The sequence below is a fragment of the Juglans regia genome, chromosome 14 (assembly GCF_001411555.2).
Source record: "Juglans regia cultivar Chandler chromosome 14, Walnut 2.0, whole genome shotgun sequence".
Taxonomy (NCBI): domain Eukaryota; kingdom Viridiplantae; phylum Streptophyta; class Magnoliopsida; order Fagales; family Juglandaceae; genus Juglans; species Juglans regia.
In genome coordinates this window covers 1270469-1555017 of record NC_049914.1, presented here as the reverse complement: position 1 = coordinate 1555017, position 284549 = coordinate 1270469, and the positions used below count along the sequence as shown (strand labels likewise).

Genomic DNA, 284549 nt, shown 5'->3' with positions numbered 1-284549 from the left:
ATAGGACTAGAATACTTGGAAACATACCGCCTGAGATGAAACAGGCTGTGATTTGAAGTTTGGACAGGCGGCCACAGCAGTGAATGAGCACATGACAATGGTACCTTCACCACAACCAGTTGCAGCAGCAGTTGAAATGGTATGTTCGTCACTAATGACTACCACAGTGTCTATCAGCTGCTGGTTTATTTTCCTAATTTCTTCCAACAGAGCATGCTTGACCTGCAAAGGGGTACAGATAAGTTCTTACATCATAATACAAGAGGCACTCTGATTCAACGTTCAAACTGTTCAAAGATGAAAGTTAATTTTCACATTCATAAACAAGCAAAAACTAGAGGAACAATTCCCTATAAATGAGCGCCCATAAAAAACTGCATTCATGAAATCATGCTACTGAAGGATGATGATGCACGTCAATTCAATTGTATTGAGAATTGATGTTTTATGTTGCTGAAAACTGCATGCAAGAAGTCATGCTACTGAAAGAAACTTGATAGTAGCTTCTAGTTCTGGTTGAAAACCCCACCACAACAGCTACCTACCTCAATCCTAGGCCGTTTAATACAAGACATCGCAGATGACTCCAACTCGGGTTTCTCCAAGTCAATCCACTGTCTGAATCCATCATTCATTGGAGAAGGATTTGACGCAATCCAATCTGTGCAGCGATTCCTTTTCCTTGTTCCAGATGTATCATTCCACCCTTTTAAATATCTTGCTTGCAAACTAGACTTCGTCATGGCAACCAAATCCTCACCTATTGCTGCTCTAGACCCATTAGCTGGCAGCGAACTTGATATCCAATCAGTAATACCAATCACTGATCCAATGTCACCAATAGCAGCACTGAGTTTTTTAGATGAGATCGAGTTCACCTGAAATTTTGCATGATCAACTTCTTCATATGTAATCAAATATCGTACGTCCCACAGAAAATCTAGAACCAAAACCTTTGAATTGAAGTTAACAATTGAAGTTCAAACTAACCACATTAATTAAGCGCTTAATAGGCTGTTCAGCAACACTTGACTGATCATAATTGAAGGTTGGCATATTACAATTCGTGCCATCCAGAGTATCAAGTTCCTCAAGATATGGCGAGACTGACATCCCAGGAGTGCAGATGGCAAGTGATTGGCCAGGTCCTAGAGAACCAGGTACATGGGGATGTCTAATGTTTCCAGTATCCAAGCCTGATGGAGCATCAAAAGTAGGTTTCTCACAATTCCCTAACATGGATGGTTGAGCCAAGGAAGAAGGTAGGGCAGAGCAAGACTTTGCAGAATGAAAACAGGTTCCTGCCTCTGTAAGAGGTGTTGGCAGATTTTGCACATCAATACGAGGACAATGGTGAGCTAGTGGATGACAGGAGACTTCGGATGACGAAATAGGAACTGAAGCCCCAGGCTTTGAGTGCTGAGAACTATACACTGAGCACGTGGCACCAGATTGATTTTGCAAAATACGTCCTGATTTGACACCCATCCCTCCTTTAACTCTCGAGTCATTTACTGCATTTTCCTGATGCTGTGACTTATTAACACTCGTCCCTAGTCTCACTTTTACTTCATTTACCTCATTCAACTGAATCTGTCGTTTTGCATGAGCATGCGGCTTTGCAGCCTGCTGGGGCAATATTTGGTGATTCTCTCGTACCAGTTGTTGCTGCATGTTGGGCTTTTGAAATCCTAGCTCAGGCTTTTGAGCCAATACATCCAGTTGTTCTTTTGTTTGTCTCATATGCAAATTTTGAAGTGTATTAGAGCTCATCTCAAGAGGAACCACATTTGACTGCTGCCCATTCTTATGGCTTATTGGCAATAATGTGTTAAGATTTTCTTGGGAAATGCTCTTAGGACTTCCTAAAGATTCCTTGGCAACCTGCTGCAATATATTCACTGAATTTCCTTTTTCTGAAGCTGGTAAATGGTCTCCTAAATGCATCGTATTTTGGTGCAAAGTAGCAGGCTCAGGTGAAGAAGACTTGGAAACGTGTTGCAAAAACATTAAATTGTTCCGCTGCATTGCTGCTAGAGTACTCTGTGACTTAGTAAATTGCAGTGGCGGTATCTTATGATTTTCAAGTTGTTGCGCTTCAGATGTCTGAGTTTGTGGCTGCGGCAACTGCTGAACAGAGTAAATATCTGGGAAAAGTTTTCCTTCCCGTGGTGAAGAATCAGACTTTTTTCCAGTCAGCTGAAGAATCCAAAGTATCTTCTTTTGAAGTGTATCCAACTTCTCCGCATAAGAAGGCGTGATCTTGCTTTTGGGCACATTTAGGTAAGCTATAGTTAGATTCAACGCAAGATTAATTTTCTCTAATTGGCCTGTGTTGGTTGGACAAGGAGCAGAATCCTGCTGGAAAAAAGGAATACGGGCAAATATAACACAAAACAAGAAATCGTTAGTGTAAAAAAAAAAAAAAAAAAGATTTGTGATGTAAAGTGGCGAATCTATTCTTGTCTATGGCAGCAACTTCACAAACATGAGTTTATGTTATAGCACACCTGCTGGAGCCTATTAGTCAATGTATGCCGCAACCCGTTAAGTTGTTTCAAATACCTGCTTTTTAAACTTTCAACCTGCAAAGCAAAATAATGAGAAAAGTAATGATCTGCAAGAATACTTAACATATATCCATCGGCAGATAAAGATTGTATAAACAGAATACGAAACGTACTTATACCGCCCCTTTACTGTTGAGTTCTGACATACAATAGAAAATATTTCAATATGAGCAATTTCAAAACACAGAGAGAGATACAGAGGAACAAGCAATATGGATAAAATGCTCAAGACTTGTGGATTACAAATGAGAAAGTAACAGGCATGCTGTGACAATGAAGGTTTGTGCGTAGAAAGAAGCTGAAAATTCACAGTTCTATTGTGTCTTCCAAACCAGAATGCCTCCTATTTTGTAGGTACACTGCAACCTCACAGACATGCCCATTTCAAAAAAAAGATTTTTCTGGTAAGTAATGATATTGGAATTTTAATTAATTTCCAGTAACTAAAACTATGTAATGTCAAAAATATAAAATTAAGTACTCAACTATGACCTGTCCAACCCCACCCCAGGTGCTAAAGGGGAATAAATCTTTTGCGATGGAACATATATCCATTTCTTTCTTTCAGTATTTTGGATCCATTGAGAGTCACTTGGAAAAACAAATTCCAGGATAAATAGAAAGAAGCAATTCCTAATGTTTTATCAACATTTGAAGTACACTCACCTCTTGCTATGAGTGCAACTAAAATTCCAAAGGTTCTTCCCTACCTTCTATCACACTGTATCACATGTTTTGTTAAGACCAATATTATTCAACAGCGTTTACTAGTACAGCATTTAATATAAAATCACATATTTGCAGTCAGTCAATCCATCTCTATACAGAGGTATGACGATACATGATCATCATAGCTTATGTAATATGATTGGTAGTATAATTTTTATTTTTTGTCCTAGGTGATAGTGATACCATAGCTTATAAATAAAACACAACTGCAGCGGCAGCATACTATGTCATTATTCTGCATAGAGTAGAAGTCTATAGGAGCCGAGCAGAGTGCACCAGAGAGCCCCTGAGTTTTTAAATATGCAAACCTCTTTTCTAGATAATCTGCATAGAGTCAATCTATATATTACACAGTTTTGCTTATAATGTTTTGTTTCTCCAATTAAACACTAGTCTTCTAAAGTAGTTGGTAATTTATGCTAAGAACAAAATGGATTTTCTTTTCTCTATATTTATGCAATCTTTTTGTATGGCATTCTGGGATTCAAATAGGTTTCATTTCATGTTTCAAAACAATTTGAAAATCTTGCGATGCTTTCGCTGCATTGAAAAATGTCTTAAACACTGAAAGAACAGTTAACACATCGAATCCAACTCGTTGTGTCTGAAATTTTTCGATCAGGTATATCTAAAGCTGACTTATTAAGGTTTATATAAGCTTATTCGAGCATTCTAGCATGATGAGAAGAGGTGAATTTAATCATTTAATACATATTTGACAGTCCAAATGATGAAGTACTAACTTATGACTCCTATGGTGTGTGAATCTATCAAAAATAAACTTACCAATGTTTTGGCAAAAATTTGTGAGACAATAGGAATTAACTGGCTGACTATTACAGTTTTTTTTTTTTTTTTAATTCGGTTGTCTCTGGAAAAACATAAAAAATGCAGCTTAACTGGGAATTTACTCAAGAAACAGTAAAATATATTTGTTATATTCACATGATAAAAGAAATCCACACAGTCAAACAAAGCACTTATAAGACATTACCCTCTGATAAACCTCCTCTTGCCAATCACCGATATTTGCAAACGATTTCTCAGATGTGAGATTTAGTGGTCCTACCAAAGAAGCACAGAGAAAATGTTATGCGTCTGTATGGCAAAAGTAAATTTAGAAAAGAAAGTTAAAAAAAAATTATTATATGCACATAAATTGCAAGTAGAATGAGATAAAAGATTCAAAAGAGAGCAACTTCTTGTGGGACAAACTTCCATACTCAAATCCACCTTCTGCAATGTTCCAGCAATTTTCACATCAATAAAAGCGACTTTTTTATGGTTCTCGTTGAGCACATGTAAAACTGTATGGTAAAAATTAAAATTTGTTGATATGCCCACAATTCCTAGAAGCTGGCAAGCACAATCATGAAGATTCAGTAGTTTATAAGACAAGCAGCCAAATGTTTTACATGAGAGTAAAGATCTGTAAGTCAACACGAATTGAATAAAGAGTGAAACCTCTTTTGAGTTGTCTAAAATTAACAAAACTTCACGCAATGCTGCACTGGAAGTAGATCAACCTGACTGAACCAATGAAGTTAAACAAGGGAAGTACTTATGCTTTGATGTAATGACCAGGGTCATTATTTCGGGGAAGACAAACATTTGAAGCATGGCATTCTCCTTTTTTCCTTTCAATTAGGATGTACAGGATACTTCAATTAAAAAATCACATCTCTGACACTTAGAAAATGACTGCATTAGGCACTTTTAGAAGAATTCACCCTCAACTAAGAAAAAGAGTAGTGCATTATCATGCATCTCGTCGCACAACTTGTGCTTAGTTAAGATTTTTTTTATGATTCTTTTGCTCTCATATTCTTTGAACCCAAACACACTCAAACACAGAAAAGTATTGATGTTTAAATCATCCCTTTCACTAAGACACGCCTACATTAATTTCTTTCCCATGTCCAACTTCCTTTTATTTTTTTTGATAAGGTAAATTTTATTCAAAGCGCATACGTGTAAAAAAAAACTTAAATACCAATTAAAAAAATTCTAGCATCATCCTCTTGCAATCTCCAAAAGACAAGCACTGCATTCATGCCAAAGACACCATATCAGACACAAGGTATCCATCTTCAACACCTCGAAATTTCTATGAGTACTAATAGGATTAGGACTACAACAACAAACCATCAAATCTTCCATCTGCCAAGGCATGAAACATTCAAACCCAAATGTGTGAAAAATTGATGCCTATAGATCTCAAACCGCTCACAGTGAAGTAAAAGATGATTGATGTTTGCTCCATATTGCTTACACATACAACACCACTCCATTAATAGGGCATTCCTCTTCCTCAAGTTATCCATCATTAAGAACTTCCCTTACACAGGCAACCAAACAAAGAATGCTACCCTTGATGGTGCCTTATTTCTCCAAATCTTTTTCCAGGGAAATGGGAGGTTATCTTGAGGGAAGATTGGGTATTAGAAAGACTTGACATCAAAGGTCCATAGTTTGGAAGGAATCCAACGGATGTTATAAAAAAAATCTCCTCTGCCTAAAAAAGTACAAACGATTAAAGAAAAGAAGGATCATTCTTACAAAGTAACATTCCATTATTCTCAGTGGGGGAGGCAAATACAAGCTCACTTCTCATATCTCACCTATTATTTGCTGATGATACCCTAATCTTTTATGGCACTAGTCATGATCAAATCCGAGCTTTGAGGAGAGTGGGCACTCCTTTTATGCTTTGAAGCTGTTTCAGAGTTGAAGGTGACTTAGGATAAATCAAAAGTAGTCCCAATGGGGAATGTTCCGAATGTCGAGAGCATGGCTAACAATTTGGAATGCAAGATATCCCAGCTGCCTGAAATATTTGGGTCTTCCTTTGGGTGCCCCATTAAAATCAAAATTTATTTGGGATGAAGTACTAGAAAAAATGGAGCGGAAACTGGCTAATTGGAAGAGGACGTATCAATCCAAAGGTGGTAGGGTCACCTTAACCAAAAGTACCCTATCCAAGGTGCGCTCCCCTATCCCAAAAGGAGGATTGGGAATCCGACACTTGCTATCTTTAAGCCTTGCTTGGCAAATGGCTATGGAGATACCACAATGAACAAGGGGCATTATGGAGAGCTGTCATAGAATCGAAGTATGGTGAACCATAGGGAGGATGGTGTTCAAATGGGGTAAATGGGACATATGGGGTTGGTTTATGGAAACACATAAGAAGAGGTTGGGACACATTCAAGAAATATCCGTTTTGAGGTGGGTGATGGGTCCAAAATCAAATTTTGGCATGATGTATAGTGTAACGATACAACACTCAAGGAAGCTTACTCAGAATTCTATGGCTTAGCAAGAATGAAAGAAGCGTCAATTGCAGACTTCTTAACTATTTCTAATGGTACTCCCCAATGGAACGTTAATTCTTTAGAGATGCACAAGCTTGGAAAGTTGTTGCTTTCTCGGAGTTCTATGATCTACTGTACTATACCCATATAATGAAGGGAGTTGAAGACAAGATCTTTTGGTGCCCTTCTAAGAAAGGGAAGTGCACAGTTCGCTCCTACTATCATGCAGCCATGCCATGATCATGCATAATACAACGTCATTCCCATGTAAGAGTATTTGGAAGACAAAAGCACCCATGAAGGGTAATTTCTTTGTGTGGACAGCCTCATTAGGAAAGATCCTCACAATAGAAAATCTACAAAAACGCCACATCATAGTTATGAATTGGTGTTGTATGTGCAAAAAGAGTAGAGAATCTATAGATCATCTATTAATTCATTGTGAGATTGCTACGACCCTATGGAATGATTTCTTTGCTCGGGTGGTATTAGATTGGGTCATGCCAAAAAGGGTAATCGACCTCCTAACTTCTTGGCAAGGCATTCAGGGTAACCCTCAGATCGCAAAAGTGTGGAAGATGGTCCCAATTTGTCTATGGTGGTGTATTTGGAGGGAGAGGAATGCAACAAGTTTTGAAGATCGAGAGCGGTCAATGGAAGTGCTTAGAAGTTTATTTTTCAATACCTTATTCCATTGGTCGATTGTAATTGATTTTAATGGAATGTCTTTTCATGACTTCCTTGTATCGCTAAACTCACATATATAGGCAACGCTCTTGTATATGTCCCTTATGCTTGGGCCTTTGTCTACTTTATCTCAATAAAATTTTGTTTATCGATAAAAGAAAAAATTCCATTGGGGTCTATTCTCGAAGATCCATAAAAGCTCTGCTATCAATGCCTCTTTACAATGGGAGATTCTATCATCAAGGGCTGAAAGAGTAAAAATAATCAAAGAAAAAAAGTCCTGCTATCTTCAAGGGATGGTCCCACATCATATATTGCGCAAGAATCTGATCTTAGACTCATTCCCACCTCAAAGACAACGAGAAATCCCCCCACCCTGCCCTGATGTTTTTCCACACCCCTACCCCAAACAGCCTGCTAACCTTGTTTGAACATGAACACCAACCTCACTCACAGGCTGCTGTATTTGACTTCTGCCACCAATCTCCACAATGTTTTTTTTGTTTTTTTGTTTTTTTTTGTTGCGTGGCAAAATGTCATAACCACTTATCCAAGATAGCTTTGATAAACAACGCCTTTGTCTGCCTATTAGGAATTCAAGACTATGTTGAAACACGACACCCATCCTTTGCCTAACTTGAACAATTCTGAGAATGGCTTGCCAGTGTGCTCTCCTTCTGACAATAAGGATTCCAATTCTCATCCAGCATCAAGCAAGTTTAAACCTCATAACTGGATTTGATTTGTTAAAGAATAGTGAATACAAAATGAATCATCTTTCCCATTAAATAGATAACTAGGGGTCCATATGTTAGTTTATGTAAGTTCTTATATAATGCTGGCAAGGACACATTAACAGTACTCAGAAAAAGGTCATATTAACAGTATATTTTCTAAATGGCATTCCTGCTTTCTAGAACAAGCATGCAATTCTTCCTATATCTATATTTAATTCTACTATCATTTCTATGTAAGTAGAGCAAAAAGTTAGACAATTCAGTGCTACCGTAATTTGGAACTGCAAACTGTTGAGACAAGAGAACCAAAAAATATATACATAGATATATAAGAATATTGCATAGTTGGATAACTTGATTAAATGTTGAGAAGCATGTTTTCTTTTTATTTTTTTTGGTTGTTTGTTGGATTCGAAAAAAATAAACGTTGTTCCTTCTAAATTGCATGATTTGGCATACCTGATGCTTCAGAAATTTCCATTGTATCTGGCTGTGATGGAGTTGGTGGTGGTTGCACTTTTTCGAGCTGTGATTGAGATATCAGTTCCCTCACTGGAAGCTGTGGTTGTGATTGTTGCCCTTGAGGTGGCAACAAAGCTGAAGCTGTCTTCTGGGTATGCCCCTCTGCCGCAACCTGAGTTTGGTGCATGGTATAATTACCACATTGTTTCCCATGCAGCTTCAGTTGCGGCTTTAGTACAGAAAAATCTTTTTGTTGGGCCAACTGCTGATGATGACGACTTGACTGATTGTTTTGCTGGCCTTGCAAAGGTTCCTGCTGCATGTTTTGAGCCTTGTTCTGCAGGAATGGTAACCTTTGCTGTTGCTGCAGTGAGTCAGGGACAAGATGTTGTTGCCCAATTAGCTGATTCTGTGTTACATAAGTATCAGCCATATTTTGATTTATTGATTGCGGTTGCTGATGTGATATCGATGGTATCTGATCTCGCATTGGTGATTTGTGTTTATGGGTAACAGGAGCCTGATGTGTTTTTTGCAGTTGCCTTTGCGGATGTCTCATAAGCAGAGGTTGTAATGATTGTTGACAGGAAGGCTGCCGATACTGCAGATGGTCAGAAACTACACATGATTGTGTCTCAGAAGGCCGTGTAAAGGGAGTTTGCGTGACAGATAGCTGACAAGACTGCATTTGATTAGGTCGCGAGAGTTTCTGATCATTTTGCTGCCCTGATTGTCCTTCCTGGCCATGAACTTGCAAGTGTGAGGGTGAAACAAATTCATTTTTTAAAGGCTTTAAAAGCCGGGGTTGTAATGGCAGTTGACAAGAATCTAGCTGTAACTTCTGAGGTTGCTGGTGGTTCTGTTGGACAACCACCTGCGGTGGATGTTTCCTTCCTTGAACCTGAATTGGATTATTGAGAGAAACATCAGAATATATTCCATGTCCCACTGACCATTCAGCTGCCATTTGCGAAATTCTAGAGGTACGCTGCAAGTTGGAATCTTCAGTGGCAGCATTGGGCATAGGAGTCTCAATTAAATCACTGAGAGGATGCCCTGAAGATGGTAAGCTGGAAGAAGTTCCGCAAGGTGCAATGTTGTTCTGAGTGCTACGTGATAATTGATGTTGGGACTGATAAGAATGAAGAGAAAGCGATTGCCGATGCTTATCCACTTGGGACTGAATACTGCGGGGTGCTGTTCAAAACAAACATACGAACACACAAAAACAAAAGAGTTAATGAAATGAAATTTCAAAAGAAAATAAGTAGTCAAGCTGTCTATATATCCCAAAAATGTTTAAACCACTGACAAACTAGGATTTTAAATTCATTTAAGTTTGGACAAATCCCAAATTAGAGTTAGTTGGAATAATTACCAATACGACAAGAAACACATTTCGGTAATGAAGGTGAAAGAAAAAACCAGATACTAAGATCTGAAGTATGTGTAGCCAGCTTCAAATATTTGGAACAAGAGACATTACAAGGCCAATAGACAACATCCCAGATAAAAGCCTCAATACAATACAGGAAAACAAAGTACAAATTAATGCATGTAAACAGAAAATAAGGAAGAATTCGTATTGTATGTTTGTGAAGTTCAAAAAGTAACACAATGTAGACAAATCAAAGTCATGTTTACCTGTAGTTTCACCAGAATAAGACTTTGATAATAAAGAATTAGACTGAGACAATTTCTCAATTTTCTCTTCAACAGTCAGCAACTTCACTGATATCTTCTTCAAATAATCATTCTGAAAGCAGATATTATGCAATAATTATATTTACGAAAAAAGGAATGCCTTATGCTGAAGTTGGAAAAAAATTTATGTTACCTTATTTTGTATAAATACAACATAAATCCTCGCAAAAATAAAAATTCACAAACTACAGGGATAAGTTTGAAAGAAATATCATGAGATGCAGTTGATCGAGATTCCATACTAGAAATGGATGAAAGGCAATCAAGATGCATTTTTCTCCCATCATTCCAATAGGGCTGCAGGAGAACCTAAAAGGCTTGACTAAGCCGGCATTGTCAAGTTCGGTTGAACAGATAAATGGCAATGCAAAGGCTGCAAATGTCAGTCAGGAAATAATATACCAGTGTGATTAAGATACCTCATCTGTGGCAGACTCATAAATCTTCTTCTCAAAATTCTCAGAAAGTGTCTTAATTTGAGATAATCCGTCTCTCCCAGAAGATCGAATCTGCTTCTTTAATATATCCATGCTGAAAGTGTAAATATTCAAATACAAGTAAATCATTTGCCATGCTAGCAAGAATAGAGAACTAATCAAAAAGAAAGAAACCTTACAATTATAAACAATATAGAATTCCTTGAACGCAATATCGAGCCACATCATCGTAAGACATATCAACTTAAGCAATCTTTATTCAATTTCTAATATTTAAAATCCATGAGCCAATTTAGCTTGCCTAAGACTCATCTTTCCCTAAAGGTAAGTTACATACTAATCTTACAGGCCAGTCAGTTGGCCTAAGAGGAGCTGGAGTAAAACTTTCCTAAGCTCAGACCATATTCAATTTCTCTTGATCATGCCAGGTCCATTTGCATGGTAATTATATGTTGCTCACATCATTCATTTTTCTGCAACTGTTTCAGTAGACTTATCAAACCAAGTTTTTTAACCAAGAAGTAGCATTCTGCAATTAGTGCATTTATCTCATCCCCTTTAAGCACCATATCGAAGGCCATGAGACTACTCCATGCACCTCTCTGCCAGCAGGTATTATATGCATAAGACATTTGTTGAGCGGAAGCAAAGTATAGCATAATTAAACAGACAAGAGAATTAGTATTCAATCCTTTGCACCAGAAAATTATTAAATCTCTCAATCATCTAACTAACCAAGACATAGTGTCATAGATCCAACGATAGCCAACAAGCTGAAGGTAGGGTTAACATAAAAGTATAAGGAAAAGCTTTCCAGATCCATAAATTCCATTCAAAAGAGGACAAAGTTGAAGATCAGTTCGATGAGTAGAGATAATAGACAGAGAACAAGCAAAGATGATAGGATGGAGGCAATCTGAAAGAAACAAACTCGAAGAATAGTGCAAGTACAACACTAACTTCATTTACATAACACAATGAGAAATCTCTCAAGTTGATGACACAAATAACCATATTGCTGAGGAACTATTTGCAGCAATATATGATTCTAAAAGTTTCCAATTCTTCATTGATTCCTTATAAGAGGCTTGGTTTTATTTTACCTAATTCTCCCTTAAAGCATACAAAAAAAAAAGCACTAGTAGATTGTTGGCTGAATCCAGTGAATCAAAATATATAAGAACCAGGAAATATGGAGGAAAAGCCATAGAATGCTCTCTCATCTTCTCCATTCAGTCAGCATAATTAAATATCTTTAAAAAGTCTTTCAGGACCAATATTATGTATCATTAAAGCTACTTCTATCATGCCAACCTTTTGTAACCTGCAACTTGATTTTATCAACTAAATGCATGTAAGACTACTGATAAGCATATCATTAGAATCGCAATAAGTCAAACAGGAACCCTTAGTACATTATAAGGCATATCAAATCTAAAAAAGGCCTGATGTAATAAGGAAGGTAAAAAATGCAAATGATAATAATAAATTACTCAACCCCCCTCCCCCAGCCCCCAAGATCAATAATACTTGCCTGTAAATGCCCCAGTTTTTCTAAAGAATATCTGCAAAATATCTTTTGCACTGGTAACTTAAAAAACAACCTAAGCAATTAAAAAATGATATATCTTACTTACATCCTACGCACGATCCTTTCTCGAGACTCTGGTGATAGTCGATCTCTCCAATCCTTCACTTCCATGTTGGTTGTAGTCGGAGCAAGCCTCTAATTAATTGTTGATATCCACCAAATTCTGACAAGAAAGCAATCAAAGTTTTCCAAAAAGCTCCTAGCGCCATAAAATCGGACATCATGCAGGTCAAACTACAGTATAATTATTGCGCAACTATTAACTATCATAAAACGGTAGTACATTACACTATCCTAATTATGTCCCACTAAAGAAAATTACCTCAACTAATACCACGCTTAGCAAAGGCAACAACCATGTTGACCTCCCCATAATAGATAAAAAGAATCAAACAAATTACACAAAGATTCCAACCCACAATAAGACAAAATATAGTGCAGCTTTTTTCATTTATCTTAGTCGATATACGTGAACAATTGCATGAAATGGCCATTAACCAATTATCAGTTAAGGTAAATTCCTGACACAAGCCGAGGACAAAGCATCATCAGTCCTAGATTGCATTTACAAACACTATCGGTTCTGATTCGTGAATATCGCACCACAAGTTCCTATTTTATGTTTATTTGCCTGAGTTCCATTAAATAGCAGTTTGAACAACCCTCAAGCAGACAAGCACCAATATTTATCATGTCTGGGTTTCGACCCCATAACAATAAGGATTCCGTGGATGCAACAAGTACAATTGGCAAGTGGCAACTAACCCATTGATTAAATATATGTTGGTTGTTTTTCCAAATTTCTCCACAAATTTTCATTCGGAACATTGTTAAGGGCGGGGGGCGGGGGGGACCAATTATCTGCTAGATTTTCTTTTTCCTGTATATGCATATACCTCATAAGCCCAAAATTCCTAAGAACCAAACAGAAAATCATGTATTCATAAGCATGATCTACCATCGAAACCATAATATAACTCTCAGCCCCTAAACCCTAAGTTCTAGTGAATTATCAGTTTCAAAGTCTCTAACAGGGAAAAAGAAAAAAAAAAAAAAAAGAGAGAGAGAGAGAGAACGAAAAAGATCAACCGGCTGGTAAAAACGAAAGAAAGAATAAGAACAACACAGAGAGAGATCGATGTAGATACCTGTCGGGATGATTGTGAGTTCGAGTGTATCTCTAAGCAGAGATTAGAAATCGAGTAGATAAAAATCAAAAAATGGAGCGCTGCAAGGTTTTTGGGAGGTTTCGGAGGATGCTTACGAGCGAAGGAGTCCTACGTCTAGTCTGCTTGGGAAAACTTCAAATATTCTATGCATGCTGGTTAGTGGTCCGTACGGTTCATATATTTATTTACAGGGGACTGAATCGGGACATATTATTTTCCTCGCATTGCCCACTAAGTTTTCTTTTTTTCTTTTTTCTCCCTTATTTATCTCTCAGCAGCGTCTCTAGCAAAAATACAATATAAATTACAAAAATCAAATTTATTCATAAAATTATGTTAAAATTTCTAGTTAGAACTTGTAATTTACAAATGATAATCTGTCGATTAAATGAATTATTCGAATTATTTTAAAAGGGTGATGCTACAGCTCCGTTGGTGACTCTCGCTGGGTTGAAGTATTATTTTATATTTATTTTGTTTAAATAATTTTTTATATAAATTTTTTAATATTTTAAAAAAATAAAATAAATTTAAAATATTATTAAAAAATAGTTTCTTAATTAGAAAGTAAAAAAATATATATTAAAAAATATTTTCTTAATCATGAAGTAAAATAAAAATTATAAAAAATATTATGATTTTTTTAATAATATTATGATTTTTTTTAAATATTTAAAGTGGTCAAGGGAACTCTCGTTGGACTTAACATGTACTTTTCTATATGTATTTTTTTAATTTATTTTTTATATAGATTTTTTTTACACTTTCAAATATTTTTAAAAAATAAAATAAATTTAAAATATTATTACAAAACACTTCTTTAATCAAAAAGTAAAAAAAAAATTATTAAATATTATTTTTTATTCTACTTCATAATTAAAAAAATATTTTTTAATAATATTATATATTTTTTTAAATATTTAAAATTATTAAAAATATTTATATAAAACAAATACATAAAAAAATGCTACAGCCTAGTGGGAGCCCCCAAGGCATGTAGCATTTTCCATTTTGAAACTTCGCAATTAATAATTGAGTCGGGCTATTCTCCCGCTTAAAGTAATCCATTCAAATTGACTGTATGTTATTTTTTAATATATTTAAATATTTTAAAAAATAAAAAAAAATATTTTAATATATTTAAAATTAATTTCTTATTTATTAAATAAATAAAAATATTATCAAGCGATCAATTTCTACAATAAATTTGGAAGGCAAAGTAATTTTTTCTTTAATAATTATCACTTTCCCAATGAAGTCATGTACGTACGTCATGCATGAGATCAGCTGGATCTTGTCCATTACTCGGTGGTCTTTGTTTATAACTCTGAAAAATGATAAACATATAATATTTTATATAATACTTTATACAGTAATATTTTTAAAAAATAGATATTTTATAGAGGTATTTTTATAAAATATCTTATAAAACTAACATTATTTTATAAAAATACCATTATTTTATAACATATGTTATGAAAAATATTGTACAAAGTATTATATGTTTATCACTATTCGCTCCATATTTATTGCCTACTCACTAAGAATCGGTTTGGAAGAGAGATTTTTACTATTATTTATTATTATTTATAAATTTTATTATTAATTATAAATCATTTCAATTCATCTCATTTTTCGATTCAAACAAGACTCAAATTAATTACTATATTTTCTAACAAAAGAAAAAAAAATAGAGTTATATATGTGGCACATGCAAGAGTGTAATGCATTTACCTATCCACTTTTTTATTAACAAGAAATAATGATAATTCTATATTCTTCAGATTTTCTTTCTACCCAATACCCACTTTGAATTTCTCTCTCTCTCTCTCTCTCTCTCTCTCTCTCTCTCTCTCTCTCTCTCTCCCTCTCTGCAATCTACATTTTTGTCGCCATCACCTCAGTCGTCTCTATTGCTATCGCCGTCACCATAACCTTCCGTGACTCCGTCTTTATCTCCATTGCCGAAGATAAGAAACCCTAAATTAAGGTTTTATTTCTTGTGATTTATATTTTATGAAATGGAGATTGAATGAATGATGGGGTTTAATTGGAGATGGAGGATGAGATTTTATGAATTGTGTGTTGTGGAGACTTGATTGTGCATGTGGTTTGAATCGTTGATGATTGATGAACGATGTGTGACTGTGTAAATCTGTCCATGTGTTTTTTATTTTTTAGAGTTTGTATTATGTAATGTGTGTGAATTTTGATCATTGATGAGTTGATTTGTGGCTAATTAATTCGAATTGGAATCTTAAATTAATTTAGGGGTTTCAATCTCTACATTAGTTTAAGGTTTCGAAGTATTTCAAAATACCCCAAATTTAATTTGAATTAAGTTTGAAAACTTTGCTTAAAAAGAAAAAAAAGTGAAATCATACAAGCTAGCTATTGTGTTTGATGTTTTTAATTTGAGTATTTCATTTTTTTTTGTGGTTGATGTTTGATGTTTGAACTGTTTTTTTTTTATCACAAAGCTGATTAATTTAAGGTATTTCGAAGTACCCTAAATTTAATTTTGATTAAGTTTGAAAACTTTGCTATAAAGAGAAAAAAAGTAAAACCATACAAGCTGGCTCTTATGTTTGATGTTTTTAATTTTGGTGTTTCATTTTTTTATGTTTGATGTTTGATGTTTGAACTTTTTTTTTTATCACAAAGCTGATTAATTTAGGGTATTTCGAAATACAATAAATTTAATTTGGATTAAGTTTGAAACATTTGCTTAAAAAAAAAAAAGTGAAACCATACAAGCTAGCTCTTATGTTTGATGTTTTTAATTTGGGCATTTCATGCTTTTATGTTTGATGTTTGAACTTTTTTTTTCTATTTTTTTTTTATCATAAAGCTGATTAATTTAGGGTATTTTGAAATACCCTAAATTTAATTTGGATTAAATTTGAAACATTTGCTTAAAAGAAAAAAAAAAAAGTGAAACAATACAAGCTGGCTCTTATGTTTGATGTTTGATCTTCCAACTTTCAATATATATGGTAATGCTTGGATGTTAATTTTCATAATTAATGTTTGGATGCTAATGCTTGGATATTAATTGTTTGGCATTTTGCTATGTTTGTTATAATTTCATATTTCTTATTTGCTTGAATTCATGGATATGTCAACATATTCTAGTGTGAGCTATCCCTTCCAAGCCCAGGATACCCCTACCCTTACAGCTACCCCTACTCCTACTCCTACTCCTACTCCTACCTCTGGCCCAACACCTATCCCTACGACACTGATACTTGGACATCAGTCTAAAATTTTAATTATATGTATTTGATTGTCATTTTGTTGATTGTCATTGGATATTGTATAAAAAAATTATAAAATTTTGTTAAATTACTGATCACAAGGGTGAGATAATTGGAAAGACCTTAAAAGTAGCAATAAAAGAGTGGAGGTTGACCTGAGTTGTTACAGTCACAGTTGATAATGTCTCATCTAACGATGTCGCACTGGGACATCTGAAAACCTATCTTAGAGAGGCAAATAAGACAATCATGGGTGATGAGTGTCTGCATGTGAGATGTGCGGCACATATTTTGAATTTTATTATCACTGATGGTTTGAGGGATCTTCATGACGCGATTGCTTGGACAAGACTGCTATGAGATGAGTGAGATATTTTCTTTCGAGGTTGAATAAATTCAAAATTGTTGCGAGGTCTGTGGCCTAGCATCCAATAATGGCCTTTGTACTGATATGCCTATACGATAGAACTCAACATTTTTTATGCTGGAAGCGGTCCAAGAATATAAGCTGGCATTTGCATTATTGAGTGACGAAGACATCCAATATGTTAAATATTTTTATGATTACGGGGAATTGGGAAAACTCGTAGATGATGATTGGGAAATTGTATATATTGTTGTAGAGTTTTTTAAGTTTTTTTACGAGTTAACCATGAGGCTATCTGAAACTTTGTACCCTACATCCCATCAATTCTGTCAGCAAATATGTAGAGTAAAGAAGAATTAGATGACATGATCGATGGTGGTTACATTAGGCTATGGGAGATGACATTGGTTATGAGGACAAAGTACGACAAGTATTTAGGAGATTTTACTAGGGTTAATATTTTGTTATATGTAGCTGTCGTATTTGACCTTCGGCTTAAGGTGGATGACGTGATATTTGGATTGGGCCTTGCGTACGGGCAAGCATGGGCAAAGCTTATTACAGCAAGGGTTCAAGAAACTTTTAGTAGATTATTTGATGTATTTACCGTCATACGGAATGGTAATATTGCGGCATCTACACTTACCCCCACAAGTTCTAGAAGTTGAGGCTGAGAAAAGACGTAGATTGGACTAGGGTGAGAGGTTGGAGCAAACCCCCTTCATCCGGAGTTTTTTAAAGGCTCAGTCAAATATAGATAAATACTTAGGAGTGAAGCTTCTACCATTTTCACGAGATTTCGATATATTAAGTTGGTGGAAGGTGAATGTTGTGAAGTATCTCGTCCTTGGAGAGATAACTCGCAGTCTTTTGGCCATCCCTATTAGCACCGTAGCCTCAGAGTCGGCTTTTATATTCTCAATATACATATGTCGAATCCTAATGACCAATCTATGCTCATCCTCATCCTCGTCTTCATTCCAAATTTCAATAGCCCAGTCTCAATCTCATATTGGTTAGTACTTTTAATATTTTGTATTTATACTAATAAATTTTTGTTTCATCTTTATAACTTTATAATTATAATTTGTTTTATTTTTAACTTATTAATATTTCAGGTTTTATAACTTATTAACTTTGATGATCTTGATTTTCAGTCTCACAGCAGTCGACACAACTCACCACTCAGTAAACTTACCGCCACGACGCCACCCCAAATTGATTAAATTGAAATGTTATGATTTTGTTAATTTACAATTAATTGTAATGTTGTTACAATAGTTAATAGTACAATTTGTAATATTTAATATTTTTATAGGAGTTTATAATATTGTAATAGTTTATTAGTTCTCTTAATTTGTATAATTGTAAATTGTAATAATTTAGTACTTTAGTGATGATTGTTACTTAATTAATTAATAGTTGAAACTTAGTATATATTTAATAGTTCTATCTATCTATATATATATTTTTGTTTTCAATTTTTAAATATATTTATTTTTTTAGTTAAATTACAGGTCCAAAATGACCAAAAAACAAATTCTTAACCCACAGTAGCCCAAAAACATAGAGTAATTCTACTCTCAAGCCCTTTATTTTTCCAACACCACACACCTGGCTGAGGTGGACTTTTTTTTTTTTTTTTTTTTCAAGACTTGCGTTTTACTTGTTGAAATTTCTCCCATACTTTACTCGGGCCCCAACTCCCAAATTCCAAATCATCCTAGGTGAAGAATTGCATTAAAAAATGTGAAGACGTGCGTTTTACCCATTTAAAATTGTAAAAGTTCATCGCCAAAGCAAGGGCAAGATTCGCATCAAAAGAAAGAATCACATCTTAACATTATACTTGGAGATTTTTTTTTAATGGAAAATGAACTCTTTTTTTTCTGAGAAGAACCCATTGGTGGCCATTTATCTCCATTTTTCTTGTTTTGAAGGGAGCAAAACTAATTGTAAATTTTTTTTTATATCATTGAGAATCTGTAGACGAAAGAACGAGAGAGAGAGAAAGCTAGAGAGAGAGAGCTGGTGTGTTTGTAAAACTGGGGAGGAAACATGAGAAAAGGGAACTCAAAAGGAGAAGGGTAAAAGAGGGAAGTGGGTTGGACAAGACTAGATTGTTTTCATTTAAATCCGGTTTGCTACGTCAGCTGGTGTGTGGAGTAGGAGAAGAAATCGGCTTTGGAGTAGACTTTTTCAAAAACATATTCTAGGCCATTTAGGGCCTAGATAATTGAACTGGGTCGAAAGCATAATAAAGGGCGGGGGGCGAACGGATGGAGGTCCATCCCGACACCCTAGCAAGCAGACGAGGTATCTCGCTCCCTCATGGACGGGGGCGGGGTATGGAAAAAAATTCCCCACCCTTATCCATGCAGGGGCGGGGAGCGAGAAATGGGTGACCCCGCCCCCTAGGGGGCGGGGTAGCACCTCTAATAAAATTTAAAATTCTAACTATAAATTATTAACTATTACCATAAATTCGTAAATGATTTCGTACCCGGACACGATGATCTGTCCCATTTATAATTTAAGATCTTCGAATATCGAGTCATGCCCCAATACTCTCAACTCTTAATTATTACCAAAAAAAAAAAACACATAATTATAAATTTGCTCTGTCATAAAAAATTTATAAGTTGCATATAATATTTAGAAAATCAATAGCGAAAAGGCTGATATTTTGTGAAATCTTTTTACAGTTATAACATGACTTATCTTGATTACGAATAGATAATGAAGTTGACTGATTGCTCTTTATTCAAATTAACTAGACGTACTATATATATCATGTTAAATGTATTTTAAAAAAAATTTATAGAATATTTATTTCTTTACATATCAATTATTAATATATTAAAAATCATAAAATTGAAAGAAAACTAATAAAATGAATTTTATAAATAAAAATAGAAATAAAATTGTAAATACATATAACACTACTATATATATATATATATATAATATATCGATCGATCTAAAAAACATCAAGGCCGGTAAGCATGACAAACGACATTTAAATTAAATGAATATTGGAAATTAAACTCAGCTAGGCCATGAAGTGTGCATCAATGACTTTTAATTTTTATTCATTTACATTTTGAAGTTTTAAATTCTGAAGAATCAATCTCATGATAAATGTTCAAAGAAAAGATCATTATACACCTAATTATTAAACGTTAAGAATCATACATTCATTAATAATACTAATATATATAAACTGTGACTAGAACCATGACACACGCATACATGAATGATCATCTGCATGTACATATACTTAATAATATTAAAGCTTTAGTGACAAATCAAGTCCCTGAGAGTCACGATGATCGGTTTTCTCGTCTCGCCGGAGGCAGTCACGGCCATTACTAGTACTTGGCCTGATCTCATTGACATTGTTTGAAGTGGCAATGATATTAATATTGGTTGATCTAGTACTAGACGACCCACCATTAAGATTGCCAAGTGCACCACTTTCCTCAAATCTTGAAGAAGTTCCTGCAGCAGCAGGAAGTGCAAATGCACCATTATGTGCCTGAAAACCTTCCAGCTTTAGCCTATCAAGAGAATATGGCTGTGAGTTCATTATTGCCTGCGGCCTTGTCGTCCAGCCACCATGGTGATCAAAAGATCGATGCCCAGATGATGATGATGAGGAGGAGGAGGAGGAGGACCATGGGAAGCTTGAAGGTTTGTGAATCATGGACTCCATTCGAACACCAATACTAGTAGATGATGATAATCTGTTCAAAGATCCATAGAGAGAGTGTGCAGAAATAGTACTGCTTGAATAGGGATAGTAGTAAGGAAAGTATTGTTGGTGTCCCAGAATATGGCCCACATCCATCCCTTGACGTCGTTTAGCCAATGCACGCTCTTGTTTATGCGCATTTTGATGCCCGCCCAAGGCTTGGGACGTGGAGAACTCCCTCTTGCAGAAGTTGCATGAAAAAACCCTAGCCGCCTCTGATCGCTTTCCATCAGACGTGGGCTCGTTGGCTGCGACCTGAGAAGAAGAAGTTCCAGCGTTCACGGAGCCGAAAAGATTGAGTTCCTTCTTCGGAGTAGTGTCAGTATGGACGTCATTGGAATCATCGGTAGTACTGGAATGCTTCAAATCGAGCAAGATCACGTGACGAGAAGTAGAACTCGATCCCACATGATGATCATGTACTTCATGTGCCGGCGCCTGATCATCATGAAGTAGTACTTCATGAAAACGGCCTCTGGTAATTTTTTCTTTCATTTTCAATATCGAACGCTTGATCTCCTCGCTACCTTCTTTGTATGGTACTGCTCCTTCAGAAGCGGCTGAGATGCTAGAGGCATCGGAAGGGCATAGTGCAGAACCGCGTGATGATTCCATGGCAAGCAAGAAACCTAGAAAAAGACAAAAAAAAAAAAAAAAAAGCGGGTGTCTCGTGGGGTATGAGAAGATTTGGGAGATGGCATGTTGCTTTTTATTTAGCGTTGATAAGTTAATGCAATATCCTTAGCGAATGGAAAGAAATCCCGGTGTGCAATTATTATATGCATCATATTAGCAATTAAAGATTGAACTGAATGAATAAGCTGGATGCATGAGATATGGCCCCAACCGAAGGCTTGCCACTAAGATTATTCCAAAAATATATTGTGATGAACAAGCTGTTCCTCACTTGGTCAAACTTTCCATATGTATCATGTATATATATATATATATATATATAAAGAGTTACTGTGATATTGTTTTTTTATAAAAATAAATTTATAAATTAACATTTCATATCACATGTTAGATCTAATTTATAATAAAAATAATTTTATAATCTAACATATTATATATATATATATCAAATTACGTTAATTTATAATATATAATATCATTTTGCGGCTAAAACGTTTCTCATATTATGGTGAGTCAATGGACTTATTATGTTGTTAACCTAAGTTGGAAATTAACTAGCTAGTAGTCTACTAATTAAGAAAACACAGAAGTACGGTACCGGTACATATATACAAGCTGTGCATGCACGTTGAAATTATATATATGTATATATAGTATATGGAAATTACATATTATATATACACAGAAGCATTCCCATATATATCCGATTATTTTCCTCCAAAGAAATTAAGAAATTACTTCTAAAATTATTATGGCGTTCGCTAGCTTTGGATAAACTTTTATAGTTGCTCATGTAATATTCGGCTGGCAAGTGGTCCATTTAAACTTGTTCTAAAATAGTTCACATGACAGCTTAAACATCGCTTATATAACTGTTATATATATATATGTTAAAGATTTTCCCCCTTAATTCTTTCGATGCATGATTTAAAATAAATTTTGACAAGTTCAAAGCTATTTAATGAATTTGGAATTAAAATGAGGAGTAAATTAATTAAATGCAATGCCAACGCATATAATGAAGATACAATTTATGAGTGTTCATAGCCAATTTAATACTTATCAACTCTGTCGATGAATTTATTTTTTCCTTTTTCTTTTTTTAAACGAGCAATTGATTCGATAACAACTCATGATCCACAATTTATCACAACTACGTAATGAAAAATATGATTTTTTAAAATTTAGATACATAAAATCAGGGTAAAATTTTCAAAGAATATTATTTTATTCACTAGTACTAGTCTAAGAGCCTATTTGGATTCGAAGGTATTTCATTTCATCTCATCTCATCATTATAATTTTTTCAAATTTTTACATAAAATATAATAAACAAATCAACTTTTCAAATCTCAATTTAACTTTTTCAAATCTCAAAACAATAACAATATTAAAAAATAATATTTTAAAAATATTTTTTTTTAACTTTTATTTTTCATCTAAAATTACATTATCTCATCTCTGAATCTTATTCCCTTTGAAAAAAGAGAATTTGCAATTAAAAATAATAATATTTGTAATTTTAGGGTGTGTAAACCTCGCACACTCTTTTTGAAAAAAAATTGAATAAATCTAAAATCCACAAGAAAAATCATTTTCAAAATAATAGTTGCAGATTTGTTGAAAAATTATTTATTTTATACATAAAAAATAATGTTGTAAACTAACTAGTTTAATATTAAAGTAATAAAATATTAAAATCTGAGACAAATATAACTTTTTAAAAATTACATTACAAATATAATTTTAAAATTTGATACACCTATAACTGATTTATAATTATTTTACAATTCATATTACAATCAATCAATACAATCGTGCATCTTCACTAAAAATGAATTCAATTTTAGAAAACTATCATCCATTTGGTATAGAGTTGTAAGATAGTTACAAAAGAGTTGTAAGTTAACAATTTTCCATATATTAAATGCAAGATAACCATATACATATAACTTAAAATCCAAACAATAATTTTTTCTTAAGAAAAGATTTGAAGAAGTAACACTCTAAATATATTTGGTTCGACACGATATATATATATATATTTTTTTTTTTGATAAAAAAAATGAATCTTATAATTATGATAAATATTTTAGTCATAATGAGATTATATAAAAGTAATCTTATAAATTAATGTGGTTTAATGTAGTTCATCAGATTATAAAATTATTTTTATTATAAAATATATCTAACAGATCAGATCACATGAAACTATATTAACTTGTAAAATTATTTTTTATAATTTATTTATAAATATAGCCCCAATCTATAATTTAAGCTATCAGCTTGTATATTTATTTTTATAAAGAAGTTTTTTATACTTATAAGAAAAAAAAATAGTTGTGTCTTTTATAAACGGGTTCTCTTCTGATTAGCCTGTCTTCAACCTACGGTGACAGCGTTGTTACTCATCTGTCTTTTAGCCTTTACTTTTTTATTTTTAATTTTCTTCGTCAAACTCGTACGGATGGATATGCCGTTGGAACAAAAACTCTATTTTTGGGGTAAAATCTGAAAACTTTCGGATCTGAGACGCGTTTTCGTGGATTTTATCTGTCACGATGATGATCTTGATGATAGTAGCAACGATTTTGTGTTAAAAATCTCGATTTTCGTTTGAAAGTTTTTGTGTTATGCCTCAGATCTGACAACATGAGGAAGAAACTCGATACTCGATTTCCTGCCGTAAGTTTTCTCGTTCTCTTTCTCTATCTGCTTCTTTTATTTTTGGATGTGGCAAAAAAGAACGAAAAGAAAATAAAAGCCGAAATCACGGTTTTTTCATCTATGGATTGATGTTGATCAGTTCAATTTCTTTGGTTGGTGGTGCTAAGTTTCTTGACTTTCTTTAGATGTTTGAATTGTTGGTTTTAGCTTAAGATTTAAATCAGTTGGGGGTGTTACATCTTTTACTGTTCGATCCAGGTCTTGTTCTGTTGTAAATTTGTTATTTTTGTAATTCCCACGGTTATGATTTGTTCTAAGAACTAAGAACTCATCGATGAATATTTTGTTTTGGGTGATGGGTTGTGTTTTTCCTTAGTGTCATTTAGTGTGTAGTGAGCTTATGGCCCTATGGGTGCATCATATTTGGCTCTTATGGCAATATGCGATCTGGTTCTATTTGCTTTCCCTTATATTTTTATATTAATTTTTTTTTTTTTTGGGGGATGTGTGGGGGGGGTGTGGGGTGGTTCATTTTTCTTGGCTATTATTTGTTATGTGTTTTGTTTAAAAAAAAAAAATTATGGGTTTGGGGGGTGTTGCTAATCTGGATTGTGTTTAATGTGTTTAGGTATCTTGTTTGTGTACGCATGTTTGAACATCATGTGTTAAAAATGGTGGTATCTACTGTTTGGTCACTTAAAGTGGTTCGAAATCAAGGAAAAGCAAGCATTTGCGTCGGAATTTTTGGCTAAACTCAGTATATAGCCCTATTGCCTTTGTTTTGAGTGGTAATAAGATGATCTGAGGAATTAGCCAGGAGCAAGCAATGGGCTTTATTATTATTATTATTATTATTATTTTTATCTAGAATACCTTCTCTTCATTAGTAATGTGCTTCAGAAGTTCGAATAAAAAGCCTATAAAAACGTGAAGGGTTTTAACTGCTACAGCTGCATAAACAGTGTTCTGTGGTAAATTGTGTTGATGCTATATAGTGTCCTGGCAACTAAGTTTCCTGGGCCTTAGGAAAGAGGAAAAAGAAAAGCCCTTCGTTACCTAGCTTTCTATGGAAAGAGAAGTGACAAAATATGATTCTACTTGGTGTTTCACATTTTCATGCATCTGTATGTATTGTAGTCATGGGGTTTTATCATCTAGCCTCATTATCTATAGAGTTCATTAATGTACAGGCTCGGATTAAAAAGATAATGCAAGCTGATGAGGATGTTGGGAAGATAGCGTTGGCGGTGCCTGTTTTAGTTTGTGAGTGGCCATGTCTTTCTAGGTTAAATATTCTTCTTCCCATGGAGTCCTCTGATCTTTAACTCCCTTTCTTATCATATTCTTGATAATGCAGCTAAAGCACTGGAATTATTTTTGCAAGACCTTTGTGACCACACATATGAGATAACCCTTCAGAGGGGGGCAAAGACTATGAGTGCATTGCATTTGTAAGTGAAAATTACATTCATTTGTACCTATCCAAAAAAGGAATTACCTGCATTTTATGTTCTCTTTTATTTGTCTGTGCTTAATAGTTGCTGCAAGCACGGTGGCCAATTTTTGTAACCTTGTAATAGTGGTACCTAGTTTCTTGACCATTACATGAAAGGAGTAAAAAATTCTATTTTGATCTTATAAAAAAAGTAAATACGATTTCCATGTCAAATGTGAAACTGATATGATAGATTCAGTCCGGAGTCGCTTAATGTAAGTTTCTGAAGAAATTTCATCAGCCCTTGCCCCCCTCAAAAACCCAGAAATTGGCGCTAAGGGCTTGTTTGGATAGAGAAACCATCTCATCTCATTTCATCATTACAACTTTTTCAAATTCACACACAAAATATAATAAACAATTCAACTTTTTCAAATTCCAAAACAATAATAATATTAAAAAATAATATTCTAATAATATTTTATTCAATTCAACTCATCTCATCTCACTATCCAAACGAGCCCTAAAGGAAAAAAATGACTCCCATTAGGATATCTTTTGCCATCCGCTCACAACTGCTTCCCCCAATCCAAGAAATTAAAAAAGTCTCTGGACATGTCATACTTCCTGATTCTTCTGTAGGTTACTGTTAATAATGGAAATATGTTGGCTTTTGTTTCCTTCATTTTAAGTATTATGTCTTTGCATATCAAAAAATTGATATATAACTAAATTCTGTACTGAAATTGCTTGCAGAAAACATTGTGTGCAGAGCTATAATGTGTTTGATTTTCTGAGGGAGGTAGTCAGCCGAGTTCCAGACTATGGTCATGGCCATTCTGATGCTGCTGGTGATGATCGTATTATTCCAAAGAGAAGGTTAGAACTTTGATTCCCATTGTTCTCTCTTTCATATTAACTTGATATATTGAGTAATTAGATAACTGGTTGACTTTTTATTCTACCAGAAAAGCTGCAGCTGATGAAAGCAATGAAAGTGATGAGGAATCGAAGAAGAGCAGGATGGTAATAACTCTTCTCTTCTTTTCTTCCAGACCATGTGATAATGAAGTGATTTGTTTTCCTTTTTCGCATCAGAGCATTTGTATTTTGCATGTTTTTCCTTTTCTAGACTTATTTGAAGTTTTTCAATATTTGATAATTGAGTTGGTTCTCTTATCCTTGAATTATTTCTTTTTAACGTCCAAAACGATCTTGTTTGTTCAAATCGAGAAAAATGAAACATTTTCATTTGCCGATCTTGCAGGCTGAGGCTGAAATCCATCTTCCTTGACCTTCTCTCACCTTGTAACTTATATTTGCTTTGTTTTTTAATTTTTTTCCGGGTGGTGGGGGTGAGATAGTTTGAAGTTTTTACTTACCAAAGTTAGCACACGAAAGCACCTTTAAAATGTCAGGGAGGAGGATTGGATTTATCTATTTACTTTTTTGTGCATAGAAGGCAAGGATATGCACTAAAAGAGATTATCATTTAAACTTGCTTCCTGCAGCAGGAGATGAGTCATGCCGGCAGCAGTGGCAGAGGAAGAGGTCGGGGTCGAGGAAGAGGCCGTGGACGAGGTCGAACAGCAGAAAGAGAAACTTCCCATCTTGATACAGGACCCGATCCCTCCACATCAATTCAGCATAGCCACAGACAGAATCAGAACCCTGATACATTGATGGAAAATGGTTCTGAGGCAAAGGAATTTTCAAAAGAGAATATTGCTGTTGCAGATGGTGCCAACCCAGCAGCTCGAAATTTTGATCTGAACGCCCATGTTGATGAGAATGAGGGCACAAAGACCACAGCTACAGCAGCAGCAGCCGCCCCTGCATCCATAGCCGGTCCTTCCACTGAGACTAGGCATGAAGAATTACCAGGCTGGTCTCTTTCTGATGTGGACAAGATGGCCATTGACCCTCTTCATCTGGCACACCTCAGCACAAGGTTAGATGAGGAGGAGGAGGAAGATTATGATGAAGAGGACTAACTATGCATGAAGCATCGTAGTGGTTAGTTATTGGAAACAGGTAGATGCTAAGCTCATGGTGGCAAGAGATGAGTACGAAGGTGTCCCCTTTGTTGTAGATGAAAGCATACCCCCATGCAGTTTCCGCTAGAAGATCTGGAAGGTTTTTAATTCTCTTTATTAGTTTTTCTCTACATTATGACAGGTTTCTGTAATACCAGTTGCTAATTACAATTTCCAAAGGTAGCTTCCTGATAATTCAAGAAATATTAGACTGAGTACTTCAGTCTATAATCAATGTATGGCAGCCTTGGTAGAGGTAGATTACCCTTTGAAAAACTCCTCCTTATAGTACCTTTTTCTTATTCTCTCTGTCTCTATCTTTGTTTCAATTATGGCCAAGTCATTTTTCTCAAATGTTATTTATTTATTTATTTTTCCAGCAGATCATTTTATGTATGTTCTATCACCAGACTGTTTCCCCGCAATACGTTTTCATGAACCTTCCTATATAGTTTTACACGTTGAAAGAGGGGTCTGAATTATAAAAAAGTTTTAAGAAATCTCAATCACGGCACCACCGTACTCCATTGGGAAGTTGAAAAATAGCCATTTTGGTTCATCTGGCTTGGCCCTTGCCGGTGGGAGAAGAAATCTTTGAGGATTTCCGAGTCTTCAACATTAGGAAAAACTCGAATAGAATACCGGTCACAATGCAAATCACCACTAAAACAGATCTTAATGACACCATTGCGGTAGTCCGACAGATAGTCAAATGACAAAATTCATATAAATGAAAACATACGAGATTATAAAAAACCATAACATCGCCATACATAAAGTCATATAGATATTCTAGAGTTCATACACGCTTTTTCCCTCTGATTTTGTGGGCTGGAAAGCCAATACACTTCAAAATAACACAGGCAGAAATTCACGTGGCCAAAGAACCTATAAACACCCAGACATAATTTTGTACGAGGTTACAGATGGTAAATGAGGTCAGCTCTCGTGTGGCTCCATCTGATTCAAATGGAAGCCACCTTCATTGTTCTTATGTACCTCCACTTTAAACTTCTCTTCTTTGTTTCCCCTCTTGAGGTTTAGAAGCAGGTCAAATTTTGCAAAATCTTCTATCACCTGTTTTTAGACATTCCATGAATAAATGTCAAGCTGGGGGCATGTTCAACCACTATATCATGAAATGCAATAATATAATTTTCTTCAAACAGCATGAAATGAGTATTTTGTAGCACATCTAGTATCGTTTTCTACTTCTTTTCCTCTTTCTCGTTCCTTTATTCCCATATCATATCATAGCAACTCAAAATGATGTTATGTTTAATTCCAAGCAATTCAAAATGATGTTATGTTTAATTCCAAGCAATTGTAAGCAGTTGTAAGTACATCTACATGAGCCCTTCAATTACACTTCAGGAACAAAACGTTACAACTATCATGGGAACAAGCCCTGTATGGGAGCTACTAAGAGATGAGGAAAAATTATATTTCCGTTTCATTCACTATGTACTGAAAACACGATAATGAATAGGTAATATGGATTTGGCTTTAGATGTAGATACTCCACTTCGCCAGCGTCCTTTACTAAATGAAATTCTCAGTTTAGTAATATAAACAATCACTCACTAAAATGGTAAATCTCTTGAAATTATAGGTAGCTCCTGGACATAACGCAACATAATGCATTTGAAACAATAAAACAACGAGGTTTGGATAGTAAGTTGAGATGAAAGTTGAAAATTGAAAATTGAATAAAATATTGTTAGAATATTATTTTTTATTATTATTATTATTTTAGGATTTGAAAAAATTGAATTGTTTATTGTATTTTGTGTGAAAATTTGTGAAAGTTGTAATGATAAGATAAGATGGGTTGAGATTAACTCTCAATCCAAACCTTCGCTGAAAAGGACTGACCTCTGCCTTTGCATGAATGACCTCTTGAAGTTCATAAGGAAGCAATGAGTTAGACCTCTGCTGGATGGTCTTGACAGCATGGTTTGCTGCGTCCTGAACTTGGGGATCAAGTGGTGGCACGGCTTGCCATCCTGGCCCATGCCCACCTGATAAAAAACACAGCAATCCAAGAATCACTAATAATGCTTTATTGGTTTTTCACCAACTGCTACAAGGGAAGTATACTGTGTCTCATTGACTCACACTGAAGCAGTTCAGGTCAAAAGAACACTTAACCTCAAAAAGTTACTGGGTAGTTAAGTGCCCAGATTCCATCATCTCACCCTAACTAAGTTAGGCTCAAGAGACTGAATGGATAAGTTTTGAACCATATTGTTGAAAATAATGCTTAGTATAGCATTCTGATAAATACAAAATAGGGCATTAACATTGCAAATGAAAATATAGGAAGTTAAAGCCACCTTTTTTACCACCAAGATCTGAAGTGGTGAATGGCGAAGATGAGTCGCCAGCATCGGCATGCTTGAACTCCTGCAATTCCTTGAAGTTCATCCACGGCTTCACCCAAACCTTGGCTACATATATCTTCTTCTTACCCGCATCGATAGCCTCCAGAGTGAGATGATGCAATGTACCAGCCACCACCTGTTCTTGGGCCTTCACAACCCTCGCAAACTCCAGCACCGCATTCTTCAAAACATAGAGACAGACACAGAGAAATGATATGCAAGCAAAATTACGATAATTTACGTATTTTCTGGTGGTAGGTAAAATCCTTACCATTACTTTTAGTTAATCGTTGACATCATACGAATTTTAGCAATTTATAAATTCATTTGATCTTTGACTTAAGAGCATAGCTGCATCATTTTTTTTTTTCACAAAAGGATTAGAAATTTTAAATAAAGCAAACAACAAAGTTTTCAAATCCCGAATACTTGGGTTTGAAAACTCAACTCCTAAAACAGGAAAAAAATCAAAATCTTAGTATAAAAAAAAAAGGAAGATAAAAACCTCTTTCTTGTTGTGTTCATCGACGGCGAAACGAGCGAGGCCATCGACCTCGGCGCTGTTTAGAGCAGATGCTTCTTCTTGGGATTCGTGAACGCCTCCTAGTGTAGCCATTTTCACAGAGTCCGTAGGCTCCCGGTATCGAAGAGCAAGTACGATAGAAAGCACTAGTACTAATACAACGACAACTGCAGAGACTGGCGGAACTCCGAGCAATCTCATTTCTTCATGTTCATGTCGGTTTAGGCTCTTTTTTTCTCAATTATTTGTTGATTTTCAAGGCTTTTTCGTTTTGCTTTTTGTAACGCAAAAGCAAGGAACGGGAGGGACTCTCTCCTGGCGCCTCGTGTGCTCGCCTTTGACACGTGTCGCTTACGTGTCCATCTATGCGATCGTGCTTTATTCTTCATGTTCATCTTTTTGCTGCTTCGCTTAACTTGTAAGCCGACGGAGAGAGGCAGAGGAACTGGATTCTTTATTTTTATATAAAAATTTTATGTGCGATTATTTTTGTATATTTTTTTGTACACTTTAATAATATAAAATAATTATTTTAATCAATCGTATTTTAATAATACGTAAAAAAAAATGCAAAATACTGTACCAGAACTCATTTTTATATATTATTAATTTTAAAGCTATAGATACTTCGACAGCAATATTAAAAACATTTTTTGGGTGCATTTTGCATGACATTTTAGCTATTTATATGATGATATGAATAACACATGAGTTCTGTATATTGATTAATTAATAGGAGTGGGCACCGTGACCCACTCGACTCAGTTGCCTGCTATGGATGTCGGACATGATACCCGAACCAAACTGGTAGGTACATGACTGCAAGGAATGCCATGCTACAATTACAACCAGTATTATACAAATATATATATATATTATACATCCCAATACATGTTTAATCAGTATTACAAATACAACATTAACTCCCTTCTGGAGAGAAAAAAATATAAATAAAGTATTTGTTACGACAGAAAAAAGAGACGAGGTCTCTAAATCCAAAGGTGAGAGGGGTAAGAAAAGTTTAAGCATGCCTCTCGAGAGGCTCTGCTGCAACAATAGGCCCAGGGTGCTTCAAAAAAAAAACCTCTCTTGTCATGGCACTGAGACAGCAGCACTTGACCTATTTTTAAAAACTGAGGAGAAAAAAACACGAGTTGCTATAACCAACTCATGTAGCATCCTCCACTTTGCAGCTAATAAGCCAAAATAAAATTGTAGTTGAAGAAAAACACTTCCCCCCATAACCTTTGGAAAACAAAAAAAGAACACATGAAAAGAACAATGAACCATCTGCCTTCCATCCATGACTTGTAATTAAAAGAAACAAGTGATGATGCAGAAACACACTCTAATCCATCCACATGTCAAGCTTTTGGTGCCTTTTCTTTCAGCTGTTCCTTCTTATGAAGACTATCTCCCGACTAGGAAGATGCTGAAAAACACTGTTATTCATCATTTGTTTTGAGTCACTCTGAGATTCTGACTCCAGGAGTCTTATCTGTAATTTCAATCCAGATAAAGAACAATGAGACTTCATATAGAACTGTATCACAGAATGTACATTCGTTTGTTTTTTTTTTTTTTTTTTTAATTACACACGCACACTCCCAAGTTGGAACAGCTAGCCTATTAAACATAGTAGACCTTGATGCCTGAATTTACTCATCATTCTCTGATAGATTGGCAAGATCAATATATCAGTAGCAAAGGAAATAATGTAAGAAACTGAAATTTTCAACTGAAGCTACAAATCCAATATCAAAGGTTTAGAAAACTAACATTGGGTTTCCTATTTAAGAAGTTTAGAAATTGATTCAGTATTCCAAAGACTTTCGTGGAAGCAAACATGCAGAAATCATAACTAAAAGTATGTATTAATTTCAAGGAAGTTCTGGCCGAGTCTTCATAAGTTCTTTCTTTGGTTGGATGAGTCTCAAATAATAAAGAAACTTCACATTTTTGCCATAAGGGTGTTTTAATAATTTCTTGCTCTTGGGTGGGATTCTGAAGAACCAGAGGAGGGAGGCATACTCTCGGCCTTAAACTAGATGTCATTCTATAGAAAATGTAGCCAGCACAAAACTGCGTAGCATTCAAGCAATGACGTACAATTTTTTTTTTTTTAAAATGTTTGCTACAGGGAATATATATTATTTTTAATAAGTCTTGCTACAGGAAATTGAGACAAAAAAGTAACAAATTATAGCACAAACCTCATAATGTTCAAGCAATGATGCAAACAATGTTGCAACTCCTTGAATTACAAATTTCTGACCCACACAGGCACGTGCACCGGAACCAAAGGGAAGAAATGCTGCATTGTCGTTTGGATCATTTAAGATGAAGAAGCTCTCTCCGAGATGTTCATGCTTTTCAGCATTCCCTGGCAACAATTATTACCATATATTCATTATAGTTAAATTATTTTAACTTTGATGATGTGATTATGCAAAATTCAGGTCACAATTGTCAATTATTCCCCAACTCACTGTCATGTAGATTAGAGGGTGATCAAATGCAAGCTAGATTTGGATGCACATAATACTGAAAATACAACCATAAAATTTAATAGAGCAAACCATATTCATTCGTGAGATATGGCTAAATCATCTATTTTGTGTGAACAAGAAGATATTATACAAAATTGAACAAGGAGAAAGATTACAGTAAGCATGTCACAAATTAAACTATTAACTGCCAGAAGACATGGAACATTAATACTGTACAATCGACAAATGACTGTACAATGTTATGTGATAATAAATGACTGTACAATCGACAAATAAAATATGGTGTAACTATGGAAACATTAACATTGGATTTACGCAGGAGTGAAACCTGTACTAGATGTATTAAGCGCCAAATCAGATCCATTTCCAGCGTTTGACAGAAAACGATATGGATTGAATTCACTGGCATCTTGCCCCCAACTAGAATCATCCATCTGTAACAACTGCACAGGTACAACCAGCACTGCTCTCGCTGGTATGGTTACACCAGTTTCAAGTCTGAAGTCTGAAGAAGTACGAGGAAAAAAGGAAAAAAATAGAGATTACAAAAGAGGTGTAATAAAATATAAAATAAATAATAAAAAAGAAGTAAAAACAGCAAGCAACAATCATGATCAGTTACAGTGGAAAAGTATAATAAAAGCAACATACATCAATGTAAACGTGCTACAGATGGATAGGGAATATTATACAGCATGAAAATGAAGTGTCCATAAGAATTTTGTATCCAAGAGCTCCACAGCTTAGGAAGAAATCTAATGACCACCACAACCATGGTCTCAACCTAAGGATAGACAAGCCAAGATAAATTGTTGACCAAAAAGTTTGTAAGAGCCCAACAAAACCAAAAATGCCATACTAACTAATATCCTCTTATATTGCATTCTTGAGTATGGCCATAGTTAACTATAAAAATATAAATACACAGTAGGAAGAAAAACTCATCTCATTGATAGAAAATTGTTACTTGCTTGACTATTTGCATTGGTGCAAGTGACGCCACTATCTCTAGAAACTACAAATAAAAGTAATGCACATGATAACATGAAGAAAGAACACTTTAGTTTTGAAGATGAATCCCAAGAACCACAAAAAGTATTTCAGGAATGATTGAAGGTATTATAATGATTGGGTTTCAAAATAAACAGCTGACAGCATTTCCATTCCTTTGCTAGATATAAAAATTAATTTGTATGTATACAATAACTCTATGTTTCATGTTTCATCTGGTATAAAGAAAATAAAAATATGGCAGTTGGATGTCTAAGATAAACCCGGCCCATCCCAGTACGGATAGTGTGCATATGAGAGAGAGAGAGAGTAACCCACTACGCAATGTTTTTTTTTTTATCAGTAAAAGTAATTTTCATTAATATGAATGAAGATAGGCATAGCCTATGTACACAGGGACTACACAATGTTAAGCAATGCCTTACCATGTTTCAAAGAACATCTCTGAAGCAAAGGCCCTGCTGGTAGAAGACGAGCAGATTCATAAACAGTTGCTAATAATAAACGCATCTTATCAACACATTGTTGGTCTTGTTTCATTGACCCATTCCTTGCCATAATGATCTCCGAGAAAATCTACAGAATACACATAGATTACAATGTTGGATACCCATTCCTTAACAAAAATTATTGGCAACTGATTTTGTCTTTTAAAAAGCAAGTTACAGCAGAATTAGAATCTAAATAAAACAAATTAGATCAATGCAAAGTTTAATTCAAACCCTGATCAAACCATATATATATATAAACTAAGAAATGGTTAAACTTCCAAACACCGAAGAGGAAATTTATGTTCTAATCGAGGTCAGCAGAGTGAGTGTGCAAAGAATGCAGCAACCAGAAAAGAAGCTCCACTTAGAAGTTATAGGCACACTTCCTTCCTAGCTTTACTAGTGCTCGAAATGCTTCATGTGTTTTTCATAGACAATATCAGTCAACAACCAATATAACAAAGATTGCAGAAATTATGCAGCAAATACACATTGGACACAGAAAGCGGGTCAATGATAAAATAAAGTTCTGTATGCAAGCAAGAACACACCACACGCCACTAATATTCCAGAATGAGCAAGATTATAAATCCACAAAATTTTAGCAAAACATTAAAGAAAGAATTAAAGATCTCACATGACTCATAACTTTACCAGTCAAAAGTGGAGGGGGAGGGGGAGGAGCTTAAAAGTTCTCGGAGTTGCATCCAATTGAACACTTCTAAAAGTTTTTTTAACTACATCTGACATCAGTTCTGGCAAAATGAACTTGGAGCAGAATGACCTTCAAATAAAAAGGATGAGAGGAAAGAAAAGACAGCTACCTTCTCCTGGATTTGTGGATGTGTCGCAAGCCTTGCCAATAAATTGCCAATCAACCCCGAGGTAGTTAGGCAACCATGGAACATCACCCCCATGATATTTCCACATAGTTCCTCTGTTGCATTAAGATGACCATTAAGTTCACCAAAACAAGATAGTGAGCCAGATGCAGACTCCATTCCCATCTTTGTAATCCCATTATAATGGTTTCCATCCTTCTGATGAAAAAGCTTGTTGTTCTTTTGGCACTGTTGAACAATATCTTGAGTTAAGAGTCTTAATTTTGTGCATAAATGCTGGTAACTCCAAAATCCCCGTTTCCAGTAGGGTGTAATGCTATATGAGGCCCAAAAGCAAGCATCTTTAGCAATCATCGTGAGAAGCTCCTCATAAACAGTTGCCTTGGACCACGTTAAGAATGCATCTCCAAAGAGTGTGGATCCCAATAAGGTAAAAGCCATATGCTGAGAAACCATGTTACAATCCAGGCTGCCTTCAGCCATGAACTTGTTCAGTCTCTCCATGATACAGTCCACAACCTTTGTAGGAATTGCAGGAGGTTTCTCAATCAATCTCCCACTCAATTCTGTTGCCAATGATTCCCTTCTCCTTTGCACCTGCATGTGATGTACAAAACATTAATACACATGTACATAAATATATGCATACACACGTGAGTTATTTTGTTCAGCAAGAAGTATGTTGATTCAAACCTGACAGCAAAATAATTAAATATAAAAATGTGCAATTTCTTCATGTCATCTTTGAGAAGCCATCATGATGTAGTAATAAAGAAATGTAAGCTCAGTGATTTTAATGGAAGGAAAGGCTCATAAGACCAAATGCGAATCTATTAAAATAGATCATTATGAAAGAAAGATGAAAGATGCAGTACAAAACCATACCTCCGAATAAAGAAGCAGTGGAATGATTGTATAAAGTAAAAATGCATGGTCATACGACAAAAGAAAGCGATATGGTAGAAACAGAATAAGAAATTCTAGTATCAGCTGAAGATTAAAAAAACAAATCAACATTTATCCAAACACAACTTTTGTAAACCAGCACTGACCGGAGAAAGTTTTGGAATAATCAATGTGTTTAGAATGAGAAACCAAAGTTCACATGCAGGAAAATAAATAATACCCATGCCACCAACTCAAGATGATGGGGCGAGGCACTGACACACGAGTCCAAATTCATTGCTGAACTCCCGAATCTCATCCAGCTTTTTTTGTCAAGCAGCATAATATGCAATAATGCCAGGGCATAAAATAAGAAATCAAAACGAAATCAAAACAATAAAAAATTAATGTCCTTCTACTTTACTAATGCATCAAAAGTTCATGAATATTCTACCAAGTCTCAAGTGGTATAAAGAGGTCAAAAGTGATATTAAGTGCTCTAACATGCATGGTCTTTCCCGGGTTTAAATCAACAGTAATACTAATGCAGCTTCTCAAATAGGACTAGAACATACAAATGGGAGGGAAAAAGGGAAAAAGATGGAGGTGGAATTGAAGCCCAAGTTCATACCTCGTCAAAGGATGAAACAAAGAGGCTCGTAGGCCCAAAGGCCAATCGGAATGCCCTCCCAGTCAAAGGCAATTTATCCTCAGCCTTTAAAAGCATCTCTTTGATAAGTCCTGGATCCTTCATTGATACCAAAAGCTGAGTAGGACCCAGCCACAACTTGACAATTGGTCCATACTTCTTGTGTAAAACAGATAAAACTTCTGAAAGCCAAAAGGACAGTTAAGTTATACCCTTTACAAAGGAACACACATCCCAAAGATCAAATAGAAGCTAATTCTAAATCATCCAAGACCAGAAACAGGCTATCATGACAAACTAAATTAAATGCTAGAATCCGAGTAACAAATGAATTCGAATTTAATTTGAATCATCTATATTTAGTTATATCAACTGAAAAAGATTATAGCTTCAATCAAATGAAGAAAAAAATTAATTACAAAAAATTCAAATAAAGAAAACAATCTAGAGTTCATCAAAGGGCAAATGTTCATTTCGATATTCTATGCAGCAAAACAGGGGGTTTAACATTAAGTCATTGTGTCGTAAGAGACGAAGATGATGATACTGGGCATGTTATGGGAAATAGCAACTTGTCAGGCTGGCTACTCTGGTGAGATCAACTTTCTGAAAATATATACATTTCCAATGAGGAGAAGATTGTATAAACAGGAAATTCTTAAGCGTAGATTCTTCTTGATCATTACGGAGTTAAAAACTTAACAGACTAATCAATGAATAATAAACTCCATTGCTTAGTTAAACTCCATTGAAAAACTCAATTTTTTCAGCCTACTATACTCCATGGGGACTCCTATGGCACAGTGTGATAGATTGAAGTGGAGGTCTAATAATCACAATAAATGTACAGTTAAGGCGTACTATAAAATTTTATCAACACAAGATCATACTCCGTTCCCTTGGAAGAATATTTGGATGTTTCGTGTGCCTTCTAAAATATCATTTTTTGTATGGAATGCTGCTATTGGGAAGATCTTGACTACGGACAATCTGAGTAAGAGGGAATGTGTAGTGATGGATTGATGTTATATGTGTAAAAAGAATAGAGAATCTGTGGATCACCTCTTACTGCATTGTGAGGTAACAAGGGTGTTGTGGGATAAGATCTTTCAAAGGGTTGATGTTGCTTGGGTTATGCCTTTGAGGGTGGTGGATTTGTTGGGTTGTTGGAGGAAGATGCAAGGCTGTCATCAAGTGGCAGCAGTGTGGAAAATGATCTCATTGTGTATCATGTGGTGTATTTACTCGGAAATGAATGCACGTTGCTTTGAAGATAAAGAACGCACAATGGTGGAGCTGAATAATTTTTTTCTCTACACTTTACTGCTTTGGTTTTCCGCTATTGTACTAAATGGAGAAAATGTTCATGATTTCTTGCCTTTAATTTATTGCTCTTAAAATGTATTTAAGTGTTCTTCTGTATACTATCTGTGTACACAGGCTATACCTATATTATTCATATCAATGATATTTATCTCTTACTTATCAAAAAAAAAAAAAGTTAACCTTCAGAACAAGGATAATTCTGAAAGGACCAAGCAATCCAACCATCAATAACATCGATCGATTCAATAAGTGGGTTATATTAACACAAAAGCACATCGACGACAAATAAACCAATTCTGAATCCAAATTCTTGCATAAGTAATGATATTGAATACTCGAAAGATTGAACAGGTGAATTGTAAAAAGCTTCTAAATGCACAAAAAAATGAAATTCAGCGTGTACAAGACTGATAGATCAGCTAAAAGAATTACTCAAAAAGAGAGAAAAAAAAACTATAATCGGATTAATTTCGGAGAAATACATGAATACAAGTGGACTAAAATACTGACTTCTAATCTATTAATCATCTAAACCCCCATCAAAGTTCCAAAACTACCCCCAACTAAAACAAATTCAACCACCTGACTAACTGTGTTGCAGAAACAGCAAAATAGAGACTAAAAATCCTTCTTCGCTTTTCCTTTTCTCCATTTTCACCACGAAAATCTCTAGCGAGTAAATATTTTAATAGAAACAAGATAGTTACAATACTCGAAATTCTCAAATTCCTATACAATTTCAACTCAACCAAACGGTAACTGAAATTCCCAAGAGAATCGAACTGACCGGTGAGATTTTCCCGGGAAATGAGCTTGGAGTGGCCGTAGAAAGAGGTACACGGAGGCCCGGGGATATTCCGGGCCTGAGCCCAAAGCCGTAAGAGATTGAAGACTTTTCGGAGCAGAAGAGCGGTGACGGCGATGAGAGAAAACCAGAGGAATGCATTGAATTCCCTGGTGGCGAAGTCCCTGAGTAATCGAGAGGTTTCCAGGGAATCGCGAGTCCTGGATTTAGTTTTAGAATATTGAAGTAGAGAGCTGAGGAAGGTGGTGGCGGGGGTGGTGGTGGTGGGAACTGCTCCACATGATTTCATTTTCTCGCCAGACAAATGAGAGAGGGTGTCTGCTCCGTGGCTTTGTAACGTAGGCGGCTCTGACTTTTTGGTTCCTGTGATAAGGATCTCCCCTTTGTTTTCTTTTATTTTATTTCTCACGGATCGGGATCAGCGTCCTCTTGGAGACAGGTGCATATAATACGTGGATTTTCAGTATTAAATCTCATTATTGATCGTACGGATTCTAATATTACATATTTTTATATTTTATATTTTCTCTCTGTCTATCTCTTTGAAGTTTGAACCATAAAAGATATTCTTTTGGTAAAAAAAATAAATAAGACTTTAATGCTTATAAATTATAAATAATGCTTATAAATTATAAATAAGTAAGTTACTTCAAACATTCAATATGGTTATAAATAAATTAATAATTATATGTACAGGAAATGTCCTTCGCACCAACTTATAACTAATATTTCTCTAAATAAATTATCACATGAATATAATTTTAAAAAAATCTATTCATAAATCTCATACATTATACATCATTTTTTTTATAACTTTTTTAATTTTTTTCTCTTACTAAATATGTGATATATGAATAATAAGTAAAATAATTTAATTATTTTAAAAAAATTAAAATTAAAAAATAAAAATTTATAATTTATAATGTGTGAGACTTATAAATAGCAATGCTCATATATTTTTATTCTCTACTCAGCACTAATCATATAAGAAATTTTATAAGATTAAGGCTATATATAAATTTAGGCCGTCCAAGTTTTTAAAAAAAATGTTGAACATTTCATAAAAATAAGTTTTTAAATGGGTTTTAATTTTTTTAAAAAGAGTTTGCATTAAACATGCACGCATTATTTTCATTTTCATAAATTTTTTAACTACAGATAGATTTCACGTAAATAAATTTATAAACTGACTTAACTTAATGTGATACGTTAGATTATAAAACTGTTTTTATTATAAAGTAAATTTAATATATTATATGAAAATATGTTAATTTATAAATTTATTTTTATAATATATATTTTATGACAGTATCACTTCTCTTCCCTTTTATTAATAAACTATGCGTTAAAATTATACCTTTGTTAATATAACCACCTTTCCTTTAGAAATACAGTAAACAAATCTTAAACAGTTTTCAAAATTTAAAGAAAACAAACTTGATATAATTTGCCATCAATTTTATAACACGACAATGATACCCTTAATTTACTTATGGACAACCACTATAATGTTTGTGGAATCGTGTCACATGTTAAAGAACATGATAATAACATTTACGTCATACCGATATTCCTAGTAAGGTCTTTGATTTTAATGTTACGACAATGTCAACAATTAATGGTGTAATAGTGTCCACTGTCCCACGAACGATGGTGATAATAGAATTTTAAAGTTGATATTTGAATATTTTAATTTTAAAATATCTATAAATATTAAAGTACTCATCTTATCATCAAAACAATAAAATCTCGAAGGTTTAACTGAAACGAGTTTATCGTCATTGAATAATACAGATGATATCTATAAAAAATATTAAATTATGGATATAACTGCAATAAGAGTAATTATTTGGACTTGGAATGAAAGAAATATCAATACATAAAGTAGATTTAATAACACTTATTATTGTCATTGAAAATTTTGTTGAGTAGCATGAAATGCTCAATAAATATTACGAAAGATTTTAAAATGTTTAAATGATATAATTTAATTTAAAATTTTAATTTTATAAATTAAATCTCACCATTTAACTGACATGAATGATGTATTTTACATACAAACTTAATAATAGAATAATTCAAATATTATATAACTATTTGCATTTCGATATCTCTTTTACTATATAATTGCGAAAAATAATTATAATAGATATTGTATTAAACTGATAAATGTTTGCCATTGTCAAATGTTGCTTAATCCAATAAAAAAATTACAAAATGTCAAAACTGTAAATCTAGTCTATCATGACTAAAAAAAAAAACTAGTTATCCAAACATAACTGTATTGATATATGCAATACCATTTTTTAACGTAGTAATGTTATATATCATATTTATATTTTATTTCTAAACTATTATGTAAGATGTAATATATTTATTATAATCGAATAATAAAGAATTATTTAATAAATGATTAATTAATTATGATAAATATGTTATATCTTACATAATATGATGAAAATGATATAGTAGTGTGGTGTATAAATTTTTTTTTTTACTCTGTACAAAATGAAAATGAAAGATGATTATGTGAAGTTTAAAATTTAAACCAGAACAAAAAATCAAATTAAAAGAATAATATTTTTTTTTATTGGAATAACACTATACCGTTAGACGGTTGCAATACGTTATAAAATAGTTACATTTACATTTGTTTCGTAATTATTTGAAAACTTTTATTTTTAAATGGTCTTATCAAAATGGAAAGTTTGTAGTTTGAACGTATGCTTTTTTGGGGGCATTTGATTAGTTAAATCTAGTGTAATTAAATCAGCAATCTGGACTGTGCATTAAGGACGTTTGGGTGGATGGAAGATGGGATGAGGGACAACTCATGGAGCTGGTTGGCGAAGATAAAATGAGGCAGATTATGCAGCATATACCAGTTGGGAAGGAGGGGCGGGATACCATCATCCCGCAACCTGCTATTGATGGTCGTTTTTTCTCGGCAACTACTGGGACATTATTCAGGTAAGAGGGGTTGAACAATCAGGGATGGAGTGGATTTGGCACACCGCTTTGCCTAAAAAAATTGCAACCTATATGTGAAAAGCTAGGTAAATGGTTTGGCTACAGATGATAGAATTCAAATCCTAAGCATCCCATTTCTCGCTGCGATTATTGTTCGTTGGGCAGTTGTGAGTAGGCCTGCAACCCGGCCTGATATTAACGGGTTTAGGCCCGACCCGACCCGACCCGAATACTACTGTTTATGGCGTCAAACCGACCCGAACAAAATAAGATCGGGTCGAACCGTACTACCCGAAAAAAGACCCATCTTCATTTTCACAAGCGTGCCATCCTCGTTCAAGCTTATGTATCATTTGCCTAAACCATAACCTACCGTCTGCCCAAAAAGACACAAAGCTTCAATGCCCTTTCTAGTTTGATCATAGCATCGTCAACTCTACCGCTACCACAATACCCATAAAGTATTGAATTCCACGCTGCCACGTCCCTCCTCGGCATCTCCCAAAAAAAGCACTCAGCCATCTCAACTCTCCCGAACTGACAGAACCCATTCACCATCGTGGTCCAAGAAAAGAAATTCCTTTCAGGCATTTCACCAACAAGCTTCACGGCCATTCTCAAATCCCAACAATCCAAACGCCCTTTGACTATCGAATTCCAACAAACATTGTCTTTATCCGGGATTTCGTAAAACAACTTCAAGGCATCGCGGAGTCTATCATTTCTGGCATAAGCGTTGATCATCCTGGTGCATAGAGTCGCATCAAGAACGGGGATTTTATCGAGGAGCGCCAGAGCTGCGTCTAATATGTGGTTCTTTAGGTGAGCAGACAACAATAATTTGTGAGAGGGAGTGCTTGAGTTGGTGTAATTGACCATGCCCAGGAAGCATCTGGAAAAATTAGAGCGTGAAACAAAGGACGAAAAGAAAGCGAGGGGAAATACAAAATTACGAAAAGTAGGGCGAAACATTAGCATCGTATTCGCTTGTGTAAAGCTCGCTTATGAATTGATCGACAAGTTGGAGATGGGAGGCAGTCTTCTCATCCGGATTTGGGAGGCTAGGGTTTGAGAACTGACGATAAGTATGCTTTTATAGTCGGACGGGTAGACACCCAAAACATAGACCCGCTACTTAGTCGGGTTGAGGTCCGAAAAGATGGAACCCGATAAAAGTCGGGTTGGGTCGAGTTATTTTGATCGGGCTCAACGGGTTATCGGATTATATGCACAGCCCTAGTTGTGAGTCGCTTAATCATGTGTAGGCTACAGGGATATCGTAATAAAAGTATGGGATTTTGCAAAAACTGCTTTGGGTTTGCCCCGCCTGGTGACTCATTCGTGGTGGGCGAGGGCGTTGCATTGGTTTTCTTTCGCCAAACAATCTTCTTAGTGTGGTGTACTTATTGGTATCCTTCCTTGCCTTATCACGTGGCGGCTTTGGCTGAGATGTTGTAAGGCATGGAGGGAGTTGTCAAACCAGCAGAGAGTGTATGGCTGGTTGTCAAAGTGTTGCTACGGAAGCTGTTCAGCCTTCTCGTGAATAGTAGGTCTCTTCCATCTGTTGATATACCCATCCTTCAGTCACTTAATATCCCTTTATGCCGTACTAGGAGTTGAAGATAGCAACTCATTTACTAGTTCAAACTAGTTGAGGGGTGGATCAAACTCAATGTGGATGATAGCTGTAGAGGGAATCCTGAGAACTGTAGTGGTGGGGGTGTGATTCGGGACCACTTTGGCAATTTTCTTAGTGCTTTCTCATCGCATTTTGGCCATGGTTCTAATAATATGGCAAAGTTGAGAGCCCTGCTACTCGGTGTGCGCATGTGCAAGGAAATGAGGTTCACGCAGTTGGAGCTGGAGTGTGATTCAATGTTGATTGTCAACTGACTGTTGGTCAAGAAGTGTTTGAATTGGTATTTATTAGACTATTGGGATGAACTCCTCTTTGTTAAATGGCCTTCGTTTCACCATTGCTCATCAATATAGAGAATGCAACAATTCGGCTGATTTTCTAGCGAGACAAGGGGAGGAGGGTATTGTTAGAAGATACACGGATTGGGGCTCATTACCAAGGCCTTTGAGGGGTATGCTTAGATTGGATAAATTGGATTTGCCACGTATTAGAGTTTGAGGTTTTGTTTGCCAGTTTTTGGTTTTGGTTTTATTTTGATGGTTTGTTGTTTTGTTTGTTATCTTTTGTTCTACGGTATTCATCTGTCATAAGTGAGACTTTTCAATAAAGTATGGAGATTATGCCCTCCTTTAAAAAAAAAAAAAATCTTGTGTAGTTAAAAGGAAAAAAAAGAGAGATTCGGTTGGCTATTTGGTTGATGAAGGAAATTATGTTAATTAGTGTAATGGGGTAAATATTAAAATAATATATATACTTTGCTCAATGGATACATTCGAGTTCCCTTGAAATATTATAAACGATCAAATGAATTGAGTTTTAATCAATGAATTATTAAAAACTTACTAAGCTATTGAAAAATTAAAAGTAGTGCAACAATTATAAAATATTTTATAAAAATATATTCACACATGTCTTTATGCGATATGTTAAGATATATTTTACAAAAAAATAATATTATAATATAATATAACATATCAAACCACGTAATTTATGTTTTTAATTTGATGTCATAAATAAAATACTATTATACTTTATTTTTCTTTACAAGAAAGGGCGAAAAGAAAGGAAAAAAAGAGAGAGAAAATTAACAAGCAGCATTGGCGCCAAAAGAACAACCCATGCGCATTTCAAAAGGGATTCTCTCCCAATCATGAAGCGAAGTCTGCCTGGGGCTGGGGATCTTCCAAAATAGGAATGGAATAAATCACAGCAAAATAAGCCAATTAAAAGACAAGGGAAGAAGATAGCGCAGAGAAACGCCTCGTAACGCTCACTCCTCGGGCCTCGGGGGCTTCGCAGTCGGTTCTTCTTACTCTGATCTCTTGCTTCTTTTTTCGCCTTCAAGTTCTTATGTAATGGCGAATATGCCGTCCACTCCCTCTCCGTCTCGCACCACTTGCGGTTCTCTACTCCGGGAATTGCAGGTTCTCTCTCTCTCTCTCTCTCTCTCTCCTATGCTCGCTTTCTGTTTCATTACCACGATCCATGATACTTCTGCGGATGATTCAAACGTGCGTGCGTTTGTCTATGTTTTTGTTTTGAATTTTACTGTAAGTTTTTTTTGTCCTCACTAAACTATTTTCCGTAATTTTGGGTTTGGTGCTGAATGCGAATATGCATCCATTTACAGTTTTAGGCCCCAATTTAATGCCGGGCAGTTTGAAGCTCTCAATGGTGTTGTATTAGTTCAGTTCCCATTGCGTGCGAGTCATAGTTTATTTCTTTTGGGAACTTTGATTCTCTCACAATGCTCTAAATTAAACCCAGAAATTTTGCTTGGTGTGTAATCTTTTATGCATTTGGTTCTTCGGTCATCTAGATAATATGGGACGAAATTGGGGAGAGTGACAGCGACAGGGACAAGATGCTTCTACAACTCGAGCAAGAGTGCCTCGACATTTATCGGAAGAAGGTTGAAAAAACAAGAAAGTACAAGGCTGATTTGCACCAGTCATTAGCCGAGGCTGAAGCTGAAATCACCAATATCGTCTCTGCCCTTGGGGAACATGCCTCCTTTTCACGGGTTTGCTACTTTTTACATTATTAACGTTCTTGTTGCATTTATTTCATTGCAGAAAATGCAATTCTCTATCGATTTTTTTTATACGATAATTGAGGACCTTAGCACCTGCCGTGTGCTTTCTGTAGAATAGTTACATATCATCCTTCCATGACTATATCATCTTCCATATTATTCGTCGAGTTGATTTCCTTTCTGTACTGTTTGGAAAGGGAAGGGGCACTCTCAAGGAGCAAATATCTGCCATAAAACCTATTCTGGAGGAGCTGAGGTCAAAGAAGCAAGAAAGAATTAAGGAATTTTCAGAAATCCAGTCACAGGTTGTTCAGATCTGTGCAGAAATAGCAGGCAATGGTCAATCTAGCCTTTCTTCTGATCCACAAGTTTCTGAAAGTGATCTGACAACGAAGAAGTTGGGAGAGCTTAAGTCACACCTCCTGGAACTTCAGAATGAAAAGGTTGCTTCAACAATAGTGATTTTAGAGTTTTAAGTTGTAGAATACGAGTAATGGACATCCCATTTCACTTATGTTTGCTCCATTGTTTGTTTAACTTGCAGATTTTCAGATTACAAAAGGTCAACAGCCATATTAAAGCTGTCCATGAGCTGTCAGCTGTAATGTCAATTGATTTTTCTAAGACGCTAAATGAAGTTCACTCAAGCTTGACTGATCCCTCAGGTAGCCAATCAAAGAGCATCAGCAATGACACACTTGCTAGATTAGCGGGTGTGATCCACACACTAAAGCAGGAGAAACAACAAAGGCTACACAAGGTGATTTAGCACTGAATCTCTCTCTCTCTCTCTCTCTCTCTGTCCGTGTATCTATCTATACGTGGGTGTAGTTTATACAAGTATACACTTGGCCGCTTCCATGCATGCATGCATATGCTTGTCTATGTTTTTAAAGCAAGTGGCCATATATGAATTCTATATACTCATGCCATTTTTATCTATATTTCCACCAAGGAAGATTTAGTCAGGGTTATTCTGTTTGTTTATATCTTCAACCTTGATCTGGCCATCAGGATCTTTGCTTATGTAATTTAACAGGCTATAGTCGCTCATTGAGCTTAGAGGACCAATAGCCTTGGGCTTACTGGTGAACCTAGGGTCTTGATATTCATCATGGTAGCCAAGCAGCTTATGCTTGAAAGTTTACTTATGAAAATAAAAATGTCCGAGTTGCAATTCATAGCTTATCCGTTTAATAGATTCATTATATTTTATTTTGCGTGGCTTCATATTTTACAGAAGAAAGTATTAACACTTGATATTGGGAGGCGAAGAATACCATAGAACGGTAGAACCTGATGGTGGATCTCTTTTATTTGTTTCTCCTATAACTTTTAGCCATGTGCATCCTTACCTTAAATCAGCTATCATTTGGAGTTTTGGTTTGAACTATCCTTTTGCTTGAGGATTTGAGTTCTATTATGAACTAAGTGGCAATTACTAAGGTGGTGACATCAAATCTCAAACCAAGAAGGATGGTTTGGATGATACATGCTTTGAGGCAGAATCCCCATGTGAGAAGAGTAAATGCATCATGATTTATGCACTATGGACTAAAAGTATCCAAGATAAACCATAGTGCGTTACCAAAATCTGTGATTCCCATAGTAATACAGCAAGAACCTCTTTTTGTAAATCTTTCTTTATTTGCTTTCTAATTGATTGAGCAGGCTGGTCACTCCCCCTCCCCCCCGTTATTTATACTTGGGCTGGTATCCTATGCCTTCAAGCTTTATGTTTAAGGCTGAACTTGGAAATTTTCATTTGGTGGTGTATTATATTCATAAAGTTTCCAAAATAATTCTTTCTCAAGCATGTGCTTTTGCTGTAGCTTCAAGATCTTGGGAGGACACTGGTAGAGCTTTGGAATCTCATGGAGACATCACTAGATGAGCAAAAAAGATTTGAACATGTAACTAGCTTAATTTCTTCCTCGGTTGATGAGGTATTAAGACAAGGGTGCCTTGCTCTAGATGTCATTGAAAAGGTGATGCTTAGTGTCTTTATTTTTTTTAGTCGCTTATATTCAGGGGATGGTATGTTGTAGTGTTAATGCTGTTGCACATATTGTTTCAGACTGCACTTGAAGTTGAGCAATTGAATGTGCTGAAAGCCTCAAAGATGAAGGAGTTGGTGTTCAAGAGGCAGATTGAACTGGAAGAAATCTACAATGGGGTTCATATGGATGTAGATAGTCATGCAGCACGACAGATTCTCATCAGCCTCGTAGATTCTGGTCCACCGGACTCATCTCGTTCTATGTTTTCTAGACTTGCTTGAAACTATTACGATTACTCTGAGTTGCATGTTAGACAATTATTATATAGCTTGTCTGTTTGGTCTTCTTGATGCGCTTTCTGAGCTTGTATATTGTATTCCATCTTTTTAGAATTATTATCCTCTTTTTTGTCGAGATTTCCTCTTAAAATTTTCATATTTTTATGTATTTATAGCTCTAATACAGCTCATATTAATGTTTGGAACTATATCTCTTTCCTCAAGAATTTGGATGGGGGAAATTTTTTTTATTGTCTCTATCTTTTTTTTTTTCTTTCTTAGAATTGATTCCCTAGTAGCTTTTTATTCATGCGTGTGTAGATTTTTATGAAACTCTTTATTGATTGCATTCTGTTGTTTCAAGTATCTGATTCTGTGAGGCTGAAATGGTTTAGATTCATATCAGCTTTCCTACTCTTAGACTATGATATGGTTTCCTTTTCAAGGTCTTATATCATCATACTATTACTGTGCTTGATGTCGAATACATGTTTCTTTGAGGTAGAAACTGTTTTAAAATGGCTATGTGGTTGTTGTGCTCAAATGTCTTGATGTCTTCACAGGTAATGTGGATCTCTCCGATCTTCTTTCAAGGATGGATGATCAAATTGCAAAAGCAAAAGAGCAAGCACTAAGCAGGAAGGATATCTTGGACAAGGTAGAGAAGTGGAGATATGCAACTGAGGAGGAGAAATGGCTTGAAGAATACGAAAGGGTAAAATGCGGAAATTCAATTATTCTATTAAATGCCAATCCATTTTCTCAGGAGTAATCCTGACATCTTGCTATGGCTGCCACTGTTCTTTGATAATTTAACTGTTTTTACCAGTAAAAGATGCTATGAAACACCTTTCCTTGGCATGGGAAGCTGCTCGACTGATGCATAAATTACTGCAAGCATTCAAATTTGTTTTCCTTTTATCTGCTTTTTGCTCTTTTATACAATGTTCAAGTTAATGTTAATGGTTTAAAATATTTGGGAGTGTACAAAATCGAAAGAATTTACTAATTAACTTTCTTGTTGTCCGTCATTTGAATTCATGTTTTTTCAAAGTTAATCCCACCTTTCTTGACATATCTAAGGACACATTAGGAAGATGGTTACATCTATTTTGTTTCAATAAAATGTGTACTGGTTTTAACCTCTTGTTTATTTTGAGATAGACGGATTAGTTTTTACTTAAGGTGGCAAATGCTGGATAAATTTCAGCTCATTAATTAAATTAATGGTCATTGAGATTGATTTTAAAGAGAACAGCCATGAGAAGCATGGGTGATATAATCAAGTTCCTGTACAGACCTGTTCAAATTAGATCTAATTAGGAGTTTGTACATTTTTAAAGTCCTTGTAATGAATATCTAATGAGAAGGATTTCTATTCTCTGAAGTTCTTTCTTGTGACTACCAATTTATTTGGTGTTCAAGTTTATGGTTGACCCAAGTCCGGCTGCTTGCCACCCCAGGATGGAATTAGAGCCCTAGGTTGGAAAAATTGTAGATAAAGGTTGTGTTGAGCAGTTAACATTTCTTATTGGTTAAATTTGGAGCTCGCTCCCCCGCTACCTCTCTTACGCTCTCTTTTTCTAATGGTAATTGGTCCATACGTCTCGCTAGAACCTATAAGCAGCAGATTAAATTCAAGAACCACCTCACTCTTTCACAAGTTCATTCTGTTTTGTAATGTTACATAACTAACATTGATGGAGCAATTGAGCTGTATGTTATGCTTCTATAGGGTATGGTAACTATTTCATTTGATACTAGATTAATATGATTAGCTATGATTTAGATCAAAGCATTTTGAAGCTCTTTACAGTGGAGACATACATCGATCCCCCCATTCCTCTCTCCTGCTACTTTATTATTGTATCAACTTATTGTCCAGGATGAGAATCGATACACTGCTGGAAGAGGAGCACACAAAAATCTGAAACGTGCTGAGAAAGCACGGAATCTGGTCAGCAAAATACCAGGTGAGCTTGTAATCATCATTCATTGGTATAATTTGCATATATATTGCTTATCATGATTTAGAGAATCACATATTCAGCAGTCAATTTAGTTATTCGCTTCAGTATGCCATAGATGAAGGGAATGCCAACTCGGTTATTGAATTTCAGCCACACTCTACTCATACTGAGAAATTAATTTTTGTTTATTGGCCAAGAATTGCTAGCAAAGGCATGCTGACCCATATGGGACATGAATAAATTTAAAAAAAATTGTGTTCTCCCTTTTTGTCGTCTTTGATACAGCTGTTTGGTACTCGTGACCATATTCCTGTTACATTGATCATTGTGTGAGGTTTTACATATCTGTAGTTCACTTAACAATCCTATCAGATTGTAGTCATAAAACTTATTAATGAATGTAATGTGGTTCACTCGTATTCCATTGAAAAGAAGTCAAAAACAGAAAAAAAGAACTTTTTGTGTACGCTTATTTGCATAGAAAACAAAAGCAAATTTTTGGGCTCAAATTTGCTTTTATGCTGATCCTCTCTTTTTAAGAAATATGGAAGTTGAAGTTGATGTTGACTCTATTATAGACGTGTTGATGAAATTGTGAATGTTTTGCTTGGTTTCCACATGTTACAGCCTTAGAGGATAATTATATGCTTTGAAGAATTTTATAACAGTGAAATGGTATTATGGGTAAATGTGACTTAAATGATGAATGCTCATCTTATCAACTTTCTTGGACATTTTGTGATATCCCATATGATAAGGATAATGGTAGGTAGTATATGAGATCCCACATTATTTGGAAAGGAGAAATTATTGTTCTTTATAAGGTTCCAATGGGACACCAATTGTATCATTAACTAGTCTTTTTGGAGTATAGGCCATGTGGTTTGGGTCTTCTATTAAGGCATTACAAATGGTATCAGAGCCTATTCCAACCAGAAATGTGGGACTTGAGCCGTGCTACCTACGATGGATTGGCCCGACGAGGACGTCGAGAATTTAAGGGGGGTAGATTGTGATACCCCATATGATAAGGATAAGGGTAGGCGGTATATGAGATCTCACGTTTCTTGGGAAAGACAAATTTTTGCTCTTTATAAGGTTTCAATGTGGCTCCAATTGTATCATTGACTAGTCATTTTAGAATATAGGCCATATGGTTTGGACCTTCCATTAGGGTGTTACACATTTCCGAGAAAACTCTTCAATTATATTAGTTTCGATAGTAATCTTTGCCAGTTCAAACAAACTATTTTCCCTTGTTCTTTACATTTTTACTGACTTGAAAGTTGGTCACACTAGATTTAACTCGCAAAACTGTTTTAGTTAAAACTCAATGAGACCTGAATTAATAGAAGGAAAAATGCTTATAGAGCGTTACGGTCCTCATTTGATTATCATCCACCTATCGTTCTTAACAGTCCTTGTATTGTTAGTAATAGCTTCTAAATTTACACTTGAATAGTTGTTTCTCTGTGACCTCATATGCCATAACCACCTCTGCAATAGTAGCGTATGCTTATTCCTGATTTTAGAAGCTTCACAGAACGAATGATTCTCGTGTATGCTCCTAGTGGTGTTCTCATTGACGGCACTGAAAGGGAATTAATGTTTGGGGGTTAACCCTATCAACAAACACAATGACAAAGGGGTTCTCTCCTCGGGGTAGACTTTGAACTCAGTTTATCAGCAATTAGGCATTCCTGAATAACCTAAACTAAAACAAGGTATCCATGGGATCCTTCTGACCATGAATGCGATCCGATAGTGGGATAAAACTGTACTTTGTGAATGCTGACATCGAAGCTCACTAGTGACGATATTATATTGCAGCATTGATATCATATTTTTCATACTGAATATTAGAAAATGAAATGTATATATCAAGATGGGATAAGTTTGTATACGAACATGCGATGTATGATATATGTAGCAGTTATAATACGCTCTTTTTGTAACAAGTTCTACAAAATTGTATCCTTCAGTGCTTTTGTTGCCGGGTTAAAAAAAATCAATGAGAACATCTTGGATTCTTGGGAACCGAAATGTCATTTGAACACGTGCTTCTTCTGTTTAGTTTCTTTATTAAGTTTATTTAGTCTTCTTTTTGTATATCACCTCTAAGACTTGAAGTGTCATTAAGTAAAATTTGACTCCTTGTTTCTACAGCTATTTGCGAAAATTTGACTACAAAAGTAAAAGCCTGGGAGATGGAGAAAGGAATCCCTTTCTTATATGACAAGGTAGTAAACCAGCTTGTAATTGTTTAAATTTCAGCCGAGTTTATGGGTGTTATAATTTTTTTTATATAAGTAAACGATTGTATTAAATAGGTGTTAAGATAAAAATACTGATTTCAAGTTCAGGTTTCCATCTTGCATAGCTTGGAAGACTACATTGTACTACGCCAGGAAAAAGAAGAGGAAAAGCGTAAATTACGGGTATGCTGATAATTACTGCTTTACGTTGTCTATAGTACATGATAGCATATATATACTGTCTTATAATCAGTCTGGGTTGCTGATATTTTCATTTGCCTACCGTGGAATTTTTTTCCCCCATCAACTGCAATGAACCATTTGCTATCTGGAAAATGTGAACATGACCTAAAACTTTCTGAATAATGTGGAAAAATCAGACGCTGAATAATTCATACGTACTCATTCGGCATCACGAAATTCTTCATCCCAAAAAGGTATCAGTCACGTCTTGAAATCTTCACATTCTTAGTGGAATCAGCACATAGCTTAGGTCTACTGGCCTGCATTTGTGAAACGTTAGAAATTCTGCCAAATTGTTGTTGTCACAGGGTTCCCAATGTGTTTGATCCAGACGGTGAATGATATATAGGAAGGAAAACATGCTGACTTTGTTAGATGGATTTATATATGGATGTTTGGTGTGGTTACATTCAAGTTAGATGTGTTTTTTAAAGGAATTTCCACCATTTCAGAGTGTTTGATAGCCATACCTTTATTTATTTTGTCGTGTCATAAGGTGTGTTGAACAAGGTTGAGATGAAGGGTCTTGAAATTACAGCTTATTAAGGATGCCAATCCTTGATATCACCTATATTCCACACTAACATTAATTTGATTGTGAAAATATATGTAATTGCCTTTTTATATGGTTTGTCTTGCAGGAGCAGAAACGGCTGCAAGACCAACTTGCAGCAGAACAAGAGGCCCGATTTGGTTCTAGGCCTACACCAAAGAAGCCGCTGGGACAAAGCACCAGTGCTAACACCGTGGTTGGAACACCCACTGGTCGTCGTGTGGCAACTCCTTCAGGCCGCCATGGAATATCATCGGCTGGGAAGGAACATAGAGATGGCAGGATCAATAACATAATTCCTGTAAACTATGTCGCACTTCCAAAGGATGATTCAGTCTCAAGGGGAACATAGGCTGTTTTTCAATGTTTTGACCTCATTGTAAATGAGTGCATTTTTAGACTTCCACCCTCCCTCTCTGTATCTTACAGTAGAAGAACTCTTTCTTTCCATATAATAAGAAATTACAACACTAGATATAATCATAATATATAATGTTAATGCCTTCTGTTTCAGGATTGAATAATTCAGCATTGCATGGAAAAAGTATATGCAAATTTCATGCTTTGGAGGTTCGATAGAGACCGTGTATATGCATATAAGATCCAGTAGCAGAGAAGATAATATTATTTCTAGGAATCAGATCGAGCATGTCAAGAATTTTTGAGGAGGAAATTCATTATCTTTAGAAAATTATCCCTTGATCTCTTTCAGACAAAACTCAAAATCCAGGCCATCTTCAGAGAACCTAGCTACCCATTGTGCGGGTACGTGCTGTCTCATGAGATGAAACTTTGTGCAACTAGGAACCAAGTAGACATGGGGCCAGCAACCAGCTTATCAATTTTTAGGACCGGACCCCTTCTGTGCATGCGTTCTCATGTGGAGCATGAAAGTGAATTCCACTTCCATCCCAAGGACCATATATCATATATGGTGCTTGCGCCTTGCATGCTTTACCACTACTGCATGCCTAGCTATATAATTATGGCTGCAGCCTGCATAATCTTAAGACCATGATTCAGTAAATTAGTTCTTCTGAGTTTTTTTTTCCTAATTTTTAATAGCATAAACTATAATGAGTGGGAATGATAAATTGGAAAATCTTGTGGAAAGGACCTTATAATAATTATGGGCGTTGTATCAGAAATGTATTAATTTATGGCAAAGGGCTGTTATTCTATGGAGGCTTTGAGTTTTGGACGCATGCAATCTATATACATATCTGTTCCATTGCCTTCTGCCAGCTCAAAAAAGGAGTGTACGTAACTAATTTCTTGAACGTCATCATACTTGCTACCTCCACTACTACTACTACTTGTAATTCCCAGCTAGTTCTTGACAATTTGTGTTACATATCCGACAAATCTGAAAAACTGTGCTTTCCGACAACGTCGATGTCGGCCCCAAAAGTCAAAACATCGTTAGCAAACTTTCGCTCCTGCATTCCTCACCACGTCTTTACAGAAAAAGAAAACACATATATATAAGTTTATTGCATTTGTGCCAATAAGATATCATTTGCGTGTAAGTTTGAACATATATACATGCCATTTTCATAAAATTAAGAATGTTGTTATTATCCAAAAACTTAGAAAATAAAACTGCCACCAAATAAATTGTGAATTGGTGGATTTGAAGTTACATCAGTACACGTAGCTTTCGAACACGTTACGCCACAAATTAAACTGCCACCAATATTGAGCTAGTGTCGGTACATCTCATTGTTCTATATATATATGGATCATGTACATGGTAAAATGAGTGGTAAGGAGAGAGTCAGAGCTTCAAGAGGATTGGAGCTGCAAATCATTAATAATTAATTAGAATATTAAGCTAGCTAGCTAGCTGCATGTATTTCATGCAATATTATGGTTTTGGCACAATATATATATATATATATATATATCTAGCTACATGATGAAGTCTGCATTATCAACAGTACCTTATTATTTATCATTATCTCATGTACATGATCATCATGTAGTGCCTATGATGTCAAAGCAGACAAAAACAAAGAAAAATAAAAAGTAACGTACGTACATACACACATGCACACATATATAATATATAGTGCATGTATAGAGAATTATTAATATTAAAGCCAGTGTGCTTGGTCATGTTCATGATCCCAATGCACTATTGGCTGCCGATCTCTCCTTCCAGCTTCCAAATAATTATTAAGACGTGGAATAACTTAAATTGGAGATCCGACATGAAAATCATTAATATTATATCACCAACCCAAAAACGAATCAATCCTAATTATTATTGTCTCCGTGCGCGAAAGCTATATACAGAACCAGCTCGATCCCTCAAGCTAGCTCCTTTATACTTATTCTGATTTTTAGGTAATAAAGGAAAACCCAAAACAATTTAATAATTAGCTTCTCTTATATATATATATATATTATATATATATATAGGTGACATCACGCTATATGGAGATCAAGATCATCGGTCGGTAGGCCGCTAGTTATAAGAAGCTTATCATATAGCTAGCTAGGAAACTAAATATTCTTCTGTTTCCATGTTTTCTTCCAATAATAATAACAATTAATTTAAGGCAAATTATCCATGATATATCGGGGTGCGTCTGAGAGAGAGATATGCCTCGATCTCCCGCCCTCAATATTTTATTCTAATTATTACAAGAAGTCCGATTAATCCTCAGATATATATAGATATTATAATACTATATATATATATATATAGTGGGAGATGGTAGGAAGAACACAAACAAAGTTCAGGTACAAATAAATTAGTCGCACCGCGAATAGACAACATGCAGCAGCTTAAACCATGCGGCATGCATGATGTACGTACGCGCGCTTCATTGGTTTGTGAGCATGAAATATATATTAAGCATTAATTCATCTTTGATCATGATCTAGCTATACATTAATGTTATCTACGAATTGTGATCGTTCCGTCTACAAATAGAATTAATGGGACCTTCTGGGAATAATGCATGACATCAGCTCAAATACTATAAATAATAATAATAATTATAATATTACAGCTGGCAAGAGCAGCGCAGTACTGAGTGCATGCACACAGTAGTAAAAAATGATGAAATAATATATATTTAATGGCATTAATGCTCCTCCAAACATATATATATATAATATATAACTACAAAAAAACTGTTTATTTGTGACCTATTATTTTTTGTAAAAATGATTATTTTTTATTAAAAATAATTTATTTTCATCGCAAATAATCCATCATAAATATTTATATATTTTTATCTATTAGAACTTGCATTATTATAATTGGGTACCTACTACGTACTGTCTCCATGTTGTTCAACATATAGTAAGTGCATCATCTATATATATATATATATATATATAGTCCAATATTATTCGATGGAGGCGTGATCATCAAAGTGGAAAATATAAATTATGCGGGGAGTCGACAAACAATTATCAGTAATATTAACTCCACGTACGATTAAGCACAATAGAGACCTATATATATATGCCAGTGCTTTCCATACAGATTAGCATTGTTTTTGCATCGGATTATATGCTTTTTTTTCTCTACTTTTCTTTAATTTCCCTGGCGATCGAGAATTAAGTACTAGTTTATCATGTGTGCGCTTTTGATCTTATAGGCTTAATTATCAACGGAGGGTAGGGGAAAAAACATACAATTATATGCGGAGGATCGACAATCGCTGTCTCAAAATCGAAGCACAGTACTTCGAGGGCAGGCGGCGGCCTAGTGCTTTCCATTAATTAATGTCCTCAATTTAGTATTTCATATTGATGAATATGATCACCCCCACTATCATCGTCATATATATATATGTATATATATCTGGTGATTCCAAACATGGCTAGCTAGCTCTCTTGAAAGAAATTAATATATATATATATATAGAGAGAGAGAGAGAGAGAGAGAGAGAGAGAGAGAAGGAGAAGAAACAAATTAAGGGATTTATTTACTTCAGATATGGTTTAGATAATGCGTTTTCTTTATTTATTTTTTTCTGTTTATATAAGAAAAGTGAGATGCGATAATATTGCATGGCTTGCTAGCTTGTCAAGTAAACTTTGGGTCCAATATTATAACTGAACAAGCAAGATCATGATCAAGACAATGCGATTTTGTAGAAAACCAGTCGATCGAGATCATGATCATTAATGATATAACTAATTCATGATGAAGAACAATTAATAATATAGATCGTAATTATATATAATATCCATTTGAATGCATATTATATACAATTAATTAAGAGCAGAAAAATTGATCCCTTAACCGCGTACTACGTATAACGTGTCTATCTAGCTAATTTATCATGTATGAAAATATCATATTGATGCATGCATATATGTACGTTCTTTTATATATGAGAAAAACATTTAATTTCGAATTATATATAATTAATAGCTGACATCACATAATTAGAGACCCCTTTGACGTGCGTACGTACGGCTTTCGGCCACCACCAACAAATCCCAGATTCTCCTTTTGTTATTATGAGGTCATTTTTTTTAAGTACTATATATATTTATTTAGCTGATCAGACAATATGATACATGACACATACATATAGAGCGATGTCATTAATATATAAATCTGATGATGATGATCATGTCGTTCTAGATTAATATATATGTGTGCTTAATTACGACTATATATTAATTTCTTAATCGTACTTTATTTATTTATTTATAATCAAGTATATTTATTTATCGCTATATATACATAATATTATAAGTGGACTTCTAGCTAGATATAGCATCAAAAGAGAGATCATCGAAATTAAGTAATGTGGGGGCGGGCGGCTTCGACGTTAAAACTACATGAGTACTACCAGATTCCAAAGAATGCATGGTTGATATGAATTGAATCACGTTCGATCTGATCATCTCTAAAGTATATATGAAACCAAAACTGATGATCAGTTTTGTGTAAAAATTTAATAATAATAAGGAACTTATAACTAATGCAAATAATTAATTGGCCACCGAAAAAAAATATTCCATATGGCCGAACAGTGGGGTACGTACTTTGTTTAATTTGAGAGAGAGATCGAAGTTCATACTCATGTGTGTAATAATTAGGGTTTGTAAACTTGTATATGATCACACTCATGTGTATATATATGTACGTGTGTGTGTGTTAAATTCTATATCAGGTACGTACGTACGTATTAGATCATGGATTGTGAAGATCATAATCAGTTGTATTGGGTATAATTAAATCAAGTACTCGTGATCGATATTTAAAGATCAAGTTGGTAATGAGAAATTTCCATATATAATATTAATTATTATGAGTACTTAATTAATAGAGGTTTGGGTTCTAATATCTAGATATACATGAATATAGCAGCTTCTATCTATCTCATCATGTATTGCTGATCTTACTTTCCCTGGCCAATAACAAATCTCCAGACCCTCATCATGTACATGATATTTAAAATTAAGTGACCTAGCTAGCTAGCTATAGCTAGTGTTACTGGCCATTAATATTACAGAAATATTTTGAGACTCGAATTTGTGTTTTGAATGAAATTTTTTATTTTTTTTACCAAGTGAATCATAAGAAAATGTTTTTGATTAATGTTGAGAATTTTTTTATTTTTTTTTAAAATGTTTATAATGATTAAAAAAATACATAAAAATAAATAAATAACTTTTACCTTTTCGGTGGGTTCGGTTATGTAATCTCTCGGAAGATGTAACATGAGTACTCTTAATATTATCACAGCTTCTTGATGATGAAGATCAAAGTTATATAATTGCCTTTGTACCCTAACGTACAGATCGATAAAGCTTTCACATATATATATATATATATATATATATATATATATAAAGGGATGTTTGTCATGATTGAGATGCATGTGGAACTAAGGATCTAACTAGCTAGGGAATCACCGGCGTGCAGGTATCAGATGCAAAAATATATAAATGGTGCACTCGATCGATCTCTTATAATTAGATTCATCGATGATCTGGCGCATTATATATAAATATAAATATGTCAACCACAGCACCATTAATATATATCATCAGTGGAATCTGAATCAGATGTCAGCAGGCAGTAAAAATAGCAATATTCCAAAAGTTATTCAGTGGAAACACATGCACCCAGGCAGGCAGGCAGGCAGGCAGTACCGATCGAAATCCATGAGATTATAAATTGCATGCATGGTATATATAAAACTCTGATCTTTATAATTAGGATCGATTCTCATGATATTTAATTCCATTTCCTTGAAGTCTTTGTTTATTCATGTCATAATATAATATCTTACATAAAACACCCCAAACTCCGATTATATTAATTATAACTTTAGAAAAATAAAAACAAAGAAGGATGAGGAGGAGGATAACAAAATGGGGGATGAAAAGACAAAAAAGCCCATCCCCATCCATCCGACGTTCCTATGGTTTTGCTTTGGTCTCTTGAGTAGTACTGGCGCCTTTGATCATTCATGGGATCATGTTCAAATGGGCCGGCATGCAGCTAATGCATGCAACAGAAGAGAGGTTTGTTGTTGGTTTCTTGATCTCCTTTTCCCATTTGAATTTCATTAGCTGCTTCAACATCTTCGATTGCTGAAACTGATCCATTGCCATTAACTTGACCAACCTTTATAGCATCCGGTATCTCCTCAGCTTTATTCTCTGCGCTTTCTTTGTGCTTTCCCCAGAGGACTGAGTAAAGGCCTATAACGATCAAGACAGAACCAAGCACACTGCACCACGTAGTACGTTTGAATTATTAAGTTAATTTATGAACTACTAATTAATTATATGATTAATATTATAAACTTAATTATACACTGATCACATGATATATGACTTGAGAGAAATATTCTATAATGCATGCGTAAATCATATATACATACAAGAAGTTAAGGGAAATTAAATTACCCTCCAAGGAAAATCTTCTCTGCCAGAATGAAGGAGCCCAGAACGGCTACAATAATCATCATCAATGGGCTAAAAGCAGTTGCAAATACAGGTCCTTTCTTCTTTATCACTAACCCTTGGACATAGTATGAAATGCTTGATCCCACGATTCCCTGTATAGAAATTAACCAAAGATATGATCAACGAATGCTTCACAGAAAGACAAACTCGTACAGACAAAAAGATATAGCAGATGATCAGAAAATTCTTACAGCATAGGCGGCAGCAAGGAGGTTCATGTCAAAGCCAATTTTCCAAACCGAGGGTTTGTGTTCCAAAACAAAGGTGACAGCAATGGCCTGAAGAGTGCCCACAAAGCACACCAATGATGTAAGAGACAGCTGATGATTCTTGTATGTCTTCAACGCTTGTGTCTGACCATGAAAAAGTCACATAAAACATTTGTTACATATTATTTCCGGCCTCTAAAAGAAACAGATTCTATTTCGCTTAACTTTTTGCCTCACTTACTTGCAAAACAAAAAGACCAGACCAGGCAAGGGTAGCTATGATGAGAAAGATGGTGCCCTTGAGAAAGTCCTTGTCACTGTTTTCGGAAACAGTCCCATAAGATTTGCGAGGATGTATGTGCTTCGACCACAGCAACTGCACTATGGGACCCTTGTACAAAGTCATTAACATAGCACCAGCCACTGTCACTACAGTTCCCACCATCTTTGCTTGGCACCGTAGTTTCTTCGGGCTCAGCTTCTCCATCCTTAATTTTCAATAATATTGCACCATATAAACAGCGAGCACTTTAGCCAAACTAATTATAAGGAACAAAGAATTTAATTAAAATTATGATGATTTTGGTTGCTTTTGATGAATACCGGAATATGACAGCCATGACAAAAGTCATGGCAGGGAGCATGTTGCTAATTGCACATGAGAAAGTTGGCGACGTAAATTTCAGCCCCGCATAATAGAAGTTCTGATCAATCACCGGACTAAAAAAAAATAAAAAATAAATCCAACTTTAGAGTCTATAGATAAATCCAAAAAATCATGGATTAATAAAATCACTATAACTTACGCATATATGCCTAGAAAATCCAAAGAGACCGAAATTAAGAACCTCTCTCAAAAAGGGAAAAAAAAAAAAAAACAAAAGAGTAGAACAGAGAGTGAGATGATCATGACATGATGTTCACGAGAAGGTTAATTAGCAACTAACCCAAGAAGAGCCAGGACAAATATCTGCATGAAAATCGTAAATGTTATCCTTGGCTTCTTTTTCCTGAAAGGATACAAATTATATTCCTTTAATATCAGAATTTTTTATGCATATATATTTCATACAGAGTGGTGAAAAAAAAAAAAAAGAACTAAAAGCTTTTGTGCAGGGTAAGACTCAAACCTCTCAAAAATGAAAGCAAAGGGGGCAATGGCAGCGGTTGCGAAGGCATGGCGATAAACCACTAGCACATAGTGGCTCATCCCTCTGCTGAGAGAAACTTTACTAATGATATTCATTCCGGCATAGCCGAATTGTAATGATATCATAGCAAAGTAGGGTTTTGATGCTTCGAGGAAGTTGCTGCAGCCTCTGAGCTTCTCCATTTTGTTTGTGAACGAAATGGGAACTTCGGCAAGGAATGAAAATTAAGAAGTTACTGATCAGAAAGAGAAGAGAGGAAGAACACCTAATTAAAGAGGACAAGTGTGTTTCTCCCTAGAGAAATGTATAGGGTGGCTTACATATTTATATCAGTCTTGAGGTGCTACTGTTCATATCTAATGTATATGCATCGACCTCATGATCACTAAGCCAATACTTTCGAGGAAATTATATTCTCTGAGAAAAATTGATCACTAGGTGCGCAATTGTAATTGGGAGTCGTATCAGCAAACATTACGTACGCCCATATTAACATGTTTAAAAGGAAAAATATTGGTGAGCCTGCAGCCATATATAATTCATGTATTTTAAGTTGCATAATTGAATATTCGAGAAAATAAAAGTTTGTTTTTTCAATATTCTTGGGGCCGATCATGGGTATAGATCAGGTGCCACCTACTTATTAACTTTTTCCTTGATAAAAGATAATAAATGGGCATACTTATTTATTTTATGGATGGTCGTGAAAGTCTTATATATATGATTTTTTTTTTTTTTTACAAGCGAGTTTGCGTACTAAACCGTGCATCGATACTGACATATAAGATATCCATTTAATAAAACGGTGTGAATTAAAGATAAAAATAATTTTCATGAGATAAGAGATATTTTCTTCTCTCAAAATTTTTATTTTATTTTTATTTTAAATAAAAAAATAATATCAATATCGATACACGATTTGGTACATCAAAACGCTTACACTTAACTAGGCTTAATGCAATAGGGACGATGACAAGAATATTATTAGTGATATATATATATATATATATTTTTTTTTAAGAAAGAGGACGGGACCCCAATTTTACTGATAGCCCTCACTTGTGGCGGAGGAAAACCGTGGTTACAAACAAATACCTGGAGGATACAAATTATCATTTCAAGACCCAAGTATCAAAAGACACAAACAGACCAACCAAACCAAAATACACAGTAGTGCAAATTACAATAACACAAAACATAAACAAACCTAGAAACAACCAAACCTGCAAGAAAGAGCACACAAACAAATATATATTATTAGTGATATATACATGTATATATCACTAATAATATTCTTCTCATGCTTGCACGATTGGTACGGTGGGCTCCTTTATCAGGGTATACTTTTATCCACTACTTATTTTGAGAAAAGAAAACGTCGATCTCTAGCTAGGTACGTAACTCCTACATAATTATTATAAGAAAAGTCCTCCGATTCTTTATCTACGTATATATTACAATTAAAGCACAAATCCTTTGGGTATCGCATTGATCATCAAAACCTCGCAATAGATCAGACTAGATGCATGTCATCATGTCATACCAATATTATAATTTAAAATTAATGTTGTAGACTAGTTCAATTTAATTCAGAGCGTGTATATATGTGGTATGTATATATATATTTATGTATGTATAGCTTTTGCTATTTACGTACTTTTTATATAAGCTAGACGTCGGACAAAAGAGCTATTAACTCAACAAACGTAAAATATTATATTAATCTAGCTAGCTAGACCATATAATTATATATTATTATGCTTATAATATTTCATCATGCATCTGTTTCCTCATTTCTCTCATCTTGGTCTAATTGTCTGATTAATTAGTGTTTTTAAGAGTTATAAGTAGCAGCATTGTATTAACACGTACAAGGAAGTTATCAGTATCTTTTTGAACATCCAATCTTTGTAACGTTGTACGTACTACATAACTCAAGCATCATAAATAAATAAAAAAATGTAACCATGATGCAACCCAAGCCAAATTAAAGAGCTTTTACAATGTTGCACGTGCTAGCTAGCTTCTTAATTAATTTCCACATCATGTCCATTACGTACGTACGTACCGTGAACCTTGATGTTTCTCCACATGAACAATACATGACTAGATCAAGCAAAGTTCAGAATTTCGGCCAGCCACAACATGATGACAGCTCATCACAACCAACTAATATTTAATTAAGAGCAATTACACGCATGGTGGCTGGCGGCCACCTCCATTTGTGCTTAGTTAAGTGCATGCTTAATTTAAAGGTTATGATCAGAATAATCTTTTTATAATTTATGAGTAGCTAGGTAGTAATTAAAAGTTGTTCTTCTAATCTTTTGAGTTTAATTAATTACTAGCCATTACTTTTTAAAAGTCTAGTTAATGACAAAATTCATAATTTTGTGGTGCAGATATATAATTAATTAATGGCAGAAGGAACTATTTTGGCCTAACACTTCATGTGGGATCTGATTAAGGATAAATTAGATGGGAAAGTTATAATTATCCACTTTAATTAATATTTTTGTTGATATGTTAATTTATATATATATATATATATATGATGCTTTTAAATATTGCTTTAAAGGTTTTGGGTTCTCTGATGAGAGAGAGAGAGAGAGAGAGAGAGGTGGGCTACGCGTGGCAGCATGATGGTTGGGGGATCCGAGTCACCATGGTGCATGGTGAGGGCCATCATGAGGTAAGAACCTAATGACAAAGAGCCCATTTCCGATGAAAGTATTGGAGCCCGCCATGACGAGGGTTTTTTTTTTTTTGGGTGGATAATTCCAATTTTTAAGCGCAAAATTAAACTATGATCAGAGGGTTTTCCCAGCCCATTTTCCATTGTGCAGGGTGTGTAATACCTAGCTATTTTCTTTATCTTATTTTGGGTGCGTATACGTAATTAGTAAAATTAATTAGGAAATATATAAATAATCGCCATATGATATATATTAATCTATATATCTTCTTCTTCTTTTTAAAATATAAATATTGAAACCATCTAATTTATTCTTAATTAATTTATCCTTAATAATATTAATGCATCACGCCCATTAAATTATTATGGCACTATTGCATTCGCATGATAGATCGCATGCATGGACACTCACAGTAGTTGTACGTACTTGATTAACCTTTGTCTTATTAAAACAAAACATGAGGAGATCATCCGGGTACGTACCACTTTGACTGCACCGGCTGCGGCATGGTCGTAATTGATTAATATCTAATATCGGAGTTTGGAGATTAATATTGTATACCGCGTACATATATATATATATATATATATATATATATATATATATATATAACTGCGTATCAACTTAATTAGCTAGCTAGCTAGGGCAGATCGATCACCATGCAATCTGATGATCTTTATCTGCTGTCCGGCCACGAACTTCTAACTCTTGTACGCGGTACTGTCGCTCGAATATCAGATGATGGCCGGTGGTTGCATGGTTTGTCGATCGAAAACTTACTATTGAACCACATCGATCCATCGTCGATCAGAATATAGATTATAATATATATATATATATATATAATATACATATATTCTAAACCCAGCTAGCTAGTACATGATCAGTACATGAACTGCCGTTGAAAGCTGCTGCATGGTCGGCTACGTTTGGATATTGAGATGAGACGTTGAGTTTATGAGTTGTGAATAATAATATTTTGTGAGTTGTATTGAGACGAGTTTAACTTTTTTAAATTGAGATGTGTTTAACTTTTTAGATTAAAATGTATAAAATAGGTCGAGATAAATTTAATTTTTTTATAAGAAGTTGAAAAAGTAATATGTCTCGTCAATAATTAATTTAAGAAGAGTTGAGGTTAATTGAGTTTGATTCAATAACTAATCAAACACAACCTCTTGCATGGCTCGGCCGTTTGGCCGTCTCATGCATCGATACTATGATCACCTGCTAGCACATGATTTGGACATGATATATGATCTAGGCATTCATGAAATAAATTGCCTTATCCACCAACAATATTTAACAACATATAAAGTTTTCTCTTCTTGTGGAGATCCAGAAAAATAAAGGAAGACAATATTGAATTTGAGTACTGCATCATGTACAACACACATTCTCGGGAATATTGATGGGTGGCGCTGTACGTACGTACGTACGTACGTAAGATGGTAAATATATATAATTCTTGGGTACATATGAGGCAGGTTAGGAAAGTACTGCTCATCAGACCAAGGGGCCGGGGTAAGTTGCCTTGATAAAGATCAGACAGAGTACTGCATACTACCAAGAGTACGTACTATATATATACCCATGTGTTTGAATCTCTAACGAGAGATCAGGATCGAAAAGGTTTGAGAAACCATAGGATCGATCAGCAAAAGTGAAGAGAGGAGAGAGTCCAGAGGTTTGAAAGTCTTCTAGAAAGGTTACGGGACGATGGACAAAAAACATGAATGATCAGTTAATGTCTCCTACATGGATAGTACTATCCATTTCAAGTGAAATGAAGATCATCAGGATCTTATTTTGTGGAGGACAATCTTCACACGGCCAGTGACATGCATGGAGACTAGGATCTAATTAAATATGTTGTTGGGCGAATGATCATATATATCACGACTTGGTAATTTTTAACTTTGAAAATTAACTCAAGGACTAATATTAGAAATTAAGAATCCATAAATCAAAGCGAGTGAAAATCAAAAGAGTGATTTTGCATTATGGGGTGCATGGTATCATGTGGATCAATCAATCCAACAAACTAGGAGAAAACTATAGCACAATAATTTGCACCATACAGGCCTGTAAAGCTATCACATGAAATTGGTCTAAAAGATCTGTTTCAAAGTGGAGCACCAAATTCAATGGGCGTCTAATCACCCCCAAATCATGATCTCACAAGATTCGTCATCCACGGCAGAAGTACTTCTAAAATGCCTACACAGAGCATATGGTGAGGTGCGTGGATAATACGTCCGAATCACATTGTTAATTAAATATTAATCCTCGCTGTGATTGGCTAATGCATCCCACATATGCTCAAATTGTGCGTGACTCAGCATATTTCCAACAGACATGTATAATGGAGAAAGCACATGTGAGTGGTCTGCTCATTTTTCCTGTAATTCCTCATGTATATGTGAAAGGAATTGAATGAAATATGAGTATAGGACTTTGTCTCAGCTGGCAATTGTGGGATACTATATGGATAGCTTTTAAGCCCATTGCCAAAGGCCAAAGGACTTGTCACTGTTTGCAATCATGAAATATGTGTGATAGGACTCGGTGCGTGATGATATATATAACTGCAGGTGCGAAGAGGAGTAGTGGAGGAATTGATCATATATATATATATATTCATGTCCCACTCGGTGCGGATGTGTTGGAACTTCTGAGGCAGTCATATTTGAAAGGCTGAAAACAAAGCAGCTATTTTTCCTTTCTTGTCTATTCTTTAATTGCTCGATCTTCTCATTCTTTTTCTTTCTTTCCAATTTTTTTTGCTTCTTTCTATTTTGGTTTTTCGTGCATGTTTGATCGTTTTTTCTTCTACTTTCCCATCTTTGCATTTGGTTTAATCTTTTTAATCTTTTTTACTTTGGGTTGTCCCTTCTTTCTGGGAAGCAAATATAAAAGAGATTTAGTCCCGTTTAGATTGAGAAGTGATCTCAAATCTCATATCATTTTATTATTATAATTTTTTTAAATCTTAAAATAATAATAATATTAAAAAAAATATTATAACAATAATTTATTTTACTTATTTAAAACCAACTCATTTCTTCTCTTAATCTAAAGAACCTCAAAAGTGATTACCTCAGCTGGCAGCTTAGTCCAACCAGCTGATTGGAATCTTCAATTATAATTAATGGGTCTTGAAAAAGCTAGACAGTACTACTGCTCAAGTTGCAGATAAAACAGAGAATGAATCAAATCGTGAGAATGGACATGTAACCAAAAACCATTTGCAGATATAGTGCCTAAAGAGATCGAGCACCTATGCCTGATTCTCCAAATATTTCATCAGCAAGTAGCAATAACGCAAGCTAATTAACCTCTTTGTCATATGGTTTGCAATTAATTCTTACCTCCTTATTTTGTTGGTAAAATAGCTTAGAAATCTGAGGGATCGATGCTTTTCATGCCATTTTAAAAATTTGAAGGTCGTGCATTAATTCAGTCCTCGCCTGCAGATCAGCAAAATGAACATAATATATATATATATATATATATATGTACGTGTTTATATTATATTGTCGTCATAAAGTTTCATAAAGTTTGATACGAGGAACATGAATTATGCGCGTGCCCGAGAGAGAGGGAGAGAGAGAGAGAGAGAGGGTCTGGCCGGTCGATCTTGAGTGAATGGCCAACCAGGATGCAGACAGTGCTGGAAAGCAACTTCATATTTGAAATATTAAGTGGAAATTGAAAGGCATTGATCGATCAATCATCACCAACAAACGTCCCTTCAGGCACCATGTAATGCTACTGTGATCTGGTCCATAATTCCATTTCCTAATTCCGGCATCCTTTAGCATTTCATGTACTCGATGATCTCATACATATAAAGAACTTCATTCTTCTTAATTAGAGATCTGCTACTCGTAATACTTCCAGTATATATAACATCCGACCGAGTAACGCACGTCATTCATGCATGATATATATTGTGTGTCACAACAAATATTATAAAAATATCATTGACCAGTATTAGACGATCGAGATCAGTAGTACTACTTAAAGAAGAAAACATTAACTTTAAGGATGTCTTAATATTAGTACTACTACAATTTTACAATTCTTTTTATAAAGGCTGCCCAAACATGTTCTTCAACGGGTCCTTCTGTCGTATTAATGTGCAAGTACAACTCTGCCTACTAAAAGGAAGAAAACATTATTGGAGTTTACTCTTTCTGGACTTCTAACTGTATAATGTTGTCATGTGAAGACCTAAGATATGCATGCAGCCAGATCTCCAAAGTTTTTGTTGTGAACCTGCATGTACGTACGTAGTACGTACTTTAGCCAACGCATGCAGTCAGAATTTATTTGGTAATGTACATGTATATATTCCACTACCCCTTCATGATCTGAAGATCATGATCAGAGTTTAAGTACATGTGATCTAAGACCAGCTTTTTAATTGCGTACTCCATTTATGGTCTTTCCTCAGGTCCTTGGCCGGCCTACGACTGCATGCAAGAACAAGATTCGCTGATAATTAAAATTTGTCTTGATGATCTGTAAAATATCATGTTTCTCCTGATATTGCTTGTTTTTTTTTCTAAGTTTTTTTTTTTTTTTTTTTTTCCAAACCCTTCTCTAAGTAGAGTGAATATAAAAGATTATATAGATATATGATTGATAGAATCATGATCATGAGTACCACTAGGCATCCATGACATCACAGCTAGCTCAGGATCAAGTTACAACCTAGCGAGGTCGATCTATGGCCATATTACACACACACACACACACACACACACACACACACATATATATATATCGTCATGATCAACTACTTATTCGATCCCATATAATATATATATATATATATCCTGAATGGAGTACTCGTGCGTAAGATCATGGATCCCCTTTATTGTTTTACATGCAATTGCACCAACAAGAAGATCAAGTAGTACTAGGACAACATATCTACGTGAATAACAGTATCAAAGCTAGCTGCCTAGCTAGCCAGCTCAATCAAGGACAATATTCCATTAGAAAATTTTGTTTCATACTTTCCGCAATAATAGGGAGGACGATGATTATTTCATTGGAGGGAAAGTTTTGATTTCAATCATGAGTACTGTTCAAGTGTAGCCTGTTCATCATTTGTTCAACAAATCCTAATTACCACTTTCTAGTTTCTATATATAGTAACTTATCCATGCAAAACTTTGTTACCTTTCATAACTCCAAATTACCAAATTAGTTTTTTTTTTTTTTATCCCAAACGTCATTTCTCTCTACAAATTTATATCGTTTCCTTCTTAATGAATATCCGATCACAAATAAACGTTTTTCTTAAAGTTGTTATATTATTCTATCTATTATGGATATATAGGATTACATATAAGTTTACTAATTTATTATATATATATCTCATGAGCATGAATCGATGGTCTTAATTAATGGGAGCAGATGTATAAAGGGATAAATAAATGTACATTAATTGGACACCGGCCCTTGTATGAAGAGATCATAAAAAGGTCGATAAGTACTTCACGATCTGCTTAAAAAAAAAAAAAAAAAACACTATACTCGATATATAATTGCATGGACACCCTTGTATGATCAAGAGATAAAAAGGTCGATAAAAAATTCTTAGAAAACTCGGATTCATTTAACATAAACCACTTTATTTTGAAGAAATTAGGAATTAATTAAAGAACTTTGTTCATAAAAAAACTTTATAATAAAAGAAGAAATTAACAATTTTTATCAGTGAATGATATATATAGATCATGCATCGGCCTCCTAATTAATCCACTACTACTTACTAATTTATTATATTTTTGTTTGAAATTATCTTTATAATATAATGCTAGTTATAAATTAATCCATTCATATTAAATTGGATTAAAAATTAATGATTTTTATGGCCAAAACTTCATATCCCAATTCCGTTCATTTCACTTGACCAGTACTTTCGGTTTAAAATACCCTTAATGTGAACACCACGAGAAATCTATATAAGGTCCAGTCCAATTAACTTGTGGACCGGAAGAATAAGGTCAGTAGTGCATGTGACCGATGGGAACACAAGTAACTTTGGGTATTTATGAATGAATATAGTTTTGGGCCAATAAATGGTACACAAAGTCCAAAAGTACGGTCCATGTCTTGATCTTTTTCGTATTTTGCTTGATTTTGCAAGTACCCAATGATAAAAGGCCCATTAATTCGTATTTGCCCCTTTTCCCCCCCTTCAAAATAGGCGATATTTAGAGGGAAAATTGGTTGCAAGGAAAAAAAAAAAAAATCAAATAGTTTCTAATTTATTTTCCTTCCGATTTCTCCTCCTAAGTCCTAACCAAACAAGAGAAAATAACAAGTCTTTCCATTCTCGATGATCAACTTCTTTCTTTTTAATTTTCTCTCATTAATGAAATCGAGACAATCTGAACTTTTGATTTTTCTTGAGCAAACGTCACGTTATTCTTGTTAATCCTTCATATATATATATATATAATTTCCTAAGCTTCAATTCCAACATCAACTCTCCTCTTATTTTACTTGATATATAGTTGTTGTCAACAAACTTTTCACCATAAAAAAAATGCAAGGAGTCTTTGCCCATCTTTTAAATTTCATTTCTTTAATTAATGTTGAGATGCGGGGGGGGGTTTTTTAAAAAAATGATTCTCTCCATGACCAAGCACACACATGAAAATTAGTTAAAAACAGACCCAAAAAAAAAAAGAAAAAAAAGGCATTTCCATGGAAACTTCCATACCCCAATTATTTGTTTAAATTTCTCACATGCTTAGGGAAGAACATTGCCCGCCCATCGCCACCTACCATGCTATGGATCGATGGATAAGTATCAAACCCTCTTTTTTCTCTAATTTTTGTGGTCAATTCTTGACTTGAAGAGAGACTAGATGATACTATCCATCGAGCCTGACTGATCTCGTGATATGTGGGTGAAGTAGGTAGCTAGGAAATTAACCCATGTATATTCCTTATTCAGTATTTACTTTGGTGTTGAATTGACTTGAGATTGGACTCTTTCAACAGAAATTCGGGTTAGCTTCCACATAATTTCATGGAATATGGACGACGCTTTCCACGTTCAATCAGTCAAGAAAAATACTATCTATATTTATAATTTTATTAATAAAATTACAAGTATTGATGTGTCAGCTATTAAAAAATAATAAAGATTTTATACAATTCAATTAAGGTTGCCTTCCAAATGTGCCCTCAAAAGTGTCCTTATTGCATTTTATTTATTTATTTATTTTAAATATTTAAAAGAATACCACTAATGAATTGTGTATATATTTAAAATGCAAAAAAATTTTCTCATTAATTACTATTCACCATCTCACACCGCACATACCACACCTTATGAAAAACACTCTCATTTCCTATAAAAAAAAAATATCTTCACATTTTATGAAAAAATTATAAATGTAGAGTATAGAAATGAATAGTGACTGATGTATAATAAATCTCTTAAGCACTAGAGGGCACGTATGACCCTTTAGAAGCACATTTAGAGAGTAACCTAACATTACCCGTCAGTCAGTTAAAGATGAAACCCTCATTTGCAAACAATATATACATATTCCGGAGCAAGTGTACACAATTGGTTGCAATTCATAAACAATTGGAACTAAAAGTGTAATAATAGGAAAATCTTATACACCATATTACCATTTCACTTTCATCACACTAACTTTGATGTGATACATTTATCACCATTAAATGATCATTTATTACATATTTTTTTTATCATAAAATAGTATGAATATACCTCATACCACTTAGTATGATTAAAATAAGATTAGAATATAGTATATAGCATTACTCGTAATAATATGTTACAATGACAACATATCGTCGCAATGGAAAAAAGAAGCGACGCAATAGGACACGTATACGAACGCACTCATCATATCAGATTGTCGTCCTTTTTTAGCGACGAAACTGTGCGGGCATTTAATTTTAATGGGAAAAGATTGCTATTTATGATGATTTATTTTCCGAGCTTTATTTATTTATTTATTTATTTTTGACTCAATATAGTATACAGTATACACATATTAAAGACATTCAATATTATTAGAAAATGTTGAACATTCGTAATATCATTTCTATAATTGTAGAAATTATATTATATTATATGGACATATTTTAAAAATATCTTCTTTCTAATTATATTGTTATTAAATTATTATATGGACATATTTATTATTTATGCGTGTACATAAATTTTACGTTTTATTAAGATTGTATAGTTCTTTTTACAACCATAATTTATAAATTAATTTTAAAAGCCAACTTCTGCAACAATTATACCTAGCTAATCGTGGGACTTTCCTCTCTTTTCCCTGTTATCTTTAGGATAAGGTAATCGTCGGGCGTTTCATATATTGCCAATCATTCATCGAGATTACCAAACTTTTTTTATCTTTAGAATACGATGGAACATCAATTTTATTGATTGTCTTCGTTTATAGTGGAAGAATATCGTGATAACAAGTAGGACACTTGGATTTACAAGTATTCAATAAAACCATCTCAAGCATCGAATCTATTAAAAAATAAAAAAAAACTATACAGTAAACTAATCAAATGAACCAATAACCAATCTAAACATGTCTATTTTAAAGCAAAATCTACAACAATAAAATACCAACAAAACAAACAAAAGATCAAAGAAAATTAAATTCTAAGACTAGAGAGACCAATCTTGTCCGAGCAATACTACACAACTTCCCCAACTTCCACACACCACATTTTTTAAATTTTTAAATTTTTTAATATTTTTTTAACTTGTTTTTTTTGAGTTTATTCCTTTTAAACTAATTTAATTCTTCTATTCATTATTCATATATTAAATATTTTATAAAATAAAAAAATAATAAAAATTAAAAAAAAGTGTGGTGTGTGGAGGTTGTGTGAATAGTAAGAGGTTGTGTAGATTTTTTCATCTTGTCCAGCCGAACAATACCTCGCAACTGTCACGGTAGAAGTCTTCCTTCCGCATATCTGCATGACAAGCCAACTTTTCCTTGTTGAGCCAAAAAATCCGCAACTTGGTTTGCTTCCTTATAAATGTGTCTGATAGAGAAATAGACCCCTTGGAACTCCTTAACTACCTCTTCTCAAAACTCTCAAATATATCAAACCATATACTTATTAGAAATGATCCAATCAACTATTATTTTTGAATCACATTCAATTTTCAAGTTAAAGAAACTCAACCCTTTACATAAAACCACTCCCTCAAGGAGGACCAGAAGTTCAGCCTCATTATTTATACCCCATTCAAAGCAAGCAGAGAAAGTACCTATATTATCATAAACATCTCGAATTGCACCTCCTCCACCAACCCAGATTACCAAACCTTATCCTTGTCTACATGATGGTATGCAAGCAAAAAGTGCTTCTTAACTCTCTCTCTCCCCCACACATATGGTCCCTCAATGTTATTGCTAGAATATTTTAATTTTTTTTGTTTAATAATTAAGAAAATGACTATTAATAAAATTATAATTTGTTTTAATAATTAAATTAGATGTTAAAAAAAATTAAAAAAAAATCAAATAAACTAGACGCACGTCCAGCGGTACATGATGTTGGGCGGCCCCTTAGTATTATCCTATAGAAAATGATACTTGACCCCATAAATTTGTCCTTTCAAAATTACCGCTCAATAATATATATATATATATTTATATATATATATATATATATATATTAAGGAGTTTGCCCTCCCAGCTCACATATATGGGGAATAATTCATTTTTTTTAAATGGCTGACGTGGCAAGGCCATGTGAGAGAGCACATTTGATGGACTAACTTATAAGCACCACCCATATTTTTATCATGTACTGTTTGCTAGATAGGCGGGCTGTGAGAAAAAACAAAAGCCAAATTATTGCAAAATCTGCAGTACTCGTGTTTCATGATCATTATCGCCACCGGCCGGTTGTTAACCACAAAATGCATGGGCATGCAGCAGGCGGCCAGGCATGAATAGCTCGACTTAGATATTTTCTATAACTTTGAAATAAGAGAACACCGTACCACTTGACTTTAGTGCAATAAGAATATGCACACTGTTTAATTAATTAATATGAAGTGGTTGGAACAATGCAATGATCGATGTTAAATCAGCCTGATATATATATATATATATATGTATCGCTATCTTCCAAATGCAATTAGTTGATGCAACTACGTACGTACGTACTCTTTGTCGCCATATATATGGGCAATGTATACATGTCAACATACATACATACATCGCTGTTTATTTTTCCGGCCGCCTCCTATTTCCCGCGGGCCTTGTAGTCTTCAGCTAGCTTACGTACTCTCTCTAGCTCTTCTATTGAGCACGTTTTTCGTTTTTTCTACCTTGGCCTTAAAAGAACGTATGTCGACCATGCTATCCTCCAAATCTAGTAGAATTGCCCGGCCACACACTACATGATGACTTTCCACATGTATTAGCTAGCTAGGCTATTTAATTCACCCTCAACCACCTCTACTTCTTCCTGATCTTTTCCCTTCTAATTAATTTATTTCCTTTTGCATATGACTTTTTTACTTAATTGGTTTTTCACGAATTTAGAGTCCAAACCAAAGCTGCAACCACTAGTCACATCATTCACGGCTACGCACCCAGTTGGAAGCATCCTAGCTAGCTAGTGTCAAGGTTGTCACAAACCTCCTTTAATTAGCTGAATAAACCTTCTTCAAGTGTTTGTTGCTGATCCCTCACCCCTTAAACTCTATAAAAAACTTGAATCCTCTAGAACTTTTAGTCAAACTCTTGGATTTAATTAAATGAGAAAGATATACATGTGAAGTGAGCCATACATTATGTATATACTTTTCTTTCATTCTATATGTTTTTTTTTTTTGGGAGCTTCCAAAAAAGGACAAAACCCAAAAAGAAATTTTCGGGGGGCTACAGAGTCGACAACTAACAAAATAAAGAAATTTTAAGATCTTTAAGACTCGGACATAGTCATGAAAAGAAATATTATCCAACTCCACTAATATACAGAACCGCCAATAATATTATTGCAGCAGCTGGCACGCACTGACGCACGTAACATTATCTAATGAATTAATTCGAAATATATAGACGAGGCTCGATACTCTTATTAGGAAAATGCTGCTATGTCGTCAATTTTATCTCTTATTTTGACTGTTATTTTTTATTTAATGGTTAAAAAAATAATTTTTAATATATTAATGTATTTTTTTTAAATATTTAATATGTGTGAAAATAAAAAGAACATAAAAATAATATAGAGAATTTTTACTAAAGGACACACCTAGCGATCAAAACTAAGCTGCACACTAGCACCACTCTTCTTATTATATTTATTGATCCCAACTCAATAATTATTCTTATAGATGATATTGAGGCTTCGTTTGGATGCATAATTAAGTTTAGTTCACTTTATTTTTAGATTGGGTTCAACATCTAAACTCAAATTTTATCTCCTCTCAATGTAGTTTAAACATGAAATTAGTAGTTGGGCCCACAGCTTTTTAAATTTCTATCATTGACTGGACCCCACCTGACATATATGTTTCCTCCATCTGAAATTTTTATCCTTTTCCGTTTCCCAACAGAAAATCCTCTCATTTTCCATTGACATTTTTATTTTTGTGGGGTTAAGAAAAATTCAGTCATCAGCAAGTACAATCCTTTTTTTCCTTTCATTTCTTTAATTTTGCTTGCAGGTTTGGCGCCAATAAGTGGAGACAAAGCTGTTATATCAACAATAATAATTAATTGTGGGACCCAATAATTTTACAATTTCTTATAAATATATTTAAATTTATCTTAACATCCAAACACACTTAAACTCATCTTAAGTGGGTTCCACAAAACTCACACAACTTATTACTATTCATAAAAACCTCAAATCAATTCAATTCAGTTCAACATCCAAACGCAACCTGACACCGGGCCATCTGTATGGAAGTTTGAGAAATTAGTTATAATTGTTAAGATATAAATTAAATAACAAAATCTACATTCTTCTATCAGTTCAAACGTTTAGAATAAATGGTAGTTTTACATAATATCAGACTTATGATCACTATACACTTTACCTCATTCAATTAAATATTCCAAGTGTTTGGTCCACTTATTTAGGAGAGTTTAGCTCACACATAAGGGAGAGTGTTAATATATAAATTAAATACTAAAATCTACCTCCTCTCATATCTTAAGTTTTTAGGACAATTGGTAATTAATTTCACAATAATGACTATATAATATAATATATACATATATATTTATACCGCGACCTACAAAATTAAAAGAATTACATGTACATACTTGATTATCATCAAGTCAAGTCTTACGTACATACTATGATTAATTATAATCCAATTAATATTGTTTAAGGTCTGTAGTCATGGCTTAATTTCCGTAGAAAGAAAACGATTTTTTTTATTTATTTCGATGTGTAATGACCCTGAAACTTCCTCTTTCTCACATAAGCACACGCCTTTAACTTCTTTATATAAAGAGAGCAATGTCGTTCATTCTTTTGCTGTATCGAACCATAAGCAAAGAGAGTCCTACCTAGTACCACCGTTTTATTCAAGTAGAACCATGGTCCGTGAGAAGAAGCTCGTCGATGACGTATCTGGATGGCTGAGAATTTATGATGATGGATCGGTCGACCGAACATGGACTGGACCCCCAGAGGTAAAGTTCATGGCCGAGCCAGTCCCATCCCATGATGAATTCGTCGACGGAGTATCCACACGCGACATCTTCATGTGTGAAAAGTCTAATCTCAAGGCTCGGGTTTATCTCCCAGAGAAAAAGCCCGGGGAAACCGAAAAGTTTCCCATCGTAGTCCACTTCCATGGAGGCGGTTTTTGCATTAGCCAGGCTGACTGGTACATCTACTATCATATATACACACACCTTGCACGTTCATCTCGAGTGATTTGTGTCTCGGCCTTCTTACGCCGTGCTCCTGAGCACCGTCTCCCAGCAGCCATTGATGATGGCTACTCCACGCTCCTCTGGCTGAGCTCCTTGGCTCGAGGTGAGTCGTACGGGCCCAGCTGGCTCAAGGAGAGCGCAGACTTCAACCGTGTTTTCCTCGTTGGAGATAGCTCGGGAGGGAACCTTGTCCATGAAGTGGCTGCAAGAGCTGGGAAGGCGGATTTGAGTCCGTTAAGACTAGCCGGAGCGGTTCCAATCCACCCGGGATATGTCCGCTCTGAGAGGAGCAGGTCTGAGTTAGAGCAACCTCAGACACCTTTCCTAACTCTAGACATGGTGGACAAATTCCTGAGCTTGGCATTACCTGTTGGGTGCAACAAAGACCACCCAATAACATGTCCGATGGGGCCAGCAGCGCCGCCATTAGAGGGGCTTAAGCTGCCACCTTACCTGCTTTGCATAGCAGATCAGGACTTGTTGATAGACACAGAGATGGAGTTCTACGAGGCCATGAAGAAGGCTAACAAGGACGTGGAGCTGTTTATTAGCACTGGAGTGGGTCACAGTTTCTATCTCAACAAAATTGCTGTGGATATGGACCCTAACACGACAAAGCAAACCTCTAATCTCATTGCTGGGATCAAAGAATTCATCAAAAAGCACTGAAATCGATCTGAATCGCTAGCATTTTAATTCGCATCATCTAGATATCTGCATGCAATTAATGTTATATTTACAACGATATGCTGGAGACTGGAGTAATATATATAGTATATATATAATAATGTTATGTTCGTGTATTCTATTTGGCTTTTGCTTTTATTTTCTTTGATCTAATTTATATGATCTTTGCTACTGTGCATGCATCATGTTTTTTTGCATTTTAATTTGGAGATTTTATGATAGTGAAAAGTGGTGTTAATTGTTGCGTATACGTACGTACTGCAAACAATATATCGGTGGTTCAAAATTCTTGGCCTTGTATATATATCCATCTTCAAACGCAATTGGCACTACAAGAAAAATATATATTTACAACGAGAATGATTATTTGTGATGAAAATAGACTTATTTTATTAAGAAATAATCATTTTTACAGAAAATAACTAATAAAAAATAAATAATTTTCTTATAGCGTGAAAATTATATTCCTCAATCTTTCTTATAATAATGGTAGACAAAGCGACGCCCACTTTATATACATATATATATTTAAAATAAACATAAAAAAAAAATATATATATATATATATATAGTATGTAATATATTATTTTGGTATGATATTTGGGAATGTTGAATAACAAAATTGGTATCTACGTCATATCGATCTACTTCTAAATGGAAAATGGAAAAAGCTGCTAGGCAAATGGAAATCGTACTATTTACTATATATATTTAATGAGTGGAAACAAACGAAAATGCGCCTTTAGCTCCTTCAGTCAGTCCAAAACACACATGGTCTACAATTCCTGTTTTTCTTTTTCCAAGACTTTTCGAAAAGCCTGATCATATTCAAGTGCGTCTTGACTCTGAAATATAATATTTGTATTAAATATTATTAATTTTTGAATATTATTATTATTTTAAAATTTTAAAAAAATAAATTATTTATTATATTTTATATAAAAATTTATAAAAAATTATAATGATGATACGATATAGATTGAGATATTTTTATTATCCAAACCTAATAGAATAAACAAATCAGTTCCCATTGAATAAACAAATACCAAAGATATATATAGTCTTAATTTTAATTTTCTCAATAAACGTGACATCATAGTGTCACGTTAAGAAAATGAGTAGTTAAACGGTAAATTTTAGATGGCTCAATAATATTATTCTTAATTAAATCTCTCGAGACTAGATCAGAGTTCAGACCGATACATAACCGTATAAATTCAATCCAATTCTAATGAGAAAAAGAAAATTAGTTCTAAAAAAAATAGAAAAAACTTATTTCATCATGAATACATAATAAATCCAAATTTAACTAGAAAACAAAATCTACCTAATTTAAAGTTCTTATTTTGTTAGAGATGTTGAAAAGTCGTACTGCTGCATCATATTCAACTAATTAAAGAAGCTTGAAGCTAGTTAATGGACCCACATCACGTCGCTTTTCTCTTCAACAGTAGTACTACATTATTAATTATTTTGCTGCTCATGTCACTAAAGTAACATCCATCGTCCCGTCTCCATAAACCTTCTCTATCATCACTGCTACGGAGATTGACCTCTTTTGTTTTGATAGAAGAAGTTAGATGAAATAAATTAAATTAAAATTAAAATTAAAAAATAAAATATTATTAAAATATATTTTTTTATATTAATTTTATTTTAAAATTGAAAAAAATTAAATTTTTTATTTTATTTTATATTAAAAGTTAAGAAAATTATAATAATTAGATTAAATAAGATGAAATATTTTTTAAAAATAAATGAAGATTCCGTTTAGATACATAAAATTATCTTATTTTATTTTATTATTATAATTTTTTTAATATTAAATTAAAAATTATATTATAATAATATTTTATTTAATATTTAATAAAATATTTCATTCTATCTCATCTAACCAAACGAACCTTAAAACTTAAAACCTGTAATATTTCATTCAATTGCACCACTATTACGGGGTAATATTTAGTACCGTCCTTAATTAATTCAGCTTTTACCGCAAATTAATCTGAAATTACTGACGTTCTTGGCTTGTATTAATTCAATACCCATTCTAAGGGAAAGTTCAATATTGCAGCAGAACTTAACTCTTGTGTTGTTTTGAAGTGTTTTTCAAAACACGTTCGAAATAGAAGAAGGAAAATAAAAAAGCCATCCTATCATGATCTTTCTTTTCCTGCTTTGACTAGCGTACCATATTGGCCAGAACATGGACAATTTCGTGCCAATTTCACTCCAAGTTTCCATACAATTTAATAAAAAGGTTAATATGAAAACTTGGTTAAATTGGCACGAAATTGTCCATGTTCTGGCCAATATGGTACGCTAGTCAAAGCAAGTCCAAAGCAGGAAAATACATCGCATTTCCGCAACTGCATTCACTTTTTTTAACATCTCACTATCTAAACTCCATCTTAGAATCTTATTTTAGTTTGAAAAGTGTTATCATCACAAAAAATATTTCATAAAAAAAAATTTATAAATTTATAAATTGATAAGATTTATATTATATTTAGATTTAGATTTATAAAATTTAAACTTATAATTTAACATATAAAAAATATATCTATAATCGTGAATTATGTAACCATTGCGTAATCACTTTGAAAAAAATAAATAAAACATGAGATCCACATAAAAAAAAATTAATTTTTTAATAATAGATCTCACTATTTTTTAAAATATTTATGTTATATTTACGCATTTCATAATTATATATAGAATTACTCTTTAACATATAATGTCAAACTATCTTAATTTATAAATTTACTTTTACAAAACTCACATCCCTCTCGTTTTAATATTTCAATTGTACTCAGAAGCATAAAAGGATGTACAAATTATTGAAAACAAAAAGACAGATCAATCAACTGGCGATGAACGCGAGTAATTAATTATTGTTTAATGTGTTTCTATATATGTAGATGCTTATAGATGAGGTGGAAGTTTTTGTTTGGTAGCTTGTTTGAATTATTCGAACTAATTATTATAGTAATTAAGAAGTACTGAAGTGTGACAGGTGTCTGCTTGAAAAGTAGAAGTTGACCAATGTCAATTTCTTAATTGCTCGGAAGCTATGGCGAATTTGGGGTGAAAGCTGTGACTGATTAAACACGATATTTGTTAAGAAATCATGACTTATTAGTTAAAAAAAAAAATTAAAACGCTAATACTTGTTAGTGTGTCGATAAACCGACATGCAAATATCTTCTATTTTTTATATTTATTTATTTTCCTATAAGTATGAAGATAGCTAGTCACGATGATGGGATTGCAAAAATATTTTTGTTAGATGAAGTTTCCTTGCATTTTCATTCAATTCAGCCTTGAAGACATTTTTCATGTGGTTGAACTTTGAAGAGCAAGCACGTGAAAGTTGACTAGCAAGTTGCGTGAGTCAAGTTGCGTGTGTCCGTCTTAGGTTCCGGTTCAATCATCTATACCTATCTGTTCTATAAAAAAAACATCATTCATGTGTGAATCCAAATGAATGTAGCATTAGTTTTAACTGTTCCATTATTAAAGTTGAAAAAAAAAAAAGAACATAACATGAGTCCATGACCAAAAAATAAAAGGCCCTTTTGTTCAACCTTCCCAGTAATTGTATCCAGACAGTCAGTCCAGCCCAAAAATGTTGGGCTTTACAAGTTTGAACAAAAGGCCCATTATTTGTTGGTCCAATAGTAATTTAGGTGGACCTCAGCTCCAGAAGTCTATTGCGATCCTCTTCTTATGTAGCTAAGTTTGTTCTATGGTTTTTTCAAAGGAATTTCGTAAAGTTTTCGCACTTTAAATATGTATAAATCATTTTTTTCATTAACTTATAATACTAAAATCATTACCCGAGCTCGCTCTTGATTAAATATCTTCTTTTTTTTTCCAATGGCATTGTCAATTATACTCCTTATAAATAGTGTATTTTTTGAAAATTTTATAAGAGTTAGTTATTTTATTCATACAGCAATCATACATCACACACCTATTAATAAAAAAAATTAGCCTAATCAAGTGTGTTGTATATGACAACTAAATAGAATTTTTTATTTTATAATTACAATTTTGAACAAATAAATCATTCAAATGCATGCTACACAATAACAACTCATTGTTAATTACTCTTTATTCAACATACTTTCATTGTTTTGTCCAAATAGATATTTTACTCTCTAGAATCCCAACGACACCGTCTTAATTAACATTAAGAATTTAATAAATATTATTGACTTAAATATTTATTTTATGAGTAATATTATACATCATATTTTTATCTTATTTCGATCATTATAAGTAGTATGTGACACATTCATCACTATTAAATGATAAAGAATCATGCAATAAATGATTATTTAATAGTGATGAATGTGCCACATCATACTTAATGGTATGGGTGCTACTCGCCCCCTACGCGCCCCCTACGGGACGGTGGCACCCCTTTCCTACACCTTGCGCTGCATGGGGCGGGGGGTAGGGTTTTCACCCTCGATACTCTTATTGGGAATCCGTACCGTCTCTTTTCACTTAAAAAAAATACTACATTTATTTGATTTAAAAATTATTTATAAGTGTAAAAGTAATTAAAAATACATTTTTAGATCCAAATTATAAATTTAAATTTTGTAAATATGACTATAATTTAAAACTACGTAATTTTTAAATTTGCTAGTGCATATTTTGTGTAAATCGTAATGTATTAATTTTTAAACTATGTATATATAATGTTGTTTTAAGAGTTAAAACTTTGATAATAATTCATCGTAATTAAGAAAATCGTGTCTAAAGTCAATGTCTCATCTGAATTTCGGATTGAGAAATTATATTTGGGATTGTATCTACATATTCTTTATTAAATGAGAAAAAATATTATTTTAGAAGGGATAGTTTTATAATTTTAAAAAAATTTAAAGGTAAAATTATTTAAACTTATATTACAATTTCTAAATAAAGACTGTATCTAACATTTATCAAAATTATATATAAAATTCTATTGATTTAAAAAGATAATAAGATTATCGGTTCCAGAAGCAGAAAATCCGTGGCCCAATTAATCCGAACGCAATCTACGGAAATCGCCCCGACCCCCCTTTCCCACCCCCCCTCCCGCCCCGGGAATTTTCCTTTTCATTAATCTCACTTTGAATGTGAACTTATATGCATTTATGGTCCCAAAAAATACAACTCAACAATAAAAAAATTAAAAAAAGAAAAGAAAAGAAGTTTTCCCCTTGGATGGTGCCGACTACCAAGGTGTCTATCTACTTTTCTCTTTTACTTTTGAGAGAGAATAAATACACATTAATTAATAACAAATATTTAAATAAAGATTTTAATGGGCCCCATAGGAAAAGGAAAATTATACTTACTTGGCAATCTCAAGGTATTGGGATATGAACACACCTTGTGCTATTTTTTATTTTCGAGAAAATGTACAAATTCATAGTAAATATATAAATAAGAGTTTAACGCACCCAATTTACTCAACTACTTGAAAAGAGAGGATGGAGGAAGAAATTAATTAATTAAAACTTTCCTAAAAAAAAAAAGAGAGAGAAAATCTCTATGCTTTTTATATATATTAGTTTAAAAATTAATAAAATAAAAAATGATACAGAATCACCTGGTGTGGAAGGCCAGTGGGGCCAACTCGGACAAAGGAGTAGCAAGAGGAGGACTAGGAGTTGCCGATGGAGCAGGAGAGGTCCGACAAAGAGGACACGTGGCACTCATTCGAAGCCATTCATCAATGCAATTGGCATGGAAGCAGTGATGGCAATCGGGTATGCACCTTATGGTATCCTTGGGCAGGTAGTCGGACAAGCAAATGGAGCACGGGCCGTGATTGGGCTTGGGTAGTCTCCGGCTTTCTCCGAGCACCGTCTTCGGGTACGACTCTATGATGGATCCATCTAGGCCCATCACAACTATCACAGGCTCCATTGAGGTTCTCGGCCTCGCTGTGGATTGGCGATCTGACCTATGGACATTCGTGTCGTCGTTATCACCACCATTATTACTATTAGTATCACTACGACCATTGGCTTTAACTCTAACACATGCATAAGAGGCAAACATGATCGTGGAGATGAGGACGAGAATGCTTACGGCAATGGCAATGCCGTACCCGAGACCGACACCGGTAGCCGACAATGGTGGTTCGGCTGTAGACATAGCCGGAGAGAGAGTTATAGTTGGAAGAAGTGAGTGAAGAATAGTGTGATCAGAACAGAAGTGGGAGTAGTTAAGAAGTAGAGGGTTTATAAGGACAGGTGGGGGCAAAAGCCCGCCGGGGTACGCGGCAAAAAATAAATAGCTTTGGACCTTGGAATTAATGTTCAACGGCTCGTGAAATGGCAACAATGGCCTTCCAAATGGTATCCGAGAAAGGGCAGAAAGCGGAAAACACTGCATGCATGATAAATGTACTCACTACTCCATCCCTGGTCGTTGGAATATTATTTATTAAGTACTCATGAGACCAATTTGAGTAGATATTATCCCGATCCGACATTTGTGGAGTAGAGTCTCATAGCAGCTGCCAGCGCATGCGTCTTATTGTAATGAAAATATTCATTGCGGATGATTTTATTGGATTAATAGCATCGATCCTACGTTCCAGAACCGATGATATGAGATACGTGGCGCAATCAAGTTAAAACCATATCTAACTCTTTAAGAAACATAATTAAGGATCTCGAGTCCTCAACCTATCCAATAATGACATTAATAATGATCAGTTGATGCAGACGAAAGAAAAAGAAGCCCATGATCGATGCAGTTGTTGGTGATCAAATAATGACGACATATTAATTCGATGGAAATTCGTATGCATTTTAGATACAAATTAACTTTAGAAACCCATGCATTATTAATCTAAGCTCAATATCGTTATTATTATATATGGTGGTGGTTGTTGTTACAAACACGAATTAGGGATCCTTTCATTAGCATGAGTTATCTTCGTCAGGAGCTAATTCAAATTAGTCAATTTTGACCAATCAGTTTAAACTGCCGCGTGTTGGAGTGAGAAACAGAATTTTTTTTCCTAACAAAAAAAAAAAAGTAGCACTTTTTACGATGAAAAATACTGATTTTTCCAGAGTAAGCTTAGATGCCACCAATGTGTCTGGGTTTTCCTGATCAAGAAACAAACAAACAACCCAGATTTTCAGTACCTGCAGAACAACAGCAGCATATATATCATGTAATTAAGCTCGGCCCGAAGACTTTGCATGTAAAGATCGATTGAGTCCACACGTAGACACTCCACTCAAACACCACCACAGAATTAGACACATTCAACTGAGATGAGATGAGATGAAATTAAAGTTAAAAAGTTAAATAAAATATTATTAAAATATATTTTTTAATATTATTTTTATTTTAAGATTTGAAAAAGTTAAATTATTTATTTTATTTTATATTAAAAATTAAAAAAATTATAATAATTAAATGAGATGGAATTTTTCTCAAAACAAACGGCCATAATCTCTCTCTCCAAACTTCAGTACCCCTCTCTCTCTCTCTCTCCTGCAAGATGTGAACTTCTCCCTCAAACTCGTCTAATCGGCCCAGAATAAACCACGTACAAGGAAAATCAAAAATTTTCCAAGAAATATAAACCGCCAGAAAACAGGTTTGACTGTCCAGTTTTTCCGAATTCTGAGCTCTCGTATTTATATATCTGGTCTGGTCTGAGTCAGTTAAAGTTAAAATATTATATTTTAATATTATTATTATTTTAAAATTTAAAAAATGTATATTAAAATTTAAAAAAATTTAAATTATTTATTATATTTTATATAAAAATTTTAAAAAAATATAATTATGAGATGTTTTGATTATCAAACTTGACCGTAGTCTCCAAGTCCAGGAATGCATGTGCGTCACAGGCAGCTACTGCAGCAGCCAACACCTGCACGTTCCCGACGCAAAGGTTGTTCAACAATAAGTACCATAGCTGGAGAAAAGTACGGAGCTGCAGCCTATTTACTCTGATCAAGGCTTCCTCTGAAGATTCTGACTGCAATGTTGAAGTATGTGCTCCTGATAAGGAGGTGACCCGTTCACTTTGTTCGTGTCCTTTTTTTTTTCTCTAGTTATTTGTGCACTGCTTTGCCTGGTGTCTTGGTAGATAAATAAGAAAATAAAAAAGGTAAACATTACTTTATCCTATCGTTTCAATTGATCGATTGGTAAATTTTGTATTTGTTTAATAATTAAAAAAATAATTTTAAATATATTGATATATTTTTTTTTATTTTTAAAAAATATTTAAATGTATTAAAAAAATGTAAAAAAAAAAGAAAAAAGAAAATAAAATGTATCGCCCAGCGGTAAAAAATGATAAAACACCAAATTAATTACACTTTATAAGCGTGCCGGCCGGCTTTTTAACGAATAAACCAAGAAGAATTGGAGGATGTCAAGGGAACAGTGCCTCTGCAAATAATCTGATGGGTAAATGGTAGATAGATCTAATCATTTATTAATATTTCAACATGGTTTAAATTGTTGTTTTCACTTTTCAAGGCTATTGTTTCCAACTGTTAAGTGTACTGGTTGGTTCCTTTGGGGCAGGGAGGTGGGAAAGATCATGTGCATAATGGTACATTTGTGAGTGATGAGTCGCACTCGGAAACTAAGCGTTGATACACGTGATTCGAAAACATGCATATCAAGACCTCACAGTGAAGACTCTCAAAATGTCTACTCTCTTTTGCAATTGTTCCTGTCTAATCATTCCCAAATGCCATCGGCATAAATTATAAAGGCCGTATATATGATTGCCAGGCTCAAAATTCAACATATGGCTTTCAATATAAAAGAAGATCTTGGTTTCTCACAAAAAATCACTTTACAAATCGTGCAATTTTCCTGCAAAAATTAGGTTGGGAAGGTCAGCATGAAGTGGTTATTGACTGTGATTATTGTGGACGATGTAATTTCTTGTTTGTTTGTGTCACCATAATTGACTTTTACTAATTCATAGGGATACTTTAAGGGCAGTTTGGATTTAGAGATGAGATGGTTTTAAATAAAATATGAAAATTAAAAAAAATATTATTAGAATATTATTTTTTAATATTATTATTATTTTAAATTTTGAAAAAATTGAATTGAGATTTGAAAATTTTGAATTGTTTATTATATTTTATGTGGAAATTTAAAAAAATTATAATAATGAGATGGGATTAAATACTTTCCCAATCCAAACGGGACGTGACTGCACATTCTCATTCTTTTTGTTTGTTTGATCGTACGTCTGCATCCCTATGAATTAGTTGGTGGACATTAAGATGAAGCTGAGATTGGAATTAGGCCGATAGAATGCATTACTCCTCCAAGTTGGTAAAAACCCACCTCAAGTGCAGACACTATAATACTACGGGCCATCTCTAAGTCACTATATCAACAAGTTTAAACCACAAGAAATTATCCAAGCCTCAGCACCAAGCCAAACTGAATCACCCCCGTATGTTCAAGCAGATGAGGTCAAATCCCATATTCAGCCCATTTCATGAGAAGTGTCTTTAGGTAATTAAAGTTGATATGATTTCTTGTATTGTGAAATCTTATCAGAAGTTTTTCCTCATATTACAAATGCATCTAATTGTATGGTTAAGATGTATGCTCTGTCACCTTATCCCGTGGATGCTTTAAGGTTCTGAAGCAGCAGAAGCTTTGTAAGGTGTTGAATATATTACTGTATGATTCTATCGTGGGAACTGTTTCTCAGGTAGAGTTATTATAACACAGTTTTGAATGAGAGAAAAATGTGAGAAATCCTCTTTTCAACTCTGACTTTCCCACTCCAGTTGTTGCTTTTCTTTCTTAAAATTCGAAAGCAGCTGCTTTAGCTTCAGCCACTCGAATTTTCCATATTATTTCTTTGGAGGGTTTGAGGCCATGACAAGAGTCTGTCTTTGCGAAAATGATCTCCTTTATTTTATTTATGAGATAAAAATAAAGTGTTAAAGTTCAACATTCATGATAAACAGAGGATAAAGCAGAGAGTGACACTGTAAACAAGGGGAAATACATAGAGGAGATCCGATTAGACTTCATTCTAGAGCACCATCTTAAAGTAAATCTCTTAAATTGGATAAACAACCTAAACCTCATCCCTCCCCAATAAGGCAAGAAGAAAGGCCTTGTAGTCTCCTGACGTGTGCCTAACTAGGGCATCATCCAAAGTAACATTGTTCCTCTTAAAGTAGAGTTCCTTGATATCTTTCAAATCCTTTTCTGCACGAGTGATGATCACACGACTGAGAGTATCTTCATCGGTTCCCATAGTATTGATGGCATTGCGCAAAACCTAAGTAGCATGAAACAATTGAATGAGGTGCTCACTATAAACATTCTGAAGAAAACACAAACTGCAATGCAAGCTTAGATGAGTTGCATAACTCTATGAGTATGTTTACCTTTGCATAGTACTTTCGAGGGTCTCTAATGCATCGGATAGTTGTACGCAGTGCAGCTAGATAGGCATCAGCTGGGTCACCCGACAAACCCTAAGGAAAAACTTCAAATATCAATGCAAATCATATATAATAAAAAGAAACAGTCTCATATATCTTCTAATTATCATTTCCAGCACCCTCAAAAACTTCATTGCTTTACCTTGGTAATGGATGTGCCATGATTATCCCTGTAGCGGTTGAAAGTTGCCTTGAGCTGTGCCTTACTCCTTGTACTAAGAATTCTAAGCAATTCTTCATGGTCAAAAGCCATTTCTTGGGCTTTCTCATGAAGAATATCCGCTTCCAAATGCGCCACTTGCGTATCAAACTCATCTCTGTCATACCTGTACGCGCTTACCACTGCAACAAGAAGCTGCATCAAAGTTCACAAACCATAAGCTCCTCATAGACATTGCATCTATGTTCTTGAAAATATAGATTCTTCTTTTTATCTTTTTTCCTCTTTAATCGAAGTTTTCATGAAGAGTGAAAATCCAACCAACTTCACAGCACTAGAGGATCTTGATTAGGTTTCATTGTCATAATATGAGAGAATGTACAGTACTAACTTACACATACGAAGTGTACTATAGAGTATAAAACCAATATATATAGTGGCAAAATGACAGCCGACTACTCGTGAATGCTATTGGAATCTGGAGACATACTTTCCTGATGTGGCCCATCGTGTGAGAGGCGACATCTTCTTCAAGAGAGCGCTTGTAACGACACCGATAAGCACGCCTTACTGCCAAGAGTTCTTCTGGGGACCTTATGCATGCAATTTCAATGATTGCCCGGTAATCAGGTACTGCCTTCTGCAGTGCCGCATTAGTCAAGACAGCATCTCGATCAGCAGGGTCCAGAGTCCAGTTGCATATAGCTCTCTATTTCCATATCACTTTGTTTGTCAATAAATTTCATCATGAACAAAAGCAGACTCAAATGATAATTATAAGTTCTAAAGGATGTGAAATGAACAGAAATTAATCAATGTTAGTTGTAAAAGTACAGATTAATTAACCTCGAAGTCCCCGGAAAGTTCAGATTGAAGCTGTTTGATGAGATCCTCTTGGTAAATCTCTTCATAAGCTAGCCTTATGAGCTTCCTCTGAGTTGCATTTCTGTGTCCTAGTATGGCAATTAGAGCCCCCTCATCTGTTCCCCATCCTGAACATTGTCCAAATTACAATGAAAATTATTATTGAGTCAAAGAGAGTGAGAATCCATAAAATAAGAATTGATCAATCAAAACCTTGACAAGCCCTCTTGATGTTCTCAGCATCTTCAACCGGAGAAAATTGCTTTGGAGCGGTTATGGTGGCCATTGTTAATCAGCTTCTCTCTATCTCTCTCTCTCGACAAGTTTTTTCTTCACTTATAAAGGCCAGAGATTTCAATGCAGCCAGCCGTTTCAGGTAAAAGCAACGTCAGTTCTGAATGCCTTTTCAGTTCACATATAATTCATTATCTTTGAACATATTCAATACTGTATGAACAGTAGTTTCTTCTCTCTTTTTCTTCCATTAATGAATCAAACATGATAACCTCCAATATTTTCTTTCCCCTTTCCGTTACACATCATGTTCAAGCCAAACAGCTCTCATACTATACAAAATAACAGCTATTTTAAGAGGAAGTTTTGTTGATTTGTTTATGATTCAGGACATGAGTAAGCGAGTCACAATTTCAACAAAAAAAATACATCATTCGGCTCGTCCTATCTCTTCCAGCAGGCAGCAGTTTACTTTTTTCAGCTCTCAGCTGCCTGGCATGGTCGGCATGCACAGTCTCATAGGGAACTCGCATTAAAATCAAATTTGCGACTGCCCGCGCACTCTTCTTTAAAATAGTAATTATATGTTGGATTTACATTAAAAAAATAATTTTTAAATAATAAATTTCTATTTTTTTTAAAAAAAAAATAAATAATACTTACACTATAACCGCTCTTAAAATAATTAACTAACCATAATGAGGCGGAATGAATTGAATTGGGTTGGGATTCTTGTTTGGACCAATTTCATTTGGGCCAACTATTAATGTTGTCTATCAGAATGGCCCACTTTTGGTGGCACCGATTTGGGCTGCTACGAGGTGGCTGGGCTGAGGAAGGAAGACTCTCTCCACTCCCCATTTCTTGTCTAGTAGTGATGGCATCATCATGAACCATATTATTTTTTCCTTTTTCTTTTTCTTTTAAATTATAATCTTTAATTTGTGGTTTTTGTCAAGAGTTATTCAGTTTTTTTTTAATATTTTTGGACTTCATAATATGTTAAATATGTTTACCTTTATATACACTTAACGTGTCAAGGGACACTGTGACATGATGAGTCGTTAATGGGTTAATTATAGACATAAATTTGACAGAATTCAATAATTTATATTTTGTTTTAGATCATTCTTTGTAATCATTAGATAACATAGGATATCCAATATGATTATTCATACTTTTGAAATATTTAATAATAAAAATTATATATGTAATCATTTTTACATATTTTTTATACATTTTATTAATGTGATTGACTGCATTATTTTTTTTAATATAAAATAGCTGTTTAGGTTGGAGTGCATAAAATATATGTAAAAATGATTGTATGTAGTAGAATACATTTAATAATTATTATTTTCATCACCCTTTTGATCATTTATTTTTTAAAAATAAAAGTTGATAGATAATTATCTCATTGATATAGAAGTGAAATGATTATATAATATATATAATTTTTTTTTAAAGATTTTCTTTCCAAAAAAAAGAAAAAAAAAACAATTTTTGGCGCCAAAATCCCCACTCAATATAAATAAGGCCCGGTTTGGTGCTCTCACATTCACGGAAGCAAGCTCGCCTCTTTCCCATCCATTCAATTGGGTGCAGTCTGGGGTTTCGTCGTCCTCAGTTCCCCGAGGTAATCCGATTCTTCTCCTTTTCTTCTTTTGTAATGATGCTAATAATAACATCACCGTTACCATTCGTCTGGTCGCTGAGAAAGAAGATGAACAATTAAGTAAAGCCCTACGAAATAGGCGCAAGTCATCGATTAAAATCCGACAGAGGCTATTTCTATTTCCACGAGACTCCTGTTTAGTCTTCATGTTCATCTGGTATTTTTCTTTTTCTCCCAATTTGAGAGTCTAAGCTCTTGTTTGGAAAACGAGAGAGATGAGCGTTAGGGAAAGTTAAATAAAATATTGTTAAAATATTATTTATTATTATTATTAAATTTTAAAAAAATTTAATTATTTATTAATAGAAATTTAAAAATAATGATGAAATGAGATAAGATGACTTATCGTATCCTGGCCTAAGTTCTTTTTCGGAGTCGAGCACATTTCGAATGCCTACTGCCGCTCTCACCGTTGCGAACGTTGCAGCTACTCAATGCACTACCCTGACTTTTTTTGTTTTTTTTTTTAAGCAATGCACTACCCTGACTTGGCATCTGACTTATGCATACCCCTCAATTATACCAAGCACTCAAAAGAGTTGGGCTTTATATACAAAATAAAATTATCGAAAGAGTTATATTTCTGTATTTTTTTCTTTAATCTTTATTTGGTCTGATTGATTGGGTTTGCATCCGGGTGAGTCAGTTTATGGTGCCAATTTTGGCAAAAAAGAAGGCTTTTCAGAAGTTGGGTGGTTTGGCTTCTGAATGTTGAAAAAACTAGGTCTTCCATTGCCACATCCTTTGTAAATCTTGCTTCACTACTTCCATGCTTCCAAAACTTATGCACGGCCTTTTTGAGATGTATAATGAAATTTTGCTTCCGTAAGAGGGAAATTGATTGTTATGGTTAATAAAATGTTCCAAACGAACTAAACCTGCTATATCTGTAACTTTAGGCTAATAATTCTTCGATAAGGAAGTGAAATCTTGGCATTTTTTGTGATACTTATCATTCCCTGTGTACTTTGACATTGTTATATGACCTGGGGTTTATAACCTCCGCCAAACTTAGTTTCATTTAACTTTTGGCTTTCATAGCTGCATTTTCCGTAGTCTACAAATCCTAACACACGGAATGGTTTTTTTTATCGACAATTGGAGCACATAAGTCATGGGTGAACATTGATCCGATGCTTCGTTTTTTATGAAAAACAAATAAAATTTCGATCAATTTCCGTCGGTTGTCATTTGGATTTTTTTTTTTTTTTTAATTTATTAAGTAATATAGGTGAACAACTATTCATTGTTTTGTGGTGGAATTTGAGAGGAAAGGACCAGACCTCTAACAGAATCACTTAGTTTGTCATTCTATTTTCTAAGTATTTGCTTATTAAAGTGTCTCTGGCAAGCTATAATTGTTACGGAATTTGGCTTTGCTTCCTTGTTGGCTTCAGCAACATCAAGCAGAACCATTCAATGAGCATATAAGGAACCTCAAACTGCTTCTTAGCTAGAACTTAAGGTTTGGAAGGTTTCTTTTTTTATTCATTAATATGTTTTGCCTCTATTCTGTGCAGAAAGTAGAAGCTTTTCCCAGCTAATTGTACAAACAAAAAAGAAAAGGACCCTTTTAACCTTTAATCTTCCTTTCTCTTCAGATACATTTATATGCCAAAAGTAGTTCATAACCAAAACTCTGTCATCCTAATGAAACGTTGCAACTACTTTACCACCATAGGAAAATATAACAAATGGTAAGAGTTGCAGTGCTGTTGACAAGGGATGTTTTGTAATGCAATTCTTTAGGAGTAGCTCTAATATACTCCTTGTACCCATGAGCTTATTTCTTTGTGTAAAATTTAGAACTTCTTAGCAGGTCACAATGAACTTTTATTGAATTGTGTTACTGTGTATTTTGATATGGCAGTCCCTTCATTGAATTGTTTCACAGAAGATTCTATAGTTGATCATTTCTGCTAAATATGCTTGAAGAGTTGAATTCGTCAAGTATTTTCTGATGTAGTTTGTATGTTGAAATGGCTAGGAGCCTAAGATTTGGCATCTTTTCAAGTTACCATCCATGGTTGAAGATGGAAATCCGTTTATCAAGGGAAGGAGATAGATATAACAACTGTCATTTGTTCTTATCTGGGGAAGACAATCCTGGAAATGTGAGTCCTTGAACATACTGGTTAATTACTCCTCAATGAATTTGTGAGATTGGTCTCCCACTAACTTTGACCTGCAAGAGGAAGTGTTTCTTTATGTATAGTATATATGTGTGTGCGTGCTGCATTTACATTTGTAATCAGTAAAAATCTCATATGAAAAGTTACCTTTTTTGGGTTATGTAGTTAGAATTTGGTTTAATCTATATTTTCCACCAAGCAGGTGTTTCATTTCCGTCTGTCTTTTCTCAGATGGCATCTAACAGTATAGCCCAAGTCAAAGTCAGAAACTGCTTCCAATGCAACTAGTTGAAATATTCTGTTGGTTCTGGAGAGGAGACTCATTAAAAAATGCACTTTAGTGCCGGTGGGCCCAATTTGTTGCCTCTAAGTTGCGTTCATGAAACTGTGGAGAGTGTTTATCCGCCATCTCCCTCCAATAACAAAGATTCTGAAAGACAATATGAAGAGAAATTCAATTTTGGCTTTCTCAACTGTGCTGATGTCAATGAAGCAGTTGAACTATCTATTGCAGCATCTGAAGCACTGGTTATACATGAATTAGTGAAGCGTGAGTTAGCTTCAATGGCATTGCCAACAGAATCAGTACTTGAAGTTGCCCTACAGGTGAGACAAGCAAGGTTGGAGATTTTGGAAGAGGCCTTCAGTTTCCAAACTGAGGAGAGTGACATATGCTATTCTCTGTCTGACTTGGATGATGTTGCTATGACAGATGCATTTGAAGATGTTGGGTTATCTTACAATAACCCTGATAATCAGTGTGCTTGTGGTTCAGCTCAATCTCATGTCAAGGAAACTCCACTATTTGAAAATCATAGCATATTTCACAATGGATTAAATCACATAGACGTCAGATCTCAACAAGTAGATTCTAATCATATTTCTACACACAGACATTTAGAAGACAATATGGGCATGGGCGTGCAGTTAACAAAAGACTTATGTCCAGGATCTCTTGATTGTGAAAGAAAGAGGAAACGTTCTAATGGTCCTGTTCAGGTTTCAAGTACCTCAAAATTGGCCGCATATGTTGATTCCATCTTGCACCAGTCTATCCAGGAAAATTCAGGCGGTTTATTTATGAAACAGGTGAAGAATTTTCACCTTCTATGCAAACAACAAAGGGACATATGCAAACAAATCATTTTCCTTCCACATGGTTCGGGGTTTTGAGCTATCTTTCCTCTTATCAGATAAATGTAGAAAATATGGAGCTCAAGTCATATTGTGTCTAGGATCTCCTTTTTTTTTTTTTTTTGAAATAGATAACTCTATTAATGTTTTCAGGCAGTTGACATTGCTATGGCAAATATAACTCTATTGTGGTTTAATCCTTTTTTCCTGATGCACCACATGGGTCATAATGATCAGCATTCAAAGTGCAGATATCACTAATTTTTCCGCAAGCTTGTTTAAATTAGTATTTATCTACTGTAAACACGAGTATATGATCTTTGATTCATCTATGATAGTTTTGTTCTCATGTCCTTGGTGTTTTTTCCTCTTTCCATCTCCCTCCTGGTAGGAAGAAGATGCTCATGCACTGTCGAAGCAGAAAAATGCTAGAAGTGTTCCTGCATTTTTTCTTGGTGAGACAAGCTTTCTATCGGAATCAGCAGATATTGCCCTGGATGAAAACTCTTTTGTGCATGAACACGAGTGCATGTCCAAATTTGGTTCGCAGTCAAGCATACATGTTGAAGGTTCACTTCAAAAGGCTCATGAAGGGATATTGCTTTCTCAAGATGTGGTTAGATCTTCGAGTCTATCTTTTGTCGATCCTCTCTGTTCTGTTGTTCCTTGTAGTATTCCTCCGGAAAATGTCAGTTCGACACAAGGCCACAATCTGAATGATGGAGAAAATACTAGAAAAAAATGCTCTAGACCCTTGAGCACACATGAGATGGAGAATTTGCAAAGGACACTAAACCAAAATCTGGGACCTGATCATGGGGATGGCCATGCTGCATACACAGTTAATATAGAAGCTTCTGGTGTATCAACTAGAAGGCAGATGACCTCACTTAAGACTTATAGCATGCTTATGCCTAACCCAGTATGCTTTTTGGAAGGGGGATGCCTTTACTATAACCAGTCCTTTCAATTAGAATATGATCGAGGGAAGCTTTCTTCAGATCAAAATACGTGCTGCTCCATGTCTTCCGATAGAAGGGGTTCTACCGAGTTCCTACATTCAAGGCCTGTTTGGAATTATGCTGATGGTAAAAATAATGAGGACACTCAGGAAACTACTATAAACAATAATTCAGTTGCAGAAATGACAAATCTGAAGAGAAATTTCGAGAAAACTACCACAGAAGAGGACGAGTCTCTGATCCAGCCATTGGAGAGGAGAATTTCACCTTGTGTTATGAATCAAAGGGCATCCTGGCATCTGCTGTCTTCTAAGCATTCTGTAAAGAGTTTCACTGGACATCCTAGACATGCTTTGGTACCAGGATGCATTATTAAGCATCACCAAAGCAAAATTGTTCAAAATATACAATCTAAAGCCTATAATTTCCATGACAACCATGTAAGAAAACGTGTTCATTTCTCTGAAGCAGAGGATCTACTCCAGCAAACCAAGAACCCCCCAAAGCTACAATTTTCACACCAGAACTGTAAGACTTAAATTGCCGTGTTATTTTAACCTTCCTTCATTCTTTTCTTGTTGATGCTGACATTGACTATGTAATGCATATTTGAAGCTTAAACTTTATGTCCCCCACCCTAATGTTTTTTTGTTCAAATCTGTGTAGGCCCAACTCTTAGAGCTCGTAAAGGACCAAATTTGTCCAAAAAATGGTCTAGAGCTTATGGCATGAAAAGTTGTCTCACAAAATCGTCTCACAAGGTTAAGAAGAGATTGAATTTTCAAGGTAAAGAATTCCTTGTTACTGGGTTTTCTAGTGAGAAGACAAAGGAAATTGAAGGACTAATATGGAAATATGGTGGCATTGTTCTCTTGGATATTCCTTCTCCAAATTCAAGGGGAAAGGGAAGTGCAAGAGTTATTTGTCAGCACTCTCCTGTTATTCTTTGTTTAAAAAAGGTTGGTTGTTGATGATTAAGGTTTTTTTCTTTTTCCATCAATTTTGTATCCCCCTCCCCCTCAAGTTTCATGATATCTTTGAAATGATGCATTTAAAACTGGTCCTTTTTTAATTAGATTTACTTGGGGTGAACTCTCCTTTTTTTATTTATTTATTTTTTTTATTCATAGGAATAATAATTTATTTTCATCCTGTTTCTTAGATTAATTTTGTTTGTTTTGGGTGGAGGTGCACAACCCATAATAACACCTTTTTATCTAAGTCCATAATAACACCTCTTTCAAAGATGTAAATATTAAAAACTTTGATGCCATCTGGCTATCACCTATTCATTTCGACCTGAGAACTATCTAAAAATTAAACTTAAATTCTTGCAATTACAAGATTAGATGGGTTTCTAAAATGTGGAGTGCTACCCTTTTTGCCATGCAACTTAAACATGAAGTCAATACATTAACATGGCTATGAGGTATTCAACATAGTTACCTCCATTGAGCTGACATGTGATGGTCTTAGTTGCTACAATTAACTAAAATAATATGACTACCCATTGCAAATACTTGGGACATATTTGGAGTCGAGATCTCTCTGTACTTTAATATTCCTCATGATTGCTACTATGAATTTTGTCTGTCTGCCACTTGGGTCTGGCATCTCATTCTATTTCTACCTTTCTGAACTTAAGAAACTTGAGAATTAGCATGAGTTAAGAGTTATGGTTATATGAGTTCTTCAAAAATGCTTTAAGTTGAAAGTACTCTTTTTAATCTGAAAGAAGATAAATGGTTAGAAGTTTATGAATTTTCTAATTTGTGAAACCTGTATTACGTATTACTTTTATTTTATTATATTCCACTGCATGGTTTCATAACTGTTGGAATGCGATGTTGCAATTTCTCATAGTTTTTTTTTTCTCTTTCTTTCTCAGTTAAAAACTACCAAGTTCTTGTATGGGTGTGCAGTGAATGCTTTAATACTGAAAGTTGATTGGCTTACGGATTCAATTGTAGCAGGTTCTATTTTACTGCCTGAGAAGTAAGTTGTGTCCCATGTCTGACTTGCATTTGCATTTTTGTTCTGGGAGTTACCTGGTCCTGTACTTTTTTGTGATACCAACAATGCTTGACGGCTAATGACTATCAGCATAATCAAAGCTTGAAGTTGACTAGGTTTTATTGATCTATGACAATTTAGATTTATTTTACAAGGCTCTGGTAGATTGAGGGTTGGGTAATTTTGCTTCATGTGAAGACAAGAATTCTTCATTTAATGGAGAAAATCTGGTAAATATTATCTATTTCAGTGGCAACCAGAAGGATTGCTCGACTTTGCTGCTCTGTTTGTTGGTCCAAACATAATAAAAGTATTAGTGACTCCATGTAGAGTTTTTTGGGAGGAGGGAAAGGTAAAATACCAAATATATGCCTCAAGGTGTGTGGTACTCATGAAATAAAGTGCCTCGAAAAGTTGCTGTGTTTTTTGGATGGCTTCATTTGGGAAGATCCTAGCAGGAAGTTCTCTTAAAGAGAAATGAGATAGCTGTACATTGGCCTTGCTTGGAATGAGCATAATTGAAAATTAAGTTTCTTACTTTTTCTTTTCACAACATAGCCCATCTTTTCCAGTGCAAAGTCATTTTGATTTTATTGCCTTCATCATCAGGTTGATGGAGAGGACTTCTTAATCTCGCAGAATGCATGTCTCACAACCTTCTTGTAGATTTAAAAATGATCAATATGCTATTTTTTCCTTTTTTGGACAGATTAGTGTTGCTGCCACCCCTTCAAATGTTCAACATTTTTTTCTCTATGGTTTAATAATTTTAGACTTATATTTCTGCTAGATACATGATTCTATCAAACCGAGTTGATGCAATATGTACCAGAAGTGGAAAGCTAGTTCATCTCAATAACAATATGTATATATTTGAAAGAGTAGGGATTATGCTTCACGGGAAGCATAGTTTCTGCACCAAATTTGCAAAAATATTCAGGGTAAGGATCATTTCACTTTAATTGACATCACAAACTTGAATATTTCATTTCATATCTCCATGGCTATTGTATTCTAATTGGCCTCTCTATGACATTATTTTCTTGGTATTGTAGCTCTGGCATGATTACAAAACCATCATGTTAATTTTCTTACTAAGAGCTGGGAAATGAGTGGAATTGCTTTAGCTAACCTGATAACCTCTGCGAATGTCCTTGTATAAATTATGAAAGAGAAATACTTTAACTACAAAGTGATTATACAAAAATAAATCCACAAACTGGCGTGGCTTGATGCGGTATGTCAAATTGTAAAGTTACTTTCATTGTAAAGTTGATCTAACGGATCATATAAAGCCACATCAGTTTGTGGGTTTACTATTGTGTAATCATTTTGTGTCTGTAGCACTTTTCATTTTGAAATATGAGTTTGTACTCTAAAATCTGATTAGTTCTAATATCTAGTGTATTTTGAGTCCTAGACCTAAAGAGTATGAGAAATGTGTTGATTACTGGAGTTGGCAGTGTCCAACATGTGTGACACAAACTGTCAAACACAGCTCCTCTAAGACTGCCATATAGCATATGGAATTGAAACTGGTGTGATGTCTGATATTTACTTTCAAGATAGTGAATTGAAGTTTATTAAATTGCTTTGATCGAGATCATTAGTTTCTGCAGGACTATTTTCCTTTCTATTGAAAGATGACCATTTACGCAGCCCACTTGCATATGATAAAGATATCTACAACTGTTTTGAGAAAACTATAGTCAATATCAGGCCCTTAATACCAGTGATGACTACCTTCTTTCTGGCAGTCCATCTTTTATCCTCAGTTACTATAAAGCTATAGACTACTGGATGCTAAGCTGCACCTTAATCACTGAAATGTTTGTTTTGCTAAGAAGCCACTTCCACGTAACGTCCAATAAAAAAGATTAAAAGACTGAGCAATGACACCTATGCAGCCATTACAGTCTCTAACTTGTTGCGTATGTCTTGACTTCATTAGCATTGTTTTGTCCTAAACTTTATTTCTGGTTGATTTCACATTCTTCTTTGATGTAGTTTTCTGGTTTCTTACTTTCAAGAAGTTGGTTCGTTGTTTAATTCAGTCTTTTCTTCTGTTTCTCATTGCCCAGCATGGAGGTGGCCAGGTGTTTAAAACCCTTCAGTGGTTAATTAAGGATCTTGACGATAAAAAGATTTTTATCGGTGCCATCATTGCTGAGGATGAGAGTACAGTATCACGTCAGTTGAAACATTGTGCGGCAGAGCGAGAAATACTAATGATGGTGAGTACTTGTTCTACTCTCTGGAATTGAATCTATTAATGAGTGATTATGTCATCGCCCTAAAGTTTGCAACTCGGAATGGTTAAGATATAGAGCAGCGAGGGTGTAGCACGAGACAGGTCCGTTAAGGGCAATTTTTTTTTTTCATTCATTTTTTTTATACTCTTAAACATTTAAAAAAAAAAAATCATGACATCATTAAAAAAACATTTTCTTAATCATTAAGTAAAAAAAAAAAAAAACTAGCATGTGAAGATAGTCAATTATTCTGCTTTTTCCCTACGTTTTCAACTTTCAATCCTTCTTTTGATCGTATGTTGCAGCCAGCCAGCTGGATCATTAATAGCTTACATTCAGGAAAGCTCCTTCCTATTGCAGAGAAAAACTTCTACTTGCCTTTGCCAACAAATGATATTCCAGAGGCTCCTATTTCCATGGGGTGGAGTGAAGAAATATGAACTTCGTTTCTACCACAGGTGCTTAGGAGATAAATGCACAAGTATTTAACGAATGTGTATAGTTTAATGTCTATACATATGCTAGATATGAACCGTATGCTTATATATTTGTGGCAGGTATTGGATACGATTGGAACAAATAAAGATTAACTCAATGCTTCTCTAGCTAGGCTATGCCAGTTTGAAGAAAAAAGTCGATGCAGCACGTAGGTTTAGGTAGGTATTTAAATTAACGATTGTGGGCCTAAAAACAGGGATTGAAAACATTTTCAAAAGGGAAATATTATGTGGAATAAGAGAAAAATTATTTAAATGATAAAAGCTTCTAGGATAAAAAAAGTAGATTTATGAACTTCAGATTATGTGCCTTTTGGTAGTTTTAATGATGTTGCTGCTTCTCCGATCTAACATCCTTTATTCTGATAAATTGATAATGGGATGGGGGGTTAGCTCATACTTACCATTTCATGCCAGTCGCCTTACCTAACCTTAATTTCCTCCTTTCAGTTCAAGTTAGGATGATTTTTTTTTTTTTTTTTTTTAAGTTTCCTGATTACCATATATTTTTATTTTGTTCTCTATTTTTGTATCATTGAAGTATTTTACGACAGGTTTGCAACAGTCTTAGGGAACTTTTCATCTTTCTCTCTGCAGGATGCTTAAAATAAAATCTTAAGCTGACATTACCGTTCAAAAATTTCAACTTCAGGCATGACATAATTTTATGGGTTGGGGACAGGCTTGCTCCAACTTCTCTGATGGCCTTGTTGCTCTTTTGTTTAGATTACCAGTGTAGCAGGTTGAACTAAAAAAGTTTAGAGGTAGCTTTAATAGTTACTGATTCTAAATTTTTTATTGAGTCAGCTTCAAGTGCTAGTAAGAACTTATCCATAGATGTTTATGCCTGTGTTTGATCTACTTTTCTCACTCGAAGAAACAGCTTAAAAGAGTTAACAAGGTGCTGATCTCCTGTGAAACATCCACTACAGGTGAAGAGGAAACAGTGGGAGACAACCATCCATAGGGCATTGTTTATTTTTCTGTCAATTTTCACGGGAACGGTGGCAGAGTAGACAAGGTGCTGCACAAGAGAAACAAGCTTCAGACTGGAAATTGGAAAATTTTATCATATCTATCTTGTGCTTGTTTATTGCCAAGGAAAAATCTATTCATCATCTTAACTTCCATCATCCTCTCATCATCCCATGATGTGGCATTAAATGATAGGTTTATAAGTGAAATATAATAAATAATCTCTGATCATCTAATGACACATCATAGGATGATGAGAGGATGATGGAAGTTGGGATGATGAGTAGCATTGCTCTATTGCCAATAGTATGCAAAGCTGCCTTCCAATAAATTAAATGGGCATTGTTTCGTTTTAAGCAGTTACTTATTGTATTGTATATGTTGATTAAGGGCAGGTTTGGAGGTGGGATGAGACATAAAATTCTCATTTCTTTTTATCATTATACCTTTTTTAAATTTCCATATAAAATATAATAAATAATTTAACTTTTTCAAATTTCAATTTAACTTTTTCAAATCTTAAAATAAGAATAATAATAAAATAAAATATTTTAAACACTAAAATAAAACATAAAATTTTCATCTTATTTCCAAAACCTGCCCTAATGTTGTTTGAAATTTGTGTTTATGTTTTATGTCGGCAACCATGACAATTTCAGTGTGTCCCTTAACATTAATAATGGATTCAACAAAGTTAAAATTTAGTCAAAGTTTAACTAAATTACATAAAAAGAAACTGTAGTGGACTCAATAAAATTACAGTATTTTTAGATTTCATCAATATCACTTGCTAAATTTATTGAGTCTCAACTATTAGCCAAAATATTATTTTGACATAAAAAAATTTATCTTCCATGTGCTTTCGTTTCGCATGTTTCATTACACGATTTCATTTTGCATTTCACTCAGTTGTCTTTGAAATGGTTATATTTAATGCAAATAAATCACTTTTCCTAATATCAATATTTTAAGGAGAGATTATCTATCTTTTATGTAACTTTCAAATTCTTGAAATTCTTAGAATATTTGCATGTTCTTAGTTTCGTTTTCTTCCCAATTTGAAAAAATGATTGTCGTAAAAAAAAAAATCATCAAAATTTTATCCAATAAAATAATATGAATGTTAGAAAAATGATGTGTAATTTTTTAATAACAAATAAATATTTAAATTATAATTAAGAGTAATGTTAAATACAAGTCTCAAATAGACAAATTTTATACAAATTTTTTATAAAAAAATGAATCTTACTAATAAAAAATAATTTTTTTATATTTTTTTAAGATGAGATTTATTTTTTTATAAAAATTTATATAAAATTTATCTATTTAAAATTAATTTGTACAAATTATTTCTTTTATTAAAAAGTGAAACTCCCGCTACTAGGACACTTATGATCAGGCCTCAGGCACTCACCTGCCCGTTGCCTGTAAATGACAAGACACAATTACATACCCAAAAAACACTCCACGTATTGAATGTATCTTTGTTTGTTCACGTGTTTTGTTCTTGAGCGGTGCTACGCTGCCGCTGAGTAGTACCGCTCAGTGTTATCTAGTTACAGAATGGTCAAATGGAACGATAATTTCGGAGTGGCAGTAATTTTTTTCTTTTTTTCTTGGCCAACTTGAAACACGTGTTGTCATTTAACACTTTTTTTTTTAATTTTTTTTAAGTGAAAAATATTCGGAAATTTGTAGTGAAAGAATTGAAAAATATATATTAAAGCAAAATATCGAAGCCTGTAGAATTAAATTCTTCACCAGCTTTGGATGATCGTTTTTGTTTATAAGCTCTTTCACTGCACTCATCTGCGTCCTCTCTGGAATATTATTCTCTGCAGCCTGCAGGAGCAGTACTATTATTTTTAAAATAAAACTTCTCTGAAATTTTTCATGCTGTGATTTTGTACTAGCTTCAGAATCTTGGACCACCATAAACGCGCGTAGCCTTCATTCGAAAGGCATTTTCCTCGTGGAAACTATCGTTTTATTATTATTAAATTCATCTTAATTTATTTCAATTTATTATTATAATTTTTTTAAATTTTAATATAAAATATAATAAATAATTCAAATTTTTAAAATTTTAAAACAATAATAATAAAAATAAATAATATTTTATCATTTCAATTCAATTTAATCCAACATCTATCTAAACGTAATACTGTGGGGGCGAAGGATTTGGTCAAATAGATGCCCGCGAAGGTACTTCTTGTGGATTCCCACTTCTTAATTCTGCGATTATAATCATAAAAGATTATCATAAAAAAATATTATATTGTAATATTTTTTATGATTACATATTATTCACACCTGTGTTGGACAGAATAGGGTGATATTATCGTTCCAATAAATATTTCATGATATGCTGATATTCAAACAATGTAGTGATCTTCATGCATAAAAGATTATCATCGATCAATTTCAGTTTTTGACAGCATATTAAATTTAAAGATTTCAGGAGGTTCTGTTTCCCTAGCTAGTTACTTCAATATTCCTGTGGCCATACTCAAATTTAAGAGTAATTTTCACGGTAATTGACATGACCAGCTTTAATATTTCCCAATCAGAACAACATAATATATATACGTATCAGAAAGCTAGCTAGCTTCATGTGTTATAATAAAGGTTCAAATTTATCTACACAAAATTTAAATAGATTTGATTTTAATTATTATATGGTAGATGATCGTGATGGCATGGTTCTCCCACAGGTGCTTACAAGATCATATATAATTCACAAGTTCTCAATGGATTGATCATGATCATGCATGGTATATACAAGCTGTGTTTTTCGACAGCTAGCCCGTTTGATCAGATTTTATACTGTTTACGTACTCTTCATGCACTGGTTATCCTGTTCATTCACTGTTTTGAAGATAAAATATAATGTTTAGATAGGTAAAATTTTAGACCATACAACCCAAATAAGATACAGATAAAATGTTTTGATCCTCCAAACGGGCTATTTGCTCCGGATGTATTGTAATAGAACTCTGTATTTACTCTAGAGCCAGCTGTAGCCTGTGACAGTCAGAAGACTCAGAACTTGAAAGTTGAAGACAGGCAAAATGTAAAAGCAAGAGGCCAGATTCCCAAACTGCAGGATCCAGCTCTAGTTTTCAGAGAAAGAAAAATGCTAGTCTTCTCGCCACTGGGTTCCCGCTGACATTTTTTTTTTTTACTTCATGATTAAAGAAACTTTTTATAATGATATTATAAAAAATTTAAAAAAATATTAAAAAACATTAAAAAAATACATATAAAAAAAGAAATAAAATATACTAAGAAACCCCAGCTATAGATGAAGAGCCACCCTAGAAAAGAATTAAGCTAGCCACGTGCGCATTCAATGCAATAACTTGCCACGTGCGCATTCCATGCAATAACTTGCTAGCTAGCTAGTAAGAAAAATGATTTATATATAATATTTTTTATAATATATTTCTTAATATTGTGTTAAATAAAGAATAATTTTACAAATTTTTTATAAAAATAATATTATTTTATAATATTATTATAAAATATATTATAAAAATATATTGTGTATGTCAATACTCAGCTAGTAAATGCAATGGCATGGGTCCTTTTGTTATTATAATTTCATGATAGAGACACCTCTGTCAAGTGGATTGGTTCTTCCCATGACAGTTAGAGCCAGGATTGAGTTTGGAATAATATAAAGAAAATGATTTATACATTATATTTTTTGATAATATTTTATATAATTATATTTTAGATAAATGATATTTTTATAAGATATTTTATAAAAATAATATTATTTTATAAAAATATTCTCATTTTTTAATATTATTATATAATATATTATGCAATCTAATGATATTACTCATAATATAATATACACGTGGTGGGACTTTTTGCAATGTCACGTCAATCAATAATTTTCAACTAGATTTCAATTGTTATGGATTTTTCTACTTGGATAAAAAAAGGAAAAAGCTATTGTAACGTAGAGTTGGTTCCCGATAAATTTTTTATTTTTTATGATGTTGTAATTTTTTTTAAAATATTTAAATATATAAAAAGAATGAATAAAAAAAAAGGACAAAAACCCATTTCGGGCTACACCCTCGGTGGTGTAGATAAAAATCCAGTACTATAATTTAGTACTATTCACTCTAAAATTAGTTAATTTATTTGGTATATTTTAAATATATTTAAAAAACTAGTTTTGAACCTGGTTCTTTGATTTTTTTAATTTATTTGAAGATTATATATATATATATATATAGACAAGCATGAAGCATGTGAAGTTCAAATGATAAAACGAACAGAAATGCTAAATTCACCAAACTTGGATCTCGAAAGTGTATCACAAAATAATTTTTTTTTATTTAATAATTAAGAAAATATTTTTAAATGATGTTGTGAAATTTTTATTTTTTTTAAATATTTATGATAATTAAAGAAATACATGAAAAATAAAAATAAAATAAAATATACTATTTCGAAATAATTCTTCGAGGCAATTCTTCTATAGCTGTAGTGCCACTCTAAAACGAATGGTGTACGTACGTGCTCCTCACATGAATGAGAGTCCTGAAGAGGTACGCACGAGATCACATTAATCTTGAAGCTAGCGTACATGATCGTACGTGCATGGGATAATCATGTTGATGTGAAGATCAGCAAGATTTATTATTGAAAGTGATATTGTAACTGCAAATCAAAGTTGCATCCACATGACCAGATGATCTGCTTGCTAGTTAGCTAGTCAGGGCTATAGGAGTGACAGTAAGTGATACGACTCGCTAACTCAATACAAATATGATACAAAATTAACGAATTCGAGTTTGATGTTAACGAATTTGAATAAAAATGAATTGATCCGTTAAGACACGATTCATTAACAGGTTAAGACATTTAATCCGTTAGTGACCCGTTTAGACTTGATAAGTTTTTTCTCAAAATTACAATTATATTCTTTTTAACCTAAAAACAAAAATACCCTAACCTTATTTTGTATTTCCTAACTTTCTCTCTCAGTTCTCAATTGAGTTAGTTTTCATGAGTCACGACTGCCTCCCACACATCATTTGGATTGTAATTTTAGTATTTTTATTATTTGGGTTGTAATTTTAGATTTATGTAGTTAGTTTTATATTTTTGGAAGATATTATGATTTTAAATTTTATGTGAATTATATTAATCTGGTCAAATGAATTATTTGGGTCAATTCAACCCTTTTATATAAACAGGTCAAATGGGTGGTGTTGTGTCAACCCGTTATTTTAATGGGATATGTTAGGATTTAAAAATTTGACCCGTTAAACTTAACAGATCATGTTTGGGTTGACTCATATCTTATAATATACATGACTTGACACGATATGAACATGATCCGTTAACACGATTTGTCACCCCTTTAAGCTAGAGTTAATTAAAAAAAATCGCAAACATAGAAGCTAGTGAGGCAAAAATTCTACAGCTAGTTAATTGGTGTCTTGGTCACTTGAGAAGTTCGCTGAGAGAGCATATATATATATATATATGTTATTATTCATCATGTATATGTACACACTTACTATTTTAGTTGAGAGAGCATGCATGAATATACTGATCATGAATATGTGTACACACTTACTTACCAGTGATATTGTTTGTTAGCATCAAATAATTAATAGATCTGCAGCTAGGCATATGGCTGGAACTTTTATATTTCTTAATTTTCTAGTTTAATTATCTAAATATTGGAATATCGATGCTTTACAACTTGATCATGACTATTTCAAAGTTGAAATTAATGAATATATATATATATATATTATAGATTCAGTTCGTTTAAATAGTTAAAGTATTTTATCTCATATATTATTATAATTTTTTTAAATTTTTATATAGAATATACTAAATAATTTAATTTTTTAAATCTTAAAATATTAATAATATTAAAAATATTTTATTTTAATAATATATTATTTAACTTTTAATTTCTTTTAAAAAAATCTTTATCTCAATTCGTTATCTAAACCGAACCTCAATGTCAATCAAGTATACGATGATGCGAAAGAAAAAAAAGTACATGATGATGCGACCGAAAAAAATGCTAATAGCTAGCTAGCTTAAGAGCATTAGTTATGGCCTCAACAAACTTTAGTCAAAATTTGACTAAGAAATTTATTTTTACAAATTTAGCTAGTCACTTTTCATCATCATCAAATAACAGGCTCAACAAACCTTTCACTATTCTAATAAAATATTGATTTTGAACTTTTTATTTATTTTAGTTATAATTATAATTTAAATATTTATTCATTATTAAAAAACTACCTATTAATTTTCTCGGTTATATTATTCCACTATAAAACATAACATTTCCTCAATAATTTTATTCACTTCAACTCAAGTGAATATTTTAGTCTAAAAGAATTATTTGGTTAGTTCCTTTGACTCAACAAATTTGACTAGTGATTTAACTTGAAGTTAAAATCACTGTTGATTTGTTGAGCTAATTGTAGCACATTATCTTACACTTTAGCTATTCTTTGGCTATAATTTAACTTTGTTGAGCCCATAACCGGTACTCTAAGGATAGCGCCCGCATATTAATATATTAGAATATTAATTAAAGCACGAGGAAAACCTGAACGTAGATGATCCCCAGGACTATATACTATATATAACTTTTTATAAAATATATTTCATTCATTAATAAAGAATATTATAATAATCTTAACTTAAAATATACACAATAAATCAACTACAACATTAATAACTTTCAAGTATGCAGCTATGTTTAACATAGTCTAGTCCATACTGCAAATCTCTACAAACTACCATCTAAGAGACAACATAACTCTATCTAAGTATGTGGTTTCAAAACTCTATCTAAGTCTAAGACAGAATGGATGACACACTCTATAGACAAATGTCTAAGAGACTATATGTTTCTTGATTTTATTTTTCTAAAATAAAAGACATAATAGAAATTAAAGGTGCATAGAAAAAAATGAATTACATATTGGAAAGACAGAACTGCATTTTCAACATTGGAGGACAAAAAAAAAAAAAAACAAAGTGATTGTGATGGCACGTGACCTGAGAGTATGGCGGTCAGTCAGGTCTAAAGTAATCAGTGGTCCTGAATCTAGAAAAGCCGCACGTGGTGGCAGAAAAGCACCCTTAGCAGTGGCTCGTGGATTTCGTGCACCCACTTTGGATCCCGCGTGTAGCTCATGAGCAGCGCCGTTCGAAGAAATTTTTCGCCCGTCTGAATGATCGACACCTTGAAAAATCTGCAGTAGGGTGCGTGGTGGTCGCCAAATATCGAAGAGTAGTAGATCGGCATTCTGTCATACTTAATCCTGAAAAATAATCAAAAAAAAAAATAAGTTAGAGATGAAATGGAGGAGGGATGAAGGAGGGAGAGAGAGGATGCAGATTTTGGCCTCGTTTGTTTTCAGAAAACATTTCATTTCATTTCATCTCATCTCATCTCATCTAATCATTATAACTTTTCCAACTTTCAATACAAAATAAAATAAACAATTCAATTTTTTCAAATTTTAAAATAAAAATAATATTAAAAAATATATTTTAACAATAATTTATTTAATTTTTTAACTTTAATCTCATCTCATTTTATTTTATTTCTAAAAACAAACGAGTCCATTTAATTTAGTAATAATTTATAGAGAGAAAGAAGCGTCTCTCTAAAACTAGGACCGGCTCCCAGGACTGTATATTTAGATAAATATTATCGTCGGCAATAAATTAATTAATGTAAATATATACTCTATATCGAACTGTATATATGAACGTCGGTATCGGCCCCTCAGTAGTGGTAACATTACTTTTGACGGCCTGTCGGCCGCAAAATTTGATCCACATGATATATTAACGCTAGATCGACATCGTGTCTTCTTCTTCTTCTTATTTTTTTTCCCGTTTCGCAATAAAATAAAATAAAAGGTTGTAAGTCCACTAGCTGCATGGAGGCAAAAACACAAAAGAAATGTTAATTGTATTTTTCTTTTTTTAAAAAAGAACAATACTAGCAGTACTAGTACTACTGGATAGTGAACCTAGCTAATTATTAACAGTACTTTTATTCATATATATATATATATATATATATATATTTCTGATCCGCAATCGAAGAAGATGATCGAGATCAACTTGAAAGTGGTATCATTTACTAATTATATTTGTTATTCGTTATCTTCATATACTACATATTATATTTACTTTTAAAAAAAAAATTGGTTGTATTTTTTATAAATAAATAAATTAATTTCATGATCTATATATCACATATTTAATAAGAGAAAAAATAAAAAAATTTATATATAATGTATACGTAGTATAGAAATAATGAACAAAATTTTTCTTTACTAAAAGATGAGGACCCGACAGCACTACTGGTACTATATGGGGAAAAAAATCACTTGGGTGATTTATGTCTTAATTTGTTTGTACGCAAGTAGTTTTATCTGGAAAGGAAAAGAAGTCATGAATATGATTAATTTGCATGCAATAATTATTTCCTTTATGATTCTCGAGTTTTGGTAATTGGTTGTAATTTTGACACAGGAGGATCCAGTCTTAGATTCTCATGTTGAGCTGTCAGATTTGGAATTGGTAGTAATTAATTAAAGAAAAGATTAATGGGCGGGATATCCTAAGTAATTCTAACCTTCCTACAGAACACTGATGAAGAACATGATTAAATCCATCGAGATTAAGAAAATGGCGTCAACTATTAATAGAATAACCCCACCACCATTCATTCTTCAAAAAGCATGACTCAGCTATATATATATATATATATATATTAACTGTTTAAACAGTATATATATTTTGGTACGTAAGAACAGTAAAACCCAATTGCCTAATACACACAAGTGATCAATTCATGATGTCCACCACTCCTACCCCAAAATAATTCCAGGAAAAATAAAACAACCCAAAACTCGTCCGGTCTTTCTTCACGGTGAAAACATTTTGGACGCCAATTTATAACTTCGAAGTTAAAGGACCAACGAGTAGTAGTACTGATCATCTACATAATGATGTTTCGGATCGATCGACTAATATTATATATTTAACTGTTGTAATTTATTTGATGAATGGCCCCATCGATATTTTCATGCATGCAGTGATATATTTTAGATGTTAAAAATCATGTTAGATGAACGTAGCCTTCATGCAAATTGAAGGCCTTTCATCGTGGGAAAATATATAGTACTAGCTGTTATCAGAAAAGAAACCCGGCCCCCCGTCCTATCTATAATTATATTATGCAAACGTACGTAAAGAACTAACTAGCTAGAAACGTAACATCGTGAAAGAAAGGGCACTAGGAATATGTATGGACAACATTAATAACGAAGTGCCACTGCCGCCCACGATAGTTCTTGTGGCTTGCCACTTCTGATTTCTTTGGCATGCATGTTTTTCATGCGCACAAACTGCCAAAGTTCTGTCAAACCGAATAAATGAGTGAAGTACTACTCATGAAGCTATAAAGAAGTAGTGTATGTGAGCTAAATTCCATACCAATTTCCATTCCACGACTTCTTCAAATGGTTATCACCCATTCCGTAAAAAACCAATCGAGGGATGGATATCAAGAAGCCGGAGAAGAAGGAAAGCTAAGCCAAGAATGCAAGGAACTTCTTCTTTCTCTTCCCAAAGAGAAAGGGTGGCGAACCTCTCATCTCTACAAATACCAAGGCTTTTGGTGCCAGTCAAGGGAGATCGAATCCACAATCTCTTTCCAAAGGCACTTCCAAGCAAGAGACACTGATGTAGTATTAGCCACCGTACCAAAATCAGGCACCACATGGTTGAAAGCCTTGGCTTTTGCCATCGCGAGTCGCGAGCGTTTTCCAATCTTCTCAAACAACCATCCTTTGCTTAAATTCAACCCCCACGATCTTGTACCTTTCTTTGAATACAAGATCTATGCAAATGACCAGCTTCCTGACCTCTCCAACCTTCCACAGCCTAGACTTTTTGGCACTCATATTCCTTTTGCTTCCTTACCTAGCTCCATCAAGAAATCTAGCTGTCGGCTGGTTTATATCTGCAGGAACCCATTTGACACTTTCATCTCCTCGTGGCATTTCATTAATAAAATCAAGCCACCATCTCAAGCCCCAATGCCACTAGAAGAAGCCTTTGAAATGTACTGCAAGGGGGTTATTGGGTTTGGTCCCTTTTGGGAACACATGTTGGGTTACTGGAAAGAGAGCAGAGACAGGCCCCAAAAGGTATTGTTCTTGAAGTACGAGGACATGAAAAAAGACATCACTTTCCAGTTGAAAAAATTAGCAGAGTTCTTGGGGTTCCCGTTTTCTGTGGAGGAGGAGAGAGGTGGGGTTATTGAAAAGATTGCAAAGCTGTGTAGTTTTGAGAATATGAAGGATTTGGAGGTAAACAAATCTGGGACGTCGATAAAGAACTTCGAAAACAAGAACTTGTTCAGGAAGGGAGAGGTCGGAGATTGGATAAACTACCTGTCGCCTAGGCAGGTGGAGCAACTGACCAAAGTCATGGAAGAGAAGTTAGGTGCCTCTGGTTTGTCGTTTGAAGTGTTCTCTAATTAATTACTACTACTACTACAAGCATTAATATTACAATATGCATCATCATGTGGTCTCAGCTAGCTCGAACAATATTTAATATTGTAATTTGTATCCCTAGCTAATGCAATAAATATATATATATATATATATATGTTGTTAGGAAATCGTCTTTGTACGGCTTAATAACATATGCATGCGATCGATCATGATTACCATGCCATGTATGTTGTTCGAATATATATAGAAGTATTAATTGACGTTTGTTTCCCTGAATCTAGCATGTTCGAATCCAGCCAATTATGATCGGGCCGGTCTGTTTCCCTAGGTTTTGCTTCTTGGATTTAAAAAAATTACTACCATTAATTAATTAATTTGTGTATTTATTTTTTAAATTTTTTATAAAAATAAAAAATAAAGATGAATGAGAAGTAGCGACCACACACAGCCCAGCAGCCGTATTCTTAATCCAGATTGATTAATGCGTATAACGGCCGGCACAAAATTAATTATCAAAAGTAGTTATAATTGTGTTACGTTCTGAATGGGATAACGGCGGACATACATTTATGGAAATTTCAATTTCAAGAGATGTTGCTTTTAATGGTTCGTTGTACTTTAAAATTGTTTGGGTATGGTTGTATCAAGCACTAGCAGCTACTTTTAATGTCGGTCAATTGCACCTTCTTTAATTGCCCTGTCCCCATCATCCTCTCTGGGTAGTACTACCTCTCATGATCTCTCCGGCGGCCTACCTCGGCCTCTCTCTTTTGTCGATATTTTTGGTGTTTTTCTCCTGATCAAGGTTGGTGGAGAAAAAATAAAAAGTATATTTTTATACATTGGATCATGGTGATCATGGAGATATTAGAGCATATACAAAGTATATTTTTTCAAATATAATCAAATATGTGGGAAAGTAATTCTACGTGCAGTCGACATAAGTGTCGCGTAATTATTTTAAAAAAAAGTGTAGTTCATTATTAAAAAAATTAAATTTTTTTTATTTGAATTTCATATTTACTCATTTTTAAGATAATGCACGACTGTAAATATTTTTTTTTAAAGATAATACAATAATTATATATATTTAATTTTGTTTTTAAAATAATATATATGTGCGTACATGCATGTGTGTGATCATGGAGTACGACTAATGTGAGTGGTGCGCCATGTGATCAAAGCACCATCCCATGTGCGTGACATTGTCACTATGTAAATTGATTAATAACGTGTGAATTTTCTTAAATTTAAAGTGGAAATTAAAAAGAAATTCTGCATTGTAATATTATTTTCTCAAAGTTGAGCGAACTTATTAGTTATACATATAAGACGTAAATAATAAATGTTTTCAATTGATCAAAATGCATGCTGATCTTCTTTCTTTGGTATTAATTCATGGGTTTTTCTTTCAAGGATTTATGGAAGTGGTTGGTTGGAGTTCTATGGTCCATATATTTCACATTTTGCTCTCATAATGTTGATTTGAATTTATGGGAGTGGTTGGACTTTCACATGACCCCATGTACGTGCAATAATCAGGTGCTTGAAACGTCGATTTCATTTTACTTTTGCAGTCACTCAAAGCAAAGCAAAGCAATGCAACCAAAATTAGGTGTAAAAAAAAAAAAGCTATGTCCCTCGTACGTACATATATCCTTAAAGAAACCCAGCTTTGCTCAGTAAAGAGCTTGATCTCATGGCTGATACAGTTGCTTTTGTACTTGTCACTTGTGTTTCATTGAATTAAGTAGCAAGAAAAATATATTCGTGGAATTTAAAAAATAAATAAATAAAGTACAAGAAAAAGACATGTGCCTAACCTTTTATCGATTGGTACATTCATGGCTGTTTCATAATTAATTTCAGAACTCAGAGAAAGAGAGTTGTGATATGGACTAGTTTGTCATTTTCAATAATGTGTTGCAATTCCAAACCCTGCAGCAATCTGTTACTAGAAAACAAATATGTGTAACGTTACAAATATATTTGGGATGACAAAATTCAAAATGAAGATCGAACATCATCGTTTCTATGCTTTATTGTGCCTTCATCCTCTCTGGAAACTCATCATAATCGCCAAGAGAAAGCAGATAATATTTTTTAATTTTGAGTTTTCCATCTAATTTTTCGGATTTTGCATAACCATCCCCGGTGTCGTAAAAATAATTATATACAAATTATTACCTTAAAAATAATATAAACATTGTATGTCAGCTTTCTTTTTTTTTTTCCTTTTTTTCCCCTCTCTTTTCAATCTCTCCTTCTCGGCTCGCTTGTTATAAAGAGGCATTGTCATTGTAAAAGGTGATGATGCTGAAATATTGCCTGGTTCTGTTCATTTTCCTTTCATTTGCTCTCATAATGTTTCATGACATTCCAATTGCAAAATCAACTGTGTAAATTGGTCCACCAATGTGTCACACGCAGTGGGCTGCTCATGGGCCAGGGACGTGATGGGCTCCGCATGGAGGAAGGGAAGGAAGTAAAGGAAAGTGGGCTTGGGCTTGGGGCCCGGATGGAATAAGCTGGAAGCAATATATGCGTTTTATGTTTTTACTTAGAGCTATGCTACGGATCAACACTATCTACAATTGATCCGTAGCACACTTTCTCTAAATGCAGACCAGCTCTCTACTTCTCTCTCTCTCATCAATACTTCTCTCTCTCATCACATCTCTCTCTCTCACATCATCTCTCCCACTCATTAGCTCTCTCTCTCACTCCTCGGGTCTCTCTCTCATCAAAAGGGAGAGGGAGCTGGGATGAAGCACAGGGAGGGGGTAAATCACAAAAGAACAAAACAAGGAATGGGAAAAGAGAAATCAGAGAAGAAATGGGCGAAGTTTTATCATAAGGTATTTTTGGTAATTTTACTTAAGCCACGTAGGGTATGTTGTGGCTGCTCTCTAAACAATGGCTACTCCCCAGCTTTTTTCTTTTACATATGCGTTTTATATTCTGTTGTTGTTAAGGTCTTGCATGACCTATTAGTTTAAATAGTCTATTTTACCCTTATTTTGAATTGTAGCTTGAATGCTATCTATTGGCTCATTTCCTGCAGAAACCGTTAGAAACAATTCCTTAAAGGACGTGGGTGCCTCTGTAAGGTTTATCAAAGAATATTTATGTTGAATACAATTCCAAATTTTCCTCATCTCTCTGGAGGTTACTCCCCTCTAAGGAGCAAACTACTAAAACCCTATTTTCTACGGCACTGTTACAATTAATATTATGATCCTGAGGGTTAAAAATTTAACCAAATTAGTATCTAACAGTTCTAAGACTTTTGGATCAATGATTAGGTCTTTAACAATTGGTATTAGAGCATGAACCACGTCATAAATTCAAGTCACGGAAGATGTGACCTATAAGTTAGATTAAAATGTCTTGGTACTTTGTATGTACATAGTAATAAGTTATTGAATACTAACAGATGAGTAAAACTACCAAAAAAGAAAAGACTACCATCGGACTAGTGTCGATAGAGTAGGTTATCGTAAATGTTGAATTCGAAAGCACCGTAGAATATTATGATCCTAATAGTTAAAGGTTTAACCAAATTAGTATCCAACAATTTTAGAACTTTTTGATCAATGGTTGAGCCTTTAACACAATGCCCAAGGAAGGCGTGAAAAGGTTTGGGTACAACTGTATCATCTATCTTGGGACACACAAGATAATGGGTTTTGAACGCTCTATGTTTACCATAACCCATTCAAGATCCTTTTCGAGTGTTAAAATATTGCTTGTACATTCCCAGAGCAATAGCTAATGACGTTGCCGAAGACCATACCGATTCTCAACTTTGGACGGTCTTGGGGTCTCATCCCTCACTCAAGTTTTACTGAGTTCTTGGAACTCTCGAACTCTAGATGTCGAAATACTGGAGAGTACCGATGGTGGCGAATGATCATGATAAGTACAAGAGTATTTGCAGCCAGGAACACCAAGCTTGCCATCCAAAGCTGTAGGAAGACATTCTTGCCTTTGAATTCAAGCATATACCCCCACATCAACCAATGGATTTGAGCTCCCATCCACACAAAAAAGCAACATATGCCTTCCCATTTAAGCTTCATACTGCTCCATGGTAGAATTAGAGGCAACAAGCAAAAGAACCACACAAAGTATTGTGCCGTAATTACCTATAAAAGAAACAATTGCGTGAAGTTCAGGGAAGTGATTTTTGAAGCAGCTAAACTTTTAAGAGAAATGATACTTACAGTCGTGAGTATGCAAGCATCGTGCAGTTGCTTTGAAAAAGGTGAATAAATATGAGACCCACATGAAAAAAAATTATTTTTTTAATACTGGACCCTACTCTTTTTCAAAGCGACTGCACAGCGTTTACGCATTCCACGACTGTATGTAGCATTACTCAACTTTTAAACGGTAGAAGTACGAGTTTACAAAAGCTAAAAAACTGCATCGGTATAGATAAGTCGCAATCAGCAACTTTATGGTGATTATATACTCGTAATATATATTTAAAAAATAATAATTAATTGAGGTCTGTGGACTCGATTCAATTCAAAAGTTATAGAAAATAAGAGGAAGTATCACAAGGTTCCGCAAGAATAAACATGCAGTTGGAAATTAACATACCTTATTAAATGCTACGAAGGCCACAGTCTGCACAAAAAAACAGAATGGGAAGTCCTGTGCAAAGCAGGAAATGAGAACCAGCTGTACTACGAACTGAGGCAAGAAAGAGATGAGCTTTTCCAGGACGGAAATCTCATTTTCATATTGGAGATATATATGATAGAAATAGACAGAAAAGTTGTGTCTAGGATCTGTACGAGTAAGATGGTACAACAGTGCCTCATGTAAGAACGCCCACCCATACAAGTAGAAGAAAAGACCAGTGAAAGAGAAGAAAACAATTGCAGATACCAGTCCAAACATAACTCTCTGCCTAGTAAATATTTTCGTCAATACATTCTGCATATTGCAGTGATAAGTCACATCAGTACTGCTTTGGGTTGTCTTTCCATGACCAGCAGTCCAATAACTAAGGAATGGCTTCCGACCAGAATGGAAGAAGTTTGAATCAAGAATCAGGATAATAGGAAGTGCATAGATGATGGGATAAATTCTAAAATGGACAACAAGCCCATACCAAAATGCAGCTTGCAACACATTACCTGTAAACCAGAAACATTGGACCATCAAGAGAGGAGGAAGCAAAAATATAGAACAAGATAGTTAGATTAATATAAAAGGTTCATTTGATTCATTAATCAAACAATGTGCCAAGTAACAATTCAAAGGACTCATATTCAACATTCTGATATAAAGAAAGAGTCCAGGTAAAGATGAAGCTTCCCCACCCCAACCCACGTCCATGCTAACAATGTGTACAAAAGAGGAAAGGAGAGAGAAACAAAAGGGGTAATTGGTAGGGAAGGGAAAGGGAAGATGCCTCTGCTTTTGTTTGTTTGGGTTCTTAAATACAAGAGAAGATAAAGAGTAGCATATTTTAAGTTTATTGACTTTATAGCCTCATACTGTCATACAGCATGCACTTCTGGTTAAGAAATAGAGAAATCAATGGTCTGAAAAGAATGCATCTAAATGATCATCAATCCTATACCTACACTCGAGAACGCGATACGGCATAGGCCGATGTGTTATGTGTTATTGAGACACTTAGCGTGGTAGACTGACTACAATTAGAATCCCAAGAAGCAGTAACATATACATGCATACCTACCTTAGTTTACTAGTTCAAAACCACCAAAATCTTGAAATGCTTCTTGGTGTAATGAAATGGGAAGACAAAAAGGGAGGAGTCTTAGGGGATGTTTGGAAAAGTTTTTTATCTCATCACATCCCATCCCATCTCATCTCATCATAACCCATCTCAATTACTTATCAAACATCATTCAAACACAAACACTTTCAAACTAATCATTACAACTTTTTCAAATTTACAAATAAAAAACAATTCAGCTTTTTCAAATCCCAAAATAAAAATAATATTTTAATTTATAAATATTTTTTATTCAACCTTTTCTCTTTCCTTTCCCAAAACTTTATAAATACTTAATTCAAACTATCTCATTACTATTCACAAATTATCTTACTACTATTCACAAAATTCTCATCCTATCTCATTCTCCAAGCATCTCCTTGGTGTTTTTTAAGGAGCTTGTTTCTTAAAATTGAAAATTTACTTATTCAAATATATTTTTGGTGGCAAACTGATAGGTAAGTGGTCTGTATCCACTTTTGAGCAGTCAATAGACTCTATACAAATAAATTTAAATGATTGAAGATTCTCACATCTTTATAGTAAAAGTTACAATGCTATCTACTGAAAAAGTTAGTATGAATATAGATATATACCATTCATAAGACAGATAATGATCCACAAAATCACAGCACAAACAATGGGCTCGCAGTTCCCACGAGTTCCAATAGTGAAGGTAAATGGATTGAGGAGCCATATCATCACAGAATAGGTGCATAGATTCTCAGGTACCCTGCGTAGCTTCAAAATAGATCGGATAAACAAGCCCACAAGCAAGTCTGCAAATGACCATAAGCATATGGTTTCGTGAAAAAGCCCTTTCACCCTAGTCTTCATTTTGTAACACAAGGAGAGGGGAAAGTCAAAGTAATACCATATCAACAAGCAGAACAACAAAAAGAGAAAACAGAACTGATTAAAATCTATGAAAATGGGACATGTAGGGAAAATACTTGAAACAACCAAAGGTATACAAAAAATACAATATGCCAACCACTTACATAAAAACTTAAACTACAGAAATGTGTGCTAAGGAACATATATTATGGAGGCAAAATGTCCCATACCAGAAGCTGAAAAGAGAAATTTCCCCCATGAGCGATGAATGATTGTATTTGGAATAAGTAGAAATGCGAGCAAAGGAGAGTAACGATATGTTGTTCTTTTGTATGGGGAATCTCCTGAAGCCATTAAAGAAGCAGCATCAGAAAAGACGACGTAATCAACATCTGTGTATCTAACCTCCATATGACTATCTTGCCATTCTCCATAGAGAATAAGAATGACACGAAAAATTGCGGAGAATAGAAGCAGTGCACGAATGTTTACTGAAGTCATTGCTGAGAGGAAACAAATATAGAAGTCATTTAGCTCAAGAATTATGTATGAAGTCTAATAATATGCAAGCGATAAATATGAGAAGAAAATCCATACCATACTTGGTAATTAAGTGCCCAATGGCAATCAACTGCCAAGTAGGTGTATGGTCTTTAATCCATCCATTATATTGGCTTACCTTTTAGCCAACAGGGGTTCTACCAGACCCAAAAAAGTTGGGTTAAGACACAAACCTAATAAAAACGCTCTTAGAAACCCAAGCCGACCCAACTGAATACAGAAATGTGCAGACAGTTCGGGTCAGAAGTCTGTGTCCAAGTTGGGTTTTAGCTTCACAGTTTTATATTAAGATATAATGAAAAGAGGCCAACTTAAATTTTTTTTTTCAGCTCAAGTAAAATGCCAATCAATTCGAACCAAAGAAAAGTATCTAAACATTAAATGTACATTGTTGCAGCCTTGCAGGCACAGCTTGTATGTAGAAGCAAACACGTAAAAATAGGATGCTAGCTCAATGAATTTTCTGCTACATGAAATATAGTTCACCAAAACTTAAGACTCCATCTACTGAAACATGCTCATTTTTTGGTTCTGCAAATATCTGCTCAACTTCATTAGGTTCATCTTCATCTACTTTGAGAGTGCAATAATAGAAGTAGCAATTACACTAGTAGCATAGCCCCTACACTACATCCACTTTATTCTTTTTTGTTACCTCAATCAAGTTGTTAGAGGTAAGGGTGAAATGAATATGAACAATCCTTAATTAGCACTCAGGTCCTGATGTTTGGGAATCTCTCAAATAGCCCCTACACTACATCCACTTTATTCTTTTTTGTTACCTCAATCAAGTTGTTAGAGGTAAGGGTGAAATCAATATGAACAATCCTTAATTAGCACTCAGGTCCTGATGTTTGGGAATCTCTCAAATCATCTCCCAAGTTAGTGGTTGGTTTGTTTGAGTCAACATCAACTGAAGTTGAAGAAGAATGCATTTAATATGTAAAAGACAAATAATTACAATGACACAAAAATAAAACAAAAAACTACAATTGTCAATTACACAACAGTTAGTTTGCAGCATGACAAACATCACAAGTCTAAGGGCATGTTTGGACACTTGGAATATCTCAAAACTTTGTGAAAAATAGTGAAATAGTTTGAGTGAAGATGTTTTATTGAGTTTTGGGAACGGAGAAAGAAAATTTTAAATAAAAATATTATAAACTTAAAAAATTGTTTGAATAAATTTTTTTAATATTATTTTTATTTTAAAGTTTGTAAAATTATATTGATTTTTGTGTTTGAATAATGAAGAGAATGATTAGCTGAAAAAAACTAAAAATTTGAAATTGAAAAGTGTTTTGTGTTTAAGTGATGTTTGGAAATGAAATTATGAGAATTTTTGAGAATTCTGAGAATTTTCAGTGTTCCAACATGCCTAAAATCTAGATTTTAGTTCACTCATCTTTCCCCAATTTACATAAAAATCGTTACAACAAAATCACAACATATTCTATGAACAATAATCTAATTTTAAAATGTTTCCATGCAAAACAGAAAACCACAATTACACAAGGCTACTTTGCAGCCTGTCAAACATCACAAGTCTAAGACTCTAAAACCTATATTCTAGTTCACTCATATTTCTACAATTTACATCAAAACAACATATTCAATGAACAAGAATCTAATTTTTAAGTTTTTTCATCCAAAAAAGTACACTAAGCCGAACAGTGTAAAATAGCTCTCGGGTTACTGCTCATGATCACAAAAATTTGCTCCAAAAATTTCAAAATACCTGTAGATACATAGGTAAACAAGTTAAATATCAAATAATAACAGACTCAAATGTCTGTTATTATTTTGATAGGTAAACAAAGTTTTTCTTTAAAACTTTGCTCTTATGGGTGGGGGCCATTGTTTGTAACGGACTCGATGTCCATGACTTTTTACAATAAGTTATAAACTCTAGTTACATATTTCTCATGTATACTTCATGTGTACTTGGGCTTTGCTTATTCTTATGAATAAAATTTCTTGATTACCGATAAAAAAAATCAAATAATAGGCAAAACTATATATCAAAATTAACATGCTTAAGGGAAACCGAACCTCCTGTATGTGACTGGTTATGGGACACCAACGGGAAATCAACAACGCGAGAGAGAGATGGTGTTGGGGCGATGTGATCACCAGCATAAAGGGGGAGAGATTCGACTGAACAGAGAGATGAGCGTGTGTGTGTGTGTGAGAGAGAGAGAGAGATGAGTGACACAAGAAGTGACAAGTCTGAGAGACGATAAAGAGAGTTGGGACGGCCAAACCAAACGGAGGCCGGCTGAGGGAGAGCTGCGTGTGACTGCAAGAGGTTTGAGAGATGAGAGAGAGATTGCGTGACAGACGACAGGAGGAGAGAAGAAATGAAGAAGACAGGAGAGGGGACTCGAGCCCTAACCCAAAACGACACCATTTGGTGCATTAAACCAAACATCGTTATTTTTATTATTATCTTTTCTAACATATAGTTATAAAACGGCATCATTTAACCAACTTAAGTTAAACAGAGTCGTTTTATATAAGAATAAAATAAAAAAATATAAATATATTATTTCAATCAATTCACAATTAAAACCCTAATCAAACAAACCAATGTCAATTTCTGTTTATTTGGACCGTTGGCCAACTGGAACACCCACTCACATTTTTACAATCATTCCTTCCTCTGACCACAACATTATAAACAAGAGCCCCTCCAGTCGTCAACCAATCATCAAATCACTCAACTACAAATCCCAACATAAAAAAGAGGGACAACCTAAACATCCAGTAGTAGGGCTATAAATGAATCAGTTTGTTCGATAGCTCACTCGGTACTCGTCTGATTAAACTCGAATTAAACTCGATTCGTGTAAAAAAAAAAACTCACCCATGAAAGTAGATACTCGCTCGATTGGTAAATGACACATACTCGACAAAACTCGACTCAACTCGATTCGGCTAAGGCTCGTTAAGGCCCGCTCATTTATGCTTAAGTCGACTCTTTAGCTCGATTCGATTAAAACTATATGTTCATAAATATATACATACACCTATATATATACATATATATATGTGTATGTATTAGCTAATAATATAAGCATAACACTTTTATAATTAAATATGTAACCTAATTACTTATATCTATATATTAAATATACTTCATAGCTATATTATATAATTTGTACAATAATTAGTCGATAAGATTTAATGATTTCATATGCTGGTACGTGGAAACCACATATGAAATAACTAAATGCTATCATATTATGTGTATGTATTAATATTATATATAGGCATATAATATATTGTTATTATGGATAAATATCAACTAGTTAAATATTAATTATTTATAAATTTTTAAAATTGCATAATTCAATAGAGGTTCTACTTTTTAGTTATACAAATTCAATATTAGATTTTTAATTTTTTAATTTATCTAATTTATTAATTATTAAATCTTATTCAAAATAATAATAATAATTAATTCGAGCTCGGTTCGACTCAAACTCGTTTGTGAAACATGCTCGAGTTAAGAGTTTAGCTTATCGAATCGAACTCAAACAAAAAATAAATAAAAATCTCAAGCTCTTGGACTCGGTCACTCGAGTATTTTGAGTTGAACCGAGCTCAGCAAACCAAAGACCGGCTCGGCTAGGGTCGACATCCTATTACCAGTAGGCACAAATACGAGAGCCACGAAACTAAACGATAGTTACTAGGCTATAGCTCGAGCGTACCTTACCCAATCTCGAAGCGGCGGTCGGTCAGATTTGAGGGCGTGGCGGCGTTGTTTATTGACGTTCGGGACGTTCGGTGACATTGAAACCAACATCAAAACCGAGTTCGAGATCGTGAGGAAACACACGGCGGGAGATTAAAATAGAACGGAGTGGGAGAGGGGAAAGCCCAGACGGAAGAGAGAGTGACCAAGGCAGACGAGAGGCCCCACGCTGGCTCTGGTGGCCTTGGTGGCCTTTCTCGTCGCTGCGGTCAGCCTACCACAGAGACACAGTGAGACGCCGGCACAGAGAGAGAGAGCGCGCGAGAGTGATATTGCAAGAGATACACGGATAGAGAGATAAAATGAGAGCACGAGAGATATGGATGGAGGACTTACCTGCGTGGCGTGGAGTTGCAACCGGCGACGGGAAAGACAGAGATGGCGGGGGGAAAATAAACGCAGAAGTGATGGAGGTGCAAGGCGACGGCCTGGTCTGGAGGGCAGCGGCTTGGCAACACAGAGAGAGAGGGAGGGAGAGTCGGGGAGGGGGGAGGGCAACCTGGGCAGGAGACAAGAAGTTTTCGGTCTGTGGGAAGAAGGGGGAGAAAAAAAAATAGTGCTTCTGTGGGCTTGGGCTGGGCCCAATTGGCCGGTCAGTAAAGTACAGTAATTGAAGATTAATTTGTCTAGTTCGATTTTAAAATTTTTTTATAATCGTATCAGTATACATAAGTTTTAAAAATTTAAGAATTTAAGAATTGATATGATACCGATTCATCGCCTTCACTATTAAAGGGCTTTGTTATCCAGCCGCCTCACTACATACTTGTTAAAGGAAAATAATAAATCAAAAATCAAAATAGGTGAATAGTGTATAGATGATGAGTATAATTTTTCTAAAACTTTAGTAAGTGATTGACTCATATCTACCATTTTATGCTAGATTAATTTTATGTTATAAAATTCAAATGTTATATTAAGAATTATAAGATTAATATATGTTATATTAAGATTTATAAGATTAATTTTATATTATATTAATTTTATGTTATAAGATTAATAGACATGAATAATAAGATTTTAAAATTTCATATTATATTAATTAACAATTTAGTATATAATATATAAAAATTATATATTAAAAATTATATATAATATAAAAAAATCATATAAAAATAGTTTATATATAATATAAAAAATTAAAAATAATATATATGTACCAGTCGATACCCCGGTTTCCCCATTTTTTTACAGCACTAACAGCAATTAATTCTGATTTGATTCTATTAAGATCATGTTTATAACACTCGATGTTGCATATATGCACAAATCCAGTATAGTTCTCACAAATCTTCATTTATTTCCCTATTTAGTCACGTATTCCATCAGTTTCGGGACCATCCATATAATAATTCTCTCAATAATCAGTTGGAGGCTTAGATGGATGTTGAGCAACTTGAGTTTGGCTAAAGAGTTGCGAAAGATTCTATGCCGTCGTTGGTCCTGTTGTCCATTTCCCAGATTGACTTCTAAAGCTGCTAATAATATATTGTATTAAGGCATCTCACTGCTTTCCATTAAAATTTAAATTACTGAACTAGTTGGCATGATTATCTCGAGTTTGTTTCAGCCCAAGCTCAGAAAAATGTTAGCATTCCAAGCTAGCTTGAGTGGAGTTGCAACAACTGCTTTGATGGCTGCCGCTAGGCTTGTTTGTTTCTCTTCTTTATCTTTAGCTCCAACTGAGAAACACATGCAAGAAGTATGTTTTGGAACTCCAAAGGTAATTTATTCACTACAGAAAATTAGAATATAAAAATAAAACAAAATGGCGATCCTTTAATAACTAGCAGGGTCTGCAATCTTAGGCCTTGGGTGCAAGCCCGGCTTTGATTGCCTGAATGGTGGCAATTGTGGCAACGTCAATCTCAAAAGACTTTGCCAATATCCCATCATCAAAGCCAATGGTGAATTTTCTTCCTCGTATGCTTAGTTTCAATATCTTATCAAAACAGAGTATAACCTGCATGTTTTATATCTTTTCGGTTTTAGGCATTATGCAGGAAGTCGCTACTTGTGATTACACAGAAGCCATCATCATCTTCAATTGCATTGCACATGATCATGCCAAATGAGAAAAAAAAAAAATAACTATACTTGATGCTCAAGCATCGGGTCATGATACTCTCCTCACTTGAACTTCATGGATGCAGAAAATGTTTATAGCATGGAAAATTGAGTGAAGGAACCTTCTTATTCGTTTCTTGACAACAAACATATGGGGAATCTAAATCTGTACCATCTTAAAATTCTTAAATGTAATGATTTCTAAGCAGGAACTAGCAAGATCTATCTATGTCCATAAGAGTTGTTAAGTTGTGATTTCACAGATGCAAAAACAGAAGGAACCGCAGATCAAAATCACTTCCAATCGACAAAAGGCTGACAAGATGGAAATTGGAAAATGCCAGTGTGATTACCTAAACTTCTGGTCCATTGGATATGCCCTAAAGTAGACTAAAAAGTTGTACAGGCCACTTGCGTTTCCTACTGGCATTTCTTTGTAGAACCTGCTGGTAAAACCAGTCTCAAACCACAAGACAACCCCGTAACATGATGTTGTCCAGGATTCCAAATTATTTGAGATGCTGCTAGAACTACCAAAATATGGTTCCATCGCAGCCTCGCAGTGAAATCCACATCATCCCATTTCATTGTTGCCAAGTCAAATGTCTGAAGCCAAAAAGAACAAGGTGCATATTATCATAAACTACTCAAAATCAGAAATTTGCTTTTCTGTGCTACTCAAAACCAGATTCATACATCAAAACACTGAGCTAATATTTTATGGCATCTATTTTAGGTATATTACATTTATCGAAGAGAAAAAATAGATCCACTAATTTGAATTCTGTCCCACAAAGAGAAAAGAGAATCAGGAAATATGTTCTGTAAATATCCCTGAATTAGTATCCTTCAAAACTCTTACATTATTTTTTTCATAGGTAAAATAAAATTAAAAATTAAAAAAACTCTTACATTATTAAATACAATCACTGAATTAGTTACCTTTTTCTGGGAGGTTGCAACGATTCACTAAATATGTAGCAATCATCAGCATGCCAATTAGCATTGAAAAACTCAATGTTCAAAGGTCTTCTCGGTCACTTGGGCATTATGCAAACACCTATCATCACTGAGCCTCTCCAGGTGTAGATCAAAGATGAGCCAATACAGAGAAGAATTGACTTAGACTGAGCCTCTCCAGATGGGAATCAAAGACGAGCCAAAACAAAGAAGAATTGACTTAGCAATAAATTGGCCTTTGATTTATTTCTTCATACATGGGTTGCATCCAAGAAAGTTTTAAATCAAATCGGAAGAAAGAAACCATGTCTCGATTCTACAGGCAATCATTATCAAATTGAATGTAAGGGATGTGGGCTATCTTTAACCACTCACTTCCTTGATCTTTCTTGCAGCATTCTTCCAGCAGAGGACATTTAAAGATATAAAGTTCCAAGAGTGAGGGAGGCAGACCATTCTTTGGAAATGACACGAACTTCTCGCACTTGACAATACAAAGTTTCAAGAGTGAGGGAGGCAAGCCATTCTCTGGAAAGGATGTGAGCTTTTCACACTGTCCTATTTCAAGTTCTTCAAGTGAGACGAGGTTTCGAAAGCCCTCAGAGGACAGGTATTCTAGATTCAGAAAGTGTGAGATGTTGAGCCTTCTTAGAGTGGCAGGCAACTTCATATTTGGAAAGGACACCAGGTGCGAACATCCACTACAAATTTGAAGTAGTTCAAGAGAAGTAAGCTTGTGCAATCCCCACTCAAACAAGCCCTGGGTGATGTTGAGATGAGAGATTTTGAGTGATGTTAGGTTGGTGGGAAAACCTTCTTTGGGAAATGATACAACTGGACATTTCAATATTTCCAATTCTTGAAGAGAGACTAAGTTGTGTATACAGTTGGGCACAGCTTGCATTTTCTCATTGTTGGAAATCTTAAGCACTCTTAGGTTGGCAGGGAGCAACTCTCCGTCTGTGAAGAAATCAAGAGTTGGGCAATTACTAATGTCAATCCGATCTAGATAACTGAGATTTTGTATGCCTGTGGGTAAGGATTTAAGGTTTTCACAATTCAAGATGACAATGCATTCAAGAAACAAGCAATGATGCAACCCCTTTGCTATTGATTGTAGCTTTGGACAATTGTAAACAAGCAATTGTCTAAGTGTTGCTGGTAACACTCCGCTTGATGTTAAGGATTCAAGGGATGGACATCCCCAAATGTCCAAGTTCTCAAGAAGAGATGTGCTGCTGCTACAACTATTGGTATCATTATCCTCTAACAAAATCCGCATATTCTTGCAATTGTCTATTTTAAGTTGCTTTAGAGTTGGAGGTAGTTGGCCTTTTGCAAAGCAAGTCAAAATATCACATCCATTAAGATAAATATACTCCAGACACCTGTAGTGGTACATCATTGTCTTTGGTAAAGATTCCAGGGCTTTGCAATTATATATCTCTATCTCTCTGAGTGTGGATGGAATCCCCGGCTGTAGCTGCTCTTCTACTTCATTTGCTACCAAAGAAACTAGTTTTGGACAGCCATCAATCTTCAAAACACGAAGACATGGGAGAGGTGGTAGGGATCCCACATCATTTGACCACAAACATGTCAGCTCCTCACAATCTGAGATGGTTAAGTTTTCTACAGTTTTCAGCCCATCATTATTAAATCCTTCTATTCGACCGGTGAATTCTGAAATTGTAGAAAGAGACTCGAAATAGAGTGAGTTGAAGTCAACCTTTCCTCCATACACCATCATCCCTTTCCATCTCTCAATTGTTAATTCACAAAGCTCTGGAAAGCTTGAAATTGAAACAACCAACTGTCCACAACCATATATCATAACTTTGTTTAGCAAAGGAAGGTGGTTTGGTAACTTCTCCAGTAGCCTGGGACAACTTCCAAGTAAGAGCTCACGTAATTTTGGAAATTCTTCGCAAGGAATCCAGTTCTCCCATTCCTTCATATCTTTGAAATGCAAAGTCTCCAAGGATCTAAAAGGTTGGGAGGAGCCATCCCCACAAAACTCAGGACCAACCTTCTTCACACTTGCCATGCCTCCAATCAAAAGGACTTTGAGTGATGGCAGTTGTCCGATTGCTGGCAATGATGTGCACTTTTCACAATTTTCAATTATCAAGATCACCATATCAGGAAATAAAGGACATCTTAACCAAGTTGGAAATTCTATACCCCCGTAGCACTCGATAGTGAGCTCTTTCAAATTGTTGTGAGGTTGTAGCATATTGAGTACCTCTAATTCTCGTGATTCATCAATGTCTTCACTCCATTCCAACGACAACCCACTAAGATTGGGTTTACCAATCAAATTCGCCTCCCTTGCATCCCATGGTTCAGTCACATTCTCCAATCCTGAAATACAAAGAGTACCTTGAAGATTTGACAAAGGCCCTAGCTCCTTTATCCCAGAACAACTGCCTTCTCCCACAATTAGATTAGACAATGTTCGAAGACATGTTAATTTACATATTTTTGGAGACATTCCTTCCAATGAGTATGTATCTAGAATATTGAGGTGGCGCAGGTTGACAAGGTTCTCAAATGTTAAAGGTAATCTCTTCAGATAAGTACATTTCTCCAATATCAATGTTTGTAAGTTGTAGAGAGTAGTATTGATTCGGGCAAGCTTGTGATTGGAGTGTAAGAAAGGTCAATGTACCGTAGATGCTTCAAATCTCCAATTTTATCTGATATCTCTGTTATGCAATACCCATTCAAAGAGAGCACTCTTAACCATCATGATTTTGGTAAGAACTGAAGAGGAACATGAAAAGTCAAATAACAGTATCCAGGATATGGTAGCATAAGAGGTAAGAAGGTACGTAAATATTTGAATTTAGAAAAAACCTCAAACTTTTTATTACCATCGTAAAGGCCACCCAAATAAGATGAATGGCGAGCCTTTCCAGAAATATTCTCTTGGTTACCACTACAAACTCTATCTTCCATTCTAAAGCATGTATCCCCTGCAACCGATTGAGCCAAATCACTGATGAGGTCATGCATCAGAAATCGCGATTTATCCATGCTTGATTGTTGGAAAAATGACCTTGACAATAGATTGCGAAAATACTCCATACCCAATTCTTCCATTTCCTTTTCCTCTTGTTGTGACTGAATCAAACCTTCTGCCATCCATAATAGAACCAACTGTTTCTCCTCAAATTCATAGTCCTTGGGGAATATAGAACAATATGCAAAGCACCTCTTTAAATGTGAGGGGAGATTGTGATAGCTTAACATAAGAGCTGGAACAATTCCACTTCTCTCCTCTGGTATATCCCATATCTTACTGTTCATTACTTTTTTCCATTCATCGCGGTTTTGGCAACTCTTGAACTACCTGATCTACTAGAGTGTCGTTAGCAACTTGTGGAACTTCAATGATTGGTAGTTCAACACCAGTTGGTACTTGAGGGGTGTTGTAAACAATAACCAATCTATCACTTGAAGTGGAAGGTTGAGATTCTGAATGATCATTCTCAGGAACTATGTTCCTGGTTTGATCGCTCCCACTGATCAAGTCATTCTCAAGAAACTTTGCATTTCTTGATTCCACAATCCTAGTACTGTGAGATGGACAATAAAATCTATAACCTTTAGACCTTTCAGCATATCCAATGAAATACCCACTAATGGTCCTTGGGTCTAGTTTATTCTCTTGTGGATTATAAATTCTCACCTCAGACGGGCATCCCCAAACGCGCATATGTCGCAAACTCGGTTTCCAACCTTTCCATAATTCAAATGACGTTTTAGAAACAGCCTTGGTTGGAACTCGGTTTAATATATACACTGTCGTCTTAAGTGTTTCAGCCCACAATGATTTAGGAAGATTGGAGCTGCTAAGCATACTCCGCACCATGTCCAATAATGTTCGGTTTCTTCTTTCTGCTACACCATTCTGATCCGGTGAACCAGGCATGGTGTATTGGGCAACAATCCCATGCTCTTGAAGAAACTTTGCAAATGGCCCAGGTGCTTGTCCATTCTCAATGTATCTACCATAATATTCTCCACCTCTATCTGATCTCACGATCTTAATTTGTTTACCGCATTGTTTCTCTACTTCAGCCTTAAAGATTTTAAATGCATCTAATGCTTCGTTCTTGTTATGAAGCATGTAGAGATACATATATCGTGAGTAATCATCTATAAAAGAGATGAAGTATTTCTGACCATATGAGTCCATGTCTGGACTTCATATATCAGTATGTATGATCTCTAATATGTCTGAACTCCTATTGGCACCTTTCTTTGACTTGTTGGTCTGCTTTCCCTTTATGCAGTCCACACAAGTCTCAAAATCAGTAAAATCCAGAGTATTAAGTACCCCTTCATTTACTAATCTTTTAATCCTATCTATGGAGATATGGCCTAATCTCCAGTGCCATAATTTAGAAAAATCCTCATTAATAACACATTTTTTAGTGCTAGTGTGAACATGCATTGAATCATAAGTGATATTGTTTTGTAAATTAATGCAGTAAAGACCATCAGACAAAGTACCATTCCCAACACAATCAGATTTATAAAATAAACTGAATGATGAATTTGAAAAATTAAAGGAATATTCAAAAGGTACTAGTCTAGAAACTGAAATCAAGTTTCTAGAAAAACTTGAAACATAAAAGGTCTTCTCCAACTTTAAAACAAAACCACTAGATAAAATTAAATAGCAAGTTCCAACAGCTTTCACATGCGAGCCCATCTTGTTTCCTGATAATATGCTTCGCTCACTTCCCACTAGCTTCTTTAGGTTTTGCAAACCCTGCAAGTAATTCGAAATGTGGATTGTTGATCCAGAATCAATCCACCATGTGTTAATATTGACATTAACCATATTAGATTCATAACAAACAAGTGAAGTCGAATTACCTTTGTCTGCAAGCCATTTCTGGAATTTGGCGCATTCCTTCTTCATGTGTCCCTTCTTTTTACAGAAGAAATACTTGGAATCTTTCTTAATACCACATTGGGGAGGTATTTTGCCTTTTCCCTTCAGTTTGGCTTGATATTTGCCCTTTCCATGCGTTGCCAGCATTGCACTTTCACCCTGTTCCATCATCAGTCTCCCTTCCTCTTGAACACACATGGTCATGAGTTCATTAATTGACCATTTATCCTTATGTGTGTTGTAAGAGATTTTGAAGGGTCCATATTGATGCGGGAGTGTGTTCAGGATGTAGTGCACTAGGAAGGACTCCGACATTTCAATCTCGAGTTTCTTCAATTGAGCCACATTGTCCCTCATTTGCATGATGTGCTCACGCACACCTTTCACACTGGTGAGTCTTAGGGATGAGAACTTCATAATTAGGGTGCTTGCTAGTGCCTTGTCTGAAGTGACAAATTGTTCATCAATGGCTTTTAGAAAGTCTCGGACCTTTTCATGCTGATCGACAGAACCACGAATACCAGCTGATATTCTAGTCTTAATGAACATCATGCTTAGGCGATTAGATCGCTCCCATCGCTCATATAGTGCGATGTCTGCTGCATTACTGGTATCAGTTACAGCTGGTGGTTCGTCTTTCCTAATAGTATAATCTATGTCCATCCACCCTAAATGAAGAAGAACTCTCTCCTTCCAGACCTTATAATTATCTCCCTTAAGTTCAGGGATATCATAACGAATATCAGAGAAATTTGTAGGTTGTGAAACTGCATATAGATTACATGTTTATGTTAAAATTGAGGCCTAAATAAATATTCATGTTTTACCAATGTAAATCATGCCTAAAAATTGAATCTAATGACATAAAATTGCCTGTGGGCTAAATTTTTAATACCAGTAGATCCAATTAATCTATATGATAGAATTTTATCAATATAATTACTTAATTCATAATTCTAAAGGGTATATTATGAATTTGATGTGTATTTTATCTTAGACTTTTATGATAAAACTATCAAATTATTTATTTCATTCATAATTCCTGTGGGTAATTTATGAATAACTTGATATTTTATCCTAATTAATAATATAAATATAATAAAAATTCCTGTGGAATAAAATTTATTATATTTATGTATAATTAATTACAATTAATGTCTAATATTCTTTATGTGATCCTAATCAATCATTATAATTTTACTTAATTAAATATGCTGTGGCTATTCTCTAATTAACATAAAACTATATGGATCACTAGACATTTAAATTGCATAAGACTAGCTTAATATTATGAATTACATAATTTTAACTAATACTCACATGTTATAACTATGCACAAAAGATTCATAATATAAGCATAAATATTGCACAATCTAGATTATAATATTATGCATAACATTTAATCTCATGCTCTAAACTATATACTCATCAAAAATTGCATGTAAAAAGTAAAAAATTAATCAATTCTTGCAAACTAAATATGAGCATAATAAACAAATATCCTCATTGCATATAATTAAAAATAAAAAAATAAATAAAAAATTATAAGCACAAAGGGCATAGACCCAAAAACCCACTATTCAAGCCATTAAAAATGGGAAATTTTTTTTTTTTTACTGCACCAAGTAAACGAAATGTTGTTTTTCTAGAAGGAAAAAACGACGTGTCGTTTTGCCCAATTTCTTAAAACACAGACAGCCTCTAAACGACATGTCGTTTTACTGAAACTCAAACGACATGTCGTTTATCATCAGGCTTGATAAACGACTACCGAATAAAATGACATGTCGTTTTCATCAATTGAAAAACGACGTGTCGTTTTTGTCATTACACACTGAACGGGCTCCGAAACAAAACGACATGTCGTTTTCATTAAATTGAAAACGACGTGTCGTTTAGCCGAACCGAATGAAACAAAAAGCTGCTGAAAACAACATGTCGTTTTCAACAAGCCTGAAAACGACATGTCGTTCGTGTCGTCTTCTACCTCCAGACACAGCGCGATTTTCACATTTTACAGTGTTTTTCACGTCAAAAAACATGTTTTTAATCACAAAAAGCTTAGAAAAAATATTTCTTTATGATTTCTAAACTTCTTTCAAATAAAAAACGTCCAAAAAATAAAACCCAAAAAATTTTTTCAAGTCACGGCCAAAAACAGAGGAACTCGGGTTTTTGAATTTAAACATCAAGACAGAGGATTTCAATGCTCTGATACCAACTGTTAGACTTAAATAAAATTCTCTAATGCGGAATAACACTTTAGAAATGAGAATTAAAGGGTTTAATGCCAAGAAATCTTACCTCCAGCCATTAATGCAATTCACTATAAAAGTTTCGGTTCTCACTGTGTTTGGCTCTTCCAAACTCTTCTCTACTCTATTTAGATGGTGTATTACCGAAAAGAATTGAGTGAGTGAGTTTGGGGACCAAACACATATATTTATAGCCGAAATCCCCATCAAATTTCAGGTTTACGTGTCCCACGTGATCCTATTTTCATGGGATCAGTTTAAATTGATGGAGAAGTGTTTGACCACTTAAAGGACTCTTAAGATGATAGACTCCCACTCACGAACGTCTTCATGAGCAAGAATCGGTCAATATGAGAATCGGTCAACAATCGTAACAACATCAAAATCTTCAGAAACACAAGCCCATGCTTTCAGATCAAAAAAGCTCCACACTTTATGATCATTGTATATAAGCTTGGCAAGTGTCGTCTTTCCCATGCCCCCCATCCCAACTATAGGAATCACGCGAACTTTAGTTAAGGTATCATCACCAAATTTCTCACTCAACAATAATTGAAGTATGGAATCTACATCTTTCTCCCTACCGTAAACGTGATCTTCAGTCACCACAGAAGTTGAAGGCGGTATCTCTTTTCTTTTGTTTGACCTCACGTCTACACTTTCGTTTAATTTCAGTTGGTCTTTTTGCGAAACAAGATCATTAAACCGAGCAGTGATTTTTGTTATGTTTGACCTCAGCCTAATGTTGATCTTAACAACACTTGGAGTCAAACCGGTAAAACAAGCAGAGGCAAGCTTCCTTACCTTAAGAGTGCTAGTTGGACTTTTACCCATCAATTTGCGTCGCAAAACTTCCGTCGCAAACTCATCGAGTATATCCTCCACATCATAGGCCAAGTCTCTAAGATCATCCAGCCACTCTTTCACTGCCCCCTCAGTAAGTTGCTTCTCCTCTGCATCATCAAGCACCTTCCGGATTCTTGACAACGTTTTGCTCCACTTGTCCAGCTCTATTCGAAGTCCCTCTCGTCGTGCAAATTTCAGCAACTCCGGAGACGCTAATCGGTCAAACAACACTTGAAGGAACGCAGCAAGAAATATCTCCCCCAATGCCATTATACTCTTCAAAGAACTGATTATTCAAGAAATAATGCAATGATTAGCCAAAGAGTCTAGAGAAGAACTGGTTTGTCGTCAGTCATTGCAAGAATCCGAAATTATTTCGAGGAAAGTGGGTTTTACTCGTGGGGGTCTGGCTGGCTTGACTTTTCCATCCATGCCTTGTTTTCTTTTTGTGATTGTACTACCACTTGACCCCGCCATTCTCATCAATTTTAGGCGGCTGCAAGAGCACTCTCAATACATTATTCGTCCTATTCTTTAAAATAAATCATTAAAATCTATATTTTTATTTTACAGATCAACTGTTATAATATATCATTCGTCAATTTATCTATTTTTTTATATTATTTAAATATTATATTTTTTAAATATATTTTATTCATTTTAAATTAAATAAAATATAGATAAATAAATAAATAAAAAGTAGAGAAAGAAATTAATTAAATATTTATAATATTTCATAAATATAAAAATGATACTGTAGAAAACTAAATATTAATTATAAAATACATAATCTATTAAATGGTCTATATTAAATTATTTCCTTCAAGTTTTACAAAAACATAGATTGTACGCTTATTTCACTCTATTGAATTCTAATGTTTTTATAATTTGCGGTCGTCTTAATATTCAATTATTCATCCTGTGGAAACCACCGTTAACCAAACGTAAACCAATGCCTCACCGACACGTGGCCTGAAGTCCACCGTTTTGCAAGAAAAATACAGCATTGAGAACCCACTCCCAGTCCGATCGTTGAAACATTTTATCTCATCTTTATAATTTTTTAAAATTTTTATATAAAATAATTTAATTTTTTTAAATTTTAAAAAAATAATATTTTATTTAACTTTTATCTCGATTCATCCCATCTCTACTCACTATTCAAACGATATTTTTATTTTTTATTTTTAGGGGCTCTATGTAGTTACTCCTTAAATGTCATGAAATAATAAAATTATGGAGAACAATAGAATGATGAATACAACAAAACTCAATGATCCAAAACCAATCCACAAAGGCTGCCAGCCAATATGGGAATTGGAAAATGACAGTTTTCTGATCCATCGCATATGTCCTAACGTAGACTAAATAGTTGAACAGGCCACTTGAGTCTCCTACCATCGGGACCAAATCCAGCAATTTCTAAGGAAATGTCAATGCTGCGATGTTCAGCAGCTGCACGAGCGATGCTGATGCGCAAATGAATTTTTGAAGCAGGACAGGCATCAGTGCCCACTGCTGCCAATCTGTCACCAATCAGTTTTTCTGACGCAATGGCAATTGGCTCCCGGAAGGTAAGGATTGTTTGTGACCAATGCGTTTTTGGTGTGTATGGGGATGTGGACAACACGCCTGGCATTTCTTTGCAGAACCTGCTAGTAAAACCAGTCTCAAACCACAAGACAACCCCATAACATAATGTTGTCAAGGATTCCAAATCATCTGTGATGCTACCACCAGAACTACCAAAACATGGTTCCAGCACAGCACTTGCAGTGAAATCCACTTCATCCGGTTTCATTGTTGCCAAGTCAAATGTCTGAAGCCAAAAAAAAAAAATGCATACCATCATAAACTACTCAAAACTAGATTTTGCTTTCTGTGCTGCTCAAAACCAGATTCGTACATCAAACACTGAGCTTATATACTATGTGCCTATGGCATCTATGTAAGTATTTTACAATTATTTGAGAAAATAATAGATCCAGCAATTTCAATATGTTCCACAAAGGGAAAAAAGAATTCAGGAAAAAGTTTTTCTAAACCTCACTGAATTAGTATGCTTGAAGACTCTTATATTACTAAAGACAATTCTTCTGGGATTTGAACGGCATAGCAGTAAAATGATACATATAGTTAGCATTTCTATGGCCAAAAGTTTCCAATCAGAAAATTAGACAGTTTATTGGAGTAGCTTAAAACCAGGAACAAGAATTGATAGCAGCAAAACCAATTTTGTCATGAAGAATAGTGCAATAAGTTTGGGGAGCTTTGAGGATACATGATAAGCCGGCTCCCAAAAAAATAGAATCTTTGATAATGTATGCAGATAATTTGAAAGGAACGAGTCATGTAAAATGGACACTAACCTGAAGAACTGCAGAACTAGTCACTATATCATGATTATCCACAATGTCAACTATAGGTGTTTGGGCAGCATCCCCAACAAGCTCCTTGCCGATACAAGACATGTTGAAACCATACACATTTTCCCAAAATGGAAGACTGGTACCACCTCTACCAAATCCTGCAACAAACTACAAAGAAATTGGAGGAGAACTTGATAAGCTCTCGTGAACATGAAATCAAGATTTTCATAGGAAAGTGCAATATGCATAGCACTCACAATAGTTGCAGTGTCAGGGAGGATAGCACCTCCAGGCTTCAACCATCGGTCCCGGGCAAAGAGAACCGAGCTAAGCATTGACTCATAAAGTAGGCAGTACCCCATCCATTCACTCACTAACACATCAACACTTTGAGGCTGGACTTGTAAAGATATATCAAGTTCTTCAACCATACCTCGAACCACTTCTATTACCTCTGTGGGTTGATTAAAACCTTCGTTTGGGATTTTACTCTGCCAAAGGCCATTGTCCAATGCAATCTGCAAACAAAATAAACAAAAGGAAGGCAAACTCCATGAGAGGAAATACAAAGGTGATTCTAACTAATATTGAACAAAGGAAAAAAATTTACCTGAGTTGCAACAGCAGCCATCTTCTCACTTGCTTCAATTGCAATTACCCTTGAAGCTCCAGCTTGAGCAGCAAATAGACTGGTAAAAGAAAAAGAAATAGGAAGGAAAAAAAAGAGAAAGAATAAGATAATCAATACTAGTAGAAAGGGAGACATATGGGCTAGTGACTTTATATGATGGACAAAGATGGCTCTCACACATATAAGTAAAAGTAAATCTTTATTAATAGAAAAAGATATAGTCCAAGTACAAAGGAAGTATACACAAAATACGCCTAATTACCACCAAGCACTAATGATGGATACAAGCAAATTATGAAAACTATCCTCACTACAAATAATGACCGAAGCCCAGGAAAATAATGTGTTAAAAAAGAATCTCTTCAACTTGTCCAGGGAATGCTCCCGGTCTTCAAAACACCTATTATTTCTCTCCATCCACAAACACCACAAAATACAATGAAGGATCATTTTCCACACAAAGACGATGTGTGCATTACCCCTGATACTTGTCTAGCATTTAAAAATATCCATAACTCTTCCAAGCATAACCCAAGTCACACCGGCCCAGTTAAGGATCTCATCCCACAAAAACCTAGCCACCTCACAATGTAACAATAGACGATCATGGATTCCCCATTTTTCTTACACAAGAAGCACCAACCCATAATGATGAAACCACGTTTCCTCAAATTGTCAGTGGTGAGGATTCTCCCAAAGGCCGCAGTCCAAGCAAAGAAAACAATCTTGGGAGGAACCTTACATTTCCATATACTCTTCTAGGGAAAGTAATGGCTCTCACACATTCTTAGTAAATGTAACTTTCCAACCCATAATGATGAGACCACGTTTCCTCAAATTGTCAGTGGTGAGGATTCTCCCAAGGGACGCAGTCTAAGCAAAGAAAGCAATCTTGGGAGGAACCTTACATTTCCATATACTCTTCTAGGGAAAGTAATGGCTCTCACACATTCTTAGTAAATGTAACTTTTTTTCTCTTCCACTAATCGTAAATGACTCACTTAGTCCAATGCTTCAACCATCGATGGAGCATGGCAATAGTATCAGCTGACAAGGTTAACGGCATCTGCCAATAAACTCAGCAATGTTATGTTGTTTAAAACAAAAGCCCTCATTCCATGAGAAGGCTCAAAGGCTCTATGGTTAAGAGAGGAGAGACAAGTGTACAAAAGTTTTCTATTGAGTGGCCAATTCGCAAGGGAGAAACAACACTATTGAGATGCTTTCAGTTGATAAAGAAACATGAACTATAGCCTCCCATCACATCAGGCTAATGTTTCATAAGGAGCACTTCCTTCCACCAATTATCACAAGACATTCACATGATCATGCGCAGGTATATACAAAATTGTTTTGCATTTACACATAATAAATCAACTAATGATGATCCAGGATGTTCAGAATCTTCAGATAACCTAAAATGATATAATGAGTAATATGAAATATGGCCATGGGCCATGAATTCAAAACTGTAGTGCTTCAGCACTTTTATCAATGGTCTCAGCTGCATCAGCCCCAAGTAATGGAATAATTTGTAATGCAAATAAAAAAAAAAAAACAGCTTAGAATTTGCTGAAGACAAACCATATTTGACATCTCACCTTAGTATGCCAGTCCCACAACCTACATCCATAACAACAGCATTCTTCAAAAGAGAGGGGTTTTTCAAGATGACTTGTCTATAAGCATCCGTTCTTACCTGCAATAACATTTACATATGTGTTAGCATTGCAGGCAACTTTTTACCTAGCAAGCTTTTTTCCAAGCAAAAATTGATACAAATGAACTTCACTCCTCCTAACATAACAGATGGAGTAAGAACCTTATCACTTATCATCTCTCTGTGGATGCCAAATGAACTGTAGGCCCCAAAATAATTATCATTCACATTCTTGATTTCTTTCAGCTTTCCACCAGTTGAGCCAGCGTGTTCTATTGAACTCACACCATTTTTGTCATTGGAAGCAGAAACAACTTTCACTCCACTTTTGTCACAGGTATCAGTATGATCATCATCAATAGAAATATCTTCATAATTCTTCAAGTCCCTTATCAGTTCCTCTTTGTCAATTGGTGCGGCATAGTCATCTTCACCTTCTTCATCTTCACCAAAATTATACAATAGTGAGTCATCTTTCATGAAAGGTTTTAGGTATCTTTCGTCATCCAAAAGTGGATTAATGGCTTCAATGTTGACTGTCTCGTGTAAATGATTCTGTAGATCTTGGTTTGACTGGCAGGCAACACCGCAATTCCAACATCTATGTTCTGCCACCTGGTACACAAAAGAATCGATGGGCGATAAGAACATCTCAGACCACAACTTTTAACATGCACAAAGTTATCAACCTTTAAAACTTGCACTCAAATCCTCAGACTCCCATATGCAAATCTATTTATTCACGTGTGCGTATAAACATATAGTTGGTTCAATATATTTTCAAATTGAAAACTAAAACGGAAAACCCTCAACACAGTTTCTCATCGTTGATTAGCATGAAAATGACCATAACTCTGAGCCACTCGTGAAAACTTGACACAAATATTGCAATTTCTTCTTCTTTTTCCCCGCTTGTTCCACTCCAGTTTCTCAACATCCAAACAGAGAGTACGAAGAACAGAAAAACACGTTATCTGCATGCTGAGGACACGCAAGAGATTGCAGGATACACTTTTGTAATAATTTCCACTAGACTGGGCAAAACACAACTACTTGGCTTCATTCAACCTGGATTTCCCATTCGTAGCTCCTATTTTTTTCTAAACCAGCACTCGATACAAAGCCCATATTTAACCTGACAGGACAAATTTATTCAGACGAATATTTTCTTCCAGTTCCACTTACTTTTCTTTTAATTTCCGCCATTTTATGAGCAAGAAAATATGGCTCAAATCAAATAGTACACTTACCTGAGAGCGGACGTAGTTAATGAGCTTGAACGCACCGTAGAAATCCAAACCCAACCCTGTCCGAATACCCCGAAAATCGAAGTGGTGCGACGAACTGCAGTGATCGAACAGCGCATCGCACGAACCGTACCTGGAGTGGCAGAAAAAGCAAAGGAAATCGGTGTCGGAGCTTTCTCCTTCATCTACATCATCGTTTTCTGCCTCCCAGTCGTCCCAGCCTTCGACATCTTCGTCTTCGCTTTCTTCTTCGAGTTCTTTTTCTACTCCAAACTCGTGGTCCATTAGCTCTATTCTACGAGACTCTTGATCTTGAGGGTCGTTACTGGCCATGGGTGGTGCCGTATGGAGGGACTGGAAACAGAAGACTTGTGCGCTTCAAGCCTTTCAAGTGTTTAAACCCCTGCCCAAAAACCCTACCTAGGGCTGGTCAAGGGAAGAAAACCCACCAAAAGTTATCAAAATAATTAAATTAACAAAAATAATAATAAAACAGCCTAGCCATGATATAGTAATGGGCTATCAGCCTCTGGATGGATTATTCGAAGTCGTTAAGGGATGTTTGGAGAAAAAGTTTTTATCTTTTCTATTTTGTTTCATCTCATTTTGTTTTTAAATATCATTTAAATATAAATAATTTCAAATTAATCATTATATTTTTTTAAGTTTAATTTTTAAAAATTTTAAAACAAAATTAATATTAACAAATTATATTATAATAATATTTTAATTTCATCATATTTTTTTTTCAACTTTTTCTTTTTCATTTTCTAAAACTCAATAAATATTTTTTCTTTCTCATATTCCAAAACACAACAACTAACCTCATTTGTTTTGGCAAATAAAATAAAATGAGTTAAGATTAAAATTGAAAATTAAAAAAAATATTGTCATAATATATTTTTTAATATTATTTTTATTTTAAAATTTGTAAAAGTTGATTTTTTTTTTAATTTAAGAATTTTGTAATGATTATATGAGTTATGAAAACAAACGAAATCATTCCTATTCATAAGCCATCTTATTATTATTCATCTCATATTATTTCTCAAACATTTCATAATCGAGAGAAATATGCAACATGATATGCTCTATCCATGGATTTAAAAATAAAATAATTTATTTTATAATATTATTGTTATTTTTACGGAATAGGCATGTAAATACTCTCGATTTATTATTATTATTATTGTCTGAATGATATTAAACACACAAAACACATTAACTCAAGATTGCCATTTAGATTTTATAACTCCATGACCAATATAAAGTATAAACTAACTCGAGAATATTTTGTTTATACAAGTGAAAAGCAAACATGCGGAGTAATGATTAAGGATAGTAGCTCAATTATCCCTATGTTACTCTCGTGTAGTTTGACATATACTAGACCATGGGTTCAAATTCGAATCTAAATTCATCTTAAATTATTAGTATTAATCATTTAAGATTTATTAGATGTGACTGAAATCTAAATTATGATTCAAATCTAAATTTGAAAGAACGCATGATTCTTTTCATTATTTAGGTGTCATTTTTCTGATTCCCTTCCCTTGGAGTAAAACTTAACAACCAGTCTGGATATGTTGTTACTACCTGCTGCAAGTCTTCCACGAGTCGACCATACCCGGCAAAACATTGCTCTTCACTTTGAACTGCCTTAATCACCATCAAAGCATCACCCTCCAAAATAACTTTGCGACACCCTGACTCAAAGCATGCCTCCATAGCTTTCCATAAAGTCAGTCATTTTGCTATGATTGGATTCGAAACCTCACTCTTTTTATCACATACAAAAACTAAGAGCTCTTATTCCCAATCTCTTAATACCGCTCCAATACCAATTTTTTGATTTTTTTTTTTTTCCACTGCAGCATCAAAATTTGCTTTCACTACATATGTGTCAATGTGATGGGATGAAATTCGTGCCCTCCCTAGTAGCTTTTTGCTCATCTTTGAAGTCTTGTGCTTTCCTGTAAGTTTCCATACTTTATAGAGCAGACCTCACAACTAATCTTGGACTAGTGAATCTATTCTCAAAAGAGAGCGGTTCCTCCTAAACTAACTACTGGTTTGTTTTTGCAGATGAAATGAGATTAAAATTAAAAAGTTGAATAAAATATTGTTATAATATATTTTTTAATATTATTTTATTTTAAGATTTAAAAAAATTAAATTGTTTATTTTATCTTGTATTAAAAGTTAGAAAAATTATAATAATTAGATGAAATGAGATGTTTTCAGGCCAATCCCCTTCACTAGAGCTGCCATCCCCTCACAGTCCTCTTTCTTCAATTTCCTTCTCACATTAATCCATAGATCATAGAAGTCTATTGCACAAGACCTATTTGTCCGTTGGAAAACAATCAAATTATAATTACCTCACAATTATTTTAAAATCTTAAATGAAATTGGGTAGATTGTAAATTTTAAATTTATTTTTAATAAAGCAATGTAATTATATTGATAAATTGTAAAATAATTATAGGTATCTTATTATCCATACTTGTTTATTAAAACACAATACTATATATGATAAATAAGCTAAGCAAGCAGCGCAATTTTGTCGATGGGTATTATTAGATGAAAAAAGCTATAGGTGGTCACTTAGTGCAAGCGCAGGGCAAACGTGTTTGACGTGAAAAAATAAAAACGCACTGTTTCACTCCCTCTTTGCATTTTCTCATATATCTGACTCTCCTTCATTCCATTTCTCTCACTCTTTGTGTGTTCTCTCCCTCGAAGATGAAGACCTATTTCCATTTCTTTGAATTTCTCCTTGGAGGATGGCTCTATATGGCTCGAAGATGAAAATCCAGATGCTGGACGAGCGGAAAGACGAAGATCCAAACGATGCTGAGCTCTATTTTAGTGAGTTTTTTCTTCTTTCTTTCCTATTTCGGTTTATGGCGGGCTTCTTTTCCTCTTTTGCTTCTATGTCTTTTTTTTTTTAAGGGGAAAAAAAAATTAGCGTGGCATCAACAATTGCGCATCGATTATATATAATGACTGTATATAGAATAATTGTTATTAGATACGTTTTAGAGTATGTAAGTTTTGCATACTCATTTTAAAAAATGTGAGACTTACAAATAATTTTTTTATATAAGTTTCAACTACATCTACTTTTTTAAAAGAAGTAGGCGTGACTCACATATTATAAAAATGTAAATATTATTTCTCCTTCTAAACGTCGTCACAAAATGTCCAAACTCCAATATATTGAGACGTATGAAAAATGCATTTATATTTTTAAATAATGGAAAAAAAATTTATTAGATAATTTGAAAAAAAAAATTTATAAACCAAAATACTTATATCGTATGATGTGATAAAATTTTAAAACTCAAAATATATTATAAATGAAATTCTAGCAAATTCCAGCATTTCAAAAGAAGACACGTCCATCCCAGTTCCCTCCTCTTGTAATTTGTTTTTTTTTGAAGGCCTCCTCTCGTGATTAGAGTACTATATAGATACTTTTAATATATTTTTGTACCAAATCATTAAAAATTACTTTTAATTTATCTTTGTACCAAATCATTAAAAATTACTTTTAATTTATCAATAAAATATTTTTCTTAAAATTCTATACATACCATGCAAAAAAAGTGCGTGAATATTTATATAAATTTATAAAAATTATATTTACAATCACGTAAATACTATATAATTTTTTTTTAAAAATAAATAAATATAAAATTTACATAAAAAAATTAATTTTTTTAATAATAAAACATATTTTTTTTCAAAACATTTGTACGTACTTTTTAATTATATATAATATTACTCATAAATTTATAATCATATATTGGTATTAAGAAATGTTACTTCTCATTCTACGTCATATATTTTATATATTTTAATATTTTAATTTAGTTTAATTTAATTTTTATTAAATTAATTAAATTGTTCTATTCATAATTTATATAATATATATTTATTATGAGAAAAAACAAATTAAAAAAATTCGGTGTATTATATGAGGAGATAACAAATACAATTATTCATTGGTATTTACCTCCCTCGGTAAATTACTAAATTCCAAGTTACAAAACTTAAAATAAAAAATAAAATTAGATCTGAATTAATTGTCAATCCCTTCCACTCAGATTTTCTCCTCTCTCTCTCTCTCTCTCTCTCTCTCCCCACCGTGAGAGCTGGTTACCGGGTTCGCTCAGAGCAGTTAGCAGTACTCAATGTGAACCGTTTCGCTTCTGTTCTTCTATTCTAAATTCTACTCCCATTCCCGCCATTGAAGTTTGACTCTCCGTGCCTCCGGCTTCAGTTAAATTTGAATTTCATTTCTCTGCACTTCGTCCAATCCTTCAATCAAAGCACCGCGTTAATTGCACGAGGTCCATTGAAGTTCACATTTCCATTTCTTTAAATTTTTTTATCTAATATTTGTTTCGAGTTCGAGATCTCTTGGTTCTTGAATTTCTGCTTCTGACTTTGTTCGGCTCGTGTTTTAGGCTCTGTTTGGTCGCTAATAAATTTCAGCCGAAGAAAAAGATATCAGATCTCGGGTTACGATACGGAAATAAATGAGGTTTTTACTTAACTCGAGATCTCTTTTTTTAATTCCGGCTTTTTACTTACCAAACAGAGAATATAGCGGAAACTATTACTTGCTTTTCCAGTGGACGTCAACTTGCCGTATCGGAAACTGTTGGAGTCGAGTATCATCTGATTATTCAGATCAGCTAAATGCCAGAATGCAATGGCAATAAGTTCTATGTGTATGTTTTCAAATTAATCTTTGTTTCAAAATTATGCTCAGGTTTTAGAGATCACATTATTGCGGAACTGAAGGCCGTGGCGGTCTACTAGTTGCTGTTTAGTTTGCCATGGATGAGTATGTATCTCTCTATTATGAATATTCTCTCTCAATCCAAAAACTCGCCCCCACACAAGTTTGTTTATGAATACCTATAGAGGCGTACTCAATAGGAAGAACGTACTGTGCGTGCACACACACCACATACATTCACATGTCTGTCCGTCTGCATTTGTATGATGCCTGCCTATCATACTAATGAATTATGACTTTTTAATCCTAGGGAAAATGCTGTCGAGCTTCTACAAAGATACAGGCGGGACAGGCGGATACTTCTTGATTTTATACTTTCTGGTAGTCTGATAAAGAAAGTTGTGATGCCTCCTGGTGCAGTTACACTAGATGATGTGGATCTTGATCAAGTTAGTGTCGATTATGTCCTCAATTGTGCTAAAAAAGGTGGCTAAACGTGTTCTCTCATGTGCATTTGGTTTTTATTTTTGTTAGAATTTGTCACTCTAAAGACCCTTTGTCAATGCAGGTGGAATGCTGGACCTATCAGAAGCTATTAGAGATTATCATGATCACACTGGCTTACCCCAAATTGTATGCCTCTACTCACTGTGCACAGTTAATCACACTGTTGATTGGTTTTAGAATAATCATGTTGGTGCATACAAATGTGCACATGCACCAAGGCCAATTATTTGCATCACACATGCACAAGTGTGCTCTCTGACTAATATAGCGAACATTTTCTCTCATTACGTGTATTAGTAATCTCTATCTTCTAAGATTTTATGTGGGCTGCAATTTTTTTTCACATCTTTTGGCTGTGATGTATATTCCAAAAGGAAATTCTGCCGACAATAGTCTGTGCCTACATGTAATATTGCTTAATTAGTTCATAAGCATTTCAGTGTATCTTATTCTTGCCGGTAATTTTAAACTTTAATTATTGTGCCTTTACCAGGGTAATACAGGTTCTGCTGGTGACTTTTATTTGGTTACAAATCCTGAATCTTCAGGTTCACCTCCTAAACGAGCACCGCCACCTGCTCCTGCTTTCACGCCACCTCCTGTTTACACACCATCCCCCGTTTCCACACCAGCTCCTGTTTCCACACTAGCTCCGACTTTTGCACCATCTTCGATTGTGTCAAATGTGTCAAGATCCGAGTCTTTTAACTCTACGCAGGTTCAAGAACTGACTGTAGATGATATCGAAGATTTTGAGGATGATGATGATGCTGAAAAGGTTGATAGTCTCAGAACTTCAAGGAGGAACACAAATGATGCTTCTGATCTTGCACTTAAATTGCCTTCTTTTGCAACAGGTAAAAAGGATTATGATCTAGTTTAATATGGTGGGAGGATAGGTTATTTGCAGTTTAACCCATGCTTTTAAGAAAGTCCATATAATTACTGGAGGCTAATGGTACAAACTATGCATAGTAAGCATAAATTGTCAGTGTTGAAGACCGACATCCAGACCCAAATTCATTCTCATTTGCGTACGGCAGTTGCTACTTTTTAATTAGTCTAATTAATTTCTAACACTTTACTGATAGCTCTTGTGAGTAAAGGGGTAGTTGGGATATGTCTAAAGTACTTAGTTCAACCAAAACAAAAAAAAAAGTAATTCTTTTTCTTTAACATTATTTTTGTTATGACAGTGTTGCTATATTTTTTTTTTTTAAAAAGTAATCAGTATGTTTTATTAATAAAAAAACAATAGGCATAACCCAAGGATACAAGAGAAACACCTTAATAGAAAACAATGGGTATTTACTGTTGTACCAAAGCAGTAATGGGATTATGTTTATGATAATAATGGAAATAACAAGAGAAAGTTACATATAATGGATTGCCCTTTCAAAGTTGAATCATGTGATTATCTAAATGCCATCTTCTTCTTTATGGTCAGTTGCCTTGAGTAACAAGTTGATCAAGAGTCAAAACTGCATTTTTGGGATGATTTTTCTATGGACCTTGGCATGAAGGAAGAGCTAAAATGCACGAAATGGTTGTCAATAACATTCTTACTTTTGCTGCTTTCAGGAATCACTGATGATGACCTCCGTGAAACTGCATATGAAGTCCTTTTGGCATGTGCTGGGGCCACAGGGTATGCTTCTATTATCTTGTTTGGCTTGCAGATTGTTCTGCTTCTGTTAGATCATTGAAGGCTTATCATTGGACTTTGTCTCATACTTTGTTTATGATTTCTACCTTCTCCACCCTTTGCCCTTTCTATTTTTATTATTTTATGTAAACAGGGGTCTCATTGTACCATCAAAGGAGAAAAAGAAAGATAAAAGGTCCAAGTTGATGAGAAAGCTTGGACGTAGTAGAAGTGAAAATGTTGTCATGCAGTCACAACGTGCACCTGGATTGGTCGGCTTGTTGGAGACCATGCGTGTCCAGATGGAGGTATTTAAGAAACAAAAGTCTTCTCGGATATAGGATTTCACATCTCTACTCCTTTTCTCTATTCTGACTGTCAGAACTGCCAATTACATATCATGCCTTACAGCCCCCTATAAGAATTCTATATGGAGTATGCTGTTAGCAAATGCTTTAGCGCGCATATATACATATTATTCCAGGGGATTGAGAAATAAAAAGGTGATTGTGGACCATAATACTATGGGAATTCAAATAGTGATATCTGAAAGTTAGACACAGTAGTATGTTTCAGAAAAAGAGAAATTATTGGAGTTCAAATCCTTTTATGTGATGATGTAGATATTGTGATGAATATACAAATTCGATGTCAAGGCCGCTTCAATTAATCCTTTAATGGCATAGATAGCTAAAGAATTGCATCAAAATTCATTTCCTTTTCTCTTTCCCTTTCCCCTCTTTATATCCTGTGGACTTTATAATCCTTTAATCACTCTTCTAATTTGTTTTTATCTTTTCAATTTTTTTTTTATAAGTAGGAGATAAATATTATTGATATGAATAAAATAGGCATAACCAATGTACACAGGAAGTATACAAAAGTAGACCTAAATACATTCTAAGAGCGATAAATTAAAGATAAGAAATCATGAACATTGTCCCCATTTAATACAATACCAGAAAACCAAAGCATTAAAGTGTGGAGAAAAAAATTATTCAGCTCTGCCATTGTGCGTTTCTTATCTTCAAAGCAGCGCACATTCATTTTTGTCCAAATACATCACATGATGCACAACGGAATCATCTTCCACACTGCTGCCACTTGACGACAGCCTTGCATATTTCTCCAACAACCCAACAAATCCACCACCCCCAAGGGCATAACCTAAGCAACTTCAACCTTTTGAAAGATCTCATCCCACAACACCCTTGCTTCCTCACAATGTAGTAAGAGATGATCCACAGATTCTCCATTATTTTTTATACATATAACACCAATCCATCACTACACCTCCTCTCTTCCTCAGATTGTCTGTGGTCAAGATCTTCCCAAAAGCGGCATTCCATACAAAAAATGCTAATTTAGAAAGCACACGAGACCTCCAAATATTCTTCCAGGGGAACGGAGTATGATCCTGTGTTGTCAAAATGTTATAATATGACTTAACTGTACATTTCTTGTGATTATTAGACCTCCACTTCAATCTATCACGCTATGCCGTAGGAGTCCCCGTGGAATATAGTAGGCTGAAAAAGTCTGAAACAATAGATAATTCCCAATCATGAAAATCCCTATTAAAAAGAATATTCCAATGATGAGAACCATGAGAAAATAACCGCATATCCGCCACTGAAGCCTCCCTATTAACTGCAATACGATAGAGAGCTCGAAAAGCCCTTTCCAATGCGTGATCTCCACACCACACATCTCGCCAAAAACTGATTCGTTGCCCTCTCCGGCTTGTCTCACTTCGTTGGAGCACCAACCATCCTGAGCAGCACCATATCTTTCTTTTTTTTTTTATAAGTAAAAAATATTATATATCAAAGGAGAAACCAAATACACTAAATGTATACAAGAAAAACCTTGCCCAAAATGACCTAAAAAGCCCATGAAAAGAACAACCCAAAATACATTAGACTGGTCCCCAACCCTTGTTTCTCGTAGAACTAAAACTCTACCCGAACACCCAACCCCAAACCCTTGATTCCCCGTCTTCACAATGTCCTCCCTTTAGACTTTCCTTTAGTTGAGCTACCACCCTTAGCGTCGTAGTTGATTGCCTAAGAAAGGCGCCCTACTTTTCTTGAAACTTTGTTTCAAGCGCATGGCTTGCCTCAATTGCAGTGATTAGTTCATTGAATTGGTCTTCACATCCTCCATGTGAAATTCCCACAAACTGCTGAATCTCGTTAACTTTAGGCAGAATCCAGTCCACTATTGGTGGAAGAGACACCAAGGGAGCAAGGTTATCCCCAGACACAGTATCCAATTGCACTCCCGACTCTAGACATTCATCTACACTAGGCACCAACCTCAAACCCTTTGGTTCTCCAGCAACTCCATTGGTTCGCTCCAATGATATCATGGTCCCCATTGGAGATTCTGGGGTGACAACAAGTCCCTTCACCTCTGGGGTTCCTACATCTCCTTCAGACATAGGCACACTATTTTCCTTCAACTCTGACGAGGGAGCTTCGGGGACCAAGGGTGTAGTACCGATTATCGGTCTATCCTGTGTTACATCAAGCGAATAACATTCCATTACTGATGTCTCTACGCCGATACCCGATATAGACCTTGCTTCAAACAATCCGGATTTCCTTTTGACCCGCCATACTCTCTTGGATTTAGAAATAGGGACAGAGCCAAATCCGATCTTCCGTTTTCCTTTAATTGGGTTTAAATGATTTAGGCCTATCTTGTTTCTTACAACCTTGTTGCCTCCAACTGAAAGCCGACCTATTTTCAGAGACAAGAAAGCTATCGCTGCCTTCAGCTCGACAAGTTGGGTTTCCATCTCCTTTAAGAAATTGTACATCTTAACAAACTGGTCCTGAGACTTGATTTGCAGATCCCCTTCACTTTGAACTCCCGTAGCATGACCCGTCTTTAGAGCTGTCGCATAGGATCGCCTCGTCACTGAGGATGTACTAGGATCTTTGTGCACTTGCAAGTTTTCCTTCACTGACACGCCACCGACATAGCCGACTCCCTAGTAGAGCCACGTCCTCCAGCACTTTGTCATTCCAAACCGTCGCTCCCTCTCTTGTCGAAGGAAAAGTCACGCAGCACCTCCCCCATCCTTCTCCAACCACTGCCCCCCTCCTCAGGAATGAAAATAAAATTCCTCCTCCCACCTCCACCACCACCACCATACTCTTCTACCGCCATATAATGTCCTCAAGCATTTGAGCAGCGGTGCGCCGTGAAACTATGTCTACCTTCTCGGATAGTGGAGAAAAAAATATTGTTTTTCATCCTTTGTGCACGCTTGCATGGCCTTAACTAGTCACTGCACTGTTGTTGAACCCAAAACCAACTTAGAAATCACCCTTCGACCCCTTTCAGTAATGGCCAACGTACGCCCCTCTTTCACCAGAGTAAAGGATTTAGATTCTATGACTAACACCATAGAAGAACCTATACTGACGAACTCCCTTCCTTCAACAGCCATTCTTCATCAAATTGAGACTAGATCAGAAATCTACTACACAGATACACGGGTAAGGACCACTGTTGAAGACCAACAACTTCAAACACAAAGCTTGATGCCGGAGTACTCCCAGAAGACTCGCCAGAGAGCATCGACTCGGTCTGTGTTAACGGCACGACCAACGGAGTTGTCGGGAGGATCGCCGAAGTGCTCTGAGAGATGACACAACGAGATCTAGGTTGCCGGAGGGTGGACCGACACCAGACGGCCCTCAGCGAGTTCACCTAGGTCCATCGGCTTTATTTGTGACGACTGTGCTGTGTCTCTCGCCGGTAAGGGTGGGTGGCAGCCAGCACCATATCTAGCGTCGATAATTTCCTTCCACAATGATCCTCTCTCTGAGTGATATCTTCATAGCTATTTCTCCAATAAAACTTTATTAAAAGTTCTTCTCCCAACCCCACATACACAACTGGGGCACATACTGTCTTCCATCTAACCAGATGAATTTTCTTCTCCTCCCTCATGCCCCCCCATAAGAACGCCCTAAAGACTTTCTCAATCCTATTCACCACCTCTGCAGGCATAGGAAACAGAGATAAAAAATATGTGGGGAGGTTAGTGAGAGTACTCTTTATAAGGGTGAGGCGGCCCTCTTTTGATAAATACACCCGTTTCAACCAGCCAATCTTTTCTCTAACTTCTCCACCACCCCATCCCATAGCTCTAGCATTGAAAGTTGCTCCCAACGGAAGGCCCAAATATTTCATTAGCAAAGAGGACACCTTACAATCCAAGAGGCTTGCTAAACTAGGATATTTGAGACCGCACCGACCGGAACCATCTCGGACTTACCAAAAGAAACTCTTTAGGACTTACCAAAAGAACCATCTTGGAACCATCTCGGACAATCCAAGAGGCTTGCTAAACTGAAGATATCCTGTGATTCTTTGACATCTCAAAAGAAAAGGCAAGCGATTATTTTTGGGAGTCACTGGTTGTCAGCCTGGATAGATGTAGTGTTAGCTAGAGGGTTTTCATTGTCCATGCTGGTTCTCTTATATAATTCATTGTGCAAATACGTGCAATTCTGTCAATCAAATTAATTTTCTTTGGGTTTGTGGCAGTTTTTTTTTTTTTATAAGAATCTTTATTGATCGAATGAAACTAGGTGAAGTCCATGTACACATAAAAGATATAAAATGAGACACCTAATTACATTCTAGAAAGCTGAAAAGAAAACAAAAACTCATGAATATTCCCTCCCTTGAGTACAATAGCAGAAAACCACTGAAAAAGAGAAGACACAAAGAAAGTTCAGATTTCCTACATTGCTCGCTTCTTATTGTCAAAGCACCTGCCATTCATTTCCGTCCATAAACACCACATTAAGCACAAAGGAATCATCCTCCATGCCGCTGCCAGTTGAGAGCTATGATGATGCCTATTCTAGCATGTTAGTAGATCCACCACTCTTTGGCATAACCCAACTCAGCCCAGCTCTACTAAGAATGCCAACCCATAACTCCCTAGCCACCTCACAATGTAAAAGTAAATGATTAATCGATTCCCCATTCTTCTTACACATGAAGCACCGCTCCATAACAATCATACCACATTTCCTTAGATTATCAACCGTCAAAATCTTCCCAAGTGCAGCTGTCTATGTAAAAAAGGCAACTTTAGACAGCACCTTGTAAATGCTCTTCCAAGGCGTCCAAATGCTCTTCCATGGAAAAGAGATATGCTATTGGATTGTCAACACCTTGTAAAAAGATTTAACTGAAAACTTATTACTCCCCATGTGTTTCCACAACATTCGATCTCTCCCATTTCCTCCTATCTTCACAGAATACAAAAAGATGAAAAAACCTACAATCTCATCAAGTTCCCAATCCTGAGCATTTCTAGTGAAAATAACATTCCAATGCACAATCCTATTAGCACGACACAACACCTCTGAAACAGCAGCTTGCTGATTTCCAACCATGCTGAAGACAACCAGAAAAACAGGATAAAGAGCTCTCTCACCACACCATTCATCAAACCAAAAAGGGATTCTTGCACCATCTCCAACCTCAAACTTAAGATGTTTTTAAAAAATGTTCCACCCCTATCTAATAAATTTTCATATGCATACACCATATGACCCCCTACCCTCCTTAGAACACCATCCCCCCGATCACATCCATACTTCCGATCAATAACCTCTCTCCACAATCACATTTCTAATAATGCCTTGTGAAAAATACTCAAATTTCGCACCCCCAAACCACCATTCACAATTGGACAGCTCACCCTTGGTCAACTCACAAGATGAAATTTATTTTCGTCCCCCATACCACCCCACAAATATGCTCTAAATATTTTTTCAATCTGGTTTGCCACACCCACCAGTAATGGGAATAAAGAAAGATAATATCATAATATGTGGCAGTTGTGATGATTTTTCTTCCATTCTTATGTATGTCTACAGATATCTGAGGCAATGGATATCAGAACAAGACAAGGCTTGCTCAATGCGCTTGTGGGAAAGGCGGGAAAAAGAATGGATACCCTATTGATTCCTCTGGAGTTGTTATGTTGTATCTCGCGCACAGAATTTTCTGACAAGAAGGCTTTTATAAAGTGGCAGAAAAGGCAGGTAGGTTCTGCCCCTTTTTACCTTTCATTCTGTTTGTGGGGCATATAAGTTCTCTTTAAGGAAATTTAAAGGGATGGTGATATATACTTAACCTCCATGCTAAAATTTTTCAATTTTTTTGTCATTTCAGCTAAATATTTTGGAGGAAGGGCTTATTAATCAGCCTGTTGTGGGATTTGGGGAATCTGGGCGCAAGGCAAGTGAATTGAGGATTCTATTGTCAAAGATTGAGGAATCTGAGGTGTGTTTTATTGATTCACATTTTGTACTTTTGCTTGCCATTATTAACAACAGGCGAAGCTAAATTTTCTGACCTCTGTATTCTCTTTTATTTTTGAGTTATCTATTAACACAGCAAGTTATATGTTGCACACTTCCATTGATATGACCTGTAAAAACCAGACATGGTTTATGTAGCTGTGTAGTTGGTTGTCAGATATTCTTGAGGACTCTGCTGGGTCTCTCTCTTCCTTTGTTCATCGATCTATAAATGCCATCCCATTTCAATGGTCCACCTTTGTTTCCTTGGATGGCCCGTAATGCTTGTTTTGTAAAGTCATGGATATGCTATTTCTAGATCTGAAAGAACCCCTAATCCAAGAAGGGAAGGGGAATTTTTCTAAGTCTTAAAAGATAAAAGAAATTCGAAGAACAGCGACAAATGGTGTTTTTTAAAAACAAAATGGAATGGAGAGTCTTTTCTTTTTGGCTTTCCTCCTTGGGATCCATATGGATATATTTTCTTTTTCTTCTGTAGTTGTTCTGTTCAAAAATTTTAGTTTAATGGCAACTGTGCATCATTGGACTTTATCAATCATGATGCTCAAGATTGGGCCCAATATTACCTATGCAGATTTATGATCAACCTTGTTGTGAGTACTTTTATAACTCATCAAGCCTTTACCGTATTGTGAAGCATCTGGGCAGTTTTTCTCAAATGACTACACATAGTTGCTTTGTTTTTTTTTTTTTCCTGGGCTGTTTTCTTAAATGACTATGTGTCTTTGAATTTTTTTTCTTTTCTTTTTCCTTTTGATGAGGTAAATGACTCCATATCATTTATCTCATATCTCATAAAATGGTTAATGCCATTTTCCGAAAATTTCAGACTGTTTCTTAAATAGAAATGCACATACCATTGTATCAAATTTTTAGAGGATTTTTCATTTCCCTTCCAATCTTCGAGTAAGAAAGATAGTAATTAAAAATGCTGCCAATTTGTGGACTTAATTATTTTTTATGCTTAAATTGGTTTTCATTTGAGCACTGCTTCATCCATTTTTGCATTTTTTGATCATGATCCTGATCATTTTCTTTTCTTTTTAGTCGCTTCCGCCTTCCATGGGTGAGCTCCAACGAACAGAAGCCTTGAGATCTCTTAGAGAGATTGCCATTCTGCTTGCCGAGAGGCCAGCTCGTGGTGACTTAACTGGTGAAGTATGCCACTGGATAGATGGTTATCCCCTAAATGTTAGATTATATGAGAAACTTCTTCTCAGTGTCTTCGACATGTTAGATGAGGGAAGGCTGACAGAGGTTAGTAGCTTTTTTGCTAGGTGATGACAAGAAAACCAAGAAGAAGCTTTCAAATTTCAAATTTTCAGATTTCCTACATATACTTTTGTTAGTTTCTTATTCGTTTCTGTTCAAAATTGATTGTAAAGTTTACTAGTTTATTAAAAACTTAATGTCTTTTACCTCACCACAACTTTGTATCTCTTAGTTGCCTAGACTTATAAGACTTATAAGACTTTTTGCTCTTTCTTCTTCCTTTTAGTTGGGTGTTTCCTTTGTATACTCCTTCTGTACGTGGGTTGTGGCCCTTTGCACTTTTATTGAATTGCATTAATTATAAAAAAAAAAAAAGAAGTATTTTTGTATGTGCTTAGAAGTTTTGGATTTATTATCAAACTTTCACACAGGGAAGTTAACAAGAGTCTAACTCTGTTCCAAGAAATTGTTTTTAAGAATACGCCCACCTGCACAGACACATCTGATGATGATTCACTGTAGCTACATTCTTCATAATTGGCTCGATGGACCATCTATAGCTTATCTTTGTTGCCAGGAAGTGGAAGAAATTCTTGAGCTCTTGAAGTCGACCTGGCGTGTTTTAGGAATCACAGAGACCATCCATTACACCTGCTATGCATGGGTGCTATTTCGCCAGGTATAATACTCATAAGAGTAGTTTTTTAATTACCAAGTTAACAAGTTATGCAATTTCTTTTCAATACTTCTATGATAGAAAGTGCTTTACTGTCACACTGAAAATGCTTTCTATGAAGTTTGTTTTTTTTAGTAAGATTTTCTTTGGTTTGTAGAAAGTGTAATTTTTGGTTGTCATTTATGCAACACACTGCTCAGGCAAATGCCCACACAGATTTAGTTAGTTGTTTTCAGATTTTTGTTATTTACTACTTTTTTAATGTGATTACAGTATGTTATTACAAGCGAGCAAGGAATCTTGCGACATGCCATGGAACAGCTGAAGAAAATACCATTGAAGGAACAACGGGGCCCACAAGAGAGGTTACACTTGAATGGTTTGCATTCCAAAGTTGAACAAGGGGGTTTTCGGGAGTTGTCTTTCTTGCAATCCTTTTTATCACCCATCCAGAAATGGGCTGAAAAGCAGCTAGGAGATTACCATCTGCACTTTGCTGAGGTATGATATCCTATTGGTGGACTTTTTTTTTTACAAGTGATATCCTGTTGGTGGACTTATGTGGATGTCTGGTTTGATATGTCATCTGGCTGGTCCTAGCATGCATTACATAATAGGCATGAGTTACCAAGGGTGTATCTTTTCACCGCATTCATGTTCTCCATGAGCCTACTCTTTTTGCTCATACCTTATTGATTCAGAGTTTTTTGTTTTATTGTGGCTTATTGTTGCTTCTGGGTGCATCTTTTCAGCGCATTCATCTAGCATGTCTTATTGTTGCTTCTGGCCAACTGTCACCTTATGTCTTCCCTTTATTGTTCTGTGTCTATATTCAAATCTCCATAGGTTTTTGTGTGCTCAACACGTGATTCAATGCATTTATCCAGTGAACTGATATGTATATAACTATTTTCTGGCATCAGCTGACAGCTCTTCATCTTATGATACACATGCAGTAAATGATATAACACATGCTAGATGTACAGGATACATTCAATCATGCATGCACAATCTGTCCTTTTTTAGGTATAAAAAGTGAATCAGTTTTCCAGACTAGCTTCATTTTCATAAGAGTTTTAAGGTCTCTTTTGCTTTCTGTCGCCTTCATCACTGAAAGATATGCTTTATGTTGCTTAATTTTTTTTTTATCCATAGCTATTTATGCAAGTGTGGGATAAATTTGTCTATTCTGATTTCTGTGTACATGACTTTTTTCATCAATAAAAGCATGAATAATCATGATAAAACATGCAGTCATTTCTGTGTCCTCTAAATAGAGGAATGAGTTTGTTTGATTCTGACACTTTTGTAAGTTTGGTCAGATATTTGTTTTTTTAATGGAAAATGTGGATCGCTGGGCATTGCGACATTAGCATAATGAGATAGGTGCAGGATAGGGGTGTAATATATAGCAAAACTCGTTTTTAATAAATCTTAGTTTCAAGCTCTTAGGCCTGGTTTGGATAGAGAAAATCTTCAATCTCATCTCATCTCAATATCCAACCACCACAAACACAAACACTTTTCAATTTCAAATCTTCAACTTTTTCATCTAATAATTACTTAATTATTACAACTTTTCCAGACTTCTAAACAAAACATAAAAAACAATTTAACATTTTCAAATCCCAAAACAAAAATAATATTAAAAAAATAATATTATAACCATATTCTAACTTTATAATATTTTTATTCAACTTTTTTTTCTCTCATGTCTGAAAACCCCATAAAACATTTTAAGTCAAACCATTTCTAACTCATCTCAACTCAAATATATTTTTTTTGATAATTAATAAGAGAAATCTTATTCCAAGTAAATAGGCATAACCCAAGTACACAGGATGTATACAAATGAGAACACCTACTTACTAGCCAAAACAGAATATAACTAAAGCAAAACATTACAATCATTCCCATTCCTTACATGATTCTTCACCCAAAAGCTTAGAGTACTAAGAAAAAACTCCCTAAGTTCCCCTACAGAACGTGCACAATTATCAAAGCACCTCCCATTCCTCTCTAACCATAAACACCAAAGTAAGCACAGGGGGATCATCTTCAGCACTGCAGTACTGTTACTTCTCCCCTCGATACCTTACCAGCAAGCAAAGGAATCCGCCACATGCACAGGCATCACCCATAAAATGCCAATCCTTGCAAAAATCTCATTCTACAACGATGTCACCACCTCAGATTGGAGAAAAAGATGGTCAATAGATTCACCATCCTTCTTACACATAAAAAACCATTCAGCCATCTGAAAACCTCTCTTCCTCAAGTTGTCTGTAGTTAATATTTTCCCAAGGGATGCCAGCCAGCAGAGAAAGGCAACCTTACTAGGCACCTTGGCTCTCCAAATACTTTTCCACGGATAGTCTTTGACCCCATGGTTGGTTAACACCTTATAAAAAGAACTCACTGAAAATCTTGAATCAACTCAAATATCTCACTACTATTCACAAACCATCTCAATTCATCTTATCTGAACTCTCTATTCAAACCAGGCCTTAGTCTTTGTTTCTTACCTCTGCTTTGGCCGAATATTTTACATACCGTGAATGACACACTTTAATCATTTATGAGGTCTGGAGAACTGTTCTGCCTTTTTTGTTACCATATATGTAGTTTTGCAACTCAGTATCATGTACTTCTAATGTTCCTTGAAGAGATCGGCAATGATGGAGCATATAGTCGCAGTTGCAATGGTTACTCGAAGGCTTCTTTTGGAAGAACCTGAGGTAGTATGTAGAACCTTTCTTTTTAAGCAAACATTTTTCACTTGAAGTAAAATTTTCAATTGATCAGGTTTCTTGAATTTGGAAGTTTTGAGTTGTGTATGACTTCCTCACAATTGGCAAAACACATTATATTCTGTCACAAGTTGCTGTTTAATCTGCATTATACATTTGTGTAGTATCATCTGGAGAATGTTGATTTTTTTTGCTCATTCTCCCGTAGGCATTGCAATCTATCTCCATCACAGATCGAGATCAGATAGAATCGTACATATCATCATCCATCAAAAATGCTTTTTCCAGGGTATGTGTTCTACACGATTTTAGTAAATTTTATGGCTGATTTAGTAGATTCATTATTGTTATTTCAATAATTTTAGTATAAATGGATCTCTTTCAAGAAGACATGAAGACTGTTGAATTTTGTAATTATGCCATATCTAACCCATTATAAAAGTCTTCTGTTTCACATGACGCATACTGTATTCCTGTGTGCACTTGGGGTGTAATGTGTTCAAATGAGTAGTTGACTATGCTGGCTTCCCTCAATAGGTCTGTCAGAACTGTGTTGCTTGCTTGTTGAAGCTTGGGCTCAACCCCAATTGATGCCAATCATACATGCTTAGCATGGCTATTATAAATTTGAGCTGAGATTAGCTTTGCCTGTTTAGGTATGTTTGAAAATATTTCAAGCCATGCTTTTGTGGCTGTCTTGTTAAAAAAGCAAACTTGAAACCCAGGCTAGACTCTGCTAGTTCAAGCTGATGAAAATCTTGAGCAAGATTTTAATGACCTTTGCTTCTTCCTCTGTCAGTTATCTCCTGATTTGAGAGGTGGTTCCATGCTATAGGTTATTAAGTTTCTTTCTTTAGAATTTTGGGAAGTCTTTCTTTGTTTCCAAATTTGCCTCCTTTGGATTAGGAAACTGAGCATTAATAATAGACTATAATGTCCTGTTTTTATTGTATCTTGGTCACTCTCTCTCTCTGTCTGATCGAGTAACATTAGTGAAAAAGAATATTTGGAATTTTGATACCCCATAGTGATGTTGCCACCAGTCTTACGTGATCACTTGGAGGTTTTTGAGGGCCAAATACAGCGACTTGACCAATCTCAATGCAATATCCAGCTAAATGGTCAGCTGTCCATAATTTGGCTCTTTTGCTAATGTAATTTTTTATGCACATAATATTAGCTGTATATGGTTCAGCTTTGAATCTACAGTCTTGCCTTCATGATTCATTACATTTTTTCACCATACATTTTCTTTCTTCCAGTGCATTGTTTAGCTGTTCAGATGAACTAGTAGAATGAGTACATAGAACAATTATTATTATTATTATTATTATTTTTTTTAATGTTGGGGAACCTCTCCAAGACAGGGCCCTTTGGACTCACCCCTGTAGAGTAAACCCCGGTCCCGTGCACCGCACTCTCGAAAGTTTCCCTACACGGAACTGGTTAAATTACTGGCTTTTCACCAGGGGTTGTGGCTCCTAGAGATTGTTTACCCCCAAGGGGATTTGAACCTTGGATATGGGGGGAGCATACCCCTAAGCCCAAGGCCTTTACCACTTGAGCTAACCCCTAGGGGTCATAGAACAATTATTAATAAAATGAGGGGAGAATTTGCCTTCAAATATATCTTTATAACACACTTGTATCACAGCTCTTTTTCTTATGTTGACGAGATTAAAAATCGTCGTATCAGTTTATCAACATTATTGGTGGAGTCAGTTTTGTAGCCATCACTGCAGAAGGAAGAGAATACAGAAGTAAACTTATCAATCGATTGAATAACTTATATATTATCTTCCTCTTTAATTAGCTATGCCTTCTGCATCTTTTATAAAATATTCAATTACTGATTAAAAAAACTTAGCCTCCATAATATAACATGCTGATATACCAAGAAGGGAAATATCTCCATGACCCTACATCCAAATTTTGTACTAACACTCTAATATTTGTACTTTTAATTTATAGAGGCTTTTGTATTTGCTGATGAACATATAATATAATTCACAACTGATTTTCAGAGTTCAACAGATATTTTCTTCGTTTTCCTTTGCAGTCTCTGATAAAGAACATGAACTTTCAAATTTTTTTTTTCCAAATAATCATCTTTCCTTGTTACAGATGCTGCAAACTGTTGAAAAATCAGACTCAATAGATGGACATCCTTTGGCATTGCTTGCAGAAGAGTCCAAGAAACTTTCGAAAAAAGATTCAACCATGTTCATGCCTGTTTTCTCTCAGAGGCATGCACATGCAGCCGTTGTTTCAGCATCACTTGTTCATAAGCTGTATAGGAACAAGTTGGTAGGCTTATATTTAACTTAATTTATAACAACATCTTCTTATACTTTGTCCTTGATAAATTCTTAAGCTTACCTCTTAATTTCAGAAACCCTTTCTTGATGGTGCTGAACATCTGACAGAGGATGTTATATCTGTATTTCCGGCAGCCGATAGCCTTGAACAGTATATACTGGCCCTTATTATGTCTTCATGTGAAGAGGAGACCGCAGAGGTCTACTGTAGAAAACTAATTCCATATGAGGTGAGCTCGATTTATAAAATACTGAGACCTCCCTCCCTCCCTTCCTCATGCTTTCTGAAGTTTATTCAAACCTCTGGTTGGGTGAAATTCGCAAGAACACTTGGAAGTTTTAAGAAGGGTGATAGGTGAACTTTGATGCTGCACATCCACATTTCAATTTGGGCATAGTTCAGGAATGATAACTTCCTCGTGTTTTCCTCCATGAATAAAAATCCTCCACCACAAAATAGAAAATGAAGAAAGTATTAAGATGAATGGCTTTCATACTTTTATTAGCACTTGATGATGCACACTCTAAACATTTTGCACTTTAAGATAGCGCCTATTATGTATATAAATATAAGTTCGCTATTCAATATTAGCATGCTTGAACTTCAGATTGTGTGATGATAGTTCAGCGTACCATATATTATTTTTGTCTCTTGATACTTGTATTTTTCTTTTGTTTTTTTCCTCTTAATATCGTTTTCTTTACTTTCTTATCTCCATTTAGATTGAATCTATATCCGGAACCTTGGTGATGCGTTGGGTCAATTCACAGCTCGGGAGAATTTTAGGTTGGGTTGAACGGGCCATTCAACAAGAGGTAAATGCTCGAGTTCATATAATTTTACCTCCAAATTATGCCTTTTGGTGCTTCCACTTGTCTGGGAGTAGAATGAACATGATGTTGCTTAGTATTTCCATTTTCTTTCTTTTTGAGATTGTCCTGTACATGTTTTATGCTTATAGCTTTTACTGTTATCCTATTCTTCTGGTTTTTTCCCTTTTCCTTATGGGTTTTTTTTTTTTTGGGGAGCTTGGGTGCTTTGCTTTGCAATCTCCTTTTCCACTTCATCTTATAAATGGTGATTATATTGATTTTTTTATAGATAATCAAGAAGTTTTATTCATAAAAGTAAGCAAAGCCAAAGTACACAGGGAGTATACATGAGAAGTACCTAATTAGAGTTTACAACCAAAGGAAGAAAATCATGCACATTTAGCCCATTACAAACAATGGCCCCCGCCCATGAGAACGATGATTTAAAAAGGAAAATTTAAGCTTCTCCATTGTTCTCTTGCGATCTTTGAAGCATCTATCATTTCTCTCTTGCCAAATACACCAACACATACATATAGGAACCATTCTCTAGATTGTTGCCACTTGTGAGTTACCCCGTAGGCCTCTCCAGCTTGCTAGGAAATCCACCAGTCTAAGAGGCATGACCTATGACAATCCAATTCCTGCAAAAAAAATAATCTCACATGGTCCTGGCCACCTCGCAATGTAAAAGCAAATGATCTACTGATTCACCATTTTTCTTACACATACAACACCAATTCAACACCATTAACCGACGTTTTCTTAAATTATCTATGTTGAGAATCTTATCCAATGATGCTGTCCATACGAAAAAAGCTGCTTTTGAAGGAGCTTTCGTTTGCCATTTACTTTTCCATGGGATCATGGTCATTCCAGGGCTTGTTAGAACTTTGTAAAACGATGTGACTATGAATCTACCTTTTTTGGAGAGGCTCCAGTTCATCTTATCTATGGTATCCTCGGTCATGCTTACGGAATATAGTGCCACATAGAACTCTGCAATAGTCTCCAACTCCCAATCTTGGGCTGTCCTGATGAAATCCACATTCTATTGAGGGGAGCCACTAGAAAAGACCAAGAGATCGGCTATCGCTACATCCTTTGCTCGTGCAAGCTCAAAAATGGCAGGGAAGGTGTCTTGGAGGCTTCATTCACCACACCATTTGTCATACCAAAATCTGACATGAGAGTCGTCGCCCACCACATTATGTTCATGTCTTCGGAAGATCTTTCAATGTCTCCCAATGTATTTTCACAAACCGATCCCATAAGGGCCGTGTACCTCATTCGAGCACATCCTCCTCAAGCCTCCCTAAACTGTGAATCTATAATGGACTTCCATAGGGCTTGGTACCTCCACAACCATTTACCCAACATGGCTTGGTTAAATTTCATCAAGTTACGAATCTCCAATCCACCTCCAGAAATTGGAGTACAGACAATTGACCAATTTACCAAATAAAATTTGAACTCTTCCCCCAATCCACTCCACAAGAAGTCCCATTGTAACTTCTTAATATGGTTGGCAACCTTTGTGGGGAGTGGGAGCAAGAACAGAAATAGGTGGATAGGTTAGAAAGAGTACATTTAATCAAAGTGAACTTACCACCTTTAGACAAATACAACCTCTTCCAAGAAGTCAATTTGTGCTCCACCTTTTCAACCATGCCATTTCAAATCCTTTCTAATTTAAAGGAAGCACCTAGTGTAAGCGAAGATACTTCAAGGGTAGAGATGACACCTTATATCCCAAGAGAGAGGCCAAATTCTCCGCTTCAGGCCTCAGGGACAACCCCCACCAGTACCAATTCAGACTTTGAGAGATTAACTCTTAAACTCGAGACAATTTCAAAACAAACTACTCCCTCAAATATTGGATGTGCCCGAGATTTGCTCCGCAGAAGATGAGAGTATCGTTAACAAGAAGCAGGTGAGAAATATCAATGGAGCCATAATCATCAATCCCCACTGAGAAATTGTAGAGAAAAAACTAGCTTTCACAAGGCCCACAATCATCTTACTGAGAGCTTCCATGACGAATAAAAAAAGTAAAGGAGAGAGCGAGTCCCCTTGTCTCAAACCACGGAGGAGTCGAAGAAACCCACAGGTAAACCATTCACCAAGATAGAGAAGCGAGCTGTAGAGATGCAAAACTCTACCCATTTATGTCACTTCTCCCCAAAACCACATCTTGCAAGTAAATAAAGTAGGAACTTTCAGTTGATGTGATCATAGGCTTTCTCCATGTCTAATTTGCAAAGTAACCCAGGTTTTCTAGATTTGAGTTATCCATCCAAAACTTCATTTGCAATTTAGACCGAATCTAGAATTTGTCTACCTTTGACAAATGCGTTTTTTGGCTTCGAAATTAAAATTTCCATCGCCGTACTCAATCTATTCGCTAACATTTTAGAAAGAATCTTGTAAACCCCATTTACAAATTTATATTGAAAAATATTTGGGCAAAATACTAAAAGAGTCCCTAGGCTGTCACCTTTGTCCAAAAGCCTCCTTGGGTTTCTAATTTTTATCAATGTCCCTAGATTTGGTAAAATTATCAATTATCTCTTTCCATCTATATATCTCGCTAAGTTTGCTAATTGAGTGTTTGCTACATGAACTTAGGATGGCTAAGGTCATGTATCTATATGGGTCGTCGACTTCATGGGTTGCTAAGGGGATAGAGGATTGCTTAGAACTTGTCTGTCATGGTGGATTCTTTAGGGAGCTAAGGATGGGCAGTGAAGTTCTCATCATTCAACACCATATTAATGCAAGGGGTAGGTTTCTGGAACTCTCAGAATTCTAGAATGGAAGGAGGAAATGTTTGTTGGTGATCTCTGAAGGCGCAAATGGCATTGGATGGAAAGATTTTGTACGTTCCATTCAAAGTGTCACTGGGTCCAAAGCCCCTGCTCTGGAGCATGCAAATAGAGGGGTGTTCGTTGATGGAAAGATAGAGGGAAGGCCTTTCTCAGTCAAATGTGTCTTGTACGCCTTGGTGTTGAGGTCACCAGCATGTATTCCGGCTGAGAGTAGCTCCACGGCGGAAGAAAAGGGTAAGGCACTTGTAGGAGGCAAACGCTGTCGGGTGACATTGGGAGAAGTGGAGGGTAAGCATGCTCCTCATGTGTTGCATGGTGGAATGGGTGCCTCTGCCGGATTAAGGGTGGGAGACATGGAGGGGGTCTTGTGGGCTGTAGAGCTCAATTGACGGGAGTTATGGAGAATGTGAGAGATTTGATGATTAAAGTGGATAAGGGGCTGGACCTGGTCATGGGTTTGGGTAGTGGGCTGAAAACGGACGAGGGGGCTTTAAAGGCCTCAAGCTCGCAGGCACAGGGCACCTCTACGTCGTCACAGATAGGTTTTGATTGCCCTTAGTCTCAAGTTGTAAATGGGGTTGGTACTTTTTTCCAGGGTTCACTTTCAATTGAAGATGAGGGTCCTTTCAGGGTTTTGAGTACTTTGGAAGAAGTGGAAGAGTCTCTTTTAGAAGATGAGAAGGGTGTAACAGAAGGTAGTGCTTCAACACTTGTTTCTGGAGGTGGGGATGAGCCTAGCCCAATCTGTTCTATACCTCTTGAGGGAGTAGTAGGGTCTGATGAAGTGGCACATAAAGGGTCGTCAGGGGATGGCGCACCTACAAGCAATGTTCTCGTCAATGGAACGACACCACCTACACTGGAGGTGAAGGAGCCTTCTATGGTGACAACAACAATATAGCTGCTAAGGAGATTTGGGATTTGAATGCAGAAGATGGTGGGGAGGAAATTATGGGTTTGTCGTTGGTGCCTTGTGAGGAGGGATGTTTAGGGTCGGGAGTGCAGTTGAGAATTGTGTCTGGAGAAAATATTGTTCCCTTGGTATGTCTTTCTTCGATAAACAATATAGCAGGCTCATCATCAAATTGGGTTTTGCATAAGGTTAACGAGATTCAACAGTGTGTGGGGCTTCCATATGAGGTGGGCCACTCGCTTGAAACTAAATCAAGATTTAAGAAAAGTAGGGAGTTAAAAACGTCTTTCTTGGACAATCAACTACGACGCTAAGGGAGATAGTTTGAGTCGAGGGAAGTAAAGGGAATGCACTATGAAGCCGTCCTCGTAGAGGGAGTTTTGGGTTGGGGTTGGGGAGGTGTGTTTTGTTCCCATTCGGGCTTGGTGTATTTTGGATAGATTTCTAATTTTCACGGGCTTATTGGTCATTAGGGGCTCCTTAGCATGGGCTAGGTGTTTCTTGTATATGCCCAGTGTACTTGTTTGCTCCTATTGATATTAATATATATAATATTTTCACTTATAAAAAAAAAAGTGTTTGCTACATGACATTAAAGCCATGAAGGACCCAATGAAAAACACATTGCGTTTTTATTTCCACGTCAAACGTCCCATTAAAACAGTAAAATAAAATTTTTTTATTAGTAAATATGTATTTTATTGATACTAGGCAAAGCCAAGTACACGGGACATATACAAGAACTACACTAAAACAGTAAAAATAATTAAAATAATAATAATAAAGTTCTTACTGATAAAAATAAATAATAATTATAAATAATTAAAAACAGAAAATAAAAAATGAAATAACTTGCCTCTATGGGGTAGCCCAAAGGCCCCAAACCATCTCACAACAGTGGGGCTCATGAGCCCTCCTATTGTGTGGTGCTTTGGTCCACCCAACCGTGGGGTGGCTGGTGAACCGTCCACCAGCACAGGTGGTGCATAGGAAGACCCCCTCCCCGCCTTCCCACGTGGGGAGGATTATTTTTTCAAATTTTTTCCATTTTCTGCTTTTAAAAAAAATGATTATGCATTTTTTATATATATTTTTTACTGAGCTGGCTGTCGACAATGATTTATTTGTTTGTTTTTGTAAAGATCAACTCATATAAGATAGATAAATAAAAAATAAAATACATTTAATAAATGATTATTTTAGTATTTAACCCAACATATTTTGCTTAGAAATTGATGTAAACTCAATAAAGTTTCAATTTCTAGAAGGCCTTTTCTTTCTTGCTCTTCCATCTATTCAGATATTTCATTACATGGATTAATTGTACTGTGCATCTTTTTTCAGAGGTGGGAGCCGATCTCACCTCAACAGCGGCATGGGAGTTCAATTGTTGAAGTTTATCGAATTGTGGAGGAGGTACCCATTTGCTTATCTGTTCTTTCATACCCTTAATAATTGATATGTTATCGTACATGCAGGATCTGTTTATATTTGGTTGGGTTTGTATCAAGTTAATTCCCGAATGTCTGCCATTTCTTTTTTTTTTATTTTTTATTATTATTTTTATTTTTTTATGTCGGGGAACCTCTCCAAGGCAAGGCCCTTCGGACCCACCCCTGCAGAGTAAATCCCGATCCCGTGCACCGCACCCTCGTAAGTTTCCCTACACGGAACTGGTTAAATCGCTGGCTTTTCACCAGGGGGTGTGGCCTCAAAGGATTGTTTGCACCCTTGAGATGTTGAACCTTGGACCTTGAAGGGAGTGATACCCCAAGACCAAGGCCTTCACCACTTGGGTAAACACAAGGGATCTAGCATGAATTGGGTTAACTTTTGTTACCAAATGGTTTTTGGTTTACCTGGACTTTCATCAAGGTTCTATTATACAATCGAATGCTATTTATAATTAGGCATCTTCCTATCTACTTATGAAAAAGAAAGTAATAATTAGGTATAGTCCTTATCCTGAGCAAAGTGGCTCTTCTTTGATTTTTTTTTTGTAAGTAAAAAGATTATAATAATAGGAATAGGCAATAGCCCAAGTACACAAGAAGTATACAAGAGATACGCCTAGTTAAGAGGAAGAAATAGAAACTCTATCACACTAGCAGTAATAACCCTGGCTAGGTCCAATCTTCAAATGACATCATCCCATAATACCCTGGCAACCTCACAGTGGAGAATCAAAATTTGTCACTGGTTGAAAGTAACAAGCTTGTCTATTAGTTTCCTTGATGTTCTTTTGCTTATTTGTTATATCTATGGATGCCTTAATTACAAAGCTAAAAAAATGCTTTAAGGGCACTGACAATGCATGCATTTTTTCTGACTCTTTCATTCCTTGAGATGCAGACGGTTGACCAATTTTTCACTCTTAAAGTTCCAATGAGATCTGCAGAGCTGAATAGCGTATTTCGTGGCATTGACAATGCTTTTCAAGTGTATGCAAATCATGTAATTGACAAGTTGGGTATGTGCATTTAATATATTCTTATTTGAGTGCTCCTGTAATAAAAGAATCTGGGAATTAGGGTATGTGCATTTAATATATTCTTATTTGAGTGTTCTTGTAATATAAAAAATCTTGTGTCGTTTTTTCTGCACCAATTACCATTTTGAGTCCAAGGGAATTGCCTTTTCCTTTTTAAAGTTCATCCCCCCCTCAAACCCAGTGGTCTTTGGACCCAATGGCATTTCCTTCTCCCATAAACAAGGATTTTGAGGGTTGGTGAGGTCAAGTGTTCTATCCCATGCTCATACATGATTTATATTTACCTGTGATTTGTTTTTTATTTGAAGGATTCGTGTTAGCTTAAAGAAAAAGAAAGAAGAAAAGCAATCATGATAGTAGTGGATAAATTTCTATATTTGAAAAATGAGTTCAAACCCTAACAAAAATCTACACCATTCAACTGTCTTACATGTTTTTGGCAGTATACATGTATATATCCTTAGAGCCTAACCAAGCTGAGCAGCATAATGTTCAGCCTTGGCTCTCATCTTGGGGAAAGGTGGGGCTAAGAATCCGTGAGTTTGGCTCATTTAATACATAACAAGCTGAATTGAATTCATAGTTAAGATAGTGACATGCTGAATGCCAACAGCTCAGACAGGTTTGAATTTTTAGGCTTGTAAGTGGTGCATCTGAAAATTCTATGATGACATGCTTGGATTTTTGGCTCTGTTGTTTCCTACACCTTCCTTAGTAATTGCTATGCTCATGTTTTATCTCTAATGGCTCCATGCTGATCAATGTAGCACTCTGTTTACTTTTCTTTGCTGTTTTTCCTTCATTTATTTAGGCAACTGCTTTGATAGATAAGTTTGTGAAAAAGCCTGCCTTGTATATCTCACGCGCGCACGCGCACACAAGTGGTTCATATTCTTCCATCCCTAAATAATGAATAATGTGTCATCATATGTTCTTTTATGTTACTTTTAATAATAATAAAATTGTCATTTATATTTCTACTATTGTTGATAGTAATCGGAGGGAGAGGAATGAAAGAAGCTTTGAAGATTGAGAGTGCTCAATGGATGAGCTTAGAAATTTCTTTTTCAATACTTGCTCCATTGGTCAATTACAACTGATTTTCATGGCATGACTTTTCATGAATTCCTTATATCACTATGCTTAGGTGTTGCTCTTGTATATGTCCCGTATACTGGGGCTCTTGCCTATTCTTATGATCAATAAAATTTTGTTTACTGATAAAAAAAAAAAATTCTACTGTTGTCTAATTTACATTCTTCCCAACGTGTTTTGCTAGTAACTTGTTCTATTCCTACACCTAGACATAAATCCATGAGTCTTAAAGTGTGATTTTGGTCATGTAGCTACCAAGGAGGACTTGATTCCACCTGCGCCTATCCTCACACGATACAGGAAAGAAGTTGGAATAAAGGCTTTTGTAAAGAAGGAATTGTTTGACCATAGGCTGACAGATGAGAAAAGATCTACTGACATAAATGTCTTGACTACACCAACCCTCTGTGTTCAGTTAAATACTCTACATGTGAGTTCGAAAGGAACTTTCTCCCTGTTCTCTAATGAATAATATCTGGATAATTGCATAGTCCTTTCTGGAATTTATAGCTGCCAAGTTCCAAATTCACGATGTGATTTAGTCTTGATCATTTTTTCAAATCAATTAGAAGTTTTCTGTCTTGTACTATCATACTGCACATGGCCTGTGATCGTATAGTTTCCTTGATGGATTCTTTTATAATTGTTGGCGGTCATAAAAAGGATCCACTGATAGTAATGGACTCCTTTCTAATGTCTTAAAAAGTTGGCAGATTACTTGTGTGGATTAATCACTTTGTAACTGCCTTTTGTATAGTAAATATAGGAAACAATTACATGAACCGATTTCAAACTCCAATAAAGATACATGCTTCCTCACTATTAGTTTATCAATATACAGAAACACATCATTCTATTCCCCAACTGAACATGGAGATTTTATGCTTGAATTTTCATTGCTTTTTCACCACCAAAACTCGTGGGAAAAAATTGAGACTTGTAATAATTTAAATTGCCAGCAGTAGAAATTTTTATCACCAGTAGTAGATTGTGTAAGTGATGGATTGAGTTAAACATGAACATATATTTTTGAATAAAAACATGAAACTTTGATAACATTTTGATAACATATATTTTCATATGTATGTTGTCGCTCCATCACAAGCAATTTGATAACATTTTGCATCATATTTAAACTTTTTGTTAGTTTTCAAATTCCTTGCATCTTACATACAGAAAATTACTCAGGTGATTTTTGTACCGTACGATATACTCTGATACAGGTTTTTGTGCTATTAACAGTATGCAATTAGTCAGCTGAATAAGTTGGAAGATAGCATTTGGGAAAGATGGACCAAGAAAAAGCCCCGTGAAAAGTTGAATAGTATGTATCTCAACCTATCAATTAGTTTTCTGTTTGTATGTGTGTACACATTCTTTGCAGGTAGATGTTTTTTCTAGACTACCAACCATTATGAAGAAGTTATATGACCAAAATGACCTATTGCAGTGGCTAACTTTATTTAGTTCATTGCTGTTCCCGCTTTCTTTAGTTGATTGCTTAGATATCCATCCTACCATTCAATATTTTAGCATAAAATGATTAACTTGCGATCATGCATTTGGCAACCCAAGAGTTTTACCATTGCAGAACACAACGAGCCTTAATTTTTATTGCTAAAGCTAAATGAAACAAGAACCACAAGAAAAAAGCTTGTGTGCTTAGTAGAACCAGTTATTGAAAAAGTGCTTCCTTGAGTTGAAGAGCTACTTACCTAGTATGGATAAATTAGTACAATCTCAACCTGGCCTGTGAATCATTTTGAAATTAGTTTCAAGCAATATGTGACCTCAGCCACCACTAAATTGGGGCTTGTTCGAGTCTAGACCATTGGTTTTTTGAACCCCTAAATCATGGGATTCTGAAATAACTGTGAACCTTGATTTATGCCATTGTTGTGGAATGCAACGATGTCACTTAGCTTTCACCCTTTTACAACAGCTGTTGTCATTGAATCTCTTCAGATGTTTTTTTAAACATTTTATTACTATTTTTTTTAGCTTTTTGATAAGGTGTGGTTCCTGCTTCCATTTGATCATCAATCTCCACTGTACTGACCCTTGGGTTAAACATTTGACCAATTATATAGATAGTTACTCATTGAATCTACTTGATAATTTTTCTTTGGGAAGAGCAGGGTAAAGTAACTATTTCAAAAACTTTTTGTTAGTGCTTATTTTGTTATACCGTTTATCTAGAGAAATCTATTGATGAGAAATCCAAAAGTTTCATCCAAAAGGACGCATTTGATGGGAGTAGAAAAGATATAAATGCTGCTATCGATCGGCTTTGTGAATTTACTGGTAAGAAAATTTCCTGTTTTGTCCCTTGTCTAATTCCTTGCGGTAAAAACTTGATGAGTGACCAATTTAGTTTTTGCATGATGCAGGAACTAAAATAATCTTCTGGGATTTAAGGGACCAGTTCATTGACAACTTATATAAACCCCGTGTTGGTCTTTCTAGGCTGGAAGCACTGATTGAACCGCTTGATGCGGTAAGAGTTTCCTGTTATGGAGCTGCTTGCCAGATTTTTCTTAATACTTTTTTATAGAAAATCTTGATATCATATTCAGATATAATAATTTTTAAACCTAATCCTTCAACTTAGGTCCAACCTTTCCTCTGTTCTACCATGGCACATTTGAGTAATGTTTAACAAGTCATATGGTTATTGCCATCAACCTGCTTTAATTGTTGATTCCTGAATCTGATTCAGGCTAGTCCTTTAGTCACCTGCAAATATAGGACGAATTGATTTAGTTTCAACTGACCTAGTGAAATAAATTCATGTGGGTGGGTTAAAATTTGTATTGCTTTTAGTTCAACTGACCTAGTGTAACTGCTTTTAGTTCCTAAATAGGTGTATTCACATGTGTACTTCCAGTGTACCGGGGCTATGCCTATTTTTTGATAAATAAAATACCTTATTACTTATCAAAAAAAAATTTGTATTGATTGACCTTGAGATCATTGCTTGCCTGTTGTCAACTGCTGCAGGAACTTAGTCGACTTTGTAATATAATTGTGGAGCCCCTCAGGGATCGCATTGTTACCAGTCTGCTTCAGGCATCCCTAGTATGCAACCCTAAACTATGCTTTCTCACACAAATCTATCTCAGATACCGAAATTCTTATGACTGAAACTCTATTTTCTCAGGAGGGCTTACTTCGTGTTGTGTTAGATGGGGGCCCATCACGAGTTTTCTCCCTGGCCGATGGAAAACTATTGGAAGAAGATTTAGAAGTGTTAAAGGTATGCCAGATCCTTTTGAGTGTTGAAAAAAGGTTTCTATCTAGTAATGTCAAGCTTGCAATTCTTTTGGCCACACTCATTAGGGCATCTCTTGCTTGTGGCAAAGAAGGGAACTTCAAAGTTGTTTCCTGAAGAGCCTTGAACTTTTTTGAAGAATGCTTTAAACTTCAGTTTTTAGGTTTCATTGTTTTATTTACAAGGTTTATCAACTGTGGCTGTACGATATGAATAAATACAGGACTTCTTAAATCTCTTAGATGAAATTGATTTTATTCCACATCAATGTGAGTATTTTTTTTTTCCTTAGGAGTTTTTCATTTCTGGTGGAGATGGGCTTCCTCGAGGAGTGGTGGAAAATCATTTGGCACCTGTCCGGCATGTAATACAGTTGCATGGCTATGGGGTTAGTTCCACTTTTGTTTTTATTTACTTTGAAAATCAAAATAATAGAGATAATTGACTGCCGAAGTGTGCTCGTCTTATCCAAAATTTGAGGTGTCATTTGACTTGTCAGTGTTAGGAACAGACGTTTTATCCAAGAGTATCTTCACAACCTTTTTGATTTCGATGTTTGCAGACTCAAGAACTGATCGATGACTTGAGATCTGTGAGTGGCTCGGATATGCAGGACAGCAGAAGCAAACTAGGAGCAGAGCCAAAGACACTATTGAGAATATTAGCTCACAGGGCTGATTCAGAGGCCTCTCAATTCCTCAAGAAGCAGTACAAAATACCTAAATCTTCTGCTTAGGTAATGCCTGTTTCACCCGAAGGAAAGTCAATGTAACATAAATGTGTACTTTAGCCACATGCTCATGCGAAAATAATCCCATTCATACGACTCTTCATGTATGCATTTTTCAAAAAAAAAAAAAAAAAGGTTCTTGTATGGGGTATGTTGTATTTCATCTTGTGCCGTTTTATGGCGGTTTGTAGTTTGTACACTGTAACTGATTCAATTGGGCTGCATTTCTCTATCATAGGCGCTTCAGCTTCAGGCTTGAGTTGTGGAATCTTTTTCTTTCTTATTTTCGATAAGAGAAATGATTTAACTGACGCAGATTTAGTATTCAAAGAAATAAGAAAATGTTTTAGTGATTGTAAAATAATAAGAAATTAGTTCAAAGGTCTATCTTTAGCTCGCGGAGGGCAACAAAGACCTTTAATGTGGGTTTGTTGTTTGTATTTTACGTCTATTTGTTAATATCTCCAACAATACTTCATACATTTTGTTTCGACGAGTTTATAGTTTTTAATTATTCCATAAAATGAAATACATCTCTACTGAAAATCTAGAATTTCTACAAACTAGTTGCCGATCTTCTTTAATGAACGATCTACTGTTCCAATAATATTGTGTTGGGCCTTTTGCCGAAGCCCAAAACTGTTTTAGAGTCCAGTGGTTTTCCAACCTCACATCACGAGAAGAAAAGAAAAGAAAAATTGCGATCACAATCGGTATAAACTTTATAGTATGTCCTTTTACTCAATGGGTGGTCCCGCCACCCTACGTGGGGTGGCTGGCAACCACCTCCAGGCCCAATAGCCCAATAGAGTCGACTCTCGTGAAGGCGCAAGAATAACCGGATCTAGCCACAACAACAGTCGAAAAATTTTCTGTTGCGGGTGACTTTCTGACCATCACTCAATGGCTGCAACCATAAACGTTGTAAAGAGCTACCATCCCGAGCTATAGCCGTTTTAAATTTAGTTTGGTGATTTCTCAAACTATTTCTCGAGTTATTGCCGCCACTTGAATAACGGCCAAAACATTGTCTAGAGATTGTCTTGAAAATAATTGACATTAGGATATTAGAAATTTAGAGTTTTATATCTTACCTCTTAGAAAAATTTAACCCATGTTGTTGAGCGTTATAAAATATAAATATTTTAGTGGATTATATAAAAATAATTTTATAAATTGACATATTTTGATATCATTTATCATATTGTAAAATTATTTTGTTATAAAATAAAATTATATCAATTTATAAATTTATTTTTATAAATAAAATTGAACCCGTTGATTCACAACAGTACCTCCTGATACAAAAACACACCGTACTAGAAAATATGAAAGCGGCGTCGTGTAAATCTTCACCGTACGAGGACTACTCTCTAAAGGACCCTGCCCCCAAGGGCCAATCTCCCAGCCCCTCTCGTCCCGTTCTTTGTGATACGTCTCTCCAGGTCTCCGTCGTCACTGACTGGCTCGCTTGTGATAGAATAGAAACTGCGTCACAGCTCTTCTTTCGCTTCGCTCGGTGATTCGACTCAAATGGCGTTCTCACTGCGGAGCGTGAAGGTGCCGCCCAACTCGGCGAATCTTGCCGAAGCGAGGACCCGAGTCTTCGATTTCTTCAGGTCCGCCTGCAGATCCCTACCCACCATCATGGATATCTACAACCTCGACGACGTCGCTAAGGTCTCCCAACTCCGCTCCACCATCGCCTCCGAGATTCGCAAGAACTCCCACGTCACCAATCCCAAGGTCCAGTGGTTTTTATTCTTTTTTTTAACCTGTTTCTAGTTTTGGTTCCTACCAAACGAACAGACCTCAGTCTTGATTTTTTTCATAGGTTATTTACTTCTTGAGTTGTATCTATTTCGAAAGTACATTAATTTTGATTGATCTACATTTTTTTCTTTCCCCTTCTTCGCGTTTTGGTTTATATTTTTTTTAATTTTGACTTCAAACAAACATTAAATTTCTTTAAACTCTTGAACTTAATGCTTTGCATTTTGATTTTGAAAGTTAATCTGATAAATCTGACACGACTGATTAGCTGAATTTAATTGCTCTGTATGATATAATTGAAGTTGATTGCAATTTCCTTGCGATTAGGTTCCCGGAAATTTGCAGCGATTGAAAGTGTAGATATTAAGCCCTTAACTTGGTTATTTTGGCAAAAGAGTTATCCTGCAATTGTCTTGTTCAGCCAAATCCTGTTTCAGCCATGAGAAAGGAAATCCTTTTCCCCACTTTATTTGGGTTAATGTTGTTGGAGGGCCTTGTGATATTTGTTGGTTTCTGGAGACTGTATGGCGTCGTGTATGCAAGTTAAAGCTGAATGTTCTAGTCTCCTGGGAAGCTTTCTATTTTGATTGGAATAGAATGTAGGTCTCGCATTTGTTCTTTCTTAAATACCTCATTGGATCCCTAGTAAGCGGATTTTTTTTGTATTCATTCACTAAGTTATAACATGTCTTTCATAAAATTCTAGTAAGAGTCCACTAGTGCTTCCAAATCTTAGCAATCAAAGAATCTGGTCATTCTCAGTCAGTTTTGGTACAGTTACTCCTAGTAGGCCTTTGACATATTCCACATTCTATTTCCCAAGGTCTTTCGTGAAAGCTCAAGGAATGCCCCCTTCCCCCTATAAGTACTTAGCTTATGGAATTTAGTCCTGTGGAAGAAATTTTCCGATACTCGGAAAAGGGGGCACATTCCTTTTGAGAGGTTATACAACAATTCCCACACACTGCTTTGTCGTGTTAATGGTTTCTCATGTTGCAAATGATGTCAATTGTGTTGGAGGCAACTTCTGTGGTATTGTTGTAGGAGTATAGTAAAGACAGTTTGGTTGGGTGAAACAAAGTCTGTAAGCCTATACGGATAAGGAATGTGGTGATACACATGTTGAGTATAAGAACCATTTGATTGGGTGAGATGAAGTATTTTGCTTTCCTGCCTTGGAAAAGTCTCCCCCGTCAAAACTCTCATCTCTACAATAAATCTGCAGGTGATTGATATGCTGCTCTTCAAGGGAATGGAGGAGCTGAATAACATTGTGGAGCATGCAAAGCAGCGGCACCATATTATTGGCCAATATGTGGTAGGTCGTCAAGGGCTTGTGCAGGATTTGGGCACCAAGGATCAAGGCATCTCCGACTTTCTCAAAAACTTTTACAACAGCAACTACTCTTGAATCTTTGTTGTTCAACAGATGTGCCTCCTTTGCTTTTTGACGTGGGCTTCAGAAATAAAGTTGTACTCAAAATTGATTTTGTATCTTGCTGGTTGATAAAGATCCCCGTATCTTCTTTTGTGGTCACTTTGGTGGAATCGAAGTACTATTTATGAAACATTGTTTTTGCTCTAAAAAATCAAAAGAATTGATGCGTTGGTACTGTTGGACGAGGCATCAGTGTATTGTGTTTATATCTTTATCTACATGCTGCATTATGAAAATTCGAGGATGGATCTGCATTTGCATGTCAGAAGTAGACATTTGCTTGCTGATTTGGTATATAACCATGATTCAGTAGGCCAGAGTCTATTTTATGATGGCAGAATTCACTCTTTAAGACTTGAGGGAACCTCTACTTAAAAGAGGGAACTCTTGGAAGCTCCATGGCGTGCAAGGTTGAGCATCTTTAGCATGTTTAGTGTTTCATCCTTAATTTAAGAGTCTACTTTATTCACATTCAAAGTTACCAATTTAATTACATGAGATTTCCTTCATACACAAATTCAGATCTACCCACGTCGACCCAATTAGCAGAGGAGAAACCATCATTAGCTTTTGGAAGACTTAGGTTTAAGACGAGCAAAAGCCAATTTCCTGAGTCACTTGAAGCAGGCTCTTTTTCCATTCTTTCTTTGCCAACAAAGAAATATAAGGTGAAGCTCCTCTACTAGAATTCTCTCTGTATTTTGGAAGCAGAAATTCAGGTATGCCCCAGCAGAGTTCATTTGTTTCAAACTGCACTCGCAGAGACGGATACTAGGCACTGGCAGATTCATTTTTGGAAGAAAAAGGAAACTTGTAGATTCATCTAGACATGGGGCAACTAAAGAAGATAAAAAACAGATGACCGGGGGAGATATGGTTTGCATTCACCTTTAGTGACAAGTGGGAACTCAAAAACGCACCAAAGCCAACTTGTGAAACACGAAGAAATGAAAGTTCTAACACAACAGAGAAGAGTTTGATAGAAAAACATCATAATAGAAGTAGTCAAAACTGGTCATGGCTCCATATTTCATGCTCCCTTAAAAATTCGGGTCAAGACATAAATAATAGCATTATTATTGATAGCAAACAAGATACATGTAGCTCATTGACAATATCGTTTCTAGATCATACAATGACTTAACATGACGGACAAAGCAATACTGATAACAACAATACACTGGAATTCTAAGACTACAACACGAGAAATTTCTTTTTCAATTTCAGGATCCATAGTGTCATCAGTCAGCTTTGGAGAAGAGAAGGGCGTTCACTCTCTTGGGCGGGCAAGCCAGAGGGAACTAAGAGCTCGTAGCCGGGAAAAATAGTCATGTATCGCAAGAAGAGCACGAGCAGACTGGCGTGTTGTCAATATACGGTGCATTTGTTGCAATGTTTGTTGCCGAAGATTGTCCGCCTGATGATAATAACCCACCCGGAAAAATATAAATAAATAAATAAAACATTTGAAAAGGTTATACAACAATATATAAACATAGACAAAAACTATGTCCTTCCATTTCTTACCACTAACCGCATGATAATGACAAACAACCCCAAATTTTACCAAATATATAACAGAACTTGACAGATTTTCTCAAGATAAACATGGATAGCCATAGCTTACTGGTTTTTAAATCTGAAAACTTCCCTAACTGCTCTAACTAGTAACTACTACTATTTCCACATTTCCAATTTTTTGGGTGAAGAATTTTGCGACAAAATTCAATAGATTTTAGTCCATGACAGGAAAAATGTAGCACAAAAGGAACTTCAACATTAGTTTATGCAGTATGTAGGAAGGGGAAGGAAAACTTAAAGGAGCAGAAAATACCTGGCGAATGAACCCCTCAAGGGTCCCTAGTTTACCCATGGCCATGGCCATTTGACCCATGTAGTTTGCCACATTCCCAGATGAACCTGAGGAACCAAGAGATCCACTTGACAATGTCTCAGCCAGGGATTGTTGCAATGCCTCCATCCCTTGAGATAATGCATCTTCCGCTTGTTGGGATGACTGCTGCAAGTTGTTAATGCCCACCAGTTGTTGCTCTGTCAGAGGCTCCAAATGATTTGCAAGAAGCTGCAACCAAAATCAGTCATTTCAATTAAGGGGGGAAAATTAAGAAGTGGTTTGGGAGGTCAGACTCCAACCATTCATGACTTTAGATACATAGACAATCAGAACGATAAATAAAACAAGGAAAGCCCCTCTTAGTGGAAAGGACACCAAAGATTAATATAGTTGAGACCAAGACTGAGCCAACACTCATTATGAGCCCTTATGTTTTGGGCCTCATAATACTTAAAAGCTTAAATCATATAGAAGGCCAAAAACTGCTGACCCAAATCATAGACTATGCAAGAGATGAATACATTCAATATCGACAAGCTTAAACCACTGCATGCAGTTTTGAGCCTACAAATAATAGTGGCATCATTTTTTTTCTTATTTGGTAAAAACTACCAATAGTTAGGTTCCATTTGGATGTTGAGATGAGATGAGAAATCAACATCCAAACATCACTCAAACACAAACACTTTTTAATTTCAAATTTTCAAATTTTTCATCTAATCATTTCCCAATCATTACAAGTTTTCCAAACTTCCAAATAAAATACAGAAAACAATTCAACATTTTCAAATCTCAAAACAAAAATAATATTAAATATTTATATTCTAACAATATTTTAACTTTACAATATTTTTATTCAACTTTCTCTCCCTTTTCCCAAAACCACATAAAACATCTACTCAAACCATTTCACTACTATTTACAAACTATATCACTATTGTTCATAAAATTCTATTCTCATCTCATCTCAACATCCAAATGAGACCTTAATGAGGGCAGCAATCTGTAGACAGCCTTATGCCCAACCCAAGAAATGCTTAACTAATTAGTCTACATAAAACTCACTGATTGATTCAAAATCATAATAAATGCACCAGTTGAATCATACTGGCCTTATTTGAATTCAAAACTCATCTCAACTCATCTCATCTCATCATTACAACTTTCTCAAATTCTCATACAAAATATAATAAACAATTCAACTTTTATTCTGCTATTCATAAACCATCTCAATTCATCTCTGAATCCAAACGACTTCTAAATTGTGAGGACTAGAAATTAAAAAAAAAAAAAACACTGAGGTTTTTACCTTCCCTTTTCTTGGGATAGGATTTCTATTACAGTCTCTTTGTGACTCCTCCAAATTCCAGTAAGGCTTCGTTTGTAACCTCGACTCATTCCAATTCATCTCAACTTATTATTACAATTTTTTCAAATCTCAACATAAAATATAATAAACAATTCAACTTTTTCAAATCCCAAAATAATAATAATAATAAAAAATAATATTCTAACAATATTTTATCATCTTAATTCAACTCAGTTCAACATCCAAACGCAACCTAAATCTCTCAGAACTAACCCTAAACCATCAACCTTAAAATGACCTCACCTTTAGGAGCTCAGATGAACGGAAACCACCAAGCCACAAGAAACACCTCTCTGCAGGTGTTTTCCACATGCCAGACAACAAATGGAAAACATCAGCCTTGGCTGCAATGCCCTTCAGCCTAAAAATCTCATCATAGTGTGCCAAGATATTATCAACAATGATACGTAGCTCTGCATCACTTGCATGAGAATTGACTGCTGATCTCAGTTCATTAATTTGTCGATTTTGCTCTTCCAGCCATCGTGCATATTCCACATCGAATGCCATGGCCCCTGAAAAAGCTAACTAAATCATCTACTTCATGTAATTTAACTCAACTTGGAGAAAGAGGATCAAATTGGAAGATGGATACACTACATCATAGACTCTGCCTACCAATGAGCACATAGACATGTATCTGGATCTACAATGCATACCTTGACAATACAACATGTGGCAATGATTATCGATCAACAGTTAACAATTTGCAAGGACTGAGTTTTCACATAGGCCAGTAGAGATTAATGAATCCAATGGAGTATAAGATTGCGTTGTGGTCACATTGGAAATTCTTGGGGTCTAGGCACTGGAGGAATTGGGGAATGGGGACTTGGCCCCCTGGATAAAGATTTGAATAATTTCATTTTTGTTCTTTGATGCAATCTTAGGGTTTGTTTGGACACTTGGAATTATCTCAAAATTCTGTGAATAGTAGTGAAATAGATTGAGTTAAGATGTTTTATTGGATTTTGAGAAAGAAGAGAGAAAAAGTTGAATAAAAATATTATAAAGTTAAAAAATTGTTGAATATTATTTTTTTAATATTATTTTTGTTTTGAAGTTTGAAAAAGTGGTATTGATTTGTGTGTTTTGTTTTAAAGTTTGAAAAAATTATATTGATTTTTGTGTTTTGTTTTGAAGTTTGTAAAAGTGGTAATGATTAGGTAATAACTAGATGAAAAAGTTGAAGATTTGAAATTGGAAGTGGTTAGTGTTTGAGTGATGTTTGGGAAGGAAATTGTGAGAAGTTTTGAGAATTTATCATCTTATCTCATCATCCAAACATACCCACTTGATTAAGTTGCAGTAATGCAAACTGTACATACACATCCAAATGTTATACGGTAGAAGCTAACAAACAACTTATATGTGTGAGTGGGTGAGAGCTTCCACACATGTTAAATGAAGTGTGTTAACACTAACAACTTTTCCATTTTACGAATAAAAGGAAAAGTCATTGACTTAAATGTGATTCCACGGTTTAGTATTCTTATACAAGATAGCCAAGATCCTGAATTTGTTATTCCAATAAACCTGTCACAACAATGCAATACTCTCCCACACGGAACCAATCTAACTTAGTTCCGTTAACAAATTTTTGAAAATTGAACCACACAGGAGGGGAATAATTGAGTTGAAGAAAGGAATACCATTTCCACTCATTGAATGGGCTTGGTCTCCTGAGCTTGATATGAAGATTCCCTACAGGAGATAAAAAGAGAATGTAAGTCTGTTTCCTCTTTGGTTGGTAAGGCAAACCTAAGACGTACACAACCCCAACCTACACCTTTATGGACCGAGCCAAGGGCAGGCCAAAAAACTATGAAAAGAAATGAGCAAATATACAAGATGTGCACGCCAATGAAGGAGATCAACAAAAATTGAAGCCAAAATTAGGCAGTCTCGAAAAGAGAACCAAAACTAACCTGCTGTCTTGCTCGTTGAAGCTCCTGCTCTAGTTGGGTCAGCTTCAAACGGCTACTCTCCAGCTGTTGGACATATGCCTACACCAGGATGGATGCAAGTCAAAAGAGGGAACTTGTAGTAAGTAATCGATAAATGCAACAATAGGGCTCCAAGGACAAACAAAAGGAACATGCTTTTTGTTTTTGGCATTAGAATTCCAATCATCCAAAGCATGCAAGGATGTGGCACATAAACGCTTCTTCCAAATAATAAGTAACAAAACCTCACTCACTACAAATAAAGAGGGTATCTGTGTATCACTACAAACTTGAGATAATAAGGGCTCCCAAAAGGCAATGACTTTCGCTATAAATGATTTTGAGACCATAAAATATTAGCGTGCATGCATGGATATGTGCACCAAATGCCATAAGTAAACCAATAAATCCGAGAAACAGTAGTATTCTGTTATGAAGAAGAGGATTCACAAGGATTAAGACAAACTTAGGGCATGTTTGGACACTATGAGGTTTCTCAAAATTATCAAAACTTTCATAATTTCATTCCCAAACATCACTCAAACAAACAATTTTCAATTTCAAATTTTCAACTTTTTCATCTACTCATTACCTAATCATTATTCAAACACAAAAATCAACACAACTTTTACAAACTTAAAAAAATAATTATTAAAAAATTATATTCAAACGGTTTTGAACTTTATAATATTATTTTTGAACTTTTTTCTCTCACATTTCCCAAAATCCAATTAAACATCTTCACCTCAAACCATGTCACTATTATTTACAAAATCTTAAAATACTCCAAGTGTCCACACATGCCCTTAATCTTAAGAAACCTAGAACCAATGAAATTACCTGCAGGAAATAGCTGCCAAAAGATGCAGTTTTTTTGAGTTGTGATTACTACTAATAGTAAGAGGAAAAAGACAGCCATTTGTGAAGAACAATAACGGAACAAAACAACAAAGTAAGATATAGGGCCATACTTTTTTCCTCAATCGGCTTTTTCTTGCAGCCTCCCGATTTTGAGCAAGCCTGCGGAGAGTCTGTGAAGTGTAATCAAGCAAAAAATCATGAATCCCTATTTGAACATCAATAGCATAAATTATAATCCTTGTATATAATTTAATACATTATGACCTTCTGATCCGTTTTATCCTTTGATCTGTCACTGGAATCAGATGCCATATTAGCAATGACTCTATCAAACTGCACAAGCAAGGAGCTTAAATGTAAGGATTGCAATATTGATTAACATCAGCCAAATTTTCCAATGACTTCTAAAGAAGAATGCTTCTGTTCATGAAACAGGAGAACAAATAAGTATCTAAGGAAACATATGGACTTGTGCGACTAGTGTCCCTTCTCTGAATGCAGATCACAACTGCATCCGACAAAAACACAAGTTGGATTACAAAACCACTATTTTGGCAGTCCCCTTCCCCTCCTTGGCCAAGCCAAGGAACAAGGGCCCCTGTCCAATTTATTGGATCCATTGCCAGTTTATTTTATTTGCTCCATTTATATGCATGGCAATTTCTGTAATGAGGTTTTTGCTGGGGTCCCCCACCCTCACCTCTTGTATTCTCTCGTTTAATTTTCATGCAAATTTGCTTAGGAAAAAAAACACATACTTGTGCAACATTACTACTGATATTTGGTACTAGAAAATTAGAACGATATGCAGAATGCAGAAGATAAATATTACAGTTTATCCAAAAATAGCATATTGAGAGAAAAGGTGAAAAAAAAAATCACCCTGTTATTCTTATCATCTGTATCCACATCTGTTGATATATCAGTCCTAGGGCTCGCATCAGCCATGGCAGACTCTTCCCAGTTCTCTATATGACCACTTGATATAGAAATAAGATTTGATGCTTGACCCTTTTCTAAAGGCAACCTCTGGCGCTCCACGCGGAAGGCAGATGAATTTATATCAACTGAACTCGGCGACTGTTTTGGCCAACAAAGAAAACACCATATAAATAGAAGCGAAGAAAAGATGTAAGGCTCTAAAAGTCACCTAAATCTCTAAATGAGAAAGTTTACAACTTTAAGGGATAAAAAACTCACCTTATCGAAGGTGCCAATATGAAGGGGATTGGAAGCCACTACTTGCCCACTTACTTTTGTAGAACTATGCACAGTATCTGCGTCAACAAAACATACGAGCTTCCTTCTCAAGACACACACACACACACACACACACACACACATATATATATTTGTCAAAATACTGCTCAAGTCGAATAAGGGGAAAAAAGAGTTTTACCGGTATACAACAAAGAGAAATGCCTGGTATACATAGAAATCTTACGCAAGAAAATTTACAAACTAATGTGGCTTAATATGATACGTCAGATTGTAAAGCTAATTTTATTGAAAAGTATATTTGACATATTACATTAAGCCCCGTTAGTTTGTAAGCTTCAAGATGTAAGATTTTTGTGTAGACCTAGCACTTCTCTCGACAATTAAATCTACTCTAAGGAATACTCATACTCTTCTAAATATGAACCCAGCCCTATATTAGGTGCTACCAGTTCTAGGAGTCTATTCTTTTTTTTTTTTTTTTGATAAGTAGGAGTCTATTCTTATTAGTTAATAGCAATATATCAATTGATACGATTTAGGCCAGCCATTATTTCATCCTACATATAAACAATAGTGAAGTGATGCCCCTTTTACAAGAAGCCAAGTGCCACTAAGATCACCAGATGCAGAACAGTTTAATGTTTCTGCAGATTAAATGATACAAAAAACTAAATATGCTTGCTCTTTAACATGTGAGTCCAGTTTTTGCATACTCACTTCCAGTCAGGTCAACAGCATCCTCTAAGCGAAATCCAATCGATTGCTCAAACGCCCCGAAATCAGAAACGCGAAAAGAATGGATTGCATTTCCCTCGGTACAACTGAAAAGCATTCTCCAAATTAAGCCACCCAAGTTGTTACGCCATAGAACGCTAAACTAATTTCATATTAAGATGCCCAACTCATCAGAAGCCCTCCATAATTACATCAGATATATCCTTTTGATTTAAACGCCATAAAAGAAAAGAAGATTGTGGAAGGTTTGTAGAAAAGGATTTGTGGGAGGAAGGGAAGAGGGAGGATCCAAAGCACCCGTCCCCTCCATTCAGAAAAGCAAGAAGAAAGTCATGAAAGTAATCATACATGCCAGAAAATTGAAAAAAAAAAAGTACTTCTAGGTGATGACATTAAACAATCCATATTCATAATCATTGTCATCAGATAACTTCCCAGTCATGCCAGGCTGGGGTAAACCCAAGCAAAGCCCAACTTGAAGTTCCAGCTCCCGGCCACCCACACCTTTTACACAGCTCAACCCATCTTCTGTAATGGACACCAGACCAAGGTGGTCACATTACCCAATGTGATGGCAAAAACAGATTAGAATCTGGAAGCTCAGCCTCAAAAGCAAAAGGTGAACAGGAATTGGAATATAAAAGAATGCTCCACAGAAGATCTAAAATGAAACTTTGTCAAAACGATTAGGATAAGAACGTAGGAAACTTCTGCAAAATGTAAAAGTCAATAATTATTTGAATTGATCAACTGGAAAGAACGAGAATCAGGGGAAGCACATCTCTCATGAGTTTCATAAACCTTAACTTTTAGACATCTATCATTCACGATAAATTTGCTACTGATTCATTTTGCAAAGTTTCTCTGAAAGCTTTTAAACATTTTAGGTGGTTAACCACCATTCCTGTCAGAAACCAAGATTGGTTTGCCACCACCAACAACCAAACATAAGATTTCCAAGAAATTAAGTTTAGTTTTTCAGGATACGTAAATGTATATAAAGCTCTCTAATTGACACACACCAAAAAGTCAGTAACGAAATAGTGCATAGAAGTGAGAAAGAGAATATCTCGTAAAAATTAAGAAACGGAAAGTCCCAGTGCATTTATAACTTTTAGGAACAAAAACAGGGAAGAAGTAAAAAAAAAAGATCAGAGTAAAGATTATGAGGAAAATATACAGCGCATTGGAAATAGGTAATTGAGAATCGAAGCTCGGCATCACGCTTGCTGTTCCCACATCTTCTACGCCAATCCTAATTGTTCGACTGCCCAGAAACCATCATCATCGTCAACTCCTTAGACCCCCCCCTCAGCCAAAGAAGAAACCCCAAAACCCGTACCCGAAGCAATCTGCAAGAATCGAAAGCAGAAAGGACAACTTTAAAACAGGCAAACTCAATCCAGAAGCTAAAATTAACGCAAGAACACAGAAAAACAATAATTACAGGAACTCCTGAAGATTCGAGTCCCTTGCACAGGTTAGTGGTCACCAACTACCAGCAAACCAACAGTACACTGAATCCTAAACCAAACCCAAACAGAAAAGGTCTTGAGAATCAAATCACCGTTTTGGTCTCAAAAACACCAACTTTAAAGCCAACGCAACAAGAACCAGATACTCAAACGTGGTTTAATTTTTGTTTGAAAAAAAAAAAGAAACAGGAAAATCGCTAATTACAGAAGCAGATGGAAGTCAAATGCACGTATTGAGGTCACAGAAGCACAAACCCAATGATAGCCAGAACCCCTAGTCACCAAAATCCTCTAGCATTTTTCATCCAGCTAAAGAAGTTCTACGAAGTCAAACTCTGTTTGACATTTCTTGGACTAATCCGACCCATCACAACAATACCCAGATGCCCAAATCAGTAAAAATAAAAAATAAAAACCCCTTAATTCCAAGCTTAAGAGGATCAACGTCACCCACTCTGAGTTGCATATTTAGTTTTAGCATGAGAATGATTATTTACTCGAATTTACAGAGAAGTTTTAACCAAACGAACCTGAGATTTTGACGACGCTATGATGATGGTACTCTGCGTATCATTGGATTAAGTGAGAGAGAAGAGAACATAGAGAGAGGGACGTCTTCTAGCGTGGAAATCTTCCACTTTCCGATGACTAATGATTTTTTTATTTGCTTTTTCTAAGGTTTAGTGCTTTGACATGAACTGTTTTTTTCTGATTTTTCTAATTTTCACCAAGTTTTCTTCAATGCTACTGTGCCAAAGATACTGACACAGAAAGGATACAGCCAATCTCATCTTACACTTTACTGTCCGGTATTAGAGTTTTGATCCACTGCGGTCAGTTTCACAACCAGCCGACAATGTTCCCCCACTCGAGATTTTCCCACACATTTATCTGCATAACATAATCAATGCTTCGGCCCTAAAAAACGGCAATAAAACAACTATGGGTTGGCCCTATAAAAAATGCTATAAAACAACCATGGGTTGGATTCATATTAATTCCATCCAAGTTCGGTTTTTTAGGCTATTATTTAGCTCACCTGAGCCCGGTCGGTTCCATTCCATCCCTTTTAAGTTTCTGAACTTTTATTTTTATAATGTATAATTTTAAATTTTATGCATAATAAAAACATCTTTTTTATTATATAAAAATAAATAATTATACACGTATAATCCTTATTACAACCTTTTATTCAATCATATTTTATATTGAAAATATTTCTATAACACGATAGTACTTTTATAAACTATTTTATAAAAGTTTTCCTAATTTAAAATAGAGTTGTATAAAAAATTATAAATAGAATTATATATATCATTTTCTATTATAAATAAATAACATAACTCCGACCATTTTTTCAAATAAGTGTGAAAGAAAAGGTTGCCCATAACTTAAATGCAACAAAGGGAGTCTCCCATAACTCTTAAATATGCAACTACATATCTACGAGATCTTTTAATTATAAAGAGATCCAATAATTGCCTTTCGAAATCTTAAAGCATTAAATTTACCATCTTTTCCTCTCAAAAAAATAAAAAAAAAACTGTTATAAATATAAAGAAATTATATAAAATAAATTTATAAATTAATATAATTTTATAAAATTTGTTAGATCTATTTTATAATAAAAAAATTTACAATCTAAGGAATCACATCAATTTATAGATTTACTTTTATATAATCACTTTGTGATTAAAATACTTTTTTAAAGAAAAAACCATACCGTTTAAGGCATTTAGACTGAGAGATAAGTTAAAATGAGTTGAGATGATTGGTGAATAATAATAAAATTTATAAATAATAATAAAATTTGTAAATAATAATAAGAGAAATGATTTGTACAAGCTCCAAATAGACAAACTTCATACAAACTATTATAAAAAAGTAGACCTCACTTTAAAAAAATAAAAAAAAAATTTATTATTTATTTATGAAACTCATTATTTTATAAAAAATTTATATGAAACTTATATATTTAGAACTTGTATCTATCATTATAATAGTGAAATCTCAATCCAAACTGCTCTAAGTGATAATGGAATTATCAGTTTCTTTTTTCTGTAAAAACTAAAAAATCATCCAAAAAGATTTACGACGTCAGCTATTTTTCTGACAATTTTAAAGGTGAGGTAATAATTAGACCAATAATGTTTTTGATAAAAATCATTTTTAGAAGCATCTTTCATAATCTGACATTAGTGAACCCAAGGTCCCAATACACCAACATTCAACACACGAGACTGACGTGGGACCCACAAGAAATCTTCCTTTAACCAATAGGCGATGACCACGAGTGTGATAAACCCTTTCACCACAAACATTTTCCTGGTCAGAGGTGGCTGCGCACGTGATCTAATCCACCACCTTATACCTAGCTTGTTTCAATGAATGAAGGTGTCGCTGTCCAAAACGTTAACAAGTGTCACCAGAAAATCGGTACGATTACGGGTCATTTAAGCATCTCTTAATCGAATCTTCTACTGCAACAATTTCCTCTTCCCTTCCATTTTTTTCCATCAAAATCTCAAATCTCATCCCTTTCCAGGAAACCCACTTTTGACTAACGAAAAACGTACCCTTTCCGCATATAAAACCTAGCAACTACCCAGCAACGAGGTACTCTGCACACTTTTTGAGCTTGCTTTTGTCCGCCATGGATGTGCTTGGTGTTAACCACGTGAACAGAAAAAAGCAGCAGACCGCGGCCTCCAAACGAAGTAAAAAGCCTCTCAAAGTTGTTTACATATCAACCCCCATGAAGGTCAAGACCAGTGCCTCGGAGTTCAGAGACCTTGTCCAGAAACTCACCGGCCGAGAATCCGACACGGCACGGTTTATGGAGCTTAATATCGGTGCCGATCATCATCAAGAACCTTGTAAATTTTCCGATCATGAACAACAACAACTGATCATGAATGAGGCATCGGAGTTTCCTCGTTCCATATCTTATAGCAGCGAGATGCTGCAGCCATATTCAGAGGCTTCAGCTTTCAAATCATTCTCCGAGCTTCTTCAGCTGGACGTGCTCAGAAGCTTTGGTTCAATGTAAAAAATTGACGTTCACGTACTGTAAGTTTTAGTTTGGTTTCGATCTCCAGAGTTTAATGTGAAAAAAAAATAATTATTTATAATAAAAATAAACCCACTTGTCACATTTTTTTTTTATTTTTTATTTTTTATACAATGGAGGACTGGGGTTTTGAACTCTTGGCCACTTGTTACATTTTCATCGCAGATTCACAAATAAATATTTTTTCTTTAATAATTTATAGCTAGGCGGCGTCAATGTAATTAATAAGGCAGTAATTATTACCCTAATACGTACTATTTTATTTATCTATATTTTAGTTCAGTCCGGTATGAATTAATTAATTATATTAATGGTGCTTTTAGTTTCTTTAAGATTGAAGTTTGGTTAATTAATCTTGAGGCGGTTCACATAAATGGTTAAATAGAATTAGTTAATTAATTAATCGGTTGATTTTTATGTACCAAGCACGTAATATATATGAGACTTAAAATTACATGTACGTACATGTTTTTCTTGTTTTCTCTCGTAACCCTATTCATGATGATTGACGTGGAACGCCTTAAATTACACATATTCACGTTACAATATTTCATGATATTAATGTTATAATATATAAAAAAAATTCTATTTACAGTTATTTTATTAAATTAAAATTATTGTAATTTTAAAAAGATTTTAAAAATAAATTTATACAGACTTATATAAATAATTTTCAAATGAAAACTGTACGTAACATTACTCTAATATATATAGGCATATTTGTGATATGATGTTTCATAAGTAGACCATATCATTGAACATTTTTCCACACAAAAAGGCAAACTTCTTTCTTTCACAATTATATATTAATTTATTTGATTGCTTTTCAATTGTTTGAATGTTAATTTCAAACCATACTACGTGGCTACCTTTACCACTTTTTAAATCATATTAATAGATGGCCTCTAAAAATTCTAGGTCTAGAACGCTTAAAAGAACTTATTTTTAACTAATAATTTCTTGGATGGGCCTCTAGTCCTCAAAACAACAACAACTACATCAATAATAATAAAAGCATATTCTGTTTGGAGAAAAACCAGTCTATTGAAAATGATGGAGATAAACACTGTTTTATAAGATTGTCATTTTCATCAAGTTGCAAGTTTTGTCCAAAAGAAATAAAGAATCATACACGCATGCCAGATAAGAATTTAGAATCTTTCAGAAGTCCTCCGTTCGATCGGTTGGACGGCTGAGATTGAAAACAGCCCCTTTCCTTGTGTCTAATTATAGACAAATTAAACAAGATTAAACCTGGCCAAGAGCTCCCTGCAGCATCTACAGCCACCCTACTTGAAAGGAAAGAAAAGGAAGATCGAGATCGCCTTGTTTATCAACATGAAAAATTAAATCTCCTAGTTTTTTAAATAAGATAAGAAGTATTTAATTTCCTCTATCGAAGGGGCGCTATAAGTAGAAAATAGCTCATCATAATCAGAATGGATAGCTTCCACATGATCAACAATATGAGATTTGCCTTCAATAATCAAATGATCTGGAACGCCCATATATAACAGTACCGGCCATTTGTAAAGTACGTACCTCTTATAAATGCTGCATGCAAGAGCCTCGCTATCCGCCAAAGAGATCAGTTTTTCGATGTATTGGGTACCTTTATAATACATTTTTTATGTGCAAAAATTTGGTTTATCCTTTCCTTTTCACGTGTGTTGATATTGATTGGGGTACCAATTTAATAATTAATTATGTTGATGATCATAGGATTAATTCCACAATTGAGTTCCAGCTGTTCTACCAGTTAGTTGCGTCTAACTTGTTCAGGAGAGACTTGTGTTTTGGCAACTGAAGTTATAAAAGCCATGCCAATAGACAGGCCAGGGACATCATGATCATATCCAGCTAAAACCCGATATCAAAGAGCCCAGGTCGGTTTGATCCGCATGCATGTAGTTGCTAATTTATAGTTTGATATCAAATTAATTAATATGCAATTTAATTATAGTCATATTGTTGCCTCATGCATGCATGCTTTGATTGGAAGTTTTTGGTCAAGTACCGACAATTTAACATTGATGATTCAATTCTATTGTGACAATAACTTGCACGATTCTATAAAAGTATTAATGTTGTTGAATTTTAGTTATGTTCCTCTAGGCAGTCACGTGACACTATGGGTACGGTATTATGTGTTAATGATTATGGATATCACGTGTTCATCCATGGGTTGGAAGGCTGATCTTGCAAAAGAAAAAATGGAAAGAGTTGAAGAAATATTTAAGTTTGGGGACTGCATGGGTCCGTATCAACCCTAGTACTCTTATATTAAAGCGTGGTTTAGAATCTGTACGTACGTAACACCAGGGAGAAATATTGGTATAGCGTATTGTATAGGACGGATATATAGTAGTTTGTTGTTGGAATTGAGTATTGTGACCGGAGGAGGTTGAGCCTGTTGCCCCTTTCAGGGTAGCTAGGGAATATTAAATGTTGGATTTTCTATTGTGTCAAGTGATCGTATGTTGCAAAACCCAGATATGCTTGGGGTGGGGAGACCCATGATCATAGTGTTGGTAAAATGAGTGAGAAAGAGAGATATGATGGTCTCTTAAGTATTAGAATGGGTTCAGCCGTTTGGATAGTAAAAGTATTTCATTTCATTTTATATCATTATCACAACTTTTTTAAATTTCAATACAAAATATAATAAATAATTCAATTTTTTCAAATCTTAAAATAATTCAATTTTTTCAAATCTTAAAATAATAATAATATAAAAAAATAATATTCTAATAATATTTTTTTTAACTTTTAACTTTCATTTAAAATCAATATCTAATCTCATCTCATTATCTAGATCGCACCCAAATCGACCAATACCATGTAGGATGATCCTTGGAAAAAAAAGTAATATCTCACTTCTCATTCTTTTAATTTGTATAATTTAAATATTCAAGATAGATGACAATTGATTTTTTCCCGATGTAAATATCATCATTTCTACCATGAACAGGTTGGTGATTGGGTTAGAGTGAAAGCTTTGCTACCCTCTCCGAAATATGGGTGGGAAGACATATGAAAAAATGACATTCGGGTAATTCATAGCTTGGAGGAGGATGTGATATGGGTGTTGCCTTCTTGCCACAGGAGCAAGCCTTTTTGTTGCTCCGTGACAGATATGGGAAAGGTTACTCCTTTTGAAGTAGGAAAAGATTCACGCGATGTCTTGATGTTGTCTGTAACTCAGCCTCGACTTTGATGGTCAAATGAAATCCCGCTGCTGTTGGAAAGGTCGTGAGAATTGACGTGGATGGCGCTTTGAATGTAAGGATACTTATCATTAGGGCTGCAACCCGACCAGGTATAACTGGGTTTGTGCCCGACTCGATCCGAACGCAACCATTTAAGATGCCAAACCGACCCGATCCGACTTGACAAAATAAAGTCGGGTCGAACCCGTACGACCCGGGGGGAAAAAAATTGCTTCTATACGTCGATATACAAAATCTCTCCATGATCTGAATCTTAGATCTACAATCATTCTCAAATTTAAGAAAAACCCAAAAAATACTGGCAAAATGGAAAAGCCACTTGCGGAAGAAGAACGAAGGAAAACCCAAAAAAAAAATATGTTTTTCCTCTCTCTCTGTTGACCACTTTTCCTTTGTGATTGTCGACGCTGGCCACCACATCATCCCACGAAAACATAGCCGCAAGTCACGTCTCAGACCGATGACTTCTACTCCGCACCACCGCGTGCCGCATCTCTCTGCTCTGTGCCCAACGCCAGGTTCCGTCGCTCCTTCACTCTGCAGTGGCTCTGTTTATTCCAACCGGAGCAAATACTTCGTTCAATACTCTCGGTGGGCAATCGATGCACTGGAACGATGACAAAAATGGAGAAATGGATTTGTCTATAACGGAGACCAAAGGATGACGAAGAAGAAGACAATAATATTCAAGGAAGGTTGCGATGCCATCTCACTGGCTTGCTCCGTAGATCCAAAACCAAGTCATGCAGAAGGGGAACAGAGCATGAACAAGGAAGGAAAAGACGCAGGGGCTAGGGTTCGTGTAGAAGTGAAAGAGAAGTTAAATAGACGGGTTGCAAATTATGGCCCGACATTCATCGGATCCGACAATATCGAAACCGACTATTGGTTTCAACCTGACTCTATCGGGTTAGATCCAATCTTGTAGGACGGGTTAATCGGCCCATTGGACTTTTTACACAACCCTACTTATCATGTAACTCTATATTTAATGCTTAGGTGAGTTATTCACATCAGTTCCTATTGCTTTCCAACTCCTTGCTTATCATGACTCGCTAGTCAATGATCAAGATGTTGGTAACATAGTCTAGGCCAATTGTCATCTTCATGTCAATTTCATGTCAGTTACATGTAACCCCCCATCGTATCATGTAACCCCCGTCCGCTCTGCCCTCCTCTCCACTCCACATATATAAAAAATATATTTTTTTTTTATTAAAAGCTTGAAATTGTATTTAAGTTATTGAATTGTCTTGGCCTCCTAGACTAATTTTTATATAGGAGGTCAAGGCAATACAATAATCATACTTAAGCAATGTAAGACTTAATCCAAAATATAACTTTAATAAGTTTAAATTCTTGTTGTATTTATAAATTTTAATTATATCATAATTTGAGTCCAAAATTATATTTTTAGACCAAAATTTTTTTTTAAGATGCAATGTATTGGCCTAGACGGGAGGGGGGGGGCCCGGCACCGAGGCGGGGAAAAAACCCACCATGCATGTAGCAGCCCTATAACATACTAGTAGGTGAGAGTGGGTCGCCAACAAAGCTTGTGGAGAGTTTCGATCTCCTAGAGATGAAGAGACTTTTTGGTTTCGACGTTGGTGATTGGGTACGTTCAAAACCAAGCTACATAATTTCTCGTTTGGTTATATAGTTTAGATAAGATGTTTTGTTAAAAATTAAATAAAATATTATTATAACATTATTTTTATTTAAAACTTAAAAAAAATTAAATTATTTATTATATTTTATATAAAAATTAGAAAAAATTGTAATGATTATATGAAATGAGATAGTTTGATTTAGTATATCTAAACCAACCATTTTATGACTGGTACAGTATTGGAAAATGAAGTTTAGATGTTGAGCGTAGTGCACTAGAGCCTGGTTATCTAGAGCTGGCTTGTTGTTTCCGTGTAGGAAGGTTAAATACTCATTACACAAACACGAGGAATTATGACTCGTGTCCATGCAGATGAGGAAGTGAGGGTGGCTTTATTTGGTTTTTCAGTAAGTGAATCCCGCAGATCTAGACATTGAGCAAATGTTTGAAGGGGGAGAGTGGGTAAGATTGAGAGTTCATGCAAGTAATTAGAAATCCATTAGCTAGGCCAGGTAGTGTTGTTGTAGTGCAAGGAATCGGATATGAAGGAGATGGATGGAATGGAACCACTTATGGTGGGTTTTGTAGGGAGCACCCATCTTGAAAGAGCGGACAGGCTCATGGTTGAACGAAAGGGTCAGGGTTAAACCCTATGAAACAGCCAAGATTTGGGTGGTCAGGCTACAGCCATGGAAGTGTGGGAGCATATATGCAATTGATGCCAATGGAAAGCTGAGTAGACAATCTTGATCCTCCTTCAGCAAACTTCCAGTAGCCATGCTAAGATTCATATAAAAATAAAAAATAAAAAAAAGCAAACAAACTAAAAAAGAGAGGAGTGTAAAGCCCACCTCCAAATAATGCCCATTTCATTGGAGTCTTTCGCAATATTAATTATTCACAAATTTTACGTGCAGTGATTTTTATATATTTTATTAATGTAATTAATTAAATTATTTTTTTTAATATAAAATAATTATTTTGATCAAAGCGTATAAAAAATATAAAAAATTGATGTATATAACAAAATTTTTAAATGTTTATTTGAAAGATGAACTTTATGATCATAATGGTAGTGGTTGCGACGATGGTGCACAGGAGTAGGGGAATGCAGAGTATCCTAACGAAAAAGTAAAAATATTTTTGCAGTTTAGGATCCAAATGGGACCACACCGGATCTTTCTCCTTGGATCACCACCATCCTCTGACTTCGCCCACCTATCTCAAATCAGATACAGCCAATATTACCTGCTTCTAGATGTTCCATCCAATCAACTCTGTTTACCCTCCTTATCATCCTTTCAAATCCGCCATCTGATTGGATCTCCCAACATACATACGCTACTTATGACAGCACCTGATTACATCTCGAATCCCGACGTGGACTCCGCACAATCGACGTTTCAAATCACGCACCCACGTGACTCTTTGACCACGCCACCGTCGCACCGTCTCATCCGCTCTAATTGCGCTTCACCACACCACTCCACACCATTTCTTTCTCTTACATTTTTTCTCTGCAATTAATCCCAAACCCTAACAACTGGTCCACGGCCACCGAGCAATGCGACCCCGCATTGATCACCGCCATCGTAATCAGAAAACCGAGCAATGGGATTTTTATCCGGCGAGGGCATGACTATCGCGAGAGTTTTTCGGTTTTGTTGATTAAGAGAGAAAAAAAACGAAGGGTTGTCGTTGAGAGGAAAAGGAGAGAATCAACAAGTACGAAAGAAAAAAAAGGAGAAAAAATTAATTTATATTTTGGCGTAGTATGTGTGATTTGGTGGCCCGCACTGGTAGGCATCAGCAACGGTACGAGGCCGGTTGTCGCCTAGTTGCCGGGTACATTACCGTTTCCTTTCTTTCTCTCTCTCTCTGTCTCTCTCCGTCACCATATCTACGTTTATTTGAGTTTTTATTTTTGAATTTTGTATTTGTTTGAATGTGTTGATGTTGATTGATGTGACGGAGTGGCAATTGGGGTTCTTTTTTCTCTCCGTGTGTTTGTGTGGTCATTTTCAGATGGGGCAATGTGTTCGAAGTTAGTGGTTCGATTAAACGGGTATTGGCAATTAGTTCTTTTGACTTCATGGTAATGTTGTTAGTCACTTGCTAATTCCTCTTAATTTTTCTGTGGTGACCACTGACTAGGTATTTGATATTTCGTTTCTTTTGCTTTTTTTAATGGTGGGTTTGGTGGGGAAAAGAGGGTGTATGGTTGTTTTGTTTAAGGTACAGGAAAATTCCTTTTGCTCCCAGTTAGAGTTCAACTAGATGTGGGGTTTGGGAAGCATACGTGATTTGGATTAAACTAAATCGTTGCCATTTTGTCGGTGAAGAAATGGAGAACTTTGGGTTCATCAAATTTGAGCTTAGGGGTTGTTCGGTATGGCAATTCTAACAATTTATTTTAGTGGTACGTTTTTTGAGAGAGACCTGCGTGTTTTCATAAAGCGTAGGAGCATTATGAATTTTTCCATTACTGGTGCAACAAATAAAGTTAATCATAATGGGGGTGCAAACAGGAATATAAAAGTGCACGGTTAGCCTTATAAAGTGATTTTCATCAATGTGAGGTCATGCTTTGTTAGGACAGGTTTGTAAACAGGGGCTGTGTTAAGCAAATTATAGAAAGCTGTTGAATTGTAGATAATGGTGGCCGTAGGAGTTTTATGCCTTAATAATGGTGCAAATGGGTGTTTTAGTGGGCAATTCTGTTTGCACACGATGGATGCTGCACTAGAATTATTAGACTATGTACTGGTTTGGATAGTGAGATGAAATGAGATGAGATGAGATGGTTTTAGATCAGTTGAATAAAATATTGTTAAAATATGATTTTTTAATATTATTATTATTTTGAGATTTGAAAAAGTTGAATTGTTTATATATTTTGTGTGGGAATTTGAAAAAGTTTAGGGCTGGTTTGGATTCAAAGATGAGATGAGATGGTTTTAGATGAAAGTTGAAAAACATATTGTTAGAATATTATTTTTTAATATTATTATTGTTTTGGGATTTGAAAAAATGAATTGAGATTTGAAAAAGTTAAATTGTTTATTATATTTTGTGTGGAAATTTGGGAAAGTGAAAATTTGGGAAAGTTATAATGATGAGATGAGATAAGATAAGATGAAATTGTTTCTATATCCAAACGGGGCCTATATTAGATGTGCCCAAATCACGTTCTATTGGTGGTCTTGGTCATCATGGGATTGGTTTGCGTTGTATTATGCATAAATAGATCGTTTAAAGATCCCTCTAGGCAGACAACACATTAGGCAATTGTTTAGTTGCAAATATGTTTACTGCTTATGTGTCAGTGCATCAGCCATTCTGCCCTTTTTTTTGGTCTTTGCTATTGGAATCTATGGTACCGTGAGAAGTTGCAGTGACTCACTTGGTAGAGCATGTAACAGACCAAAATATCTGAACTTGGACGGAGCAAGTTACTCCAATGGTTGTTCTATCGTATGAACAAGTCAGATTAAGCAAGGTGAGATGCTTGGTGGATTATTAGATTGTGTGTGTCCTCTCAGTCTTATTGTGTATATCTTGATAAGTTATTTTGATAAATTAGTTAAGGTCCTTATTATCTCTGATAACTCTAACCAGAGCAAACAAATTAAGCAAGGTGTCGAGTAGGGTTCACAACCTAAAACTAGAAACAAATTAAGGAAACTTGATTTGTGGCCGATATAAGATGGGTTCCTCTTAGTTGGGGTTGCTTTGGTGTGAAGGAAACTTGATAATATTTTTGTATAATGCTTGATTGACCCTTTGATATATCGTGCCAAGGGTGCGCCACCACTGTTGTTTGTACTTGATCATGAAGAGTTGGGGCACTAAGAAAATCCTCAAGCAAAAGGGAAGTGATTAGTAAGGATTCTCCTGATGACGAGAAAGTGTTTTCAGCCTAATTTCTGTTACAGAATTTTTATATCTGCTTTAACAAGCAGATATTTGTAATTTTGATGTTTATTTTGTCAAGATGTGTAGTTTTTATTTTCTCTGTTTTTTCCCTGCTAGCTCAAATGAATTTGGAAAGGACTTTGAGATGTACTGAACACCTTGTAGTTGTTCAGAGTCATCTCTCACGATATATGAGAGATGCCTATGTATCAGTGCCATCTTTTTTGGGACTGAGCTTCTGGTAGTGAGGTATATTGTTCCATGATAGGGCTTGGTCTGATTGAGAAATTACTTCTTAAAATCTAAAACAAAGCTTTATTGATTCATACTGCTGGCCATTATCCTTTAGGGATGGTGGTAAAAGATTGCTGTTATATTTGCTACAGAAGCTGACTTGAGAGAGTTTTTACAGGTGTATTCCATTTAGGCATAGAAATTCAGAAGGGAGTGAAGATGCCAATATTGGGAAGATTGTCGAGGTTCTTATGATTAACTCAACAAGTGGACCAGGTCTTTTGTTTCCAAAGGTAATAAGTTGTGAAATTGTGCAGCACCGGTCGCATTTTCAATATTATATTCGTATGGTTGCTGGCAAGTTTGAGTTCTTCAATTATTCTTATCATTGACAGGGAGGCTGGGAGAATGATGAAACTGTTCAGGAGGCTGCAGTAAGGGAAGCTATTGAAGAGGCTGGAGTTCGGGGGGAGCTAATGGTGAAGTTTTCCTCATAGACCATATGTGGTCACTGTTTTAAAAAAAGAAAAAATGAACTTGTGATAGTGTTATGAACCCTCCTGATCTTTTTGATTGAAGTTTATAATTTTTTTTTTTTATTGGCAAAAGTCTTGAAGTTTATGAAATTTTAAAATTTTATATAACTCAAGCAATTATGATACCTTGAACTTTAGATGCTTTTGGAGAAACAATGTATTTCTGTATTTTTTTTGTGTGAATGTGTCTTGTTAGTCATGATAGTTGTAGCTCGAATGAGAAAGGGAAAACATAAGATACGTTTTTCTATTGTTCATTATTTAGGATATATGGTTCAATATTTCGGGTATCATTATAATATATGCATGTGGCACGTTCTCTGCATCCTTTCTTTTTTAGCCGATTATCTCTACTGCTAAGATCACATGCCATCACATTATTGCTGAGTGTGAGTTGGGGTTAGATTTCTCCAGCTGCTCCTGTCTTCTCATATGGACTGACCAAACCAAACCAACTGCTATTAATATTTCTTGGTTTCAGGATTTCCTGGGGTATCATCAATTTAAGAGTAAAACCCATCAGGACGAGTTTTGTCCAGAAGGTCTATGTAAAGCTGCAATGTTTGCTTTGTTCGTTAAGGAGGAGCTTGAGTCATGGCCTGAGATGAACACCCGAAAGAGAACTTGGTTGACTGTACCAGAGGCAGTGGATAGTTGTCGGCATTCATGGATGAGGGATGCCCTGGAGAATGGCTTCTCCAAATGGTATGCAGAGAGAATGATGACTGCAGGGGAGGACATTTCTGGGGAACATTGACTACTTCCTGGGGTGTGCAGTGCATGAAGAAACAGCCAACAAGGCCGGCCAGATGCGCGCAAGCAAGTACCAGAGAGTTATTTTGGGGGCACTTTTATTTTGATTGGTCAGTGAAGTAACAGACCAATATAAAGCAACCGAATTGCGTTTACCAAGAATCAAGATACTATTTTTCTAGCTTGTTTTCTCTTATGAATTTACCTCTCTGACATGTTTTAATCCAGAGGGCATCTAAAATTTTAGTGAGTCACCTTAGATTAAGTTTTGGCCTCCGGATGGCTCCTCTCGATGATGTCTATTGATATGCATAACACTTTCATTTGCAAGCTTGGCGTTTTATGTGCCTCATCATCCGTTAAAACAGTCTTTTCTATAGTTATAGAAAGGAAAAAAGAACTACCAAAGCTCATCTTCCTACTCTCGAGAGCTCTTTGTTGAGCATCGACATTTACTGGCTAAAGCCAAGAGGATTTTTTTATACGAGTTGACAACAATGTATATCTCATTTGCATCTCATTTGTACTTTATTTTTTTATGTTTTCTAAGCACTTGTACTTATTATGGCAGAAGCTATATTAATTATATTTTTATTTATTTATTTATTTATTTTATTTTTTAGTTCCGAGGAAATTAGGCTTCGTCAGTTGAAGGTGAGCTCGGAGTGCACAACTTGGACCCACGAGAGATTGCATGGCTTTATTTGAAGAACAAAAATGCTACTTGTACACGGGGGGTACCCACCGCGTACCCGGGAGTCCACGTGGGATTATTAAAACGGTGCGGTTTCATTTTAATAATCCTTCACGCTCGTTCAAATTGGCAAGACCATCGAGGCGACAAAGCCGTTTCAAACCCGAAGACGACCTCCCGACCTCCCCTAGTTAGTATATGATAGCGATCTTAATCCAGTGGATGCAAATCAAAAGTCCTGCACCCAAATATGATAAAAAAACAAATACAAAATCTCATTGCGGAAAGGCTTCTGAAACTAAAAAGGACGTCTATTTCATCACCCACTCCTTTTCTAAAGTTTTCGTTTGATACATAATCCGTTCTTCGAAATAGCACAAAACTAAACACTAAAACACAAGCTTCATCAAAATATATGATTGATGGCTGTGTGATCGGATTACATTGTGAACTTAGAATATGAATTGCGTCCCTTTAAATTCTACAGCATTAAAGCTAAGGACCAATAATCATACAAGACTTAACCAGACAAAAGGAAGAAGTTAATGGCTGTGCGTCCATAAGCATGGCATAACAACAAACACATCTACTACAAAAAAATAATGAATATGAAAACCCATATCCAGGAATGTGACAAAAAAATTTATAACAAATACCCACATTACATTCAATCTCCGTAGGTGTTCTATTTATTTATGATAAAAAGAAAGAAGAAGATCAGCTGCTGTTTAGACTACCATTTCTTGGACAGAGCAAGCCCATACCCACTGTGCATCATTGGGTGTCGTTTCTTCAGACACCCAAGAGGAATACCAGTTCCAGTTGACGGTGATGGAGTCGGTGATGCCAAAGATGAAGAAAAAAAAAAAAAAACCAGAAACCAGAGGTCCAACACGACGAAGAAGACGAACCTGCTTTTCTTTTTCTCAGAGCAGAAGATGGTTTCTGGGTCCGACTGCACTCACTTGAACGCGATGAAGATCGACGAACGGATTTTCCCTTTCAGCGCAAAATGGTTTCGGATCCAGATGGAGAACGATGAACCCACAGCTCGCAAAAATGGTTTCTCAAATCAAATGGCGCTCTGAAACGAGGCCTATCCGCCTTTCTTTTTTTTTTTTTTAATATAATGCCACGTCAGCGATTCCGCTACGGGTACCCGAAGACAGGTACCTGTAGCAGAATTGTAACCTAGTGCAGGAGTGGGACTGGTCGTTGGCCGCCTCTCTCCACTTATCTTCTCTGAGAGTCTCCTCTCCAGTTGTGTTCTTCACATTCTCCCATGTGTACGTGTGTAGATATATTTTTTTCTTAAATGAAATTTGAAATCTTTTCTCCTCAAAAGGGTAAAGATGAACTGAATTGAGATGATAAAATATTATTAGAATATTATTTTTTAATATTATTATTATTTTAGAATTTAAAAAGTTCAATTATTTATTATATTTTGTATTGAAATTTAAAAAAATTGTAATGATGAGTTGAGATGATTTTAAGTTCCAAACGTACCCGAAATATTTTCTTCATTCACTTTTACAAAATTTCTCATTTCATCTAATTATTACAATTTTTTTAAATTTTTATACAAAATAAGATAAAAAATTCAACTTTTTTAAATTTTAAAATAAAAATAATATTAAAAAAATATTTTCTAATAATATTTTATTTAACTTTTAAAATTTAACTCAATTTATTTTATCTAAAGTCGTGCTATACAGAAGTCTCATACTCTGCACATTACTTAAAAAATATTTAAATTTATTTTTTTATCTTTATATTTATATTTTATATTTTATGAAATATGAAGATAAAATTATATATTTTTAAATGATTTGCAGGATTATGAGGCTTATGTTTAAAAATTTTCTTTTATCTAATTTACTAAAACAAACGTCTCTCTCCACCTTGAACATGTCTTAAACATTTTTCTTTTCAACCATCTAGCTCTTAAATCCAACCACTCTTACAAACACGAACCAACCAAGTTTTCTCAATATCTTACCTAACTTTTTTTTAGTTCAGATAACACCTTTTCAATGTGCTGAAAAGTGAAAATCACACGTTCAGGAAAAAATTCAGAAATTTTAATTAGTATTTTTCTTTACAACAAAAATCAGAGGAAAGTTCAAGTCATATATGTGTTTATCTTCAAAAGATTAATCAATGTAATAATGAAAGTTTTTAGCATCATTATAACACTCAATAATAATACCTAATAAGGAATTCATGTTTATATCACATTCTCATCAATTGGGACAAGGGAAAGTTAAATGCAAGCATTTTGGCGCACCCTTACATACGAAATGTGACCTCGCAAAACAAAAACGTTGCGTTTTTGCATTTTGGTGTGAGACTAATCTTTGAGTGAACTTTCACGCCTTCTCTCCCATTCCCCCATAGTCGAACCTTCCATTCTCTTCTTCTCCAATTGACTGAAACACATCTTGTAGCATTCCCTAATTCTCTTCTCTTCCATTCCAACACGCTTCTTGCAAACTTCTATAAACTTTGCCACTTAAACCCTAGTTCGTCTTTGGATTAAAACTTAGAAATTTACAGACCCAAAAAATGGAAAGCGTGATTTGAAACACAGAAACTGGAAAATATCTATTTTGTATTTGACTTTCACATTTTTATTATTATTATTATGATTTTTTTTCCCCTTTTGGGTTTTGTTTTTTGAACAAATATTAGTTTCTTGTTGTATGATTTGGGTTTACTTTACTTATACAAGAAGAAGAAATGACGTGAGCAGAGGAGGAATGGTGGGGTTTAGTGTTGATGGGATTTCGGAAACGAGAGTGGCATTGTTGATCAGATTATTACAACCCGTAATCCCAAAACCACGAACAAAAAGAGTGAAACTAAGATAGCAAATCTGAGAAGGTTATGAGTCTTTTTACAAACATGTGGTCGACATTTTGGAAATGAGCATTGGGTCAGAGAGTCAATTTAGAGGGCATTGTTTCTTCGGCTATGGTGGCAAACACAACAAAAGTTCCATGGGTGATAAAGGGAGGGATGACTTTATGAAATTATTCAGACTTTAGGTTGTTTTCATGAATGACTTTCTGAAATTATTTTTTAATTTTTTCGTTTTATTTTTTGGATGACTTTCTGGAATTATTCCTCATAGACGTGAGGTTGCTGCTGTTGTGCTTGTGGAAAGAGAGTAGTTGAACGCTTGGGAGATGAATGAGAGTGAAGTTTGGCGTGGGGAGTAACGAGAGAGCAGATTCCTTTTGTCTTTCTTATTTTTGTGTTTTTTTCTGAGTTTTTTTAATAAAACAATGCATTTAGGGTAGATCTTGAGGGAAAATTTTATGTTTTATTTTAGTGTTTAAAATATTATGTTTTAATATTATTATTGTATTGAGATTTGAAAAAGTTGAATTGTTTATTAATATTTTATATGAAAATTTGAAAAATATGTAATGATAAGATGAGATAAGAATTTTATATCTCATCCCACCTTCTAAATCTGCCCTTAATCAACTGGGGTGCGCAAATTCGTACACCAAATCGTCTGTATATAGTAGAATTATTGTGATAAAGTGATATTATCTATCAATTTTTTTATTTTTTTTAATGCGTAAATAATAATTTAATAATGTTAAAAATGGTACCATTCTGTAAAGATGAAATTATGATTTGTAACATTATTACGAAAAATTAAATTCTCATATGGAAGGAGTTTCGTTGAAGCCACTGTTTAGGTCAAACAAAGCCCACACTCCAATATAAGATTTTGAATCAAAGATACTCGAACCAAATTCCAACGTGACCAAACCCAAAAATCTTGATTGTGTGTCTGATCACGATTGACAATCTCCTTTGAACTTTACAACGTACCTAAGTATCACCAAAGACAGAGCCGGGTACGTTTGTATCTTCAAATTCACTCAATTTATTATTATAATTTTTTTAAATTTTAATATAAAATATAATAAATATTTTAAAATTTTAAAATAATAATAATATTTTATCATCTCAACTCAACATCTAAACAAAACTTTAAAAAAAATAAAACTCAAAAAGTATATAAAAATAATTTATATTAAAATAGCGTGATTTAATTTAATATGTTTTTTAAATTACATAAAGTTAATAAAATAAGTAGACTGTTTTGTTGAGTAAAAAGAGGAACGCGGGTGGAAGAGGCGAAGCTGAAGATACATTGCATGAGACCAAAAGTGGGAGTGCAAATGTACCAACTTGCATATTCTTCTCTTCTCTGCACAGAAAATGCAAAGCAAAGAAAAGAAAGAAAAAAAGGTAAGGATTTTGAACATCATCATCGATCATCTTCATCATCATTCATCATATCTAAACGTATGTCTCTGACGACGCGCCAGCTTTCAGCTTTGAATTTAAAAGCAAAAACAAAACTAAACTAAACTAAAAAACAGATTGAGATAATAATGCATTGAACTGAGACCGCTGAAGCTTGCCGTCGTTTCCCAAAGATACCACAAAATCTTCTGTGCTTTCAGCCTTCCCTTCCATGATTTTGGCAAGAAAAACCCCACCCCCTCCATTCTCGGGTTTCGACACCATTTTTTTAATCTCTTTCTTTTTATTTATTTATTGCTTTGTTTCTCTTCTTCTCTTTTGACAATGCCCATGCCCCCCACCCCCTCTCTTCATTCTCATGCAAGCAAAAGATTTGGTTTCTGCTTGGATACACAAATATTTTATTTTATTTTATTATTATAATTTTTTTAAATTTATATATAAAATATAATAAATAATTTAATTTTTATAAATTTTAAAATAAAAATTATATTAACAAATTATATTCTAATACTATTTTATTTAACTTTCAATAAATTATCTCATTTCATCTAAACTATGTAACCAAACAAGATTAATTTCCAACAATTCATCAGTTGATTATCACCAACCTGCATATTTTTAAAAAAAAAAATAAGAATGATTCAATATTGAAGAAAATACCACACTTTACATAGTAAAATAGAGTACTGCTATATACAGTTGTGGAGTGTACTAGTTCGATTCGAAAAAAATTAAGATTCACTATTAAATTTTTTTTTATGTGAGTTTCATATTTATTTATTTTTTTTAAAGTGATTGTACAACACTTGCACACTCACTAACTATCATTTTTCTTATTTTATTTTTATTTGCTCGAAGGTTGCTAACTATCATCTCAACTCATCTTACTACTATTTATTATTATTCATTAATTTTAACTCACAAATTTTACTATTATTTATAATTTATTTTATTATTATTCATAATTTATCTTAAATCATCTTTAAATCTAAACGTCTTCTTAAGTCGTGTAAGTTAACACAATTGACTAAACCATGCATAGAGATTAGTCACGTGTGATTTGAATTATGAATGTAATTAGTCTAAATCCCAACTCGTTTTGGGCGTGACAGAATTGCCACGTCTGAAATCGTTAACTTTCTTGGAGGCGATGTGAAAACAAAGAAGGCATGCAGTTTGGACTTTTGTAGCCGATTTATGTGTTGACTTTAAGGAACCATATTTGCAGATGAATTTAGATTTTAATTTTGGGAAATGCTATGCATCAGCCCTACATAAGCACACACTTCACATTATTATTATTATTATTTTTTTACACTCAATTGGTTGAGTGTGTGCTAATGTGAGGCTGATGCAAATATTTTTCCTTTAATTTTTACCCTTTCGGCTTGCGTCGAATTAATTGAATCAAAAGAGAGAGACGTACGAGGAAACTACTATTTGAAGTCAAACAAACGTCTCAAAGAGAAGGAACAAAAGAAAATGAAAATGAAAATGAAATGAAATATGTTGCGCCTCCCGGTTAGATCAACATATTGGATCTAAAAAAAATTGTTTTGGTCCTAAAATATTTTTTTAAACTTAAATTATAATATAATTTAAATTTATAAATATAAAAATAATTTAAATTTATTAGAGTTAGATTTAAGTCCTACATTACTGAAATATGACTATTGTATTATGTTAACCTCCTATATAAAAATTGACCTATGAGACCAAGACAATCCAATGACTTGAATACAATTTTAAGTATTTAATAAATTATATATATATATATATCTATATACAATATATTTATACAAAAAAATTATATATGAGAGCGGAGCGGGGGGTGGGGCGGGACGGGACGGGACGGGACCCCACTGGAGTCATCCGGCCCCCGCTAGGCCTTCTCCATGCAGGCCAGGGTAGACGGGAGCAGGATAGCGAGGTATGGGGCACTGCTGCTCACTCCTAAATTTTAATGCGTTCAATAATATGGTTGGCTTTTATGTAGATTTTATATTTTATTTATTTTTTTCAAAACGATTATGCGACGATTGCATAATATTATATATGAGTTTAAATTGTATAAGTTTTGTGATATTGAAATTGATCGCTTGTGATGCAAATAAAGAGAATGAAAGTTTGATAAGTTTGTTTTGTTTTTCTAAGAAAATAAATGCATGAAAGCGATGCTTAACCTTAATTAGTTCAATACCCAAAACCAAATATTGTTGATTGAGAAGAAAAAGATACACATTATCATCATCAAGCCACTAGTTTGGTGTTGATTACTTAAAATTTATCATGCTAAATTATTCTTTAGGTTCTAAAAAAATTTAAACAAATTTGGAATTCTTAAATTGGTGTTGATTACTAGATGTCGCAGGAGCATTGGAAAGAACGTCAATCCTATATTTAATGCTATCAAATAAATTATATAATTTATCAAAACCGATTTATAACATGTGCACTGCGGGAGCTATCGTTAGATATAATTTTTATCTTTTTTAATTTTTTACATATATTTTTTTATATTTTAAAATATTTTTTTAAAAAATAAAAAATAATAATATTATTCAAAATATATTTTTTTAATTACTAAGTAAAAATAATAATTAAAAAATAAAATAAAAAATTTCAATAATAACATCGAGCTGTAAGAGTATTATTTTTCTTATTTCTGCTAGTTATTTTCATGTGTTTTTTTTTTTTTTTGCTTTTTTTACATGTATTTTTTTAACACTTTTAAATATATATATTTTTAAAAAATTATAACATCATGAAAAAATACTTCATTAATCATAAAGTAAAAATAAAAATAAACAAAATAAAACAAAAAATAAAAACAATACAAGCGGTAGTTCCCAGCATGAGCTGTGAGCGGAATGCTTAGCATTTTCCTTATAATATTTAATTAAGCATCTCAAGCATAAATTTAGGAATAGTGGGCGGTGTGAATTCTATCTCTCTTCGATGCAACCTTTTTTTTGTCTATTTTTTTTTAGTTTTTTGTCCATAGCACCACGTTACGCTGATTTGCTATCTATCGATCTCTTACAACCGTCACGCATTCCACCACTAAATTTTCCAACTGTTGATCTATCGAAGGGTACAAAACACAGACCAAGCTCACATTGAGAGTGAGCCTCCTCACGTGCCGCCTCGCCATGATGAGTCTGCTGTAGCCACGCGCAACACCATGGGGGTCAATGTTTTCAAATCTCTTAGATATGACTTTTACCTTCTTTCGACACGTGAGCTACACGGGCCTCCACAACTAGTGACGATCGTCTACCGATAAATCGATCAATCTTCTAATTGCAATTTCATTATGTTTCCGCTTTCTTAACTAAGAATCAAGATAAAGTGATCGTGAAAATCTCATTTAACTAGTCCAGATAAACAAAATGCTCATCATAAAATGCTTGCTTGCTTGAAAAAAAAAACATAAATATAAGAACTTGTGTTATTTATCATCCTATACATTATACACTATATTTATTATTGTTATTTTTTGAATTTGTTTTTTATTTTATTGTTTATAAATTAATTAAATTTTTTTATTCATCATTTATAGGGCTTACATCATTATTTAGTATGAAAAAAATTAAAAAAATTATGTCTAGTGTGACGTGTGAAGACAGTAAAATTTTTCTAAATTTAGAGTAGAACTTCGAAAACGTATCTGCTGAATATATTTGGATCTGGTGCTCTGATTCTGTCCGGATTCGGACCATTACTCAAAACTAGATTTCATGGCTCACAAATCACAACAACCACCGTCCACATGCTCCAAATTCCAATTCACTGCACACTCATTGCATCCTATCAAGTATAGTATCAAGTTATCAACCATCATAATCACAGAGATTTTTATTTAAATAAATATAATAATTCTATTATTTCTACTTAAAAAGTTATTATTTAAGAAGTTAAAAAATATCAAACACCTACCACATCAACTCCCAGGCAGTTCCTTCAAAGCCCACACGCCCACCCACTATATATATCTCTCAACTCAGCCACGCACAAAGCCAACGAACGAAAACCATCTGTTTAATCTTAAACCCCGAAATAAAGCCTATACCTTTCTTTCTGCTTTGACCTTTTGGGGTGTCAAAGGACATGGTTTTAGACTTGACGAGGTTGAGAAACGTAGTATGGTCAGGTGTTTCAGCTTAGGGTCTATTCTGCTGCTGGCGGCTCTAGCGGCGTTGATGGTGGTGCTTCCTCTGTTTTTGCCGCCGCTTCCGCCTCCGCCATTGATACTTCTCTTCTTTCCGGTTGGGATAATGGCTGCCCTTATGTTCTTGGCTTTCTCGCCCTCCAAGGCTGACGGTAACTTCGCCGTTTACGCGGTTTGATACAGTGTTTAAGAGTGCATATATATAAAATCGTCTAGGAAGTTTGATCTCTACGTTCCCCTGATTGCTCTGCTGCATTCATTCATTCACTCTGTTTGTGCTCAAGATTGTGTCGGTCGACCATGTTGAGCCCATTCTTGTCCTTCTCACTCTCGTTAACTGAGTTGTAACTGCAGAAGAGGAAGAGCATCTGATTATTTTGGACCTTTGGTCACTTACCCAGAAAACTATCTGAATATGGTTTTTAACATATATATATATATATATATATATTTTCATTTTTCTTGCTTGTTTGTTGTACTTTGCCCAATGGGGGTTCCCAAGAGGTTGTTTATATATGTAGGAAATGGTGCTGCTAAGTTGGGGCTTTGATATTATTTGTCGACACAGTCAGTGATTGCCTCATCAATTTGATAAACATGTAATCATCGATATCACTGTCTATCTTCACCTGAGATTTATTAATGTGTAAACTATGGGAAATCAGATACCGCAAGAACTTCGAGGTTTCTGTGTAAACTATGGGAAGCACATGCAGTGTAGACCTTTCAGGGTTCCATGCTTTTTTTTTTTTCGGTTCTGGTTGCTAAATTCGTGGGCATTGAGGCTGTGTTTGTCAGAGAAAAGACACTGAGCAGCCTCAATGCATGGGGGGCCGCCTAGATTAGGCTACGTATGAATAAAGAGAATTTTCAAGCCTAATTTTGAATCCCTGTAGATGAAACAAGGGATAATGTTGGATTCGTAGAACCTAAATACAGGGGAACGAGCACAAAAATGCTACTCACCAACATCTCGATAAACAAATTTTTATTTTTATTTAATGATTAAAGAAGTAGTTTTTAAAGATATTGTGATTTTTTAAAAATGTTCAAAGATATTAAAAAATATATAAATATATATATATATATATATATATTGCTTTTGTCGGGACCCGTCTCGTGCAACACTCGGTGGGTGTAGCAAAATAATCACTACCAATGAATAGGCTAGCGGTAGGCCACATTTGAATAAAGAAAGTTTCAAGCCTAATTTGAGGCGTTTTGGATGGATAATGCTGGTTTCGTTTATCCCCAGGAAAAGGTACAATAATGCGATATGACTTGATGGAGAAACAAATCATGAAAAGGAAAAAGGTTCGCATACAAAACATTTGATTTTCCCAGACTGTGGAATAATAAAGCGCAAATAATCATTGCAAATATTGAATCTTTTCCTTCTAAATTCATGCCCAGACCCATGACTTCCGAAGCTTACATGATTTCTTCGTTAGATTTCTCTCCTGTATCTCAACACTGTTAAGATCTTTATAGATTTGCTTCTTTTGCTTCTTTATAGATCTGCATCAGACACTTCTTTATCATCTTCCCCCTTATTACTATCAGCTTTGTTTTATAAAACGTGATTCGGTTAACTATTTTCATTGAAGAGCCCACAGTTGGATCACTCTTTTCATTGCAAATTAACTTTCATCCTCTCTTCCACCAAATGTTGATCAACAAGTGTATCAATAAATACTGGTAGTGAATTTGGATGGACTGTCTTCACATTGCCAACCCTTACAAGATGCGGCTTCTACATCTTCCCATCGCTGCCATATAGATCAAAACCTTATTCGATTTGAGGAAGAGATCTGTGTCGAGATTTGGGAGGTTGGGGATTTTGGGTGGGTTGTTCTGAAGAAGGAATCCGTAGGAAATAAATCCCGTTTGTGTTTTTTTTTCCCCTTAAAAATAAAAATACACTGTAGCATGCCATGTTAAGCGGAAAGGGAAAGCGGGACATATGAGTGGTGGCTATAGAACAATCCTTACTGAGTTTGAATGCGTTCTCTCATCATTAGATTACTGGGGTTTTAATTTGCTTCTAAAAAGTGCAATTCTAAAATGGGTTTTAAGCTGTAATAACCCAACACAGAGGGAGCAAGCATTTTCTTGCATTAAGTTATTTTTAAGTATTCTGTGAATAATAATAACAAAATAACGATAGAATATTAAATAATAATAAATAATAATAAAAGATATGTAAAAAATAATAATAAAATAATAAATAATAGTAAAATATTCTGAAATATCCTTAGTACCCAAACTAGTAAACCAGAGCCACAATATATACTCTCTACATGGCATCATGCATCCATTAATATATTTGATAGAAGATAAATTATATACACTAAAACATAATTAAAAGTAATCACCATGCAAAAGTCATTTATTAACAGAAACTTTAATTGCCAAAGGCCTATGGCCTGATGGCATAACAATCAGGCGAAATGATAAACTGGAAGCCCTAGCACTAGCAGGGCATGCCACATGTTGGAACTCACGAGACATGCTTTATTGAAGAGTAGACTGGACATGTCATAGTAGGCAAACAGGGAAAAGAAAAAGCACATGTACAGCCTTTGATGGTTCAAATTACTTCCAAACCGCTGGCCTCAAGAGACCTGTGTGAGTAACAGTTTTCTTACTGCTTGCTAGGCAGGAAGAGAGTTCCTTCTAGTTAAGACGCATATTCCTGCATCTAAACATTCAAACCAGTGATTATCCCTCTATTGCACATCATATTAGCTACAAAAATTGTTGACTCCAAAGGCAGTATCCCAGTTACATAAATTACAAAACATAATTTAGCCACGGGAAGGTATGTCATCAGCAACTGCGAAAACCAAGGCCCTCAAAATCTGTCTGCTGGTGTAATAATGTTTCACTCCCCCCGCTCTGTCTCACATCTCGTTGTCGATTATATCCCGCATCATCTGTATTGGAATAAGCCCTTCAGTCCGGATTGCATCTTTACTTGGATCTGGACTGATAAAAAATAGTGTTGGCAGCCCCCGTACCTGTGATAAACGGAGCTCAAATGGGTAATTTGATTCTTCTTCTTCTTCTTCTTCTTTTTTACAAGGTGTACCTCATCTTTTAGATTCCATTAGAATGTATTTTCCAAAGCTACAGCTATTGCCAACAAAAAACTATAATGAACTAAATAGACAACAATGGCAACTAGCAGAGGTAAACAAATAGAAGTCTCGGCGAGTGATTACCTGCATGTCACGTGAAAACTCATACTCATCATCTGTATCAACCTTGACAATCAAGGCATTGTTCTCATACTCCACAGCAAGCTGTGACATATCAAGTGCAAAGGTTATTCATGTGCTTGTCTTATGTTAAAACGATAACCTTTTTATTTTGCATTGACTGTTTGATAATTAAGCATGAAATACAGTCAGTCTTCATAAAGAATTTACTATAAAAAACTTCATATTCTTATTTTTGTGCGATGCAGCTCTTAGTTACAGAAAATAATTAAGACTTGCTTAAGATCTATACTCACGAAAATCCACAATCCAATCACTTGAACTTAGATGGCATGATGAAGAAATTGCTAAAACTGATATTTAATATGAGAAGCATAAACAGGTCAAGGGACATGCGAGCAAAAAACAAAAATACTTTCCTGATGAAATATATAAATTCTATATAAGGGGTAAGATGATCTCTTTTTTATGATAGGTCCCAATCTAAGAGGTAAAATGAATGCTACGGAATAATTCTCTTAGGGCGAGAATGAACCACAATTTGAATGAATTTTCTCTATCTTTCATTGATAATCCCCAGCTGCTTAAATAGTAGACCATATTCATAAAACTGAAAAAACAGAGTCTGCCGAAAACAGAGGAACATCCTAAGGCCACTACCAGTAACCGACACCTAACAAATGAAATAATAGAAATGGACTCCATGTACTAACTGAAATGAAATATGCAACTGAAAGTAAACGTGCAGCAACACTACGAAAAAGGAAATTATGCAACAGAAAAGTAAACATGCAGCTTGAAACTCTCTAACTGATCACTACGGCTTTCTGACACAGTCCTATGCTGCATGCATGCTGCGCATGTTCAAGCCTCACTCTTTGATACTTGGGTTCGGCTTTGGTTTCGCTTAGACTTACGTGGCCTATCATTTTAGTTGTATTATACCAGTGCCAAGTGCCAACTGTCTATCCCAAAATAACTGTATGCTACTCAAAACATATGACAGATATTGTGGGAGTTACCAATTTGTGGTCCATTCCATGGAATCTGGAACAATATATTAAAAATCAATGCTTGATATCTGAACAACCACCAAGCTTAAATAAACACCCGACCTTCTAAACTTTCTTAGAAAGGTCTTCTTGGCTTTTTAACCCTCCATTCTACAAAATTTTATATCCTTCTTCAAAGCATATAGTCTTAAAGTTCGTTAAACTAGAAAAGAAAAAGGTCCATAACACAAGCAACAAGAAAGGATAAAATATGAAGTCAATCAAAATAAGTTACGAAGTGAAAAATTAGAAACTACGATCGTTTCAAAATGAAGATATATCCTAAACATTCATAACAGACAAACATCATACACAATTCTGGAAATGCTAATAATCAGCACTTCCCGTCAAGTATCCTATTTATCATTTATACACTGAAATGAAGGATGTAAACCAGATCACACATGAGATACAGCACTCTAAGTATTTGAATTTGGATAAACAAATTCTCTGCTCCGAACTACTTCAATGAAAAAAAAGGTAAATCTAACGACATTAAAATATTGTTGTTTGCTCAATAGAAGTCAATTACAAAAGGAGTGTATTTGGAAATCCACCAACTGCCATTACCCACTGTCAAAGAATGAAGTAGACCAGCAAGTCAAAACATCACCCAAGCATATCAAAAGCATCAATTCCCCAGAATCAAGCAACTAGTAGAATGTTGCTCATTGCCTCCTTATAACAAACCCCAAGCAGGAGCACAGTCTCTTAAGATTTTACAAAGGATTTCTCTGTCAAAACTATGCATAAAGCCTCATGATGGTCGAGGGTAAAGGGGGAACCTACGTTTCAACTAATTTGAATCGAAATTAATATTAGATCACTTTATTGACTTTTTGGGTCAAGCATGCGATCATTTTAAATTGAAAGCATAGCACTAGAGCTGCAACAAGAATTCCTTAAAGCAATACCATTTCGAGTTCTTGAGCCATCAAAATACAAGGTCCACACCATGTTGCGTAGAAATCAATAATAAGGGGTACACTTCTTTCCCCCTTTACGAGCTCCTGAACTTCCTCGGCAGACAACTTCTTCTGCTCACACAAAACCACAAATGAATGCAATTAAACTTCAAGCGCAATTCCGACACCAAGATAAAACTGTAAAAAGGCAGAAAAAAACTTTCGAACCCAACTTTGCTTCCAAAAAAATCTAAGCTAAATAGCAAATTACAAAAACCCAGAATTTATTATCTATGACGCCATAAATTCTCTACAATTCAACGTTTCCTAGTAAACAAGACGAGAATTTAAAGTTCAAATCCAACCAGAAACAAATGTGAATTTAAGAGTTAAAAGGATAAAATAAAAAGGGAACAAGAATGCATACAACTTATGATAGAGTCTATGGGAGTATTTTGTGGGAAACATACCACAAGATAGTCTTCTCTAACATACTTGCCGCGAGGGGGCTGGCAAAGCAACTTTCTTGGGAGTGTTGAGAGTGAGAAAGGTGTGTTCTTGGTAGTTGAGGAAGTGAAATGGAGTGAATTTTGTTGGTGGTATTTCAAATTGGAGTAAGGAATAGAAGAGTGAAGAGGTGGTGGGGAATGAAACGAGAGGATTGGGGGGAGAATGGTTGTGCTAGGTGGTGGCGAGTGGATTTGGAGCAGAGCCATTTTAGATTGGAGAGAGAGAGAGAGAGGGTTTTGGAGGGGGTTTGGTTTACTCTGGGTTTGGATTTTGGACAGCACAATCTATAGCACTGGCGGCAGGAGGTATTGCCGTTCTGTTTGGCTCTTAAGGGAGTCATATTCCTTTCGGGAACTAAAATTTTTCCGCACTCGCCATGTATAGCGATATCCTTCTTATTTTTCTTTCCATCTTTTTTCCTTTGAAATTATCATACACTCTCTTCCAAAAAGAAAGTGACAAATAGGAAAAGATCAGTTACAATCGGCGCGTGGGGAAAATAATTTGTATGATTTTCTCCACAATTAATTGTAACAGACAACTAATGAAATCCTATGTTTAGGTCCGATGCATTTGGTTTAAGAAAATATAGAACCCTAAATTATAATTATAGTTTTTTTTTTCATTTTTCTCTAAGCAAAATAAATTTTCCTCAGGAAAAGTTAAATCATTTTATTTGAGAAATTCTCAATTACATTTTAGTTAAGATCACACGAGAATAGTTTATTCTTGGTACGTATATATTAATTAAGGATAAGTACTGATCTTATTAATTAGTAGGTTTCATTTGGCCATATAATTATTAATTAGGCACGTTAACTATTTTTTTATTTTTATTTTCATTTTTATATCTTGGTATCTAGTTTCATCAACGTTAAGATAAATCATCCGAAAAAGTAAGGGTGAAAACTAAAGGTCTCGGTTCGGTTTTGGTCCAAAACTAAAACTGTACCGATTTGCTAAAAATACCAACATCTCGACTGAAACCAGCCGGTGAAGGGGAAGAAAACCGCGGTCGGTTCACCAGTGTCGTCAGTGGCACGATGAGAGAGAGAGAGAAATGAGGGAGAGAAAAACACAGATTCACAACAAAAAACTACAAATTCTTATAACAAATATTACAAGATTGATTCACAACAAAATCAACAAAATAATAGGCATAAAGAATATGAGAGCGAAAGAGAGGGAGGGAGAAAGAACGACGTCGTTTGCCGAAACTGGAAATGGTGGAGAGGGATAGCTGGAGGTTGGGCTTGCTGGTTGCTGCCGTTGGAGGCTGGACTTGCTGGTCGCTGCCGTTAGAGACTGGACTTGGAGGGCTAGAGAGAAGATGCGCCGCTGCCGTAGTAGAGAGAGAGAGAGAGAGAGAGAAACAGAAATGAAGAAGAAGAGAAGAAGCCGTTTCAGACTTCAGTTAATTTTTTTTCTACACTCAAACTATAAAACGACACGTCATTTTACTTAAATATATATAAAAATATATATATATATATAATTATATCGGTCAGTGCACCGGTTTGAACCTGATTCCAACCAACCTATAATTATAATTACATATTAAAACCGGCCCCAAAGCAAAAGAAAATTAAGCACTGTAATTGAAAAATCCAATCAATATTAATATTCATGATCCATGCAAAAACGTCCATATATAGAAAAGTTTTGCTAAGTTTCACTATTTATTTCGATGTCTTTTTCTTAAACCAATTACTTCCAATGTAAATTCAGGTCTGTAGTGGCGGTTTGCATGGTGTGAAATCTCTCTCGTGTCTCGATTCAAACGTTCTTTATATTTCACAAACCCAAAGCATAAGAAGATGAAGCAATTGGTAGAGAAATTACATCTTATAATACTAGAAAATAACCTATATATATAACGTCCATTGAACTACATGACTATCATCAGCGGGGAACTGAGCTGCATCTGAATCTATACATTAAAATGACTAGGCATGCAATGATATAATTGAAGTTAGATTGGACTCGTTATAAAGAGTAAGAACTTCTCATTCTCAAGAAATATATAATCTCTTACACCACTTATCATTCAGTATGGAGTATCACATATAATATACATAATGACTTTAAAGAAATATGTATGTTAATGTGCTTGGTACCTGAATTTTGCATGTGTAAACAACACTGCATTGCTTGAAGAAAGAGAACATTACAGTTAGGTAGAGATGTTATTTTAGCTACCTACGTTATGATATTTTCTTTAATCATTTATCCTAATAGTACAAGTAGTTAAATGATCTCCTTCAAGACCTTTCATCTCCAAGTAAGAGTTCCCTTCTTTTAATTCCAGATCTTTCAGTGTTAATACACGAGTCCATAATAATCTATACTACGTACTTATAAAATAGTTGGGATTCTACTCATAATAATCATCAACTTCTGCCAATTCTCAATGAAGAATCAACACCTTTGCCAATTCCTGCAAAGAGCCTAGCGATCTCCAACTGGGTATTAGCAAGAATTTCTGTTCTTTTGAGGTCCATTTCTCCTCTCTTTGCCTCCGCTTCAACTCTCATCCTCTCTATTTCCCTCATCGTCTCCATCCTTGCTTGTTCCGATCTCACCACTACTTCTGCTAGCCATCGTATGCTCTCGGCTACCTCAGATTCCTCCGGCCTCCTTCTTGATTTTTTCTTCTTTTCCATTTTCATTTTCATCTTTTTGGACCTTGACTTGTCCTTGTCACTATAAAGGGCTGGTGTGCTACTGTCTGTTTCCATATGGTTCTTGTCCGACTCTTGGTCTGATAATTTGGTTCCTGCTCCATCTTCCTGTTAACGTGAAATTAGAATATATTCAAGTAAATTTACCAAAAAAACAGCAGTTCGACATGAGTTATCTAAGGATCCTTGGAATTTACCTAGTGTTTACTCCACAGTAATATTTCTATTGCAAATATTATAAGGTGCCTCTTAAATTGTAACTTCAGGTACCTCCAAATATCAGCTGGCTGAATTATTTGCAAGCAATAAATGACCCTACGACCTCTTTTTTTTTTTTGGAGTTTTCTGCCCAGAGAATGGAATTCTATTCAATTATTGGTTTAAAGTTGACACTGATCTTATAGATTACATGATGCAAACATGTCTGAAAAACGTAAACTAGAAGATGGTGAATTTGAACTCTTGCAACAGAAAAAGACTCAGTCCTCACAACTTTAAAGAGTCCTATATATGAAGAAAAAAACACTAAACGATCTCGAATTGTGACGGGCAACCGGGAGCTAGCTAGCAAATGCTCTAGAACTGGAGAAGGAATGGATATGTACGACCACGAGGAGGCCAGGAAGGGCCAGTACCGGTTGTGGTTTTCCCAGTCGCCAAAAAAAAAAAAAAAAAAAATCCTTCTCTGGAATCCCCAGAAAATTGAAATTGAATGAAGCAACAGGTACAACATTCATGGCTACAACCAGAATTGAGAAAAAGCACAATTATATTCTGCACTGACCTTGGCCACCCTATCAATACCATTGGATCCATGCGAGTTTTGAGCAACTCCAAGTTGCGGAGGTGGAGGTGGAAGTGGAGGTGGAGGTGGTGGTTGCACCGCTACTGGGGATGGCTCTAGCAACATTAAAGGAGCATTAGGCGGAGGCGGATGAGACGCCGGAGTCGGAGTCGGTGGTGGTGGAGAAACTTGTAATGGACCACTTCCACGCAGCAAAAGGTCGAGACGTGGGTATAGTGGCCATGATGAGGGATCAGCAGTGGAAGACTCTGACCGATACCTTTTCTTCATTGACTCAATCTTGTTCTTGCACTGTGTCTGCGTCTTGGGCGACTTGGTACAATTGGCACGCGATGAAACATGGCGCGCAACATCTTCCCAGTCATGGCCCTTGAGCTTGGCTCGGTTTCGGAGAACCCATTTCGTTTCATAGGCTTCAAGAAGGCTTGAAACTGCTCCTTCACTCCACTCATCTCTTTTCAATCTATCGCTGCCACCACCAGTAGGAGCAGCAGCAGCAGGAGGAGGCGGCGTAAACGGTTTTCTTGGAGAGTCTTCCTTAATGGTGGTGGTGGTGGTGTTGTTGTTAGGGAGGAGAGATGAGGTTTCTTGGTTAATTTCTTTGTCCATCTCTCCCCATGCTAAAACTTTTACCCTTGTTTAGCTGTCAACATGTATAACCCTCAAAAAAAGTTGAAGCATATAACTGCAAGAGAGAGAGAAAGAGAGAACCACTAGCATTAGAGAGAAAAAGAATGGCTGTATTGGTGCCCACCCAAAAGAAGAGAGAGAGAGAGAGAGAGAGAGAGAAAGAGAATAGCATTAGATCAGAAAGGGGAGGAAAGGTTAGGGTTAGTGGGCAACCAAGAAAATGGCTCACTTTTGTCAAATGAGTTAATGATGTTAACCTCTCCAAACTTTCATTTTTCACTTTTTGGGGTGGTGTTATGTGATTGTGGGTATGTTGGTTTTATTGCTCATGTGGTTGAGTTATCTTGGCTGTTAGCGTTGATATGAAGCCAACCAAGACATCCACTCGGGCCTATGAGGGCGTGGGAGGTGGTGGTGGTGGTGGCCATTCACGTGGGTCTGTCACCCACTCCATCCCCATCACCCAAATTCACCACCACCATCATCTCCTCCTCCTCCACCAGCCAATGTGCTTAATTGCTACCTTCTCTCAACCTCAGCTTGCCCTTTTGATCCCCCTTCTGTTCTCTTTCCCTTTCTTTTTTTTCCTTAGCTTTGCTTTTTGCCTTTTTGTGTGCCTTTTTGAAAGTGTTGGTGGATTGATTCATAACCACTGGAGTCAAATGCTAATGGCTGATCTCAATAACATGTTCTATTTGGCGCATTGATTCTGCCTCGCCAATCCATTATGCAGGGTGGCCAGTCATAATATGCCATATCAAGTGGTGATCAACAAATTGCCTAGTCCTTTGCTCATGACAAACTCCCCCCCCCCTCTCAATCTCGTAATTACAAACAACACCCGAAGACCTGCGTTACTACATAACACTAGTGTTTAATTAGCCTGATCTTATTTTGTATTTTTCATTTATATCACTTTCAACTTCATCTAAAATGTTTCCTTAGGCATGATATAAGCAAAGACATGAACAAGACATTAGAGCACGAGTGGATTAACAGTCAACAATGGATATGGTAATTTTCCTGACAATTACTTGCACTTTCAAACTCAGCCATAAGTTCGAGAAATATGGAAGAAACAGTAAGGGACAACAGGAATAGCACTTAACGTGGCCCCAAAGTACCACCTGATAGGCCTAGCTTGTCACTGTTCAGTGATGAAGTCCCAACTTGAAGTAAATCTCAATTTTTAAGGAAAACTCCTCCCAAACAAAAAGATTTGGCATACATACATACATATATGTATGTATGTGTTTTCATATTTTAGGCTCTTTCATGTCATAATTGACTACTTGTGTGCAGATATAAATCATGAAATTGTAACAACGAATGTTTTCTCGGAGTTGAGAAAAAAGGATGTGGGAAAACCTAGATCGACTATCATTAAAAAGATCGAAATCAAGAGCACATGGTGCATGCTTGCCTTTGAGAGGTGGTTGAAAAGTAGAGGTAAAATAAAAATAGGAAAGAGAAAGTGGTAGGCTTTTGACGATAGTGCCTTGATTGTCTTCAGACTTTAGTGTTTTGTATATTGTTAGTGACAATGCTGACAAATATTAGATCAAGTAATGATGAAGTCTGCATGATCACTTGTGGAATCTGATTGGAGCTTGTGATGGGAATAAATGTACAAAGCATAATTAATGAAGAAGAACCATTTGCACTCAATCTTCACAGAAGTTTTATAAAAAAAAAAATCTTCACAGAAGTTCAAATCTTATTGATGGGATATAATCAGATCATAGTGAAATTACTAATCAGAGGTTGATCTTTTTCTTAGGTAGACCAATTTTTACTAATCAAAACTTAAATAAATTACATAAAGTATAATTATGTCTCGTTTATTTTTATAGATGAGTTGAAATTAAAATTAAAAATTAAAAAAAATATTGTTAAAAAATATTTTTTAATATTATTTTTATTTTAAAATTTAAAAAACTTGAATTATTTATTTTATTTTATACTAAAATTTAAAAAAATTATAATAATTAGATACGATCATATGAGATAGAGATGGATTGTAAAAACAAACAAGACCTTAGTCATTTCGATGTGCTCATTCCCAGCCTACCCAAAAAGTGAAAAGAGAGTCCATTTACTTATAGCTAGCCAGGTTGTTTATTTGTGGGTCAGATCTAGGATCCTTTTGAGCCTATATGTATACATGTAAAGATGGGAATTAAGTTTCAAGGAGTTTGGTGGAAAATAACCTACCCGGGATATAAAGTGGTAGTAGTAGTTGGGAAATCCTTTTTTTGTGTTGGTTTTAGATTAGTTTCCTTTCTGATCAAGTCTCTCTGGTTTCTCTCGGCCATTCTTTCATAATCTGTGTTTGGGAACACTTTTTCTCTTCCATCTTAAATTTTCTATAACATCTTAATCTTCTTTAGTCCAACTTGAGTGTGATATGCGATAAGGGTTTCTATGGTCATTTGAAGTGGGACAATGGTATGGTACCTATGAGTCAGGTGCAAATTGTTACTGTAATTATTCTGTAAAAAAAGTAAGATCATGATTTTTTGATACAAGTAAAATATAAGATATAATCAATCAAAATCTTTTTATAAAAAGGAAAAAAAGTTAAAATTTTACCACTAAAAAGTAGAAACTTTACTTTAAAATATACTAAGACAAATGGCTGGACAGTACTTAACCAAATAAAGCATCTCTAAAGATATGAATTTGTACCTATAACAATTGAGATTCCAGCCGGAGATGGAGACTCTAATACCTAGTTGGCTAGTTTAGATATTGAGGTATTAAGTATTCTTAGAATATCTCAATACTATTTATTATTTTATTATTATTTTTTATCAACTTTTTATTAATATTTATTACTTTTTAACTAATATTCACAAAATACAATACCTCACCTAAATCCACAGCCCCACCGAGAGGACTTTTGACCAGAATTTGTATACCCATAATAATGTAGAGTTGATTGATACAGACAGTAGCGGTTGGCATATTGTGGCTTTCGGCAGACAAGTCTTTTGCGGTTGAATTTAATCGATCCAAAGCATAGAAGGCCATCGCCTGGTGAACACAACATGGTTGGTTCTATACTAAGGTTCCCATTTAGAGATGCTGATTATTGAATCACAAGTTAAAAGCCAGAGAATAGAAAGATAACAGCATCTTGGTCATACAACAACAGATGCCCTAATCCAGACCGACCCCATGCAAGTCCGCTTAGCTAGTGAGTGAATCCAACCCTTTTTCATTAAAGTTATGCTAATTACAAGTTGGTGTGCTAATACACAACGTATTATAGGATCCATTACGATAATGAAAAAAATTTAAAACACTACTATTTTTTTATGCTAATGCTTTCATATAGTGATTATATGTTTAGATGTATCAACGAACTTATAAATATATTCTTCCCTGAATTCTCACTTGTAAACAGGAGATTAGAGTTTATTCAGATTAGACTCAGATCAGTACCATTTGATCTCATGCTATGAGAAAAGCATTATCTGTCCTAACAACATGCATGTTATATAAGCTTTTCAAGCCCAAAAGCTGGTTGCCACTTAACCAAGTTGTGCAGCAATGATGCTTGAGCTTCCAGTGCTATTCCAAGTTTCTTTCCCACCCAGTTCGTACGCGGACCGACCACTGATGATAACTGTGATGAACAGTACATTTGTATGATCCATCTCTATCACCTGTTATCCTTCAAAGACTGATGATAAATTACTTGTCACGCCAGCTTCGTAGCATCCATTTATTACAAGTTGCCATGGTCGGACTCGTCGCCAACTAGTTTTGACCAGTAGTACGTTCCTTTTTTATTGGATTTTCTTTCTAGTCTTTGCTTTTTGTCATGAGTTTTGGCAAACATAAGAAGACCAGAGATGTTTGGATTATAAAAGTATCGTTGACTCGTTTTATTTTATTGCTATAATTTTTTAAAAATTATTAAATAAAATATAATAATAAATTTATTTTTTTCAAATTTTAAAATAAAAATAATATTAATAAATAATATCCTAATAATATTTTTTGTTTTCCTCAGCTTTAAAATTAACATTGCTCTGAGTTGCTCTCCACAAAAGCATTGTCCGGTTTTAACCTTTTATAAAACTTTATTTAATGTCATGTCGTGCAGTTTCACATTGGATGCATGCTAATAGAAAAATTATTAGATAAATGATTTGTATAAATTTTAAATAGATAAATTTCATATAAATTTTTATAAAAGTGTAGATTTTATCTTAAAAAAATGTAAAAAAAATATTATTTATTAATGAGACCTATTTTTTTATAAATAATTTATATGAAACTTATTTATTTAAAAATTATACCTATTATTACTCAAACTATTATCACGCATTTAAAGATTTGGAAAGCAAAAAGTATTGGTAAAATATTTTTTAAATTTTAATACAAAATATAATAAACTCATCATTATAATTTTTTTAAATTTTAATATAAAATATAATAAATAATTTAACTTTTTAAAATTTTAAAATAATATTTTATCATTTCAACTCAACTCAGTTCAATATCTAAACGCAGTCTTAAAAGGGTAACCCAATTAAGTTTTTTCCACTGAAAAATAAACTATAAAACATATCTGAAAGGATACAGGAAAAGTATTTTTAGAAGATGCACAAATTTTCAAAAGGATCGCTCTGAAAGAAATATATATATATATATATATATGTTGATTGATTGGGTTCCTCTGGCTGAATCGCTGATTGTGTACAATATTATGGTCCACGATCGGCCAATATGGTAAAGCAAATTGCAATGCAATAGTATTTTTTTTTTTCCCCCTAATTTCCATTGGGTTGGCTAGCTATATATGCCCAATTATGCAGAAGCAGAAGCCATTCACCGACACATCATCATGCACGGATGAAAGTCAATGCCCTCTTCGGTCTAGAAATGCAAGCCAACTAGTTGTACTACTCTTCTTTTCTACCAACCTCTATATATATATATATATATGATTGGTGGTGTCCAGTTTTTCCTTTGAAATAGCCTCGATGTGAAGCTGGCTGTTGTTATTTAAAAGAGAAAATATACAACATATACACTGTAGGACATTCGCATGTGATTGGAATGATTGATCAAGGAGTTGAGTTATCCGGGTGATGACAGAAGTGAGTCATTAACTGAGCATAGAAAGCATTGGTTGACTCAAATGGCAAACCCAATAATTCAACTTTCGATCAAGCTTTACAAGATGTCAAAACATTTTCACGAATATTTCTTGACGTGTTAATGTTCAAAAGAACATCAGAGCCAATGGTGGTTTGACTACAGAGTTTGTACAGCAACCAGCATGCTCTGTATTTTGTGTCTTTGAGCCTCTGTCTTCGATTTCATCTTCCATTCATTTCAAGTATGGGATAATGTGAGATATATGGAGAAGTTCAAATCCTCTTGATCCCACTTGTTTAGAAATATACATTGTATATTTGTTTATATTTGAAGAATTAAGGGTTTAATTTTTCCAAGAAAAAAACAAAGTCACCTAGTGTGGGTGCTGATCTATAAGATCCAATTAAAATGTAATAATTATTATATTATAAGAGCATAGCATTAAAAGTCATTTAGTACTGAAAGGGGAATTGAACTAATAGAAGAAAAATGACTATTATGATCATATTTCCAAATAGAGCATGCCCATCGTTGGTCCGTGGCAAACCGTCTTGGCTAAAAAATGATGTCATTCTCCTCCTTGTTGCCCATCGTTGCTGTGCAACACAAGACCAACATCAATTTCATTGCACGCTTTCAAATTATCAAACAAATTGGAGGCCAAATGAAGGGAAAGTGGCAGATTTTGAGGTTTTTCTTCTGGTAGAAAGATACAAATCGGAGGAGAAATTGATCATTTACAGTAAACAGGAAAACAATAATGTTAAAATGAAGAAGCTCTATTCTCTATTATTATCCATCTAAAGCTAAACAATGAAATCAAAACCAAAGCTTTATATGTAGTATTAACAGTAGTACACCTTTCAGCATACCATTACAGAAAAAGAAGCCAAATTTCACGCACACTCTTGTTGATTAAACAATGAATCGAACCGCTCGTCTCTCACCAAACACCCATTGTTCCCACCGTACAACACCTTCAGAAGTGCCACCGCCTTGCTCTTCCCCTTTGAACTTCCATTCTCCGACACGTCGGTGATTCCGTCCACCACCAGCATCCCTTTCTCCCTCACTTCCCTCCCTATTCTCTCCCTTCCGCACCTCACCAAATTCAACAGCGCCGCCACCGCGTTCTCCTTTACCCTCATGCTCGACCCCGTCGCCCCGTCCAATAAATCCACCAATACCCCGATACCCGATACCTTCCTAAACGCCTCTTCGCTCTCCTCGCACCCCGCGACCTGCGCGATCACCGCCGTCGCGTCCTCTACAACTCCGGTAGCAAATCCTTTCAGTATCAGGGAAAACAAGGGCCCGACACCGCCCAGATCAATAACCGTCTTGCGATTCAAAGGGTACAGTGAGATTCCAAAAAGGGCTTTGAGCGCGTCCTTTACGGATCTGACGGAGGAACCGGAGTGCTTTATTATGTCGATCAAGGAATAGATGATATCCCGTTTGGATCCAATGATGGGACGGTACTCGTCGTCAATTAGGAGGCTGTGGAGAGTGGCTGCGGATGACTGGACAGCGTAGGCGTAAGAGGATGAAGCATGGTGGCGGAGCACGTGGGAGAGAGCGTCCAGGAGGCCGCGCGTAGACATGAGGACAGCGCGGGAGGAGATGGAGAGGTTGAGGAGGGTGGCGGCGGCGTCGTCCTGGGCGGCGTGAGCAGAAGAGTACAGGGTCTCAGCGAGGTAAGGTACTGCGCCGGCGTCAGCGATAAGAGGGCGGGTATCGGCATCGAGCTTGGTCATGAGGCGGAGCTCGCTCAGGGCCTCGGCTCGGGTCTGTTCCGACACGGAACCCAGCTTGGTTATCAGGGATCGCACGGTTCGACGCTTCACCTCCATTTCGTTCAAAATCCAAAGCAGTATCTGAAAAATTCCGGTTGGTGTCTGTGATCTCTCTCTTCTCGAGTCTATCTAAAGAGCAATGACACACGGCACACTTTACGATACTTTTTTACAAGTAAAATGAGATATTTTTATATTATATTTCAAAATATAATTATAATGAAAAGTATTACGTGTCTTTCGTTTTTCCTATCTAAATAATACAGTTCTCGAACGTGTGAAAACGAAGGAACAGCGGAAAGGCGAGAGAGCTGCTTTGCAATTGGATTTTCATTAATATTTCTTTCATTAATGTCAAAGGACATCTACCTAACCGTCCTCAATCATGAAAATGCCCTTCTTCATCTTTCGTATATTACTAATACTATTTTTATTTATTTTTATTTTTGAATTAGTTGTTTTATTTTTTACTGAAAATTCTTATTCTACGTATTTTTATCTAATTAATATCTATTTTTATTCTTATCATTCTATTTAGACATATATATATTTAAATATTTAAATATAATGATAAAAATAATAAATTACATATTAATTAAGTGGAAATATGTGATATAAAATTTTTACGTAAAATTTCTCATGTAACACAACATAGTTAAGATTTTAGCAAATAGAAACAATGAAAATTAAAATTTAAAAAAAAAAAGTACAGAAAAATTAACAGGTGATAAAGACGATTAATTATATTGATTGAAGGGAAGAGAGCAAATGAGAATAGATAATAAGCCGAAATGGTCAAATATCAGACTAATTGTCAACCACGAGGGTTTTGAATTCAACACCCTTACCTTTTCTTATAATTTAGGTGTTATATATGTATTATACGATTCCACCAATTGAAAATGTCATTTTATAGCAGTTTGGACAGCTTGCATTGATTTATGATACATTCATTCATTGGGCCAATAACGACGTCCTTATCCACTTGTACATGATTTCTAGGAACATCTCGGAAAATTATACCAAACTATATAACATTTTATGAGATTTCTGAACAATTCAACAGATATATGATAATATATATGTAGTCAATTTAGGATGTCCAAGTAACCCCAACATGATTTTGCATATATGCAGGCTCTTGGAAACTGCTGCAAAAGTAGGACTCGGACGCTTTTGGAAAGCTTTTTAACTTCTTTCATTTCTGGGTGATCGAACAAGTACTGTTCCTGCACCGATTGACAGTGACGATCAGCATTTTCTTGGTAACCATGGCACAATTCCATCGGTTGAGGAACGCTGCGAGAGCAGTCTGTAACATAGCCATCCATATATGTAACAATTCACGTTAATAGCATCAAAACGACTGCTGCTGTTTAGCTCTCTTGATAGGCCATCAAACCCAAGAAAATGGAGCCAGACAACGTAACAAAAAAACTAGGAACGTTCATGAGTCATGCATTGGCAAGGCAAAGTTGACTAATTCCGTTTACTTATTTATGGGCTGGGACCTTTAATTTGTTGATCACTCCATGGTAAGACAACCACTGAATTGACATATATATATATAAATATATATATACACATATATATGTCATATCATGACTCAATGTATGCATCCACATATATAAAATACTAGCAATAGGGTAACGTCTAAGGGACGTTTGCCTTTTTTTTTTTTTTTATCTAGTGATTGAGGAAGTGTTTTTTTAATAATATTGTGAATTTTTTATTTTTTTAAAAAATATTCATGATGATTAAAAAAATACATGAAAAAAAAGAAAAGAAAAATAAAAAAGTAAAATACACATTCAAGACATATTTTCGGATTACTTTTTTATTAGTTGTAGCAGTTCTCTTTAGTTAATCAAGAATATTATCATATTTAAATTATGTTAAAACTCTAATTATTTATATAGTTTTACTTTTTTAAAAATATTTAATAAAATTTCATCATTTATTTAATGATGAAAAATTAGTATTTTATAAATTAAATTTGATAATTTATTTATAATATGATATTTATATGTTAATTATCTATTTTAAATTAATTTAAATCAGTATTTAAAATTTTATCATTTGATCAAATTTAGAGAGTTATGATGAAGGGTTATATTTAAATCCTAAAAAATTTCATTTTCGTCTCGTTTTCTCTTTCTCCCTCTCTCAACTTTTTTTTTTTTTTTACCTAGTGATTAAGGAAGTGTTTTTTAATGATTTTGTAAATTTTTTATTTTTTTAAAAAATGTTTATGATGATTAAAAAAATAAATGAAAAAAAAAATAATAAAAAAGTGAAATACACATTCAGGACACACTTTTGGACTACTTTTTCGGTAGCTGTAGCAGTTCTCTTTAGTTAATTAAAAATATTATCATATTTAAATTATATTAAAACTCTAATTATTTATATAGTTTTACTTTTTTAAAAAGATTTAACAAAATTTCATTATTTATTTAATGATGAAAGATTAGTATTTAAATTAATTTAAATCAGTATTTAAATTTTCACTATTGATCAAATTTGGAGAGTTATGATGAAGGGTTAGATTTAAATCCCAAAAAGTTTCTTCTCCCCTCACTTTCTCTTTCTCCCTCTCTCTCATTCCGCTCAGCCACGGCTTCTCTCTCTCACTCGATCTCCTCCCTCAAACAGCTGTGTGCCACCGTGGCTGTCACCGACCACGCAGCTGCTTTCCTTCATGCCGGCGAGCAAACCCCACCGTCGAAGCCCCTTGGTAGCTCCTCCCTTCACCGCATGCAAGCAACTTGAAATGGGTTTCAACGCTTGCGCCACTGCACCATCGCACCACCACCATCGAGCTCCTCTTCCTCCAACGATCACCCACATGGACCCAAGCCACCGTCAAAGCCCCCATGACAGCCTTCGTCTCCCCGCAACTCCCTCTCCTGCATGGGTCTCACACAGTTTCTCCACCATACCGCCGTCGTACGTTGTCCCCACACCACCGCACTACCATCATCGAGCTCCTCTTCCTCCGGCGACCACCCCCATGGACCCAAGCCACCGTCGAAGCCCCCATGACAGCCCTCGTCTCCTCACAACTCCCTCTCCCGAAATGGATCTCTCCATTTATTGATCATTACATATAATTCAATTAAGATATTGTATGCGGTGATTTTGTGATCTGTTGTGGTATTTTGTAATAATTTTTGTGATGATTTTGTGAAGAGGATTGCTGTGAAGATGTAGAGATGGACGAAGAAGGAAGCGTAAAATAAGAATATTGTTTATCATCGTTCATTACTGTTTATCCTACTATTCATTAGACAATACACATTTTTAAATATAAGGAGATATATATACACACATATATAAAAGGTTAATTGACATCCTAGTATAGAAAGGTCAGCAAGGACAGAAGCGTCAGATCATCCAGACGACATTAATTAATTAGTTCATATTTTTTTATTATTTTTTTCTGTTTGTGCTATTTATTTGATTCAGTGATTGCGCTGTTCTCTAGAATGAGTTTGGTTACTTTGAAATTAATGGTACTTGTGTAAAATCCTGTATGGCGTAAGATTTTCTAATTGATAAAAAAAAAGCACGTTTGCCACATCTATCAAATTGAAGAAAAAAATAAAATGTAATTTCGAATATTAAAATAATCTAATGTATAAGAATAAAATTATTATTTATTTATGTTCATTATTTATTATGAAATTTAAATTATATTAAAAATTCAAATTAATTAGATAGTTTTTTTTCTCTTAAAAATGTACAATAAAATTTTATCATTTATTTAATAATGAAAAATTAGTATTTTATAAATTAAAGTTGATTTTTAGTGTATGATATAATATTATTCTCTTAAAAATATTCAGTAAAACTTTATCTTTTATTTAATGATGAAAAATTAGTATTTTATAAATTGAAGTTAATTTTAAGTGTATGATAGAATATTTCTATTTTAATTATCTATTTTATGTTAGTTTAAATCAATATTTAAACTTCTACCGTTAGATTAAATCTAAAAATTAAAGATGAAGGGTTGAAATTTAAAACCCAAAAACTAATATTTTTTCCCACTTTTCCTTTCTCCCTCTCTCTCATTCCCCACGCATGATTGTGGTATTACGTCGCACATTGTTAGAGCACGTGAACCTACCATAGAGAATAACTCCTCATCAGCTAAGCTCAGTCCACCCGAATCTGCCATAGAGGATAACTTCTCTCCAGCTGAGTCCAGTGCGCATCTTCAACAGAATGGCACTGCCATTGCCTCTGCTGCTCGTCCACAACAACCTGCATAACAAACTCTGCCCTTATGGAATAATACGGAAACTTCTAGAATAAAATCTCTTGTGAATATTTCTGCTATCATGTGTAATTGTTCTGCTATAAATACTAGGATCATTGTACTGAGGGATGTAAGTGAGAATCACATAACTCTTTATACAAGATGATTTCATTTAGGCATTATTTCAAACACCTGTGCTACATCTATTGTTTCACTGGTTCGAACATGGTATCGAGAGCCTGAATAGGGCCAACGCCCATTTTTCTTTCTCCGATCATCATGGCACCATCTAAATCAGCTTCTCCGAATCCCTCTATCACCAACTCCGCTGCCCAGCTCATAACCATTAAACTTTCTACCGACAATTATTTACTTTGGCATGCCCAAATCACCACCTTCCTCCGCGGGAACCAACTGTTTGGCTATGTCGACGGATCCACTCCCATGTCTCCCTCCATTGTTGATGATGCTCCGAATCCAAATTATATCTCCTGGCGCACTAAGATCAACTCATCATGTCCGCGATTTATTCCTCCCTCACCGAGACAGTTCTCTCTCAAATTCTTGATTGTCCCACCTCCCAGCAAATCTGGAAAACTCTTCAAGAACTATATTCCGCTCAATCCACTGCCCATCTCATGAATACGAAATTTCAACTTGCAACTCTCAAAAAAGGATCAGATTCCATCTCCACCTATTTCCACAAAGCTAAAGCCCTCTCTGCTTCTCTCAATGCCGCTGGACATCCTCTCCCTGAGTCTGAATTTATCATTTATTTCTTGACAGGATTAGGTTCTGATTTCGAATCCGTAGTATCGTCCATCACTACTCGTCCCGATCCTCTCTCTATTTCTCAGGTCTATAGTTTCCTTGTCAACCATGAATCACGTCTTGCTCACCAAACACACTCTCTACTTTCTCAGACTTCCTTCACTGCCAACTCCAGTGTGTGTGGCTCATTCACTCCTCCAAATCGAAGCCGTGGTCGTGGCTTTCGGCGTGGAAGGGGTGGCCGAAATTTTTCCCCATCTCCTTCGAATGTTTTTTCCTCTTCTCAGAACAATCGGCCCACATGTCAACTCTGTAATCGCATTGGTCACACTGTTATTTCCTGTTATCATAGGTTTGATCATGCATATCAGTCTCCACCACCTCCTTCTCTCTCAGCTAATTTTACCAATTTTTCAAACACGTCCGCACCTTCATCAAACTGGTTTCCAGACACTGCTGCTTCAACTCACTTCACCTCTGATTTTTCTAAACTTAATCTCGAGTCCTCACCTTATCATGGGCCAGATCAAGTAACAATTGGAGATGGATCATCCCTTGCTATACAGAATTCTGGCTCTGGCTTACTTCCGACACCTTCTGGCAATTTTCTTCTCCGTCAATTACTTCATGTTCCTTTCATTTCTCGCAATTTATTATCTGTTCGACAATTTTGTTTGGACAATTCAGTTTTCTTTGAATTTAATTCTTCTGGTTTTTTTGTGAAGGATTTACATTCCCAGGAGGTACTTCTTCAGGGCCCCGTTAAGAATGGCTTGTACGTCCTTCCAACTGATGATGCGGATGTCACTCCTCCCTCACGGCATGCGTTCATTGGCGAACGGACCTCATCCAACATATGGCATGCTCGTCTTGGTCACCCATCTCCTCGGATCACCTCCTTTACAATAAGACATCACCATCTTCCAGTCACTTCCACATCCACTTTGTCCCCTTGCTCAGCATGTCTTCAAGCCAAGTCTCATGCTCTTCCTCATCCGCTCTCCTCTTCTCAATCTCAATCTCCCTTTCAGTTGTTATTTTTAGATGTCTGGGGACCTGCGCCTGTGCTATCCTCCAGTGGTTTTAGATTTTATTTTTCTATTGTAGATGACTTTACAAAGTATGTTTGGCTTTTTCCTTTATATGCAAAATCTGATGTCTCTCAAATTTTTCTAAACTTTGTCACATTTGTTCGCAATACCTTTTCCAAAAATATTATAGCTATTCAATCAGATTGGGGAGGTGAGTTCCGCCCCTTTCATAATATTTTGCAAAAACTAGGCATTTCCCATAGAATTTCTTGTCCTTACTCTCATGCACAAAATGGTAGCGTTGAACGACGTCATCGCCATATTGTTGAAACTGGGCTTTCTCTTCTTGCCCAGTCTTCAACCCCTCTCAAATATTGGGTTGATGCTTTTAAAACGGCAGTTTTTCTCATAAATAGAATGCTCACACCCACTCTTCATCATTTCTCTCATTTTCAGTCTCTTTTTAATTCCTCACCTGATTATAATTTTTTACGGGTTTTTGGCTCGGCCTGTTGGCCCAACCTTCGTCCTTTTAATAATCACAAATTAGACATGAGGTCTAAACTCTGTGTCTTCTTAGGCTACACTCCTGATCACAAAGGGTACAATTGTTTACATTTTCCATCTGGTCGAATTTACATTTCTCGGGATGTACGCTTTGATGAAACCTTTTTCCCTTTCTATTCTATTCAAAACAATTCTGCTCAGGCCTCATATTCGGCCCAGCCAACTCCCTCTCTAATCAATCGGGCCCCTCCCTCATCTCTCAATCTCGTCCAGCCCAACCCGCCACACATTGAGTCAACCCATGAGCCCATCAATCCTAACCCTAATTCTTTTCTCTCTACTCCTTCCGAAACTACCCCTCAGGCCTCTCTTACGCCGCTTCACTCTGCTTCTTCTCCTGCGCAGCCCTCTTCGACATCTTCTCCAAACCAGTCCTCCTCTCTCCCAGCAAACACTCATTCGAGCTCCACCAATCATCATCCCATGACCACTCGGTCCAAAGCCCACATAACCCGTCCCCTTCATAGAAACGATGGCACTGTCTTATGGCCACCACCGAAACATACCGCTGCTCTCTCTACCGTTTCCTCCATTCCCGACGAACCCACTTCCTACACGGAAGCTTCAAAATTCCCTGCCTGGCGTGCTGCCATGGCCAGTGAATTTGAAGCCCTCATCCGAAACCAAACATGGTCTCTCATCCCTCCTCATCCTTCTCAAAATCTTCTTGGCTCCAAATGGGTTCTTAAAACCAAACGGCTTGCAAATGGAACCATTGAGCGGCGCAAGACTCGTCTTGTTGCCAAAGGGTTCCATCAACAAGCCGGACTTGACTATTCGGATACTTTTAGTCCGGTGGTCAAGCCTGTTACTATACGGCTTTTGATCTCTCTTGCAGTGTCTCGGAACTGGCCCCTTCATCAGTTGGATATACAGAACGCATTTTTGCACGGGGACTTAGAAGAAGATGTCTTCATGCAGCAACCTACTGGGTTTGTTCATTCTGATTTTCCTACTTATGTTTGTAAATTAAAAAAATCTATTTATGGTTTGAAACAAGCCCCTAGGGCTTGGTTTGCAAAGCTTAGCTCGAAATTAATCTCCCTCGGTTTTCATGCTTCTATTTCAGATTCATCTCTGTTTATATTCACATCTGCTACTGCCTCTGTATATGTTCTCATTTATGTGGATGATATAGTAGTTACCGCCTCTGATTCCTCCATCATTACTGATTTTATCTCATCTCTGTCGGCTACCTTTCCTGTCAAAGATCTAGGTTCTCTTCATTTCTTTTTAGGAATTCATGTATGTCGCACGGCTAAAGGCCTCTTCTTATCTCAGTCTCGTTACATTTCGGATTTATTACAAAAGACTAATATGCATGAGTCTAAAACTGTGTCAACATCAATGTCAACTTCTGCAAAAATTTCGGCTCTTGATGGATCCTCCTTTGAGGATCCTCAGCTTTATCGGAGTGTTGTTGGTAGCCTCCAATATCTTTCTTTCACTCGTCCTGATATCTCCTTTGCAGTCAATAAAGTCTGTCAATATATGCACAGTCCTCGCCAATCTCACTGGCAAGCTGTCAAACGCATACTGTGTTATCTCAAACTCACCATCTCTCTTGGCCTATTTTTCTCTTCGGTTTCATCTCTTAAACTCACAGCCTTTTCGGATGCTGATTGGGCTGGTTTCCCGGATGATCGGAAATCGACAGGGGGTTTTTGTGTCTATTTTGGGTCTCACTTAGTGTCTTGGGGTTCTAAGAAACAACCGACTATTGCTAGATCCTCTACTGAAGCAGAATATAAATCAGTGGCAAATACTGCGTGTGAACTTCTATGGATACAAGCTTTATTAAAAGAATTGGAAATTTTTATTTCTGACGCACCTCATTTGTTATGTGATAATATTGGTGCAACTTATCTTTCGGCGAATCCAGTTTTACACTCACGGACTAAACATGTGGATCTTGATTATCACTTTATACGTGATCGTGTTACTAACAAAACTCTTATTGTTTCCTTTGTCCCAAGTAAGGAACAAATTGCAGACATTTTCACTAAGCCACTCTCCTCGGCGCGATTTGCACTTCTCCGTTCAAGCCTCACCATCTCATCGGTACCGCTTGAATCGCGGGGGGATGTTAGAGCACGTGAACCTACCATAGAGAATAACTCCTCATCAGCTAAGCTCAGTCCACCCGAATCTGCCATAGAGGATAACTTCTCTCCAGTTGAGTCCAGTGCGCATCTTCAACAGAATGGCACTGCCATTGCCTCTGCTGCTCGTCCACAACAACCTGCATAACAAACTCTGCCCTTATGGAATAATACGGAAACTTCTAGAATAAAATCTCTTGTGAATATTTTTGCTATCATGTGTAATTGTTCTGCTATAAATACTAGGATCATTGTACTGAGGGATGTAAGTGAGAATCACATAACTCTTTATACAAGATGATTTCATTTAGGCATTATTTCAAACACCTGTGCTACATCTATTGTTTCACTGGTTCGAACACACATTGACATTCACACGGACGAACCCAAAAAGAAACAGAAAAACCAAACAAACATGCAAAAAAAAAAAAAAACTTCTTTACTGTTCATCGTTATGGTTGATGAATAGTAATAGGGATATGCGAAAAAAAAAACATCTTTACTGTTCATTACTGTTGATGAACAGTAATAAACAGTAACAATTATAGACTCTTTTAAGTTATAAGAGCATCGACATTAGTTTCTTCAAATAACTTTTTATCTCTAAATTTAGCTAACTTTATCAATAGTTGGCCCACATTGAATTAGCCAAACACTTTTCATCCTAAATATTAGTTACAGTAAATTCATCTTTTTCTTCAAATATGAAAAGCACTATTTCATTTTCAAATTAATTGTTTATTAATATCCGTCTCTCTCTCCAGCGTCTCATTTCTCTCTCTTCTTCCCTCTTCCTCTCCCGCGTCTCCTTTCTCTGTTTTCTTCATCTATTTTTTTTTCTCTTCTTCTCTTCTTCCCTCTCCCGCATCTCTTCGTTCTCTCTCTTTTTCTAGTTTTTTTTTTTCTTTTTCTCTTCTTCTCTGTTTTTCTTCTTCCCTATTTTCTTCCCCATATGATTGTTAGACATTATAGGAGGTTATGAAAATAGAATTAATTAAAAAATAAAAATTAATTATAAAAATAAAAAATAATAATATTTTATTATTATAGAGAGTGTGATGACTAATCCAATGTAGACTTTAAATTTTGAATGATTAGCTAAAAGTGAAAAAATTACATATTCTTCAAAATTTGAAGAGTAAAATAACCAATCCAATGCTCTAAGTAGATATATTTGTATGCATCTTTTATGTCTTTTATAAAAAACATATATAATACTACGTATTGCGCTCCATCATCCCTTTTTCTTTTTTCATTTGACGTGGCCCCTCCACGTTGCATTGCTTTTAATTTTAATTTTTTTGCTAAAACACATCCCCAAGCTTGGTCTGCTTCTCCCCAACTCCATCACCCCGAGCCTCATCTCCCCTCCCCTCCATCTCAAAAGGAATCTTCAAGGTAAATTATTATTACTATTATTATTACTTTAAGCCCTCAATTTTGTTCGTCTCCCTCCCTTCCATCTCCAATCGGCAAAAGGATTTTTGTTTTTGTTTTTTAACCCTCCCCAAAGAAACAAAGAAAAAATTATAGAGATCGTTGTACATATATTGTGGATTCCTGGCTATGCATTTGAGATCCGACTGCTTTCAGAGAATAACTACTTGAAACTCAAGAAAGGCTCTTGGTTTCCACTAATAAATTTGATCTAGTGCTTCAACATTGTTTAGCCCAAATTGGCTCGTCCAATCATTGAAACTCTGACTAGCAAAGCAGGAGAACTTGGCCGCCCTCTCTGCAAACCCAGGATCAGCAGAGAATTCTACCACACTGGAACTCAAAAGCATTGATTTTTCCAAATGGGTAAGTTTTCTTTTATCAGGTGATCCGTCCTAGGCACATTTGGCTTAGGAGGAGAATACAGAGGTGTACTATAACAAGAAGTGTTGGCACTGTTATTTTCACCAGAGTTGCTAATGTTTTCCAACTTTCCAATCAACTCCCTTGTCATTTTGAAATAACTCGTTCTCCATGGAGAAGCAAACAAATAAATAAATAAAAGAGGCTAAAATCCAACAAAGTTGAGGGCTTAAAATTGAGGTTAAAAAAAATATATTACCCTAGAGATTCCTTTTGAGATGAGATGGAGGGGAGGGGAGATGGGGCTTGGGGCGAAGTAGATGGGCCATGGGGCTGGGTAGAAGGAGACCTAGCTTGGGGGATGTGTTTCAAAAAAAAAAATAAATAAATAAAAGTAGTGCAACGTGGAGGGGCGACGTCAAACGGGATGAACGAGTGGAATATGTAGCATTATCTTTTTTATAAGTAATGTGGAGAAATATGGGAATTTGTGACATTTTTTGCAATAAAAATGATTATTTATGATGAAAATAAATTTATTTTAACTGAAAATAATCATTTTACTAGAAATAACTGATCGCAAATAAATAATTTTCAAGCCTTCAACCTGTGGACAAGTACTCTTAATTAAGACACAATACATCCAGTTTGATCATCATGTAGGTATACAGAATGATCTGGCTCGAGAAACACAATTTGAAACTTTTTTTTAATGGTTTTGAATCCAACATTCACATCCGCAGGTTTACACTTTACACTACAACTTTCTACACATGATATGATGTTTTTTTACTTGATCTATGTGCCTGAAATTTCTGACCTTTACAAACTCGTATCTATCAATATCATTTTTCATGTGTTTAACGTTCGCCAAGTCAAAGTTAACTTATGCAGACCAAAGCATAAATATTTCCTGATCTCGCAAATATATATTCACAAGACCCAGGCATGCAGATACTAATATGTCCGTACTGATCACGATTACGGTTGCAATGTCATCAGGGGATCCCGATTACTACTACGTGTATCGATCCTGAGACATAATTTTATCACCTTTTGAAACATGAGCTCGAAATGTCTGACTGCTGCACGCACATGATCTGTTGATGTTATTCTCATATTTACCGAGATAAATGTGCTCAAAGCACGAGAGTAGGAAAGAGGTTTAAAAGAAAAAAAATTATATTTATCATTTTCACATAATACAACATCATATATTATTTTTTTATTTTTTTCTCCTATTAAATGTGTAATATATAAATAATAAGTAGAAAAAATTAATTAATTGAGGAAGAGAATAAAAAAAAATATATTGTATAAGAATGATGAGTAACAATAAGGCTGCCGTTGCCTCGTGACTCACATGAGGAGACGAGATAAACATCCTCTCGATTTTTAACGTACATAGAACATTTTGTGTAGTTAAAAATATGAGTAATACTACATATAGTCATGGAGTGCGTAAGTATTGTGTAGTTATTTTGAAAAAAAATAAAAAAAAATAATTTCTTTTCATGTAAATTTTGTATTTATGTATTTTTTTTACAGCGAATACACGGCATTTACATATTTATGATTGCAAGTATCATTTCTCTAAAAATATTGAATGTTTAATAATTTAGCGTTATACTTTCAAACTTCAAATAATTATTTTTTTAAAAAAAAAAATTGATATGCTTTTATCACGACAACATGTATCACTTCTACCGCTCGATGTTTTCTCAACATGTATCATTAGCAGATGCATTTACCATCACAAAACATTCTTCACTAGCAGATGCATTTACCATCACAAAACATTCTTCACTAGCAGATGCATTTACCATCACAAAACATTACAACACACGTCATTTATTGGTTTTATATATATATATATATATAAATTCAGAGAGGAAAAACAAAAACAAAAACAAATTGACCGCAAAACATTTGGAAGTCGTGCAAAATACAACCCGTGACTATGTAAGTGATGAACAACCTAAATAAAGACAAATTAAGATGGATACAGAGAATCCGTGACGCACCCCCACCACAAAACTACAAAATGACACTTCAATATGGACCAGCTTGTACCTACTCATCCACCCCTTTTAAACACGTACGGTTAATAGCAAACCTTATAACTTATTAAAAAAATAATACTAATACCTTAACTTAGAACTAAACCCGCGCAGAAAGCCAAATACATTACTTAAATGGGTACCAAGATGACATGAGCATGAGCTAAGGACATGGCATGGGAACCCAACAAGCTATAGATTAGGTGCAGAGCTCACGAGCCACGCCAAGCCTCGAATTGGGAACGTCGAAAAGCACACGGTGGTTCTGTTGTTGCATGTTGGCTATCACATTGAGCACCGAGTTCACGTTGTCGGGAGCGGCTGCCATTGCTAAACATGTGGTGCTGCCAGCTGTGCTGTGGATCAGTATGTTGTCTGGTGGTAGTGTCACATTCATGCCTGAGAACATGAATGTTATTGTGGGCGCAACAATTGGGTCCGAGTAGCATGTGTCGAAGCCACCTAGGGATGACACTCCTGCCTTATTCACACGCCTTCGGAACTCGTCTCTCACGGCTATATACGCCGGCTGGACTAGCCTGGTGAAGACAGTGCCTGATCCAAGCCAAAAGAATTTGTCATGTTCATGTCAAGATTTTGAACATCCATTTTTTGAGCATGTGACTGACTTGAGTAATGGAGCAAGTGTCAAGATACATAATAAAATATCATGCACAAATTGTTTGAGTACATCAAAAATTTACCAGAATCAATGATGGTCCCTGCGCCTGTCGTGGGATTGAACGCCAATGCATCAGCCGGAATGTCCACGATTCTCCGACCAACCCTAATTGCAATTAAGTTCACATAGTACAGTGATGATCTTCTAGGGTTTTTGAGCAAGGGAGTGTACTTGATCCTCTTGGGCTGCCCAACAGGGCCGAGCCTCAAAGACCCAGAAAAGTTGAGGGACTTGAAACTAGGCAAGCAGTAAGAAAATGTGGATTGGTAGAGGTTTTGGGTCTGGGATAAAAGAGAGAGTGGCCCTCGGCCGAGACCCAAGAGGCCCTGTGGTGGAGCTGAGCTGCCCGTGACTTTCTGTATGCAGCCGAAGGTATAGTCAGGAACAGAGTCAGTAGCTAGGGTGATGTTGTCCTGGGACAGGTTAGCCGCTATGGTGGAGCCGCCGTAGGTCAAGTTGAAACTGCATGCACTGCCACCGCAAGTGGGGTTGGGTACCTGAAAAACAAAGTTATTCACCCGTGAACTTTGCATCGGTCACATCACACACAAAAAAAAGAAGAAAATTTTCAACTAACAATAAGGTTGTTAGAGACGTAATTATGAAAAAAGAAAACTGCAGAATAGCACCGCTCAAAGTTGAAAAAGGAAAAAGAAAGCGCGTGGGACCTTGTGGATTAGCATCAACATAGAATTTATTTTGACAACAGCTTAATTTGGATCATTTTGTCAACTAAAAATTCACATCCACCAATCATTGTTAGAGACGTAATTATGGGAAATGGATCTTATATTGGACCCATCTCCATTTCTGGCTGTGGACTAGCTGTGGCCATAGAAGAAAACTCACGAGAATGAATGGATCATGTACCAAAACCTCAGACAAACAAGGGTAAAACCAAAAGGTTTCGATTTACTCAGCAATCTTAAGGATTTTCCTTGTTAGTGGGAACCTAAACTCTTCTAATTTGCGAGGGAATATATAGGAAACAAAGTTGAATCACATTCATCTAGGACCAATATTTATAATAGCTTACAACAAAAGGTGGCTTGATTGATAGATCTTACTTTGTAGAGAGAACTTGTACCGTTCATAAGGATCACAGATCAGAGTAATTATTATATATTTTTAGAATACATGATCTTTCACCATATTATAAGATGTCACGTTAATTTAAAGTGTTGCTTATATAGTCATTTTTAATCCCATACATATAGTGATTGAAGCAGAGTATGAATACTCGAGATACTTAATAATTTTCCACAAATTAAGCCAACTGTTAACAGCAATTATGTAATAAAGCAGTACATCACGTACCTGCTTGCACTGAGCTACTTCGCAACCAAGGGTCTTGAAGGTGGTGGATTTATCAGAGGCAAACAACGTCGATGATGGGCACCCAACACAGCCACTGCAAGGTATCCAAGCAGCATCATTGCTAGTGTCCATGGCCAAGAGAAATGTCTGAGCTGGTGTCCCAATCTTGGCCCTGACAATATACGTGGGGCTCTGTATGATTTGCCGGCCGGAGGCAATCGGCACAACAGATTTGCGGGCCACAAGACTCGACAGGTACTGGAGCCTGGCCTGGTCCTTGACCTGCATTTGGAGCACACTCTCATCCCATGAGAGTGGCTTTGAGGGCTTGAATGGGGAGCATGGGCTGTAAACGTGGAAGATCTGGAGGGTTGAGCCGTGGTCCGCTGTCTCGCATTTGGGGTTGAGCCCTTGGGCAAGGGAAACATAGAGGAGGGTTACTGCTAAGACATGGGATACTAGAAATAGGGTTCTCATAGCAGCCATGGCTACTTGGTGATCAGGGCGAGTTGGCTATGATGGTTTATTGTGATCAAGAGAGAAAGTGTATATATAGCTGTAATAGTGTCTGTTTTCTTTTTATTCGATTTTATATTTTGAAGTGGGGATGAAAATTAGTAGAATTCTGTAGCGAGTGCGTAGTTTGCTTACAGACTGTATTCCATCTGCTTTTGTTGAGACTGGCCCTCCCGTGCCTCTGTCACGTTCAACTTATGGATGGATGATATTTTTCCCTCTCCCTCTCCCTCTCCTTATTTGTCGATTGATTGAGAGAGAGAGAGAGAGAGAGAGAGAGAGAGAGAGAGAGAGAGAGAGAGAGGAACTGAACGCGAGGATTGGTAATTTTGATAGCCTAGATGTGTTAGAAATGATAATGCAAAGATTGAAGTAGAATGAAAAGTATGGCCACCTTGAAATGGTAGTAAACAATGTCAACTTACAAGAATATTCTGATTTGTTAAAAACGCCACTCATATTATTAATTGTTAGACGTACAGAGCATCATTTGTGTTCTAGCTCGCTGTCTCTCCTGAAAACTGAATAAGTGGACAAGGACAATGAGACTTCTATTTCATGTGTTGCTACAGTGTAAATTCTAATGATTATTATTTATTAAAGTTAAGATCTTTATCAGATTTACATAATTTTAGAAACCCAAAGAAGATGGAAAGGTATAGAGAGAGAGAGAGAGGAGATTCTCTTTTTGCCTGTTTGCATTATGGGGGCTTTGTTTATTTTCTCCCATTCACACTAATACAATCTCTTAATGCTAGGAATATGGAAAACCAAAAGAAAGCAAGCAGAGCCCAGCTGCCAAGTGCCGTCAAGCTCAGCTCTTATAATAGTCAATTATCTTGCAGGAATCACTGGAACTTTGTCTTTTAAGTCACGGACATTGCGGTCATAGATGAAGTTTGCATGTGATACTTGAACTCCACGCCAAAACCCAATCTAACCCTACCCAGAATGCAAACGCTAAACTTGGGATTTGATAGATCATAGATCTTTCCGGCCAGATACTCATCTAAATCTTTACCACTAAGCTAGTTAATTGAGAAGATAGCAACAACCGTCAAGCTGGCTCAGAATTTAAAGTCAAATTCCAATTCTAAGAATGTTGTCTGATGTTTTACTATCACCCAATATTGTAGTTGCGGTACTGTAGATCATGTGAAGCCCCCCGATCACGTCTTTTACATTGTTATTTTTCAAAAAAAAAAAAAAAATTACGAGTTGGATGATTTTACCAACTATTTGGACAAATAATTTTGGGATGTTTACCATTAGAGTAAATATAATGAAAATGATTTAGAAGTGGTTTGGATTCAGAGATGAGTTGAAATGCGTTGATATAGTTTGTGAATAGTAAAATAAAAGTTGAATTATTTATTATATTTTGTGTGATAATTTAAAAAAGTTATTTTGAGATTTGAAAAAGTTAAATTATTTATTATATTTTGTATGAGAATTTGAAAAAATTATAATGATAAGATGAGATGAGTTGAGGTGTGTTGAAGTGAGTTTGAATGCAAACAAGGCCTTAGAGAGATTCCATGAAAATAAATCCATAAATCAACATTGTTTGATACAGTACGTTAGATTATAAATCTATTTTTATTATAAAGTAGATATGATGTATCATATAAAGACATGTTAATTTGTAGGTTAACTTTTGTGAAATCTCTTTATAGCTATATCACTTCTCAAATATATAATAGAAAATAATTGATATACAATTCTTTCTATAATTTTTTTAGTATTATGTTTTAAATGGAATAATGCATTTTTGTAGCTGTAACTATTTATTTTATGAAAATGTCTTCCAACTAAAACAAAGTTATAGAAATGAATATTATGTCTATATCATTACTCAATCTAATTGACATAATTAAGAATTCCGTTTCATCTTTTAACTAAAGTCCAAATCAAAAGGAGATTCCATGTTATAAGTAATTAAAAGACTATGATTCATACGATATTGGTAGATTCCACGGACTACATGATTTTCATCAGTAACAACGTCTAACACGCATTACAGGCTGCAGCTAAGCTGATCATTAATTACTTTAATTTAAAAATGATAATAATATTTAAATATTAAATATTAAAATTTTCTGTAATGCAAAACAAATATGAATATTGTTTTGATTAAGAATATCTAGTACTATAACAATTTGAAAGAGAATTTAATTTTTTTGTAAATAAAATATTATCTGTTATTCGTATATATATTTCTTTTAATACTTTATTATGAAAATAAATAAGGTCATCGATATCAAAACAACATCATAATTTATAAAATATTCAAGAGTAATATATTATCATTTTGTCATTTTTATTCTAATTTTATTATTGTTTGGAAATTTTGTATATTTTGAATAAGATTTTTTTTAGTGAAACTTCTATATTTATTGGTTTTATTTTTTATTTTTACTAAATTTTATCATTTAATATTGATTTTATTTTAAGAAAAAAAAAATTAATCTTTTATGCTATATTTTTTTATAATTTATTTTTTAAAATCATAATAATTTTTTGTTTTATTTTTTTTTGAAAAGCCTACTCAGTTTTAGGCGGTGGCCTTAATTGCGTACCCTTTGAGCCGGCCCTGATCAATCTTTCATGAAAAAGGCACTTTTTTATTTATTTATTATTCCTTGAAACAAGGATCGATCGACAAGGACGTCTAGTACTGACCAACACGTGAACTCGAGAAATTTTTGAGAAAAAAATGTAGAACAAGACGAGCATTCATCATCACAATCTTTGCATATTAATTATTATTTTTATTTAATAATTTATAATAATTGAATATTACGATTCACAGAACGAAAGTACTTATTCACTGACTTATCTGAAAGAATCTTTCTTTTTTTTTTATAATGGCCAAGTCCTTACTATGTGGGATTTTGTTTGCATTATTAAGCACATTGCATGGAGTTGCTATATAGAATTATATCCCCTCTCTCCTTTTGTCTTGATATAGGGTTTCCTTTTTGGTTTTGGACTGTGGCAGCGAGATCTACAGCAAGGCAAGCACAGATCTTTGTGATGGAACCTGGAACCGGAATTCTGGAAACAGTGAGCTGAGTAGCAGGTGGCTTAATTAAATGCAGATCATGCAAAGCAAATCGCCGCATGCATGCAGTAAATAGACCGCTTGGAGAAAAGCTTAATTTTCTGAAAAAAGTGGTAAAAATAGGGCAGTAGTAGCTGTTACGTACTTGCGCGGAAACAAAGAACTTTAGATTCAGGCAAAAGCACTATGATCCAAAAAATATTGAAGAAAGTACGAAAATAGAAGAGGTTTTATATACAAAAGCATTATGATCTACAAAAAAATTATATAAAAGTAACATCATAAGTTGATGTGACTTCATCTAATATGCGTTAGATCTATTTTATAATAAAAATAACTTTACAATTTAAAGAGTCACATCAAATCATGTCAATTTATAGAATTAATTTTGTATAATCTATTTGTAGTTAAAATATTTTCCTTTTCTATGTGAAAGCAGGTTAGCGGGGCCCATAGCGGAGAACGGGCCCTCGTTGCCCACCCCTACCCTTTCCTCCAAAGTGATGGGTGTAGCATGTGTGTAGCATGTGTGTTTTGTATGAGTTTTGTTGTGTACGCATGCACAAGGAAAGAAAGACGTACAATGGTCCAAAATCTTCAACAAAGTGTGAGAATAGAAGAGATTACTTGGAAGTGATAAGTTTATCGTGTAGCATCATCTGTGACGTCTTGGATGAGTCTTGTTGTGTGGGTATCATGAACTTGTCCAGAATTTTTTTTTTTTTTTTTAAATTATTGTGGTTATTATTCTAATATATAATGTTTGCTTTCTAACGTTCGACTCTACTCATACCATGTGCTGTGTACATTGATACCAAAAACATTTCAGGCAATGAATCCGTCTGTCCAAGGAGAAATTGCGCATGATTTTTCTGTCTATTATTCTTAGTTGATGCCTAATGTTCTAAATAAATCTTTATTAAATATTTAATCTACAAAATTATTTAAAACATATCACACCAATTAATGAAAATAGAATTTTATTACAAATCACTGTTCACATCACACACTCTATTCCTATAATAATTTATAAGGTGTAAGGATATTTTTTATAAAGTATATGGATGTTTTTTTATAAGATGTAGAATGTAAAATGATAAATAATAATTAATTTTTTCATAAAATTACTGCATAGTTTACGTTTGGCCGACAAACACTCGCAAGCTCACCCACGCCTTACTGGTCTTGATGTCACCCATCGTCATATCACGTCATGGGTGTGGTTAATCTTATCCTACGTGAAAAGGCCACCCATACCAATCTCAAGCACAAACCTTTGCCCAACTTTCGTCATAATTTATACTATATTTTAACTTTACGATTTTGGTGACCAAAATTTTTTTTTTTTTTTTAAAAGACTAATGTTAGAGAGAAGTCATTGTAGTATTACATAATTTACACTCGCTGCATATCTATTTCTAATTGATTATTTTTAACACTCATTTAGAGAGATATATAATCTAGATAATGCCACACCATGTATATAAAATGAATACTCTCAATAGTAATTTCTATCTATATTTATTAGAGTGAGAGAGTGAGAGAGAGAGTTGCTTTTTCGTATTTAAGTGGGAATACAACATTTTTCCATCAACAAATTCAAACGATTTGAACCAGCCAAACTGGGAGTGTTCCATTCAACAATCTAGACCCACTGACAAGTAGATCAGTTTGAAGATTTCTTTCCAAGAAAATTGCATTCCCTAATTTGTGATTTAGATAGGAAATCCTATAATTTCGCCATAATAAATTATACAAAAGTTATCTCATAAATTGAAATTATTTGATATGATTTATTAGATCGTAAAATTATTTTTATTGTAAAATAAATTTAATAAATAACATATCAGTTTGTAAGATTATTTTAACATAATCCATTTGTAGATATAACACTTCTCTTTGAAGTAATTATAGCGGAGAACAATATTGTATCAGGTCAACCAAATACAGTGGTTGTATTTGCCAAAGATCCAAAGAAAAGCAGCAGTACCATCTTCTTTATTTTCTGTTTATGATGTTATATTTCATACTTGGGAACATTTAACGTGGGGTCTGTGTGATGCATCACAGATTTTTTTTTTTTTTTTTGGGGGGGGGGGGGGGGGAGGGTACAAAGAGATAAAAAAATTTCCTTTTCTCAAAATCAGAGTTCCGTAGGGGGTACCAAACATCTACTGTGTATCCCAATTAAGAATGTTTGCAGTTGCTTCATTCACCATCTTAACAAGGCTAACCTGTCAGAAGAAAAACGCAAAGAGCAAATACTTCTCTGGAGTCATAATTGCATACACAAAGGCGAAAGAAGTACATGAATTCATAATATAGTATAGGAAATAGACTTGTCAAATACATACTCTACATTTCCTAATCCCAAGGATGAAGTTTTCCTAGTTGAGTGTGTGTTTATATATATATCAACTGGTTCCAGCAATCTCTACATATTGCATTACAGACTAGTCCCAATCAAGCTCTCAGTATTCGACAGCTAAACAACCTGTATGGCACGCAATTCTCCTAATAAACCATAGCCCGTGGGTCAACTGTTTCCCAAAAATGTTTTATTGGTTGTGTACCACCCTCTTTACTGTGACCACCCAACATCCACTTCAAGTTCTAGAATTTTTTCCAATCTATGTGATTATTGCACTTTCAGCCAGCATAGGCTACAAATGAAGGAAGGGGGGAATAAATCAACAGTGGCAAAAGTGCCACTTTGAGCAGTGGTGGCCATCTCCCCTCTCCTACAGTTTAAGTTAGGAAAAAATGGCCAAAAGTGTAAGATAAAGGAGTGACGTGGGAAAAAAATAGCAGTCACCACATGAGAGGATTGAAAAAGAGAAGGAGATCATATATGATCATTATTGCCGCATGTGCTTAATAACCAAACACACAAACATGTGAGAGTGCATTGTCAGAAACACTACTGGATGGATGACAGATATAATGGAGCAAGCAGGCCAGCAGCTTAGACTGAGAAATCTGCTACCTAGCAAGATTCAATTGAGCGAATACTTAAAACTAATATAGACATACCACACTTTCAGGGACACCCGGAGGGGGCAAGGAGAGGTTCCTTGGTGGAGGTCCACGTAGATGTGACCTCTTGTCAAATCGCCACTCTCCGATTTTCCCATATGTCAGCTCACCCTGAACACCAAGATTTCAGATAGTTCTTTGTATAAATTAAAATAGTGGGTCTCAGCTAATAAATAACACAGCTGATGAGGTGATTTAGATTATCTGAATTGATCTATGAATAATAGTATTTTGTAGATCTCATTGAGATGTATTTGAATGTATAAAGTAGGTTGAGGTGAGTTTAACTTTTTATAAAAAGTTGAAAAAGTAGTAGATCTCATCAACGATTGATTTGAAATGGATTGAGGTGATATAGCATATAACCATGACCAAGAAAAATGGGAGGAAATAATACCTTCAAGTTGTAGTCACATCCATAAGTGTAATGAATAATGAACTTTTTTCCAATTTCCAAATCCCAAGGGGGCTGAAAAAATCACACAAGGGAAAGCTTCTAAGAAGAGATTCAATATATGCATATATAAATGTTGTATCAGGAACTTGCTGAAAATCCATGCAAAACCGGAAATCAACTGTGATACAAATAAATTTCCTAAAAAGAGACATACCTGCAGCATGAAGTCTTTCCGAAGAATATGCTGCACACCGTGCAAAGCAGAAGCCACAGCATAGCCATACCTGGCTTCAACAAAGGAAACAGAAGTACTATACAAGTCCATATTGAAATAAAACTTTCTGCCACCAACTTTGCAAAGTGAACCCAACCAAAAGACAATTATATTCAACGCTTACATTTCCAAAACCCATCCAAAAGTTTTATCAGTCTCCGGGTCATCTTTCATTCTCAAAGAGACATTCATCCATGTAGGAGCAATCTTCTCCAACAAATCCTGAACAACAAGATGAATTGATCCACAAACGAAAATTCATTTTCCGCTGGGTAAATAAAATAAAATCCATAGGTGAAAGGAAATTATCAACAAAAAATCAACAATCCCATACAAGATTAACTTGGGAAAAGCTAGTGTTATTACATGGCTGACCCATATTTTAGTAGGTCATCTGGCAAAAAGAGTTTTACCTTCTTGATAATTACAGGAGAATTGCCAATCGGATCAACATTTTTCACAGGGCCTGGATAGAACTTCCGTATAATTTTCTCATGCTGGTCTGGCTTAATGTAGAAAAATGGAAAGGCAGCTGGATATCCGCCATGTCCCAAATTTGGTAGTGGCTTTACAAATATGTGATCCGGCTCTGCCATCAAAATGTATCTGCACCATAGTAGACAAACAGCCTTTTAAACCTTATGCAGGTATGTAACCTCATTTCAGATCCATAAATTTACGGAACTCACTCTTCCTCTATTGTAGCCTTTTCCAGCCATTGCACAAAGGCCCATGGTCTGTTTAAAACAATGTATCCCTGAGACATATATGAAACTTATGTCAATAATGTACATGTTTAAACAATCACAATCAGACATAAATTCATTACCTCCACAGATCTGATCAACAGAGAAAGATGATAAGAATATTTAAGCAGACTTTCCAACCAATAGGTTATAAGGACATAAACAAAACCACATGTATAGAGATGCAAGGTTTATACTTCATATGTGAATCTATCTTTAGTTGCTCGGTGTTTGCAGCAGTTATGGAAGGGAATGCAATGTTCAAACAAAGTCAATAAGGAGTTTAAACACAAATTATTTAAAAAGCTAAAAAGTTGTTAGAACTCCAACAATACTATTACTCCATAAAATGCCACGTGAACAAGTCATGACATACAGGCAACTTACTTGAGCACATAGGACTAAGTAGCATGGTTAAAAAGTTTAAGTCTATTCCAACTAAGTTTTTTTATTTTTATTTTTTATAAGTAAGAACAACACATCTTTACCACTGCTATTCCAACTAAGTTCATGTTAAGATATTTTAGAATTAGAGAAATTATTCAAGAAAGCTGGTCACCATGATTATCACACATACCCCATACTAAAGTCTTGCTAATGAGAACATGATATGGTGCAAAACATGTACAAAAGAAGGTGACTCCTAAAAATATGTTTTACATAGACAGGATGTAGGCTAAGATCTTCAAACCCAAAAAAAAAGGACAGGAATTATAGAACAAAATCAGAAATTAAGCAGCTGAAAATTATAGAATTGCAAGAAATCTCACCCTATCCATTCCAGCAGGAAGAGGATCAACCACAACAGTAGGAATCTCATCCATCAAGTTGTCGGGATTTCCTGAATGCAAAATCCGAGTGAACCCTCCCATCTCCGATCTTGGCAAGTCCTTCTGCTTCTTGTACCAGAAGTACATAATGCGACACTGCCATTTGTTGTAAGGAGCATCAGTGGCTGTTAATGCAACATGGAAGAGTAGCTTGGCATTCTTCGGTTTCCTCACATCCTCTGGCATCTCAATAATGGGGTCAAATGATAATGCACCATCCGTATCAACAGGTGCCCATTTCCCTAAAGATCTATGGTCAAATATCATTGTTAACAAATTATATGTTGCAAAGAAAACCCCAAGAGACAATATTATCAGCAATATTGGTGAAGCTCGTCCCATGGTCTTCCTTCCACTCATACTAGTTAAAATAGTATCAAAATCCCAAATATCCCTAGCTCATAAGAGCACAAATTTCATATTCAAAACAGCTTCAAAACGAGACCCCTCAATTCCATTAAACTTTTCCCAATTTCCAGCTACAAAATGATGAATCCACAGAATCCAACGATATTTAGCAGCAAGAAACCTGTAGTAAAACAAGGACAGAAGTTAATATGATGCATGGCAAACTAAGGCATAATAGGTTCACCTTTGTTCTAGAGGAAAGATAATTTTGAACCAGAAACAAGCAAAATTTTCATCAGTCAGATTCAAAAATATACAAATATAGACCTATTAACCCATCCCAACTCCAATTCAACTTCCAGTAGATTTGAATTACCAATAAAAACCGTAATCTACTCAAAAGTGAGGACAGAACGTCAAATTGAAATCATCAAACCATCCCTTCCTATAGAATCTATAAATAAAATTTTCACAACAAAATGATGGAAATGTTTATATTAAAGATCAATACGTTGAAAAGGACTTATCAAACCTATAAGATCCATTACATGCCCCAAATTCGCCACTAAGTCCAAACAAAAATGCAGTCACACAAAACGGTTCTCCGTAGTTTAGGAAAGAACCAGAAAATTCAAAGGCTTCCAAAGCTATATACAGACATGTGGAAGTCAAATTAAATGCCAAGTTTAAAATAAGTAAATAAAAATAGAAAGGGAAGAATTGAGCTGCTGAAAATTGGTCATAAACTCGAATCAAATACAACTAAACAAAAATTCATTAGATGAATTCACATAAAAATCGAACTAAAAAAAAAATTAACGAATTCCGAGTCAAACTAAATTGAGACGTCAAAGTAGAGGAAAAAAAAACAAGAGAGAAAACAAATTGCGAAAGCTCTACCGAAAAAGTCCATATGGGTACCCGCGAAAGCTTCAGAAATCACCAAAAATGAACAAAGAACAAACAAACAAACAAACAAAACCTGAAACGTAAACGAGCGCTGAGTTGAGGAAACTCAGGATGATATTGAGTGTAAGAGCAATAGCATTGAAGAAAATGATGTTGCACTAAGCATTTTATTACCAGACGTGGATGCTAAGGAGAGGAGTGACCCTTGACGTGTGCTCAGAGGCAGAGAGATTCGAAGACGGGCTTCGGATCCATGGACTGACTAGATTTGGAAAGTGGGTCTTCTTCCCGGTGGAGGGGGTTTCTGACCTTTTAAACCATGTACTTGTGATGGGTTGTTTGGTCAAAGCATGGGATAATGGACTTCTTAGGATTTGTTTGGTTATTCTTTGGTGATTCAAGGTGAAATTATATTTGTGTTAAAAATTAAATAAAATATTATTATAATATTATTTTTATTTTAAAATAATATATATTAAATAGATTAAAATATATATTTAAAAATTGAATGTATCAAATAAATTGAAATATATTTAAATTTTTTTAATGAATCCTGTTTGAGATGGATTTCACGGCCTAACGTACCCATGGGCCGCCTCCGACATTTCTAATTCAAACCCAATCAGCCTTTGAGTTTGACCCATTCTCCTACTCTGCTGAAGATCAAACTCCATTCTCCACTCATCGAATGGCATGCATACACGCTCACAAATCAACCTTCTCCTCCCTTCACATGAATCTCATCCCCCAGCCGTTCACTTAGAAATATGATATTTTTTACAAGGGACAAAGCTCTGCCCGCCTGGCTGTATATACTCTCCCTCTCCCTCTCCCTCTCCCTCTCCCGGATACACAGGACATTGCAAAGGGAGCGCGATGGCGGCGTCGAAACCGCTAATTAAAGTGGCTGCTCTTTGTGGGTCTCTTCGTAAAGGATCCTACAACCGAGGCCTCATTCGTTCCGGTACTCCTCTCCCACTGTGCTTCGCATTCTTTTGGGTTTCCCTTTTTTTGTTTTGTTATTGGTATTCGGGCTTTGATCGGGTGTGGCTGGTTGCCGGTTGGCTTCATAGCAATCGAGCTAAGCAAGGGAATCGACGGCCTCCATATCGACCACATAGACATAGCGCCGCTGCCGATGCTCAACACTGACTTGGAAGTTGATGGAACATACCCGCCGGCCGTCGAAGCTTTCCGCCAGAAGGTAAAAGCGGCCGATAGCATCCTCTTCGCCTCTCCCGAGTACAACTACTCCGTCACCGGTACTTCCTTCCTTTGTCGCATTATTTTTTCGTTTTACTTGTCTATATTCGAGGGAAGAAGCGCCTGTGATGTGATACAGGCAGAATATTCTGTGATATTGTTTGTGCAAAGAAGCTAAACTTGATTGCTATGTAATCAAGTTGTCTACCTATCAAAAAATCAAGTTGTTAAATGTCACTTAAATCTTGATATTTAAATGAATTTTCAATTGAGATGCTATTGTCTAGAATCTTTTGTTAGTGTGCTGTTTACGAAAAGGAATTAAAGATGGAGCAGAAAAATGGCTGGGGACACAACAAGCAATATGGAACCTTGTTCTTCTTTTTTTTATCTTGTGGTTGTAAAAATGGTGCCCTGTTCTTAGGGATAATGGGTTGAGGTTGCAAGTGGGGCCAGTCTGAACTTGGCATCAATAACGACTCAAAACTGGAAGTTGAATAGTTGACTTCAGTTTGGATTTTTATATTTTATTTGCATGGAACCAGCTTTCATTGCCAATTGACACGGCCGATCTTGCATTTTATGTTGCTACAACTGGCCCTTAATTGTTATCATTGTTGTTATTGCTGCTACTGCTGTTATTATTATAGCGATGGTGGTGGTGGGGTCATTTTATTGCATTTTAAGATTGCACAAATTCTTTTAAATGTTATATTACGCTGTATTTATTTTGGTATGCCTTGGGCAGGATGTCCAATCTGTTTGCAGGAAGCAGGACGTGGTGAACAACTAATAGAAATGTTATCAGGATCGTTTTCAACCTTGAACTGAAACAACAAACAAATGGAAAGTTTTTAGAAAATATTTTTACTAAAAACATGTTATAATGAAGTCTCAATCTAACTCAACTAAGCCTTAGTCCAACTGGTTGGACTTAACTCCACAAATCGGTTTTCAACATCATCTGTGTTTGTGTGTGTACATGTCTTACAGAGAAAAAAGGAATTATACGTTCTGTAGAAATCCAATGGTTCAAGTGATGAAATTGAAAAAAGAAATGAGTGAAGGAGCTTTAACATGGTGGAAGTTTGTTTTTTGGACAAGTTTGTGAATTCTTTCCCACTGTCTACCTTAAAAACCCTTCCTCCAAATATCTCATTGATGTTCTTTGTAGAGCCAATATGGTCAGCACTGTTTTACCCCTTTGACGTTGATTACTCTAGAAAAGTTCAGATTGATAGATTCTGTACCCTCGGTTGAAAGTTTATACATGTAGCTAAATAGTTAACTAGTGCGATCATTAAGAAAAGCTGGTGGCGAAGACTGCTTGTGCATGCTTGCTTGTGTCTGAGTAAGAGTGAGACAGATGCTATGAACTATTCTTAATTAATGGAGCACTTTGTTGAGCATCAGCTATTGCTTCTTTGATATGCTGCAATGTGATGTAATCCTCTTCATCTTGTTTTCTGTTGCTGATTTCAAAATGATTAGATAGTCATTGGCATCCCTAGACTTGTCAAAATTCTCTTTTCCCTTGGCAATTGTTAGGATTTATAATATACATATACAGGTTCCAGATACAAGGCTGATCGTTACTTGTATGCATACTTTGCAAAAATAAAGTCCTTTAGTTTTGAATGTATTATAGGAAAAATTGAATAAAATATAAATTTATAAGAAGATAGTGGAAGTTTCTAAATATGTATAATAATACTTTGAATACAAGACTTTCCCTTGTATGGATGGCCTAAATTTAGGGTTGGGTTGGGGGGTGTGTTGGGAGAGAAATCAGTGTCTGTGGCAGAAGCTGCTAGTCTGATATCCAGTGTTTGCAACTTGTGCTTTCATTTTGGTAACACTTTCTCTCCCCACTGTACCAGGACCTCTGAAGAACGCGATTGACTGGGCATCTAGACCACCAAATGTTTGGGCTGATAAAGCTGCTGCGATTGTAAGTGCTGGAGGAGGTTTTGGTGGGGGACGGTCACAATACCACCTTCGCCAGACTGGAGTTTTTTTAGATCTTCATTTCATAAACAAACCTGAGTTTTTCTTGAACGCATTCCAACCTCCCGCAAAGTTTGACAGCGATGGAAACTTGATTGATGCATCGGCTAAGGCGATTTTGAAGCAAGTTCTTATATCCTTGCATGCATATACATTGCGCCTTCAAGGCAAGCACTGAAATATTGTTTGATTCAGCATGTACTTTGCTGGCATTACGGATTCCTGATTGTGTGTTGCAAGATGGGTAGTTGACATGCGGATTGTCTTTTATATTTGCTATTTTGTTGCTTGCAGTAGAGTGAAGCAAGCAATAATATATCAACTTTCTCTCATGTCGTGTCGGTTTCTTATGAATATTTATACCAGCTTGGTTTCTCTTTATCTTGATCAAGGGTGGTTAAAAACCAGTACCAATGCTGCTTATATAACTGTAGATTTAACACATGGGGATCAAACGGATACACATTAACAAAACTATAGACTTTAAACATGGGATCAAATGGCATAAAAGCCAAGCGTCGTGTGCAAAATTACTAAACAACACAGAAGCAAAAGGAATCGGGTTATGCGTCACGAGATTGGCTAATCACGGTTCTTGTATCGACTCTAACTTGGGTATGGAAATTGTGATAATCGGGTGTAGGGTTGTAATTGAGTCGAGCCGGTCTTTGGCTTGCCAAGTTTGGCTCGACTCAAAATATCAAACTCGAGCTCGAAATTTTTTTTTTTTATTCTTTGTTCGAGCTCGACTTGATAAACTAAACTCTCAACTTGAACTCGAGCTCAAGCTCGTCCTACAAACGAGTTTGAGTTGAGCCGAGTTCAAGTTCGAGTTCAAATTGTTTAGTTTTTTATGTTTTGAATAAATTTTAATGATTAATAAATTAAATAAAAAATAAAAGATTTAATATTGAGTTTAAACAACTAACAAATAGAACCTCTATTAAATTATAAAATTTTAAAAAGTTTATAAATAATTAATATCTAACTAGTTGAGATTTATCCTAAATAACAATCTATTATATGCATACATATATTATTAATACATACATGTGATATGATAGTATATATCTATTTCATATATAGCTCATACATACTAGTATACGAAATTATTAAATTTTATCGACTAATTATTATGTGTATGTATATATTTATCAATATATAAATGAGTTTTAATCTAGTCGAGCTAACGAGTCGACTCGAGCATAAACAAGCGGACCTTAACGAACTTTAGCAGAGTTGAGTCGAGTTTTGTCGGGTATATATCATTTACAAATCAAGCAGGTGTCTGTTTTCACGAACGAGATTTCTTTTTTACGAGTCGAGTTTGATTTGAGTTTAACTGAGTAAGTACCGAACGAACTATCGAACAGACTGGTTCATTTACGGCCCTAATTAGGTGCAATTTTTATTTGTTTATCCTGTCAGATTTGGTAAAAATGGTGCCGGGCGGTTCTTAGGTCAACGTAAATAGAAAGGAAAAAGAGCAAAGAAAGGAAGAATCATTTTTGTATAAAAATTGCTTACTTCTCTATGTTGTACAGTAGTAAATTTATAGAAAGAGTCGACTAAGCTATGGAATGGAAAAGTACTGAAATATCCCTAAACAAATATACAAAATAGCAAATTATTTGTTGGAAATTTGTTGGAAATTATGTTGCATATTCCTTGAGGCGTTTGGCAGTGTAGCATCAGGTATATGATTCCGTAACATCATCTAATAAAATATTACAGGATATATGAAGAAAAGTGAGTATCTTAACATCCCATGTTATTATATGAGATGACTCGGATTCTCTCATAGCCGTAGGTGTCCTCTCTGGTCGGCACTTGTTTTGGAATATTATTCTCATATTTAATATTAAAAAAATTATAAATAAAAATAAATAATAATTGTTTTAAAATTTTTCAATCAAATAACATTTTATTATTATATGTTATAAAACTGCTGGGAGGCTCGAGGAAAGATTCCAAAAACCTTTACTCTATCTACCAAACGTTCTGCACAACCGCAAATCAAATCAACACCCTCTTTTTCTTACCAGACTCTACTCTCGCCACTCCACGACGCTCTCTCCCTTAGAACGAACATCAGGAGTCAAGTTTTATTTCAATGTCAGAGGTAAAGAGGGGCAGAAAGATGGAGGATCAGGAAGAAGCGAAGCCAGTTGTCAGAGTGGCAGCCATATCTGGGTCTCTTCGTAAACGCTCCAACCACCGAGGCCTCATTCGTGCCGGTACTTCATTTCTCTCTCAACTCTCCTATAATTTATTTCCCAATCCTGCTATAATATAGATCATGATACATACATGAAAATTTTCAATTTGTTTTTTCTAAAAAAAAAAAAATACTTCAGTGTTTTTTTGGTTGATGAATGATATATTTATTGACTGTTTACATGGGTTCTACCCTAATCACATAGAAGGACATTTAATTTCTGGTTGGATAAGATATCTCTCTGATTCTTTTGTACAAAAATGGATTATTGGTATGGTGGGTTTTATTGTAGCAATCCAACTATGCGAGGACTCGATCGACGGCATGCAAATTGAGCACATAGAGATCGAGCAGCTACCGATGCTAAATACAGATCTTGAAGACAAGGGAACTTACCCACCAGTGGTTGAAGCTTTTCGTCAGAAAATAAAAGAAGCTGATTGTGTTCTGTTTGCTTCGCCTGAGTACAATTTCTCCCTCTCTGGTACTATTCTTTCTCTCATTCTCCAATTAATGTGCTTTCAGTTCAAGTTTGGTAAAGGCCTTGGGCTTGGGGGTTTGCTCCCTTCGGTCTAAGTTTGGAAATAACAAATATACTTGCTAAATTCGATAAAAATATAAGGCTGTGTTCTACCTAGTATAGAGAAGATTACCCAAACGGAAAGTGAAAAAAAAAATGTTAATAAAAACAGAATCTTGAAGTGTTGCCTGCAAAATTTCTGTACAAAAATGAAGATTATGCATAAATATCTTGGGCATACCTCTTATCCATACCTCAACCTCACGTTATATGTGTTACATTTGTGGGAACGTATAAGAGTTTTACAATGAGTGAACTATTTGCCTTATCATAATACAGGTGAAGGCTTTGTATTTATAGATAAGAACTCTGTACAGAGCTAACAATACGCATATGAAATACAAATTTGAAATTGAAAAAGGCGTAATCACATTGTTATCTCAACTTGGTGTTATCATCATCTTGAATTTGAGTTGCTTTGTTTTCCTTTGGTAGCACCTCTGAAGAATGCTGTTGACTGGGCATCTAGACCCCCAAATGCCTGGGCTGACAAGCCTGCTGCAATCATAAGTACGGGAGGAAATGCTGGTGGGGAACGAGCACAGTATCATCTTCGTCAAGTTGGAGTTTTTCTTGATCTCCACTTCATTAATAAACCATTGTTTTGCATTAATGCATTCCAGCCTCCGACAAAGTTTGATAAAGATGGCAACCTGATCAACGAGGAGGTCAAAGAGAAGTTGAAGCAAGTTCTTCTAGCCTTGCATGCGTTTACTTTGCGTCTCCAGGGCAAGTAAATGAGAGTGTGTGATTCTCAAACACAACAAAAATATTTGATTCTTCCTGCAATATTGGACGTGACATTAATTTCGGGCGCTACTTGTTTTTTTCTCTCTTTTGAATATAGACTTTTAACAACGCAGCTGGGATGCAGCTTATCTTGTTTTCACCTTCCTTTCATAATCATTTACAGTCAAAGGAGTAGGTTAGCTATAACTTGTCCCGAAATTGATGACTGTTATGCATTATATGCTATATCAGTTTGTACCTTTCGGTTTTTTTGGCTATAATTTGGAATGAACTCCTTTTCAACCATAAGTGTATATGCCAATCTACTATCCTACATCTTCTAGTATTAGATTCTTGAAATTGGACTTGTTGGAGATCATATCAAATCAGTATTGATTTGATATTATTTTGATTTAATTTTCATAATTATCAAATAATTTTGATTTGATATTATCTTTATTGGAGTTACATTGATTTTAACTTATCTCATCTCAATATAATTTTCCTATAAATAGAGATTTATACTTTATATTTAGTTACAATTGAGGATAAAAATGATTTATCTCTCAAAGTCTCTCTTCCTCCTCCTCTCTTCTCCATCTTATCTTCTATTATAATATATATCTTCTATCAACTCGCGGAGATAAACCAATCCTTCAAAGCTTTCTTATAATCAACTGATTTAAGAATTAGGATCTCCAAAACAAAGGGTCATTAGTGCATTGGTAAGATGAAGAAAATGTACTCTTTTTTTGGGTCCTATAGTGGATAGAAATTAGAAACTTGGAGCTTGCTGAATTTGTCTGTGGTGTGGAATCTCACTTCGGATTATAGAACAGATGGACAACCTTATAGTCTTTGTACTTATGAGTTGCGCTTTGGAGCGGTCGGTCTAACAACCAACAATCAAATTATGCCACATCATCAATTGTACGAAATTTACAATAAAGCCATTACACTATATTTCTTCACCAAATTAACTCCACTACAACTCACCAACTCCCCCTTTCATTTCCGTCTACTCTCTGGTTTGGCAAACAAGAATGGCAAACAAGAAAGAGATTCATATATCTTTCACCCTTAACAGCATCCTCTGAAGCAAATGATTCGAGTTTGACCATTTCTTTTGGATTTAGTTTCACAAACAGAGCTCCAATTTTCTAGTTGATATTCTAAGTGTGTTTAGCCACTTTCCCAGGAAATCTCCATAGCACTGCATGCATCAACTCCATTAATGATGTTCGTACACTACCTCTCTTTCAAACTTCTAGCAACTTCAGCTCAAAAGCGAAAACAGGGAGGAAAATGAAATTATAGGGATTTGCCAAACCCAGAAACCACGATCTACAACTTTGCTCTCTCTAGAAATGCAATTCCTCTCTTCCCATGTTTCGATATTGTAAAATTATTTCTCTTGTTAATACTTTGAGAAATCTGGGCTTGAGAGGGAAGTTGATGGTGAGAAAGAGAGAGAAAAAGGAATGTGGAGAAAGATCGAGAGACTGAAATGGGAGAGAGAGAGAGAGAGGGAATGGACTTAGGAAAATAAAGAGGAATAACATGTGAATGAGCATATAGAGGAGCTACGTGAGAGTCTTTAATCGGAGGGCTGTTATTTTAGAAGGAGTAGATGGATCGGTTTTAAGGTATTCTCAATTCAAAAATACTCAATTTAAACTATTTCGTTATTATTTATAGAGTAATGCTACGATCAGCCACTGCATTCTTCTCTCCTCCGAATCTCCACCGGTGTGGCCGAGCACTCCCCTTCCACTAATTTGACCGAAAGCTTAGAAAAAAAAACACCTCCCCTGCGTCTGTGGCCAAGCACCACGTTCTCGGCACAAGGACCTGCTTCAAAAATCAACAATCTGAACCACAAGTCCCTCCTCCATCGTCTGGGGCCAAGCACTCCTCTTCCACTCATCCCCTCTCCCTTTCATCCCCTTCCACTGATCGAAAGCTGCCATTTTTTTGTACTGTTGCATTTCGTTTCCAAGGTAAAAATCTCAACATTTCTAAGCAGTTTTTCTCATACCTATTCTATATATCCTTTTGCTGTTTTTAGATCTTCTTTTTGCTTTTGTTGGTTGTGTGTTTTTGGTTGCTGATTTTCCTGTTCTTTAGATGTGTGTTTGGTTGCTGATTTTCGTGGGTCTTGGTTGTTGATTTCCGTAAATTTTGGTTGTTGTTTTCATGGATTTCATGGGTTGGGTTGGGAACGGCCAAAGCCTTGCTTATTTATGCTCATGATATTTGTTTAGAGACGAGCGTTTGCCACAGTTTAGAAAAAGGAAGAATCATATCGGAGTTTTTTTAAAAAGTTTACATCTCATAAGTGGACTCTTTTCAAGTTTCGCCACCCTAATTCTTCGATCTAGGATCATTTTGCAGCAAAGTTCAAAGAGGAATAAGTGCAAATTAAGAGGAAAAAGGCTGCAATGGGACTTTACACTGGATACTTCTAAAGGAAAAAAACTTATCTAGAAAATAAGACAACAAAACCACATTGACATGAAAATTGAAAACAAAACAAAGAGAAGTACTGTATACAAATAATTACTGAACATTCTCACAAACTTTCCTGTTTTGAAAATGATAATCTGGACATGCTTCTTTACAATTTTTTGGCAAGTAAGAAATGCTTTCCTAATATTGTTTGCTTTATATTCAATAAATTTATAAAGTTATGATGTCTGGTCATGGTTTTTGGTTTTGATGGTATCTACTCCAATAAAAAAAAGGGTGGTTGGTGAGGTTATGAGTTTAATCCATTGTGGACGTGCGAGTTGTATTTACCTTCCTAAAAACATGTGATAGTTTTCCAACCTATTATATAATATTTAGGATTATTAGGACTTTCCATACTCTAATAACTTTAAATGTACCTGTGAACCCTTTGCTTGAGTCTTAGATCATTCATCTATGTGCTCAGGTAAATTGTTTAGACTCCAAAAAGACTAGGTACCAAGATAGATGTCTCTTGTGTACTTTACTTCCATGCCTCTCAATAAGAGTCCAGCTAGCTGAGCGCTAATATACATATAATTTTTTTACAGTATTTTCACGAGGTCACTGAGCAGAGGAATACAGAGGGCATTCAAAAGAATTCATGCAATGATATTTGCAGTATATTTATCGTTCCACAAGTGCAATGTGGGATATTTGCACATATTAAAGGACATTTGTTGTGTCGTTTTAGTGGAGATTGCTTCAAATGCTTTTGAGATAGCCTCATAAATGCACTGTTCCATTTATACTCTTTTTCGATGGCGTCGACTCTTTACACTTTCAGTCACAGCCCCCAACCACATGTATAACACCCATCTCTCCCATTTTCTTTTGGGTGTTTTGCTTTTTCAGATATGTAGTTGTTACAGGGGTGAATAAAGGCATTGGGTTTGAAATAGTTAGACAATTGCATTTTGCACTTGAATGATCTCTGTTTTTGAATTTGTATCCCAAATGATAAAGCTTGATAATTGACAGCCTAAACTACCAACTTCTATGAAATTCATATGGTCTTTATACATTAATGGTAAAACTAACACATGTGGCTAAGCAAAATTATTATAACAGCTAATATGCACTTCAGATTCTTGATAAAATTAAGGTAAATCTTGTAATTAAGTGCTTATGGTTTAGAAATCCTTTAAATAACAGGAGGGATTCGATATCTTTTCCTGCCTAAAATAAAATTGATGAAATGTCACAACTATGTTTGAAGTTGAACAACGCAGGGATTGGTGGAGTGAAACTAGATGCTGATATTGGGGTAAGTACTTTGGTGAATAGTTAACTTATACCGGCTACAAGTGTCTTTTAGTTTTTACAGTTTTTTTGAACAACTTTTTTTTGAACAATAGTTTTTTGGAAAAATGCTGAAAAGTAACTAGTCTTTTGGATTATTTGGCTTTTGTACATTATGTTATTTATCTTATATCAGTTTATTTTTTAAAAAACTTTTTTGCTTGTCTATTTCAGAGCATTCAAAATAAATGGGCTGAAGGAATTTTTCGTGATGTTGAAAACCTTACTAAAGAAAAAATGGATGAGGTGTTGAAGGAGTTTTTAAAAGATTTTAAAGATGGTTCTCTGGCATCCAAAGGGTGGCCAACTTTTCTATCTGCCTATACGGTTTCAAAAGCAGCCATGAATGCCTACACAAGAATCCTGGCAAAAAAATATCCAAGTTTCTGCATCAACTGTGTCTGCGCTAGCTTTGTCAAGTTAGAGGGTGTTGTTTGTGGACATAAATATTGGCAGCTTGTGTAAATAAATATTATAGATTGTGTAGCTATTTGTGTCCAATTGTGTATACTGTGTTGTGGGTTATGTCCAGGTGTATGTGTGATTCAAGGTTTTGTGTCCAAATCAAGAACTGGGAGTACATTTTGTAAAATTTACCATACAAAACTTGTATATGAAATCAATCATGCTTCAATGTTAGTTCAGCTAATTTGTTTTTGTGCATGCACGAGTTTAAGAAAAAATCTATATAGCTTATGCAGATTTTGTTCAGTTTTCATCCTGTGTATATAATGGATTGAGAAAAATCTATATAGAGGGTGTATGTTTGTGTTCCACTTATCATCCTGTGTATAATAGATTGGGAAAAAAAATATTATCAAGAATGTTATAGATAAGCTCAAAAGTGATCAAAATTGATTAAGAAAAAATCTGTATAGCCCAGCATATTCATAAAAGTGACAAAAAACACTAGATTTTTCATAACTTTCACAGTATCTCTCCCCCTATACAAAAGATGCTTGTCAAGTACCTAATCGGACTTTGCCCAATTCAAGGGGAAGTACTATTTACAATTGATCTATAGAAGAAAAATAAAGAAAATATCCACCAATTTATATGTGCCCTATAGTTTATCGGAACGAAACAAAATTTATTACAATTGATACAACTAAGTACAAATACAATAATATTCGTGAACTTCTATTCTCAACCTTCTGAGCATTTCTCTCTCTCGCTCTCTTAGTTTATCTTCTTTTTGCTGCAATGAACTTTGTTGTCCATCTTTATATTGACCTTTATACAAATGTCCGTATCCAACTTCTCGTATTAAGTTCTCCTTTGAAAACCATTTCTTGCAATATGTATCCAATGATTGTTGTTGGAAGACCTGTTCGGATTGTCTTTGTACCCATTTGAGAAGCACTGGCATATCTACTTTTTTCTTTGACGTGTATTCCTGGAATTAAAAAATATATACATTATTGTAGCAAGGAAACTGCTCCTAAAAGAATGAGACTGACATCTCTTACTCTATGAGAATTAAAACAATGGGAAAATTAAAGCGCTCTAACACTAGGACAATAACCACACTATCCTTATCCGTGAGCAAATGTTAACTGGAACGATTATAGTAACTCCATACTCCAACGATTACCAAGGTTCATAAAATTAAAAAATCTATGATTGAACAATCTATGATTGGCACGTACCATCAGATATGATTCGATTGGTTATCTGATTTCTTGAGTTGAAAAGGCATAGAACCAAATGAAGAATCTACATTTTTTGGTGCTTGAGTTAAAAGGCATGAAATCCATTTGGTGAATTAATCATTCCATCAATAAAAGTCTATAACCATTTTTAGAAGACTTAGTAGGGTTTATTGATATAAATTATAATGACTTCACAATACTTAAAAACACACAAAAAAGTCCAATAAACTCTATAACCATTTTTAGAAGCCTTAGTGGGGTTTATTGATAGCAATTATAATGACTTCATAACACTTTTTCTTTTATAAGTAAATAATGACTTCACAATACTTAGGATCATCATCTTGAAAGTGCTTTGAAAGTTCTATAAAGCACTATATAGTTGCAAAACCCATTACTACTTCAATAAAACCAGATTATACATACATTTTACAGAAAACCATATACATGAAAACTCATTACTCTACTACTTGCTTTCAAATATACAGATATTATACAGAAAACCAGATTCATGAAAACTAGATAAGAAAGGCACGAAACAATGTCATCCTAATCACAAGCTCTTATATATATAATCAAAATAAAGCCAAAAATCCATTGATCATTAAAAGAGTTGCAGAAGAATTAGCTTTATATACCAGAATATAAAAACTCCAAAAATTCAATTTGAAAAAGATTCTTATCGTGTCAAGATGCAGATTTGGATGCAAGGATGTGTTTTACCTTCCAAATCTTTGTGTGCAGCCTTAAAATCACATCCAAACGAAGAGAAAAAAGACATCAGACTTCGAAATGTATTCCTAAACCCAAGAATTATAGAAAAAAATAGATGGAGTAAATCCTAGAATTTCATAGAATTTGTCACAAAACCTAGAATTTTCATATGATCCTTTTGAAGAAGATTATTTACACAAATAAATACCTTATTGCGTGACCGGCAAATCTCTTCTGCTGACTCGTGGCTAGATTTTTTCTATTGTAGGTCGTTGATTTACATTTTGGGAGAAATGTAAAGGAATGGAGGGGATGAATTTGAGAAGAGGAGATGAAGACGTTGAAGAGATGAAGAAGAATTGAAAGGATGAAGCACTCTATCGAAGAGAAGAACTGACAGAAGGGAGGATGGTCGACGGCGACGGAGGTGCTGGGCAGAAGGAGGGTCGACGGCGACGGGGCAACTTTGCAGAGGTCATGATGGGGAGGGCTAAGGTCGGTGGTTGCTCGAATTCAAGGGAGGAGATCGAAGAAGACGAAGTGTGAGGTCAAGAGGGGGAACGAAGAAGAGGAGTTTCGGGAGGGGGAACTTCGAATTGGAATTCGATTTTGGGGGTCGAATTCTGTTCCATCAAATGCGAAACCAAAAATTGGAAAAATCGGTCCACTGGTTAGTGAACACAATCCACACGTCAGGTGTGTTGGCTGATGCACATAGTAGATTGATGCAAAGATTTATTCTTATTTATAAATTATTTTATTAATATTTATAAAATTTTCATCTCATCTCGCTTCCTCAACGAATCCTAAATTGTATATAACAATAATTATTTACAAATATCCATTATTATTCGATACACCCAAGTTTTCTATAAGAATGGGCTAACGGGCCCGGGGGTTGGCGGTTTAGTTAAAAAATGGTCCCCTCAACTTAAAGTTTTTATTTTTTTTATTTTTATTTAGTGTTTAGGAAAGTAACTTTTATGATATATTTTTTATTTTTTTTAAAATATTTAAATATTAAAAAAAAATAAAAATATAGATTTGTGCTAAACGGCATGATCATGATGGGGCGGCAGGCTGCATGACTCTTGACATTAATATATAATTGCCTGTCAAGATGCAGAACCGTTGATTCTGATTTAACATTAGAACAATTTTATCATCATCCATGACCTAACATTTCTTGATTAACAAGTAAACTAAACAGCATCAGTGTTCGGTCCATGTTTTCATATAAATTTGGCATGCATTACATTCGCAGAGACAAGTACTTCTACATACAGAGGGCAGAGAGAAAGAACTTGCAGAGAGAGATCAGAGAGAGAGACAGAGAGAGAGACAGAGAGAGAGGCACGAGGCCGGAAAGCGAAGCCTGTTGCAGTCAAAGTGGCAGCTCTTTCTGGGTCTCTTCGTAAACGTTCCTACCATCGAGGTCTCATTCGTGCTGGTAAAACTTCCTTCCTTGCCGGATTAATTTCTGCATCATGTATATGTAGACATGAAATGGGCTAGCAGCTAGAAGTATTGATCATTTGGTTTGGTTGTAGCAATCCAACTATGTGAGGAGTCGATCAAAGACATGCAAATAGAGTACATAGAAATCGAGCAACTACCGATGCTAAATACTGACCTTGAAGGCCATGGAACTTTTCCACCGGCTGTTGAAGCTTTCCGTCAGAAAATAAAAGAAGCTGATTGTGTTCTGTTTGCTTCGCCCGAGTATAATTTCTCCCTCGCTGGTACTGATCTCCTTTTTTCTTTACGACTTTCATTTTATTTTCGATATCAGCTAGCATATTTTGCCAAATTTACACCAGAAGAAGATCAAGTTCTTGGAATGGTTTCCAGCTTGCTCATGGAATACATGAGATGTGTCTAAATTATAATTTTTTATTTTTTTTTTCCTTTTGGTATATTGCACATGATCATGAATATTAGACCCGACCCCTTGCTTTCATTTTCCACCTTACAAGTTGGGGTGTCAAAAATAAAAATAATAGAAGAAAAAATAAACACATAGCTTTTATAATTTTGGATATAGCACCTCTGAAGAATGCAATTGACTGGGGATCTAGACCACCAAATGCGTGGGCTGACAAGGCTGCTGCAATCATAAGCACTGGAGGAAATGGTGGTGGGGAACGAGCGCAGTATCATCTTCGCCAAGTTGGAGTTTTTCTTGATCTTCACTTCATTAATAAACCATTATTTTGCTTGAACGCGTTCGAGCCTCCGGCAAAGTTCGATAAAGATGGAAACCTGATCAATGCAGAAGCCAAAGAAAAGTTGAAGAAAGTTCTTCTAGCCTTGCATTCATTTACTTTGCGTCTCCGCGGGGGCAAGCTGTAAGTGAGATGATGATATATGTAATTCTCAGATAGAAAGAACAAAAATCTGTGATTCTTCATGACGCAATGCATGGACGTGACATTGGTTTGAATTAAGTTACTACTAATTCACTTATTATAATTACTATTTTGCCTTTTATTTTGAATTTTGGTCGATGTAGTTACTGGTGTATGATCTGAGAAATGTTGGTTTTGGCTAGTCGATAACTTCAAAATTTCTTTTGTTTAAGCTGGGTGCAGCTAAATTGTTCATTATTAATTACTCATGTACGTACGTGTTGAACCCCTTCCAATTGTCTGAAACTCCCTCATTTAGTTTAACAAGCATGGCTTTAAAGTCATAGGATCGAGTACTTATTAAGACCTCACTTTTTTATACCTACCATCTTAAATTAATCATTGTTCTAAGATGATTTTTACCTCTACAAAAGAATTATATAAAATTAATTCTACAAATTAATGTGGCTTCATCTGATCATCTGTTAAATAATCTATTTTATAATAAAAATAATTTTATAATCTAACAAATCACATTAAATTATATCAATTTGTAAATTTATTTTTACGTAATCAATACGTAGCTAGACTAGTATTTTCCTTTTAATTAAGATGATAGTCAAATATAGCAGACAACGGCCACATGGAAATAATACAATATATAAATTGTAAATTCCATATACAGGTTTAGGAATTACGATGATCCCATGGCATAAAAAGACAATTAGTTCAACAGTTGGCTCAAAGCCGAGCCTCATGAGCCGATCGAACAAGGCTGGCCCAAATCAGCTAAGATACTGGGCTTATGTAAAGGACCGCATGGGCACAGTCCAAATCGGCTAAGATACTGGCCGGCTTCGTGAAGATTTGATAAAAACTACTTAGGCTTAATTAATCATGCAGTTTCAAATTTTGAATTAGGTTTTACCGATTCAGATTGCGTCCTGAGAATAATAAGAATGAAATAGACCCTCCAGCTCTCGCGTGTATCACGTACGTAGTACGTACCATTCGATCTTTAGCATGCAGGTAGATATATAGTGTTCAAACAGCTTCAAACTCAAATTAAACAGTCTCCAATTAATATGTACACTTTTCGATCGAAGGAGATATGATCCTTAACTAGCTGTCGGTTCGTACAAGGAAAATCCAACAGGTTTATGATAGATATGGGACCTAGTCCAACAGGTTATGGGAAACGTAGTCTGCATGCTGTATATATTCCTTCAAGTTTTGGAACGTTGGCTGACGTGCTGTGCACAGACTTGATCGACCGATCGATGGCAGCCATGGTACGTATAGATCAATTATTCAACTGACAAAGTACTTCTTTTTATACATCCATTAACGTACCTCGATAAATATTACGAGAAATAATATTTACAGTCGTAAAATGTATAAATATCATGTAATCTATTTGAAAAACGTGAGTAAATACGAGACACAAATGATAAAAATTTAATTTTTTAATAGTAAATCTCACTCTTTTTTAAAAGGATTATGTAATATTTGTCCAATTCACAATTATATTTATCATTACTCATATATTATATGGCTAAAACTAATTTGTGAATTATCAAAGAGTATCTAAATGAGTTGATCTATCACTGTTTGTCTTGTTGCGTGGGTTTCCTCCTATATGCATATATGGAGGATGGCCCATGTGGGTCTATTAAACCCACGTGGAGAGAGGGTTTAGACCCAGTTTAATTAGATTTATTAAATCCTATTTACTGTTGCTTCTATTAGTAGAAAGAGATTGTGAAAAATGTATGACATGAGAAGAAGAAGATAAAGAGGCTGTCAAAAACAGAGTAGGCCGTATAGTTTCTATCAAACGTTCCGATCGGCGTTGTTTGTGGTCCGATCGAGTTGAAATTTTGCAGACACGTTCAAGACTCAAGCCTCTACAATCTGAACGGTGGAGATCGGATTTAGAGCAGTCTTTCTGGTGTTTGTAGCCGTGAACAGTATCACATCTTCTTTGGTAAAATCTATTCTATCACATTGTTTGGTTGCCAATAAAGTGTTTTTCTTGAGATTATTGTTGATTGTATGCCTCTAGTGTTATCTAGAGAGAACATTTGTGTACACATCATTGTTGATAGTGAAAGGTTTAACTGGGTTGATAGTGAAAGGTTTAACTGGATCGATTAGGTCCCGTGATTTTTCCCTTTACTTTGAAGGATTTTCCACATAAGAAATTCTTGACTCTTTGTGTGTGTGCGCGATTTTGTTTTAGATTATTTTCTATTAAATTACTTCCTAATATAGATTCACACAAAGTGGGAGAGTATTATTTTCCTGTTTGGTAATTGATTTGGTTATTACTATTAAGATTTCTCCCAACATGTCTGACATTAAGCAACACAATCATGTGAATGGATAATCTGTCTTGATAGTCGATAAACATACATAATTCCAGAACTTGAAAGAGCAAGCTGCTGATCTTAAGTTGGGATATTGCATGCCCCACGTCATGACTGGCCCAACTAGCACCCTCCGTTTGCACCAGTCCATGCATGCATGCAACTGCACTTGTACTTAAGGTGCTACTCTAATTAATTGGCTGCACATACGTTTGAGACTACGAGTGATCGAAGTAAGGCTCCTCCTGGCGGACCTGGCCTGCCAGTTACAAATTACAATTGCCAACTCCGGCCATGCACGGACATCGTCATTTAGCAAGCAAGTGCAAATGCATGCCTAGCTTGCATGCATGCACAAGCGTAGCTACAATCGTTCCAAACAAGGCCAACCCAGTGCCATGCATGCTAGCTAGCTAGCTATACGCTTATATCTGCAGCCTTAGCACAAATATTGCGCTCCCTCGCAGCCTCACGTGAAGGCTTTTGATCACATGCAGGAACTAATTGAAGTACCTGGCCTGCATCATGTACGTGTGGAGCCCTTCATAATTATATCATGCGCATGGCAGCACATAGTAATTAATTTGTTGCCATCCTTTCTGCATCTACTAGATCTCAAAGCATCTTTCTTGCCAGCCCATTGAGATCGCATGCATGCATGCATACGCGTGGGTTTTATGAGTGACGAGCGTCATTAAATGCAATGTACCATCAAGACAACCAATACACAGTTGTGTCAAACGGCCTAAATTACATATATTCTCCAAAGATATACGCTCTAAATCTTATATCTCATTATATCTTCGTTTTTTAGAAGATATTCGCTTAATGAATAATCACTGAGCCTTCTATTAATTGGAGATCAAGCAATAAGTGTCTAAAATATTCTTTTAGCTTTAAGTGGCTTTAAAAGATGAATGAATTGGGATAAGATCATTAATGACATTTCACGACTTTTAATTATAGAGAGAGAGAGAGAGAGAGAGAGAGAGAGAGAGAGAGAGAGCAAAAGTAGAACCTAAAACTCGGGCTAAAGCCCGGAAAAGGTGGGATAGTAGGCTAGCGCTCGGCCGGGCTGAATTGCGAGGCATTGTGACCACCATAAATTAAGAGCGAGCCCCGGCTAAAAAGTTCCAATCCGGCCACTACAGTCTACAATAGAGAAAAAAGATGTCAATTTCCATTAAAACAATGACTGATAGTATTAGATTTGTGTCATCGTTAAAGTAGTACTCCGAAGGCTTTGAAAACCAAAAATGTGGTCACGCAGCGAGACTTTGTGCACGATCGATGAATCTTAATTAATTCCTGTTGAATGTTCTGTCTCTGTCTCTCTCGCTGACAAGGTGTGTGTTTGAAGTGTGCCTAGATATTAAATAAGATCAGGAGACAAAGGCTTATTTGTCACTGAATGCAGCAACCTCAATAGGAGACCATCCTATAACATGGTGGGCAAGTGTGTGATCTTATAATCAACATTTGTCTACATTTATGTTGACAATTCGGAACCCCCATGTCTCCCCCACAGCCATTGGTAGCCATCTCCATAAATAGGAAATGACTCAGTCGACCTAGCCTAGCTACTTACAACCAGCTAGCACATTTTCAAGAATTCATGCATTTAGTTTAGGGGTCCCCTTCAAACCATATAACCTGAGGGTTTTAGGGTTGACACGCTGTTTCTACTACAACCTCAATTTAAGAAGGAATATTTCATTGCATGTATAAGCTCAATATATAGCCTTTTCAGTTTAATGCAGCGTTTCTTTTAATAACATGAACGACATTATGATCTTAAACTCTTTTGCTTTCCATTTCTCGACCCAAAATTTCAAATGGGACAAGATGAATTGAGATAAAAACTTAAATTTAAATAAAATATTATTAGAATATATTTCTTAATATTATTTTTATTTTGAGATTTGAAAAAGTTGAATTGTTTATTTTATTTTATATAAGAATTTAGAAAAATTATAATAATTAGATGAGATCATGAGATGAGAATGATTGTGAAAACATATATGTTAACAAATAGTTTAGTTATTTAAATAAATATATATGTTAATGCGCTCCTTATGTGTGAATTAGATTTCTACTTAATAGCTAGGTTGAATATGTAAATATTTTAATTAAATGAGACAAAATGTATAATATGAAGTCAGGATTTTAATTCACGCACTTTATTTAATACTATTTTAAATCATCACTTATTCTAAAATATTAAACAGATAAAAAGATATATATAGATTTAATTTAATTAGTTAAACTATATATATTCAAGCATGCACAAATTAATCAAGTAAATTAGCCTGTTAAATTTAATTATGGTAACGCAAAGCACAAAGCACAAGAAATAGGTTTTTCTTTCTTGAGCAAATAATTAATTAATATAAAGGAAGAAAGCTGGGCTAGCATCTTAATTAATTAATTAGGTGAAATATCAAAAGCAAATTAACCCATAATTACAAATCATGGCATCATTAATTGCTGACTGGAAGAGCCAACTAATTATAAGGAAGATCAGTAGTACATTACAATATTGATATTGCATGTTTGCTGAAATCCACTCCACATGATTATCTAAAAGAGAAGTAGTACTAAACCCAACATGATTAGAACTCTAATGCTGATTAAACAAACAACGACGACTGCTTCGAAATATGAAACGATGAGAGTATGTATCATTTGGCTACTAATTAATTATTAAGACGTACCACTGATTGTGTGCCACCTAGCTTTACATTGCTGTACGTACGTGTTAACTGAAGATATCTTATATATATATCATTAATCACTTTCAACTTTGGGAGGATGGATGGCCTTTAGCTTTAGCTATATATAAATCCTCAACTTAAAAGTCAAATCATTATATAATGTAATTTATACCATGCACGATCACTTTCTCTTGTTGGATGAATAATATATCTACCATATTTAATTTGAGCAAAAATATATGCAGACCCGTTTGCGATTTTCTTTTTCTGCAACATTTTTCTAAATAGTGAGAGCTGATCAACACAGTATTTCTACTAAGAGAGTCTTTTCATGATACCATGTAGATTGGCTTCAAAGATTTTTTTTTTCTTAATTTTGAAAAATTACTATTTATCTCAAAAGTTTAAACCGATGAGAATATGTTTGCGTAGATTTTATTATTTGTATTATATTCTTAACACCCTCCCTCAATGAGTAATCCAAATACGTGAAATATTATTTAATTAAATAGATAAAGTGTAGAGTAATTTAATACTATTTTTATTCTAATATCATGTAAAATTATTATTATTTGTTTTAAAAGATTAAACTAATAAAAATATGTAGATATTATTATTTGTATTATATTGGTAATATATTTTATTATCCTTTTATGCTAAGAAGTCTCTAAAGAGAAAAGAAAGTGCACATACGATCGATGTTGACTTAGCTTGAGGCAAAACTGAAAAAACAAAAGTACAAGACAACAAAATGTAGAATGGAGAGAATATTTACTTAGAAGAGAGATATATATATATATATATATATATATATATATTTACTCTATTATAATAATTGATTATCTAATTATAAATAGTAATTTTTTTTATTTTTTCTTTAAGTCCTTTTTTATCAAAAGATCTTTAAAATTTTTGATCAATTGACGTGCAGTTCTATTGTAGAATTCAATGAATGATCATATTTTATCAAAAAGTCTTTAATATTAAATTAATAATATTTTATTATTATAAAGAGAGTAAATAGATAATTCAATATAGATGCAGATTAATATTCATACTTTGTTGAAGTTTAAATTTTTTTTTTTAATTTTAATTTTTTATCTTTCTTTAATCTTGTATTTTTTTTAAATAAATAAGTTACTAATTTATTTATTTTTTTATTTATTTAAATCATTATGTCAGGTACACCTTAATCTATAAGATCGTTCTCTAGCGTGTATATATATATATATATATCGATATTAAGATAGTGTTTTTTTTTATTAGCCATCATAATCATGGCTTAATCATGAGTTACCAAGAGACAGGTACTCATGCCTGCTTTGGATCCAACCAACGAAAAGCTTTTGTGGGACTGTTGGTATTTAGGATGGATTGGGGGTTTGACCTTGTCTAAAAAAATACTAGGCTGCACGATAGTGGACCATTATGAGACGATTTTTACGGTTAAAGTTTACAAGCCCTCTATATTTAAGAAACATCCCCTCTAAGATTGATTAATTTTCACTTCTGCCCTTTCGTTTTTAGCTTTTTGCCATCTAGTATCTACCACCCTACCATAATTATCTTACGAATAATATTATATATAGTTATAAAATGCGTAAATATCATGCAGTTATTTAAAAAAATAATAGAATCTACTATTAAAAAAAATAATATTTTTTTTATATAGATCTCATATTTATTCATTTTTTTTAAAATGATTATACGACGTTTGCATACTCACGACTGCAACTATAATTTCTTTTACTTTATTTCTTCAAAAGAATTCACATAACCCTAAAACTCTAGCATAATTTTCAAGCTTCCAGAATTCCTTTATGTGCTTTAGAAAATTAGGATCAACAGTCTAAAGTCTTAGAAAGTCTTACAGAATTTAACACTTTAATCTAAAGGCTAATTGGAAGTGCCAAACTACAAATTCTTTAAAGGAAATTGGAGCTATGTGTAATTGAATCCAAATGCAAGGACATCAATGCTAAACCAGCATTGGAAAACAAAAAGGAAAAAAAGATGATGCTACACCAGAAGATTCTTACATAGAATTCTCAACGAAAGGGAATTTTTTTTTTTTTTTAACTTTTTATCAAAAAATAAAAAATTCATTTAAAAACACTTCTTTAATATTATGAAAAAAAAAAAGAAATTCGATAGAAGATCTAACGTGGATATAGTATTTTCCAAAAAAGAAAAACATGGACGTTTGGTCTATATGTGACACTAAAAATGGAAAACACATCACAGCGCTACAACCATTTCTCTCCTCCTCCCTCCAACTGTTTGGTCTGATAGTAGTTCAAGGAGCCATATCCGGAATCAAAGAGAAATGTGTTGAATCTCTTGTTCAAACCCAAACCAAAGAAAGAAACAGAAAAAGACAAAAAGAGAGAACAAAGAAGAAAAAAAAGAAAAGAAGAAAAAAACAAAAATATACGCAGCAATAAAGAAAGAAAAAGGCCGTCATTGGCACGAACCACTTTTTTTTGCTTTTGTCATCAATCTAACACCTCCAACTTTTTTTTGTGTTTTGACAAAATCCGAAACAGCCATTTCACTACACCAACCCAGAAACACCAAGAGAACATAAAAGCCCGCATCAAACAAAATTCCTATTTTTGTTATTGTCTCTGTCATTTTCTCAGTTCCCTCCATTCTGCACCCTCCTGGGTTTGTCTAAGAAATGTCCTTTCTGCTTCTGAAGATAACAAATTGAGATAGAGAGAGAGTTTCATGATTTGGGTGTCGATGGATGAACCTGAAGAGACAAGAAAACTGAAGTGGAGAGAGGCTGAGGTATGAGCGAGCAGCAAGAACGTTGGCATTGCGAAGGCCTCGTAAGCAAAAGTACGCAAATCACAAGCTAGCCAAGAAAAGAACAACCATGTCCGTGGCACATGCCGATGACGACGAGCCTAGTCCAGGCCAAGTCTACCACGCCGAGAAAGTCCTTGTCAATGGCGACTTCTACACTGGACAGTGGGTGGATAACGTTCCACATGGCCACGGCAAATACCTTTGGACAGATGGTTGCATGTACGTCGGCGAATGGCACAGAGGGAAGACAACGGGCAAGGGCAAGTTCAGCTGGCCCTCTGGGGCCACCTATGAGGGTGAGTTCAAGAAAGGATACATGGATGGGAGAGGGACTTACACGGGTTCGTCTGGGGATACATTCAGAGGTTATTGGGTGATGAACTTAAAGCATGGGCAAGGGACTAAGAGCTTTGTCAATGGAGATTATTACGAGGGCGAATGGAGGCGTGGACTGCAGGATGGGCAAGGCAAGTATCAGTGGAAGAATGGGAACCATTATATTGGACAGTGGAGGATTGGATTAATGAATGGGAATGGGACAATGATTTGGAGCAATGGGAATAGGTTTGATGGGTTTTGGGAAGATGGGTTGCCAAAAGGTAACGGGACTTTTAGGTGGTCGGATGGGAGTTTTTATGTGGGGATGTGGAGTAAGGATGGTAAAAACCAGAATGGTACTTATTATCCATCAGGGAATTCTGATGGGGATTTGGATTGGGATCCACAAGAGGTTTTTGAAGTAGATTTGAATGAGTGTAAAATTTGTCCTGGGGAGAAAGTGTTGATTTTTCCTTCTCAGAAGATGTTAAATTGGCCCGGGATTGAGGGGGAGTTCTTGCAGAAGCAGCCGATTTATAAGAAAGGGTATGACGGAAGTGTGAAGCCTAAGAGGATGTCGATGGATGGGAGGGTGAATAATTATAACTGGGAGGATGATGGGGATGCTGATTTCAATGGAGTTGAGGGATTGGGGAATCTTCAGCTTGAGGAGTCGGTTAAGAAAGGGAATGGACCGCAGCTGTTGAGACCAAAGACAGAGAAGAGGCAGGGGGTGACCATATCGAAAGGGCATAAGAACTATGAGCTGATGCTCAATCTGCAGTTAGGGATAAGGTATTAATGATTTGTTGGTTCTTTACTCCTTTTTGCTTTCCTTTAGTTTTCCCTCACGTAGTTTGTTTTGGTTCGGGCTTTTTTTTTCGGCCTTAGCATGAATTTTAGTTTCTTCTCACTTTTTTTTAAAAAAAAAAAATCCTGACTATGTTTCTGAACATAGAAGTTTCAAACATAATGGATTGAGGAAATGAAGCCAGGATTTTCTCATTGTTTATCGCAATGAAACACAAAGCATTTACGAGCTCCTTATTCAGAGATCAAATTTCTTTATCTGGTTCAGAACTGAATGCATGAAATATGTTTTAACTTTTTAAATCTTTTGAACGTTCCACACCAATCATTTTTCTGTTGCAGAGGTTTATAATATGGCTTTCAGTCATTTGAACTATTCCACTGATCTTATATGTTGATTCCTGTCTTTAGTTTTCTCTATTTTAGCTTACAAAAGTCTTCCACTCTGGCTTGGTGCAAATATTTTGCAGTATGCTGTAAGCCTGTAATGCATGCCAATTTTCTGAAGAAATGCTCTGAAATTTCTTGCGCTAAATAGGAAACTTGAAGAGTGCTAGGACGGAAGTGCAGGGCAACAATGATAAAATATAAAACGGGTTTTTATTAAACCCTTTGAATTATCTGGCTCATGTACATGTCTGTGAGATTAACCAGGCATAATAGGAAAAAAGAGGCTAAAGTATTTGTTATACTTTTTTTTTTTTGTGATTTATGGGTTACTGTGAAAGGATTATAAGATCTGAGAATAGTTTTTATTTGAAAAATCATTTCACATTAGACATTTTTTAAGATTTCTAGTGTATGAAAACTGACATATTGCCGACTTTTTCTCTTAGAAGTAAATTGCTTAATCTTTATCCAGAATAATGACCTCCATTGCACGTAACTGATTCGTTGTGCCATAGCACAGACATTCTGTTGCAAGGCCTGCTCCAAAGACAACCCTTGATTTGAAGGCTTCGGCTTTTGATCCCAAGGAAAAAGTATGGACCAAATTTCCTCCAGAAGGATCCAAGCACACCCCCCCTCACCAGTCGGCTGACTTCAAATGGAAGGACTACTGCCCAGTAGTTTTCAGGTCAGGCCTAGAAAGATTTACTTCCTGGTCGATAGTTTTCTTTGGGAAATGGATATTGGATTTTTTTCTTTAGTCTTCTCTGGTATAGCTTCATCAAGGTTGTGTTGCCACGAGAGAGTGGACTCTCAGATATGTTTTGTATTAGTTCTGCAAATATAAGATGTACATGGAACACAAAAAGCTTGATATTTACTTACATAATATTCTTTGATACCCCCACAGAACAATCAAAATTTTTGCTCAAGTCGTTTATTCGAAAGCAGACTAAGTTACCATGACTAATTGCTTCATTCATAACATCCTAAACATTATGATACCCCCATACCTGTTTTAGGTTGGACTTGAAACATTCAGGGCTGATAGTTCGTCATATTTTAACTTTCAGGACTCTCAGGAACTTGTTCAAGGTGGATCCAGCAGATTACATGATATCAATATGTGGGAATGATGCCCTTCGGGAGCTATCATCCCCTGGAAAAAGCGGAAGCTTTTTTTACCTGACCAACGATGACCGATACATGATAAAAACCATGAAGAAGGCAGAAGTAAAAGTGAGTTCCTTTTCTGCTGCCTGCACCCGAATTTGAGATAAACATTGAGCTTCAAATGATGTTACATGCCTGCACAACTTTTAATTTCTAAAAACTTTCATTCTATATCTGAGCTTTTTATTACATATCCGGAATTTGCCCTTTACAGTTGAATAATTCTCAAATTATCGAGTTTTGCTAATTATTAAAAATTATTTTTAGCTTCGGGGTAATTTTGGAATGACATCAACTTCTTTTCCTTCTGACCATGAATTGGTAGATACCACTTGAATTTATATTTCACACTTTCATGTTATTGCTGAATGATGCTGCTGCCAATAGCCATTTTACATGATATTTTCCCTATTACTACTTATTCTGGATATTCTCCTGACGAAATCATGACTTGCCAACTTGGTTGCAGGTGCTTCTACGGATGCTCCCAGCCTACTACAAGCATGTCCGGGCCTTTGAGAACACTCTAGTCACCAAGTTCTATGGTCTTCATTGTGTCAAACTGACTGGGGCCTCACAGAAGAAGGTAATCTCAAGCTGTACAGAACCTCCCATTTGATATGAAAAAGAATAGGAAAATCCTGGCGTGCTAACTTTCATGCATTTCAGGTACGATTTGTCATAATGGGGAATCTATTCTGTGCTGAATATGCAATTCACAAGCGGTTTGACTTGAAAGGTTCTTCCCATGGTCGCACAACTGAGAAACCGGAGGCAGAAATCGATCCAACAATAACCCTTAAGGACCTTGATCTCAATTATATATTCAGGTTGCAGAAAGCTTGTTTCCCGGAGTTTTGCAGGTCAATTTCTATTATTATTTCCTTCCTTTTTCTCTCATTCTTCTTCTTTTCCCTAGTATTAGAGAATGGTAATGTTTGAGATGGGGGATTGGGGGTGGAGTCAAAGTGTTAGTTCCTACTACAATACGATGTATATTTAATTGAAAATTTAAATTTGGTTTGTTTAGGATTATAATCGTGACTACTATCAGCATTTTTGTGCTCATAGCTCTTAAGTGAATGAAGGAAATCTAGTAAAATTATTCATTGATGCTTATGATGGGAATAATTCCCCATATTTGAAGAAAAGCCCATGTCATCTTATGGAAATAATGGCTACATGATACCACTCTTATGAACTCTGTTCATTGTTGTACGTATTCACTTAACTCCCTTAACTATTCTTTCGAAGAAATGCCTCGTGTTAACAATCTTATATACCCTCATAATAGAACACTCTGAAAGTGGCACTTCTGCTCCATACTTTCTGTTTCTGTGATTCTAAATCGAGAGTTTTTTTAGAAGTTTTTGAAAGTGTTGTATGGTTTACATTCTATTTTCTGTAAGTTGAAGTCTACCTTCATGCAGGCAAGTGGACAGGGACTGCGAATTTCTTGAACAGGAGAGGATTATGGACTACAGTCTATTGGTTGGTCTTCACTTCCAAGAAACTTCGCATGGGGATTCACTCACACCTAGGAGCCGTACCATTGAAGGTTGCCCTCATACTGATTATGTCTTATGTGGAATTCATCTCTGTTTTCATAGTTTTGACATGGATTCTTACTGAAAAGATGAACTTGTCTTGCAGGAAATGGAGACCCTCAAAATGATGGAGCCTCTTGCCTTTTTAGTGCAGAAGTGGACCAGCTTCGTTGTGATCCTACCTGGTACATCAACTTTATGATCATTTTGCCAAGATTTCAAATACTAGTCACTGATTTAAAGCTTGTGTTGATTTCACAAGTAGTTTTCCTGTCAAAATATTTTCGAATAATGAGACTTTTACTTCTTGTTCCACCATGACATGCATTTTTCTTCCCAATCAAAATTAATTATCGAGTTATCATCTCCTATTGAGAATGTTCTTAAAAACAAATCCTGAATGCTTACATTGCTGATGGCTGCCCAACTGGATCACAATACGATCTTTATTGATTTATTATAATTTTGGTTGTTTCATGATACTGTATTAGACTCATTTAAATCTTTTACCATGGTTCGTGAGCCCCTTGCATTTATCATTTTGTTTTTATTGTATGCTGCACTTGTGCATCCAGTAAATTAGGTATAAATATGCCAGCATGGGCTGAACGGATAGAGAGAAGAAGCGACTGTGAAACTCAGCTGGTTGGAGAACCAACAGGAGACTTATATGATGTTATCCTTTTCTTTGGTATAATCGACATTCTACAAGACTATGATATTAGTAAAAAGCTAGAGCACGCATACAAATCATTCCAATATGACCCCACTTCAATCTCTGCTGTGGATCCAAGGCAATACTCAAAACGCTTTCGGGATTTCATCTTCAGAGTTTTTGTAGAAGACACTTGATCGAAGGTATAGGTTGATTACATATTTCCTACTTTCAGCAGGTGGCCATCCATGTATAGTGGGTCTTCAGAGGAAATGACTTCAATTAACAGCAAAATGTTATTATGTTGGCCATTGACATGATCATTGGAGGGTGTTTTGTGGCTGCCAGGGTCAGACATACATGGTCTGTAATTCATTCCCCGAGCCATCATCTTTAATTTATAGTTACAGAAGTATCATATGTTCTAGCGAAGGTATATATTAAAGTTGGAACCAGAGCTCTTTAGCCTCTTTCCATTGTAAATGATTTAGCAGAAAGGTAAATCTATACTGGAATTGATTCTTTTTGTATCCAAGTTTCCCAGAAGGTGAGGAGTATCGAATAAAATGTATAGGAGCGATTCTTTCTTTTTCTCGGCAAATGTAGAGGAGTTCAAAATAGTCAAATTTATGTACAAATATTTAGGTGGACCATCTTCTAGAAAGTGAGTCCTGAATCTCACCCAAAGTTGGACAACTATATATTTTTTTGCTATTTTTGTTTTTCTTCTTTCTTTCTTTTTTATTTTTTTTCCTCCTTAAAATGGTGGTGTCTGTCACATGAATTTCCAAAAATAAAGGATGCTTGAAAGTCTCAATATACAGATGCGTGTGTAAAAGCCTGATGGAGAAGGAGTGGGAGCGCAATAAGTCTGGACAACAGGGAAGAACCATTGACCAAGCGTATATTCTTTTCTGTCTATTCATGTTTAGATTTTATGAGAAACCAAGCATATGGGTTGTCCTTTTATTGAAGGAAAGAATAATATTGTTGGTGATACTGATAGCTCGAAAGGGTGACTATAAAACGTTTTCTTTTTCATTGACTTGTATTTAAAAAAAAAAAAAAAACATTCTCTTTGTGTCATCTCATTGCAGGCTTTTTGGTCAAATGGACCGTTTTGCATTATTTTTTTGAAATATGATTCTTTAATTAATTCAAATTCAAATCGGGTAAACTTATCTTTCAAAATTTGTACGCTAAGTTATTTTTACGTATTTTTTACACATTCTATTAATATGATTGATTATATTATTTTTTTAATATAAAATATTTATTTTAACCAATTATATTAATAGAGTACATAAAAAATACATAAAAATGACTATATATACTATAATTTTAGATATAAGCATGATAATAGGATGGAAACGTTCAAAAATACTATGAGATAATGGGGCAGCACTATTGAAAGAGTGTAAACTATTCTCTTCATTTGTTTATATATTTTAAAATAAAACATATCCAGTTTTTTTATAAATATAGTATTAGTTCTGGTTGCTCATTAGGACTGATTACATACGAGGTAGAAATTATTTTTTCATACTTGATTTTGTCATCTTCAGTGTCATATGAGTTTATATGTCACGTTTAGAGGGACTCTTTTTTTTTAAAGAAAATGACGGTACCCCATATTTATTGATAGCTTTCACTTGTGGCGGAAGAAAATCGTAGTTACATCAAGACACTTGGAGGATACATCACAAGAACCTAGGCATCAAACTAACTAAAATATCCTGATAACAGAGTTTTAATAACATTACAATATTCCAAAACGATATATATAAAAATAACCCTAAAGAAAACCAATAAACCTGCACACAAAAGACATGCAAAGAAAGGATTAAAGAAACAATTAAAACGGAAGCTCCTCACGTTTAGAGTTACTTTTATTTTTGTATTAACTTATGAAAATACTTAAAATATACATGTGTAACTAGAAAATAATAAGATATAAGATGAATAATAAATATAATCCTATGTATCTATCATGCCCAGAAAATAATAAGAGTAATTCACAGCAAATTTTTGGATAGATAGATGCAGCCATGTCGATCTGAAGGGCTAGTGGCCACTGGGCCTTTAACATAATGGTAGGTCCACCCGTCCCAAATGAAATCTCCCAATCCCCATCTTCCCAGCTGTTATAAAAAAAATCAAACAATAAAGCTTTCTTAAATTCCTAAATAAAATTTAATTAAAAAATTTAATTTTTTTAAATCTTACAATAAAAATAATATTTTAATAATATCTTTTTATAACTTTCATCCCAACTCACTATTCAAACCTCTCTTAAAGTTACGATTAGATAGTGAAATGATTTCAAATATTATGTAAATAGTAGTAAAAAAATAATGATAAAATATTAAATAGGAGTGAATAATAATAAAAAATAGATAAAAAAAATAATAAATAATAGTAGAGTACTCTCTATTACCCAAAGTAACCCTAAGATCAGCGTGAATGGAATAATTATTAAATATTTTCAAAATATACCTGTCTTATTATAAAATGTCACGTCAATTAAAATTAATATTTATATAAGTAATATATTAATTATATTATATATTGTAATAGAATGTGTGAATAACTCATTCTTCGTATTTCTAGACTACTTAATAATTTTAAGTACAGACGAGGGCAGGTGTTCAAAATTAGTAGATCAAAAAGCACAAATCAAGCCTTCCCCCCGCAAGGGACCGCAGATCCAAACCGACCCAACACGTTGGCTTCCGATACTTGCCTTGAGTCTCATCCATGGGCTTGGAAATGAGGAGTGAAACGGCCTATTTTGTTGTATAAATTTTATTTTTATAGAAGATGGGTCTTGTTCCAAACTAAGGCACGGTTGCTTTTGATGAAAGATGAGCAAGTTAAAGAACAAGATACAGTCAGTGAAAAGAAAAGAGTTGTTTTTGTAAACCTTTGGATTAAGCCATATCAAAAGTTGGGGGACAAAAATGGTTTTACTGTATAGATTTTCCAACAATGGTTTTCTAACTGCAACATGCGATTGCCCAAAATCTGTGACGCTGATTTGGTCTGTCATAAAAGAAATGGAAGGAATGTCCAGAACTAGGTTGCAGGTCAGGACTCTCATCATCACTTGACCAAATACAACTAACTATTCTATACCCCAGTGTTATTGAGGGTCCAGAATGTCATAAATTAGCGTCCAACCACCAAAGAGCATGTGTTATGAACAAAGGACGCGATCAATGTTTTGTTTTGGTTGGTTGATTAGGTTTTTGATACCCGGGTTTTGTTTTTATGCTTATTTGTATCATCCAGGTGTTTAGCTGTAACCACGATTTTCTTCCACCATAAATGAAAGCTATCAATATAATTGAGATACTGTTCCTTTAAAAAAAAAAAAAAAACCACCAAAGAGCATGCTGGAAGCAAATAGACCCAGCAGCATTTTGGGGTCTAGAATGTCATATATTGAATGCATAGGGTTGGTATGTTAATTTTGTGGTGAGTTATTGAGGAAACTGAGAGAAAAAAGTAATCAATGTATCCAACATCCATTACAGCATTTATGCTGCTGTTGTTCTTCTAGTGGGTGGCCTAGTCCCTTCCATGAAGGAAAGCAGACCATTTGAATCTTCAATTGTGCAGTTTTATTACCCTATAAGATCTAAGTTACGCAGCCATACTTTTAGACTAAAGTCTCCCTCCAGGTTTTAACAGTATTTGTGGTAAATAACTCTTGCCTGTAATCTATACACTAGTTTGGAATATGTTCATCAGCTCACGTCTTCCGAATACCTTCTGGAATATCCTTTTCCATTTTTTTTTTTCAAATGAATTTCGAGAAGCAAGTCATTTAAAGATTCACAAGTTTAAATTAGCTGCAAAGAAACGGAATTTCAAAGTGAATCAAAGCATTTGGGACAAGTTTTTTCATTCCAAAACTATACAGGAATCTCCATGAAACCCCAACATAACATGCTGCTTTCTTACATAAGAGCTGAAGGAAAGGCTCCTAAATGCTAAATGCTTTCTCTATTTGCATTCATATATTTATGCAGAAGACAATTTACATTAACCAATTCTGATGCTCAACTTGTGCAGAACCAAGAACCTGTAACTGGTGGATTTCATTCATCACCTGCCATATGACAAACGGTTTCTAGTTGGTGTCCTGCAAAGTCTCATTACTTTGTTTTAACAACTAAGGAATGTAGTAGGAGAGAAAATATTTTGCAAAATGAATAGATTTTCAATCAGCAACAAGTCAGTAATGACTTCCCGAGACTGATATGATATTTCTGAAGCGAATGACTGCTCTATTACCACAAAACCAACAATTAAAGATTGCTGGGAAATCCACTCTCAACCCACTTCAGGGTGCACCATAAGCAAGTTGGATACAATTGCAACATCAATTCAAAAGTTTTGTTGACAATCAAGCTTCATTGTGTAGCTAATTAGGAATTGTTTTGGTCCGAGATTGGCTGAGCGTTTCAGAACCAGTATGAGCAAATTCATGGCAAAAGATCCCACTAACAATTGCAGAATTCTTAACCACACTACTTACTGCAGAAAACATACACATAAGCACAATATCATGGCACTAGAAGATTGTATCTAATTCAAACAATGGTGTGCCCTTACACAAAGGGAAAATACAGGGATTAAATGAGTATAACCTTGGCTAAGTTTTAGAATGAATGAAAGTATGAGATTGGAGTAATGATATGCACAAACATCTTGTTAAGAAAATCTTGACCAAGTTTTACAAGTCCAGTGAAAACATGAGATTCAAAACAAAAATGCGCAAACAGATGGTTAGAACCTCGAATAATGACTCGAGGCCCCCACTAAATATTTCAACACCTAGTACATACCTAGGTGCACTAAGGTAACGCCTTATAGCATTTCTGTAGTGGATGTAGACAAAAGGTATGTGCAGTGTCTTTTCCTTTTCTCCATTGATGTATAATGACATAGCAATAGCGACCCACCCATTCTCAAATTAATTAATGCTCGATTAAAAGTCTAAACTCGTTAAAAAAGAAATCTAGTAACAAATTGGAAGCAGTGTAGCGACTAGCTAGTACGGGAAGCTCAAGTTTGGGAGAAGAAAGTTAAACATCTTAGGAAGCAGGGCATTCAAATGCCAGAGGTTAGTAAGGAGAACACTTCCGTTTGATGCATCTTTATTTCAAGCTAGATTAATCATTTTGCTCTGCCAATGACCATAAGAGAAAATTTTAAGCTATTGAGTGTTTTAAGGCCATACCATTGAGCAATCTTCAGCTGCCAGAGCCTGGATGGGCATTTGATGGAGCCACAATTGGAGAAGAGGACTCCCTATTCCTTCCACCCCGACTACTACTTTCCAAATGCATTTGTGAAACAGAAGGGAACGAGTTTTTATCATCAACCCCATGATCATAGAGAAACCCTTTGAACACATGACCACTGATGCTCACTGTAGCCTGGTAGACAATCTCGGCTTCACCACTACTCACGGCTGTGACTCTGTGACACCTGAATACCGCCGGTGCGCGGACTTGGCGCGGTAAGGAGTGTTTAAAACTTGCATCTGTTATTCCAAAGAAAAAAAAACACCCAAATCCGTCAAGTGCCTCAATTCCAAGAATCAGCCTCTTGGAACGTGGATTATCTAAAGAGAATGAGAACCAAAATCTACAATCCAATAAAATTGTCATTTTGTCTAAAGCTTGGCTCTTTAGTTGAATAAACCATATCAGTTAATGTTATCATAAGACTTCTATGGTGGAGTCGTCGTCACAAAAGTTTGTTACAACGAAAGAAAGAGTGGGAGATGGAGAAGACCTTGGTGGCTAGAGCTAATGCCAGTACTCCGAGGAGTGGTAGCATTAGATGTTGAAGCATGAGACGTAGCATTAACATTAGGAGGTGACACCTCAATTCTTGGCCTTTTAACCCCAGAGGAAGACCCGGAAGAAGCATCACCATCACCGCCCACCACCGACATCCTCCGATCCCGCCGTCGAGCTGCCGGAACCCACGTGCTCCTCACGTGTGTAGCACAATCATTACCACGGCTCTTACAGCAAGTCCTGCACCTCCTATAAGTACAATCCTTCTTAGCCTTGTTCCCACAATCCCTGCAAACCCTCATACCACTCCCACTACTCTCAAACATCTGCTCAGAAGCATCATTTTCGACGTCAAGCCCACCTTTGTTTGAGGAACTCAGTTCTTGGCCTTTCTTTAGGGTCCAACAGTTGCGGTTATTAGAGTTGCCACAGTCTTGGACGCCATTGTTTGAGGGTGTGATGCATGGAGTGGCAGTTAAAAGCGGGAAAATGCCGAGACCTACACCAAGGGCGGCTGAGGAAGGTAGAGGAAGGTTAGGGTGATGTTCAGCAGAAATGGGTTGGTTTTGTTGGTGCATGGAAGAGGTCGGAGCAATGAGAACAAGGTCTCGGATGCCCAACATGCCCATATGGTCAGCAAGAAAAAGTGGTGGCGGTGGATATTTGATTAGTGCTTATGGTCGGCAGATATGGCCTTGGTGAATGGTACTGATTTAAGTGAATAATGCAAAATTTTTGTATTTATCCAAAGCTATGGAAGATCTATTTAATTTACAAGGTAAATCAGAAAGTGATCTGAGATGATAATAATCTTTCGGACTACGAGAGGTTTCAGCAACTGAAGTACTACTACTTATGCAGAGAGAGAGAGAGAGAGAGAGAGATGGTGAGGCTTCTCCAACTGCTACAAGTTCTAGTACCGATCGATCCGCTGAAGATCCAGCCTTTTCAACCTGTGTAACTATGATTACTAACTAAAAAAAAGAAAAAAAGAAAACAACAGTAGGTATAAATACTTTTAGCAAGTATTTAGTCAGAATAAAAATATACGTCAGTGGATTGAAAAGGTTAAAAGCACAGTCTCACGTTTACAAAGGAAGGGGAAGGGAATGAGTCTTGTATTGAAACAGTTTTTTGGGAAAGGAGTTTCCCAGCTCAGCTGCATTTTTCTATGTACGAAAAAAGTTTATAAAATGTTATTTGATCTCAAATTCAATACAATTTGAGAAAAAAAGAAAATTCTTAATCTATAAAAAAAAATTATAAATAAATGTGACTTAATGTAATACAAGAGATTATAAAACACATTTTAATATAAAATAAATTGGACATTTCATATTAAAAATCTAATCTTTATGTGCAAGGGCTTTAGAACCATAGTTGGTGGGATAGACTGTTTATAATTTAAATGTATGAGTAATAGGGGAGGGGAGAACATAGTTAGGTGGAAATCACTATGGTTTTGTTTTAAATTTTTTTTTTTTCTCAACTAAGGTTTTTTTTTTTTTTGGTTGGACGATATATGGCCTGGCTAGTCTAATCATAGGTCAAGAACAGACCCCTACATAGCCGAGGCTCCATTGCCCAATAGCTGGCCTACCATCCCCTTTCACTGGATAAAGTTAAACCTCTCTTTGGCCTACCTGATTGATGTTGATGTGCCATAATTTACTTACCCCCCTCCGCTCTTTTTGTTATTCCTCCTATTAATTTTTTTGAACTCGAGCAATATTTTAATCATAAAATAATTTTATAAATTAATATAATTAAATATAATTTATAAATTTATAAATTTATTTTTATTATAAAATAAATTTAACAAATTATATTAAATAATATCTATTTATATAATTTTTTTATGATTGTAATACTCTTCTAATAACTTCTTCCAACAAATTAACATTACATGCATAGATATATATAAGCTCAATTACATTGCTTGATTAATTCCCACACTTTACTATTATTTTGACCTCATCTTCTAACTTAATGTTTATTGACCACAACTTGCAATATTGCCTTAAGGCACAAGGACATGATAATGTATGTCATGGATCAGAGAAATATTTTCAAGTTGCTGCTTGAAGTGCCTTCCCACGATTCAGGTTGTGTTTGGATGTTGAAGTGAGTTGAGTTGAGATGATAAAATATTGTTAGAATATTATTTTTTAATATTATTATTATTTTAAGATTTGAAAAAATTGAATTATTTATTATATTTTGTATTGAGATTTAAAAAAATTATAATAATAAATTGAAATAAATCGAGAGATGTTTGATAACCAAACGAAGCTTCAACATTTTGATGGGGTTGTTCTGTTGTTTTTTAGTAAGTAATGGCGTTATTC

General features: G+C 35.2%; 29 protein-coding genes and 1 long non-coding RNA gene across 54 annotated transcripts in view; 14 read left to right on the top strand and 16 right to left on the bottom strand.

Moving 5' to 3' along the window:
• LOC109012288 (mediator of RNA polymerase II transcription subunit 15a-like) overlaps positions 1–13527 on the bottom strand; it is a 14338-nt gene extending 811 nt beyond the window's left edge. The window contains exons 1-10 of one of the 4 annotated variants that reach the window (XM_035685644.1): positions 13380–13527; positions 12278–12430; positions 10623–10734; positions 10144–10255; positions 8497–9696; positions 4294–4364; positions 2511–2585; positions 991–2361; positions 546–878; positions 28–222 (exon numbers count right to left, since the gene is read on the bottom strand). In XM_035685644.1, coding sequence (XP_035541537.1) covers positions 28–222; positions 546–878; positions 991–2361; positions 2511–2585; positions 4294–4364; positions 8497–9696; positions 10144–10255; positions 10623–10734; positions 12278–12342 — 3534 coding nt within the window. In that variant the 5' untranslated portion in view covers positions 12343–12430; positions 13380–13527. Of the gene's footprint in view, positions 1–27; positions 223–545; positions 879–990; positions 2362–2510; positions 2586–4293; positions 4365–8496; positions 9697–10143; positions 10256–10622; positions 10735–12273; positions 12431–13379 lie in introns of those variants that run through there. The other 3 variants (XM_035685643.1, XM_035685645.1, XM_035685646.1) reach the window with 3 other exon arrangements.
• A 6786-nt stretch (positions 13528–20313) lies between these two features.
• Positions 20314–21393, bottom strand: LOC109012333 (zinc finger protein 3-like). The gene has a single exon (XM_018993910.1). It carries the CDS (start codon positions 21391–21393, stop codon positions 20314–20316), a length of 1080 nt encoding a protein of 359 aa, XP_018849455.1.
• Positions 21394–23861: 2468 nt separating this feature from the next.
• Positions 23862–27895, top strand: LOC109012289 (dr1-associated corepressor-like). Of its 2 annotated transcripts, none has more exons than XM_018993834.2 (6): positions 23862–24099; positions 25272–25344; positions 25439–25532; positions 26273–26395; positions 26485–26542; positions 27031–27895. In XM_018993834.2, the coding sequence occupies exons 1-6, from the start codon at positions 24067–24069 to the stop codon at positions 27508–27510; spliced, it is 861 nt and encodes a 286-aa protein (XP_018849379.1). In that variant the 5' UTR covers positions 23862–24066; the 3' UTR covers positions 27511–27895. The 2 variants fall into 2 exon arrangements, with proteins under 2 accessions (XP_018849379.1, XP_018849378.1); XM_018993833.2 differs by having other exon boundaries at positions 27028–27895.
• A 384-nt stretch (positions 27896–28279) lies between these two features.
• Positions 28280–30736, bottom strand: LOC109012291 (cysteine proteinase inhibitor 12-like). Its single transcript, XM_018993836.2, has 4 exons — positions 30442–30736; positions 29889–30117; positions 29428–29573; positions 28280–28629 (listed from the first exon to the last, which is right to left on the bottom strand). Exons 1-4 carry the CDS (start codon positions 30658–30660, stop codon positions 28492–28494), a joined length of 732 nt encoding a protein of 243 aa, XP_018849381.1. The 5' UTR covers positions 30661–30736; the 3' UTR covers positions 28280–28491.
• A 584-nt stretch (positions 30737–31320) lies between these two features.
• Positions 31321–39332, bottom strand: LOC109012290 (cytochrome P450 4A25-like). The gene is made up of 7 exons (XM_018993835.2): positions 38961–39332; positions 36830–37029; positions 35296–35910; positions 34406–34556; positions 33298–33474; positions 32673–32842; positions 31321–31957 (listed from the first exon to the last, which is right to left on the bottom strand). The coding sequence occupies exons 1-7, from the start codon at positions 39265–39267 to the stop codon at positions 31847–31849; spliced, it is 1731 nt and encodes a 576-aa protein (XP_018849380.1). The 5' UTR covers positions 39268–39332; the 3' UTR covers positions 31321–31846.
• Positions 39333–44714: 5382 nt separating this feature from the next.
• Positions 44715–53425, top strand: LOC109012292 (65-kDa microtubule-associated protein 5-like). Its single transcript, XM_018993837.2, has 11 exons — positions 44715–45011; positions 45407–45610; positions 45820–46065; positions 46167–46382; positions 47455–47610; positions 47700–47859; positions 48464–48615; positions 49786–49873; positions 52037–52110; positions 52234–52308; positions 53010–53425. The coding sequence occupies exons 1-11, from the start codon at positions 44943–44945 to the stop codon at positions 53271–53273; spliced, it is 1704 nt and encodes a 567-aa protein (XP_018849382.1). The 5' UTR covers positions 44715–44942; the 3' UTR covers positions 53274–53425.
• A 5725-nt stretch (positions 53426–59150) lies between these two features.
• LOC109012293 (WAT1-related protein At5g07050-like) lies at positions 59151–61534 on the bottom strand. Its single transcript, XM_018993838.2, has 7 exons — positions 61218–61534; positions 61035–61097; positions 60691–60807; positions 60329–60575; positions 60070–60231; positions 59819–59970; positions 59151–59640 (listed from the first exon to the last, which is right to left on the bottom strand). Exons 1-7 carry the CDS (start codon positions 61418–61420, stop codon positions 59409–59411), a joined length of 1176 nt encoding a protein of 391 aa, XP_018849383.1. The 5' UTR covers positions 61421–61534; the 3' UTR covers positions 59151–59408.
• A 14892-nt stretch (positions 61535–76426) lies between these two features.
• LOC109012294 (probable carboxylesterase 15) lies at positions 76427–77938 on the top strand. The gene has a single exon (XM_018993839.2). It carries the CDS (start codon positions 76543–76545, stop codon positions 77551–77553), a length of 1011 nt encoding a protein of 336 aa, XP_018849384.1. The 5' UTR covers positions 76427–76542; the 3' UTR covers positions 77554–77938.
• A 5240-nt stretch (positions 77939–83178) lies between these two features.
• Positions 83179–83771, bottom strand: LOC109015741 (putative RING-H2 finger protein ATL69). The gene has a single exon (XM_018998204.2). The coding sequence runs from the start codon at positions 83731–83733 to the stop codon at positions 83179–83181; it is 555 nt and encodes a 184-aa protein (XP_018853749.2). The 5' UTR covers positions 83734–83771.
• A 3905-nt stretch (positions 83772–87676) lies between these two features.
• Positions 87677–89359, bottom strand: LOC109012336 (annexin D8). The gene is made up of 6 exons (XM_018993912.2): positions 89287–89359; positions 89056–89201; positions 88700–88918; positions 88192–88404; positions 87993–88082; positions 87677–87883 (listed from the first exon to the last, which is right to left on the bottom strand). The coding sequence occupies exons 1-6, from the start codon at positions 89357–89359 to the stop codon at positions 87677–87679; spliced, it is 948 nt and encodes a 315-aa protein (XP_018849457.1).
• Positions 89360–90878: 1519 nt separating this feature from the next.
• Positions 90879–101102, top strand: LOC109014793. Of its 2 annotated transcripts, XM_035685039.1 has the most exons (11): positions 90879–90943; positions 92380–92447; positions 92970–93096; positions 93346–94203; positions 94640–95738; positions 95877–96169; positions 97099–97205; positions 98014–98164; positions 99305–99457; positions 99781–99933; positions 100905–101102. In XM_035685039.1, exons 4-10 carry the CDS (start codon positions 93445–93447, stop codon positions 99913–99915), a joined length of 2697 nt encoding a protein of 898 aa, XP_035540932.1. In that variant the 5' UTR covers positions 90879–90943; positions 92380–92447; positions 92970–93096; positions 93346–93444; the 3' UTR covers positions 99916–99933; positions 100905–101102. The 2 variants fall into 2 exon arrangements, with proteins under 2 accessions (XP_035540932.1, XP_035540933.1); XM_035685040.1 differs by lacking the exons at positions 97099–97205; positions 99305–99457; positions 99781–99933; positions 100905–101102 and having other exon boundaries at positions 98014–98145.
• A 9367-nt stretch (positions 101103–110469) lies between these two features.
• On the top strand, positions 110470–111606 carry LOC109012340 (cytosolic sulfotransferase 15-like). Its single transcript, XM_018993917.2, has one exon. It carries the CDS (start codon positions 110493–110495, stop codon positions 111516–111518), a length of 1026 nt encoding a protein of 341 aa, XP_018849462.2. The 5' UTR covers positions 110470–110492; the 3' UTR covers positions 111519–111606.
• A 3455-nt stretch (positions 111607–115061) lies between these two features.
• Positions 115062–122979, bottom strand: LOC109012297 (GPI mannosyltransferase 1). 8 transcript variants are annotated; one of them, XM_035685425.1, is made up of 6 exons: positions 122750–122912; positions 122375–122627; positions 118320–118592; positions 117849–118031; positions 116103–116644; positions 115062–115642 (listed from the first exon to the last, which is right to left on the bottom strand). In XM_035685425.1, the coding sequence occupies exons 3-6, from the start codon at positions 118588–118590 to the stop codon at positions 115328–115330; spliced, it is 1311 nt and encodes a 436-aa protein (XP_035541318.1). In that variant the 5' UTR covers positions 118591–118592; positions 122375–122627; positions 122750–122912; the 3' UTR covers positions 115062–115327. The 8 variants fall into 8 exon arrangements, with proteins under 8 accessions (XP_035541318.1, XP_018849391.1, XP_018849392.1 ...); XM_018993846.2 differs by having other exon boundaries at positions 117849–118083; positions 118320–118433; XM_018993847.2 differs by lacking the exon at positions 122375–122627 and having other exon boundaries at positions 122750–122979.
• A 1876-nt stretch (positions 122980–124855) lies between these two features.
• On the bottom strand, positions 124856–139834 carry LOC109012298 (probable protein arginine N-methyltransferase 3). Of its 3 annotated transcripts, none has more exons than XM_018993849.2 (7): positions 139361–139797; positions 138273–138725; positions 138052–138149; positions 136430–136508; positions 136077–136337; positions 135820–135987; positions 124856–125086 (listed from the first exon to the last, which is right to left on the bottom strand). In XM_018993849.2, the coding sequence occupies exons 1-7, from the start codon at positions 139688–139690 to the stop codon at positions 124901–124903; spliced, it is 1575 nt and encodes a 524-aa protein (XP_018849394.1). In that variant the 5' UTR covers positions 139691–139797; the 3' UTR covers positions 124856–124900. The 3 variants fall into 3 exon arrangements, 2 of the variants coding, with proteins under 2 accessions (XP_018849394.1, XP_018849393.1); XM_018993848.2 differs by lacking the exon at positions 124856–125086 and adding an exon at positions 134609–135269 and having other exon boundaries at positions 139361–139834; XR_004798324.1 differs by lacking the exons at positions 135820–135987; positions 136077–136337; positions 136430–136508; ... (1 more) ...; positions 138273–138725; positions 139361–139797 and adding an exon at positions 125423–127954 and having other exon boundaries at positions 125019–125086.
• A 3626-nt stretch (positions 139835–143460) lies between these two features.
• On the top strand, positions 143461–171953 carry LOC109012301 (protein unc-13 homolog). Its single transcript, XM_018993854.2, has 28 exons — positions 143461–143715; positions 143833–143909; positions 144141–144215; positions 144421–144596; positions 144679–144743; positions 145111–145474; positions 146199–146265; positions 146417–146570; positions 152178–152345; positions 152476–152586; positions 153672–153881; positions 154414–154515; positions 154786–155013; positions 157179–157250; positions 157471–157551; positions 159387–159569; positions 159655–159810; positions 160304–160396; positions 165479–165550; positions 166487–166604; positions 167972–168150; positions 168963–169044; positions 169920–170024; positions 170111–170217; positions 170721–170798; positions 170881–170976; positions 171284–171379; positions 171554–171953. The coding sequence occupies exons 3-28, from the start codon at positions 144208–144210 to the stop codon at positions 171725–171727; spliced, it is 3345 nt and encodes a 1114-aa protein (XP_018849399.1). The 5' UTR covers positions 143461–143715; positions 143833–143909; positions 144141–144207; the 3' UTR covers positions 171728–171953.
• A 1096-nt stretch (positions 171954–173049) lies between these two features.
• Positions 173050–175138, top strand: LOC109012302 (NADH dehydrogenase [ubiquinone] 1 alpha subcomplex subunit 6). The gene is made up of 2 exons (XM_018993856.2): positions 173050–173467; positions 174720–175138. The coding sequence occupies exons 1-2, from the start codon at positions 173255–173257 to the stop codon at positions 174903–174905; spliced, it is 399 nt and encodes a 132-aa protein (XP_018849401.1). The 5' UTR covers positions 173050–173254; the 3' UTR covers positions 174906–175138.
• An 855-nt stretch (positions 175139–175993) lies between these two features.
• LOC109012303 (transcription factor TGA2.1-like) lies at positions 175994–185125 on the bottom strand. 7 transcript variants are annotated; one of them, XM_035685312.1, is made up of 13 exons: positions 184650–184765; positions 184367–184443; positions 184100–184271; positions 182902–183056; positions 182164–182240; positions 181846–182043; positions 181228–181296; positions 181074–181133; positions 180085–180162; positions 179809–179860; positions 178400–178671; positions 176767–177015; positions 175994–176349 (listed from the first exon to the last, which is right to left on the bottom strand). In XM_035685312.1, exons 3-13 carry the CDS (start codon positions 184138–184140, stop codon positions 176203–176205), a joined length of 1398 nt encoding a protein of 465 aa, XP_035541205.1. In that variant the 5' UTR covers positions 184141–184271; positions 184367–184443; positions 184650–184765; the 3' UTR covers positions 175994–176202. The 7 variants fall into 7 exon arrangements, with proteins under 7 accessions (XP_035541205.1, XP_035541204.1, XP_035541203.1 ...); XM_035685311.1 differs by having other exon boundaries at positions 184600–184750; XM_035685310.1 differs by lacking the exons at positions 184367–184443; positions 184650–184765 and adding an exon at positions 184925–185125.
• Positions 185126–187047: 1922 nt separating this feature from the next.
• Positions 187048–187443, top strand: LOC109012337. The gene has a single exon (XM_018993913.1). The coding sequence runs from the start codon at positions 187048–187050 to the stop codon at positions 187441–187443; it is 396 nt and encodes a 131-aa protein (XP_018849458.1).
• A 6343-nt stretch (positions 187444–193786) lies between these two features.
• Positions 193787–198074, top strand: LOC109012304 (nudix hydrolase 16, mitochondrial). The gene is made up of 4 exons (XM_018993865.2): positions 193787–194151; positions 196634–196748; positions 196851–196934; positions 197473–198074. Exons 1-4 carry the CDS (start codon positions 194081–194083, stop codon positions 197746–197748), a joined length of 546 nt encoding a protein of 181 aa, XP_018849410.1. The 5' UTR covers positions 193787–194080; the 3' UTR covers positions 197749–198074.
• An 11196-nt stretch (positions 198075–209270) lies between these two features.
• LOC109012307 (thioredoxin-like protein CITRX, chloroplastic) lies at positions 209271–212887 on the bottom strand. Its single transcript, XM_018993868.2, has 4 exons — positions 212554–212887; positions 212093–212215; positions 210130–210210; positions 209271–209925 (listed from the first exon to the last, which is right to left on the bottom strand). The coding sequence occupies exons 1-4, from the start codon at positions 212797–212799 to the stop codon at positions 209809–209811; spliced, it is 567 nt and encodes a 188-aa protein (XP_018849413.1). The 5' UTR covers positions 212800–212887; the 3' UTR covers positions 209271–209808.
• Positions 212888–214613: 1726 nt separating this feature from the next.
• On the bottom strand, positions 214614–216986 carry LOC109012308 (zinc finger homeobox protein 4-like). The gene is made up of 2 exons (XM_018993869.2): positions 216059–216986; positions 214614–215382 (listed from the first exon to the last, which is right to left on the bottom strand). Exons 1-2 carry the CDS (start codon positions 216686–216688, stop codon positions 214984–214986), a joined length of 1029 nt encoding a protein of 342 aa, XP_018849414.1. The 5' UTR covers positions 216689–216986; the 3' UTR covers positions 214614–214983.
• Positions 216987–222582: 5596 nt separating this feature from the next.
• On the bottom strand, positions 222583–223834 carry LOC109012309 (U-box domain-containing protein 11-like). The gene has a single exon (XM_018993871.2). It carries the CDS (start codon positions 223675–223677, stop codon positions 222721–222723), a length of 957 nt encoding a protein of 318 aa, XP_018849416.1. The 5' UTR covers positions 223678–223834; the 3' UTR covers positions 222583–222720.
• A 12257-nt stretch (positions 223835–236091) lies between these two features.
• On the bottom strand, positions 236092–239133 carry LOC109012310 (aspartyl protease AED3-like). Its single transcript, XM_018993872.2, has 3 exons — positions 238215–239133; positions 236920–237394; positions 236092–236770 (listed from the first exon to the last, which is right to left on the bottom strand). The coding sequence occupies exons 1-3, from the start codon at positions 238698–238700 to the stop codon at positions 236415–236417; spliced, it is 1317 nt and encodes a 438-aa protein (XP_018849417.1). The 5' UTR covers positions 238701–239133; the 3' UTR covers positions 236092–236414.
• Positions 239134–243720: 4587 nt separating this feature from the next.
• On the bottom strand, positions 243721–248684 carry LOC109012311 (hydroxyproline O-arabinosyltransferase 3-like). Of its 2 annotated transcripts, none has more exons than XM_018993873.2 (9): positions 248509–248684; positions 247018–247606; positions 246191–246258; positions 245915–246107; positions 245626–245723; positions 245442–245511; positions 245228–245299; positions 244828–244941; positions 243721–244028 (listed from the first exon to the last, which is right to left on the bottom strand). In XM_018993873.2, exons 2-9 carry the CDS (start codon positions 247435–247437, stop codon positions 243966–243968), a joined length of 1098 nt encoding a protein of 365 aa, XP_018849418.2. In that variant the 5' UTR covers positions 247438–247606; positions 248509–248684; the 3' UTR covers positions 243721–243965. The 2 variants fall into 2 exon arrangements, with proteins under 2 accessions (XP_018849418.2, XP_018849419.2); XM_018993874.2 differs by lacking the exon at positions 248509–248684 and adding an exon at positions 248408–248494.
• A 310-nt stretch (positions 248685–248994) lies between these two features.
• LOC109012313 (NADPH:quinone oxidoreductase-like) lies at positions 248995–251931 on the top strand. The gene is made up of 3 exons (XM_018993877.2): positions 248995–249298; positions 249408–249596; positions 251418–251931. The coding sequence occupies exons 1-3, from the start codon at positions 249211–249213 to the stop codon at positions 251720–251722; spliced, it is 582 nt and encodes a 193-aa protein (XP_018849422.1). The 5' UTR covers positions 248995–249210; the 3' UTR covers positions 251723–251931.
• Positions 251932–253509: 1578 nt separating this feature from the next.
• LOC109012312 (NADPH:quinone oxidoreductase-like) lies at positions 253510–255380 on the top strand. The gene is made up of 3 exons (XM_035684948.1): positions 253510–253781; positions 254055–254246; positions 254778–255380. Exons 1-3 carry the CDS (start codon positions 253658–253660, stop codon positions 255077–255079), a joined length of 618 nt encoding a protein of 205 aa, XP_035540841.1. The 5' UTR covers positions 253510–253657; the 3' UTR covers positions 255080–255380.
• Positions 255381–256004: 624 nt separating this feature from the next.
• On the top strand, positions 256005–258332 carry LOC118344479. The gene is made up of 2 exons (XR_004798268.1): positions 256005–257071; positions 258131–258332. It is a non-coding gene; the product is annotated as an uncharacterized LOC118344479 (long non-coding RNA).
• Positions 258333–261655: 3323 nt separating this feature from the next.
• LOC109012338 (NADPH:quinone oxidoreductase-like) lies at positions 261656–263773 on the top strand. Its single transcript, XM_035685342.1, has 4 exons — positions 261656–261789; positions 262534–262697; positions 262798–262989; positions 263292–263773. Exons 1-4 carry the CDS (start codon positions 261656–261658, stop codon positions 263597–263599), a joined length of 798 nt encoding a protein of 265 aa, XP_035541235.1. The 3' UTR covers positions 263600–263773.
• A 7329-nt stretch (positions 263774–271102) lies between these two features.
• On the top strand, positions 271103–277067 carry LOC109012314 (phosphatidylinositol 4-phosphate 5-kinase 6-like). The gene is made up of 8 exons (XM_018993880.2): positions 271103–272605; positions 273531–273698; positions 274084–274249; positions 274653–274769; positions 274853–275046; positions 275614–275741; positions 275837–275915; positions 276306–277067. Exons 1-8 carry the CDS (start codon positions 271560–271562, stop codon positions 276580–276582), a joined length of 2175 nt encoding a protein of 724 aa, XP_018849425.1. The 5' UTR covers positions 271103–271559; the 3' UTR covers positions 276583–277067.
• Positions 277068–280255: 3188 nt separating this feature from the next.
• On the bottom strand, positions 280256–283213 carry LOC109012318 (protein LATERAL ROOT PRIMORDIUM 1). Of its 4 annotated transcripts, none has more exons than XM_018993886.2 (3): positions 282194–283213; positions 281634–281939; positions 280256–280927 (listed from the first exon to the last, which is right to left on the bottom strand). In XM_018993886.2, the coding sequence occupies exons 1-2, from the start codon at positions 282828–282830 to the stop codon at positions 281647–281649; spliced, it is 930 nt and encodes a 309-aa protein (XP_018849431.1). In that variant the 5' UTR covers positions 282831–283213; the 3' UTR covers positions 280256–280927; positions 281634–281646. The 4 variants fall into 4 exon arrangements, with proteins under 4 accessions (XP_018849431.1, XP_018849432.1, XP_018849430.1 ...); XM_018993887.2 differs by having other exon boundaries at positions 280256–280532; XM_018993885.2 differs by having other exon boundaries at positions 280256–280499; positions 282194–283212.
• Between the last annotated feature and the right edge of the window lie 1336 nt (positions 283214–284549).

Excerpts from the sequence above, each read along its gene's own strand:
- LOC109012312 (XM_035684948.1), top strand. The coding sequence starts at position 253,658 with ATGTCAGAGGTAAAGAGGGGCAGAAAGATGGAGGATCAGGAAGAAGCG. Across the intron at positions 253,782-254,054 it reads CCGAGGCCTCATTCGTGCCG|CAATCCAACTATGCGAGGAC; the intron begins GTACTTCATTTC and ends GTTTTATTGTAG. Across the intron at positions 254,247-254,777 it reads GTACAATTTCTCCCTCTCTG|CACCTCTGAAGAATGCTGTT; the intron begins GTACTATTCTTT and ends TTCCTTTGGTAG.
- LOC109012297 (XM_018993841.2), bottom strand. The coding sequence starts at position 121,114 with ATGTTAGAAAAGATAATAATAAAAATAACGATGTTTGGTTTAATGCAC. Across the intron at positions 118,032-118,319 it reads ATTTCTCTTTTCAGCTTCTG|ACTTGCTTGTGGGCTTGTTT; the intron begins GTATGGGACATT and ends GGTCATTTGCAG. Across the intron at positions 116,645-117,848 it reads CATTATCTGTCTTATGAATG|GTAATGTGTTGCAAGCTGCA; the intron begins GTATATATCTAT and ends TCTGGTTTACAG.
- LOC109012336 (XM_018993912.2), bottom strand. The coding sequence starts at position 89,359 with ATGGCCACCATAACCGCTCCAAAGCAATTTTCTCCGGTTGAAGATGCT. Across the intron at positions 89,202-89,286 it reads CATCAAGAGGGCTTGTCAAG|GATGGGGAACAGATGAGGGG; the intron begins GTTTTGATTGAT and ends GACAATGTTCAG. Across the intron at positions 87,884-87,992 it reads CTCGAAAGTACTATGCAAAG|GTTTTGCGCAATGCCATCAA; the intron begins GTAAACATACTC and ends CATGCTACTTAG.
- LOC109012298 (XM_018993848.2), bottom strand. The coding sequence starts at position 139,690 with ATGGCCAGTAACGACCCTCAAGATCAAGAGTCTCGTAGAATAGAGCTA. Across the intron at positions 138,726-139,360 it reads TTAACTACGTCCGCTCTCAG|GTGGCAGAACATAGATGTTG; the intron begins GTAAGTGTACTA and ends TTTGTGTACCAG. Across the intron at positions 136,338-136,429 it reads TGGCTGCTGTTGCAACTCAG|ATTGCATTGGACAATGGCCT; the intron begins GTAAATTTTTTT and ends TTTTGTTTGCAG.
- LOC109012302 (XM_018993856.2), top strand. The coding sequence starts at position 173,255 with ATGGCGTTCTCACTGCGGAGCGTGAAGGTGCCGCCCAACTCGGCGAAT. Across the intron at positions 173,468-174,719 it reads CCCACGTCACCAATCCCAAG|GTGATTGATATGCTGCTCTT; the intron begins GTCCAGTGGTTT and ends ATAAATCTGCAG.
- LOC109012308 (XM_018993869.2), bottom strand. The coding sequence starts at position 216,688 with ATGGACAAAGAAATTAACCAAGAAACCTCATCTCTCCTCCCTAACAAC. Across the intron at positions 215,383-216,058 it reads GTATTGATAGGGTGGCCAAG|GAAGATGGAGCAGGAACCAA; the intron begins GTCAGTGCAGAA and ends TCACGTTAACAG.
- LOC109012301 (XM_018993854.2), top strand. Across the intron at positions 152,346-152,475 it reads TAAAGTGGCAGAAAAGGCAG|CTAAATATTTTGGAGGAAGG; the intron begins GTAGGTTCTGCC and ends TTGTCATTTCAG. Across the intron at positions 170,218-170,720 it reads TGATTGAACCGCTTGATGCG|GAACTTAGTCGACTTTGTAA; the intron begins GTAAGAGTTTCC and ends CAACTGCTGCAG.
- LOC109012338 (XM_035685342.1), top strand. The coding sequence starts at position 261,656 with ATGGTCGACGGCGACGGAGGTGCTGGGCAGAAGGAGGGTCGACGGCGA. Across the intron at positions 262,698-262,797 it reads TCGAGGTCTCATTCGTGCTG|CAATCCAACTATGTGAGGAG; the intron begins GTAAAACTTCCT and ends GTTTGGTTGTAG. Across the intron at positions 262,990-263,291 it reads GTATAATTTCTCCCTCGCTG|CACCTCTGAAGAATGCAATT; the intron begins GTACTGATCTCC and ends TTTTGGATATAG.
- LOC109012314 (XM_018993880.2), top strand. The coding sequence starts at position 271,560 with ATGTCCGTGGCACATGCCGATGACGACGAGCCTAGTCCAGGCCAAGTC. Across the intron at positions 274,250-274,652 it reads TGAAGAAGGCAGAAGTAAAA|GTGCTTCTACGGATGCTCCC; the intron begins GTGAGTTCCTTT and ends ACTTGGTTGCAG. Across the intron at positions 274,770-274,852 it reads CTGGGGCCTCACAGAAGAAG|GTACGATTTGTCATAATGGG; the intron begins GTAATCTCAAGC and ends CATGCATTTCAG.
- LOC109012313 (XM_018993877.2), top strand. The coding sequence starts at position 249,211 with ATGGCGGCGTCGAAACCGCTAATTAAAGTGGCTGCTCTTTGTGGGTCT. Across the intron at positions 249,299-249,407 it reads CCGAGGCCTCATTCGTTCCG|CAATCGAGCTAAGCAAGGGA; the intron begins GTACTCCTCTCC and ends TTGGCTTCATAG. Across the intron at positions 249,597-251,417 it reads GTACAACTACTCCGTCACCG|GACCTCTGAAGAACGCGATT; the intron begins GTACTTCCTTCC and ends CCACTGTACCAG.
- LOC109012310 (XM_018993872.2), bottom strand. The coding sequence starts at position 238,700 with ATGGCTGCTATGAGAACCCTATTTCTAGTATCCCATGTCTTAGCAGTA. Across the intron at positions 237,395-238,214 it reads AAGTAGCTCAGTGCAAGCAG|GTACCCAACCCCACTTGCGG; the intron begins GTACGTGATGTA and ends TTTGTTTTTCAG. Across the intron at positions 236,771-236,919 it reads AGGGACCATCATTGATTCTG|GCACTGTCTTCACCAGGCTA; the intron begins GTAAATTTTTGA and ends GGCTTGGATCAG.
- LOC109012294 (XM_018993839.2), top strand. The coding sequence starts at position 76,543 with ATGGTCCGTGAGAAGAAGCTCGTCGATGACGTATCTGGATGGCTGAGA.
- LOC109012333 (XM_018993910.1), bottom strand. The coding sequence starts at position 21,393 with ATGGAATCATCACGCGGTTCTGCACTATGCCCTTCCGATGCCTCTAGC.
- LOC109012311 (XM_018993873.2), bottom strand. The coding sequence starts at position 247,437 with ATGAGTGGAAGGAAGACCATGGGACGAGCTTCACCAATATTGCTGATA. Across the intron at positions 246,259-247,017 it reads TTCCTGCTGGAATGGATAGG|GGATACATTGTTTTAAACAG; the intron begins GTGAGATTTCTT and ends TATATGTCTCAG. Across the intron at positions 244,029-244,827 it reads CGGGTGTCCCTGAAAGTGTG|GTTAGCCTTGTTAAGATGGT; the intron begins GTATGTCTATAT and ends TTCTTCTGACAG.
- LOC109012290 (XM_018993835.2), bottom strand. The coding sequence starts at position 39,267 with ATGAAATCATGTGGAGCAGTTCCCACCACCACCACCCCCGCCACCACC. Across the intron at positions 34,557-35,295 it reads ATCCACAAATCCAGGAGAAG|ATTTTCTCGGAGATCATTAT; the intron begins GTAGCTGTCTTT and ends TGTATTCTGTAG. Across the intron at positions 33,475-34,405 it reads GAGATGTTCTTTGAAACATG|ACTTCAGACTTGAAACTGGT; the intron begins GTAAGGCATTGC and ends GTACTTCTTCAG.
- LOC109012340 (XM_018993917.2), top strand. The coding sequence starts at position 110,493 with ATGGTTATCACCCATTCCGTAAAAAACCAATCGAGGGATGGATATCAA.
- LOC109012337 (XM_018993913.1), top strand. The coding sequence starts at position 187,048 with ATGGATGTGCTTGGTGTTAACCACGTGAACAGAAAAAAGCAGCAGACC.
- LOC109012309 (XM_018993871.2), bottom strand. The coding sequence starts at position 223,677 with ATGGAGGTGAAGCGTCGAACCGTGCGATCCCTGATAACCAAGCTGGGT.
- LOC109012289 (XM_018993833.2), top strand. The coding sequence starts at position 24,067 with ATGAGGAAGAAACTCGATACTCGATTTCCTGCC. Across the intron at positions 25,533-26,272 it reads ACTATGAGTGCATTGCATTT|AAAACATTGTGTGCAGAGCT; the intron begins GTAAGTGAAAAT and ends AATTGCTTGCAG. Across the intron at positions 26,543-27,027 it reads AATCGAAGAAGAGCAGGATG|CAGGAGATGAGTCATGCCGG; the intron begins GTAATAACTCTT and ends TGCTTCCTGCAG.
- LOC109014793 (XM_035685039.1), top strand. The coding sequence starts at position 93,445 with ATGCACTTTAGTGCCGGTGGGCCCAATTTGTTGCCTCTAAGTTGCGTT. Across the intron at positions 95,739-95,876 it reads ACAATTTTCACACCAGAACT|GCCCAACTCTTAGAGCTCGT; the intron begins GTAAGACTTAAA and ends AAATCTGTGTAG. Across the intron at positions 96,170-97,098 it reads TTATTCTTTGTTTAAAAAAG|TTAAAAACTACCAAGTTCTT; the intron begins GTTGGTTGTTGA and ends TTTCTTTCTCAG.
- LOC109015741 (XM_018998204.2), bottom strand. The coding sequence starts at position 83,733 with ATGTCTACAGCCGAACCACCATTGTCGGCTACCGGTGTCGGTCTCGGG.
- LOC109012292 (XM_018993837.2), top strand. The coding sequence starts at position 44,943 with ATGGCGAATATGCCGTCCACTCCCTCTCCGTCTCGCACCACTTGCGGT. Across the intron at positions 46,383-47,454 it reads AACAACAAAGGCTACACAAG|CTTCAAGATCTTGGGAGGAC; the intron begins GTGATTTAGCAC and ends CTTTTGCTGTAG. Across the intron at positions 49,874-52,036 it reads TCTGGTCAGCAAAATACCAG|CTATTTGCGAAAATTTGACT; the intron begins GTGAGCTTGTAA and ends TTGTTTCTACAG.
- LOC109012303 (XM_035685310.1), bottom strand. The coding sequence starts at position 184,140 with ATGCCGAGCTTCGATTCTCAATTACCTATTTCCAATGCGCT. Across the intron at positions 182,044-182,163 it reads ATATTGGCACCTTCGATAAG|TCGCCGAGTTCAGTTGATAT; the intron begins GTGAGTTTTTTA and ends TGGCCAAAACAG. Across the intron at positions 178,672-179,808 it reads CCATTCAATGAGTGGAAATG|GGGCCATGGCATTCGATGTG; the intron begins GTATTCCTTTCT and ends TAGCTTTTTCAG.
- LOC109012307 (XM_018993868.2), bottom strand. The coding sequence starts at position 212,799 with ATGGCTCTGCTCCAAATCCACTCGCCACCACCTAGCACAACCATTCTC. Across the intron at positions 210,211-212,092 it reads TGGCTCAAGAACTCGAAATG|CTTGCTGTGGAGTATGAGAA; the intron begins GTATTGCTTTAA and ends GATATGTCACAG. Across the intron at positions 209,926-210,129 it reads AGTTTTCACGTGACATGCAG|GTACGGGGGCTGCCAACACT; the intron begins GTAATCACTCGC and ends CGTTTATCACAG.
- LOC109012304 (XM_018993865.2), top strand. The coding sequence starts at position 194,081 with ATGTGTGATTTGGTGGCCCGCACTGGTAGGCATCAGCAACGGTACGAG. Across the intron at positions 194,152-196,633 it reads GGTTGTCGCCTAGTTGCCGG|GTGTATTCCATTTAGGCATA; the intron begins GTACATTACCGT and ends GAGTTTTTACAG. Across the intron at positions 196,749-196,850 it reads CAGGTCTTTTGTTTCCAAAG|GGAGGCTGGGAGAATGATGA; the intron begins GTAATAAGTTGT and ends TATCATTGACAG.
- LOC109012318 (XM_018993886.2), bottom strand. The coding sequence starts at position 282,830 with ATGGGCATGTTGGGCATCCGAGACCTTGTTCTCATTGCTCCGACCTCT. Across the intron at positions 281,940-282,193 it reads CATTAGCTCTAGCCACCAAG|ATGCAAGTTTTAAACACTCC; the intron begins GTCTTCTCCATC and ends TTGGAATAACAG.
- LOC109012293 (XM_018993838.2), bottom strand. The coding sequence starts at position 61,420 with ATGGAGAAGCTCAGAGGCTGCAGCAACTTCCTCGAAGCATCAAAACCC. Across the intron at positions 60,232-60,328 it reads CTGGTCTTTTTGTTTTGCAA|ACACAAGCGTTGAAGACATA; the intron begins GTAAGTGAGGCA and ends TTTCATGGTCAG. Across the intron at positions 59,971-60,069 it reads TCCTTGCTGCCGCCTATGCT|GGAATCGTGGGATCAAGCAT; the intron begins GTAAGAATTTTC and ends ATTTCTATACAG.
- LOC109012291 (XM_018993836.2), bottom strand. The coding sequence starts at position 30,660 with ATGAGATTGCTCGGAGTTCCGCCAGTCTCTGCAGTTGTCGTTGTATTA. Across the intron at positions 30,118-30,441 it reads ATGAACACAACAAGAAAGAG|AATGCGGTGCTGGAGTTTGC; the intron begins GTTTTTATCTTC and ends TATGTTTTGAAG. Across the intron at positions 28,630-29,427 it reads TCATTCATGCAAAGGCAGAG|GTGATAGAAGATTTTGCAAA; the intron begins GTCAGTCCTTTT and ends GTCTAAAAACAG.